The sequence below is a fragment of the Cryptomeria japonica genome, chromosome 2, assembly GCF_030272615.1.
Source record: "Cryptomeria japonica chromosome 2, Sugi_1.0, whole genome shotgun sequence".
NCBI classification, from domain to species: domain Eukaryota; kingdom Viridiplantae; phylum Streptophyta; class Pinopsida; order Cupressales; family Cupressaceae; genus Cryptomeria; species Cryptomeria japonica.
The window spans coordinates 616,486,540-616,774,897 of NC_081406.1; the positions used below are offsets into that span (position 1 = coordinate 616,486,540).

A 288,358-nucleotide genomic window follows, 5' to 3' on the forward strand; every position below is an offset into this window, starting at 1 on the left:
TTATCGGATACGTTGTGCATTTTGTGAGTTGTTATTTGAGGTTAATCCGGAACTAACCCCATGCATTAGGAGGCCAATTTCCTCAATTCAACTATTTTTCTATCGCAGTGAGCATTCTGATAGTGAGCCACTTTTGTTAGCTGGCAATGAACCACCCCTTTTGTAAACACCATATAACTAGTTATATTATCTTGAGAGATAACACTCCATGGTTTTTCCCATTTCGGTTTTCCATGTATAAAATCTAGTGTTTCATTTGTGGCTGTTATTTGTTTATTCTGCATTTTGGTATTTCATGTTGATGAGTTTAATTGATGAAATTGACATATCAATAAAAGCTTAAAAAGTGTGGAAAGTTTTAAATTATGTGGGAATCCTAATTCACCCCCCCTCTTCGTATTTTGGTCCATTCAACCAATTCAACAATTGGTATCAGAGCTTTGGTCCCTTACTTGAAAGCTTAACTGTTTGAGGGAGATCCTTGTTGGTTGAATGATGGCACCGATGAGTTTGACTAGAGAATATTAGTTAGATGAAGAATTATAGGAAGCTCTTGAAGATTTGAAAAGTGTTGAATTTGAGAATGAGGAATTGAAAGAGAATGTGAAGGTAGTGAATGGATGTGTGCAGAAGCTAAGAGAAAAAATCTGGAAGTTCAAATTGAGACATAAGGAAGTTAATAATCAGTTGAAGTAGGTGAATGAGACCGTTAAAGATCCGATGCGGAAGATTGAGGAGAAGAACAAGATAGAGGAAACCCTGAAAGAATCAATCATGTTGAAGATTGAAGAATGTGAGAAGTTAGAACAAGAAATGAAGAAGATGAAGACTGAGAGTAAAGTTCTTGATAGTAGTAAGCTCTTGGAAGATTTGATCAACATGCAAAAATCTCATCTAAACAAGACTGGACTTCGATTTCAGACTGGTGAATGTTCAAAGCGGAATGACAAAGACAAAAGCAAAGAGGTTAAGGTAGAAGCAGAAAAGAAATTAGAAGATGCAAGCAAGACTTGAAATCAGAGTACTAATGTAAGAAGACTATCAGGTTTTCAACCAAACGCACAAAGGTACCCATCATTTAATGGCTATTGTTTTCAATGCAATAAATTTGGTCATAAGGCTGTAAACTGTAGAAGCATTCAGTGTTACAATTGCAAGAGGTTTGGTCATAAAGCAAATTACTGTAGAAATCATGCTGAGTTAGAATCTTAATCTAGGTGGAGCAAATAAGGTGAATAATATTTTTTATGGATATTGTCATACATGCAATGGTTATGGTTACAAAGCTAATTAGTGTAGATCTAGATCACATTTAGTAAATTCAATGTAAAATAACATTAGTTGTTACAAGTGCAAGTAATCCAGATATTATGCTAATCAGTGCAAAAATAGAAATATGGAGAAGTCTACTGAGAAGAATGTATTAAAGGCTAATGGATCAAAGAAAAAGGAAGTTTTGGTTTGGAGAAAGAAGGAGGTAAGTAATAGAAGAGAGCATGGTGTACTAGAATCCGATGCAAGCACCTCTTCCTCTAGTAATTGAGCATGTTGCTTCGGCTCAGGGGGAGTTCTCAAAGAAAATCTTTTGGTTTCCCTTTCTGAACTGGTTCATGTCATCGGTCCTACATGACTATGTTGGAGAGGCTACCTGATAATTTAATGTGTTTTACTGATATCATCGACAAGATACCTTTTGATGGCAAACATTGAAAAGAGATTTTTGGCAAGATAAGTATCAATGCTTGAGATCATTTTTTTCTTTGTCATGGTAATAGTGCTTAAAGAGATTGTGAGCAGTTGAAGAGCAAAGAGTAGAGAAGTAGAGCGAATAGTCATGCAAGCCAAGATGATGATCGAAAAATTGAGCAGTAGAGATTTTTAGGTTATAGAGAAGGTATGTCTAGATGAACTTAACCCTGAGAAGATCTGAAAGTTGGAAAAGAGCTTGAGTGACACATATTTGTAGAAGATTAAGGAGTTCAAGCATAAAGGATTGAATCTATGGATTGAGTTTCCTTGGTTTGATGACGATGAAGTGATCAGAATAATTCATAGTCATGTGCAGAATGATTGCATCATGTTGGGTAAACCCTATCCAATCACAAAGGATATTATTTCGGCCATTACTAGTTTATGAGACAATGGATCTGTTGATGATATGTGATTTCCACAATCCATAAAATTCTTTTGTAAGCAAACTTCTGGAATTGATTGTGTGCCAGTTTTTGGGTCAACATTTCGGATCACACTCAGTGATCCATCATCATGATGAATGAGAGCACAAGAAGCAAAAGATTGAGTGTATGCAGACAAGGAGGAAACATAAAAAGAGGAGGGAGATGAGAGAGAAAGAGACCAAAAGTACAAATAGACCAACTAAAAAACAAAATACTAAAAAGAATCAATATAATAAATCAAAATAAAGAAAGAAAAGAAAGACAAAAAACAAAAATCAACCATAAATAAAAATAAAAATAAAATAAAAGCAAACAATTAAACACACACACACACACAAATATATATATATATATAAGGAAAGGAAGTAGATCTATTCTAGTTAAGAAATCTATAAAGAATGAGGAAGTTGAAACCCTAATTGGTGTAATGGGTGATTAGAGAGTGTTGATTATCGACAAAATCATCAATCCTGTTGTGAGGTATATTGCGTATGGCATTTCTTACAAGATTTATTTCATAAATAAGGAAAGTTCCATTTTGGCTGATGTATACATGACACATATGCTTGTTATGGAAGATAGAGTGTTCGACTTTTGTGAATTGTTAAGGGATTTATTGCTAGAAGATATCAAGATGTCAAAAAGAGAAAGGTTACCCCTTCCAGTTTGGATCACTGCTTGTATGTTTAGCTATGTATTGTCCAGGATCGCTTCCGACTAAAGAAAATATGATATGGGAATCTTGAGTCCTGGTTGCTAGGCAAATATTTCGATATTTGAATGGATTGGACAAGAAAGAAGATGCATGCAATGCCTATTTTCAAATATTTTCTGGATATGTGGAGTATTAGTTTGGCATCCCATGCTACCGGTTCTGCTAGAGAAGGTTCTTCCTCTGGAAAGAGGAAAAGGAGAGAGCTTGTGCCTACCAGTGCCCCAAAATCTAAGAAGTAAAAAAAAGGATCAAAAGGAGAAAGACATTGTTGTAATTGAGGATTCGAAATAACCTATGGTTAAGGGAGAGATAGTTGTTGTAGTGCAAAAAGAAAAAGCATCTGAATCTGATCATGAATATAATTTGTTGGATATTACTGGCAGTGCAAATGGGATAAGGAAGATTGGAAAGATGTGGCTTACTTCTGTTGAGACAAATAGGATTGAGAGTAACTCGATGGATCATTTGCTTCAGAACAATATCAAGATTGAAGATGTTGGTGATATGCTTCCAGAATCCCTGTTTGAGATTGTTAAAGAGAGATTGATTCTGCAACCTGTTCATGTAGAAGATTCAGAAGGAGATGATGATATGTATAGTATGTTGGAGAAGTGCAATGATGCACAAAGAGCTCTATCAGTATGCATAAATGAAATGAGAGATTGCATTGATAGTGCTAGCAAATTTTACAGGTATTGTCTTTAATGGCCAGTTGCTACAGTGAAGCATAAAGCTAAGATTGATGCTATTGAAGAAGAGTTGTGTTCCTTGAGTAAGTCATTTGAATTTTTGAGTGACAAGGATGGAGAGCAGAGGAAAAAGGTAAATTCTCTCCAGGCTGAATTATCAATGTTGCAAAGGCAAAGAGAAGATTATGTGAGTACTTTTTGGAAGGTGAAGGAGATTGTTGAAGCAAAATTGGAACATTTCTCAGCATTGCTTAATAGTGTGGTTGAGTATGAGTAGAATCCGTTTGTTCTAGATAGCTTCTCTCATGTTGTTGATTTGTTGGTGGAATGCAAAAGTTTATCAGTTAGTATTAAATTAGCTATGCATTCTTGGGAGGTTCTTCTTCCGGAACTGAAGGAAAAGTAGAAGTAGATATTTCAAAAGAAGAGCAGTTAAGGAATCTTTTTTTCTTGCTTACATTTTTTTAACATTTTCTTTTTGTTGGCACCCTTTGTCGTTGTCAAAGGGGGAGAGAAATAGCGATAGGAGATATTAGTCATATGAGTAAGGGGGAGTTTCGAGTTTCATGCATTATTCTTTTTTAAATGTTTTGTCATCAATGACGAAGGGGGAGATTGTTAGACATGTGAATATTGTTATTGTTGTCATTGATGTCAAATCTAGTCATCTGATTAGACCAGATCAGTTGGAAACAATTTTGGTATCAATGGAAGATAGATATGTATGTGATATGATGCAACAAGGCATAGTTGATCTACTGGAGTTATTTTCGAAAGATCCTTATTTCTGAAATCCTGAGTTGTGCTTATTTTGGCTTGCATCATGTTCTGGTATCAATTGTCTGTGTTTCGATATTAGTGGTAGCTGTATTTTGGAGTTAGGAGTTGCTATGCTTGGAGTTTTGCACTTATGGGTCCATATCTATGGGTTCGGTAGACTCTTGTTATGTTTTGGTAATTAAGGTATATGCATCGATAAATGTAACGTGTAAAGGAAGCATGTAGAAGTTCATATGAAGGTCGACTTTGTTATCATGTTTTCAATTAAGGATTTATTGGATAATGTGTTGATCCAAGCAACATATTATCTGTGCTTGGCTGACATATTGTCTTGGTGTATATGCTTACCAGATGTATATATATTCAACATTATGTGTGTGGTGATAAGGAAGTTGAGAGAAATGCGAGTGCAGTGAATAGCATAGTAAGGAGTGTGCGAGTAATAGAGTCGTGGACATAAGAGCAGTTGGTTAGTAGAGTGAAGACACAGTGGTGTAGTAATCCCTTATTGGATTTGATGTTGGTGATTGTCAACAGTGTAACAATAATCCTTTACCGAATCCACTGTGTGTTAAATGCAAGTTGTTATTTGAGCTTAATTTGGAATTGACCTCATGCATTAGGAGATGTAATTTTCCTTAGTTCAACTATTTTTCTATTGCAGTGAGCTTTCTGATAGTGAGCCACTTTTGTAATCTAGCAGTGAGTTGCTCCTTTTGTAAATACCGTATAACTAGTTATATCATCTTGAGAGCTAACGCTCTCCATGGTTTTTCCCATTTGGGTTTTCCACGTATAAAATCTGGTGTTTCATTTGTGGCTGCGTTATTTATTTATTTTGCATTTTGGTATTTCACGTTGATGAGTTTAATTGATGAAATTGACATATCAGTAAAAGCTTAAAAAGTGTGGAAAGTTTTAAATTTTGTGGGAATATTGATTCACCCCCCCTTCTTAGTATTTCGGTCCATTCAACCAATTCAACATATACTTGGTATCACTTGGGTTGTTCTAATCGTAGTTTTTATTTTTTTCCTTTCACTTACAATATAGGGTAGGTGTAGACTTAATTAAATTAATAGACCTAAGGTTTTTAATTCCTCTATTCAAAATAATAATAATAATAATTTCTTATGACTAAAATTGATCTAATGATATTGAATCATCAATGATATGATTAGTATAAAACTTTGATCAAATAATAAATAAAAATCTACATCATGTTTTGTATTAATCTCTCTTATATGATTTTTTATTGTAATACTCACTCAGTTGACTCAGGGCTACAACCTATTTTGTTATACATGTAAAAAGGATATTGTATAAAAGCGGGAAATAGAGGATAAGCAATGCAAAATAGATGTAGACAGGACACCTGATATTATATTGTATATGTTTTGAACTATTTTAATATAAAAAAAATCTACATCATGTTGATACTACTTCATATTTATAAGATATGAAGTAGTTTAATAGATGGTGAACTTATGCTACTAAGAATAGTATTAATAAAAAGAAAGAAAATAGTATATGTTTTCAATGAGTTGTTGCATATTATAATTCCTAATACACATCTATTTTCAAAATAAATATACAAATAAATCATTATTATATTACTTCATCTCAACCACACATACATCCTTTTCTCTATATTTTTTCCTTTACGATTCCTAATTTTGTATTTTAGTATATACTAGTAAATAATGTTTCTATTGTGTTAAAAATAAATTTATTAATTGAAAAAAAATCAAGTAGGTTTTGATCACAATAACAATTATGATACTATCAATATAAAGTTCTTTTCACCTTTTTTCATTGTGTATCGATCACACATTTATGCCTTTAGAGACACCTAATAATTTAGATCTAATTATCTAAGATCAATGTAAAAGACTTGACCACCAAAGAGCCCTAAATAATTATATTAATCTCAAAAGATATACACCAATATATTTACTTATCCATTTGAAAGTAAATGGACAACATAAGAGTACCTACAAAAGAACCTTATAATCCACTATCTCATGCCTCCAATATAGAGGAATGTTGGAAATAAGAACCATCAAGTGATATCCGAAACCATGAACCATGGCAAAAATGAAATGCCCTTATGACTGTGATCAAGCATCTCAAAATAGCATGTAGCTCCTCTTACACAATTCTTACATGTCATAGATGTTATAGATTATGTCACAATGATCAATTGAACAAGATTCCATTCTTAAGCATTCTATGAGAGCATTCAATATTTGATTCATAACCACCAAATTGGAAAAATAATCTATAAATTTTGATTTTGATTTTTTCAATTAACCTCCTTATTTAATGTCTTCTAATATAATCTCTCAAGTATCCTGAAAAATAAATAGTAAATAAATAATACCGTCGCCCATTGTTTGGTGTTCCATTTAACCGACTTCAACATATTTGAAGTTTATATGTTAGTTAATGTCTACATAATTAGCTATAACTAATCAATACTTAAGATTGCAATCACTCCTTATTTCAAGGATGGGAGAGCTTTATAAATGTGTCTCTGTGTGTTTTTTTAGCTTCATCACTAGCCATAGAGAGTGCTGTTTGGTAGTCACTTTCTATTAGTAATGATGCGATGTGATGTTTGAACATTAGAAGTCATTTTGGGTGGAGTTCAAATGTTGTCTATTGCAACAAATAATGTAGTTATAGAATCATCGTGGGCAATGATATTTTTGTGAAGTTTTCATGCTGACTAATGTTCTCATTGAAATTTCAAGATTTTTCGTTTTGAAGGTGGACGTGCTTTTAGATGAAAAATAAGTTGCGAATGCCTTCTAAAGTTTTTTAGTTCATTGTGATGATAAAATTTAATGCAAGAAATCACACGTATCCTTGAAAGGTGCACTATTTTCTCACCAATGATAAGGTTAGAAGGGTTTAAGGTTATTTCAACAATATCTACAATTTGTTGTTGAGGGTTTTGTGGGTTATTTGGAATGGTAGTATTAGTGGATGTACTATGGTTTGATAAGAGATTTTTGTAATTTTATAAATATGCATTAGATTTGTGAGAAGCTTTTTGTTTGTTTGTATTTCATAGATTTGTTTGGATCTAAATAATTCTCAATATCATTCATGGATCCTAATATCATTGTCAAATTCATTGCCAATCATAAAGGATAATTCTCTCAATTGAAAATCACCAATAAAAATCATTATTATATACAATTAAAAGATTGGTCAAGAAGTGCCCATTTCAAGGTAATATGTAAAGGAATTAGTTGTTTATGCTCAATGATTCTTAGGGGTGGACTAATAACATTGGTTGTGGTTGTGTTTGAACTAGGATACACGAAATAAAAAATCCAACACTAGTACCAACACTCACTACTAAATTATAATACCAAATAAAGAGAAATATGAAACAATTCCGACATTAATCTTATGAAGAAAGACAAACACATTATCTTATTGAAACAAATTCCAGCAACATTTTGGAACAGTAATAACACTAAATAATAACAAAAATGAAGAAAAAGTAACCACCACAAAAAAGAGAGAAAGACACCAACTCATCCTAAGTAAATATTTTCAAAAAAATTTCTAACCTCCAAATGTTGAAATCAATATATTATCAAAAACACAACAATTACAATATAATATTAGGCTTCCAACCTTCACATGAGATCAACCCTCTCAATTAAAGAGAAAACTATGCAAGATATGACATTCTTCAACAATAGTGACTAATTCTTGTTGCATTTCTCATGCAATTAATCTGAAGAACAAAAGACAACCACACATCTCATTCCACGCTTCTCAAGATCTCTCAACAAGCAGCTAAAGCCTCCAAGTGCATACATCAAAATTCACTCACAATGAGCATGCACAATATGATAATCAACCAAAAGATGATGTTTATCCTCCATCTCAAGCCTTTATTTGTAGACAAGAAAGCAACCAACAAAAAAAATTCACTAGATTTCTTCTGCAACCATTATCCAATTCCCCAAGCACCAATAATTAATGCACCAAGCATCTCCAAGGTGGTGCCCAAGTACGAGCCTAGGACCGAGCCTAGGACCAAGAGTCAAAAAAATTCTCCAAGGTACCTCAATTGCCCCCTCTAAACCTAGTTCCAAGATCAACTTGCTAAATGTGACCCAAATATTAAATATTTTTTACAATATTAAATGCATTTTATAATAAACATCATAAACTAAATGCATTTCTCCAATGAGCCCAATAAACCATGTGCCCCCTAATACATGACCCCCCAAATATTAAATGCATTTTCCCCAACATGCCACCAACATTAAATGCATTTGCCTGCTGCACACAACCCTATATAGGAGTATTGAAGTTTTCTCCAACTATGGTGCCCCATTTTGAGATGGATCACAATTTTACAAAATATCATTTTTTTTCTACACCCACACACTTACACATGCACGCACACTACACGGGGACACACATCAATTAAAGGTCTTTAATATATTAAGTTGTAAACTTAAAAAACGAATGAGAAGGCCTTTAGTGAATGTATGTGCACACACATACACATATGTACATGTGTATCCAAGTGCACATACATGTATATATAATATACATATGTATACATAATATACATATGTATACATAATATACATATGTATACATGTGTGTACATATACACGTACATTTACACAAGCGAGCGGCTGTGTGCACTCTCACACATACTTGTTGCCCTCTTCATAATTGCTGCTTGTTTTATCATAGTTACTATATTTGAAAAATCCAATTCGTTCTAGAAGTAAAAAAAAGTTGGTTAGTCCTATAAGTAAAAAAGAAAAACTGAAATCTGAACTGAATCAGATAAATCCAGTAGGTCCCAAAGATGAAAGTTTAATGATACCACGTATGCATAACTTAATATTTAGATTTTGAATATATTTAGTTTAGCTTGATCATCTGCTAATTGTTTAATTGCAAATAATTCTATTTTATTCTGATAAAATTTAAATTCTACATAGGAGTTTTGTTTTAAGAAGACTTGAAATTTGAAATGAAAACGTGCTACTGCACAATGCATTGGAAGCTAAATATACCTTAACATTTTAGATAATTATTTTCTATGAATTTTGAATAACGTCCTACTTATGTAACATAATCTTACTTTGTATGACAAGGTAATTAAAATAAAAATCCAATCCCGTGAGCAAATTGATACACATCTCATATTCAGGAAAAAGGAGATACCGCTGCTGATGTTGAATAAAAATGAGACTAAGCAATGCAACTCTTAATGTTGCCAAATAGCCAAAGTTCTAACATGCACATATGAATGCAGTAATGATGGAGTTTATGTTAATTAAATAAAATATTCCACACGAGGAATTATTCTGTATATTAAGTAGAATTCCTAAACTTTAATAAATACACTTTGCAGGCTACCTCTTTTGTTTGACAGGACTACTTGACTGTTGTGAGACTTTACAGGTACATCTGTCTAACAATAATTAATATACATATAACAGTTTAGTCCGAGGAAAATACACCATTACAGTACCTGGAGGAAAACAATACTGTATCAGCATTCGAAAGTGATCCTATTACAAGAGTCGTTTCAAAGAACAAAATGAACTGCATCATCAAGTGCCCAATTTATTGCAGGATTTATGATACGGAACCAATATGCATATGTCTGAATGGAAATCTAATTTAAATATTTCTCTCTCAAATTTTATTAACCAATACTGAATGTGAGAGAAATATGAAAAAAACGGTGGACAAAATAAGGAGAACTACACATTCACAATAAAAAACTATACAATAAAAGGATAAAGATCATTCTCCATCAAGTTGATTTGTAAATCTTTTGTTTAATAAAATCAAGATGCTACCAGGGATACAAAAGCTTGCACAATTGCACTAAATACTGCTATAAAAAGTTTCATACCTTTTGCTAAATTTCTCCACAGCATCAGATGCATAGAGAAGTGTCTCACTAGCTTTTTCAAGAGCCATATAAAGCTCATTTCCACCACTGATCCTAGAAATGATCCATGAATTATTTTTTGCTCTCATGCAAACTTCCAAATCCTGTCCATGAATTTGATTGTCTCTTTCTGCCCTCTTCTTTACCAAATCAACTTCTGCTCTCATCTTGCTTAAGGCAGCCAAGGAGCTCTAGAAGGACAAAATAAATCTTTATTAGAAACAAAACCTTCTTTGTCTGCTTGCTACAATAGCACTAAGCAATCTCACATTACTAAAAAGCAGCATTTCTTGGAGTTTCCACTTTCCAGGACTGGTGGACACAAGGACGTGGGGATGGCAACAAATTTCCCAAATTTTGGGGATGGCTATTGATACAACTTAAACAGACAAAATGCATCTGAAATTTAAAAAACATAAATATGATGTGCTGAATTTGCAAGGAAATCTTCTCTCTTCTAGTCTTTTAGGGGGTTTTAGCATTTTTTTCCTTTAAAGTTTAAAATAATAAAAAGGTACTTTTTAAATTGTTATTCACCAAATGGACTAGGCTGTCCAGCCTCGGAAAAAAGGGGAAATACCCTCCAAGATCCCAAGTCCCTGGAACCTTTAGAATATCACGTGGACCCTTGGGGATGTGTCCCCATTGAATGCGGCTAAAAAGGAAATTTGGATTGGTTAATTTGATGACAAGTGCAATATAAGAAGGATCCAAACAGTCAAATCCATCATTTGGGAGAAGCAAATAAGCAACCCATTAACTTTGCCTTGACCCATTTTGCTCCATTGCAGTTCTAAGTCTATAAATTCTATTATCTGATCAATAAAGGCCCACATTCACTAAAAGTGATGACAACACATATATCATTCAGGGTGGATATAATGTTATCAGTTGATGTTCCAATGTAAGGAAAGAAAAATTGTATATAAAGTGACACAAATGACAAAATGATGCATTGCCAAGACATGGGAAAACTAGCAAGGCAACATAAAACAAACAGTTAAGGAAGAACTGCAATACAAATACTCAAGGGAGCCGATAAAACAATTATAATTATGCCACACTGCAGTCGAGATCAAATGCAATCAATGGATAAGAACTATCTAAAAAGTCATGGCACAGGGAGCACACAAATTCCAAAAATAAATAGAGTTGTACTGCACAAATACAAGCTTGTTATAATGCTTCAAAGGGAAAATCTATGAAAAGTCCCAAAAGACTCTTGCTTGTTAGAATAAAGAAAACGCCTTAAGCAGTTTAGTGGACAGGTTAGACAAACATTATCCATAGTTCCAAGGAATTTTCTAACGGGGGGATGTAGGGACACGGAGACGGGTTTTGGGGACAGGTCGACCAAGGGCCTAAATTTGGGGATGACAGGGGGCAGCTGCGGAGCAGTGGTGGGGTGGTGGAGGGCACCTGATATACAATTTGAGGTGAATTAAAATCTTCAAGGCAATATAACATCTCTGTGGGTGCCCAATGAAATGCAAACTAGTTTTCACAAAGTTAAAGGTTGCAATCAGTATGTAATGGCATGTGCCATATAGTAAGCAATTTGGCTGCGTCCCCAGCAAATAGTAAAGTCATCAACATCCAAGTAAAGTCAACAAATGCTGAAAAAATTGGTTAAATCCTTGTTAATGAAATATTTAAAAGGAAAGAATGTAAAAAGCTAGCAGAAGGAGAGACCTAGAGGACTTGGATACTTTCATCTTCAAATAGAAAAATATAGTGTCTATTGATCCTTGTGGCTTCCTGAAAGAACTGCCCTAGCCTACAAGACTATTGTGGGGAAAATTTAGAAAAATATGAGTACCATCAAATAGTTTTCACAACTCAGTATTTCATTGAGAACCATTGTTTTGTTTTGAATTACATTTTTAGATGTATCTAAGCTAAGGCCAGCCCTTTCCCCCACTTGGGTGAACTTTTTATATTCTATACCATGCAATGTCCATCTTTCAATCTTGATGACTTCTTTTAAAATGCAAGATGTTGACAGGGGAGCACAAAAGAGATATCCACCATGGAAAAACTGAAAACCACTGCAAGACTAAATGTAAAGTCTTACAATTAGTTTCAAGTTTCCTGTAAATTCTTTAAGATTTATCATGTTTGTCATTCTTTGAAGGTGAAATATCTTCTCTTAATTTCTATTATTCTGATTAATACATCAGTGTTTATCAAGTTCATTTGCTCTATATAGCAATTTTACAGAATAGAAAACAGGAAATAAACCTAATACAAGACTATTTAAAGAATGAGAGATGGGAAGAGGCTACCTACCTTTGAAAGCGTTGTAACCTTTCCAGGAGGAGATGCCCTCGACACATTTTTATCATTATCACAAAACAAGTACCTGTATCCAGGTACATGGTAGGTATTGCCACCCCCCCACTCTCTACTTAATTTCTCCTCCAGCTTTAATATCTTTAGATATGCCTGATATCAAAATGAAGAAAATACCATATGTGAGCTCTCAACAGCAAAAAATACTATATTGAAGGTCGAAGCTCAATGGCACGATGTACAATTTATTTTCTTCATGAACCACAATAAAACAGGTAGAACAAGAAAACAAATAGCATACAAAATTGTAATATAAATTTTCAACACATACACCAAGTCAAAAATTCAATGAATGTTTTCAAGCTGAAGCTTATTTGAATTTCTACTGTATCGAACTTGCACCCTTTCCAAGCATCTTTGTTCCAAAAACAGTGGCACTTGAAACAAAAATTCTAACAATACTATATTTGCCAGCTTGTGTTTGAAAGAGATCCTTCCACTCAAGCTCTCTAAATTTCAAAGCAAAATCACTGGACCATATGGCATTGAGTCTCAAACAAAAATTTCATCATCCATTGTCATCAATCTGAAATTCGATTTCTGATGGGATTGGGCTTAAAGCTAGTCTGTCATGCTCCCACCATGAAGGAGATATCGATGCCCTAGAATATCGTTTTATCTTTGACTTAACGATTTTCTGAAAAGAGGTGATCGGACAGCATGGTAATGAGCAGAGATAATCACTTAAGGAACGATGACTAATAGAAACAACAGTGATTAGACAGCAATCAAATATTACAAACAGCAATAATTAACCAGCGATGAAAGAAGCATTAAGAGGTGCGATTAAGAATGGTTATGATTGGTTATGAAAAGATATCACTAAGGATCGGTTATGAAGAGGCACGTTCCTTTCTGAATGGGCAGCAACTTCCAAAGGGACGTCTATCTTCATGGAACCATTGAGGTATATATTGAGGAAGAGCGAATGGACAAGGAAAAGGAATCAATCTTTGAAGAAGAACAATGATACAGATTCAGACACCTGCAGCAATTAATAAGAGAACACAAGAATCCAAATCGGGCAAGGATCATTGTAACCAGCAAATACAAACCAAGATCGGACCTGTCATAGATTAGATCCAGATTTCTCATACCAACAGTTGATAACATTAATAACTATTATTGTGGTATATGTTTAGCCCATTAGTTAGCACTTGGATAGGGAAAGCAGATACAAACACCCCACTAGGTATGCCACCCCGATTGGATGTCCATTGTGCCTGCCACTGGGGCCGCGAGGGTGAGTGCTCACTCTTGAGCTTCGTGCGGGGATGGCTTCAGGCAGACCAATCATGCCTCCTTCCCAAAACCCTAATGTGATTGAATAGTGGGTAGTAATATAGAATCTAGATATTGTCTATTTATTGATTTGAGATTATTACATGTGGAATATCAAACATTCTAGTGCTATGGGTCCTAATCTAATGAAGAAGGCTGTAAAGTCTCCTATTCCTGAGATGGGACCAAATTTTTTTGACAAGGTAGAACACTTCACAGAGATGGGGCTTATCTGTTAGTTGCAGAAGTTTTGGTCAAGTCTTGGAGATCTCCATGCTTAGATCGCAAAGATTTGCAAAAGCTTTATCTCAACTGATTTAGTCATGTACCCATGTGCATGGGGTATATTAATAGCAGTTTGTGGTTCAGTACATAGAAGCATAATTACTAAAAGAATCCTGATTTTCACAATTTTTAAAAAATCATGGTCGAAATGATTTTTTCCCCAAAAAATAACAATTTAATCAGATGTGATTTCCAACAATGTGTAATGATTTTCAAGGGTTTAAATCACATAAAAATTGTGCAAAAAATTGCCCGAAAAATGCATTTACTATCCATAAACCTGTCACACAACCCTAACCATGTGAAATCACTATTTAATCAGGTTTTTTCATTGATTTTTAGCACAGAACTAAGCACTAGCTGCTGAGACCTGGTTCACCATCAAAGATTTTCTAGATTACATCAGGTTGCTGACGCAAATCACAGGTAGGTGACCTTGAATGGACGTATCTTTCTAATAGATGTTAAGGACATTAAAATAGAGACATGTTCTTTTGTATGCTTCTACGTTGATGTTAAGGACATTAACATGGAATGGTTAAGAGATGTGCTACTTTTTTTTCAATATTCCACACTACTATCATTTGCCTTAGGCTCGTATAAATCCAAAAACACAATTTAACAGGAAATAATAGACAATATTATAAATACTAAGGCTTCTATCTAATTTTTTTAACATATATGATCCGTATAACAATACTTGGCAAAAGTAAATATATACTAAATTGAAACGAAACTCTATTGGCTTGATATCAACCTAAAGAGGTTTGTTTTCAAATTCTTGTGATCTTGACTATCAAAAGAATTTTAACATTTCAATTATCAACAACAATACCAAGGTGGTTGTTAGATTATCAAGGTTAGATTGGGACAAATTTCCTTTTTAGATGCCAACAAAGTGTAATAATTTGGAGCTTCAATTTGACACTAGCCATCAAGTTTTAATGACAAGTAGCTAGGGTAGTAACAATTGTATAGTCAAGTGGAAAGCAAAAGTATATACATAACAATATATAGACATTGTGGAACTGAAGCAAAATGGTTTATATTAGAAAGATAAAAATCAGCTTGTAGTGCTGAAAAAAATTAATTGTAATTTTATATCAAAATGAAGGATTGTTTTGGTTATATTTAAATTTACTATATATTTTGCAAGCTTAATGCTTTGTTAATTGGTGAAACTCACTGTTTAAATGCATGCCCTGCACTTGTTAGGGAACTACATTCCATTTAGGCTCATCATGTACATGGAGGTTCAGAAGGCCTGCAAGGAGTACAATAGCAATACATGAATGCTTTAGACATATACAGCGTAGTATTCCATGCATGTTAAATAGGTATCAGGCAAACTAATACATGCCTTGAGAGAAGTCATGCCCTAGTCTTGTGGGCTTATCTTAATCCTTCCCGAAACAGGCCTCATTTTCTCTTTAATGATCCAGATAGATTTCAGGAGCAACTGTCCCATTGAAAGGGAATGTTCCTCGTGCTTTGACTTTTCACTGAAACTTGTACCTATAATATTTTAAACTCTCAACTCAAAGTCCATCAATGTTTTTAACTCCATCATCCACTCATACACAACATCGAGGAAAATTTACTTGAATAATAATAGCTAAAATTTGTTGGATTATTTGTCATTGATGTCAAAGGCTTAATTGAGCTTGATTATGAATTTTGGTTGAGCTACTTGTGTGCCTGGCTGCTTGAGGTGCTTGACCTGTTTCAGTCAGCTATGTGTGTGCCTACCTGTCACCTTTGTTAGCTGCTCAAGCCATGTCAGCTTTGAATATTCAAAAATTTGTTTTGAAGTTTATTTCTCGAATATATGTTTATGGCATCTATTTTTAAGGTTGGGCGTATTGATGTTGTGGCTTTCTTCCAAGTCTTGTGGCTGCGTTTTTTTTTTGAGGCTTAACAGAAGATATTTTACTTGGGAGAGTTAATTCCTGTGGGCATTTTTTTTAATTCCCGTGGGAGCAACTTAATGCCATGCACAGCTTCCGTTTTCTTTAGCCGCTATTTTTGCTTCTTGATGCATTAAAAAAGTCGTGGGGATAGAAAGTAAAGGATATACTTGGTTGATGTGTTCGATTTTATTTTCTGAGACCGAAAAAGCATCCTTTGATTTAAAAAAGGATGGAAGATATTAATAGGTTCTTTGTGCTGTGCGTGGACTTCGATTTTTTTTTGAATCACAGTGTGTGCGTTAAAAAAAGGCTTGGTTATTATTATTTCTGTGTGTTCCTTTTTCTTCTTGGTTTTGACGGAAGACTCTACTTGTGGAGTTCGTGGATATTGAAAGAAGTTTAAAAATCGTGGTGATAGCCTTTATCGAAAGAAATTAAAAAACATATTGGATTGATTATGCGTGAGGAAGAAAAGATAATCGCTGAATGTTTTTTTTGGAGGGTTGGGATGTTTTTCGGGCTGTGTCTTTTTACATTCAAAAATTATGTCTTTGGTGTGAGATATTGAGCAGCGTACGTCGCAAAAAAAAGAGAAAACTTCAAGAGCTGCCGCTTTTCAATTTTCCTTCAGATAGCCGCCGTCTTCAAGAAACATCTTTGACCTGCGCTATTTTAAAATTAATACGATTTTATGGAATATGATGTTTCGAAGGAAGCTATGTTATTAATTTCCTGTAACGTCTTCTTCAAAAATATACTTTATTTTGGCACGACTTGGTCGAGACAATGTGTGTTTATGTGGTTGTTGAAGGAAGGTGGATTTTCGCATTGGATGAGATTAAATTCTGAGGTAGCTGTTTTTGAAAACGTTGATAATCTGTATTCTTCTCAGCTGACTTGACACATTTTTTTTGGATGGAATAATGCTTCAGTGGCCTACATGTTTTGATTGTGTTCTACAGGTCGGGAGATGTGGAGGTGATAAAAATGAGCAGAAATCTTTTGAAGTGTGAGTTTTATGTTTAGGAGTCCTGACTTTGTATCTGAGATTTCTCTGAAGAATTTGAAATCAGATTGTGTAACAGACTATCAAATATCCAATAACGTGAGGTTGGTTGTATTGAGATTGGAGTCTCATTTGCAGTGAAGTTGGTGCTTCAGTTTTGTGTATTGGAAGGGTTGGTGCCCACTGTGAGTTGTAGCTCACTTCTGTATTCTTGGGTTGGTGCCCATTTGTTTTAATGGAAGATTACTGATGCCGTGGTTTTTTATCCAAAAGGGTTTTCCATGAGTAAAAATTTATGTTGTCTTCTTGCTGTTTGTTTTTGAATCTGTTTTGTCTACCTATTGATTTCAAAAGTTTTAACACTCTCAAATACTGATTCATCTCCCCCTCCCCCCCCCCCCAAGTATTTGCTGTGTGCTTCTCAAAATTGTGCCTCATATAGTTGCTCTCTTCATTTGTACTAGCAGGTCTTTATTATCTAATGGAAAAATATTTAACACTACCTTTTCTGTTTTATAAATCTGCTATAACAGTTATCAACGAGAACATTTCAATATCATTTATGGTCTTTTGAGATGTAAGATAGGGTTTTAAAAGGATTTTCTATTACTCTATCCCGAGTTATTTGATTCAAAATTTGCATTTGCTTCCTTTGTCATATGTTTTCCTTTTCACACTCATAATATAATTCTCTTTCACATCGTTCTAGAAATCGCAAGTATTGTTAAATCACAAATATGAAATAATTGATTCCCATTTTGTAGTTCATGATATTTGCTCAGCAAAGGAAAATTGTCTATTTAATGACTTTCTTGAGATCCTAGAGGCCAACTTGGATGGTCATTACATTAAGTTGAACAACTTAGGAGAGGTTCTGAAGTAGGAACTTCATCATCAAGACCTACAACCCTCTAGCATAGCTCTATTCGTAGTAGTAGGAGTCATTGGCTACGTTTGATTTTTGAAACTTTGTACTTAGTTTAGAGGTTGACATTGAACAAACTATATTATAATTAAAATTTTGTCGACTGTAAGTCTGTAACCATCTTGTTATTATTTATGCACTATGAAGTATGCTTTGTGCCATGCAATGTAATCAGCAATACAAATATAAACAGCAAAATCCCATTTTTTGTAATTGACGGGTTAAACTCTCTATTTTATTTGTTCTCTATATCTCTATGCTATGGAAATGCCCTTGATTTTTTTCTTTTAAAAAGTATTTTCGTCTTTTTTTCTACAATTTTTTACATTTTTTTAAATCTCATTTTTTCAAAAAATCTTATACTTTTGGTTTGCTGATATTTTTCCCAAATAGTTTTTGTTTCTATGGTTCTGTAGAAGATCAGGAATACCTTGAGGCTGGCCCTTGGTTTTGTGGTAGTGCTTTTCTCTTTCTGAAGCCTTGGTTTCTTGTGTTTAAGCCCTATTAAGAATTTTTTTTTGTGGTGTAAGTCTAGGTTAGGTTACCTAATTTCCTTTTATAGTATTGGCTTTCCTCCAGTTTCTTGGCTATAGGTGATGCCCTGGCTGAGCACATTTCTATTTCTCCTTAATGATTACTGGGTCACATAACACTTTTTCTCAGTTGCATGCTGAAATGAACACTTATGGGGAATTCTTGAGTAGATTGGTCATAAAGTTGGAGAATGTGTTTGGAAGCAAAGCATGCTTTGGCCTACATCATGTGGCAAATGATTGTTTGCCGCAAAAATCATTTTGTGTCAGCTTCTTGTTGGAAAGATGTCATGCTTTCCCTAGTACTTTGTGTGAGGAAAGATGTCTCAATCTTTCATCTTATTTTTTGTATTTATTAATTGTTTGTTTTTATTTATTATTTGTCTTCAAATGGGAAAGAGGTCCAACTTTGAGGTGACATTCTTGGCCATGTGGGATATTTTGTAAAATGTGTAAGAAGTTGTATGATCATCTAACGTTGACATGTAAGAGAATTTTGTGACATTATAAGATGGGAGTTACCTACGATGGATTCTATGATTGATAAGAGAATAACTACAAGGGAGGTATTTGGAATCTTGACCAACGTTATGATAGTCAATAGTTTATGATGCATGTCATAAAGCATCTTTGAATGGATAATGGAGCAAAATTGGAGCACCTAAGATGGGAGCTATCTCTTTGAAGAACTCAATTTTGCATGCATCAAGCTGAAATAGTGTCCATAATAACACCTTTAATGAGCACCATATCTCCTTGCACCATCTTACACCCTTCACTAGAGAAAACAATCTGCATGTCATCTTTGAATGGATAATGGAGCCAAATGGGAGTACTAGAGGTATATTTCAGATAGTTCAAATAGAGTGTCCAAAATGGAGTTATGGGAATGGCGTTTTGTTTTGTAGATTTTGATAGATAATATAAAGGAAATAGAATAGAGAAACATAAGACAACTCCATGTGATTCTCAGCAAAGTGGATTTGCAAAAAGAATAAACAAGGTATTGATGTAGAGAGGTAGGATTATGCTTAGTGGAGCCAACTTGAAGTAGAAATTCTGGACAAAAAAGATTGCTACAACTTGCTACTTGATTAACAAATCTCCTACATCAGCTCTTGTTGACAAGATCCCTATGAGGCATGGACAAGCAAATAGCCCCCATTGCAACATCCTCATGTTTTTGGTCTCAAGGCATATGCACATATGCATAGGGAGAAGCAGCCAAAATTGGAGAACAAGGTAGTGAAATATATTTTCATTATCTATGGTGTTAATGTGAAAGGGTATTAGCCTTGGGGCCCTATGGCCATGATACTCCTATACAACAGAAATATTATTTTCAAAGAGATTAAACCTCCTTTCACAATATTGCAGCCAAATGAATTAAATGTTTTAAGCGCGATGCCACAACTACGGAACTTTGTTGCCGCTAGGGCTCCATTTGGCACTGATCACAGGTGGGTGCAAAGGTTTTCTTTGCAGAGGACTGGGCTAGAGTCGTCGGATGTCCTTAATGCTTGGTTTTCTCCCAAGCAGGGCAAGGTTTCCTATGTTGATAAAACTCAACAACCCTCAACCTCTAATCTGCAATCGGCACCTGCGGTTAAGGTTTGCTGATTTGAAAATAAACATAGGGATAATGATGGTCGGGGGTTCACGCAGCAACCTCCATCTGGGCCAAAGATGGGAAAGAGGAGAGATTGGGGTCCCTTTGGGCCAGATGGAAGGGCTGCATGGTCAGCTTTCAGGTCGTTCCAGATTGTTGGAGCTTGGAAAGAATATTTTACATGAGGTATAAGAAAACGAAGCCTTTATTGCAAAGCATGGTCTGATTGTCCTATTCAGAGGATTCTGGTCAAGCCTGCTTGATGAGCTTCATTAATAGATTTGTAATGTTCCCAATTTTTAAGTAACAATTAATTAAATTGATTTTTATTAAGATGTCCATAAAATAAATAAAATATTCAAATGATGACTTAGTATTAATTAATTTAATTAAATAATAAATTATTATTATGATGTCACTTTACTAAATAAAGTTTTCCAATATTCAAGTCAGTCTAGTCTTCTAGATGTTTCGTGGAGCTCTTTATAAGGAGGCTAGTTGGGAGAAGTAAAGCATGCTTGATATGATGAATTTGTTTGACGCTTTGCATTAGCTAATCGTTGAGGACAGAAACCTTCAGTGATGGACAAAAACCCGACTCTTCCTAGGAGTGGATTCACAAAGGAGTTCACAGCTGTGCAGAATTTGTGAAGTCTCCATTGGAGGAAAATTTGAGATAAGTTCTATTCAATAAGAAATTTGCTGAGGTTTATTGTTGATTCAGAAGTCAGTATGAAAAATTACCTGATGACTTGGTTAACACATGATGTATTTCCAAATATTCTAATAGCAATTGGTGTTCATGGTAGACCCCGTTTGGTTGGCAAGAATTATATTATTTGTTATGATTGATTTGTATCATGCTAATGTTTAATTTTATTGTGGGTCATTCCTCATTGCCGTAGTGATATATATATTGGGCCTTTTACTAATTGGGTGCGATAAGTTTTACGTTGGTCGTGGGAAAATGATATTTTTAAAGGCTAACAATAATAACAGTTGATAATTCTAATATTTGGCAATAGATATTGTAGTCTTTTTTTTTTATCTGTAATTGATATTGTAGTCTCGCTGTGGATATAAGTGACGAAAATAATTGTTGAATAGTTCTTATGTTTTGTCAAAATATTTGTGTGGGCATAACTTTCATATTGAGCGGACGGAGGCTACTTTCATCATTGCAAATACAAAGGCTGTCAGAACCATTCCATGATTTGCAAAATCATTTCTTGACAGGAAGCACAATGATTTGACGCACAAGAAGCATGTTGATTTTGGTGTGATTCACCTTGGGGGTGCTCTAGGCATCGTGGCGTGAATAAAGTGGGACAACTTCAGACTTAAGTTCTAGCCATTATCGCAACCTTTCCATTTACCCGGAGCCAGTGCAGAATTTTACAAAATCATATTGAAGGATCAACTCCGGCATATTATCACACCATCTGTCGACAACGGAGCTATCCTTTAATAGTAGGTATTGGCCCAGAAGTCTACTGCTGTAATTGGGGGAATGATTGCCTGACTTTACCTTTGTCTCCTACAAGACAAAGCCAGAGATCGTTGTGGTCAGAGTCAGCATCAGAACAATTGGAGTTCTAGTACCAAGGAAAGAGAATAAAACAGTTTGGGCATAGACATTGGGGAAGTCTGCAAGCTTTGACTTGATTAAGGCCAGCCTTCAATATTCAAGCAAGAGTAGCAAAAGAATACCTGGATACATAACTCACAAAAGGAACAGTATGTCAATCTCTAATTTTGAATATATGATTGTGTGCTAAGGTGGATAATTTGACTTGTTGCGTACCTATTTTCTGATTAATATATTGGTGACCACGGTGTCTGAATATATTATGTGACTCATTGGACAGTTGTTACCTGAATGATTGTTCAATTCTAATCCATTCACTTGATAATACTGGTCAATTCTATTTACTTTATTAGCTGTGCATAAGCGGGTATCTTTCAAGATTTCAAATGCATGGCACCCAATCTTGGGAGGAAATGTTCAAATCTACCCTTGTGTGCGAGGATTTTCTGTGGTTGTCTTTGATGACATCTAGAATCATTGCGTTGTCCTATGTGACTACTGATGGGATTGCGAGAAACATTTGCTTATGTTAAAACCTTGGCACCCCTCCTTTGATCCAGCTATTGAATCCTTTTCAGCAATCCCAATTTGGGTAAGACTCACGAATTTTCCACTGCAATTTTGGTTTGAATCCTATTCTGAAGCTATTGTCAGCTCAGGGAAAGTTTTTCTGGGTTGATGAAGGCTCTGCAGACTATTTGCATACCACATATGCCTGCATCTTGGTAGAGATAGATGTCACCAAGGATCTCCACGCCAACATATCCCTTAGCATCAACGGGGGGAGCTGGAATCAGATGACAGATTCTAAGGGTATCCCCTTTTGTTGCCGCGAGTGTTTTCATATTGGGCATTTGGCTGCTCAATGTTTTAAATAGAAGACAGCTAGCCAAGCTACTTGGTGGAGGGATGCTTACCCCTACCACTTTTTGGTGGAGAAAGAAGAAGCTTCTGAGGATGGTGAAACCATTATTGCTGATGATAACAAGATTAGTGGGGATGATCTTCAAAAGAACCCAAACAGAAAAAATCAGGCCTCACCCGGGGCTATGGATGCTCCCCCTCTTGAGAAGAAAGATAGTGCTTAAGCTGCAATGAATAAAAATTTGGAGGTGGGAGATATATTGTAGAGCTCTGTGACTGTTTTGGATGGGGATAAGGAAAATTCTCCAAAAAGAGCCAAAGGCTAACCAGAGACTCGAGGATTTAGAGGAAACCTAGACAGTAGTTCAAAGGAAAAAAAGAAAAATGATGTTAGTTTCAACAAGCTTCTTTGCGTCCATTCTAAGTGTGAAGCGGGTTCTGAGAGTTAAAGTCTTTTGTGCTGCCATGCTTTTCCCTGTAGATCCTATTAAGGGGATTTTGGGGTTAGGTTTTTGGGGTTTTTTGTTGTGGGGATGAGGTTCACCCTTTGTGGCCTCACCTGGTACAGGCCAGGATAAATTTTCCTGCTCGTTAATACAAATGGTGCAGCCCCTTAGCTACTATTTACCGAACAAAAAAAATATTGCAGCCAAAAGATAATGGGAAGACAGATGTGGTTGTTCAACTTTCACCCAAGATTGAGAAATTTGAACTAGATGCTCATGAAGGACCTAAAGAGGAGGGCTTAGATAGTTTGGAACAAGAGGTAGAATCTCCACCTCAATTCTTGATGATGTCCACTCAACGAATATGGCAACCAAAAAGGTATATCCCTCTTGATTGGAGATGTATTTTTGCTTTGGATACTAATAACGATGAACCTAGAACTATGAAAGAGGTGGTAAACATGGATGATTTTGAGCCTTGGAGAGAAACTTTGTTTACCCTCTCGGGTGAATAACTTAGAACATACAGATAAAGCACATAATGCAGAATAATAATGCCATAGATATCAGGTCAAATATAAGAGATGTTATTCCATTCATAATTGTCGTTGTCCCCTCACAAGTTACATTCGGAAGTATATAAAGATACCGAGGGGGTGCAAGCGCCAACCGTCGCACCGCAACTGCCACCCCTCGGTTGCCAACTAACCAACTCAATTACAACTTAATTAACTAGTTTTATTTTCGTGTACAATATTGCCGCCAACATCATCCCCCCTAAAAGAAAAGAAGTCGTCTCCAGACGACTTAATACAAAATAGAGATGACATTAAACAGAATTGCTAAACGCCAGTCGAGCCCGGAACTTATACACCTGTTGCATCCTCGCTTAAAAACCCTTTTCTGCTACCATCCTATGTTGCATCCTCGCCTGAAAACCCTTTTCTACTACCATCCGATGCTCAAGTGTGGATTTCACCATTATTGCTTCCTTTGACATCACAATCCTCCTGTGCCTAAACCAAACTTGTCTGCAAAACACACTTTTCAGTCTCAGCCTCCACCAACTGCTACTCAAATGATACTGTCTTCCCTAGCCAATTTGTCCTCGATAGCCACCCGCGCTGCCCTCTCGGCATCCAACTCCTGGGTACGCTGAGCTACGTCTCACGCTAGTACTACCTCCAACTTGGTGGTCAGCTCCTCCCAAGCCCTCTCTGCATCCACCAAGGCAACCTCACGTCCAGCCGAGACATACTCCAAGTTCCTCAAAGCGTACCATTCCTGCCTGGAGGTGGCCACAACCCGTTGGCACAAAGGCTAGGAGACACCACAAATCCTCCATCACACTCCCCAAAGGCTAATAACTGAACTAAATAACTCCCTGGTGTCATACAATTGCGCGGACCTGCAATGCCTTCCCTCACCAATGCTTAGCTTCAGGCTTCCTTCTCACAGTACGAACAACCACAACACTTGTCGTGACATCTCTGATGCCCTTCGCCCAACTCCAAAAAGTGTATTGTAGCTCAAAAATAAACTGGGGCCTGGGGGCAGTGCCCCCAGCGGGGTCGAGGGGCAGCACATCATTTCAGTGATATTTTAAGATGCAAAAACCCTTCTTCTCCACTCTAAATTTGCAGTGTCCTGGCTCCAGACTCCATCGAATGATTTTAAATCTGGTCGTCATTTTTTTTTTTTCTCCTGTAATGTCCCCGATGGCACCGCGGCCATACAACCTCCCCATACGGTCAACAACAGCACTGGCACCTCCAATCGTACAGCCACCTTCCTGTGTGGTCGACACTCCTCCACCGTATGGCTATGTGTTTGTTTGTGCGGTGACTTTATGTCCGTGGCGCCTTTACTCCTTACGGCGGCGGTGGTATCCACCGCACGGTGGTGCTACCGTATGGTGGTTCCACCGCCGGTGTTGCCACTGCACGGTGGTTCCACCGTGATTTTTTTTTTTTCCGACTGTACGGTCAACTGTCGTACGGACCCGTACGACCGTACAGTTATTTATTTATTTTTATTTTTTTAAGTGTCCAAATTTGGCTCGGGTTTCGTGCCTGTGGAATCGCCCTTTCTCGGTTTGCCTCGGTCGAGAGTCTCCCGCTTTGGTCCCGTGCCTCTCGAGTCGCCTGCTCGGCCTCCCAGGTCCCCTTCCATCCTATCGGGTTCCCCTCCGAACTCTTGGGTGTCCTTCCGGCCTCTCGAAACCCCTGCGCGCTTCTTGTGGTAGGGTTTCAATTTGGACCCGTTGGTGGCAAGTCTATTTTCGATGGCCATCCGAAGCCCTGGAACCACAAATTCTACGGCAACCACGGTCTCCTTCCCGTACATAAGGAGAAGAATAATAAAGATTTTGAAGGTTGCGGCCTTCCACACAAGGTTCCAATCGTTGCCAATAATCTTGGGATTATCTACGTCATTGAGGTTTGGGACGTCTCCCTTCCAATATTCTTTGTATTCCGGCAGGTACACCTCCTCTGTTGCTTGCTCTGGTTCCTCTACTTCGAGCCTGTAGCTCTGGAACATTTCGTAATCCTCCATTTGCCAATGGAAGAGCCCGTTCAATGACCCTGTCTCATCCTCGGAGCACTCTCCTAGTTTGAGAATCCCTTTGTCATTGGGCTCCTTGCAGCCCCGTCCTTCGTCCCTCGGGTCACCTTTTCCTTCATCCTCTGATTCCGAAGATGATGCCAGTTCCTCGTCAACAACTTGGGTCCTCAGATCAATGGTGTACTTCCGCCCCCCTTTTTCCATAGAAAGGGTGTTCTTTTTCCAATCGTGGTTCACCTTTGTTGTAACCAGCCACCCTCTGCCTAAGATGGCGTCATACCCCTTCTTCTTGAGTGGGATTACCACAAAATCTAGTATGAAAGGTTGCGTGCCGATGGTTACCGGCTGGGCCATCAGGGTGCCGAGTGGCTTGATGCCGTGCTGGTTTGCACCTACCAAGTTGAACGTGGGTGGCCATAGTGTTGGCTTCCCCAGCTTCTTCCACGTATCCTCTGGCAGTACATTCACCCCCGAACCTCCGTCCACGATGGTGTCTTTGAGGATAGCCCCGAGAATTCCCATCTCTACTACAGCAGGATGCCGACCACTATTTAAGGCCAACAACATTGGGTCAGCCGAGGGGCTGACTGGAACTTCCGCCTGTGTGGCACGCAAAGGTGCCTGCGCAGTGGTTTGTATGGAACTAAAAATGGCAGTTCTTAACTGTGGCATTGTTTCTAGAAGGTCCTTTACCCTTATAGGTACTTCCATCTGCCATACTTGCCCAATGATGTTATTTTCTGCTTCCGTACGAGATGATGTACTCACCACCTCATTGTCCTGTCGTTCGGCCGTCATCTCACGTTCAATATTGGCCTTTGCCTCCCGTAATCTCTCCTTCTACGTACGGGGGTCGGGATAAGTAGCTTTTTTCCTCTTGGCGCTGGAGATCGCCGGTACTTCTTTCTCACCAGTCTTCTCAGCCTTCTCAATGTTGAGGAGATTAACCCCTGCCCGTGGGCAATTTGCGTCCTCATGGTCGCCTGGCCCACACCATCAGCAGAGGTGTTGAGGGGTGGCTTCCTTCGTGCAATCACGGGCAAAGTGCCCCCACTGATTATAGGCCTGTTGTGACCATTTCACACATCGCCCCATTTAAAATGGGGACCCCCTCTTTTGCTCGTTTTTGCTCACCTTTCGCTTTTCTTTTTAGGGTTTTGGTAGTTCGTCAGTTGTCTGGATTTAGGGTCAAGCCTTAGGGTTCCTTTTTTTTGTCTTTTCAGGCCAGAGTCCAGTTAGTCCTGAGAGCTTTTTTGAGCTTCCTTTTGTAGGATGCAAATTTTGAATGAAATGAATTCGCCAGAATGGTCTATTTTCAATTGGCATTTTGAGTACAGAGTCTTAAATTTGTCTAAGTGTTGATGATGAAATGCGAATTTTGTCCAATTGAGTAATTTTGACCAAATTTTGACCTTTTTGATATTTGATCCCGGGCATTGGAAATGATTTGTTTTTGCCTTGTGAAGTGATTAAATTTGTGAAATCTTGATATTTTGGCCTGTAGGAGCAAAATCGCTCCTGTCCCTCAATGAAGGACCGGAGCTCGTTTTCAAATATCTTACTGTCCTTACAGGGTCAAGATGAATTTCGAATGGAAGTGATAGAGAAAGGCGTGATCGTTCCGTTGAATATAAATTGAAGAATTTCACGAACACGGAAATGCCTCCAGGAGCAAAATCGCTCCTGTCCCTCAGTGAAGGACCGGAGCTCAAAATCAAATATTGCTTTGTCCTTGCAGGATTTTAACGACTTGACAATTTGAAGAGGTCCAAGGAGATGTGTTTTATCAAATGAATATAACTTGAAGTGCCGTCGTGAAGGAGAATGACCCAAATATGCAAAATCGCTCCTGTCCCTCAGCCAGGGACCAGGGCGAAAACCATTGTAGCTCCCGTCCCTCTCCAAGGGACCAGAGCGAAGTTCTTCATAGGGCATGTTCTGGACGAAGATCAAGCAAGTTTTTGGTTTGAAGGCAAGAAAAGATGTGACTTGAACTCGTTGAAGACAAATTGAAGATTATGAAACGTCAACAAGGGACCCAAATGCCCAAGTTCGCTCCTGTCCCTCAGGCAGGGACCAGAGCGATTTTTGTCTTAGATGATTTTTTTGCCAAGTTGGAGAGAATCTCAAGACATGGATGGATGAAAGGAGGTATAACAAGACAAGTGAAGATAATTTTTGAAGTTAACAAGGTGAGATGAAGCCCACAAGAGCAAGATCGCTCCTGTCCCTCTCCAAGGGACCAGGGCGATGTAATGAGTATGTTGCCTTTTCTTCAAGTTCAAAACACTCCAAGTACCGGATACATGGTGGCAAGAGCATTTCGAAGCATCCCAATAAAGAACGAAGTATCCAAAGTTGCCAATATTGAAGGAATCACACCAAGACACCTAGTTCGCTCCTGTCCCTCAGGCAGGGACCAGAGCGAAATTCTCATAAATGCCTAGATTTCAAAAGTTAAACAAGTATCAAATGATCAAGAAGGTTTGAAGGACTTCATTTTACCCAATGAAGGCAGTGGCAAGTTGAAGAAGGCAAGCATGAACCCAAGACCTTGAAGTTCGCTCCTGTCCCTCTCCAAGGGACCAGAGCGATATCTATTATATTTGCCAAATCTTTCCAAAATCACGTTAAGACAAGATCATGCGAGGTGGTAAAGGGTCTAAGGTGTTGTTAGATGATGATGTGCAAAGGTTTTAAACGTCAAAATGATCACCAATTTGAATAAGGAAGCTATATCGCTCCTGTCCTTTGGACAAGGACCAAAGCGATTTTCATTAAAACACTCATGTTCCTTCAAAATCAAGACAGGGCAGGGTCGCACAAGATCAAGGACGCCATTTGGAAGATTCTGAACAAGAAACAAAGATTGAAAGTTTGCAAATTTGAGCCAGGACACCAGGATCGCTCCTGTCCCTCTCCAAGGGACCAGGGCGATATTTGCTAAAGCACTTGTTGTCATTCGAAGATTATGTCAAAACCAAGTTGCAAAAGGATTGAAACGTCTTTTGAAAGGTGATGAACAAGGAGTTAAAGTCAAGAACGAAGAATTTCAAGCTAGAAGACAAGGATCGCTCCTGTCCCTCTCCAAGGGACCAGGGCGATAACCTTCCAAACATCAAATACGCCTTGTAGAAGTCAAGTGAGACAAGCGTGGAGTAAAGAAACAATGTTATTATTCACCTTATGATGAAAATTTGAAGATCGAAGATGTAAGATCAAGGAGAAAACATCTAGATCGCTCCTGTCCCTCTCCAAGGGACCAGGGCGATAGTAGTCATAAAAGGCATTTGTTCACACAAGCAAGACACTTTAGCTCGAAATTCCTAGCGAAAATGCCAAGTTCAACGTGGAGATGAAGACTTTGAACGTCAAAAATGCAAGAATCAAGACCAAGATGATGGATCGCTCCTGTCCCTCAGTCAGGGACCAGGGCGATGAGGTTTGTAATTTTCCACTCTCCAAATTTTGGCGCTCAAACACATTTTTGAATTTATTTAAATGCTAGGAAAATCGATATTTAATTAAAAGCATTTAAATAGCGCATGGTATTCATTAATTAATTGTTTTTTTTGCCTTGTAAAGGAAAATCGAATTTATTGATAATAAACAAAGGCATTTAATAATTAATTATTAATTATTAATAAAAAATTAAAAAAGAGCGCTTGGTTTATGAAAGTCGGCCTTCTATTTTATTTAAAAATTGTTTTAAATTGCCTTATTAATTACCAAGTCGGCCTTAAGGTGAATATGAGGTGAGCGCTATAAAGGGAGGTGAAGGACTTTTATTTTCACATTATCATTTTATCATCTCACATGCGATCTTGAGGGAGAGGTGCGAATTGTGTTTGAAGAGTGCGAATTTCATTTCAAGCAAGGTGGTGCGAATTTATATCCAAAGGTGGCGCAAATATTATCCAAGGAGGTTCGAATCTGTCTAAGGCATTGGAGATCACATCAAGGACATATCAAAGGTGGCGAAGTTCCTAATTTGAAGAAGAGATCACGTTGAAGACTATATAACTTCAATTTTGCCTAAGCGATTTTATTCATTTTGCATTCTAGAGTTAGCTCTCAAATAAGGTATGGCGATAATGGTTTTATTGTTTTAGTTTTGATCGTCATAGCCTAAATTTTGAAATTTTGAATTTTGAATTCCTAGCTCAATCGTTTTTTTTAGGAAATGATAACTCAAAGACTTATCATGATGTTTCCTAAAATCTATTCTCTAATCTACGTTATTCATTGCAAAATCTAGTTTCTCATTATGAAATGTTGTGTAGGTATGGCGACCCCGAAGTCGGGAGCATCCACCAGTCGTTCAGCTCTCATGAAGGAAGATCAAAAGACCGAAGAAGTGGAGACCAAGATTGTGTCGAAGTGGAGCAACATTGGAGATACCAACTTGGGTAACTTTAGCACGAAGAAATTTCGAGAGATCCCTTACATTGGCAAGCCATCACCTGTCGCCCGGAGAATAATCGAGAGTGGCATCATTAAGGCGGCCGGCTTTCCTCCAGCTGTTCAGTGCCATGAGTTGATGATCGAGTGTGCTCGTCATTATGACCCTCAGTCCAGAACGATCGTGTCCAATGAGGGAAACACTTTGGCGTACCTTTCAGAGGAAGCTATAAGTGAAGCTTTCCATCTTCCAGAACACAGGGACATGATATACAAGAGCATAGAGGGAGCCAGGTCAATGTACGAAGATGATCCAGATGCTTGTCTAAGCATAATTAATAAGAACTGGTTACTCAAGAGCCGTCCCCGTCTAAGCAAGATCCCGAACACACCGCACAGGATTGATTTCCTGGAGGAGTACAGAGATTTGATCACGATGCTCAACTGAGTTACAGGAGCCCCTCACGCCTTCTACTTTGAGAAGTGGATGTTCTACTTCATCCAGGTGATTGTTCAGGGAAAGGGTACGATACATTGGGCTAGGATGATTAGCCATTGCTTAGACGTACAGTTGAGGAGACTCAAGGCTACCAAGTCCTTCCACATGAGTTCATACGTCATCTATGCCTTGATCAGGAGTTTTGAGTACGCAGGACTACCTCATAGAGGAGTGATTGGAAGAGGACCCGGCGAGGTCAGAGCTTGTGATTCCTATGCCTACTTGCATCATCCGCCAGGGAGCAACTACAAGCTAGTTAATGATACCTTCACGATGAACATCACAAGGACGTTGCAAGGTGGGATTCACAACAGATTATCTCAAGATGCACAGGAATTGGTGAAGAGGTACGGTGCTTGGTTTATCCAATTTCCGAAGTTCACTTATATTAGAGTGCATGGATGTCCTTTACCTCCATACATGTTGCCGAGATATCCGACAGACAGAATTGTGTTACTTGAAGTAACAAGACAGTTGGCAGCATATGCGAAGGCATTCAGACACAGACATGGGAATGGAATTCCAGTACCTATCATTTTGGGCAATTCAGTTGAGGTATGTCCTAATGCTTTAGCTATGGATGACGCAGAGAAGGAGTTAGCCTTGTATTCTTTTTCAACCTTTGCTTTGAGAGAAAGCTTTGATCCAGCATGAGTACCAAATAGAAGATTTTATGATGAATCTCTTAGATGATCTTGAAGTGAAACGAAAAATGCATTCTAGATTGCCTTTGGATTTCATCAGGAAATGCAGGATTTACAGAGTGGCCGACCAAGCTCAGGACAGTGGCAGACATATCCAGTCATCCTATGATCGAGAAAGTAAAACAATAAGGTTGGATTGGAATGAGCCTGAGGTCGTGGATCTAGATACTTTGATGGCTCCAGTTTTGTCCTGTACTCGCAGATGGGTTGACATACAGCATCAGAAGTTGAGAGAGCAAGGCATAGCTATGACTTTCACTTTGGAAAAGAAGCCAGCCGAAGGTGGAGCTAGTGTAAGTGAAGGCAATCCTAATCCTCGAAATTCAGGTGAAGGTAACCTTCGATGTGCCAGTGAGGGCAATCTCCATCCAAGAGGTTCGAAGAGGAAAGAGAGACCTGGAAAGAGAGAATCTTCCAAGAAGAAACAAGAGGCCAACCGAGATCGTTCATCCGGCACATCTTCTCGACCAGAGAAAAGGACACTTCAAGTGGAAGAATCCATGGAGTCGATGGTACAAAACGACAGGCAGGAAGAAGGACAGGCACAACAAGGGTCACCAGATGGATCTCTCCAAGATTATGAGTTAGATGAAGATAAAGAAGACAACGAAATAACATCTCCTCCCAGACAAGAAGAAATAGTGCATAAGGAAATTCAAGTTCAAGAGACAAGATCAGCTATCCCAGATTGGTTGAAGGAAAGATTAACCAAGGTGATCGTGACAGAAGACGAAGATAATGCAATTGATTTGGAAAGCCTTGTTGGACGTTCTCACGAAGTAACAGAGAAGAGGAAGGCTACCATGATGTCCAAGATGATTCGAGATGAGACTGGATCCAGAAAACTGCAGATAGCTACACCGGCAGTAGACAAATATGAAGGTGAGATCCTAGCAGAGGAATATGATATACAGACATTTGAGCTAGGACCATCCACAGCAGAGCAGACATTGGATGATGCCACCGATTCATTTGAAGCATTGAAAGACAAGCTTAGAGAAGAAATGGAGAAGAATAGAAAGCTTGAGAGAGAGAGAGGTGCATGGAGGACATATTTTAGTCATCTCAATGTGCCTTTAGGACGTCAGGATCCAGCTAGATCACCAGTACAAGCACTTCCACTTCAATCAATCAATGAGGCGGAAAGATTCAGGAATATGGTCTAGCGTACAAGTACTTGGATGGAGGACCTCACAGTTTGCTTCAGTGGTCAACCTTACTCCATATGAAGAGTGTTCTCTTCGAGGACATCAGTGTTAAATGTGGCCAAGTTGAGGAGGTGATCAATCCTATCCAGGACAGAGTATTTGAGGTACTTCGTACCATTCTTGGCAGGAGGATCGAGGTCGAGACAGATGTGGATATGCAGGAATTAGAGGATAGAATCAAGGTCATCTTTTGTAAGGACGCTAATGTTACAGACGAGCAATATGATCAGATGTTTGCCACCATGCTCCTGATTGAAAGAACAAAGGAACTTGAATCTTCATGGGACGCAGCTCTTCTAGATGCATTTGATCAAGTCATCCACTTGGAAGAAAGTATGAAGAATCTTCCCGAGATTCCAATGGCAGAGATCGAAGGAATCGTGTTAAGATTCATTGCATATGCTAAAAAAGAGAATTCGAAAGGGAATAAGATTCTAGATGATAGGTTGTTATAGATGACATGGCATCTTAATTGTCATTGGTTTATGTCTCCTAGGTTTTTGTGCCAAATTTAATATTTGGCTATGCATTTAATATTGTTCAGTAAAAAGGAGGCCATTTGTAACAAACCCTAATTAGGGTTTAGGTGTCATGATCTTGATCGTTGATCTACTTTCAATCTGGACCTTTCATTGTAATTGAGGATGCTATTTACACCCTCATTTTCATTTCATTTGAGAGAGATAATAGTTAGATATCAGAGAGTTTGTTGTATTAGAGAGATTAGAGTTAGAAGCAATTTTACTTTTGTAGCAAGATTGAGTTTTGAGGAAAGGAATTCAAGCAATTGCTGTACATGATGACTTGGAAATCAATGAAATATTGAAAGTTATGGTGTTTTGTTGCAATTTTCTTGGTTATCTTCATGGTTGTTCAATTTACTTGAATCATGCTCAATCAAAGTAGTGTGTTAATTTGAAAGACATAGTGTGAGACTTGATCTTTGGTAGGATTCGTAATCCAAACCACTAGCTTCTTGCTGATTGTAGGAACGCCTTGCGTGGTCGACTGGAGAATACCTTGAATCACTTAACCTTCAATCATTATTGTGTCTTGGATATGTACCTTTGTGGTAGTGTCTTTGATCTTTGATGCATTGAAAATCATTTTGTTACCTTAGAAGATCGCATCAATTTCAATTGAGTTGTTATCTTATGGCAAAATTGAAGTTGGTTGAATCTTGCCAAGTCTTGTTCACACGAAGTCATTTTTAGGGTTAGACTAGATTAAACTTCTTTCAAAACCCTATCCCTTTTGTTATTTTTTGAAAGCTTCTTAGTTTAGTAAGATTTCGGAATTTCGGAGTGTAAGATCCCCTTGAGGATACAGCAAATCACATCATACCACGGCGAGCTTGTCCACACGTAGAGACCCTACTAACCAGAACATTGGAGTCATCCTAACTGATCCTTCATGCGAATCTTCAGCAGTTAGAGGCTTTATTCAAGAGAGGATAAGATGCCTTTAGGTATTTTATTCTGTGTATGATGGTGTACAAAATACACGTCAACAAGGCCCTACATTAGATAATTGGCTGGCCCTTGGCGTCATACTGGATATGGCTTCCGTTATTGTTATTGTTGCTATTCCTTCCGCCGCCGCGTCTGTTGTCCCGATAACCTCCAGATGATGTCGTTGTGTTGGTTTGCTGGGCCGTACCCGCTAGTGCGGATGTTGTGGCCTGCTCCGTGAACAACACTTGGCTCATTTGCGTACTTCGGGTTTTCATGTTGTATGGGCATTCCTTGATGGAGTGTCCCATCACTTGGCAAATCTCACGGAATGCTTTCTTCGGGCAAGTACCCTTTGTAAGCCCCTCCTCTTTGCACTCAGTGCACCATATGTCCCCTTCAGTTTGACCGGTGCTTCTCATAGTTTTGAACTCCCTCCTCATTCACTCCATGTCTTTCTGGAGCGCTTGCACCCGTTTGCCAACCTCACTGTCACTGCTGCTTTCCTGTGACAAGTCATCCTCCTCGGACGAGCTATCCTTCTTCTTTTTCTTCAATGTCTTGGTCTCGCTCTCGAGATCCATCGCTCTATTGTATGCGTCTTCGTACGATGTAGGTGGAACAATTTTCATCTTCTTTCGGAGGGAATGCTTTAGTCCCTCCACGAACCATCGCTTTTTCAACCCATCTGCTGGTTGACTTTCCATTTTTCCCAATAGTTCCTTCAGCCACCGACTATAGGCTCAGACAGTCTCGTTCTTGTTTTGCTTCGTTCCATAGATCTCGGTGACTATTTCATTGTCATCTCTCAGGAGGCGGAACTCTGTCCCAAACTCCTTCAAGTCGGGCAATGTGCCGACTTTGGCCTTATCCATGTCTAAGTACCAGTCTATGGCCACTCCCCTTAAAGTTGTTGGGAACTGTGTTACCCATTCGTTTTGGTTGGTAACACCGTTCGTTGACCATATGGTTTTGCACGTTCGACAATGGCGGACGGGATCTTCCTTTCCGTCGCCATTGAACTTCGGCAGTTTCTATTTACTCCCCATCGATGGGGGTCGTCTTCCTAGAGGTGGTTGTGGTTGTGTCTATGCCGCTCCCTTCGGTGCCAGTGGTGTGTCCTGCGTGGGTGACTGGAGGTACGGTGTTTTGCTTGTCGAGTGTGGCACCTACCGTACGGTTATCCTCCCCTTCGTTGTCACCCGCGCCCACTCTTGGCTCCCTTGGTGATCCTCACTTTGTGGTGTAAGGGATAAGTTTCTAAACCGATCTCGGGTCTCTTCAACTAGATCTCTCCTTAACCTTGTTTCCTCTAGAAACTCTTCGTCGCTCCACACCCTACGGTGTTCTAGCGACATGTAGAAATTTCCGTCAGCTTCTGCACCCTCCGTGACACCGCCTTGGTTCCCCTCGGGCCACCCTTCGGCAGGTCGTCCTTCGGCAAGTTGCCTCAGCCTTTGTCTACATTCTACACATCGTTCCAGAATCAAGGCCCTCTGCGCGGCCTCCCACTCGTTCGTTTCTGCTTTTTTATTTCTATCTTTATTCAATAAGTTGGGCATTAATCATTTCCATACATAGCAAGCACACGCCATGTACACAAAAAAAATAAAAAATAAAAACTTTTTATTATTTTTCCTTTCGGCCACAATTTATCTAAACATTGTGCCGGGATTATTACAGGGTTCAATTTCCCCTTCGCCGATTGTTTCGTGTGAGCGTCGTCGGCCTCTAGGTTCATCTCACCGACGGGTAGGCCCATCGCGTCCGTGCGCCATCCGCATCTTCCGTTCTCGAGTACGTCTAGGCAATGGCGCCAAATGTTTACCCTCTCGGATGAATAACTTAAAACATACAGATAAAGCACGTAATGCAGAATAATAATGCCATAGATATCAGGTCAAATATAAGAGATGTTATTCCATTCATAATTGTCGTTGTCCCCTCACAAGTTACATTCGGAAGTATATAAAGATACCGAGGGGGTGCGAGCGCCAACCGTCGCACCGCAACTGCCACCCCTCGGTTGCCAACTAACCAACACAATTACAACTTAATTAACTAGTTTTATTTTCATGTACAATATTGCCGCCAACAAACTTCAGATGAGGCGATTCATTGAAAAACAACAACATATTGGATTTGGTGCCATTACCCAATTGATGGAAGCCTATCGGCTGTAAATGTGTGTTCAAGAAGTTCAACTTGGATGAAGGGTCTTCAAATACTTGTGGGGTACTTCCGAGTAACTCTTTTTGTTATCATGATGATATTTCACGAGACCAACACTTAGTGGATGTTTGCGGATTCATGGATTCAAATCAAGTAGGAGATGTTGATTCTAGAAGATTCACTAGTGATATGCATTTAATTTGTTTGGTGGTGCTATTAGTTTCAAGAGAAGTGACAAGTTGTGGTTGCTCTAACGACTACAAAGGCTGAGTATATTAAAGCTACTCATGTCTATAACAAGGCCATCTAGCTTAAGATGCTTGTGTTCACATGGGAGGTTGAGTTTAAGAGCTCTTAAAGTTCTTTGTGATAGTCGGAATGTCATATTTTGCAAAGACCCTAACCTTTCATGTGAGGGTGAAGCACATAGATGTCTAGTATCATTTTGTTCAAGGCATAGTAAAGAATGGGAGGGTAATGCTACGAAAAGTTGACACTTTGTAGAATGTCATAGATGAATTGAAGTCGGCGATCACAAAGAAGTTCAAGTGGTGCATAGAGTCTATGGGCCTCATGATTCCTGATAATTAGATTTTTGTAAGTGTGTAGGCAGTTGTAAGAGCATCTATTGTCATTATAATGTGTAATAACATCTCATGACATTGTAAGATGATAATTACTATGACAGATTATACGATACATAAGAGCATAATTATTGGGAAATTATATTGGAATTTTGACCAACAATATGATAGTTTGTGATGCATGTCACATAGCATCTTTAAATGCAAAATGAAGTTAAATTGGGGCACCTATTGGGTGGTCAAATATGACAAGTTATGACAGTATGACAAGGTTTTAGACAGCATAAAAGACCAAGACCAAGGGGGCATTGGAATGTGTGCCATGAATTTGGATGCCATACTTCTTGTGGGTTTGCTCATAATTAAACAAAAGCATAAGGCGGTTCCCATTTGTGCTTCATCTATTTATTGGGTGCTTGGGTTAAAGTGTGCATAGTGTGTTTTGTAGGTACTGCTAAGCCACAAGAATTACTCTAGATCTACATGTTGGTGATACTCTTGTAAGGGCATGTCCCTAGACATTGTATTGTAACCTTTCTTGCTAATAATTCAATTGGTTCATAATTTGGAGAGTGGGTTTTTTCTCTGTAAGGGGTTTTACCCATGTAATCACTATGCTTTGGCATATTGTTTTGTTTTTTTCTTTTTTGTAATTGTAAGATCAAATTTAGTTTTGTACAAACCTCCTCTAATCAATTAGTGTAGCCTTTCACTTCTTCTGCTCCTCTTTGTTGAGTGTAGCCTTTCACTTTTTGTTTTGTTTATTCTTTTTGTAATTGTAAGATCAATTAGTTTGGATCTTCTTTTGCTCTTCTTTGTTGAGGGAGGATCATTAAACCCTAGTTCCAGCTCTCTTGATGGTTGATTGAGCATTGGTTCGCTTCGATAGAGGTTCTACTCCATCTTTATTGGACTTGGGCCATTTCTATTTGGATGGATAAACCAATTTGTAATTGGATACTAATTGTAGTCCAACTGAATTATTGGACTCCCCCTCACTTCCAAGAAGTTTCTTCTAGAAGAAATCATCTTATATGGTGTTTCAATCCCATAAGAAAGTGGGCTAGTCCTATTCACAAGGTGTAGGTTAGGGTAAGTGTTTCTAGCTTCTTGCGATTTTGTTGTCTAGTTATTTTATGTTTCATTCCTAGATTTTGGTTGTTTAGAACTTTGTTATTTTGTAGGGTATTAGATTTTCCCTATTTGAGGAGCCCCATGGAACCCTAAATTAACCTCTCCCTCTCTCTCTATCTATATAGATCTACCTATTCCATGTTAGTGTCAGTGATGTTTTCTCTAGTTATAACATTGTTTTCCACTAGCTACGCATGATTTGTGGATCCCCTTCCATTCTAGTTCATTATACTGTTACAATCTTCCATATGTATTGAAGACATTTCCACTCACTCAAACTACCCATACTTCAACTTTTGCAGTGCTCTAATGAATCTCTTTGGTTTCTTGTTTCACAAAGCATTCCCTTCCTGTGTTGAAATTCTCTACAGTGATATTCAAATCAACTTGTCAGGTGATGTTTATCATAGAGGTTCCCTCCATGGTCATCAATATTGAATCTACAAAGGTGACAAATATATATTGGACTATTAAAATTGATCAAAAACTAAAACATCTAACACAACTTAAGTACAAACTCAAGTAACTAAAAATATTTAAAATATAGAATGATTTATCTATAGAAAACAACTATGCTGTCAAAGAATAATTAATCCATGCAATGCAATCATAGTGTTCATATGATAAAGAAATGATAAGATACTTATTATATGCTACAAGAATGTATTAAATGATTTTTTATGGGAACAATATTGCATACTTTAAGTAACATTCCTATGAATATTTTGATGAATTACACTTCATGAATATTTTGTCTACCTATTCCAGTGAATAGGTTGCCCTTAATATTTTGATGAATTACACTTCATGAATTGCACTTTGGGATCAACATAGTCTTTCCTATTTGAAAAGATGATCACTATGAAACACTCATTATAAACCAAGATTATATAATACGATCTTGGGTTAGAAACTTGGAGGTATCGTTATGCAATGAAATCCTCAACAAAACTATTGAGATGATGCTCATCAACTCTGTATACTTCTTCTAAATACAATACTATGGAAAGGATTGACACGTGATTAGTTCCTTGAAGCCATTGTACTAAACCAAAGAAAAAGGTAAAATTCATTTCAGACTAGGTATAATAAGATATGAAAAAAGCACTGAACTCCTCACTCCACCTGCAACTAGAAATGTCCAACATGTTTATTTTTGGTCTGGAGGAGTTATCAAAGACCGACTTATCAAAAACTAGGACTGTAACATGACCACTATGCACAAAAATTACAACACCAATTCCAACGTAACAAAAAAAAAACACCAACCAGTAAAATAAATCTGGCAGTAGCTAATTCCTTAAGAGAATTACACTAGTTTTTCATTGTTTATTAATTGAAATAAGACACAAAGCTGAATATCAATTTTTGGGAGTGGGGGAAACATCCCCCTGCTGTCCCACTGTAATGTCCCCACTTTGACATACAATTTAATGGTAAATGATAATAGTAAAATTAAAATTAAAATATAAAAGTATATAATTAAATTTCAATTAAGTTAATGAATGGTCAAAGACATGAAATGAAAAGTTGTGACTCCCTCAAACATGAGACATAAAAGGGAGAAGAGAACCTCATTTGAGGGGGATAATTTGGGAATCAGAGGTGCAGATCTAATTTAAATAAAAGTGCAGATCTGATTGTGAAAGGTTGTGTCCCTTTCAAAAAGGCAGAAATAACTAAGAGTTGCACTCTTTCAAAGGGTGCTGATGGTGAAAGGGTGTGCCTCTTGCCAAAGGGCATACATGGTGAAGAGGTGTGACCCCTCCCTCACATTGAGGGATATAAAGGAAAGGAATCCAAGCATCCAAGGAGATCACCATCGATCAGATCAAATCAGAACTGTTATTAAGTTACGGGCAGTAACATCTTTGTTCTTGGTTGGGGATGTGCTTAATATGTATGCTTAATATATGAAGCCTGATAATGTTCTTATGCAGAATTCAGTAGTAATATTAATATAGACTGCAATATGTATGACATTCATAATACATGAATCAGTTGGAAAGAAATACACAGCACTCAGAATTACATCAACATCACAGGCGGATCAAACTTAAAGATACCTTAAGAAAGCCACACCGAAATTGACTGATTGCTTATAACAGCATCTGGGTATGATTACCAGTGAATTCCTTATGCAGATAGAAAACACATACAAATAGATTAATATGCAGATAGAAAACACATACAGATAGATTAATATGCAGATATACTCAGAAGTTTGATCTACACTCTGATCTAAATGAAAAAAGAATCAAAAGGGAGAATATTTTAGCAGAACAGAAAACAATAAAGGGACCGGCAAACTGTTTTCCCTTTAAGAAGATAAAGGAACCCTCTCTCTAACCCTCCCTTATCAATTGAGAATAGTAATCTAAGACAAGATTTAGGGAAATCCCAAAAGGGGACATTACACCCACCACCTCTGCTGATGACCAAACGGCATTTTTGGGACATCCCCTTGGGTTGGGGACGTCCCCCAAATGTCCCAAGAACCCCCACAAGTCTCCTGACCATCCCTAAGACTTCTAGGAGTCCCCCACGGTAAAAAATGGAAAAAGTTGATATCTAGAAAAAAACTCAAAAAGTGATCAATCCACACACCACAAACCCCAACCCTAATGGTCTCGAAATAGTAAAGACTTGGTGTTGCAGAAAACAATGTGATAAAATTGTGAAAATGGTGTCCACCATGAAGGTTTGTGTGGTTTTAAAGACCTTAAATTGCAGTTAGTGGTGGGCCTCCACCCTTGACCCCACCCTATACCATAATAGGAAATGTGATAGAGGCACTGCCTCTCAACCCTAATATCTACCCCCATACCTACACCCACTGCCATCCCACTACTGTCCCAGAATCTACACCCTTGGTCCTGCTTTAGTGTATTATGTCTTCTAAATGCAATGCATTAAGAAAAAAATTCCATGTGACATGGAACTAATCATGTTTTTACACAAAAAATATATTTATGCTTTGCAACCATGATTACATCCTCATCCACTAAAGATTCAGATTTTATCATATAGTGTGCCATGTTAACTCATTTCTGTTCATAAAATTTGGATGCAAAAATTTAACAGATTCTCAAGCCTACTGTAATGTCATTCAAATTTGAAATTCCATATTTTACATGTAAAAAGCTTTAAAGGCAATACTTTGAGAATATGATGCAATAATAGTACACAATAACAGAAGTGAAGGAAGAATTCATCACTTCGTATCATTATTCACATATCAGGTTTTATCAACAAAAATGTAGATAAAGCAGCATGGAAAGCTACAACTCAGTTAAAGTTCAATAAAATATCAACTTTTGAAATTTGAGTTTGTATTTCAGATAAAAACTTACATTTTCAAGAAGTTGCTGCTTCAGTATGGAGATACCCTGCATCCCATTGGCTGATGAACCAGCTGGAATGAGGAGGAGGATTGTCAGACTCTTGTATTGATACGCACACAAATGCATCCGTTCCTCTGTTTGTTGTAACCAAACAGTTGGGCTTAGAGCACTCCTTCCAGCTATCTCTGTCCCCCAAATGTCTGTCATAAGGAAGCCATCCTTTTCTCTCCACCATTTCTCATGTTGTAGAGGCCTTGGAACTTGAAATTTTCGATCTTGTCTAACTGGAGAAGTATCACGGGAGGTAGGACTGACATCCTCTGGCACAGGTGTGACATTACTAAACATAGGACTTACAGGATCACGAACTGCAAGATTTCCTTTTTTCAAATAGGAACGGGAATTGACACCAGAAGCAATTGCATTTGGAGTCAACCGTAATACTGCATAAGTGTACAGATTTGTTGTGTCCCCCTATAATACAAAATTTAAACAGCCTTCCAAATAGGTAAGATTCCACAGAGGCATGCACTCTAAAAAAAACAGCAACGATTCATTTTAGTACATGTGTAGATTTTAGTTAAATCACTCAAATATCATCACATTTCACAGTTGATAACGCATGCCCTCAAAAGTTGCATTCTGTCATAAAAGTGAAATTTAAGTTAACACTCATAGGAAAGAGGAGGCAAATTGATAAGTGTTAACATACCGAAGGAAGAGTTGTTGAAACCAGAAAGTCATTAAAAAGTATTAGTGAGTGTCGAGGAATGCTTCCAGTGAATGAGGATTCCAAAAACCTGACAAGTGACTGCAAGATAAAAAGAAAAAGGAAAAAAGTCAAATTAATAGAAACAATAAGAAATTAGGCATTCATAACAGAACTGTCACTCAAGACCCTACTAATTTGTCACATTCCTGCATACATCTACATTATAAAATTTTCTGATTCTCTCTCACGTTTGACATGTAATTCTTTAAATGTATTTCATTTTCCTACTGTTCTGTTTATGCTTGAGTATTTTCTGTTGCAATAGTTTTATGCTGCACTAAGAGAATATTTGTCACTGGAACTAGAGAACCCAGAACTTGGGGTAGAGTACACATCCTTTTGGACAGAAGTACACAACTCATAGCTGTAAAGACATGCAAGAGAATTTCAATCAGGAAAGGAGCATTCCTTGAAATCAAAGTTTGCATGGACACAGATAATCAAATATGGGTATGGCCATTTTTTAAGACTCCTAATATGGATACGGCTGAATATGACATTCATAAAAAGCACTTAAACATATATTTAACATAATTTTCTAAGTTATTAGAGGAGATTTTCATTACTTTAGAAGCCACATAGACACATAGTTGCCACAAAAATAATTATATGTTGATTTAACAATTTACAATATACAAAAAAATACAAACCAGGACCTATAATTAAATTAACAATAATGTCATTTAAATCTAATTAAGATAAAATAAGTAAAAAAATTATATTAATTAAAAAAGAAAATATCTAAATATATTGAAAATTTCAAATTTAAATATAAAGAACTAAATAAACAATAATAATCTGAACTTAAAAAATAAAATTTCACACAAATACAGAAAAATAAAATAAAAATTGCACACATGAAGTTTTTTAATTAAGTTTAGAAAGGTTAATGTCAAACTTTTTAAATATCAAATCACACAGTATCTGAGAAACTTAGTGGTTTTTGGGCACGTGTGGATACGATATCTGACATGTATCCGAGCTGTATCCATATCCGACATGGCAGTACACGCACCCAAGGAGGGGCATGGGTGTATCTGGCTACCCTGTTTGAAATCTCACGATACTTCATGAATGTTTCCTACTACAAAAACTAACACGTAACTTTAAAACAACAAATAGTAAATGCAGTATCCTAAGCCCTAAAAGTTCAAAAGACTCATCCATTCATTCACACATTAAATACAACAAAAAAGTTTGAGAGTGAAAAAAAACATCAGTGAGATTGTTTGAGAAAAAAAAGATAGAAGGATTACAACAGAATTGCAGCTCTCAACAGCATAGATTAGCAAGAAATATTATAATATGGTTGGTAGAAATTGAGAGGGGGCTTTCACTTAATTCAATATTTCTAATTGTATACTTGTAAATCTATACAAAGGTGTGTCTATCAAAAGTACCCTAGAGCCACATGTCCCCATACCCTATAATTGCAAATGGTTTCCCCATCACTGCATGCACCCTCATATCCTTACGCATTCCTACATCCCATTATGACTATAGATATTGCCAACAAGTTGGCGCATCATTGATTGTAGATAGATAGACCAAACACAACTCCACCAACCTATACATGCCTTGGCATACTACCTAAACTCAAAATTTACCTCTCTGATAAATTTACAACCGAAGAGGAGATCATGGTAGGCCTTACTTCATGTATCGAGAGGCTAGCACCAGATAAAGAGATCTGAGATAAAATTCTTGATGAGTTAGACGTTTGCAAGGGTGTAGTGCAAAGGCTATCTTCAACTCAAGCCTTTTGAAGAAGGGTAAGCCAAAAACCAAGTAAATAAATAATCCTTTAATTTTTATCTTAATACTTAAAGTTTGTTCTACATTTGTTATTTAGTTCTTATATTCTTTTAAATATTCTATTCATAGATTTGTCGTTGGAGAATCATGGTCCTAGCACACCATTGTTAGAGGTTAACAACTTGTGTTTTGTCCCAAATTCATAGTGCTTCTAGGTGTGAACACAATTACAACCATAGAAACGAGACTCGGACTCGACGAGGGTGACTCTACTCGGGACTCGGCAAAAAACTCAACACAAACTCAGCAAGTGAAAAACCTAAGAAATTCAGAGATTTTTAGGATTTAAAACTTGTTTCGTGCACCCTTTATTAAATAAACCTTAAAGATACAATAACATCAATTAGAAGCTAATTTGATCACATACACAAGTATACATCGATCACATAATCATAAATGCAAATTATAGTTGAAGGAAATAGCACAATTAGATATTTAAATATTGTAAAATACATACAAAACTCGTGGAATATGAAATCCATGACATCAAATGTTCCAAACAAATATCAAAACAATAACTAGAAGTCTATGGCTTAGAGGAGCTTGCATCCATCTTATGAAGGCATCTAAGGTAGGTCCCACTAACTAGCAAGGGTTTGGGAGTTGGAGACGCTAATGGGTTTGAGGGGTAGCAATGATAAGCTGCACAAGGTGTTAGAAGTGAGAAAAACCCAACGAATTTTTTTTTAGAGAAAACAAGAAAAGAGAGAGTGAAGAGAGCAAAATGATCTTTGTATTGGGTGAAATGATGCTTTAAGGGACATTTTAGCGTTTTTGGACGCAACTTTTTTTTTGAAAAAATCATCAAAAAGTGTTTGTTTTTGTTATTTTTTGAGATTTAAAAAACAAAATTTGCTTTTGGCTGAGTCTAGGCATCGAGACTTGCCGGGTCTGAGCTGAGTCTGCAAATCCTAGGTCTCGGCATGTCTCACTTTCGACTCGGACAAGCCCAAGTCTGGGCCCCCTAAGACTTGCCCAGGGTCACTTGGCTTGGGACTTACTGAGTCCAAGTGAATTCTGGAAAGTTTTGAAACTCTTACAACCTATTTGTGAGTGTTCACACCAAGAATATCAACAAGTTGACCTAGGAAAACCTCAATGATCTTGTCTTTATCTTGGACCTTTGAACCAAAATAGTGGAGGTTTCTACTCATGGTGCGATTGACTTGGATAACATCAATCTGTTTGTTGATTGGACTAGTGACTTATTTAAGGAAACAATCAGTTCTCTTATTGATATTGACTTGCCTAAAAAAAATGAACCTTGAAAAATTAAGTTACACTAGGGAGGGAGAGAGAGAACATAGATTGTATTGAATCATTTTGACATATGTAAACAATTAGAGTGGTCTTTTTATTTTGATCGGTAAGGGGCACTTTTTAGGGTGCCAAACACTATTGCTGTTCAAATCTGCAAGTCCACCAGCCCAACGAAAGCACAAAGTCTGCGAGCATAGCTGAGATCTTGCAAAATTGGAGAGAGTAATAACAGTAGAAGAGGTGGATGTATTGAAGGAATATAGACTTATTTAACGAAACAATCAGTTCTCTTATTGATATTGACTTGCCCTCTAAAATGAACCTTGAAAAATTAAGTTACACTAGGGAGGGAGAGAGATAACATAGATTGTATTTGATCATTTTGACATATGTAAACAATTAGAGTGCTCTTTTAATTTTGATCGGTAAGGGGCACTTTTTAGGGTGCCAAACACTATTGCTGTTCAGATCTGCAAGTCCACCAGCCCAACGAAAGCACAAAGTCTGCGAGCATAGCTGCCCAGAGGGGATTTGAACCTTGGTGGCAGTTTCACCAAGCAAGTGTTTTAACTGCTGCATTACATGGGTCACCCCAACAATTAGAGTGCTCTTATACAATTATTATTTACAATTTTAGAGTAAAACAATGCATTGTTTGACTTTGAAACTTTGAAATCTCAAATTTTTAGTGTTCAAGATCATATGACACGTAATGTTTGAATTAATAGACTTGTGTTCAATAAGTACATTAATTTCTGCTTTTTTTGTTTTATTATATTTTATATTTGACCACGTTTTTGTTACGTCCAGAGTCAAATCAAAATTTTGGGCCGTCGAGTACGTGTTTTCCAACCATGTTACAAATAAACTAGAATATCTTTGCAATAGTTTGTCATGCCATCATAGCTCTTAAAATATCACCATGCATGGTCAAGAACAAGGTGTTTGTACTGTTAGCTCTTGTATCATTAATGAACATGGGGTTTTCACATTCCACAAGATTGATTGAAAAGCTTATGGCAAAATCATGTGTCTATATTTGTATCAATGTGTCATATCACACTATGACCTATCATCATGATGTGGATTGTGGCTCAATAAACAATGCATCCGATGCCAAGGTGTGAGGTTTGCCAAGGGAATAAGTGCTAAATTGTTCTTGTACCTGATTGTCATTTCTTCTTTTGAAACCCATATATGATCAATAGCTATTCGACTATCATAAATGAGACTATGTGGCTCTTCTAATTGATGAAATCCTTAGTCAAGGATACTCATGGATCATTAAATGAGTGAAGGATCAATTAAGGCCAGTCATGAAAGATTGAATGATTGACGGCTCAATTGAGCAAACTCATTGGCTGTTGATTATGCAAGGCTCAATTGAGGCTCGTCATGAGCCAATGGTCAATTGGAGGCTTGGTCAAGGTTACTAATGGGATGTCAATTTGTTATTCCTAGCGACAGTTCCCATGGGTAATTGAAAAGAAAAACTAGAATCTTGTTATAAGTCTAGCATAAATATCTCTTGATGTCTTTTAGATAGTATATTTAAGATATCCATGCTGGTAGCATTCACTAGTGCTGCATGTAAAATGTTAATTTATCATCTATTTATATGTTGTGCTTCTATAAAAAATAGTTCCTTTGACAAATAAGGAAGCATATCATATTGATCTAATGCAACATTGGATATTCACATCAAAGAATTCCCAATCATCAATTGGTGGATGCACATTTCTAACATTTGTGAAAAGTTGACGAAATCTTTGTTGCTCCTCACTTTCAACTTCATATTTAAATACCTTATGCAAAGTGACAACTGTTTTAAATTTTCATTATGATTCTGCACATCTTTTACTATCATATGGTGGTTTATCACTAACAAGAGGCATCTCAGCCAAGTCTCCTACAAAATGAATGATCTTCCTCCAAACCTCAAGTTTTCTAATTCAGGAAGTCGTTGACAAAGTCACGAATCTATGTTTTGTAGAAATTTTGTTCAACGAAGCTATATGATCAAATATGCATTTTATAAAATGGATTTCTTCTAGGAAACTTGTGAGTCTTCTAAAAAATTCAAGAAAATCTACAAGTGAAATTCTTAATGTTGAATGCACCGATGACATACAAATATTGAACATTGCAACTCTAGTTAGTGATGATGCATCTTGAAAATCTTGACAAATGGTGTCAATTTGATATGATTTTCTTCTTCTTCTTGTTACTTGAATTAACAAGTATAATGACATGACAATTTGATTTTGATAATAATGTGTTATGATATTATCAAATTCTCATTTTTGCTTAGCCCCTAAGATTCTATATGGTATATTTGATATTGTATCATCATGTATCAGTAATCCATTCTCTTTCATGGTGTTGATGAACTTTATTGCTTTATTTGTGTATTCTTCTCAATTTTCATCACCTCTTAGAGCTTATCTATCAAAATCTCTTCTACCCAACATATCTATTTATGCTACAACCATAATTTGACTATGATAGAATCTTGAAATGTACTCACTCATGTTAAATCGCATTTTGTTCAATAGCTGGAACATCCTCATCTTCAGAATAATGATTTTCAATGTCATTTGAAATAATCCTCTACTCCAAATGCCATGGATTATAATTGGCACCCAATTTGATGTAATTTTATGATCAAGACCAATATCTCTTTGTATATTGCAAAAGGGCTTGTAAAGCAAAAGCTTGACCAACAAAAGTCTACCCATTTTTTTGATTGGCATGCAAGTGTGGTGGTAAATCTTGGGAATACTCTCATAATAGGTGTCATACCCTCTCCCCCAAATTGTTCTCTCTTCATTTGGGATTATAAGTTTATATGTGCAAGACCTAGTTGTCTCTATAAGTGACTAGGGAACATCATTCATATGCTCTCACAACTCATTGATGGTGATTGGTGTGTCACGGAAACTCTTTTTCACAAACACAACAAATGAATTTTGTGCACAATGTCTCATGGTCATGTTTATCATGTGATAGTTGAATCATGAATATTGTTTAGAATGGTGATCCTTATATTAAGACAAATGTTTAACATATTCATATAAATGGACTCGTCTTAATTCCAGTTTTAACCAGGCATATTGTCCATTTGGAAATAGCGCTTAGAAAGCCATATCAAATAATCCTTCTATAACATACTCATTCATTGGAGATGCTCCAATTCCTAGCCAATCAATTAGTGATCTAGGCTTAGCATTAGGGTTATTTAATCATGCATATGTTAGTTCCATCACTCTTAGGGAAACTGGTGATTTGGAGGCCACTAATGTTGTGTGATTGATACTTCTTGCTTCATTCATTTCTATCATTAGACCCACAAATACATATTCATTTGCATTTGAATCAAACTCCATGTAGACAAAGTTCAATTGGTCGAATATTTTCATTTGAACTGGTCCATTGGATGAAAGTTAAATAATAGCATTTTCATCTTGAACATCTCTATAAGATGTCATGTTCTATTTTGTATTTCAGTGCTTGTATACTTGCTCTCAATTGATTGTAAAATTGTAATTTGTTCCAATTGATCCCTCCTTTAAACAATAATAATCTGCAAATCTTATATTTGAGGTGGCATAATGTTATTTATTTATTTCTTTTATTTTCAATGGAAAACCTATGTTACCCGAGGACGCATCCCCGTTATTTTTTTCAGTCGACTCCTAGGGGACGTCCCCATAAATTCTGCATATAGACAATGAATTTTGACAATGAATTCTATAAGCAATTTGACTTTGACTCTCAATTTAACACAAATTTGTCATAAGAGCTCTACTAGTTCTTATATATTAAGGTTCTATAATGGATATGTGCATGTTTTATCCATGTTTTCATATGAATATTTTAAATTTCCCTATATATTTTAATTTTCCCTACTTTTATATAGCCGTCTCCTTTGCCGTCCCCTAGCTGTCCCCAAAATTGGCAAAAAAAAATCACCGTCGTGGAAACGCATACCCCCGTCCCTTGCCGTCCCCGTCCCAAAAACTTGGGGTAACATAGTGGAAAACTTATGATATGTCCTTTATATTTATATTGACCTCTTGCTGCATGTGTCACTTTAAGTATATGATTGGCAAGTGCTATCAACATTTCCTATGTTAATTTTGCAAGTTCTAGTGGTTGTAAACCAGGATCCATGTTGTTAAATGTAAAAATTTGCTGTTGGTTTCTTTTCTTGTTGACATCTATTGCAAATACTGTCTTCAAGTGCTCGAGAAACGTTCATTTTAGTTAACTTTCTTAATTACTATAACACTAGATTAGTGAAATATAGTCCATGTTGAAATATTATTTGAAAAGTTTTCCAGGTGAAGGATACCAAACTAGGGCATGTGAATGTAAAGTATTTGGAGCTGGATAAAAATATCAAAAGCAGAAACATAATTGCTAGAAGGCTGCAGGTAGTGCGTTAATTGGGGCTGCTTCTTTCCCTATTTCTGTTCAAAGCCAAGAGTTCATGATCAGTTGCACAAGGCACTATGAACCAGGAAAGTGAGAAATCAGTGCTAAGTGATCAAAAACTTTGCAAACTTGATGCTAATTCCATGAAAAATATTTTCAGATTGCCTCTTTAGGAGGAAACACCAGCAATTGATTAGAAAAATGTGAGGAAGTACGGAATGAGAACCTTCTTGAAAGAAAAAAACATGTCAACAAACATTTGTTTAAGGATTATAAAAAAACACTTCCCAAAAGCAACAAGAAGAAATGAATTCAAAGAGGAACTTTACCTTGCTTAACCAGATGATAGGGCAGGGGGAAGCAAGACCATTCAAGCCATGGATGTTCTTTATCATGATTTCTACATGCTAAGGCGAAATTCATTTTGATTGGGGCATTTTAATCAGAGAATGTATGCATAAGTAGCTATGTGAATTTGAATGGCAAAGACGGGATCTTTTTCCGAATCGTGTAGGGTAGGGGCATTCAATAACACTCAGGTTTACAGACACCTGCCATAGCTAGAGCATAGTGAATCTTAGAGATTTTATGGCACTGTTAACAATGCTTTCATAATGCATTTAGTGTTTAAAATAGATGAGAAATTTCACATATGGATTTCAAAAACAAGCCAGGCAGTGATTTCAGAGTGGGCTGATTGGAATATACAGTTTCCCACCTTAACATATATCAAGGTTTGCAGTTTTGCGGCTTTTCCCTACAGGCTTACAAAATATCCGAGTGATCAAATAGTCATGATGAGTATAGTACACAAATTTCAAAGGTTCATTTCTTGTTGAAAGGACATCACAAAACCAGGGTTCACTTCCAAATTCAATTTGGTATATAATAATTCCTTACAGCTGCTGATCCTGAGTGCTTTAGTAGAGAGACTGAAACCTCCCTTGTGCTTGAAAAATCCCTCCAAGTTGAAGTAGAATCTGTTGATGTTATAGCTAGGTCAGATCCCTTCTAGGGCCGACCTAGCACGTGTATGTAACTAATTGGCCATTGCCCTTAGTCCCGCCTTATATGCAATAAATATAATGTAACTTGTAACGTGTGGGGCTGACCCTATATTGGGCGCCAAACTTAAAGTATTAAAATGTAATTAAATTGCTCTTCTTGTAAAGCCGACCTAGGGTGAATTGGGAGGCTAAGACTCATATATATTCAAAGTCTCAATCATGCATTCTATACATTCATTCACACAGCAATCTCCTTCAGCAGTGATCAGCGAATATCATCTAAAGTCAGTGAATCATCTTCTAAGGACAGCAAACTACTTCCCAAGGACAGCGAACTTCATTCTAAGGACAGCAAACCTCATTCAAAGGGCAGAGAACTTCCTTAAGGCAGCGAATATCTTCTCTTGATCTGCAAATTGTGTCCTTGATCAGCATTCAAGTATATTGCAGATAAGTCCTTACATTGTTGTGTGTGCCCTAGCTTGGATACCTTATACTACTGTGCATATCCTGCTGATCTGAGTGCTTCAAGTGTTGAAGCAGATTTGTAAAAGACTCATACTGATTTGTCTAATAAAGATCTGAGATTAATTGCTGGGTTTTTCACCTCCAAAAGGGAGGTTTTCCCAGGGTATTTCAGTGTTCTTTGTGTTCCTTGTTTTAGTTTTCCTGCTATTGCTATCTGTCTGATCTAAAATTAACATGGTATCAGAGCCAAGGTTGACTCTGTTGTGATCAGACATTGTGATAGCAGCGCTCCTACTTCACCTTCTCCACGCCATTTCCAGCATTCAAAGATGTTGTACAGTCTGAAAGTTGAGGTCAGACTTGAAGGAGCTTCAAATTTCACTTCATGGAAATTCAGAATTCTTGTTACCCTCGAAGAAAATGATCTTTTGGAGTTCGTGCAAAGAAAAGAACAATCTGAACCTGAAGATCAAGAAGAGAAACTTCAGTTCAAGAAGAATGCAGTCAAAGCCAAGAAGATTCTTATTGATTCCGTGAAAGATCATCTTGTTCCTATCATCTCCAAGATGTCCTCAACCAGAGATATGTTCAAGACATTGGGAGGGATGTATGAGATCAACAACACAAGTAGAGCACTTGCATTGAGGCAACAACTTCATCAAGTTAAAATGGCAATGGGATAATCAGTCATATCCTTCTTCATGAAGATTGCAGAATTGAGAGATCAGCTTAGCGCCATTGGAGATGAAGTTGTGGACAAGGACCTAGTCATGCTAGCATTGAATGGCCTTCCTCACTCATGGGAGCCATTTATCCAAGTCATAAGTGGGAGATCCACATTTCCCAAGTTCGACCGCCTTTGTGCTGATTGCATCCAAGAGGAATCATCAAAAGCTCCCATGGTGAAGACTCTCATGTTCTTGCTACCCAGTCCGTCAAGAAGAAAGGAGGAAATTGGAAGAAAGACAACTTCAAGAGGCATAGAGATCAAGGGTTAGAATTTGCACCTGATGCAAAGAAGAAGAAGAAAGATCTCTCTCGCATTCAGTGTTTCAGATGTGACAAGTTTGGTCACTTCGCAAGAGATTGTTTGTCAAGGCCGAAGCAACAAGGGGCGAACATTAATGAAGTTTCAAATCAGAAGGAAGCGGAAGACAACTCCAATGAATTCCTCTTCATTTCAGCCCTGTCAAGCAATTTTCCCACGGATAGTGATACCTGGTTGATTGATAGTGGAGCTTCTAGACATATCATCGGCTATTGGAACCATCTTTCAGATTTGGTGGAGAGGGAGTCCAATCTCCAAGTGATTATTGGAGATGATGCACGCTATTCTGTGAGAGGGTTCGGTGCTACTTCTCTCAACCTTGATTTTGGAATCTCTCTTCATCTCAATGATGTCTTGTTTGTGCCAGGAATCAGGAGGAATCTTATCTCCATTTCAGCATTGGAGGATAAAGGATATCAAGTAGCATTTTCAGAAGGAAGAGTTCTTGCATGGCCGAAGAAATCCAGCATCAAATCTACTCGTGTGATTGGGAATTGGTATGAAAGCTTGTACAAGCTCTCCACTCGCCCAGTTCAAGCTCTCCTTCATGACTCCACCAGTTCAAGCAAGCTATGGCATAGAAGACTTGGACATCTTCACTTCCGAGCTCTTCCAACATAAGAGAAGATGGTTAAAGGTATGCCTAAACTCAGTCATGTTCGAGATCATACATGTAAAGGTTGTGCTATGGGTAAAAACACTAAGAGTCCATTTCATAGTAGCGAGAGTAGGTCTAAAGAAATATTAGCTCTTGTACATTCTGATTTATGTGGACCTATGTCTATTGCATCCCCAAGTGGATTTCTGTATTATGTAACCTTCTTAGATGACTACTCTAGGAAGACTTGGATTTATTTCTTAAGGTCTAAAGAGTCTAATGAAGTCCTAGGTAGATTTAAAGAGTTTAAGGCCTTAGTAGAAAACTTATCTGGGAAAAGAATTAAAGCGTTAAGGTCTGACAATGGAGGTGAATACACCTCGGGTAGCTTTCATGATTATTGCATTGAGGCAAGGATCAAGAGGAAGTTTTGTGTCCCTTACAACCCTCAGCGAAATGGGGTTTACAGAAAGAAAGAACAGATCTATTGTTGAAGCTGCAAAAGCCATGATTCATGATCAGGATCTTCAGACTTTTCTATGGGCAGAAGCTTCTAGAACAACTGTGTATATTCAGAATAGATGTCCTCATCGAATACTGCAGAATATGACTCCAAAAGAAGCCTTTTCAAAGATCAAGCCTGATATTAGTCACTTGAGGATCTTTAGATGTCCAGTATATGTACATGTGCCTAAAGACAAGAGGACCAAGTTGGAACCTCTTGGCAAGAAAGGGATATTTGTGGGCTATAGTGAAACTTCTAAACCCTACAGGATCTACATTCCAGGTTAGAGGTATATTGAGGTTAGCAAAGATGTCACATTTGAGGAAGATGTTGCATTCAGAAAATCCAAGGGTTCATGCGTAGAGATAGATCATCCTCAAGACATGGATACTGATTATGCTCTTGAGATTCAGAGGGAGTCTACCGAACCTGTTGCGGATGATGATCCAACTGAACCTTTGGATCCTACTGATGAGCCTAGAGATATTGTTGTAACTCAGAAAAGACCTCTTTGGGCAAGGAACACTATGCAAGAGGCAGAATAGTTTGCGGCTCCTAGAGGTACATTCAAAGAAAGTAAAAGACCTCATAAATTCTCTAGCTATGTTGCATTGACGTGTAATCTTATTGAGACTGAACCTACCAGTGTTGAGGAAGCCTCAAATCAGCAAGTATGGAAAGATGCTATGGATGAAGAATATCAATCTATCCTTAAGAATGACGTTTGGGATATTGTGCCAAGACCTAAGGGTAAGTCAATTGTATCTATCAAGTGGCTATTCAAGATCAAGCATGCAGGTAATGGAAGCATTGAGAAATACAAGGCTAGATTCGTGGCTCATGGTTTCTCTCAGAAAGAAGGGATAGATTATGAAAAAAAATTTGCTCCAGTTGCTCGATATACTTCCATCAGGACCATCATTGTCATTGCGGCAGCTAAGGGATGGAAGCTATATCAGATGGATGTGAAGACAACTTTTCTCAATGCTGTGATCGAGAAGAGGTCTACATTGAGCAACCTGAGGGTTTCATGATTCATGGGAAAGAGTCTCATGTATGCAAATAGAAGAAAGCTTTATATGGCCTTCAGCAGGCTCCTCGTGCATGGTATGAAAGAATTGACAGATACTTGACAAGGTTGGGCTTCTACAAGAATGATGTTGATCCAAACCTTTACTTCAAGGTATTCAATGGTGACATGTTGATCTTGGTACTATATGTTGATGACCTATTTGTTACAGGGGAAGATCATCTCATCCATAGGTGCAAGAAGGAGTTGACTTCATAATTTGAAATGAAAGACTTAGGACTCATGCACTTCTTTCTAGGTTTGGAAGTATGGCAGAGGCCTAATGAGATTATCCTAAGTCAAGGGAAATACACAATTGATATCTTGAAGAGGTTTGGAATGTTAGATTGCAAGTCTATGCCAACTCCGATGGAAACTAACTTGAAAAAATTGAGGGAAGCTGCAACTAGTTCAGATCTTGTGGATCCTACTACGTACAGACAGTTGATTGGATCCTTGATGTATCTAGTTAACACTAGACCGGATTTTTGCTATGCTGTGAGTGCACTTAGTTAGATCATGTGTGAACCGAGACAGATACATTTAGTTGCAGCCAAGCATATCTTGAGATAATTCCGTGGCATAGTTGGATATGGCTTGAAATACCCTTCCGGTGTGAACCTGAGTTCAGAGGGCTATTTTGATTTTGATTGGGCAGGAAGTATTACTGATCGGAAGAGCACCTCTGATTGTTGCTTCAGTTTGGGTTCTGCTATGATTTCTTGGTGCAGTAGGAAGCAGTCTTCAATAGCATTGAGCACCGTAGAGGCAGAATACATTGCAGCATGTGTGGCAACTCGCAAAGTAGTGTGGCTTCGGAAGCTCCTTGCAGGATTGTTCAGACAATTGTTGGAACGTACTACTATTCATTGTGATAATCAAAGTTGTGTGAAGCTTTTAGTTAATCCAGTGTTCCATGACAGATCAAAACATGTTGAGATTCAGTACCACTACATCAGAGATATGGTACAGAGGAATGTTGTTCAGCTGAGATACATTTGCACCGAGGAGCAAACGGCTGACATTCTCACCAAGCCCCTTGCCAAAGTGAAGTTTGTGCATTTTCGGGACAAACTTGGAGTTGTGGAGAATGAAGCCCTTGCTAAGAGGGAGTCTCAGCACCAAGGATTTCTTGAGATGTATTATAATGCATTCTTCTCTGCGAGATAAGTTTGAGGTGCAAGCCCTTGTTAATGTATTCTTCTCTACGAGAGAAGTTTAAGGTGAAAGCCCTTGTTCCACCCTCTGCGAGTAGGTATGGTGGATGTCATGGGAGAAATTCCATGATCCAGCACTTGTGCTTATTCACCCTCTGGGAGTAGCTATGGTGAACGTCATGTTGAGATGACGACATCACGATTGCGCAATGGGCACTTGTGTTCATTTGTTTTCCATCCATGGGTGTAGCCATGATGGACCCACCCTCTGGGAGTAGCCATGGTGGTTGTCACTATGTGACTCAGATCTTGAGAAGGTCTCCTCTCTAGCTAAGAGGGAGTGTTGATGTTATAGCTAGGTCGGATCCCTTCTAGGGCCGACCTAGCACGTGTATATAATTAATTGGCCATTGGCCTTAGTCCCACCTTGTATGCAATAAATATAATGTAACTTGTAACATGTGGGGCTGACCCTATATTGGGCACCAAACTTAAAGTATTAAAATGTAATTAAATTGGCTTTTCTTGTAAAGCCGACCTAGGGTGAATTGGGAGGCTAAGACACATATATATTCAAAGTCTCAATCATGCATTCTATACATTCATTCACACAACAATCTCCTTCAGCAGTGATCAGTGAATCATCTTCTAAGGACAGCGAACTATTTCCCAAGGACAGCAAACTTCATTCTAAGGATAGTGAACCTCATTCAAAGGGCAGCGAACTTCCTTGAGGCAGAAAATATCTTCTCATCTGCAAATGGTGTGCTTGATCAGCATTCAAGTATATTGCAGATAAACCCTTACATTGTTGTGCGTGCCCTAGCTTGGATACCTTATACTACTGTGCATATACTGCTGATCTGAGTGCTTCAAGTGTTGAAGCAGATTTGTAAAAGACTCATGCTGATTTGTCTAATAAAGATCTGAGATTAATCGCTGGTTTTTACACCTCCAAGAGGGAGGTTTTCCCAGGGTATTTTGATGTTCTTTGTGTTCCTTGTTTTAGTTTTCTGCTATTGCTATCTGTCTGATCTAAAATTAACAGAATCCTTCTCTTCTTCTTCTTGCTCCTTCTCACCCCTCTTGCACTTGCAACACCTCAATATCACTCCTTCACTCACTCTTTTCTCTCTTAACCTAGCCGTTGGAAAACTTAGCAAACGAAATGTGAGGAAATGAGAATTTGGGAGTGTTTTGTAAAGCTTAGAGGGCATGGAGGAAGCCCACTTGCTATTAGGGCTTGCCCCTAGGTAGAAGAATCAAGAGAAAAAAAGATTTTTTTTTTTAAATTGCTTTTTGGATGCCCCAAGCCAGGAAACACCAGGACATTCAAGGGATGCCTGGGTGTCCCGACATTCCTAGTGTCTCTGTGGTGTTTTCAGCGAACTAGTGGCGGCGGGGGTACAGCAGAGGGTCAACCCTGATCCGTCCTCCGTCCCAAAGACATCCCCGTCCCAGAAACAAGTGGTTTTGAGGGGGGGGACATGTCCCTATGGACCACAGTGAATTAGTGACTCCTATCACATGTTTAATGCAGCAGAGTGATAATGAGAGAAAAGAAGAAATTAAAAAAATAGAGTTTGATGAAGAAGAAAAGACAACATCAGAAGTCTTTGAGAGGGAATTCCATGATGATTCACTAATAATATTTGGGTTGCTGCAAATTCCAAAATAGCAGATAATGATGAGCACTCAAATCAAGCCAGTGAAGTATATTTTGAAATTGAAGGACAGGTACATTTAGTAAGAGCCTAATAAATTGGATTTTTAATCAAACAAATTACACTCGGACTGCCATCCAATGCTCACATTTCTAGAAATAGAATATTATTTAAGTCTAGTCTTTATAGCCACAATGTCTCTTTGCAAGCATGTGTTGTAATCACATACTTTGTTTATGTAGCTGAAATAGCAACCATAGGTTGCTTTTTACTCATCCAACTAATTGCTCCATCAAACAAAGTGAGTACATAGCTACTTAAAGACCTCCTATTATTTAAATCTCCAACCCAATTGCATGATAATAAATACAGAAATCTTAAATTCCTTGCAAATATCTATACACTTTTAATAAATGTCCAATTTTCCTCACTACGATTAGATATAAACCTGCTTAGAACTCTCAATGCTTGGACAATATTGAATCTTGTACAAACCAATATATACATAAGACTTCCAATAACTCTGGAATAAAATAACATTAACATCTCTTTAAGATAGAGCAATGTTCCAAAGAAAGCCTAGAACCTACAAGTAAGGAAATACTTGTTGGTTTACAATTCTACATTACAAAACACTGCAGAATAATGTAAACATACTTCCTCCAATTCAACCAGATTTTTTTGTTAATCTGATCCCTACAAATTTCCATACCCAAAATATGCTTAGCGACCCCTAAATCTCTCATATCAAAAGTATTAAATAGATGATTTAAAACTCCTTAATCATCCCTTTGTTATAACTTATATCCAATAAATAAAATGTCATCCACATACAAGATAATAATTCATAACTAATTATCAATTGATTTAAAATGCACACAGTAATTTGTTTCACTTCTAACAAAAATCAAGCTTTAATGCAAATACATCAAATTTTTGAGACCACATATGTAGAGATTGTTTTAATCTATGAAAGAACTGTTTAACTTAGAAATCAAATGCTTGTTTCTCTTCACCATAGAATTATCAAACTAATTCATATAAAGCTTCCTCAAGATCCCAATGTAAAAATACAATTTCGACATCTATTTGCTCTACTTGTAAGTTATAAGTAGCAACAATAAATAATAGGAATCTAATAAAGCTTAACCACATGAAAATATCTCACTAAATCCACCTTTTTAGTCTATATGTAATATTTAGCCACCAATCAAACTTTATACTGCACCAATTTATCATCTACTCCAAGTTTCTTTTCAAATACCCACTTGAAACCAATGGGCTTCCTCCTCTTAAAGAGTTAAATTAGTCTCAAGTCTCATATTTATCTAGGGTATTTTGTTTTATTTTTTATTGCTTTTAACCAAGGCTCATGCTCATCTTAAGATAGGGCTCTCTTCACATATATAAATTCTTTGTTAATACATGACAATGCAAAAACACAACAAAAACAAATGGGCTAGATCTTCAACCAATTCCATTGTCTAATGGACATTCTCAAAAGTATAACAAATGGTTTCTAACTTTCTATAATTTTTCTATCTAACTCTCATTTGAACCTTCCTCCTCTACATGTCCATCTAGTTGTTCATGTGCATTTTCTTTCTTTTCACTCTTAGTTTCAAAATGCACTATCTTAATCAATTTTTTCTTTGGCAATTCAACATTTGAATATATTATAAACTTCCTGAAAATCACATTCTTAGAATAAACTATTTTCAACATTAGTAGACCTCAAAACTTATAACCTTTGATATTCTAACCGTAACCAACAAAAACAAACTTGTTAGCCTTAAAATCAAATTTAAATCATTCTTTTTAAAGGACATGAATGTAAGCTTCACTACCAAAAACTTTACAATAAGAAATCAATGATTTTTTGTTTGCCTATACCTAATAAGATGTTTTTCCAACTAAAGCAAAAGTTGATCTTTTTACCAAATAACAAGCAATGTGTACAATCTCAGCCTCGAAACATGGTTCCAACTTAGTAATACTTAGCATACTTTTTTTATTATCAAGGTTTTGCTCATCAAATTCTCTGGAGCAACACTCACCACCATCATTTAATTTCAAAAAGTTTATGTTTCTTTCTATTTGTTTCTGAATGAGTGCTTTAAATTTAGATAACACAACAGATTTATGCTTCAAAAAATAAATCAAGGTGTCTTTGAAAAATCATCAATAAAAATTAACATAGTAGCAAGATTTACCAATGGAGGGAATATCAATAAAACATTAAAACCAAACACATCACTATGAATAATTTTCAAAACTTGCTTTATTTTAAAACTACTAGAGCTGAAAAATACTCTATGTTGTTTACCATGGTTTGTTTGGAAATACTATCGATTTTGACCTCTATGGACTTATGAAATAACTATTACATAGGTAATTGGTAAAATAATGAATGAATTAAATGAATGATCAAACGATCATTTATAGAGTTACAAGATAGTTGTTTCCATTATGAAACAATTGATAACAGAAGCAAAATTAGAAACATCTAATATTTACAATAGAATACAAAATTGACCATTATTAATTAATAACTAAGATATTATTCTAATACCCTCCCTTAATGGTCAATCTGTCTAACACACCAAGTTGCCCCTTGAACTTAACAAACTTATCTGGATTCAAAGACTTGGTGAGGATGTTTGCAATCTAATCCTCAGTAGGAACATGCAAATCCACAGATCCATCTTCAACAAGCTTGCAGATGAACTTTGAAGTGACAATGAAGCTCAACATGCTTGGTTCGCTCATGGAAGACTGGATTTTTGATGAGTTTGAGCACCCCTTGATTGTCACAGAAGAGGGGTGTAGGACTTGCTTGAGACATTTAGATGTCTGAAAGCATCCTTCGAAGCCAAACTACCTCACAAGCTGCTTTGACTGATCCTTGATATTCAACATACATCGAGGAAAGAGCTACGGCGTACTGCTTCTTACTGGTCCAAGTGACAACACCTGTGCCCAAACTGAAGACACATCCCGATGTGGACTTTTTGTCATCAATAGAGCCTGCCCAATCCGATGAGTCTGGGATCTTTGGTTCATCCATAGAGATTACCAAAGTCTGGAGTGCCCTTGACATAGTGCAGGATTCGCCTCGATGCAGCCCAATGATCTGATGTAGGAGTTGTCATGAAGCGGGATATGTAACTCACTGTATAGCACAAATTAGCTCTAGTGGCGGTGAGATATATTAAACTGCCCACTAGTTGCTTGAAATCAGATTCATTCTCAACTGGAGAACCGGACTTGGCCAACAACTTTAGGCCTTTCTCCATAGGTGTAGATGCAAGTTTGCAGTCCTACATTCAGAACTTGTCTAGTAGAGTCCTGGTATATTTAGACTGAGAGATGAAGATGCCATGAGATTGCTGCCAAACCTCGACACCTAGGCAGTAGTGCAGAAGCCCAAGGTCGGTCATGTCAAAAGACTGGCATAAATTCTACTATCACTGCCAGTAGTCTTGACATACCAATTTGAGTCAAAAGGAATCCTCTGGAAACCTTGATCTGTGAGTTACTTATCAATTTCCATGTACCAAGCCTAAGGAACCTGTTTCAGGCATAGAGTGCTTTCACCGGTTTGAGCACCTGGTGTTCTTTTCCAACAACCTTGAATCTAAGAGGTTGTGTCATGTAGACTTCTTCTTGTAACTCACCATTCAGGAAGGCACTCTTGACGTCCGTCTGATGGACCTTCCAGCCACACTGAGCTACCATAGCTAGGACTAATCTGATGGTGCTCATCTTTGTAGTCGAAGCAAAGGTCTCCTCATAATCAATTCCTTCATGCTAAGAGAAGCCTTTGGCAACGAGATGAGCCTTGTACTTATCCAAAGTACCATCAACCTTGTATTTGATCTTATCAACCCATTTGCATCCAATGGGTTTCTTCCCTAGAGGAAGGTCTGACATAACCCAAGTGTAATTTTTCAGCAAGTTGTGGTGTTCAGTTGCCATAGCTTGTTCCCACTCAGGTATCCCTTTTGCCTCTATGCATGTCTGAGGTTTATACTAAAGAAACGAAAAATTGCCAGAAAATTGCCAGACTCGGACTCGGACTCGTTTGAGTCTAGCGAGCGGCGAGTTTGGCATAAACTCACCAAACTCGGCGAGTCTAGTGCCTGAAACTCGACTACTGGTTGGGTTACGTAAAATGACAAAAAAAACATTTTAAAATGAATGATCTCGTCTTTGTTCACTACAACCTCCGCAAGAGAATGAGAAAAAATAGAGTTACAACATGTCAGCCAATAGAAAAATAACACCCAACGCCTTTATTAAATGATAAGTTTTTTTGGCCTTGCAGGGCGCTGCCCCTCAACCCTGCAAGGGGCGATGCCCCTTGACCCCACCTTGGGGGCGTTGCCCGAAAAATATGGGGGGAAACTGCGTCGATAGAAGTAGGGAAAATTTAACCTCCGAGTCTAACACTAATTGGATCGACCAGGTAGATATAGAGCCTAAGACTGTAGCCATGGCAAAGGAGGAGCGAAGAGCACGAGCACATATAGGAGATTCAGAGGCAGATAGTGACACGGATGTTCTTGATGTTGGTGAGCATGGCATGGTGTCACGAGGAGCGGCTATGGCTGTCGATGCCTTCGCAAGGGGTCGGGGCCGGAGGGTGCAGCCGTGCTGGCTCCTCTGAGCCATAGGCTTGTAGTTGTATTTACCTTTGGTATTTGTATGAAACATTTGATGATCATCATATGATGACATGGATTTTTTATTCCATGAGTTTTGTAATATTGTATACATTTGACAATATTTATATATCTATGTTTGTTATTTCCTTCAGCTACAATTTGCGTTTATGCTTATGTGATTGATGTATACTTGTGTATGTAATCAAATGAGCCGAGTTTGCTGATGTTATTGTGTCTTTAAAAATCTCTAAATTTCTTGAGTTTTTCACTTTATCGAGTCTAGCCGAGTCTGAGTCCCAGTCCCGAGTCCCAGTCCAATTCGGCCTCGCCGAGTCCGAGCTGAGTCCAAGTCTCGTTTCTTTGGTTTATACCCACTATGAATGTTGGCTGGCCATGAGAGCAAAATTGACATAATCAGCCTAGAAATTTTTTTTCTGAGAATGAATTTCCAAATAAACCCTAGCCACTGAAAAAAATACTGAGGATTCGTAAAAACCCTAGGACACGGGAATCTGCAAATCCAGAATGAAAACGCCGCCCAAAAATGCAGAAGATCACATACGGAAAATCATGACCAAAAACAGGAGTGTAAAAAACATGAAGTTGCAAAAAATGTTCCCTTCATGCGTTGTGCAGGTGGCAAGCAAAGCGGATGGTCGTAGGACAAAACACGCCACCAAAAAAAAAATGTTGGTCCGGAAACCTTCACGCAGGTAAGAAAAGCCACAAATAGAAAAACCCCAACCAGAAAAAGAGCCGACACAAAGAATTGTTGCAATTTTTCCCAGGTAAAGAAAAAATAATGTCGAGCAGGCTCGAAAGTGCCGAAAAAACGCAAAAGCCGAGCACAAAAATGACACCACAACAGCAAGACGAAATTCGCATAGACAAATCATAGATCACGTGGGCTCAGGGAGCCGAAATACAAACACAATTTTTAGCTGCAGGTGACGCAAGTGCAGGTTTGAACGGATGTGGGAAAAATCACCCGACAATGTGTGAACGACAAAAATCTTTGTAAATCGACCCACATAGATTCTACCAAGACCACAAGAAAAATGTTTGTAAAAAAATCACAAACACTTCAGAAAAAATTCACTAAAAAATTTCATTGAAAATTTTTATTTCCAAAAAATTTAATCCTGCTTTGATACCATATTACAAAGGTAATTGGTAAAATAATGAATGAATTAAATAAAATGATCAAATGATCATTTACAGAGTTACAAGATTGATGTTTCCATTATGAAACAATGGATAACATAAGCAAAATTAGAAACATCTAATATTTACAATGGAATACAAAATTGACCATTAATAATTAATAACTAAGATATTATTCTAATAATAACATAGCAGAAAAATTATGTAATAAAACAAAAAAACAAAATATATTCATTCTCTTCTTCAATTTAAATATCAATAGACTTTAACCGAATAAAAAACAAAATATATTCATCCTCTTCTTCAATTTTAATATCAATAGACTTTAACTGACTTGAGATTAAATTAAAACATTCAAGTGTTTTGCAAATGACTCTCAACATTTCCTTTTAATAAATATAATTTTATTTTACAATAAAATTTGTTAACTAAACTCTTAGTTCAATAAATTTCATCTATTATCTTTCACAACTAAAATGTGGTTATTTCAACAGAAACATTGAAGATAATAAAATTAGATAAACAAAACCTTATATCACCTTAAACTTTCTTATCTAACCTTAACAATCTTCATGCAATATACCTATAAATTTATTCTCATTTACCATAGCTTTCCATTGATCCCTTTCTTTCAAGAGATCTTCTATTTGCAGCTTCCAAAGTTCATTGTCTGTCATTAAACTTCTCAATCTCCATACAAGATGTGTTGGCCGTGACCTCTATCACTAAAATCTAAACTACACAACAAATACAAATGATCCCTCGTTGCAACAGAATATCAAACAACACTTAAAAAGAGGCATCCCCTTTCTAATCAAGCCAGCAAAACTCTAATACCAAACGTTGATAAATTGGGTAAAAATATAATCAGAACTATTGTTCCTTAATACTCACAAATACTGTAATGTCCCTTTCTTATGAGATTTAATAATAAATTAAAATATTAAAAATAAATAAACAAATATTATAATTAAAACCTTATTAATAATAAAATAAAATTAATACATATACTCAAATGAAAGATTGGTATTAACTGGTGCAAAATGAATATTGATTGGTGCATTATTTCCTTGAGTTGCCAGCCGTACACTTTCATAAGGAAACCCTCGTACTAAAGGAGACAATTTCTAACATAAGAAGCTGTCCTGTCTGACTTTATTATACCTTACTAGGCCTGGCCACCGTATATTCTCTCAAAAGAAAATATATTGACAAACCTTATTTGGATCGCAGCCCCTTAAAAGTACAACATCAGCAATATTAATATAAAGGTGCCAAGCTAATAAAGGCATTTAAATTAATTTAAATTAAATTATTAACAGCAATTAGCAAAGAAAAGGTGTAACTCTTGCAAAGGGCAGAAATGTTGAAGGGGTGTATCTCCTTCAAGATATAAAAGGGAGATGTAACTCAATTATGAGAGGCATCCATGGGATATCTACCCAACTAAGAGCAGAATAAGATCAGACAATAAATTAAGAAATCTAAGTTTATATTAAGGAAAGACATCCATGATGGATCAGCCAATGAAAAGAAGAAACATTTTGCAGATTTAAGGGAGATCTAGGGCAGACCCAGAAGAGAATAAGGGATCAGATCAGAAATTCAAATGCAGAGAATCTGCATAAACCGAATAAGATCTGACTTGGCATTAAGCCGATTAATGATGTGTTGCTGTTTATGACTGTCCCTGCTCATTACTGATTAATGATATGCTACAGTTGGTTTATTCTGAATGTTCTCAGCCATGATAGAGGGAGAAGGAATTGCAAGTAGAGGAAAATGGTGTTGGGGTCACCCTCCAGGTACGCCACCTCATGGTATACAACCGGAGAGTCCCATGAGGCCAAAGAGGTACAAGGGTACTGCCTTTGGGCTTGGAGAGGTTGAGCTTCCAGGGCACCCTATTGCAAACACCTCTAAACTCTCTATCATGGTCCATGAATGCATTAGGAATGTTCAATCATGGAAATAGGATAGAAGTGGCAAGGTTGAGGAAAACGGTGATAGGACACATCACTAGGCATTCCACCTCATATGGATGGCACAGGCCACATGAGGCCAAGGGGGATAAGGTTCACCCTTGGGCCTAGAGTAGAGGGTCTCTAGGGCACCCTACTTAGCCATCCTATCTTAGCTTCCCTATGATTTGAACCTTCTCAAAATATTTAAGCAATCTTGTGACTAGATCTCTACATTCATGTTTATACTTATTACTTTCTGATTAGGGAAATCTGTTTTTATGAATTATGGTTATGAAATGATCCCTAACTTGTTGCAGGGTCTGAATCAGAGTAAAAGGTACCTCTAAACCCTACCTTGTTTCAATTAAGAATAGTGATCTAGGGCAGAATTTGGGCATTTACTATTTGGGTATAATTTGGGGACATTACAAATACATTTTGATTTTATAATGATCGAACACGTATGGAAATGGATATAACACAACCAATAAAGCATGCAAAGCAATACCACAAGAATATCGATATACATGGAGACAACTCTTTCAATAAAAAATCCTAACACCAAAGAGAGTACAAGCTTACATTGGCTTCAATGTAAAGGACATCAACATAGATCCTATACAATCCAATTGCATTCCAACATCATGATAATATAAACTATAAAACCATACAATTCAATATTCCAAAGCTTCAATATATGAACAAATGCAATCTAAGAAATAATAATAGTTTCTAATAAATTGGATTTAAACCATGAGGCAAGTAGTCAACATGCAAAAGTGGCTTCATGATGTGTCTAAATGTTACAAGCATATTTTCATTAGCTTCAAGTCCTCTCTAATGAATTTGGTAGTCCAACTTGACTAAAGGACAAAAACAGTTCATTAAAGAGCAAAATAACAACCTACTTATTAAAAAGATAAAACCAACCTTTTAATAATTGTCATAGATGTTTCTTTCACATCTTATGTCTCATGTCCCCATCTTTGATCCAAAAAGATAACAACAATGAACAATTGTGGGATTAAAACCTTGAACACCTATAGCTTAGAATGGATAGTTAGCATTCAGGAAAATCGTGAAGTCTTATTAATAAGACGAATTTCCTTAGAAATATAAGGAATAAGAGTCATGATTAATGACAAGCACCGATGATTAATAACAGAGTTGATATAAGCCAAATCTGCGATGGGTAAACAGCATCGCTAATACTAGTCAATACACATAGATATCATGAGAGAAGCGATTGGTTAATGAATCGATTACTGTGAAGACAGGATCGATAGGGAACGATGCGGAAAGACAATCTATGAATGAGGAATTGGTAATAGGTACACCTAAGTGTCAACGGGAATGGTAGCTTCTGTGAAGAACAAAAGCCAAGCAATCGATAATCATGAATATTGATCATACTCATGATGGTCAACAATTAATAGGTACTATTATGATATGCTAAGATGTTGATAAGCATTGGCACGTATCGATAAATATAAGTTGGAGAAAATGATTAAGATGACGGCAATCAACGTATGATTGAGCAGCAATTACATTGATAATGATGTTAGATTATACAGCAATCATGACTGATATGGATACGGAGGAACAACCATTATGATACGATAATGACTAAGTCACAGGAGAAGGCGCTTAACTATGATATCTAGCAAACCAAGTGTTGTGACCTAATCACACATCACCCCATCCCAGATGGGGACCCCCTACTTTTTAGGCCCTCCTGGTCGTTTGGTTTTGTTTTTTGTGGTTTTTTGGTGGCAGTCTCGTCAAACTCTTTGCTTTGCAAATGCTCGAGGGTCAAATTGGTGAAGTCTGCTTTTCATTTGAGTGAATTTGATTAAGTCTAGGGCCTGTTTTGTCAATTTTAGGGTTTCTACCTTTACTCCTAGATTTTAGGGGTTTCTGTTAGGGTTTTGGAAAGCCTGAACATATAAATGGAATCAAGACCCTTCAAGGAACCTCCTAGTAAAATTTGAGCCAAAACATAGCAACTTTCTATTTTTAGAAAGTTCCTATTTTTTAGGGATTTTACTGAGTCTCGGAAAGTCGTCATTTTGCCAAAAATCAAACATACTATTTTTAGTAAGTCATTCCCATGTCCTATTTAGGGGTCTAACGTTGACGTTCTAAAGTTTCTATTTTTGGAAAGTTTATTTTTGACAGGACCATTCAGGCAAGATGATGAAGATCAAGCATTCACGACTACTAATTCTGGAAAGTCAGAAAGCAGACAGAGAAAGTAAAAAATGGCTAAGTGTTGGAAATCCATTCCTGAAAAGGAAAGCTCAAAAATTCACCTAAGTCCAGAAGAAGCAAGATTGAAATTCCCTCACCCGAAGGAATTCACACCCAACTACCAAATAGGGCGCTAGACTGGAGGTGTCACGGAGGATTCAAAAATCTCAAAATTCCATGACATATGAAGAAATGCGCCCAATTCTCAGATAGGGCGCCAAAATGGAAAATGGACAAAATGATGAATTCCCTCCTCAGGTGAAATTTTCGCCCTAAGACCTGGAAGGGCGCCAAAATGAAGTGGTCAAGGAAGGATAGAAAAGTTATGAATTCCTTGACTTAGGTGGATTTGCGCCCTAGCACTGTGGAGGGCGCCAAATTGGGGGCTCCTTGGAATACATGGAGAGATGGAAAATTGCAAGAATCCATGCCCAGAGTAAGATAGCGCCCAAAAGTGAAGGAGGGTGCCAAAGTGAAGGAGGCGTGGAAAACCTCAACAAACATGAATTCCTTCACTAAGCAAGAATGGTGCCCAAAGGAGTGATAGGGCGCTAAAGAGGGGAATCCATGGAGAACATGGAAAATGCAAAGTTCCATGCACAATGCAAAATAGCGCCCATACCTTAGGAGGAGTGCTAAACTCACACCACCATGGAATTCACGAAAACATCAAAATTCCATGCCCTATGAAGAATTGCGCAAGGCATCAAGGAAGGGCGCCAAAGTAAGGGTGCCTTGGAATTCATTGAGAACTTTAAAATTCCCTCCCTGAAATACAAATAACGCCCAAGGAAGAATATAGACGCCAAACAGAGGTATCCATGGAGAGCATGAAAGAAAGAATTTTATCCATCAAAGTCAAAATTCTATGCCCAGTCAGGAAAATTGAAAATTCTTCCAAGGCTTGGAAGTGATAAATTCCACCACGAAGAGTGAATTCCATGCTCAAGATTGAAAACTCAAAAAATTGTGTAGGCATGAAAAACGAAGTGTCAAGGAGGAATGAAAAGCAAAAATCCCCTCGGGAAATTTTTGAAATTTCCATTTTTAAGACACCGAATCTTATCAAAATCTGGATAATTTTTACAGATTCGGAATCGTGAGAGATTTCTTTCTCTAATGGACCCGGCTCCTAGATTTTAGGAGGATCCCTAAAAAATTAAAGATGTTGGAGAAGCATGGAAAATTCCTCCCGGAGCAAGAAAAGTCAAGCCAAGATGGTAAATCATGTGAATCTTGAAGAATATTCCAAATTCCCTCCAAAATTTGAAAAAATTGGAAATTAATAAGTTGGCGAAAGAATATTCTAAGTATGACGCATGACTTGGTGCATTAAGAGAAACTTCCAAATTCGAACTCAATTACAAGGGAAGTTTCATTTGCATGGCACAGTGATTGGAAAAGTATGACGCATAACAAATTCAATTGCCAAATTAATGCCTCCCAACTTAGCAACACAATTTCAAGAATTCTATATAAGCATGGAGAAGCATTTCATTTCTCACATGTAGGATTTAAGGAAGAAGAATCGGAGAAGTGAAGAAAGGTCATACTTAGTCAATTTTTCATCATTTTCAAGGTGCTTTTCAAGATGGCGGAATCAAACAAGGCAGCTACTATCACCAAGCAAGCACTGATCAAGGCAAAGAAGAAGGGCTTCCTTCCTATTTCCCAGATGAATTCTAGGTGGAAGGAAATCAGCGATACAAATTTGGGCACATTCAACCTAGCTGCCTTCAAAATCAGAATGTTCGGAACAATGGGATATAATCCATCACCAATGGCTGTCAAGTTTGTCAAGAGCGGAATTGTCGCGGCATCTGGTTTTCCTCTTGCTATTTAGTGTCCAAATTTGATTTTGGAATGTGCAAAGCATTATAATCCAGAGCGGAAGACAATTTCAACGTTAGATGGCAGGTTGTTGGCGACGTTGACTCCGGAGTCAATTGGTAAAGCTTTCGGAATTCCTTCACACCACTCCATGACATACAAGACTATCAGCGGAGCTCAAGCAATGTATGACGCGGGTCCTGCCAGATGTGCTGACATGATCAACAAACAATGGCTGCTGAAGCCTAGGCCACATATTTCCAAAATGCCAAAGACTCTCACTATCTTTGAGTTCAAATAGGAATATGTGGACCTGATAAAGATGCTGAGCAGGGTAATGGGATGTTCACATACTGTGAATTTTGAAACATGGATGTTCTTCTACATTGGCAAGATCATGAATGCAAACGGGCTAGTCGATTGGGTCAGATTGATTAGTCATTACTTGCACGAACAGCTAAGGAACTTGAAAGAAAGAAAGTCTCAATCCTTCTTTATGAGCTCCTACGTAATCTATATGCTTGCACAAAGGAGAGGATTTGATGGTCTGCCAGCAAGTGGAATCATGGGTTGCGGACCAGCACAGCTGAAAGTGCACAAGTGTTATCTTCAGCTGCATCTTCACAATGTTAGTTCTTACAAGCTGGCGAACGACACCTTCACTATGTACTTGACACGGCTTATGCAGAAACAATTGCACGTAAGGGTGTCGCCACAAGCAAGGGCCTTGGTAGTATGGAGTCACGTTCTTACAGTTTCCAAAATTCACCTACATCAGGACGCAGGGATTCTCATTCTAGTCATACAAATTGCCAAGGTATCCATCCGACAAATTCATACTGCTGGAACTCATGAGGCAATTTGCAGCTTATGATCAACTACAGAAGAAGAAGAAGAAGAAGAAGAAGCTGTCAATTGAATTCCCAGTTGTCCTAGGTGATTTCATGGAAATGTGCCTAGGTTTGGAAGCAGCTGAGAGTGCAGCAAAGGAGTTAGCATTCTATCGCTTGACATTTTATACATCCAGAGCTCAATATGATCCTTACCGCCAAATCAGAAAGGTTGCTGGTATGAAATTCATACACAAATTTCACTTAGAAGATTATTGGGCAAGTGTCGAGGATGACCTTGAAGTCCAGTGGAAAATGTATTCCAGACTGCCCCTTGACACCATCGGGATAAGTGAAATTTATCAAGTGTCGGATAAGGTGAAAGAGGATTCGGACCTAACGAAACCTAAATTTGAGAAAGTGAAAGATCAACCCATTCAGTTGCTAGACTGGTGGGAGCCCAAAATTGATGATTTGAATATCCGGGCTAGACCAGTGCTAAAATTCACTAAGCACTGGGTTGATCGGCAGATAAGGAAGTTGACGAAAAGAAATGTTCATTTGACATATCAGTTGATGGGAAGTCTAGATTCCCATAGTGAAACAACTGAAGGATCTTCACAAGCCCAGGTAGACGGAGAAGTTTGGATTGATAAAGGGAAAAGTGCTCCGAAGAGACCAAGGATGGCAAGGAAGAAAGATATCCAGCAGGAAGTTCATCATGAAACCCAGCATAGAATCCATTAGGAAGTTCCTCAGGAAGTTCAACAAGAAATGCAACAGGAAGAATCTTTGCAAAAGAGAGCAAGGGTAGAAAGGGTGCAGTCACTGACAAGTTCTTCCAATGTACAGGAGGTAGAGATGTTTGCACAGGAAAATCCAGCGGATCCACCTCTAGGTAATACTCCCGCACCAGATATACTCAGTATTAGTGCTTCACACAGACCCAATCAGCCAAGAGGTCAAAGAAAAGAAAGTCATCCACACTAGGAAGAGGTTCATCAGCAAAGTTTTGTGGAAGCCATCCTTGGCGAAATGGAGGAAGAATCACAAGAGCAAGAGCACATGGAAATCTATAGTCACTCCATTCCTTCTCCTGATTGGCTAATAGAGGGGCTAAGGAGGGAACCGGAAAAGGAAATTGATCCAACTCGGGAGTTAGAAGAGTTGTTGAAGAGGATGGATCAGCCAACAGAAAAGAAGGCTCCCTAGAAATTTTCCAAAGTCGTGAGGGATTAATCCGGATCCCAAACCCTGCACATAGATGAGCCTGCAGTGGATAAGAACAGGAATGAAATTAGGCAGGAAGATTATGTTATCAGACAAGTTGATCTTGGTCCCACTTCCACGGGACAAGTAATTGAAGACTTCGAAGGATCTTCCTTAGCCATGAAGGAAAAGATGTTGAAGACAAAGGCAAAATGTAAAAGGTCGAGGGAAAAAAATAGAGCTTTATGCGAGTGCATCAGAAGTTTTAAATGGCCACTCAGGGAAGCAAGTCCTTCATTCATTCCTCCTTCTTCCCTTCCTAAGGAAGTTGTTGATGATGCGGAGGTAATTAGAGCAATGGCATAGAATTCCAGGGAGTGGATAGAGGATGTCTACACTGAAGCAAGAAAATTCATCAAGGACTTGGCTCAACTTCATTCAAGGTTCGTGGCCCTTCTAAAAAGATTGGAGGTAGTGGAAGGATTGTGGGAGGATGTTCACATATATTAGGACTTAACCATTCTGCGACTCGGGGCTCTAACAAAGATTCTGAGGCAAACACTAATTGATGGGAAAGTAATTCAGGTGAACGAGGTTTATTACTATCCCCGATGGTTCTGCGTTGTTTGCTCAGGAAAGAACACCTTTGACAAATTTAGTATGGAGTCTTTAACCTTGAAAGACTCAATCAGAAGGATGCAGGAAGAAGTCATCAATGCAATTGAAGCACTGTTCGCAAAGAAGCTCAATGAGAATGGAGTAACAGTGAACTCCTTGAAATCTCAATTGCACGAGTTCTTCTTCGTAGGTTCATTCAGTAAGGAACATTTTGCAAATGTTTCTTCATTTTCTTGTACAATGAAGAGGACACAGGAAATAATGATGGAATGGGAGAGCTTCTTTTCAAAGAGAGAGGAAGAAATTACCTTGATGGAGTTTGATATTGAAAATGTGCCAAGTATCTCCATCGGAGAGCTGGAAGCCGTCACCAGCAAATCCATTGCATATGTAATAAATGAACGAGATAATGATCGTCCATTCTTGGACAAGAATCTTTTGGCTGAATAGTGGTAGCACAATGGCACATTTACTGCTGGAATATTTTTGACTTAGTGGCGGCCCGATTAATGCATGTTGAATGCATGGGGAATCTTCTTGCATGCAGCCGTCTTATTAATGACTTATGGCAGATTCTCTACGCATGTAGCCGTCGCATGGGGAATGATGGGCATTTATTTCTTGCATGGGAATATTTCTTGGCAAGTTTGATGTAATGGGGTGCATTTAATGCACAAATGGACGCCATTTTTGGGTTTTTTGAATTAATTGTATATGGGCTTAGTGGGCATTAATAGTTGATTCCCACCTTGTTGCATCTTGAGTGGGGAATCTTTTGGGGGTAAAACCCTAATTAGGGTTTGCATGAGGTCAAGGCCAGAGGCCTATATAAAGGGGTGACCCCCCTCATTTGCAAAGGAGGAGAGATTATTATCTGAGATTGTTGCTAAGAATACATTGTTCTATTGTTGGTGTGTTCTTGTGTTGTTTTGGAGCTCGCATGGTCTCACTCTCTTCATAGATTAGATTTGCTTTCATGTTGTTAGATGAACTGGATTTGATAGGATTACTTGTTGTGAATTCAATGCTCATACTATTGGTGTGCAGCTGATTGTTGCATACTGTGCAAAGTTAGCCTGAGCCTCCGTTATTTGTGTATGTTTAACTTTGATTATCAATAGAGATTGTTCGATTTGATGGTCTCTATTGGTGATTTGAGAATCTTTAACACACCCTTTGAAGATTGCACCTCCTTCGTGTAGTTGTGCATTGCTGGCAAAGCGAAGCGTGGTTGGATTTTGCATAAGTAATCCCGTCTCCTTCTTCGTAGGATTAGATTAATCTTAGCCTAGTTGTCTAAACCCTTTCCTCATTTACTTTTCTGCATATTTCAAACCCAAAATCCAAAAAAATCCAAAAAAAAAATAGCGCTTTCATTGCAAATCATTCGCATGGAAATCCTTGAACTTGCATGAATTTGTTATCCTCTTCAAGTAAATGCGTAAGGCCCCTTGGGTTAACAGCAAACCCATCAACTAACTAAGTCACGTCCAGGACTAAAGGAACCTTGGACTTAGCCGTTTGAACTTTCTTGCAATCTTAGCATACAGTATAACTTTGATCAAGAGAGAATAGAGTGACCGTTGGTAAACTTTATTCTATGTTCAGCGTAGTCCTAAAAAACACGTCAACACCAAGGAGCGGGAATATCATCATATTAACTAATGCACATTGTTTAGTTAAGAATATTACTATCAGCATCAATCAAGGAGGCTGTTATAGTTGATATCTGAAAAGGGCGCATCTAGACAGCAATTTAGTATCTTCAGTAACAACGATATACAAGAACTAAACGATTAGAGTGCAGCAGTTGATAATTATTATGAATGAATGTAATTATCATTAGACAAAATCAGTTAAGAGTACAAGCTTCATCAATAACTCAAGAGGTGCGATCAGAATTTTTAGGTGTGAAAGGACATGGGATATATCTTATCCCACGTAACCCCTCATTCAAGGACAGAGATATAAGAGACCAGTCGTCATTCAAAAAGGGAAATATATTTGGGGGTTTTATTACGGGTATCCTATTCAGCTTGGCTCCTTGGAGCATTAGTGTCTGCGGCCCTCTCAACTATATGCATAGATATTCACATCAGACAACATTAGATCATGGTTGCAAGGAATATGTCCATATCTGACACGGCAGTTATATCACTGTAAGTGGTATTATATACCAGCCATTGCATGATATAAAGGATCTCAGTCAGTAACAACAATTGATATTGCTATAAGAAATATCATCTTACTTTTTACTACATAAGACACATCGATATATCAGGAAGAACACATTGCAGGTTGGAGTACCATAAATTGGCATATTTCATAAGATCTTATCAGACACAACTCTATTTTGTCATCCAATCTTTATCCCTGTTAAAATTAGTCTGTCATAACTCTAAACAAAATCGTAATCTGATTATTAGCACCCAGAAATTCGATTTTATGTTACTTGCGATTTATTGGGATTTAATTAAGTTAGTATTAAACTAACATATTAGTTTGCTAAATGTGATGTTTGCTTTAAAGTAATTCCACCAGTGTAGAAGGATCGTGGCTCCACACAAGGGTCACGACCCTATGTGGTTCCACATAGGATCACGACCCCTGTGGAGGCACGATCCAATGAAGACAAAAGATATATATCCGCCTCCCATTATTGAATAAGATAATAAGTACGATACATGCGGTGAAAGGGAGAATACATATAATTGCTTGGTCTTCGTATCTACACAAGCAAACTGATAAGACATAAAAATCAGTTTTATATTTCTTCATATCAAACAATAACAGTATAAATTCATTGTCTCAGAATTCTGATTGTTCTGAAAGTCATCACAGTCTATTTACATTTACATGGTATCAGAGCCTAACTACTTAAAGATCCGAATAGACTAAAAGCGAAGTTTACAAAATTGAAGAGTTCTAAAATGGCGAACACAATCAGATTCAAGGACAGGCTCGAAGGAGCAGCAAATTTTTTGGCTTGGAAAGTCAAAATTATGATAGTGTTAAAAGAGAACAAAGTAATCAAATTCATAAAAGAAGACAAGCCCGAACCTGAGAAAACTATATGGAATGAAGGAAATGATAAAGCTGTAAAAATCGTGATAGATGCAGTAAGGGATCACATAATACCACTTATATTAAAATATGACAACGCATATGAAATGTTCAAAACCCTTGAAAGGACATATGAAATAAACAATCCGAGCAAAACCCTAGCTCTAAAAAGACAATTGAACCACATATGTATAAATAAAGGTGAAACAATAAACTCATACTTCATGAGGATAGGTTCACTCAGAGATCAACTGCAAAAACTTGATTATCATGTTGAGAAGCAAGAACTATCAATGATTACCCTAGACGGATTACCTGAATCCTGGGAATCATTCAAACAAGGTATAAATGCAAGGGATAAATTCACAAAATTTGATCGACTAAGGGATGACTGTCTCCTTGAAGAATCAAGACAAATGAAAGGGGGAAATCACAAAACTAAAGATGAAGACCTCCACATTCTGAATACCGACTCCCATAAGAAAGGCAAGAAGAGAAACTTCAAGAAGAGGAAATCCCATCATGGGAAAAGCTTTCATAAGAAAGACATGTCAAAAATCCAATGTCATAGATGTGATCAGTATGGACATATGTCATTTAACTGTCTTGATAAAGTAAAACAGCAGGCATCATTCGCCAAAGTAGAGAGGAACACAGAACTTGAATCTGAGAAGTTTGTATTATATTCAGCACTATCAAGTCAAGCTTCAAACAAGTCTAACACTTGGGTGATAGACAGTGGATCGTCAAGACATGTCACCGGATTCAGAGAATTACTAGACTCAATGGAAAAGGGATCAAATGAAGAGGTAACAATAGGAGATGACTCTGCACATCCTGTAAAGGGTGTCGGGACATGTACAATCAGACTGAAGTTTGGAATCCCAATCCAACTCACCGGGGTACTATTTGTACCAGGCATTAAAAGGAACTTAGTCTCTATCTCTGCACTTGAGGACGACGGATATAGAGTCTCATTCATAGAAGGAAAGGTAATGGCATGGCCAAAAACAGCCACCTTCAAAAGAGCACAAGAGATTGGTTACAGACAAGGGCACCTATATGAATTGTGTAATGAGCCAAATCAAACCATACTTCATGAAGTCATGGATCAAGCAGAAATTTGGCATAGAAGACTAGGGCACTTACATTTTCGTGCTCTACCCTCTATGGAGAAATTAGTAACAGGACTACCTAAACTAAAGCCAATTCATTCAGATATTTGTAAAGGATGTGCACTAGGGAAAAACACTAAAAGCTCTTTTCCTTGTAGTTCTAGAAAAGCTAAAGGGGTACTAGAACTAGTTCACTCTGACTTATGTGGGCCTATGTTTGAACCATCACTAGGAAACGCATTATACCATGTAATCTTTGTAGATGATTTTTCTAGGAAAACTTGGATTTATTTCCTTAAAAGTAAAGAATCTAAAGATATTCTTAGGAAATTTAAAGAGTTCAAATCTATTACAGAAAATCACACTGGTAGGAAAATCAAAACTCTTAGGACTGACAATGGTAGGGAATACACATCAGAAGTGTTTAAAGAGTTTTGTAAAGATGCTGGGATTAAGAGGGAGTTCACTGTACCTTACAATCCTCAACAAAACGGGGTTGTTGAAAGAAGAAAATAGAACAATAGTAGAAGCGGCAAGAGCTATGTTGTTAGATCAAAACCTAGAAACTGCACTTTGGGGAGAAGCCACTAATATGGCTGTATACATTCAAAACAGATGTCCTCACTCTCATATTGGTGACAAAACTCCTGAAGAAGTCTTTACTGGAATTAAACTTGATATTAGCCATCTCAAAATATTTGGATGTCATGTTTATATTCATGTACCTAAGGAGAAAAGAACTAAATTAGAACCTACTGAATAGAAAGGGATTTTTGTAGGATATAGTGAAACATCTAAAGCCTACCGAATATTCATCCCTAGTCAAAGACAAATAGAATTAAGCAGAGATGTCATATTTGAGGAAGATATAGCTATTAACAAAACAAGGAGTTCCATCACACCTGAAATCCCAACTAATTCCATTAATTTGGAAGAAGATTCTCTTTCTGAAACTCAGAGGGAGCATCCTGAGGATAACACCTTGGAACTTGAGAACACTACAACAGAGAATCCCAGGAAGAGACCACTATGGGCCACTAAAACAGTACAGGAAGCAGAATCCTTTGCAGCACCTAGAGAAACAGTTAGAGAAAGCAAAAGACCTTCAAAGTTTTCTAGCTATGTTACTCTAATGACAGACCTCATAAATGATGAACCTTCAAGTGTCGGAGAGGCTCTTAAACAACAAGTATGGAAGGATGCCATGATAGAGGAATATCAATCTATCTTAAAGAATGATGTGTGGAAAATTGTGCCTAGACCTAAAGGAAAATCAATTGTATCTTCTAAATGGCTCTTTAAAATTAAGCATGCTACTGATGGCAGTATAGAAAAACATAAGGCAAGATTTGTTGCTCGAGGCTTCTCACAGAAGGAAGGAATTGACTATGAAGAAACATTTGCACCTGTTGCACGATACACTTCTATCAGAACAATCCTGGCTATAGCAGCATCTAAAGGATGGAAAGTTCATCAAATGGATGTAAAAACTGCATTTTTGAATGGAACAATTGAAGAAGAAGTATATCTAGAGCAACCTAAGGGATTTGAGGTAAATAATGCTAAAACACATGTATGCAAGTTAGAGAAAGCACTGTATGGATTAAAACAAGCTCCCAGAGCATGGTACGAAAGAATTGACAATTACTTATTAGAGATAGGTTTCTATAAGAACATTGCTGATCCAAATCTGTATTTCAAAATAATCAAAGGTGAAATGTTGATACTCATATTATATGTAGATGACTTATTAATTACAGGCGAAGATCATCTCATTGCAAAATGCAAACAAGAACTAGCTTCAGAGTTTGAGATGAAAGATTTAGGTCTACTCCATTATTTCCTTGGATTAAAAGTATGGCAAAAACCAGATGGTATTTATCTAAATCAAGGTAAATATACCATTGACATTCTGAAGAGATTTGGAATGATGAATTGTAAGCCAATGTCATCTCCTATGGAAACAAACCTACATAAACTAAAAGAAGCTATAGCAGATTCCAAATTTGCAGATTCAACATTATACAGACAGATTATTGGATCATTAATGTACCTAGTCAATACCAGACCTAATATATGTTATGCAGTAAATGCACTCAGCCAACACATGGTTGAACCCAAAGAAATACATTTGGTTGCAGTAAAGCATATATTGAGATATCTACAAGGTACCTTGGACTATGGACTGCATTATGAACACACTGCATTGAACCTAAATGGATACTCTGATTCAGACTGGGCTGGAAGCGTGATAGACAGGAAGAGCACTTCAGGATGTTGTTTCAGCTTAGGATCAGCTATAGTATCTTGGATCTGCAGAAAACAATCATCCGTAGCTCAGAGCTCCACATAAGCTGAATATATAGCTGCATCCATGGCAACTAAGGAAGCTGTATGGTTGAGAAAATTGATAGTAGGATTGTTTGGTGAAAGTCTGAAGCCTACTATCATTCATTGTGACAATCAGAGCTGCATTAAACTTTCAGTGAATCCAGTTTTTCATGATAGATCCAAGCACATTGAGATCCCATATCACTATGTAAGAGACATGACAGAGAGAAAGGTAATAAGACTGGAATATGTCAATACAGGAGATCAGACAGCTGACATTCTAACCAAACCCCTAGCAAGAGTGAAAATTGATCACTTCAGGAGGTTTCTTGGTATGCTTAAAATGTAATTGATGTCTAAAATTATGTAAACTTCTTGGTCATATATTTGAGTATATGAAGTATGTAACCTTTCCCTGTGTTCATTCCTAAAGGATGACGATTCTTTAGTTAATGAACACTTGTATTTTAACATTGTAAGGTGACGATCTTATAAATGTTTGGAAGATGATATAAACTGAAAATCAGACAATTTGAATATCAGTAATATGATAAGTTATAGTAGACATTATGTAAGCGGATTAATGTCAGTGCACATACTTATAACAAGGATATCAAAGTGAGTATATCCTTAGTATCACAGGTTGATACTTAAAACAAGGATATCAAAGTGAGTATATCCTTAGTATCACAGGCTGATACTTAAAATTGGATATCAAAGTGAGTATATCCTTAGAATCATAGGATGATTCTTCACACCTAGGTGATGTAATTATCATGAGATTAGTGTTGAGCTAAATTAAGTTTTAGATCTATAGTCCTAAGACTAAGAGGGAGTGTTAAAATTATTCTCAGTCGTAACTCTAAACAAAATCGTAATCTGATTATTAGCACCCAGAAATTCGATTTTATGTTACTTGCGATTTATTGGGATTTAATTAAGTTAGTATTAAACTAACATATTAGTTTGCTAAATGTGATGTTTGGTTTAAAGTAATTCCGCCGGTGTAGAAGGATCGTGGCTCCACACAGGGGTCACGACCCTATGTGGAACCACGTGCACGATCCAATGAAGACAAAAGATATATATCCGCCTCCCATTATTGAATAAGACAATAAGTACGATACATGCGGTGAAAGGGAGAATACATATAATTGCTTGGTCTTCGTATCTACAGAGGCAAACTGATAAGACATAAAAATCAGTTTTATATTTCTTCATATCAAACAATAACAGTATAAATTCATTGTCTCAGAATTCTGATTGTTCTGAAAGTCATTACAGTCTATTTACATTTACAATCCCTTATCAAAATAGGTGAAAGGGAAAGTTTAAATATATAATCCACTTAGCATTCATCTATGTTGATTACAATAGGAAAAGCAAGCGATGTTAATGGATTCATACTATTGAGTATATCATTCATGCTATCATTGGATATTATGATCTTTGGAAAGTTTAAGAAATGGGAGTAAATGTCTCTTAAGGACCGATAGCCTAAGAAGGGACATTACATTATGTAATAAATTCCATTGCACTTCATGCTTAGTGTCCAATGATGTTTTACAACATTTATTTCCACATGATACTCTTTACACATATTTCAAGTCATCGAGAAAATAATAATTAAATATAAACACCTTCCAACCTCGTGTAGGCATCCAAGTTGGCTCTTTCCAGAATCTATGGAGATGTACACATAATTAACCAGCTATTAAATAAATAAATTACAGTAGTCTAAAAATATTGCAACGTGAATATCACCCCTAGTCCCAGCACAAAAAATTTCATTCCATGGTGTCTATCCAAAAGGATAGGTTTCATGGAAAGCTTATTTAATAGTTCTACCAAAAAGTAGGGTTCTATCCAAAAGGTTATGATTTCATGGAAAGTTTATTCCATGGTTTCTACCAAGAGGTAAGGTGTCTACATGAAAGAGTTGGGTATCTACTCGAAACAATAGGGTTTTATCTAAAAGGATAGGGGTGCTCTATAGAGAGAGAGAGTTTGCTAGGAATCATTGCACCTAGTTTGGTGTGGCCTGTTGGGATACTAATCCAGGTAAGTCCAAAATGTAAGTGCCGATTGACAACTTACAGATGGGGGAATAATTGTAAGTCCTTGTGCGTAATGTGTGTACTCTAGTAATGATTGGATTCAATGTTTCTTCGATCAATCATTGAGCAAGGATTGTGTGATTTGTATTGGTGTGTTTGGTTGTTAGAGTCGACCACTCTAATAACTAATGTATACCTTGTTTCTGTGATTTATCTTGTTTAGAAAGTCTTATTAAGTCTTGTGTTGTGTTTCTTTACATATTGCTTTTATTTCTGCTGTGACGATTTGTAGAGTCTTGTTTGATGCTTTATGTATTATTGTGAATTCTGGTAAAGTGTTGTGAATGTGTACCATGCTTGACTATGTTATGGATTTGTGATTGTAAATATACTTACCAAAATAAGGACATAATAATACATTGTTACATGGCCTTTGTAAATTACTTTTTCATTCACTTTAATACATAAGAACATCAAGTTAAACCAATAATCCATCATTAAAGTGCAATATTACCTGAACTTCAAGAGCCGTTTCCCTTCCAATTGAAAGCATCTGAATAGTCCCTCGTTCTACCAATGATTCACAGAAGGAGGGCATTTGAAATTTCTTCCCAACTATAAAATCTGAGTCACAAGAAATTCCCATTCAATAAGAGACAAGGAGCTAAATTTTCCACTCAAATAGTCTTCTTTCCCACCATAAGATCTGATTCACAAAATTTTCTCATTTAACAGCGAACAGGGAGCTAAGGTTCCCACTCTGAATTTTCAAGCAAGAAAATGTTCATGCAAAATGGAGTTTTGCACAAGTATTCCAAACTATTACTGCAGTTATTTTGTATTTGATAACTAAGCATGAGAGCAAGTAAACTGCATGCAAAAAAATTGGCAATAAAAGTGAAGAGAACTGCACTTAAGTCATGAATTTGGAGTAAACACCTGACAAATAATCTGTATAAAATGCATATAGGCAGCTCCTTACAGTTGCACCATTAGGCTGCTTTTCAAGCAATGCCCTTATGGAACCAAAAAACATAGTAAAAAGGCAATGTGCTTCCTTGAGAACAGATTTTAGTGCACTGGGTCGACTTACTTCCTTATATTCTTTACTCTTTTCAACCACCTGCCAAATCAACACCAAAGCTATTGAGATTTGATAATAATTTACAGTGTGCAGAAATTAATCTGTAGCTGATCTAATTACAATTGTTTCAGAATTGTATGCATGTAAAAATAAAACAGCAATTTCAAGTTTGGGATAATATAGATTGGAAAAAAATGTAACAATTATCTAATGACAACACTAACATGCAGAGATATTATAAAAAGGAAAATTTGTCTTATAAATATACCTTGTAGTCGATCATCAGTGCAGCTTATAATAAAATTTCAGGGTAACGAAAAAACCAATGCTGAATTTAAAGATAACTTGGACCATGATGAAAAATGTAGAGATGCAAAGTTTGTACATGACTGACCGTATAAATTAATTTCCATCTGAAGAATAAAAACAACTTATGAGGAAAGATACAAAACAGACAAGGTCTCCAACTTACAGCAGGAGAAAAAATAAATGACTGATAATAATATTGTTACAAGGAAAATCAATCCTGAGCAGATAGCTGATGATGTACCATACCTGGCAGAGCATGCCCAGATTTGTAAGTTCATAAGCATAAAAATTTCACAGCTGTTTCTGAAAAACTGGGCAAGGACTCGGCAACCAGAAGGTGTTATGGAGATCATTATCACAGATGGATATTTTTTTTTGTGGTGTTCTCAAGTATGGCAGATCCGAATATGACGTTTGAGGGAGGTCCATATTTTCATGACCAAGCTAGCCTTTTCATCAAGCTATGGCACGTGAGTTTTGATCTTGTGGATGAAACTCCTTCATTCATGCCTCTTTAAGTTAGGATGTTTAACTTGAAAATGAGCTTTTGGTGCCCAGATATTCTCCAATCCATAGGTGGGGTGCTTGGGAAGCCCATGGGTTCTTCTCATCACACAATAGAAAGGAAGATTACTGTGTATGCCCATATATGTATGGAAATCAACCTTAATAATCTATTGCCAGACTCATCGGAGATTCATTTGGGAAACATGCAATGGATCCAACAAACCGACTATGAAGCCCTCCTTTTAGGTGCAGGCAATGTCATGCATAAGATCATCTACAAAGAGATTGCCCTCAAAAAGACACGGATTTGATGCAATTTGGTCAAGAGAAGCAAGTTGAAAAAGGAAAAGGGAAGGAACATGCACATGCATAGTGGGTTTCATTCTTGCAAAAAATCATCAGAGGTAGAACTCTCAATCGCCATTGAGGAGGTATACAAGCAAAACTCCAAATCACAAATCAAGAGGCATATCAAAAAGGAAGTCTCAAAATAGATTTGATTTACTAGAGAAATTTGAAGATTTGGAGATGATTGAGAGGGTTCAATATTTTCATGTCAGGGAAGAAAGCCATAGTGGGGTAGAAGAGCAAGCTACTAAGATGGATAGTCAAGTAGAACCAAAACTAGATGAAGGTCAAAGTGAGGTAGAAGAGCAAGCTACTATGGTAGATAGTCAAGTAGGACCAAAACTACAAGAGGCCCATGAGCTAAATCTGCCCATCACCTCCAAGACACACATGGAAGGGAATCATCGGTAGTAAGTATGGTGGATCATTCTATGGCCGACCATTCTCCCTTCAATTTTGACCCCTTATTTGAGACTCATTGGAAATTGTCATGAAGGGAAATGGACTAACTCAAGGTTTACAAGATGATCTTAAACAAATCATATCTCCATCTCTTTTGGGTGTGGCTCAAAAAGAATGCTACAAAAAAGGCCTCAACAGTAGGGAGGAATAAGGACCAAGAAAAGGTGCGAATGATTGCAGAATCTTTGGTGAAGTCAGGTGTAATATGGACATTGGATTCCCACTTCTCCATTCCTTTCATTGAATATAAGGGGTTTGGGCAGCACCCCTTGTCAAAAAGTTGTTTAGAAGCCCATCTAAGAACACAAGCTGGATGTATTTTTCCTTTAAGAAACTAAAGTTGCAGTGGAGGAAATGTCCTCCCTGTGCTCAATAATTTGGAAATATGGTAAATGTCTAAGTATAAAAGCACTCAAGGAGCCTTAGGTGGTTTAAACTACCTCTAGGACCCCTGAATTTGACTCCTTCATGATGGATTACTTCTAGAAAGTCTCTGTCTTTTTTGGCTCCTATCCTTTTGACCAGTGTTATGCCCCTTCAAAATCTCAATGTAAGAACCACCTTTGGCAGCATGTATCACTATGGTTCTAAATGCTATTCTAAGCTTGGAGGAGAAATGAAATGGGGTTGTTTAGATCCTTCTTCCCTCATGCTAAGAGAGAATGTGTCTTTTCGTAATCTTGTTCATTTTAGGCCAAATTTTGTTCTTTTAATGTGGCCATGGTTCTATATTTGAGTGGTTGGACAACTGTTTGGTCTCTAAATGTTAATTAAATAATTCTCAAATTCCTTCTTCTAGAATTCTTCAATAGACTAGGTTGGAAAATTGGTCTATACAGTTTTCTTCAACCCTTCTCTAACTTAAAGAAACCTCCATTTAAATTTTAGTTGACGTGGTTGACAGATTGGTCTGTACAACATCATATTGCCACCAAGTAGAAGGAAGAAGCATCCTTTGGCATACCCATGTACACCTTTTCCAAAAGGATCCAATTTATTAAAATCAAACTTAAATATAGGAATATATGGCATTATGACAATATCTTCAAGAGAAGGAAAGAGATTCAAGAAAGAATGAGTGAGGTTAACTCTCAAATCAGAGATAGCAGTCTAACTCCAAATTGTCTTCTCAAGGAATCCATTCTTACAAAAACACTCTTCAAAAGGGATTTGAGGGAGGAAATTTTTTGGAAGCAAAAATCTAGAGTTGGTTAGCTTCAAGAGGGGGATAAAATACTTCCTTTTTTCACAACTTGGTCAAAGATAAGAGAGTTGGGAACTTAATCTCCTCTCGTGTCTCTTCCCAAGGAAGTCTTCTATTTTCTTTTAAGGGTGTTAGTTGCAAAGTGATGAAGAACTTTGCAGCTCTTTGAAGAAAATATAAGTTACAGGGTTTACGTGTTTTCCCTGTAGCACCCAAGCTCAATTTGCCTAAAGTCCGAACTCTCGTAGGATATGCCCCGGATGCATTGGGTTCCTTGTGGGTACACAAGAGCATACCCATAGGGAACCTGGGGCACACCCTGAGCATACCCAAGGCAAACTCACGGGTCCCAAGGCCAAAAAGCACCCAAACAATATTAAAAAAACGTTTTTTTTACTTTCTTTTTGCATTGAAACCCTAAAAGCATCAATTCACCCTAGACAAAGAACATTTTTCTCTCTTCACTCTCTCTTTTCTTATTTTGGTATTTTGAAGGGCAACTGGTTTTTTTTTTAGTTGTTCAATCAAGGAGTGCCAAAGGAGGAAAGAAAGCTTGCACAAAGGAGATTTAATCATTTAACGTAAGCATTTGACCCTATTCTCTATTCTTTTAACCTAGGTTGTAAGGAGATACATCTCCAACCCATTGGGTCGCATCTCGAGGACCAAGACATGTCTCTGTTACCAAAGAAGCGGTTGGAAACGTCCTTGCTTGCAAGAGATGTTCTACCTCTGTCTCCTTCAATCTCCTATGGTTAAAACTAAAACCCTAAAAAAATGCGAAAAAACAAGGTTGAGAAAAGAGATGCATTTGGAGCTGATGCATTTAATAGCCGCACGAGGTCAGCTTTGCTGAGCATTTGGAGCTGATGAAATTGACGACCACGTGAGGTATTGTTTTACTCATTACTCTGTTCTTTGAGATTGACGTGGCATAATTTTTTAAAGTCTCATAATAAGTTTGGAGCAATTAATAAAGTGATAACATAAGTTAGGAGCGATTAATAAACTAAGTCGATGATAAATGAATAGAGGACCCGATGGAAAATAAAATAATACTTAGTTTGGAGTTGATGGAAATAAATACATTTTTTTTATTATATTTTCAATATATCTTTGATTATGTTCTATATATTAAACATTAATTTATATATTTTTAATATTAGATTTTCTTATGTTTTATAATTTTAAATATTATTTTTTATTATGGCGTCTCCAAGTACCCCCATCTCCTATTTTTCAAAAATAGATGTACTGGTACCTGTACCAGCCTCCCATACCAGTACTAGTACCGGTCTCTTGGCAACCTTGCTTTTAACGAAAATTTTCAAGATTTTGATGAATTTTTTCAAATTTAAAAAAAAAAAAAGAATAAAAGAAACAAGTTTTGTTAGTTTTAGGATCAGATATGAAATAAGCAGAAATACACAACACAATAGACAATTAACACAGCAGTTTACCCTGGGAAAAGCCAGCCAGTAATATATCACATATATTATATTGAATAAGGCAGAAAATATGCTTTACAACTTGGCCAATCACAAGGCCGATTGATGCAAAGATGATAGCACCTCTCTAGATTCAAATCTGTAAATGATATTATTTCTCCTTGATTATAATCAATCTGAAGCAAGATGACAATCTGCTGAAGATAATTGTTCTCCTCCTTGAATGGTTAGATCTGCTGCTATCAAATGAAGATCTGCTGCTAAGGTACGAACTTGCTGCTGAAGAATTCGAATTGGATATCAAATGGAGATTGGCATGAGTATATATACATAACTTGGTGTCTCTTCATGAATAGTCGGCCTCATCAAGGAGATGACTTTACAAAAGGAAATGAGGCGACTTTCCCATGAGTCGGCCTTAATATAAATAAATATAATTATTATTATTTTAAATTAGGCGTTACTCTTGAGTCGGCCTTGATAAATTATTATATGTTTAAATAGCAACTCCTCCTTGAGTCGGCCTTATATCTTTCATTTGATATTTATTATTAATTTCGATTTAAAGGAGAAAGAAATATCCCGCAGCTATTAAATCAACAAGTTTCACTATTTTTATAAAGCTTCTTGATTTTCATTTTGAACTTTGTTAGTTTGTACATATTGTAGGCATACTTATTTTTTCTAATTTAAAATTGTATAATTTCTTATAATAGTAAAATCAGATTGCAACAATGGCCACTACTTCAAGTTCAATGAGTGTGGATGCAAACAAAAAATATAAAATTGATAAAGCATTTACTCTATGGAGACATACTACGATGCTTGAACAACTTCCAAGAGGTGGGGGATACTTTTGGAATTGTAACGAGTGTAAAATCAAACTTTAAGAGCTTTGAAAGAGTGCAACTCTTCATTATTTCTGCCCTTTGAAAGGGACACAACCTTTCACAATCAGATCTAGACTTGTTATTTAAATCAGATCTGCACTTTTATTTAAATCAGATCTGCACTTCTGATTCCCCAAATTATCCCCCCTCAAATGAGGTTCTCTTCTCCCTTTTATATCTCATGTTTGAGGGAGTCACACCTTTTCATTTTATGTCTTTTGACCATTCATTAAATATTAATTATATTGTTTTATATTTTAATTTAATTTTTAAATATTTTAATTTTATTATTATTATTTATTAATTATTATTAAATTCTATTTCAAAGTGGGGACATTACAGCAAGGCAAAAAAATCAAGTTCCAATGACAAAACCATATCTCTGCTAGCTTGGAATTTATGTTCATCCACCAACAATAGTAGTGTGCACATTATTTAAAAGTATAAATAACAAATTTTGACTTCAAAGAAATGAACCTTACATCAATATTGTTAACAGGTGGACAAAAAGAATAATTTCTAGAGATACATAGATTTAAAATATCTTTAAAAAATTGTGAAAATGAAGAATAAAATATAAATAATGTGCAAGATTTTCACTCACCAATATCATCCAAATGTCAGCTTCTGGCTGATACAGTACATGTGAATGTTTATCAGTATCGATTACTTCACAAGGAGCCTCTGGGGAGAAGATCCTGTATTCGAAGCAGTAAAATTGCTTAGCTCATCTTTTCCAATAATTGCCGACAAAATGGCATTCTAGACTTCAACTCTGAATTCAAGTATCTTCTGATAGAGTTTTCAAACCAACTTCCATGGAAAATAAGCAATATAGAGTGGATGCAAAATATGCAAAACAATGTAGTTAGGAATCTGAAATGTGGAGCCAAATATATGAAACAATGAGATACCACTCATGCCTTCAAGAACCAAGTCAAATCCATATAGCCACACCATCAAAATTGCATTTGTGTTTATACTATACATACAAGATAGGTATCTCCATATTACTCAATTACGTGTGGAACCATCAAATGGAAATCTAAAGATTCCTTGTTCGTTTATTAAGAATAAAGAAAGTTTTTATAGAAATCATATTTGTTTCACTAGCAAGGGGAAACATTATTTTGCATATTTAAAGGTTTAACTATTTTTAATTTAATATCACAAGTATGAATTTGTTTGTACTTCTAGGCTTGTAGCCAACTAATCACAATTTACTAAATTATTTGTATTTAAACCTCCTAAGAAGGTCTCAACTCATCTTATTTTTTGAAATGCTTCACTTTTCTATCTTTGTAATATTTATTCTGTTGTTCATAGCTGTTAGAATGTATTTGTCATTTTCATTTATTTGTTGAGCATGACTGGTATCAGATGAGGTTTGGGCAAAGTGAGAGAAGTTTACTTTCAGATCTAGGGCTATTTTGGCAGAAATTATGAGAAACACCAGCTGAAATTGCAGGGTCAGTCTCTTAACATAGATGTCAAACTGAAGCAATTCTTGTACCATTAGAAAGTAAACTAACAGTTTTCCAGAAAACTGTTGCAATTACAGTCATTAGATGAAATTGGTATTTCCAATCTAGGGTATTTGCTAGAATATTCACAGAAATCAGTCAAAAATTTAAAAGTCTTTTTCCTAACGCGTGCCAGATTGAAGCAATTCTTCTGCCATCAGAAAATTTAGTATTTCCTTTCTACTCTTTTCTACTGAAATTTTAGAAAAAAACAATTTAAATTGCAGAGGGTCATTCTCTTTTCATAGAAGTCAAATTGAAGTAATCCTGTTCCACTAGAAAGTGTGGCAAATAGCTGCAATCAAAATTCTAGACAGTACTGAGGAAGTAGTGACTTTTCGCAATCTGGAGTCTGGACAGCTAAATTGCTGTTTCTTGTTCCTATTTGGTTAAAAACAGTGGAAAACTGAAAAACTATATATCTTGTACTCTAGAGACTCAATTAAAGTTCAAATGTCTCCACCTTCAACACTCAAGAAAGCATTTCATCTTCAAGAATAGAGGGATAAAGTGGTTTTCTGTTGAAAGGAAAGGGCTTCCAAACAAAGTAGCGACATGTGAACTAAAGATTTCATCCACATTCAACCATATTTGTTAGTAGATTTCTATATTGACATCAAAAGTAGATTTATATATTAATATTAATTAGAAATTAGATATTCTACACAATTAATTAGTATATATTAAATATTAGAATACTAATAATAACACTACTATTATACTATTCTTAATATAATATTATATTGATAATAATAAATTATCACATAATTAAATTACAATTATAATACCTGTATTATTTACAATTATCACATTTCTATACTAATAATAGTTATAGTTATTTTAATCAAGGATGAAAAAATCGTCATAAAATCGCCTGTCTTGCGATTTCTCGCAAGTCAAAAATGGCGACGATTAAATAGCCAAAAAACTTGTCACCGATTTTAAGGAAAAAATCATGTGGATTTTTGAGAAAAACTCACACGGAAAACATGGAAAATCGTGGTAAAAAGAGGTATTTTGTTTTTAAAGTGAAACCCTAAAATTTATTACGTTTTGACCCACGAAAGAAAGTGGTTTTGCATGCAGGAGAATGGGCGAAGACTGACGAGAGGGAGAAAGGGCACACAAGCGCCAGAGAAAGGAAAAGTTTGAATCAGTAAAACTAAGGCTTTAACTATTCAAAGCTTGGGTCTTCAGCTGATTGCTATGTTCACTCCCTTGATATTTGATATTTAATTTAGGTGTTGTAATAATAATTTCATTATGCCTGATCAGTTCTCCTATATCACACAATGAATGAATGAGAGGCTATGCCTCAATTTGATTCGATCAGATATATTGATTTGATTCAATGAGACAGCAGGAGCATAAGGATTCAATCAGATATAAGTTTGTATTAGAAATGATGGAGAAAAAAGTTGAACAATCTTGTTTTGCAAATTTCATAACACATGAGTATAAAAAATAGCATTAAACTCACAAATCACATCAGTCATACTCATAATAGGTGCAATAAGCCTAGTTTATCTAGTTTCCAAGTCACATAGTGTAGCTATGTAATGACCCTTATATTATATATATATTCATTTTACGGATTACTTTAATCATTTCACTACATTATTATTATTCCCAAATTAATATTAAAGAGTTATCCACAATTTATTATTAATATTGTATTACTTACAATTAATAAAATTATTCACAATGTTTATATTTAAACCTTTGTTTAATATAAATTGCATCGATGTTAATTCACAAACACCGATCTGCATTAAGGGTTAATACATTGAATTGGAGGGACATGACCCAAGGAATAGCTGTCCAAGGAATCGTGTCCCTTTGGAAGAGACATGGCAAATCGATGGTTTAAATACCATTGAGCCCCTCCCTTCCTGCGGCATATAACACACAGGAAAATAAGATAAGAGACACACGAGAGATAAGGAAAAGAGAATAGGGAAAAGGAGAGAAAAGAAAGGTGAGACTTTCACCAGCAACCATCACACTTGGCACAGTAAGTATAAATCTGTGATAATACGTAGGGAACTGTTTTATATTTATTTACTGGTTAAAATACAGCATTTCATTTATATGATAATAGGGGCTGTTCACAGTCTAATACAAGTGTTAATAAAATAAAATACTGTTAATACAAATGATGCTATTAATAAAATTAAATACTGTTAACACACATGATGCTGTTAATAAAATAAAAAACTGTTAACACAACATGAGGCTGTTAATATAATAAAAGACTGCTAATTTAATTAGTAAAATGAATACAATTTAATAGGGTTAATACAATTTGATATTGTTAATACCATGGATACTAATAATACAGTTCAGTATTATTAATACAATTAACACTACTAATCTCACCACAAAGAAGTCATCTCGAATCTCATGATTTCCCAACTTCAAGGACATGTTGGAAATCATCCGATTGCATGATATGGTGGAGCCATCAGCTACCATGACTTTGAATCCTTCAACTTCTTCGGTCACTAGCCCTCTCTTAGCAACAATTCTTTCATCAATGAAGTTATGAATTGCCCCCGTATCAATGAGAGATGATATGACACAGTCTTCTCCCAACACTCCCCTAACTCTAAAGGACTCATTCTTGTGAAGGTTCGAGAGTTGAGCAACCACACCTCTATCATCTTGTTCACTTTCAGGCCCTTCAAGAGTCTCTTCATACTCGCTGTCCTCAATTTCAGTCTGCTGTTGAGATTTCAGAATCAGATCCATCAGCTGAATAGGTCTCCATTTGATGTAAATTGCCTTTCCCATGACACTTATGTCCTGGAGCCCAAGGTTCTCTGCAAGAATAGCACAAATTCTTCCTCCGGAGCTCTTGACGAAGCTCATCATCCATCCGGGAAGGAAACTTTTTATGCTGACTGGAAATTTCTTCTTGTCCTTCCGAAATGAAGAAGGCTTGGACTGAAATTTGGATTTAGGGGCAGCCAACTCCATGCTCCTAGATTTTTCGATAGCTTCAACCAAGGTGGGTGGATCAAAGGCTTTAACCCAACCTTTCAATGGTTCCTCCAGTCCTTCAATGAATAAGGCCACCAACCTTTTTTCAGAAATGCTACTAACCATTATTGAGAGATTCTAGAATTCAGTTATGTAGTTGTCCAAGGAGCCTTGCTGTTTGAGTTGTCCAAGCTCTCTGAATTTAACCTCCAGGTCCTTAGAATCAAACCTTTCAATCAGCTTGTTTGTGAACTCGGCATATGTAGTTATCAAATTGTGTCCAAGGGTGACCAACCCATGGTACCACCATTCGGGAGCAACACCATCCAAGTGCAAGGTAGCAAACTCAATGGCGTCTTCTTTAGGCATTGTCGTTAAGGAAAAATAATTGTCCAACTTCTGGACCCAAGCTCTAGCTATTCACTTATTGCTTCCATCAAAATGTGCTAGAGTGACCTTCCCAAGAGCTTGTTGATAGTCTCTTGGAGTGGAGTATCTGTTATCAAACCTCCCTTCCCTTCTCTTCTTTTGATTCATGAAGGGACAGAATGTCACAAATCTCCGTGGGAAGTGATGCATACCCCATGTAACATGCCTGTATCTCATCAGCTATTGGGACTTCCACCACAGGTGGCAGTGCTTCCTTTGGAAGGAAAACAGGTTGCAAGGGTCTTGACACCGAACCACCCGGTACTCCATTGTTACTACTATGGTTGCTTCCATTCCCATTACCTCCTGAATTGTTAGAGGTACTGGCATGGTGTCCATTAGTGTCTTGATTTTGACTTCGACCCCCACCAGCATTCTGATTTAATGTGGCCAGCAACTGGGACATCATGTCCATCATAGTATCAAACTTTTTCTCAACTCTCTCCGCAGCCCCATTGGCACCATTTTGATCTGATGTTTTCTCTACCATTGAATCCACTGAATTGGCTGAATCAACCTCTTTCTCTTTGTTTCTCAAGACCTCTGAAAAGGTCTCTTCCACTGGCACTAACAGTATTTGAAACTACTGCCTTCTCTGCTCTTTGTTGTAGTATCTAGTATCTTTGTCACTCATGGAGAACCCTTAACACACAGGCTGGTAGGATGAGTGGCTTTGATACCACTATAATATCCCCGACAATTTCTTTTTAATTTTTTTAACAAGATTACAATAACACCAACACCTGTTAGGGTTAGAATAAGAAAACTAAACCAACTGAAAGGAACCTTACACCTTTTGATCACCGAGAGCCCAAGCTAGGAGGGTGAGAGCATACGGTAGTAGGGGATCGTTAGATGTAAACTACTGAAAGTACTGATTACAATAATGGGCGGCAAGCCAGCCCCTTCCACTTTCCAATGGGAATAGAAAACTAGAAAGCTTGGCGGTAAACCAGCCAAGGAGAAATAAGAACATAACCAAGCATGAATCACTCTATCACATATCTCAGCAGAAGGATGAACACTTACAACAAAGCTTAACTCAACCGCTTATGCAACAAGAGGACCATTACAAACAAAATATCACTTGACCACTTATTCAACGGGAAGACAGAATTACAAAGATCAGATGTAGGCGGCAAGCCAGCCTCTTCCACTTTTCAGCGGGGATTTGCTTTACAATCCAGAAATGGTTGTTAGTACTACTATCCAGCCTTACAATTAAGAGATGCAATGCATAGAAAAGAGAGATTATACTGTCCAATACTGAAGAATACCTCCAATCTTAACACAAATTAGCTAACTCAAACCCACCCATAAAGAAATAACACGCCACTGATCACTAAACTGAAAATACAATCTGCTGTCCGCATAACACGCAGAAAACAACCACTACCAAATTCACTATTATGCTCATAACTCACCCACAACAACTCGGAATGACACAAAAACTGAAGCAAATGAAAGCTAAGACAAAGGTGATGCTCCTAGAACCTCAAACCTGCACCGTGAACACCACCAACAGCCATCACGCAACCGAAGGCAGCTAAGAAATGGTACGACCCAGCTCGGAAGTACGATTGGCTACCAAAAATCAGAAAGCACACCAACAAAAACGCCAAAGTAGAAGAATGATCGCCCTCCAACTACGCTTCCAACGAGCTAATACCCAGAATGATTGAATGCACAGGCAAGGAGATATGATCAAATCTTCACTTCAGCCACACCAAACCAGCAACATTGAAAAACACTCCACACACTGAAAGAATACTGAAACACACACTGAAAACTGGAAGCACACTCACAAATAACTCCAACAACACACTGAAATGAGCTAGGTACTGTATTTGAAGTACGAAATTGGCAAAACTAGAGAGCCACAACTCCGAAGCTCAAGTTCACTCACCATTCCGGCAACATAACGATATGATTTCTTCAAGATACCAAATGAGGAGCCCATCCCTTGTATTTATAGATTTCTCCATCTAAAATTCAAATGCAAATGACACCCAAACTCATTTGAAATTCACTTCATTTCATTTCATGTACCCCTCCAAGTATGGCGTCCACTTTCCCATCTTCTGAGTCGTACTTTTCCCAAGGAAATCGCCATGTTATAACATTAACATTACAAGGCATGAAACTCATCATTTTTGACGCCATCACTTAGGGAAATAAACATGTGACTTAGGATTAATAATATAATGTTCTCCTTCCTAAGTCATTCCTCCAAAATAATCAGTGAAATAATTAAATATTAAACTTTAGAATAAAGTAGTTATATTTAATTAATCAATTATAAATCACTCACTGATTACTGCCAAATCAACCATATGAACTGGAGTGCAGAAGATACTAATTCTGGACTGGATTGAAACTCTGCTCAAGACTACCACAAATAACTCTGCCTGAACTGATACTTATAAAAATAGTAAGTCATGAAAACATCTCTGAAAGACATGCTCGTCGAACCACGTGAGAGAGCTCTAATAACCCAGAAAAACCTCAAAATCCAATCAGCTGCCACCAACTTACTAAAAATAGTAAGTTCAGAAATCACTCCGGAACAGAATGCATGTTAGACCACCGTGAAGCTCTCGAAAAACCCAGAAGGAATCCTCAATTCATTCTGCCAAAATCCAAACAGAACATCCCTGAAAACTACGAAGAATCCTCCTAAAAAATAGGAAACCCTAATTCCTCATTCCAATCAACCTACGGGTTTCAAAAATAGGCTAATGGACCACTAATTACCTCCTATTGAGAAGAGGACATTACAATTACTTTTCCATAGCAGCCCTCACCTAGTGCTCTCAAGTGGCTTTGGGCGCTATTTTGGTAGCATGGAGGAATTTGTGTTGTGGAGGGAAATTCCTCCACAACCATGTTTTAGCACTCCCCCTTGCTCTTGGGCGCTAATTCAGTGTGGTCATGGAATTTTGGGGGTGGAGGGAAATTCCTCCACCACCCCATTCTAGCACCCACTTCTCCCTTTGAGCGCCAAATTCACCTTGTCATGGAAAATTTGCCATGGAGGAAAATCCTAATTTTGGCACCCACTTGCATTTGGATACATTTCCATGGTAAGGGATTCTTCCTTGGTTTTTTATCCAGACTTAGCCATTTTTGCACACTTCCGCCTTAGGATGCCATATTTGGAATTGAAGTGGACTTTCGTGCCATACTTAGAAGATTTTCAATGCTTTCTACTTTTGGAATGGGAGTTGCACACTTAAGCCATTTTTTATCAGTAGCCTGCTCTTTCTAACTTTCCAGATTCATGAATGCTCAATCTTCAGTGCCAGGAGCCCTACCAGTTGATGATCTTGCCAAGAATAGACTTACTATAAATAGTAAGTACTTCAAAATGTTAAGATTAGGGCAAAACAGGATGAGACGACACCTACTAAAAATAGAAACTGCAAATAGTGAGTTTGATTTTTAGCAAAATTAGACCAATCTGAGAGGTAGTGAAATCCCTAAAAATAGGAACTTTCTAAAAAATAGAAAGTTGCTCAAAATTTGCTCAAATTTCACTGGCAGGTTCCTTGAAGGGTTCTGATTCCAATGCAACATTCAATTTTTCCAAAACCCTAAAGGAAAAGCATCAAATCCAAGTCTGAAGAGAAAAAACCCTAAAATAGACCAAATGAGTCCTAGACTTGGCCAAATTTGCTCAAAAGACTCACAAACTTGATCAAATTTCATCAAAACACTTGCGAACTGGGGAGATCGGAGAGATTGTTGTGGAAAGACCCAAAGAACCAAAACCAAAAGATCAAGAGGACCTAAAGAGTAGGGGGTCCCCATTTGCAATGGGGCAATGTGTGAAAACATCACAACAGGGCCAAACAGCAAAAAGGGGATGAGCAGCCAAAGAAAGACCTAAGTAAAATAAAATGCTTTGCTTGCAAGAAGATGGGACACTGTGCTAGTCAATGTCCCAGCAAGAAGAAGGGTGTGACAGCTTGTAATGTCCCCTACTGGTACGGTGCCTTAAGCCTGCACTCGATTGCTTGATTAGGGATAGCCCTGCAATCACAAGAATAGACAGACAATATCTACAAACATATACATATTACTGATTAGCCCAAACCATCAGCACTAACATGCAGATGGTAAGAAAGTATCATAGGTTAAAGCAAAGAGCAAGGGACTGCTTGTCTACCAAATCCAAGGGCTGGTTGCTTCTAACCCCCTTGCTAGATGGGTAGTCTCCCTATGCTTTCCTTCTAAACCATAATACTTTTAGTCACACAAATGACCTCTCTGTCTTGAAATGACTGGCAGGGAGATAGCAATTGGTATCTTGACTTCATGGGTCTTTGACCACATAATAGCCCCTCGTTGCCTCTGAATACCATCTCCAGTGCTCTCTCCAAGATAGAGTTGAAAACAATACTCTAACTATTAATTGATGTGCAGCAGTAACCTAAATGAATTATCACATATATTCACCCAGTTACATGCAACAGTATTCTAATTACTAATTGATATACAGCAATAATTTTAATTGGAATTTACAGTACATATAACAGTCATGCTGTCTCGGTCATATACAGAGTATATAAATATTTAATAAATACAGACAGTATATATCAGAACTGTCATATTTAATAAATATATATATATATTTCATATTTAATATTTTAATATTGTTTCCTAAAGCAATAATTAATATCCTGATTGAAGTAAGTTATTGTGTTCTTGGCTGGGCCAAGAACGTAACTCCTTACCTGTCCTTGGTAGAGTAGAAGAAAATTCCAATGTGCTCTTGCTGCCAATGCTATCCTCTTGTTTACTTCCTCTTCCCTTCTTATTATCGATTCCCATTGAAGACCCCGTAACGGTTACTAATAAGAATGTAAGATAAAATCGCCTTTCTGATGTATACGATTTGCCTAGTTATATCTTGCTGAGTGGAAGGTTTGCAGCCTTTGGATACGGAAGAGACATATCCCTTCCAACCACTCCTCTTCATAACAAAGATCTAACTTAATCGCATTCTTTCTTTGGTTAATGAGATAGTTGGTTTACGTTGTTTTTCATAATTATCCCCTCAAGTCGTTCTGAATCTTTTTACTACTATAGATATTAATCGTGCCTTCTTTAGATAGATCGACGCTAGTTACACCTTGTCTTTAATTGAATGATTCTCTATTCCATATTTTCAAAGGGCTCATAGTGTGGTTCGTATCTCATTTTGAAAGAGTTTGGAAGGACTTTATTTTGTTGCAAGGGAGACCATTCTGACATGCGTCAGATCTGGTCTGCCACAAATATGCTGAACACTTATACATAGCAGCAGTACTCAAGCTCAAAGAATCTGGTGAGTTGATAAATTTTTATTTGTGTTTTCTGAATTTGTTTATTAATATAGTTGTTTCTAATTACTTTGTTGTGAGAATGAATGTTTACTTATATATTTATTATTGATCAATTACTGTTACACACTGTTATTGATCAAACATTTAAATATCACTATTTTATTAATATGTCATATTTATTTATAATATTTTCAAATATAATATTAATTTATTTTATATAAATATTTCAAGAATATTAATTAATATTTAATAAATAAATAAATATTTAATGATTTCAAGTAATCATTTGTTGATAATTATTATATTAATTAATAATAATTACTTCATTTAGGTTATATATAATGATCAAGGGAGGGACATGACACAGCTACAGCTGAGGTGGATGAATTTGCCTCAAAGTTTGAGAATGAGTTCTCACTAGTTATATGCCTATCTACTAGTGCCATATCATCGAGTGTGGCATATGGACAATGGAGCATCTTTCCATATGTCAGGTGTCAGACAGTATTTTTCAGATCTCACCGAGGTAGGAAATGACATCGAGGTTGTACTTGGAGATGACACCAGAGTCAGGGCAGTAGGACGTAGTACTGTATCTTTTTAGAGGGAGACTTTGTCTCCTATGGTACTTCAAGATGTGTTGGAAGTTGTAGGGCTGAAGAAGAATCTGATTTCAGTCTCTACCATTGAGAATAGGGGATTTGAGGTGATCTTCAGAGGAGGACTAGCATAGTGTCCCAAAGAGGTCCAGCGTCACTTCAGCTAAGTGATTAGGACTCGACAGGAGAACCTGTATCGGCTTTCTTTTCAGCCTATACATGCCTTGACCAGCAGTAGCAGCAGCAGTCACTTATGTGAGCTATGGCATAGGAAGATGGCTCACTTGCATCATGGAGCTTTGAGGGTACTGAGGGAGATAGTGACGGGGTTGCCACAGTTTAGAACTGAGCACCGGGAGGTATGCAAAGGGTGCACTTTGGGGAAGTACACTAAGACAGTCTTTCCCACCAGTGATAGTAGATCAGCAGGCATTCTAGACTTGGTACATTATGACTTATGTGGGCCCATGTCTATAGTTTCCTTGAGCAGTCATGAGTACTATGTGACCTTCATTGATGACTACTCCAGGAGGACCTGGATTTTCTTCTTGTCTTCTTGAAGACCAAGGATGAGGTCTCCAAACAGTTTCATGAGTTCAAATCTCTTGTGGAGAACCAGACAAGGAAGAAGATCAAAGTCCTAAGAATGGATAACGGAGGTGAGTACACCTCAAATGAGTTTGTAGACTATTGTAAACAGGAGGGCATCAGGAAGTAGCTAACAGTACCTTATAACCCCCAACAGAACGGGGTTGCAGAGAGAAAGAACAGGGCAATTGTTGGGGCAGCACGGGTTATTATACATGATCAGGAGTTACCACTTTTCTTATGGGCTAAGGCTTGTAACACAGCAGTTTACCTTCAGAACAAGAGTCCCCATAAGGCATTGAGTAGCAAGATTCCTGAGGAGGCCTTCACGGGGAGGAGGCCAGATATTGGACACATTCGCATCTTTGGGTGCGTGACATACTCACATGTCCCTTCAGAGAAGAGGACGAAGCTGGAGCCCACTGCAAAGAAGGGCATTCTTGTAGGCAATAGTGAGACCTCAAAGGCCTATTGGATCTACATTCCAACACAGTGGAAGATTGTTGTCAGGAGGGATGTCAAATTTGAGGAGCAAGCCTTTAGGAGGTCATGTGAGTTGAGAGGCAGTGATGATCAGGTTTCAAAGGTACAGTATGGTACATCATAGGGGACACAGTCATAGGTTCTAGGGACACAGAGTTCAAGGGTTACAGGTTCACCTAGTATAGGTACTCCAAGTATATAGAGTACAAGTACAGATTCACAGGGTTCAAGTATATAGGGCACAGGTCCTAGCGCAGATTCTAGAGGTACATCTCCTATGGCTAGACTCACATAGGAGACTAGGGGGCAAGAGGATGTTGCTCCACAGGAGATCACTTCAAGGAAGAGGAGGTCAAGATGGCTTCAGGAAACCTTGAAGGAGGCCATGGCGTCAGTAGGTGAGCCTCAAAGGATGGTTAGAGAGAATCGAGGACCTGAGAGGTTTTGTAGTTATCTGGCCATGGTGATAGACATCAAAGGTTCCGAGCCTTCCACTTTTGAGGAGGCAGCAGATCAGAGTGTTTGGAGGAATGCCATGGTGGAGTATGACTCCATCATCAGGAATGATGTTTGGGAGGTTGTGCCTAGACCGGAGGGGAAGTTAGTGGTGACTTCCAAGTGGTTGCATAAGATCAAGTATGCCGCAGATGGCAGCATAGAGAAGTATAAGGCTTGTTTTGTGGCTAGGTGATTCTCACAAGTGAAGGGAATTGATTATGATAAGACTTTTGCTGCAGTAGCGAGATATACTTCCATACGAAGTGTCATAGCCATTGTAGCAAAGATGGGTTGGAGCATTCATCAGATGGATGTGAAGACCGCTTTTTTGAATGGTCTCATAGAGGAGAACGTATACATTGAGCAGCCACAAGGATTTGAGTAGTTTGACAGAGAGTCTCACGTGTGCCGTTTGAAGAAGGCACTCTATGGCCTGAAGCAAGCTCCACAAGCTTGGTATGCTAAAATTGATTCTTACTTGCAGCAAATGAGCTTCGAGAAGAGTGAGGCAGATCTGAATCTCTACTACATAGTGATTGGGGATGATCGACTCCTTCTGGTACTTTATGTTGATGACTTGTTCATTACAGGAGAAGTTGGGCTCATAGCTAGTTGCAAGAAGGATCTTGCTTCAGAGTTTGAGATGAAGGACATAGGACTGATGCATTATTTCTTGGGATTGGAGGTTTGGCGGGAGGATGGGAACGTCTTTCTAAGGCAAGGGAAGTATGATGCAGACATTCTGAGGAGATTTCACATGGAGGACTGCAGACCCATGTCCACACCCATGACCACCAACTGGAAGAAGTTGAGTGCTTCTGAGTCAAAATTGGTGGATCCCACATTGTATCGTCAATTGCTTGGCTCATTGATGTATCTGGTCAAAATACTAACCAGACATTTGTTTTGCTGTGAACACTCTAAGTTAGTACATGGTGGAGCCTAGGAGAGTGCATTGGATTGCAGAAAAACACATATTGAGGTACTTGGCAAGCACTGTGGATTATGGACTGAACTATGTCAGGGGCGATGGAGTTAGATTGGTTGGTAATACGGACTCAGACTGGGCAAGATGTGCTGCAGACAGGTAAAGCACTTCAGGGTGTTGTTTTGTTCTGGGCTCAGTAGTTGTGTCTTGGTTTAGCCGAAAACAGAAGTCAGTGGCAAGTTGTGAGGCTGTTTGGCTTCATAAATTACTGGTTGGTTTGTTTGGTCAGGAGCTGTGGCCTACGAGACTTGCATTAAACTCACAGGGAATCCAATGTCTCATGATAGGTCAAAGCATATTGAAATCAGGTATCACTTCATTCGAGATTGAGTTTAGAGAGGAGCAGTTGAGCTTAAGTACATATCCACTTAGGAGCAGGTTGCGAACATCCTTACGAAGTCCTTGCCAAGAGGCAAGCATATCTATTTCAAGGACAAGTTGGGAGTGGTTAAGAACACGTTCTTGGGTAAGAGGGAGTGTTAAATGTTACCGTGGAAAGTGGTCCCTACTTTAAGTCATTATGCAAAAGCTTTTAGTAAGGGAGTTGTGGGCTCCTCTTATATTAGTATATCAAATAATACTAATGATCATTCTTTTTCTTATCATGAGGTGCAAATTTAAGATTTGAAAAAAATGATAGAATAGAGGTGGTGATGGCATGTTATCCACGGTGGGGGTGTGATGAAAGAAGTGAAGTTGCAGTGATGGCAACCATTATCTTCAGCAGGGAGCTCGACCGATTGAAGAGAAATGTGACAGAGGAATAACAACAGTTTATGCTGTCACAGCTGAAGAGTACATGAGGATTGAAACTGGTTCATATTGAACGAAGAAGAGTAAGATGTTTGATTCTTCCTAGAACAGAAAAAGGGTGAAGTGAGACGTGTGACTATCTTTCCTAGTTCTGAGCAGATTTGAAAAGAATCTAAGATTATTAGTTCTGCTGTTGTAACTATATCTCTGTAGATTTTCTTGCAATAAGCTTTCTTTTGGGTTTTATCCCTAAGTTTTAGCTCAAACATTTGTGTCATCTATCTTCTTCTATGGCATTTAAAACTTATGTGTATGTGCTGAATATGTGGTTTCAGATTTATGTTAAAGATCTGTAGGAAATGCATCTGTGTTCATGTTTGTTCATGTTTTTTAATTTCATTGTACACTCATTGCAAGTTGCATCATCTCACAGTTTTTTCTTTCTGAGCATGAAACTATAAAAAACATGTGATAACATCGATCAGTTTAGTGTGAGACTGAAAGATGCTATTAAACACAACATTCCCCAAACAAAGTTTAAACATATCTCTCTCCCCCTTTGTCATTGATGACAACTTAAAGCTTACAAAACTGAAAATGCAACCTGCTCCTACTCTCCCTGTCTCTGATTCTTCCCCTTTGACATCAATGGCAAAGGAGATAATAACTCTACAACTTCTTCACGTGGAGCTAAAGGATATGACAATTACAAGCTCCCCCTTAATCAATACTTTTCCTTACTGACCAGATGAGTGTGACATCACTCCCAACTTCTTCCTCGGGTACTCAAAAGTTTCCTTTGGAAGAGGCTTGGTGAAGATATCTGCAACCTATCCTTTGGTGGCAACATATTCTAACTTTTAAATGATTGTTAGCAAATTGCTCTCTTAAAAAATGATACTTAGTTGGAATATGTTTAGTCCTAGAGTGCATAACTGGATTCTTGGATATATTAATTGCACTCATATTGTCACAAAAAATAGAAAATACAAATGGGATGATCAAATTCTACCTTAATGTCCTTCAGCGTTTGCTTCATCCAAAGAAGTTTTGTGCAACAAGAAATTGCTGCAATGTATTTAGCTTCAGCTGTAGACAAAGAAATTGAATCTTGTTTCTTACTCAACGACGAAACAAGATAATTTCCTATAAAGAATGCACCTCCACTCATGCTCTTTCTATCATCAACATTGTTGATCCAATCTGCATCTGTGTATGTTGTGAGGGTGAAATCTTCACCTCTTGGATACTATAAACCGAAATCCATAGTACATTTTAGATATTTGAATATCCTCTTTATTGCACTTACATGAGTCTCCTTTGGTGGATCCTGAAATTGAGCGACATAACCAATAGCTTGCATAATACCTGGGCGTGTAGCTATGACATACAATAAACTCCCAATCATTGACCTATACAAAGTTTGATTAGCTTCGAGAGATTCATCCTCCTTGCTCAACTTGCATCTTGTAACCATGGGTGTAATCACAGGATTGCAATCTTCTACCTTGAACTTCTTCAACATTTCCTTAATATACTAGGTTTGAGAAAAAAATATTCCATTAGCTGATTGTAATATTTGCAAACCAAGAAAATAAGACAGCTCACCAAGCATTGACATTTGAACTCATTCTTTGCACATATTTTCACAGTTGCTTGCAAAGATAATATCATCTACATAAACAACAACAATTAACATGTCATTACCTTCATTTTTGACATAGCGGTTGCTGTCCACAAAACCTCTTTTGTAGCCTTGCTGCTGCAAGTATTTGTCTAGTCTAGAATACCAAGCTTTGGGTGCTTGTTTCTGTTAATGTTATTGTACCGGCGGGAGATTCTTTCTCCTATCAAATTCAAGATCAGCAATGTACAAGACCCGATTTGGTCATAAGTGTGGACATATTAACCAACAGCAATTGACAAACGGATATAAGCAATAGCAATTAGTTAACGGTAACCAATCAACATTAAGAGTCACAATTTCCATAACAAACCCACGTATGAAGAGGTGCATTTATGAAGAGATACAACCCTCTTATGTTGCAAGATTATATATGTTGAGGAAATTACAGTGCAAAGGGGTGACCGCATCTAGAGGATTCTCAAGAAGATGGAAGATAAGTCAGGCAAGCATCCATCAGAGGAGGACATAGAATCGTTCATAATTTTATATATATAGCGCAAACATTCATATATAGATCGAGGATCTTATTAGACCAATCCACATCCGACTACACATCTAAACTGTCATTAACAGAAACTGCCAGTTGCTATCTTCATTATACAAGCATTGAGATCGCCATAGGCGACTTCATCTCTGTATCCATTGCAGAAGCAAATCGCCACCTCTGGAACAGCATTAGGGAAGTAGAGGAATCGTTGTGAATGAAGAATGAAAGTCAGATCATTAAATCATACAACACATTAAAGACAACCTAGTGCTTGAGGGTGGAGTTCGATATCTTCAGCATATTGACATATTGCTTCAGATCAATACCTATTAAGGAGATATTATTTCAGTTGTAAATTCGAGCGTAGTGAGGTGGCTTCACTTCATCATTGTATTGGCCTTGAGATTGGTCAAGTTGTAAAGGCAAATTTTTTGTATCATTCAATAATATAAGAGATATTATTGGCTGGGTTTTTCTCCCTCAAGGAGGAGTTTTTTCCCAAGGTCTTTGTTGTGTTCAAGTGTTTATTATTTCTGTACTTCTGCTTATTTCACTTCTGATCCTAAAATTAACATGGTATCAGAGTGGCGCAGCAGAAGCGTGGTGGGCCCATAATCCACAGGTCCTAGGTTTAAAGAAAAAATCTAATCAGATTTGTTTAAGCAATTAAGTAAACTTTTCATCTAGGGCAGATCTTGAAGGCAAAGTATTGCAGATCTAAGGTTGCAAATTATTTCCGACTTAAGGGCAGATCTTTGAAGGAGAATTTGTGCAGAAAAAGAAGATGGTGAACGATGTCAAGGTAGAAGATAGGCTTGATGGAGCCTCAAACTTCAACTCTTGGAAACCCAGGGTACTCATTGCATTAGAGGAGAATGATCATCTTGATTTCGTGGAAAGTGATATGCTCAAGCCTTCCAATGAAATTGAGAAAATCCAGTGGAAGAAAAATGGCACGAAGGCTAGAAAGATCATTATAGACTCTGTGATGAATCACCTAGTACCGATCATCTCCAAGTTGAAGTCAGCTAAAGAAATGTTTGATACTCTAAAAGGATTGTATGAGATCAACAATACCAAAAAAGCCCTTGCTTTGAGACAACAACTTCACCATGTACAAATGAATAAGGAAGATTCAGTCATCTCATTCTTTGTGAACATTGCTGATTGAAGAGATCAGTTGAGCCCTATTGGGGACATAATCGCAAATAGAGATCTTGTTATGTTGGCACTAAATGGTCTTCCCCAATCTTGGGAGCCCTTTATCCAAAGCATTAGTGGGAGATCTAAGTTGCCCAAGTTTGATCGTCTTCGAGCTGATTGTATTCAAGAAGAGTCCAGGCTGGCAGCAAGAGGAATTGAGCGAAACTATCACGATGTAGAAAATCAAGTTCTTGCTACACATACTTCTAGAGAAAGAGGCAAAAGAAGAAAGAGGAATAGAGACAGAGAATCAGATCTTGCCCCAGAAGTGAAGAAGAAGAAGGATCTCTCTCACATTCAATGTTTTAGGTGTGACAAGTATGGTCACTTTGCTCGGGATTGCAAATTAAGGTCTACAGAAAATGTTTCTACTGTAGAAGTTGCCATGGGGACATCTCAAAAGGAGCCAAGCTCTAAAGTCGATTAGAAGGTTTCTTATTCTAAAATCGATCAGTTTCTTCGAAGAGGAGGAATTAACATTCAGAGGGAGTCTGACAAACCAACAGAGGCAACCTTGGACGAGGAGGTCAGGAGGTTGATGCTAGTACTTAGAGCTTCAAAGGGAGTCCTTGTAGTGTATATTTCTTTGAGATGGATAAATATGAGGTGAAAGCCCTTGTAGTGTATATTTCTCTAAGACGGAGAAATATGAGGTGAAAGCCCTTGTAGTGTATATTTCTCTCAGACGGAGAAATATAAGGTGCGAGCCCTTGTTCATCTCTGAGACTAAGATGACATGTCATGTTTAGTGACTCCATGACGATATCACGTTGAGTGACTTCGTGATGAACCTTCTTCCACAAATGGGTGTAGCCATTGTAAGTATCATATTGAGAGACTCCATGACATGGATATCTGGAAAGATATCTCCCTAGCTAAGAGGGAGTGTTGATGTTATTGTAGCGGCAAGAGATTCTTTCTCCTATCAAATTCAAGATCAGTTATGTACAAGACCCGATTTGATCATAAGCGTGGAAATATTAACAACAGCGATTGACAAACGGATATAAGCAATAGCAATTAGTTAACGGTAACCAATCAACATAAAGAGTCACGATTTGCATAACAAACCCAAGTATGAAGAGGTGAGTTTATGAAGAGATACAACCCTCTTATGTTGCAAGATTATATACATTGAGGAAATTATAGTGCAAGGGGGTGACGGCATCTAGAGGATTCTCAAGAAGACAGAAGATAAGTCAGGCAAGCATCCATAGAGGAGGACATAGAGTCGTTCATAATTATATATATATCAAGCAAACATTCATATATAGATCGAGGGTCTTATTAGACCAATCCACATCCGACTACACATCTAAACTGTCATTAACAGAAACTGCCAATTGCTATCTTCATTATACAAGCATTAAGATCGCCATAGGCGACTTCATCTCTGTATCCATTACAAGAAGCAAATTGCCACCTCTGGAACAGCGTTAGGGAAGTAGAGGAATCGTTGTGAATAAAGAATGAAAGTCAGATCATTAAATCATACAACACATTGAAGACAAACTAGTGCTTGAGGGAGGAGTTCGATATCTTCAGCATATTGACATATTGCTTCAGATCGGTACCTATTAAGGAGATATTATTTGAGTTGTAAATTCGCGCCTAGTGAGGTGCCTTCACTTCATCATTGTATTGGCCTTGAGATAGGCCAAGTTGTGAAGGAAAATTTTCTGTATTATTCAATAATATAAGAGATATCATTGGCTGGGTTTTTCTCCCTCAAGAAGGAGGTTTTTCCCAGGGTATTTGTTGTGTTCAAATGTTTATTATTTCTGTACTTCTGCTTATTTCACTTCTGATCCTAAAATTAACAGTTCCAACCCATACAATGCCTTCTTCAGCTTGCATACACAGTCTTGATATTCTGAAATAATAAATCCATCAAGTTGTTCCATGTAAACTTCTTCCTCCAAATTTCCATTCAGAAAGGCTGATTTTTACATCCATTGGAAAGACTTTGAAATTCTTGAAGCTTGCAAAAACTAGAAACATTCTTATTGCTTCCGACCAAGCAACAGGTGCAAATGTTTCTTCAAAGTCAACACCCTCAATTTGTGTGTATCCCTTGCACACAAATCTTGCCTTATTTCTTAAAATTTGGCAAACTTCATTTAATTTATTCCTGAAGACCCATTTAGTTCCAATGACATTTTTATCTTTGGGTATTGGAACAAGTTCCCAAATTCTATTCTTCTCAATTTGATTGAACTCTTCGTCCATTGCTTCTATCCAAATTTTGTATTTACTTGCTTCTTGAACACTATTTGGTTCAATTTCGGACAGCAAAGGCGTATCTTCATTTTCAGAATAATCTATCAATCTTCTTGTTGTTCTTGGCCTATCACTGTTAATTTTGTGACCCAGATTAGTAATTAGATTATCAGTATTTAATTATTTGCTAATATTAAGTAAAGTAATGACAGAATGAAAGTAAGTGCATAGGAGACAAACACAAATACCCTGGGAAAACCTCCAAGGAGGAAAAACCCAGCACTAAAGACCCACAGGTCAGATTATGTATTCAATCTGAATTGTACCAATACAATACTTAGCTGAACTCTTCAGCCTCTTATCAGATCTGCATGTTTAATGGTCAGATCTGCCCTTCTAATTATTCCAAGTCTGCAACAAATCTGCTATCTAACAGAATTCTGGAACAACCAATGCCTTTGACCTTCTTGGATGAGTTCGCCCAATTTTACTTCTCAATTTCGCATGCTTAGTTGCAGAGGCATTTCGCTTTGCAAGAGGGAAATAAGAATATGTTTGTGTTTGGTAAATGATCATTATTTATATGATCATTTAACCCACATAACCTTTAAGTCGGCCTCCCTTTAGATATTCATTTTGGCGCCAATTTAATGTGGTGTGGTGAATGGGGCTGGTCTTTGTTTTAGGGCCACGTTAACCCTTTAAGGGCCGGTCCTCCACATTATGCTTAAGGGAAGGGGTTCAGATGTTGCCTTAGGGCAATCCAAACCCTCTTTCCTAGTTACAAACAACAATCACCTCTTATTATCAGATCTTCTTGATGATTTCTTTGTATAAATTTAGGTGGTGTCTTTGTGGAAGTTTTTGATGATGTCTCTAAAGGTATCTTTGATGGTGTCTTTTGTGCAACTGTTTCAACTGCGCCTCCTTCACTTTCTTTATCTTCCTTGAACTCCTCTAAATCTAGATCATCTACTTCTTGTATTTGTTTTGAAAGACTTCTACCTTCATGAACTTTAACATTTGCACTTTCAACCATTTTGTGCAATCGTTTATTGTAGCATCTGTATGATTTACTCTTGGAAGAATGTCCAAGAAAAAATCCCTCATGTACTCTTGAGTCAAAATCACCCAAATTGTCTTCATCTTTTTTAATATCACGTGGACTACCAAACACTCTGAAGTACTTTATAGTTGCTGGGTGCCCAAATCTGATCATGAAACCTTATCAAATCTGCAATAAATCTTTCTTTTTATATCACATTAAATCTTTCTTTTTATGTCACATTAAATCTTTCTTTTTATGACAAACATTCTTTTCTTGTTTCCTTCTAAAAGTGGCAACCAGCTTTCTGTTATTTGCTTTCCTTTCTTGGCAGCTGTAAAAACTAATTTTATTCTATCTAAATCTTCTCCACCTTGGTGCCCAACATGAGACTTATCTGTGTACAATGCAGCAGCATCAAACACTAGGCTAATTCTAACACGGCAGCATATTCTTTCAAACAGCAGGTTCTTATATCTTTTACAATGCAACAAGCTTTGACATCAATGGCAATTATCTAACACATGGACTGTGGAAATATAAAGTCTATAATTGTCTTTTCTTTTTGGCCATGTAGCCAATTAATTACAAATACAGAAGTTATCTCAATTTAGACCTAAAGATAAGGTCTCAGCAAATCATTTTTGGATTTAATATCTTTTCTATCATTGTGACATTTCTGCTATTGTGTAGCAGAGTACTCTCATTATTCTATTGTTGAGCGACAAAGTACTCCCATTACTCTAATATTTGCATGCAAATCATTCTTCTATTGGATTCATGGTCGTTAATGTTGTTTCTTATTTTAATTTATTTGGAGGTAGCAATATTGAAGAAGAAAGAAATAAAATCTAAGATAAGTGACACTAGATACTACGCAAAATGGTATAGATGGTGTACAAATAACACAGAATGTCGAATAATAATAAGCAGCAGTCTCATCATTTATTAAGCAGCAACCTTAATCTCATTATTTACTAAGCAGCAACCTTAATTTCTCATTATTTACTAAGCAGCAACCTTATTATTATTTATAAAGTGGCAATCACAATTTTAATAAAGCAGCGAGCCATATACTGAGATAATAATACAAACAATAATTGATGCTGACATTAATACGGGTCGTTAACCCATGATCAGGTGCAATAGTCAGTAAATTAATTAGTTAAGGCAGAAGACATTGTATGAGCAGTCACCACCTTTGCAAGAAGGGTATCCATTGGGAAAGACATAACTTTCCATCGAAATCTAACAGATATATATACAGCACATCAGCCAGTTCAAGGAGGCATCAAGAGAGATTGATGAAGTAGAGGTCTGCATAAGTGAATAATTTTCAGCACACAGTCCCTGTGCATTATATAAGTAATTGGCATGAGATCCAAGTGTTTATACATTAGTCTTTATATGTATATCCTAAGCTACCAGGTTCGGCACTCACGGCCCAGATATGGGTCCTGGTTCAAGATGGGTCCTGGTTCACGTTTGGGTTCAGTTCGGCTGTCACTACCCCATGTTAGTTCCGATTTGACTTTCCTGTGGGTAAAAACGCACGGTCTAATTAACCACAGACATTACCCTATGGAAAGTGATGTTTTCCAATGTTGACGCTGTAGAGCATCGCGGAAAGTGTTGATTTGAATCCTCAAATGAGGTTTAACGAATGCCTCCGACCTCACGTAAAACATCACCAGCCAGGAGGATATGAGTGGAGGATAATTCATGACTGGTCAAAGGATAATTTAAAACTTGAAAGTTTTTTTATAAACTTATTCATTGGTATATTAATATTATATTGTATTGTATTGTATTGTATTGTATTGTATTGTATTGTATTGTATCGTATCGTATTGTATTGTATTATATTGTATTGTATTATATTTTATTATAAAATATTCTAAATTTCTAATATTAATATAAATATGAATTTTACATGTTTTTTGTACTAACGAACCCAAACCCCTTTTCAAAATTTTGTCAAACCAACAAACCGGTGCCCGAACCCGAACCGGCAACTTAGTGTATATCCATAGACATTATTTCTAAATAAGATTTAAACTAAGTTTTCTCAAATGAATAGATCAATGACCTCATCTTTCAAAAAAGTCTCACCTTGATGTATACTATAGAAAGATAATATCTTTCCAAGCACAATCATATTTACAGCTTCTGTGTCCAGAAAATGATTGCCTGCAGCCTGAATATCTCTTTGGAACTGTGTATTACAGTCTCTATAGAAGTGTCCGCATCAGTAGTAACATTAAAGTATGTATGTCACCCAAATCAGGACCCCACAGTAATTCTTATATTAGTTCAAATTTTAATGTCTTTTGGACACTCTTGTCCTTTGTGCTCTTGGATGGAAAGCTTCGGTTCCCTTTTCCCATCTCTTGCAAATGGTTGCTTTCACTAGCCAATGTCCAAGGAAAGCTCCGACTATTTTGTGACTTCTCTTAGCAAGCCCACAATTTTGCCCTTATTTTCTTTTATACTTTCTTTACATCGTACATTTTCCTTTTTGACCTCTTTTCCTCATTTAAACTTTTGTTTGTGAGTTCAAAGATATTAAATTAATTGAGGACTGAGAAGCGTGAATTTAGTTTTAATAGAGACTAAAACGTAAAAAATGAAGCCACATTATGTTCTATGGTGTATGGTCTATCTTCTGCAAGGGAATGTTGGATTATTTTCTGTTTAAGCATATTCCTTAAGAGTTCACACCCTTTCCTCGTGTTCAAAGGCAAAATTGGTAATAGATTATAAGTTCCTAAGTTAAAGAGTATGATAAAAACTAATTCCAACAGCTTATTAAAGCATTTTACTTAAACTTTCCCTACGATGCCAGCTATCAAACTATCTACTAGTTGAAATAGCATGATACAACAACACAGCTCTTCTAAACTTTACAAGTTACAGCATAGGATAGAAAAGCTTGGATAGGGACTGCAAAGTTAACAAGCTAGTGAATGTAATCAGTCCCTCACTGAGTCCAATGACAGAAAGTTGACTTGTAAGAGGACAATTATCAAACTATCTACTAGTTGAAATGGCATGATGCAACAACACAGCTCTTCTAAACTTTGCAAGCTACAGCATAGGATAGAAAAGCTTGGATAGGGACTGCAAAGTTACCAACCTAGTGAATGTAATCAGTCCCTCACTGAGTCCAATGACAGAAAGCTGACTTGTAAGAGAACAACTGGTAGGGAAGAAAAAAAGAATCTTATCGAGCTCATGACCCTCTTCCTGCCCTCTTCTCATATCAAAGACACAAAGCTGAAGTCCTTCACTACTGCTACTATTTGAAGTTAGTCCCATTGTATTCTCCTTTTACTCTTTCTGCATACAACAAATATAAATCATCAGTCAGAATCTACTACAAAGTACATATTCTACTTGAGGATTAATTTCCATAAAACCATTTTGTGAATGCCCTATAAAGATATATGACATACACTTAATTTAACACTATTAAGTCATTTGCACACTGAGAGACAACAAGACACAGTTGTAAACAATTGTTGATCAAGAAACATAAATTTCCATAACAGCCAGCAATGACAAAACTGGAAGTAATTAATCTCAAAAATCCAAATGAGATGAAATCAAAGGGAAAGATACCAGGAAAAATATATCCTTCAAGGACAAATGTATAAGTAGAAATTCATGCACAATCTGAAATAAAGCACAAGAATGCAAAAGCGGCAGTTCCTTCTTCTATTTTACATCAGATCAAAAGGATCTTGAGAATGAATGTCAAAACTGCATTTCTGGAGTAATAGAATAATAACAAAATAGGGATAACAAGTATTGTATGTAGAATCAAATATGAAGAGAATACTCGAGCTTTAGAAAGGATGTGGTGTCCCCTTTAGATAAATTCAGCAGGGAAAGGTTCAATCCTTAAATTAAGATAGGAAATATTATTTTGATTTTGGGACTGCGGGACATCTATTATTTTTTTAATGCAATATTTGTAAATAACAGCATAATTCAGGTGTTGGATTTTGGGAGGGCATATAGCCTCCTAGAACTTGACAGCCTAGTTATGGCAGATTCCCATGACAGAATTGATTGAGAAGTCACAAGATAGAATGGAGCTACTTTTGGAGGAATTTTCATTATTGCAATTTCAATTGTTATTTTGAGAGGTAAAATGGGGTGTTGGAACTTGTGCATCTAATTTGGGCCCTTTGCTACTAGAAAATAATGTTCTTTACATTGGGGCCCATGGCATGTTTATTCTAGTTTTCTATAATAGTTCAAACCTTGTGTTCAAATATTGAATCTAAGTACGAAAACCCTTGGATTATATAAATTAATGGATGGATGTTGTTTTCCCCATAGGGTGTCAGGTTAAGACATTGCATAAATGACAGAAGTACACAGAATATATGGAACTCACAAGTGTTCTATTGATTCATAATAAGCCAGTACATACAATGATAGCAATATGTTCGACTACAATAGCATATCCAAAGACTGGAAACAGATACAATATAAAGGAGTTGATCAGCTACCCGGTGCCAACTGTCAACAACCGACGGGTTAACTGTCGATGCTAACACAATTTACCTTAATGCTTAATTACCCGACAACATCATCCCCCCCCAAAAAAAAATGTCGTCTCCGGATGGTAGACAACCAAAATGGGAATGATGTACAAGCAAAACTGAAACCCAAAACAACAAATCACTGGGGAAGGTCGTCTCCAGATGACTTACAACAAAATGGGGAATATACTGCTTACTACATAACCCAAAATCAGAAACTAAGGGGGTGCAGAGGGCGTCCCTGATGAAGAAGGCATTGGTGGTGGTGTAGCGGTGGACGCAAATCGCCCACGCAACTCGTACACTTGCTCTGTCCTCCTCTTCAGATTCCGTTCTGCCACCATCTGCCGCTCCATTGCAGTCTTTACCATATAGGCGGCCTCCAACACCTCCTTATCCTTCTTGTCCACGCTCTCCAGTGCACTGACCAATCGAGTCTCCAACTGCGCTCTAGATGCCCTCACCTCTTCCAGCTACATAACCAAGGCAAACTTATCTGCTACCAAAATGTCCATCGATGTCCGAGTTTGTGCCATGGTAGCCTCAACCTCCCGAAACCTGGCAGTCAGCTCCTCTCGAACCATCACTGCTGCTACGCGCAAGGCCTCAGCTATGGATGCCATGTGTTGTGTCCTCCGGAGCTCAAGATAGACTTCACACAAGGCCTGCTCCACCTCTCTCAACAAGGACTACATCCAAGTCTCGCCAACCCCCTTAGTGAGGCGCCAAGCCTCCAGCATCCCCAGGTTCTCTGTCTCAGGCCACCCGGCAGACTCAACGTACGATGTACGGCTATGGCGTGCGGTGTATAGCTTGCGATTTTCTTTTCTCGTTCCGTACGGTTGGGCAGGGTCTGCAAATGTTTCTTTTCTATTTGCCTTTGGTGTGGCGGGGTATTTATAACGTGCAGGGTGCCACCGCACAGTGGATGCATGGCCCCCACCATACGAGGAGTGCCATCGTACGGTGCACCTTTTTTTTTAATTATTATTTAAATATAAAAAATAAAAATATCGGGTCGTACGGTCATCTGTCGTACGGACTCGTACAACCGTACAGTTTTTTTTTTTAATGATTATTTCATCGGGAGGGTTCAGGATCGATCGTCCGTCTCTGTTCGTGGTACTGTTTTAATTTCGACCCATTGACGACGTCTGGTATCTCTTTCCCATTGAGCGTCCACAACTTAATCGCCCCGTTGGCATTGACCTCGCATACCTTGAAGGGGCCTAGCCATCGTACTTTAAATTTTCCGAGTTTGATTTTGTTCCTCCCATTGAATTTCAACACCAATTGCCCCGGAGTAAACTTCATTTGTCGAAGATGCTTGTCGTGCTAGACCTTCCGTCTTTGTTGGGTTGCCTCTGTGGCCCATTGTGCCATCATTCTTTTTTCGTCCAGTTTGCTCAAGGCATACAACCGCTCTCAGAGACTCTCCATGTCGCCTAGTATATTGTCAATGGCGATCCGAAGACTCAGCACCATGAATTCCACTGGCACCACAGCTTCCTGCCCGAACATTAACTGGAAGGGGGTCTGTCCTGTGGTGACCTTATACGACGTTAGGTACACCCACAGTACCGACGGTAAGCGTTCCTCCCAATCTTCCTTCTTCACTCCACAAGACTTGTAAATCACAGAGACGATTAATTTGTTTGTCGCCTCGGCTTGCCTGTTCGCCCGAGGATAGCAGGGGCTTGATAAGGAGTGGAATATCTTGAACTCCATCGTGAGCAACCGGATTATATGATTGACAAAATGTCCTCCCCGATCACTCGTCAGTTGGATTGGAATCTCGTACCATGTAATGATTTGCTCGTAGATAAACCTTGTTGTACTGACGGTCGAATTGTCTGGCAAAGCCCATGCCTCGACCCACTTGGTCAAGTATTCTGTGGCCACCACAATGTATCTGCACCGTCGCGCTCGACTTGCCTTCAAAGGTCCGATGAAATCTAGCCCCCATCGTTCAAGAAGTTCCTGGGCATTGGACGGATTGAGGGGCATAAAATCCCTCTTCAACGGCCTCCCTGCTCGTTGGCACGTGTCACAACTCATCACCCACTCCCGAGCGTCATTGTGCAGTGTCGGCCACCATAGCCTTGCCAATAGAACTTTCCTGGCCGTGGTGTCGGGCCCCATGTGCCCTCCTGTCGGCCCTTCATGTGCTTCCCGTAAAACATCTTGAATTTCTTCCTCCAGGACACATCGCCGTAGGCCCTGGTCAAGTCCCATTTTATACAAAAGGCCATTAATGAGTTGAAACGTCTTACTCCTTAGTACGAGCTTCCTTCGCTCCCCTGGTGGCATCTCTCTAGGGAATTGTGATGTCGACAGATATTCCCTGATGCTTGTGTACCAGGCAGGAAGAACGGCAATGCGGAATAAGTGGGCGTCCGGGAAGTCTTCATTTACTCCTTCCGTCGATTCCCCTGACTTGATTCTAGATAGTTCGTCGGCTATCACATGGCTTTTCCCAGGTTGTACAATAATGTTGAATGTAAACTTCTGTAGCGGCATCAGCCATCGGCTGATTTGCCCTTGAATGATTGGCTTATTCAACGAGTACATTAATGCATGGTGGTCCACATAGAATGTGAACGGCGTGGCCAATAAGTAATGTCTAAACTTCTGGACGGAGTACACCATCCCCAGGGCTTCCCTCACTATCGTACTATAATTTTTTCCACCTTTGACAAGAGTCTGTTCACAAAGTATACCGGTTGATCTAGCCCGTGATCGCCAACCTGCGCCAGTGTGGCCCCTATGGCAAAATTTGATGCGTCGACGTGTACATGGAACTCTTTGTCCCAATTCGGATAGGTCAGGATTGGCGCACCTACCAACCGTGACTTCAGTTCTTGGAAGGCATCCTTCTGAGCCGTCCCCCATGTGTACGGTTCACCTCTCCTCGTCAACTTGTCCAGAGGGCAGGATACTTGAGCAAAATTTTTGATAAACCGCTTGTAATACCCTATGTGTCCTAGGAGGGATTTGACTCTCGAGACATCTGTTGGTGCCTCCATTTCCACTATCACCCAAATCTTGTCCGGGTCAGTCTTGAGTCCAACCTTACACACTATGTGTCCTAACAGCTTCCCTTGAGGCACCATGAATCTGCATTTTTTTGGGATTGAGTGCTAGGCGAGCTCGCCTGCATCTCTCCATGCATTCGCCAAGTGCGGCCAGATGTGCATCCTAGTTATTGTAGATGAACCAGTCGTCAAGGAACGCCCTGAAGTTCCCTACTGACATCTTGTCAAATATGTGAAGGATTATCCGTTGGAATGTCATTGGCGCGTTACATAACCCGAACGGCATTCGGTTATACGCGTACACGTCATCTTCCACTACGAAGGTCATTTTTAATTTGTCCTCTTCGGCAATGGATATCTGGTTATACCCAAAAAATCCATCCATAAATGAATAAATTTCATGACCAGCCACTTCCTCCAAGATGCTATCCATAAATGGTATTGGAAACGGGTCCTTTATGGTGACCGCGTTAAGGCATCTGAAATCCACGCAGATTTGGATCTGGTTTGCCTCCTTTTTAAGGGATATCACTATGGGCGACACCCACTCGCTGGTCTGCACTTTAAAAATAATCCCGGCTTCGAGCATACGTTTGATTTCATCAATCTCTCGCAGCATAGTTTTTATTCATTCTGTACGGCCTCTTCCGTACAGGTACGGCCCCAGGTACGAGTGAAATTTGGTGTAGGCACAGTTCTGGCGGCACCCTTTTGAGGTCCTCGTACGTCCAGGCAAATTCATCCTTGTATTCCATGAATGTTTTAAACGCGACGGCTTTCAGGACTGGAATCTAGTCGTCACCAACCAGGATGTTCCTTGACTCTGCTTCCGTGCCAAGGTTTGTAGGTTTTATGGACTCTTCGTACCGGATTGGTTTCGTCATGTCAAACCTATGTGCTGGTGTCTCGTTGACAGAAGCATCCCCTTCTGTGTATTCCTCGTACGCTGGCGGATATTCATTTTTGTCCGGCTCCTTGTCAACCTGCAACATGTTGCACCCATACAGCAGCTCGTAGTCTTCCATTTGCCAATGGAAGAGCCCATTAAGGGAATCGGTCTCATGTTCCGAACATCCTTGGATTCCCGAGATGCCTTCCTCATCCGGTTCCCTTCCGTACTTTCCTTCGCCAGCTCCGCCCTCGCCGTTCGATTCCGATTCTGACGCGAGTTCTGCACTCACGAGTTGTGTTTTCAAGTCGATAATAAATTTTCGCTCGGCTTTCTCCATGGACAGCATGTTACGCTTCCAGTTGTGATTCGCCCTGGCTGCCACCAACCACCCTCTGCCAAGAATGGCGTTGTATCCTTTCTTGGCGAGCGGAATCACCACGAAATCGAGGACAAATGGTTGTGTCCCGATGGTCACTTGTTGCGCCATGAGCGTTCCAAGAGGTTTGATACCATGTTGATCCACTCCCAGTAAGTTGAAGGTTGACGGCCACAGTGTCAGCTTGCCAAGCTTCTTCCAGGTTTCTTCCAAAAGCACATTTACTCCCAACCCGCCGTCGACAATGGTGTCAGTCAAAATGGTGCCAAGTATTCCCATTTCTACCACTGTCGGGTGCCGACCACTGTATAGTGTCAGGACCAATGGGTCTGTTGGTGTTCCACCAGGAACATCCGTATTCCGGGTCACCCGACTCTGTGGAGTTACTTGCACCGTACATAGGAGTGTCGTACGTAATTGCGGCATCGTTTCCAGTTGGTCCTTCATCTTCACAGGTACTTCAATTTGCAACATTTGATTCAGGATATTTTCCTCAACCTCAGAGTGGGAAGTACTTGTCGCTTCCTGAGTGTTGCCAACATTTCCTTCGCCACTTTAGCCTTCGCCTCCAGCGCCCGCTGCTTCTCCGTGCGAGGGTCCGGGTATGTGGCCTTCTTTGCCTGTGCCTGTGTGATTGCCAATACCCGTTCCTCCGTCCTGTCAATGTTGAGCAAGTTCACTCCAGACTTTGGGCAAGTTCCATCATCGTGGTCTCCAGGCCCACACCATTTGCATAGTTTTTGTGGAGTTTCTTCTGAGGTGCATTCCCTCGCAAAGTGGCCCCATTGATTGCAGGCTCGGCACTGGATCATTGGTCATCCCTTCGCATCATATTAGATCCGGCCCCTATTATTATTGTTATTATTGGTCTTCCCCCCTTGCCGGTTATTCCAGTATCCGCCAGATGATGCATTATTGTTGGTGGTTTGCGAAGTTCCGATGGTCGGCTGCTCTTGCGTGAAGAGAACTTGTTGGCTCCTGGTTTTCATATTGTAGGGACATTCCTTTGTCAAATGTCTGGCAATCTGACAAATGTTGCAAAAAGCCTTCTTGGGGCAGGACCCCTTGGTGTGTCTGTCACTCCTACAGTTCGTACACCACACGTCATTTTCTTCAGTCTTACTTGTACTCCCCTTCATGGCTTTGGATTCTTTCATCATTCGTTCCATATCCTTTTGGAGCGCATGCACCTTTTTACTTGATTCGCCACCGTTGTTGCTTTCCCCGTCAGAATCTTCATCATCATCGGATGAGTATTTATTACTTTTCTTCTTCTTTGACGTTTTGTGTTCGCTCTCAAGGTCCATCGCCCTATTATAGGCTTCGTCATATGACGTCAGTGGTACAATTTTCATCTTCTTCCGTATGGAGGATTTCAACCCTTCCACAAACTATCGTTTCTTCAACCCATCTGCTGGTTGGCTTTCCATTTTACCCAACAATTCTTTCAACCTCCGATTGTATGCCTGTACTGTCTCCTTGGGACCTTGTTTGGTACTGTATATCTCAGCTACGATTTCATTGTCATCACGGAGCAACCGAAACTCCTCCTTGAATTCCTTCTGTAGATTGGCCCATGTGGCCACTTTTTGCTTGTCAACATCGGAGTACCAATCTATGGCAACTCCGCGTAACGTGGTTGGGAACTGCTATACCCACTCATCCTGGTTTGTCACTCCGTTGGCAGACCAAATAGTTTCACATGTACGGCAGTGCCGTACAGGGTCTTCCTTGCCGTCCCCTATGAACTTTGGCGAATTTTGTTTACTTGCCATCCCACTGTTGGGTCTCGCTCCTCTGATGCCTTGTGTGCTTGTACCTGGTGATCCGCCACCTCCACCTCCTGCACCTGACCCTCCACTCGTGGGTCTTCTGGAGAAGGTTGCTGACCCCGAACCGAACAAATTGCCTCCCGTACGATACCCTTGTGTTCCCTCGACACCTTCGGTGATACCGTCACCTTCGGTCATCTCCCTCCGGTTGGTTGTCTCCCTCTAGTTGTCCTCTGAAATGGACAAGTTCTTTAGTAGGACTCTGGTAGCGTCGATCAGGTTTAGATTTCGCCTTGTTTGTTCCACCAACTCTTTCCGACTTCTTATCCTATGGTGGTATTCTGGCGAACTGTAGAGTTCTCCTTCGGCACCCTCCGTGACTTCTTCTAGGTTCATTCCCTTCGGGCAACCCTACAACAATGTAGAGAGTGTAATTCTCTCTATCTATCTCTGCCTCCGCAACCTCCATGACACCACCTGGGTTCCCTTCGAGCAACCCCTTGGTCAGTCGTCTGTCGGCAAGCTACCTTAGCCTACGCCTTCGTTCTATCTGTTGCCTGAGATTCAACGCTCTTTGTGCCATTTCCCATTCGTCACTTTGTATCTTTTTATTTTTGTCTTTATTTACTATATTGGGCATAAATCACTTCCGTACACAGCAAGCACACACCATGTACACAAACAAACAAAAAACTTTTGTTACTTCATCCTCGTACATAATGTATGTCACTAACATACTCATTACAATGGGGGTGTTCTTATTTATTCTCTCTAACCGTCAGAGTTCATGTATTGCACTCATCTTCTTGGTGCTCCCTAAATTCCGGTAGAATTTGCTGCCGTCGGTTCTCTCGGTAGATGTCTTCCCTTCCGTTCTGGAGAGCCAAATATCCTTGTGCCAAAAGGTTAGGCAGTTCGCTCATCAACAGATTCACAGCATGGCTTTACTCCGAGAAAACTCGACACAGCATCTTCTAGGACATCTTCAGCGATGGCTTCCCTCCGTATGTGTGTTTCGATTGCCGCCTGTAGGATGCAAGAGAAATCTTTCGTGTCTTTTCCCCCTCGAACAATTCGTCGGGTTCTCTATCAGGGTCACTCGTTCCTTCTGGTAATGGTTGTCCCATTATCCGTGTGCCATGTAATACGTCCTTTTCCCGTTGCTCCCAGGTTTTTATTTAGGCAACGACGCCAAATGTTTTCCCCATAGGGTGTCAGGTTAAGACATTGCATAAATGACAGAAGTACACAGAATATATGGAACTCACAAGTGTTCTATTGATTCATAATAAACCAGTACATACAATGATAGCAATATGTTCGACTACAATAGCATATCCAAAGACTGGAAACAGATACAATATAAAGGAGTCGGTCAGTTACCCGGTGCCAACTGCCGATGCTAACACAATTTACCTTAATGCTTAATTACCCGACAACAGACGTCATGCCCCTGACAAAAATACCAGATCACAGCCCATTTAAAATTATAGTCTAGGTGATTAAAGTTTATAGTAGTGCCCATGTAACAAATAAAAAAGGTGGCACTAACAGAAGAATTAAATTAAAATGAAATTGAAGTTATCAAGGGCAGCATTGAACAAGTGCAACATAGTGGCGAGTACTTGTCGTGTTAATTTGTAGTTGAAATAGTAATTTTTGTTATAGTTATTGATAATCTTTATTAATTATAACTAATATATTCTTTAATTAATTTTTGTTTTTGTTTTATTCTATTTATCTTTTTGATAATTGTGTTGTCTTACATGTATTATGTCAATTTGATTGGTGAGAGAAAGTTTTATTCATGTAGTGTTGGACTATGATAAATCACAATTTTTTGGCTAGATAACTTTGTTAGGGAGTAGGTATATATTAGTGGGTTTACTATTTGATGCATGAGTTATAATTTTTATGTATATTATAAACTCTGTCATGGTACATGCAAAGTTTGGGCCTGTTTAGAACATTGTTGTGTGACATGCGGGCTTGTCTTAGTGCAACATTAATGTGGCTATAATTATAAAATATTTGATGAATAACACATTAACAACTATATTTGAATTGTGCTAAGTGGAGGTTGTACACTAGCGTATAGATGAAGACTTCATGAACTTTGGTGTACTAATTAATATTTCAATATTGTAGTTTCATATGAGATAGTTGGGGTTAGTATTTTTTGTTGTTTTGAACAACAAATGCAACAACAAAGTGACTTATATTTGTTTATATAAATTATTATACAGTTGTGATTTAGCTGACATAGAAAGCACAATCTAACACAGATGATTCGATAAGGGTTGCTTTGAGATTGTATAGTGCTGTGAGGAAGTTTTATAGTTTTATAATAGGACTAAGCACATGGAAATTCAACACTAGTATTAAAGACAACTGATTCCACAAGGGTTTCTTGCGCTTGTATACTGTCATATAAAGGATTAAATAGTTGATGGACTCATGTACCAAGTAGTTGATATATCCATGAAGTGCCTTGCTTGTGACTAGTTTGTGAAAAACTTTGAGATTTTTCTTAAGCTCGTCCCAATATTTCCAAATTGAAATTTCCAAATACCATATACCAATATTAATGAGTAATTTGTATCAACAAAACAAAAAAACTATTAAAACATCATTTCTATATCATATATGCTTAGTGAATATAGAGCATTTTTATGCAATTGGAAATGAGAACTCAGTAGATGCCAGCCCAGCTTCGCTTCTTATATGAAGCGGTAATATATAAACAAAAAAATTACTTTCACGCTATATATAGTTGCTGCTAGTATATGAAGAGTATTACATTTTGTAATATGAAGTAAGAAAATCAACAGCTGGGAATGATTGAGGAAACCACAGCACTTCAAGTATTCATAAATTATAATGTCAATTTAGATTTGTATAATTACGAGCTGGGATTTATAAATATTGCTAACTGGAACTGTTATCACGGAAGAAGGCTATCTGAAGTACTCTATATTAATGTTACCTATATAATATCAAAAAGCTATTAACAGATATCCAGTATGGACAACAATAACTGCATACTAGACTTCCAACAGGTTGAAGGAGCAGAGAAGAAGCTGTCAAAAAGCCTTTTGGACTGCCCAACTATAGAAATGAAGTCAAAAAGCCTTTCGGACTATCAAAAAGTCTGTGCATGGTGGGCATAGGAAAGGAAGTCGGGAGCTACATAAATGTTATAATCTATAGTTGGTGGTAGCTCCCGTTAAAACGGAAGTTTCGAAGGGCGCTAGATTGTCCTCATTCTAGAGGGATTTTGGCTTGCAGGTACTTGTGATTTTTGCGATTACATTATGACTTTGACTAATTGGGAGAGTTGCCTGTGAGTTAAGACCTATCACATTATTAATGTCTAACAATGTTGGTCTGTACCAATTGCAATCCAGCTCCAAGCAGTAGCATTCTCAGTTTTCAGTTTTCAGTTTCACATTATCCTCGATGCTTGAGCCTTTAAGCATTTACAAACTCATAGCTTTAAGGCTTTAGATTTTTTGAGCTTGTGGGTTCAATGGCAAGAGTATGACTGTCATAAAAGATACTGCCTTAGCAATTGAAGAAATCAAGAGCAGGATATAGTGTAAGGGCCTCATAAGCATTAATGTTACTGTCAAAGGCAGTTAAGCAAGGATTAAAGGCATTCAAATCATTAGAAGGAAAGTCACTATCCTGGTGAGCAACAGGATATACATAATTTATCTCCTTTATTAGTACATAATCATTCACCTATGTACAATATCTGTCCCTGAGAACTATCTGATTTTTAATATAATAAAACATAGCAAACTAAAATTAGAGAACATTAAACTCTCCAAAAGAAAAGTTAAATCAGTGAAAACATGCATTTATTTATTCAGCTTATTCACAATCCTTTGCTTGACTGCCGACCACAAAATCAGGGTTGTTTTGAAAACAAAATTCTGTAACGAGGTTAAACTTGAGACAAGGTAATGAATCAATGATGTTGAAAAAATTAATCCCAAAGAATAAATTCTATAGATAAACAAAACAGCTTGCAATAGTTTATTTTGCCTATTTCAAAAGTGAAATAGCAAAGATAAGAAGCAAAAGAGCAAAAAAATTTAGAATGGAATCTTTAAATAATTTCTGGGAAGTAAACAGTTTATCATGTTACAGATTCCATATGAAGATTCAAACTATCCAAAACCTTAAGCAAATCTTTAAGCAAAAATGAATAACAAAATGATGTTTAATATATATGAAGTCATTGTGCAGTTCTGAAAACAAAATTGTGTACTTTATGATATGTATCTGCACTGATAATTTGCTTTTATAAGCAAAACTGTGTAGTTTATCATAAGTACAATATACTTATGTATTTGGTAAGAAAAGATTTTGATTCATATTATTTATGCTTACCTGCAAAAGCAACGAAACAGAAGTTAGTTAATGTTTTTTTATACAAGTTATGAAATTCCGTTTGTAATATATGAATAGCAGTATAATATACTTTGTATTCCTGACTTACGAGTCAATGACTGTTAAATGGTTCTCCTCCATTTTGATAATAACATTGTCTTGATTGAGTGTATAAGTTCCTTCTTTTTGTAATCCATGAATAGTAAATATTGTCTTGCTTCTATCTTTTGCTTAGTCTTTGTAAGTGTTTAATATGTTGCATTCCAAGTTATTCTTGTTTTCAGTTGTTAAAATGCATTTGATGGAATGTGTAAATTTGTATTCAGTGTCCTTATTACACTTGTTGCAATGACCAACATACCAAACCACTTAAATGCACACTCAGAAGAGAGAAGAGAGAAACTTTGCAAGAGTAAACACATCAGGCAAATATTGTACAGGGTCAATAGGAGTCATGACTCCCACAGAGACCTATGTTCTCATGCTTATATATTCTGGCAGAATCATGACTCCCAACTCTAGAGACTTTCTAGCAAAAACTCTTTTAGAGACCTTTTATGATGCTTTTACTTGTCATTGATTTACAAGTCATCTTATTACTTGGAAATGAGTTTATGCGACTTACTAGATTATTATTGTATGTTCTTGTGCTGAAGATTATTGTATGCCTTGTTTTAATGTTTGATTTAAATCTTTGATGTGAAGTCAATTTGATTATTAATGTCTAACAAATGTTAGATATCAAAATCAGTGTACACTGAAAATCGTCAATGAATCCTACCACTGCGAAGATCACTGAACCAGTCACCCATGTTGGTCTGTACCAATTGCAATCAAGCTCCAAGCACTACCATTCTTAGTTTTCAATTTCACATAAACCTCGATGCTTGAGCCTTAAAGTGTTTACAAACTCACAGTTTTAAGGCTTAGATTTTTTGAGTTTCTACAATGAAACCCTAGCATATTTGAAAGCTCTCAGTTTGAACTCATATTTTTAAAATCTCAATGCTCGAAGCCTAAAAAATAAACTTTCCAAGAAGCACAAATGTGGCGGACAACAAACCGTAGGGTTTAATAGCAGCTTAAAATTATACTTATAGAATTTCATGAAATTAAAATGAATTGATAGGGCAGTTCTGCATCCTGTGGAGGTTGGGAAAAAGATCCAGCTTTGGCGATGTAGTTGAGGGACTAAAGCTCAAACAAAACCAAAGTAACAAGAACTGGGCATTAGAATTGGAGAAATCCAGACCCACATTACCTTAAATGGAAGAACAGAAGACAATACTCGTCATTACATTCCACAAAAAGCTTGTTTCTGCAAAAGAAAATAGACATTTCAATAAGACATTGAGATACTGAAGGACAAGGGTAAACATAATTTAGGGCGGCGGTGAAACACTGTGTTATTTACAATAGGACTAAAATAAACATCGATTTGCATTAAAAATAAAACGAATTCATTGAGACAACACTAACACGGAAAATATGCAAAGTTGGAGAAATCGGCTTAATGAATGAAGGTGGCAAGGTAGTTCCAGATAAAGACATTAACTTTACAAATATTGTGCCATTAAAGCTAGAAACTAAAAATTTATGTGCTTATCCCAACAGACTGGCCCTTGAAAAAAGAAGATTGTATTGTTCCTTTATCTAGTTTGGAGAAACCCTAAACAACTGGGCAGTAATAAGAAAGGTTGACACTGGAAGAAACCCTAAACAATGTTCAGATTCTTGCAAGCTTCAAAGAAAGTATTAGGAGAAAGTTAAAAAAAAATGAAAATGATAATGTAATGCTTACATTTTGTATTCCCTGTAGAGGTTGACGTATGAAGCTTTCTGAATCGAATTACATTCAAATAAGAAGTTTAAATAGGAAAATAAAACTACGATTGTGAGGGGAAAAGACCATGAATGGCAGACAGCAAAGCTTGGTGAGGAGGAGTGGCATCCACAAAAAATAGAACTGCTCCGGAAAATAACAGAGGTAACCCGAAAACCCGTGTATAACAAAGAAAACTTGTGATAAAAAACAAACATAAAAATCAATAGCCGATATCCTGACCGAGTCATGTTTCCGAAAATCCAAAAAACCCAGCTATAAGAGCCAAAAGAATATTAGCCAATCATTTTCCTCCTCCATTTTTTCCAGCTTGGCAATCCTTTCTATTGCTGCCATTGAAGATCATTTCCAGATTTTTCGATTTTGCCCAAGTTTGGCGATTTTCTAAGATTGGCAATTTTGTTGAGGATGGCGATTTTAGTGTTTGAGAGCTTTGGCGATTTTATTTTCCATTGTTGCTTGTTGTTCCAAGCCTTTGTTGCAGATTCGAGGTGCATTGAAGACATTTTCAAAGTTTTTAGAAATGGCGCCATGGCTGGAAAAGTTCGATTTTTACTTGGAGCATACTTTGGTAGATTCCATGCATGTTTGATGCCACCTTTGCCTCCTATTGTGACATATTCACACATCGCCCCATTGCAAATGGGGATCCCTAGTTTTTTTTCTTTCTGGGGTTCGTTTTTAGGTCTTTTAGGGTTTTGTCTATTAGCCTTTGCATGTTGAGTGTTGCCAGAGGGATCACTAATATAGCAGGCTTGTTGGTTGAAAATTTTGTACACTTGGGGAAATATACAAAATTGTGGTTTCAACCACAGCGTGTGAGTAAAACTCTCCTAATTAAGGGAAGGCTCCCCCTATCTAACTACAAATTTGAAAATAAAATAGGATGGGACAACAATCTTTCTTCTTCCTTCAACAAAGACAATATCTTTTTCTCTTCACAGAAAAGGATAGCGATTTGATATAAACAGCAGTAACCACTTTCAAAACGAAATGAGAGAAAGGAAATGAAGTTTCCTGAAAACGCAAAGACTTTCATCACTTCCTTTGGGACAGGACAACAATATCAAGCTCAAAGACTTGATTATGTGAAGTTCTATCTACCCTTTTCTATACTAATGCTATAAAGAACAAATTATAACAGCTCAAAGACTGAAATATCTTATTCTTTTCTACTTAAAAGAATGGGAAGTAGTATAAGCTCAAAGACTCACAACTATTTCTCACAAAATCTACTCCTAAATTCTCCTAAAAAAACAAGTGAAAGCACAAAGACTTGCAGCTTTTCTCAACAAAATATTTGTTTTAATCTATATTAACCTCAACTACTTGCAGCACAAAGACTGCAAATCAGATGTGATTAAGCTCTTTAAGAAACACTTGCAAGAAAGATAATATAGAACACAAACTCAAGTATGTAGCACAAAGACTCAAAGCTTGAGCAATTTTCTTCTATTCCTTTCAATTCTTGAATTTACACATGAAAGCTCAAAGACTTCTTTGTTGTAAATTTGGCAAAGTTTTTGCTTGCTTTCCAAAAAGAAAAATTACAATAGACCCCTCAAGTATTTATAGAAGAGGAGCCTTGAGAAAAAGGTGGGAGGATCCTAACTAACTTGAGAGATTCTCTCAACCACCAAGACTTATTCAATAACTAACTAAGACTTATTCCAACTACAGTCCTAATTGAACACAACTTGTAGTTGCTTTACATGTAATTACAAAAGTGCAAGTAATGAGTTAACTTGCATTTTACAAAAAGACTTTTACATGTAACTTGTCAAAAGAAAAACTACAACTAAAGATTACAAATATGGAAAAATACAACTAAGTGCTTAAAAACACTTAAAGTTATAGCACGTGTAGACATGAATCCTTCAAACTTTTGGATGATCATTTGTAGTTCATCGGGATCCAGTTCATGGGTGTTCTTGGCAACAACCATGGTCTTCACAATAGTATTATGACATCGGAGGAGCACAGAGCTGTTTTTATCCAGGATGAACTGGATTTCATGCAAAAAGATTTGGTGTTTCATCAACATTTGAATTGAAGTGGCCGAGAATTGTTCTCTCCTCCATTCATTATGTATCCTCATCTGTAAATTAGCAAGAACTTCTTCTTCTGGAATCAGCTCTCCATCCTGACTTAGTATGTTGCAAGAGGCCTTTTCACAATGAGAGATAATATCTCGGAAAACTTCACCTCGTAATCTCATTGTATCACCAATCTCCTCAATGAGGGATTTAAGAACAAGGGCCTTATTTTCTAGAAGCTCTTCAAATTCCAAGTACATGACCCTGGAAGAGATGATGGCATGCTCATGTAGAACACTCAACTGTTGTTGGGGCATGGTTCGCCAAATTCTCAAACTATCTTCAACACTTTCCAAATTCTTTTTGAAAGTATCGAAAGTCTAATCCAATTTCTCTTCAACGATTTCCAACTTAGACATCATCTGAAAAATGCCCTTCATCACTTGTGCACATAGATCATAAAGTTGATCAATCCAAGAATCGAATGCTTGTACCTTCTAAGCAACCCTTTCCACTCCACGAATTGATTCTTGGGAACCGAAAGAACCTATGGAGTTACTCCCTTCAGCAGCAGGTTTTGTGATTTTATGAACTGCTGCCATAAGTTGTCGGTTTTCCTCTTCTAACTTATCTTTCTTTGCTAGAAGTTCATCACACCGTTGTACTAGTTTCTCTTCAACGGTTTCCAACTTAGACATCATCTGAAAAATGTCCTTCATCACTTGTGCACATAGATCATAAAGCTGATCATTCCAAGAATCCAATGCTTGTACCTTCTGAGCAGCCCTTTCCACTCCACAAATTGATTCTTGGGAACCGGAAGAACCTATGGAGTTACTCCCTTCAGCAGCAGGTTTTGTGATTTTATGAACAACTGCCATAAGTTGTCGGTTTTCCTCTTCTAATTTATCTTTCTTTGCTAGAAGTTCATCACACCGTTGTACCAGTGAAGCTACAGAAAACTGAGCATCATGTTTAATCACCTCATGCGTTTGCTTACCCAATTCTATCCTTGTAACTTTGTAATCAACAACTGACATTTCTTCAAGTGGCTTATCTGCAATGGGTTCAACAATTTTAGCTACCTTCATCTTGTTGTTGTCAATAGTTACTCTGGAGATAGTCTTGGCCTTTTTAGCAACCTTGGATCTGGACTGTTTTAGTTGCTGATAATCAAAGGCATCATGTGAGATTTCTTGCTTCTTCCTCTTTGAAGTAAAAGAACTAAGCCATGGAGGTAAAACCATCAACTCTCCTTCTGTAGCAGCTGTAGGAAAAGGAGAAGCAGTTTCTATTTGTATAACCGTGGTCATCCTGGGAGGAATATTCGTTTGGATGGCGACCACGGTTTGCTCAGTAACCAATGGGCATGAAGATTGCCTCATGAATTCTTCAAAACTAAAAGTGGAGGTATCAATTTCTAACAGTTAGACACAAGCAGAAGTATCTTCAAGAACTTCCTACACATTCTCTTGTTGATGATCAGGAGGTGGCTCGTATGCCGAAATAGGAATGGCATTCTGAGGAGATTCATCAACAAGCAAGTCAGGAGGAGAAAGGGGCGTCTCAATGGAAACTGGAGGAATAATCTCATGAGGCGAGTCGAATGCTGGAGACTTGGGAGCATCATCAAATTGCTGCCCTTCTTTTGGATTATCCAGATCGATCACCTGAACATGAAATCGTGACTTTTCCTTTCCACGAACTATCGCCTCCTCAGGAGGAAGCACTACTGCCTGACTAACTCGCAATTTGATTCTTGTGCCCGAAGATTATGTGCCTTCCTTGTTGTCAATTTGAATCTCATACTTACGTCCAAGAGGCCCCCTAGAATCATCTTCTTTCCCAATCTTGATTTTTATGAGTCTAACAACAGTATTTTTCAGCCAAGCATTGGTGTTAGCCAAGATAGGCTGAACTCTCTCAAGAATGAATATGCACTCCTTGTGTGACCATTGGATTAAAGGAAGTGGAGCTTCCTCAACCCTTCGTGAAATATATTCAGGATCAAGTGCGTGCCCATCATCAATCATCCCTTGTGGAATGTCCACCAAGTTCAAATCAAAAACCTTCTCAACAGTGAGCCTATAGTAATCCATCTTCAGAACCTCAACCTCTATGCAGAGATCTACCCAGATATCCTCAATGCGATGCACGTGCACAAAGGATTTTTTGATCTTCTCCTTCATACCCTGGTAATCAAAATTAGCTCTGGACTTAAACCTTTTGAGCTTAATTTCCTGCATTTCGGTCTCCATGGCCTTGGCTTTAACGGATGTGATAGGAGAATACCGACCAATTCTTAGTGGGTTTGTTGTAGAGATCCCCATTCCAACCTTGTGTCTGGCAGACTGATGAGTGTGGACAACCATGATTTGTCTTTCCAACTCCATAAGAATGATCTTATCAGTTGGGTATCTAGGAAGCATGTATGGCTGCCCACTATAGCATTCGATTCTCATACAGGTGAAGGTCGGGAACTGTAGAAACAAGCATCCATACTCACTCACCCTTTCCCATGCCTCATATGATACCCTTTTGTTCTTCAGAGTTTTGTCAAACTGACACATGAAGTAACTGAAGAATGCATCCTGGACTCTTCTGAAATGCAATCTACTGGGTCTCAAAGGCAACTGATCATAATATTCCCAAACGGGTATAAGCGAGCAATCACCCTTGGTAGAAAGACCTAGAAATTGTCTAAGTGATGCTGCCAAGTACACCAAGTATGAATTCATATAAAAAGTCATGGTGGAAGGAACTGTTGCAAGTTGTTCACACAAGGCATCGCTAATGACTTCTCCCCATGATATATGATGGGACTGCCTTATAAACATGATGAACTGGTACATCCAGGGCTCAAAAACATTAAAATGTTCAAGGCCCATTATCCTACTGAGGAGGGTTATGAAGTCTCCTATTTCCCATTTGAAGTCACAGCGATACAACTTAGCCCACCTTGAGAAGGCGGCTCGTGGCTCTTGGATCCACCTGTTGATATGTCGTTTACAATCTTTTTCCCTTTTTACATAATACTCAGTTGCACTCTCTTTGGAGATTTCCATGTAAACAAGTGCAGAAGGTATTCTGAAGACCTTCTCAATTGTGTTTGCATCAAGGCGGATTATTGCTTCGCCATCATCATTTTTAATGATTTTTGTCTCCTTGTCAAAGTGATGCGCGCAAGCGAGAACGAATTCAGGTTCTAGGGCAGCCACCGGGAAAGAAGATGCATGATGGATATGGCTGTCCAACAGCCGCTACATATTGCTATCTTGTGGATCCTCAACCCTTTTGACAAATTTTGACATGTCTACATGTCCTATCTCTGTATCTCTGATACGATCCAAAGGAGAGGAAACTTGGGAAGACGCAACTTCGTTTTGGTACTTGTCATATTTGTACTTCATCTTTTTTGGAATTGGAGATGACGGAAAATCTGACATTGATAGACAACCTGGAATATTGTGATGAAGACTTAAAAGCATTAAGGCAACATCATATTCAGCTGCAAATAACATTTTTCCTTTTTCAAATGGGAAAAACTTCGACTCTTGAACTTCACGACTTTATGAGAGAAAGAGGGGAAATAAATGGAAATGGGGGAATCTTGACTTTGACCAATTTCGGATCTTGCGGAAATTTTAGCAAGTATACAAGTTGGAAAGGGCATACATGCAATCGGATTTTTAAAACCCGAATGCAAGTACACTTGTAAATTTGCAAATGGAGAAATGGATGGAAAATGAGAATTAGACTTGTGGAAAATAACGAAAATGGAAAGTACGGATATAGGTGACATGAATGGATAAAAATGGGAAAATCTGGGAATGCCATTTTCATAAAAATGGGAAGAACTTTTCAACATGTAATTTGGTTCTTAAAACCCGATTTTGAAAGGAAGGGTATTTCACATTTTTTCAACTTGGAATTTTAACCAAAAATGGTTAAATTCTTTAACCGTAAGGGAAGAACAAAGATTTCCAGCCAACTTGTAATCGGAATTTAAAATCCCGATTACAAGTAAAGAGGGAAAATGGGGAAGAACAATGCAATCCAAAAATTGCATATCAAGGGGAAAAACTCTCTCACAAAACCAATTTTGGGACAAGAACAACATATTTACAAAATTACAACTAGAAAGGAAAACTAAGAAAACAAGAAAATAAGAAAATGAGACAAGGAAAGAAAAGAAAACATACCTTGTTTCAAACTGAAAATGCCTCTCCAAAAGATGCAACAATCTTGTAATGAAGAAGACAATCCAATAAATAAAGACAATCCGCAACCCAAACCCTTGCCACGTTTTTACAAAAATGCCATTTGTATAAAAACGTGGCAGCAAATCCAAAGGAAATGGCATGGAAAGTGGATAAATATCCCTCTAACCTCAACGCCTTAGCATGAGATGCAAAAACGACTTGGGAGATTGTTGATTCGTGGCATCCTTGAAGGAGAAAAACGTGGTTTTTGGTAAAAACGTGTTTACATCTTTGATACCAAGAAACCAGCAATAAATTGAACTCCCAAAACCCTAGAATGGCGTGAAAGATGTTTGAAAATGCACAAGAATAGGGAAGAATCCCAAACGCCTTCTACCTCCAAATTTTTTTCCACAAAATCTTGCTTAAAATTCTCAAAAACCGTTTTTTCTTGCTAATTAGGTTTTTGGAAAAGAATAACAAGTTCGAATTAGCATGAATTGGAGAAAATCGGGTTTTTTGGACCAAATGGCAAGTTTAAAATGCACTTTTTCATCAATAAGGCAAAAATTAGGTTTTTAAAATGCAATTACATGTTAAAAGTCCTAAAAAATGCACTTTATAGGCAAAATCGGGTTGTTGGGAGAGAATAGCAAGTTTTAAATGTCACTTTTCTCATTCCAAGGCAAAATCGGGTTTTGGAGAGAGATGTGCAAGTTTAAAATCACTTGTAAAGGGAAAATAAAATCCCTACAACAAGTTATAATTCACTTGCACACATGTAATAGGGGTTTAAAATCCCTATTACAAGCAAAAACCATTAAAGTAGGGGTTTTTGAAAAGAATTACAAGTTTACTTGTAACTTAACCAAAAAAATCCCTATTTTAACTGAAAAAGCCAAAAAGCATCAAAGGGGAAATAAAAAGCAAATTACAAGTTTTTATTTTTCAATAAAGTGCACTTGTAACTAGCTAAAAATTTCCCTACAAAGACCAAAACAATGGAAATCATTAAAACTTGCAATTCAAGGAAAATTCTCCACCTGCAATCAGGGAGAAAAAACCCGAAATTGAAGGAAAGACATAACAAACGAATCCAGAATGTGACGAAATTCGAAACGTAGTTCGAGGATGGACTAAGGATTAAGCCAATCCAAGGATTAGTCAAAATTCTGCCTCAGGAAGCGTGCCATAGAGTAAAATTTTATTTTTTCACAAAAAATTTATGTAATGGTCCTTCATTTTTGAAAGCAAAAATGAGGACAACAAGGCTCTGCTTGAGCCAAGGGAGTCAGCAGGTGCTCCAGGTTAGGGTTTCTTTGAAAGTCTCCCTTAGGCCTAGTTTTTCTCTTGTTGCTAATAGTGTCTTGTTTGAGTTTCAGGAGGTCAATGAGGCTTGGTGAGTGAATATCATCTTTGAAGATCTGAGTTAGGTCAAATTGGTGAGTGATGAAGTCTGGAATGTCATCCTGATCTTCAAATATCCTGAAATTTGGCTGTCTGGAATGTCATCCTGATCCTGAAATTTGACTAAGTCTGGAAAATTGAAGAATCCTCCAAAAACTAGATTTTGCATTATAACTCCTGGAGGTTCGAAACCGCTCTCAAACATCCTGACAATATATATGGAATATAACTTAAAGTATAAGAAAGCTTATACTTAAATGTTATATTCCATATATGAATCCTGACGGAGAGACCAAAATGTCAAATTTTTCTCTCGACCCTTCCAAAGGGTCCAAAGCGAATTCCAATTTCACTCCTGACCCTTCCAGAGGGTCCACAATGAATCCCTCTATAGGACATTCTACTTTGATCCAAACTTAGAACTAACTCATTCCCAGGCATTATTGAGGGCAAAACACTTATTTGGAGTGAAGAAATATGAAAACAAAGTCAGGATTTGAGCATAAGGAGGAATTTCGCTCCTGACCCTTCCAAAGGGTCCAGAGCGAAATTCATATGAGACCCTTTTTTCTTCACAAAACCTTGAAGTGAATGCTAACTTGGACTAGAGGATGATCAGGAGAGGCCTAATAAGTTATATCCAAGCCAAAGAAGGGAGGAAAAAGGTGAAAATGAGCCTAAAATGTAAATTTCGCTCCTAACCCTTCCAAAGGGTCCAGAGCGAAGTTCACTTTTCCTCTATTTTGTTCTTTGACTTGACCAAGTTTGGAACTTCTAAGGCATGGTTTGGAGGACTTGGATGCATATTTTCCTTGGAGAGGAGGTTTGAGGCGATTAAATGATGGAAATCAACCTGGAAGGAGAATTTCGCTCCTAACCCTTCCAAAGGGTCCAGAGTGAAAATCCCCATAACTCTCATTTTCTTCCTTGTTTTGGCCAAGTTTTTGGTTTCTAAGGCATGTTGGAAGGTGGATTGATATGTTCTTGCCTTGGGAAGTGATTGAAAGCATTAAAAGGTGAAGATTTTGCCTAGAATATGAATTTCGCTCCTGACCCTTCCAAAAGGTCCAGAGCGAAATTCTTCATAAACCTCATTTACTTCCTTGCTTAGGATACAAACCTTGTTCCTTGGGCAAAGAGTGATATATTTTTGCCTTGCAAAGAAGATTGGAGTTGAAAAGATGAAGGATTTTAGCCTAAAATAGAAATTTCGCTCCTGACCCTTCCAAAGGGTCCAGAGCGAAATTCTTGGAAACTCATATTTTCTTCTTAGATGAGGTCAAGACAGTGATTCCTATGGCGTAGGTGCACGTAGAGTGGTGTATTTTTGCCTTGCAAGGAAGATTGGAGTTGAAGATGAAGAGTTAAGCCTAGAATGTGAATTTCGCTCCTGACCCTTCCAAAGGGTCCAGATCGAAATTCCTAAAATTCACCTTTTCCTTTCATTTTTGTGTCAAGCTGAGTGTGGATCATGGTAGATTTAGCTTGGATGGACCCCTAGGCATGCCTTGGAATGTATTGTGGCCACCAATGATGAAGATTTTAGGCTAGGACAAGGATTTCTCTCTCGACCCTTCCAAAGGGTCCAGGGCAAAATCCTAAATAGGTCTTGTCCCTGGCCATGATTTTTAGCGAAATTCTCCTTTCTAGCCATTTTGAGGGTCAAGTAAGTGTTGCATGTATAGGAGAGGGATCCAAAGATGAGAGCCCAAGTATAGAGAGTGAAAAGGATAGACCTTGGTGAAGGAAAACAAGCAAGTCAAGAATTTCACTCTTGACCCTTCCAAAGGGTCCAGAGCGAAATTCTCAATTGCACTCCCGACCCTTCCAAAGGGTCCAGAGCGAAATTCTCAATTTCACCTAATTTGATCATGATGAAGGTCAAATTGTGGATTCCTAGGCTTTGGTGAAGATAAGGATAGCGTATGCTTGCATTGGAAGGCATTTTGGAGTAGAGACATGATAGAATTTGTGCTAAAATGCAAATTTCGCTCCTGACCCTTCCAAAGGGTCCAGAGCGAAATCCTTAAAAAACTCCATTTTGCTCCAATTTTGCATCAAACTTGGTGTTGGTTGAGATTGAGGGCATCCATAGACATGTATCTGAGCAAGTATGGTCACAAAGTGAGAAGAATTTGAGTCAAGAATGCAAATTTCACTCCTAACCCTTCGAAAGGGTCCAGAGCGAAATTCTAAATAGGTCATGTCCTTGGCCTAGATCCAAAGCGAAATCCTTTCTTTGGTCTTTTGGGGGGTCAAATAAATGATATCTTAAGGAGAAAGCAATTCAAATGTCAAGTGAAGTTCAAGGCAAGGAGATGATGAAATTTGAGCTAAAATGCAAATTTCGCTTTTGACCCTTCCAAAGGGTCCAGAGCGAAATTTTTATAGGGCCTGTCCCTGGAGAGGATATTGAGCGAAATTCCATTTTGATGTCTTCTCATTAATGATTTAAGGTGGAAAATGCTATGTTGAAATGAATATGTCATATGTGCCTAATCATCCTTTGGTTTATTTTGCAGATAAAAGAAGATCAAGCCTGGACAAGGACGACCTATTCCAATCCATCCTCATCAAGGACATTCCAAAAGCACAAAGATGGACTCAAGGAGTTTTGAAACGTTGGAAAACTACAAGTGTTCAATAAGTTGCCAAAACCTTCACTTGGCCACGCTAAGGAACCACATGATGACAGAGAAAGGAGTTGCCAGCATTTCAGGGCCAAATATGCTACTAGAGAAGGAAGACTTGACAATAAGGAAGTCTCATCAAGCAAAGGAAGTTCATCATTCATCACGTCAGAGGCAGAAATGGATCAACCAAGTCACAAGCATTATGAGGTGGCATCCCAGTCATCATTCCTCTGGTCGGATTGGTCCACCTCAGCATGACCAGATTCAATGTACCTAATTTATCAGAGGTGGCACAAACTTCAATGTACCTACCCCTGCTTCCTATTGGTCTTCACTCCGGGAATGTAATTTTCTAATTGGCTAAGGAAGTTTGTTGTAACAAACCCTAATTAGGGTTTCTATCCTGTAATCCTAGCCATTGATTCTAAGTCCATCAGAGTCGTCATGCCCAAAAACCATACCAATTGCTGCTAGGAATTTTATCAAACAGTTTGCATCCAACTCCTTATTTCTCCGTTTAATGTTTTAAATTCCCATATGGCTCCGGAAATGAAATGTTGGTTTGTTTTACATGGAATTGAAATCACAGAATATGGACAAGAATGAAACTACAATAATATGCAAACTGAAAATTGAACTACTGTTGATAAGATGTTATTTTCAAATTTTAATAAAATCAAATACATGGCAAATTATCAACTCACTAATTATTCCAGCATTATTGACATAATACTCCAGCAATCATTTTCAATCTTGCTGCTACAGTGACATGAATAGTAACCGCGTGAATAGTACCCACGTGAATAGTAACCGCGTGAATAGTACCCGCGTGAATAGTAACCACATGAATAGTAACCACGTGAATAGTACCCGCGTGAATAGTGTTGCAGCAATATTAATTTGTCTTCAACAGGTCCAATATCTTCATAAAATCATCTCCTCAAAATGGCATAAGCATCGGACAAGTAGGGAAGAAGATATGAACAAACATTAAATCTGCCTGTAGCTGGAAATGCACCCAATCTGCCTGATAATGAAGCTGATAGCAATGGATTCCAAAGGCCAAACCCCAGGGGAATGACGTCTAGAATGTCACAAGAGAGGATAGACGTCCTCTAATGCCAAGAACGGATCTGCAACTCACACATACCAATTCTTTTCATATTCAACATATCTAATGAAGCCACAAACGCTTTCTTTTATTCTTTTTCCAAGGGTCCACTCAACTCTCATGGGCAATGTGGGATAAAAGATGAGCAATATAAAACATATATTAAAATATTCACTTATGTCTCCCTTGGGTACAGATCCCCATAAAATAAATATTAGAGTAACACTTTAATATTTTACAATTAAATTAAATGTTACTTTAATAAAACTTCAGGCATTAAAATGTATTAGCAATCGGACTCCGAATAATGCGAGTGATAGCTCGTCGGAAAGCTCTCACCAAGGAGTATCAAATCCAAACACCAAAACTGGCCTCCACTATGTCCTGCTGACTTACTAAAAATAGTAAGTATGCCTGAAACTGAGTAAATCAACTTCGTTTTGGCCCAAACTGGAAATGATTAGGCCAAAACACTCCAGGATCCCCTTAAACCCTTTGTTAGCCCTCGGGACCATGTAGAACAAGGCTAACGCACACACACTTGGTCAACTGCAAAAGTGGGGACATTACAGTCCGCCCCCCTTGAAATTGCTTGTCCTCAAGCAATCTCAGTCCAGCCTGCTGAATAACCTGCTCACTCTCCCATGTAGAATCCTCCTCCGACAGGTCTCTCCATCTGACCAAATACTCCTCACTATCCTGTTTCTAAGCTTCCTCTCTCTGGTGTCCAGAATAGCCTCGGGTACTAACACAAGCTTCCCCTCCTCATCCAAAGGGGGTAAATCTGCAGAAGGCACTACACTCTGACCAATGGCTTTCTTAAGCCTAGACACATGAAACACATTGTGCACCCAACTGCCCTCTGGAAGCTCAAGCTCATAGGCGACTTCGCCCACTCTGTGAATCACCTTGTAGGGACCAGAAAATCTAGGCTTCAACTTTTCAGCTCCGCTCTTCTTGAGCGATGACTGTCTATATGGTTGTAGCCTCAAGTAAACCATATCCCCTACCTCGAAACTGCGCTCTATTCGGTGCTGATCAGCGTACAATTTCTGTTGATTCTGGGCCTGCTGTATATTCTCCTTGAGCACTTTCAGGATGTCCTAACTATCCTGCAATAAGTTTTTGGCTTTGGGCACTCTGCTGTCCCCCAAAACTAAATCCATGAAGCTAGGTGCGTCATAACCATAGAGTGCCATGAAAGGAGTCATCCTGATGGACATATGATAAGTGGTGTTATAACAATACTCTCCCATATGCAACCATCTGACCCAAGCCTTTTGTTGTGCAGTTACATAGTTCCTCAAATATCCCTCCACCCATTTATTCACAATCTCTGTTTGCCCATCTGTCTGCGGATGATAACTAGTGCTAGGTGTAAGATCTGTACCACACAACCTAAACAACTCCTGCCAAAAAACACTCATAAACTTACTATCCCGATCACTGACAATGAATCTGGGAAACCCATGTAACCTGAATATCTCTCTAAAGAAAAGATCTGCCACCTGTGCTGCTGTGTAAATGGACGGAATAGCAAAGAAGTGAGCGAACTTCGTCAAGCGGTCCACCACCACATAGATGCAATCCCTTCCCTGCACTCGTGGTAAACCAGTGATGAAGTCCATCGAAATACTTTCCCATTTCCTATCAGGAATGGGCAAGGGCTGTAATAAACCTGCAGGAAATGTGTGCTCTCCCTTATTCTGTTGACAAACTGCACACTCTTTGACATACCTCTGAACATCATCCTTGAGCCCTCTCCATGAGAACCGCTCTCGGATCTGCCTGTAGGTCTTGAAGATCCCCGGATGCCCAGTTGTGGGTGCATCATGAAATGCCTTCAGTATCACCTCTCTCAAATGTGATGACGGAATCAAATAAACCCTGTCCTGAACTCTGATCAATCCATCTATCACCTCATAGCGATCATCCTGTATAGTACCTGAAATCAATCCAGAAGCCCAAGCATCTCCGACATACTCTGCTATAATCCGATCTCTCCAATCTCCTGAAATCTCTGCCAGAGCACATAAGTGAGGTCTCCAAGATAAGGCATCAGCCACCACGTTTTTCTTACCTTTGACAAACTCTATGTCAAAGTCATAAGCCTGCAATTTAGTAACCCATTTCTGTTGCCGGTCATTAAGATCACGCTAGTTCATGAAGTATTTAATACTGTTGTGATCAGTTTTGATCACAAAACGCCCACCTACCAAATATGATCGGAATTTGGCCAATGCATGCATTATGGCCAACATCTCCCGGTCATAGACAGAATAACTCCTCTCAACTCCCCGGAGCTTCCTACTCTCGAATGCAATGGGATGCTTCTCCTGCATCAATACTGCTCCAATCCCATCACCCGATGCATCACAATGAAGCTCAAAAGGCTTCATGAAATCTGGTAGAGCTAGAACTGGACATGAAGACATTACCTACTTGAAATGCTCAAAACACCTTTGTGCTGCCCCTGTCCACACAAAGGCTCCCTTCTTGGTGAGACCTGTCAAAGGCGCTACCGTCTGTGAAAAACCCTTAACAAACCTTTTATAAAATCCGCAAAGACCAAAGAAACCCTTAAGCTATGTGAGGTTCTGTTGACGTGTATTTTGTACACAATCATACACAGAATAAAATACCTAAAGGCATCTTATCCTCTCTTGAGAAAATAGTCTCTAACTGCTGAAGATTCGCGTAAAGGATCAGTTAGGTAGACTCCAAGGTTCTTTTAGTGGGGTCTCCACGTGTGGACAAGCTCCAGTGGTATGATGTGATTTGCTGGAATCACAAGGGGACTTACATTGAACTTCCGATCTGCTTTGCTGGACACAGGCTCTTACTAACTTAGATTTGGAAAAAATGGAAAAAGGATAAGGGCGAAGAGAGGATCTAATCCTAATACTAAGAATGTAGGAGCAATGATTGATCTTTGACAAAACTCTAACTAGATCTTGTTTTGACATCAATGGAACATCTACACAAGACTAGTGCGATCTTCTAAGGGAGCTTTATGATGTTCAAATCATCACCGCAGGCATAGATACCATCCAAGTTGATGCATATGAATGAAGAGGCGACAAATTGAAATTGAGCTTAAGCTGAACGATTCCAGTCGACTACACAAGGCAAGTTTGCAATCAACAAACTGCTAGTAGTATGGATGTACGAATTCCACCATCAATCAATCACATTTCCTCCATTCATTTAATCATCTACCATCTAAGATTGAAGACTCAACAAGAAACCGTGCAAATTGCAAGAAAAACGACATATTTCACCATTACTTCAATGAAAATGGAGTTTGTTTACAATCAATGGCAACAATTTCTTGCCTTGTCCTCCTATTCTACTCTCTATCTACTTTCAACTATTTACAACTCTCTCTAATTCTATCTAAAATTAACCTTTACAAAATGAAATGCCTGGGCTTATATAGTGCCCACAATACAATTTGATGGCTTAGATCAATTCAAGATCAATGGCCAAGATTTTACAATGAAAACCCTAATTAGGGTTGGTTACAACCATTACATAACATTTAATGCTTGACCAATGATAAAATTGTATTGCTTGGACACATGTCCCTTCTAGAAAAATCGACCAATGGATAGCCGGGGTAGGTACATCGAAGTTTGTGCCACCTTCCATGAGTTAAGTACATTGAATCTGGACATGCTGAGGTGGACTTCACTGACTGGAGGAGTGATGACTGGGATGCCACCTCATCTGACACTTGAAGCTTGCTAGATATTCAATTTGATGTCGTTGAGAGGCTATCTTTAATTAACTCTTGTTCTAACTCCTTTTGTCCTTGATGTGCAGGATGATGTACCTCGCCTTGGAACGCTGGATTGGAAGAGGTCGCCCTTGTCTTGGCTTGATCGTCCTGGCGAAGACCGTCCTGGCGAAGACCGTCCTTGATCCGGCTTGATTTTCCTTGAAGAGACCTCCATTTGACGCCTACACAACATTTCAAAATTAGTAACATGATTTTGCAATGAATAGATAGAGAGCAAATTTTAGGAAACTTAATGATAAGTCCTTTATTAATCATTTCCTAAAAACAACTGAGCTAAGGCAAAACAAAATTTCAAAATCCAAAATTAAGGAAATGACGATCAACGTTCAAAATCAAAACAATAAATCCATATCGTCATACCTCTTTGAGAGCTTAACTCTAAAATGCAAAATAAAGGAATTCGCCTAGGCAAAATTTGAAATTCGATAGTCTTGATGTGATCTTCAAAAGAACGTTCCTCTTATCAACTTCGCCACCCTTCAAGTCTTGGACGTGATTTCCTCTTCAAGTTAGCAATTTCGCCATCTTTGATATGTCTTTGACGTCCTAGGCAACTTCGCTCAAATGGAAACTTCAAGTTCGCCTCTCCTTTGGATAGTAGTTTCGCACCACCTTTGATTGAATTCGCTCCTCTTCTTGAATGATAATTTCGCCCTTCCTTTGTATGAAATTCGCTCCTCTTTTGCCTTCTCCAAGTTGCATATGAGAGATGATAAAAATGATAATGTGAAAATAAAAAATCTTTCACCTCCCTTATATAAGCGCCTCTCATCATTCACCCTAAGGCCGACTTTTTGCAAAATATAGCAATTAAAACAATTTTTAAATAAATAATAAAGGCCGACCTTGACAAAATAAACCCAAGCGCTCCCTTTTGATTTTTATTAAATTAATAATTAATTATTAAATGCCTTTATTTTTAATTAATAAATTTCGATTTTTTACAAAGGCAAAAAATAATTAATAAATACATACCATGCGCTATTTAAATGCTTTTAATTAAATATCGATTTTTTCCTAGCATTTAAATAAATTTAAAAAATGTGTTTTAAGCGCCAAAATGAAAAAGTGAGAAGATACGTACCTCATCGCCCTGGTCCCTGACTGAGGGACAGGAGCGATCCATCAATTTGGTCATGATTCTTGCAATTTTTACGTCCAAGGTCTTCATCCTTATGTCCAAATCGCCATTTTAGCTGGGTCCTTTGAGTTAGATTGACTTGCATGTGTGAATGAGTGCCTTTGGATGTAATATCGCCCTGGTCCCTTCCTGAGGGACAGGAGCGATCCTAGTGTCCTGGCTCAAATTTGCAAACTTTTGATCTTTGTTCTTCATTCATTGTCTTCCAAAGGACGTCCTTGACCATGCCTATCTTTGCCTTGTCTTGGTTTTGACGGAACATGAGTGTTTTAGTAAAAATCGCTTTGGTCCTTGTCCAAAGGACAGGAGCGATATAGGCTCTTTGTGCAAATTGGTAGCATTTTAACGTTCAACACTTTGGTATATCACCTTCAAAAGACGCCTTAGACCTTTTACCATCTTGCAAAACCTTGGCTTGACGTAAATTTTGAGAGACTTGGCCAATATAATCAATATCGCTCTGGTCCCTTCCTGAGGGACAGGAGCGATCTTGGCTTTGTATGCTTCACTTCACTTTGCTAGCTTCCAGATTTATATTCAACGGGTTCATAATGCGTCCTTCCATTCATCCATGCCTTGGAATCGGTCGTAACTTGGCGAGAAAATCATCTATAACAAAAATCGCTCTGGTCCCTTCCTGAGGGACAGGAGCGAACTTAAGCATTTTATTGTTTTGATCAAGTCTGGATGCTCTATCATGCTCATTTCGTCCTTCACCATGCCTTTGATGTCTCGATTCGTCCGAACAAGGTCAGGAATGGCTCAACTAATCATTTTCGCTCTGGTCCCTTGGTGAGGGACACGAGCGATTCGCCTTGGTCCCTTGGAGAGGGACAGGAGCGCTTTTCGCTCTGGACCCTTGGAGAAGGACACGAGCGAAATTTGACTTTTCGCACTCTTTATCAGGATAATTTTAATGGAATATAACATTTAAGTATAAGTGACATTTCCTTCTATGTTTCTTCTTTCTTATACTTTAAGTTATATTCCATATATACTTTCAGGATGTTTGAGAGTGGTTTCAGACCTCCAGGAGTTATATTGCAAAATCTAGTTTTTGGAGGTTTTTTCAGTTTCCAGACTTAGTCAAATTTCAGGATCAGGGCATTCCAGACTTAGCCAAATTTCAGGATCAGGACCTCACTCAAGCCGGACTTGGTTATCCATGTGATTTCCCCGACAGCACTTCAAGTTATATTCATTTGATAAAATGTACCTCTTTGGACCTTTTCACATCGTCAAGACGTTAAAATCTTGCAAGGACAAAGCAAAATTGGATTTGTAGCTCCGGTCCTTCACTGAGGGACAGGAGCGATTTTTCCCCTGGAGGCATTTCTGTGCTCATGAAAATCTTCAATTTATATTCAATGGAAAGATCTCGCCTTTCTCCATCACTTCCAATTCGTAATTCATCTTGACCCTGCAGGAATAGTAAAATATTTGAAAACGAGCTCCCGTCCTTCACTGAGGGACAGGAGCGATTTTGCTCCTACAGGCCAAAATAACATGATTTTACACATTTTAACACTTCACAAGGCGAAAACAAATCATTTGAGATGCCTAGGATCAAAATTCAAAAAAGTCAAAATTTGGTCAAAAATATTCAATTGGACAAAAAATCACATTTCATCTTCAACACTTAGACAAATTTAAGCTCTGCATCAACATTCCAATTGAAAATTAGACCATTCTGGCGAATTCATTGCATTCAAAATTTGCATTCTAGAAAAGGAAAATCAAAAAGCTCCCAAAACCGACTGGATTCTGGTCCGAAAAGACGGTAATTAAAACCCTAGGGCTTGACCCTAAATCCAGACAACTAACAAACTAACAAAACCCTAAAAAAGCAAAGCGAAAACGAGCAAAACGAGCAAAAAAAACATGGGTCCCCATTTGCAATGGGGCGATGTGTGAAAACGTCACAACAGGTTCGTAGGAGTAGGCCAATCAACTATAGCTCTAATCTTTTCAGGGTCTACTCGAACTCCATCTGCACTAATAATATGCCCAAGGTATAGTAATTCTGTCATACCAAACTCACACTTAGACTCCTTGGCATACAAAGACTCTCTCTCTAGGATAGATAATACCTCCTCCAAATGCTGTGAATGTTCCTCCCAAGTCTTACTGAAGACCAAGATGTCATCAAAGAAGATCAAGACAAATCTCCTCAACTGCTCCCTGAATACCTGGTTCATACAACTCTGAAATGTAGCGGATGCATTGGTTAGTCCAAATGGCATAACCATAAACTCAAAGTGGCCATAGTGACATCGAAAGGCAGTTTTCTCAATGTCCTCTGCCCTCATCCTGATCTGATGGTATCCAGACCGTAAGTCTATTTTGGTGAAAAAGCATGCTCCATGCAATTCATCAATCAACTCATCAATCCGAGGAATGGGATATCTATTTTTTATTGTTTTCTTATTCAATGCCCTATAATCGATGCACATGCGCATTGTCCCATCCTTCTTCTTTACCAGAACTACAGCTGAAGCAAAGGGGCTTTTGCTAGGCCTGATGTGCCCCATTTCCAACAACTCCTTAATTGCCTTCTCTATCTCATCTTTATGTTTCTTAGGATGACGATAGGGATTGATCATCACTGGTTTGGCTCCCTCCTCGAGCTCAATAACATGCTCTGCACCCCTTTCAGGAGGAACCCCGTGAGGAATATCACTGAATACCTTGGCATGTCTGTCAAGAATCTCCTGTATATCTGGTGGATGACTCTTCACCCGAGGCTCCGGTGAAGATGGCATAACTAAGCACTCTGTTGCCCACTCTATGTCATTATGCCGAAAAAGTCTCTCCATTCTCCTCAAAGAGACTACCCTGCAACTCCCATCTGAAAGTCCCCTAAGAACAACACTCCTACCCTCATGCTAAAACCTCATTTCCAACTTCGCTAGGTTGAAAGTGAACTCAACCAACGATGTCATCCATGTCATACCGAGGATGACGTCGTAATCTCCCATGTCCACAACAAAGAAATCATCCTCCAACTCATAGCCATCTCCAAATCTAATGTGAAGATTTGAAACCTTCTGAGTACATAATAGCTTTTGGCCATTAGCCACTATGACTCTAAAACCATCATGCTCCTCTGTCTGTAAGCCTCTCCTGGCTACCAACTGCGTATCTATAAAGTTATGTGTAGCCCCAGTGTCAATGAGAGATATCACTTTCTGCCCCTGGATAGTACCCCTGACCTTAAATGTAATTGCCTTTTGGGCCCCTGTCAAGCGTGCCAACGATCTATCATCCTTAGGAATGTTGCTCTCCTCTATCGTGTTACCCTCATCTGAATCGGAGTGCTGATCCCCCCCCTCTGACTCTGACTCCTCTGCTGAAAAATACTCCATTTGATTTGCCTTAGCCTTGAGAGGGCATTTATGAGATAAGTCCCAAGGCTCTCTACACTGGAAGCACAATTTCTTCTTTCGAAGTTCATTCAAGGTTTCACTGTCTAGTCTTTTTGATCCTTCTTTGGGTTTGTTATACTCTTTCTGAAACGGTTTTTTGTCTTTGTCCTTGCGGTAGGAAGAATCTGTTGAATGGTATTTTCCTTTGTATACCAAAGGGGCTGAATCTCGTGCCTTTTTAGTTGCTTCTGCTAAGGTGAGTGGATCATGTCCTTTCACCCAACCACGTAATTGATCAGCAAGCCCATCACAAAATAACACCACCAATCTCCTAGGAGAGATATTAGTAACAAGTACAGACAAACGCTAAAACTCGACGATGTAAGCATCCACAGAACCTGACTGTTTTAACTGTGCTAGCTCCTTGAAATGTAACTCGAGATCCCTAGTGTCAAATCTCTCAATCAATCTTTCTGTAAATTCCTCATAGGATGTAATCTGATTATGCCCCAGAGTCACCATGCCATGATGCCACCATTCATGCGCAATGTCGTCCAAATGCATAGCTGCATACTTGATAGCCTCCTCCTCAGGCATAGGATTTAGCTGCAAATATGTATCTACCTTCTGCACCCAAGCTCGTGTGGTCATCTTCCCTGAAGCATCATAATAAGGCAAGGAAAGTTTTCCAACTTTCTTTCTCAGCTCAAAATTCTGATTCCTCCCTCCTGCTCTAGGCATATGTCTCATCCTCAAGTCCATATAATCTCTAAGGGAAATATCTACCTGAAACTCGGGTCCACTGGCCTCCCAGTCCCTCCTGAACTAAACTTGTAACTCAGTAATCTGCAGTTCGTTCACTGGTTGAACCGGATCCTTAGGTGGGAAGGTGGGTAGAAGAGATCTCGAGCTCGCTGTTCGAGCTGGGCGTGCAACGTGTCTAAAGTTATCCGCCTCATTCCCATTGTTGCCATGTCCATTATTACCATTAATGTTATTCTCAGGGCCATTGTTATTGCCTCGGCCTCCATTATTATCATTGCCCCTATTGTTATCGTTTCCCCCATTGTTATTGTTTCCATTGTTGGCATCACCTGGATTAATATTGACGCCCATCTATCTAGCCATAAGCTGCAACATCATGTCCATTCGCCTATTCTGCTCCTGCTGCATACGCTGCCCTTGCTCTAACGTACCCAGTAACTGTCTGAACATTACCTCCCCCTGATCTGGACCGGTATTCCTATCATCTCGGTCACCCATACTGCTGTCCTGATCAAAGAATATCTCCTCTATGTCTGTATGACTAGATTCTATGTCCACCTGCACGGATGAACTAGACTGCTCGCTCTGTGAGTTCAAATTTTTGTTTTGTCTTGCTTTGGTATGGCGGAAGTTATAAGGCCCCTGTTGCATGCTTAAACATACATGCTTAGCATGTTTTTTAATTCATTAATTTCTGATTTTAGTGTTTTGATATTTCGTCAAACACTTTTCCCTCTATCCGACTGTTCCAAAGTCTCTGTAAGACCTCCACAGGATGGCAGGACTTATAGCTCTGATACCACTGTAATGGACACCCCGGAATGCCCAAAAACCATACCAATTGCTGCTAGGAATTTTATCAAACAGTTTGCATCCAACTCCTTATTTCTCCGTTTAATGTTTTAAATTCCCATATGGCTCCGGAAATGAAATGTTGGTTTGTTTTACATGGAATTGAAATCACAAAATATGGACAAGAATGAAACTACAATAATATGCAAACTGAAAATTGAACTACTGCTGATAAGATGTTATTTTCAGATTTTAATAAAATCAAATACATGGCAAATTATCAACTCACTAATTATTCCAGCATTATTGACATAATACTCCAGCAATCATTTTCAATCTTGCTGCTACAGTGACATGAATAGTAATCGCGTGAATAGTAACCACGTGAATAGTGTTGCAGCAATATTAATTTGTCTTCAACAGGTCCAATATCTTCATAAAATCATCTCCTCAAAATGGCATAAGCATCGGACAAGTAGGGAAGAAGATATGAACAAACATTAAATTTGCCTGTAGCTGAAAATGCACCCAATCTGCCTGATAATGAAGCTGATAGCAATGGATTTCAAAAGCCAAACCCGTTTAGAATGTCACAAGAGAGGATAGACGTCCTCTAATGCCAAGAACGGATCTGCAACTCACACATACCAATTCTTCTCATATTCAACATATCTAATGAAGCCACAAACGCTTTCTTTTATTCTTTTTCCAATGGTCCACTCAACTCTCATGGGCAATGTGGGATAAAAGATGAGCAATATAAAACATATATTAAAATATTCACTTATGTCTCCCTTGGGTACAGATCCCCATAAAATAAATATTAGAGTAACACTTTAATATTTTACAATTAAATTAAATGTTACTTTAATAAAACTTCAGGTATTAAAATGTATTAGCAATCGGACTCTAAATAATGCGAGTGATAGCTCGTCGGAAAGCTCTCACCGAGGAGTATCAAATCCAAACACCAAAACTGGCCTCCACTATGTCCTGCTAACTTACTAAAAATAGTAAGTATACCTGAAACTGAGTAAATCAACTTCGTTTTGGCCCAAACTGGAAATGACTAGGCCAAAACACTCCAGGATCCCCTTAAACTCTTTGTTAGCCCTCGGGACCATGTAGAACAAGGCTAACGCACACACACTTGGTCAACTGCTAAAGTGGGGACATTATATCCTAGCCATTGATTCTAAGTCCATCAGAGTCGTCAATCTGTAAAGGGCTCTCTATATAGTTAATAGTTAATAATTAGAGATTAGTTAATAATTAGGAATCAACAAAAAGGGATAAAGATAGAATTTTAGAGTAGAGTAGAAAGAGAAGGCAAATATTGTTGCCAAGATGTTGTTGCAAAAGACATGTAAACTTCATTGAAGGAATGGTGAATTCTATGTGTCGATTCTACAATTTGCATGGTCTCTATACTTCTCAAGTTTAATTTCATCTTATTAGATGAATGGAAGAAATTTGTATGATCAATGGAGAAAATTTATATATCCATACTACTAGCGGTTTGTTGATTACAGACTTGCCTTGCGTAGTCAACTGGAATCATTCATCTTAAGCTTAACTTCAATTATCGCTTCTTCATTGATATGCATCAACCTAACGGTGTCCATGCTTGTAGCGGTGATCTAAACACCATAAAGTTTTCCTCAGAAGATCACACTAATCTTGTGGAGATGATCCTAGGATGTCGAAGCAAGACTTAGTTAAAATTTCATCAAAGGTCATTCATTGCTCTTACGTTCTTAGTGTTAGAAATAGATCCCATTCCAACCCTTATCCTTTTTCTTTTTCTTTTTCAAAATCAAGGGCCAGTGAAATTCCACATTCCAGTAATATCCAAAGTGAATCAGACGTTCAAGTCGTCGAAAGTAAGTCCCCTTGTGATTCCAGTAAAATCACATCATACCGCAAAGAGCTTATCCACAAGTAGAGAACCTGCATATCAGAACCTTGGAGTTACTTCGACTGATCCTTCAGCGAGATCTTCAGCAGTCGGGAAACTTTGTTCAAGAGAGGATAAGGTACCTTTAGGTATTTTATTCTGTGTTTGGTCGTGTACAAAAGACACATCAACACCTCCCTACTTGCTGTCATTTGCTTCAGATCCGAGTTTGCTTTGGATTTGGACCTCCATTGTTGGTTGTACATTCAATTTTTAGACTTAACTTTTATTGCCCAGCCAGCTGCAACTTTAGCGATTTACATTTGGAGACATTTTGGAGGCATTTTGGGATCATTTTCAGACCATTAGAAGGCTGTCTCAAGGTCTACAACTGTGTTAATGGCTGCTTGTCCTCAGAAATTTATCTTTTACCAGCCATGACTATGTTTCCAAAATTAGTTATTTTCATCATCAAGACTGATTTTTATCAAGTTTCTGCATATTTTTTAAGGATTGCAACATATTTTTTGAATTTAATTTATTAGTTGCAGGTGTCTTCAGATATGTGACCTCCATTGTTGACTGCGTAAGGTGTCCTCAAACATACCTTGTGTGAAAACACAATCTTTCACACCTTTCCTTAGTCATCTCTAATCCGATATACTCCTTTGCATTTTAGTTTGCATAATTTCTAAGCATAAGGAGGTATTAATAAATTTTATAGAGGGTTTCCATGCCCTAGCGTTGCCACACTTTGAATCTAATTACCAAAATATACCAAGAGTATGGACTATTTTCATGACTTTATGTTCTAATTAGCTAAAATCTTTAGAAAGTCAGGGATTTTATCAAGAACATTATTTATTTTCCTAAGTCTAACTTCAAGCTTCGTACAGGTACGATGTTGAAGTCCGGATTTAAGGAAAGAAAAGAACTACTAAAGATCCTAGAGACTGGATTCTATCCAAAGCTCAGAATTTCATCCAGATGGAAGGAGATCACAGATACAAACATGCATTTCCTAGACTTGAACCAGATTCGACAGTGGATGTTCAGAGTCGGAAATCAGGTTCCTTCCCCAGCATATGCGAACATTATGAAGAGTGGTATTTTTCATGCCGCTAGATTTCCATAGTCCATACAGTGCAGTGAGCTTATCCTAGAGTGTGCACGATGTTATGATCCACTCACGTGAATGATCAAAACTCCTAAGGACGTCGTTATTGCCTACCTTGCTGAGGATGCTATTGCTGAGGTGTTCGGAATTCCACGCGAAATAGATATGAAGAATGTGACCAAGGATGAATATACAGAAAGATACACGAAGAAGATGGGTGCATGCAAGAATATGATAAACAAAAAATGGATGATTGAGCCTACATCTCATCATTCCAAGGCTCCCAAGACACTCATGTGCATAGACTTCAAAGAGGAGTATAGCGACTTAATATTCCTACTCAATAGAGTGATGAGGATGCCGCAGGGAGCAATATTCGATGGATAGATGTTTTATTTCATCCAGGATTGTCTTAGAGGGACATTAGTAAATTGGTCTAAGATTATAAGTGACAATCTAGACTTTCAGCTGAGGAATGTAGAGCGGTCCAAGTCATTTGCCATGACTTCTTACCTGGTATACCTGCTTGCACAGTTTGTCTCATACAGAGGATTGATAAGCAAAGGTGAAGTCAGGAATGGGCAAGGACAATTCAGGAGTCATGAATGCTACCCCCAGTTAAGCATGCACAAAATTGAAGACTATAAGAGAGTGAATGATGCATTCACTATGTACATCACGCGGATGTTGCAAGGCAGAATCCACAGAAGATTATCCAAGGAGGCAACAGAGTTAATAAAAAAATATGGATCGTGGTATATTCAATTTCCCACTTTCACGTACCTTAGGATTCATGGGTTTCAATCTGAACTCTACAGACTTCCTAGGTATCCGACCGACAGAATGATCTTGTTGGAAGTGGTGAGACAACTTTTATAGTTTGATGCCATTCAAAGAGAGAAGCATAGGATAGGCATGGCATTCCCTATTTCAATTGGTAAGATGTCAGAGGTTTGCCAGTCTGCCTTAGCCGCCAACACTACGAGTGAGGAGCTTGCATTCTATCGATTCGCAACATATAAGAAAAGAGAAAGATTTGATCCAGATAAGAAAGTTGGAACGATCAGGGGAGAGAAGTTCATCCACAAAGTAGACATAGAAGATTACTGGGCCAACCTGATGGACGAGCAAGCAGTGAAGAAAAGAATGTGGTCCAAAATGTCAGTGGATTTCAAGAGGAAGTGTGGACTTTTCCTCATTCCTGATCAGGTGTTAGATGACAGGGATCATACGCATCCACAATATGAGAATGAAATAAAGAAGGCAATCCTATTGCCTAATTGGTCAGAGTCAGAAGAGATTGAACTGAATGTATTGATGAGAGAGGTCTTGAGTTTCTCTTGTGCATGGGTAAATATACAGATGAACAAGTTAGTTGATATGGGTGTTCCCTTCACTTATGAAAGGATGAAGCCGAAAGAGTCTACTTCCGAGGATGATCAGAGGACTATCAGTGATGTCAAGATTTATGCATACGAAGAGAGTCAAGCTCCTAAGAGAAGAAAGAACACGCCAGGAGAAGTCAAGGCCAAAGGGAAGAAGATTGAGGAGGTGAAGAAGAAACATAAGACTATCATTCCTCCACCTATCATTCCTTCACCACCTCTCAGTGTCTCGTCAATTAAGGTGATTGAAGTAACAAAGCAGAACAAGGAAACCCAGCAATGTTCCAACATAGTGATACTACTAGAAAATATTCAGTAGTTACATGCCACAACGATATATGCACCTCCGAATGAGAATGATGATCAGTCAGGATCCCCTACTGTCCTTTTGGAAGTTAGTTTAGAAATGAGATATACGATTTGACTAGGAATAATCCTGATGATGATGATGATGATGTTATCTCGGCATTGAGAGGACTTGATCGAGAAAAGTGTCTCGATGATGGTATGGAGATGGCCACTATTCCTGATTGGCTGATGAGAAGTATGGAGAAAAGTAAGAAAATGATACAAGTACAACCTATTGATGACATTGATGACTACTTACCTAGGAGTGCTAAGGAGAAAGAACCCAAGAGAGCAGAGATTTTGTCGCACATAGCTAGAGATGAGACAGGAATGCGGATTGCACAGATTGTTGTTCCTATTGCAGGCATGATAACGGACATTGCTACTCCTATGGATTTCCAGATCACTTCAGTTGCGTTTGGTCGTACATCCAGAGAGAAAGAATTTCAAGAGGTTGGTGAAAACCTCAAGGCAATCGATGCAAGGTTAGACATAAAGATTGCGGAGAAAGAAAGGTACAGAGAAGAGAATATTCGACTTAGAGAGTATATTGCAGGGATAAGGCATGAAAATCCCAACCTTATTTCCCCTATTGCAGTTGACCATGGAATGCATTCACTCTATGAGGCAATAAGAGATACACTCTCGGGGGTGGAAAAGTGGATTGAGAGTACAAAAAAGTAGGCAGATGATTTCCTTACTGAATTTGTCCATACATATGATAGGACAACAGGGCTCGTATTCAGAATCTAGTATTTGGAGGGAGTTTGGGAAGAATTTCGGCCTATTCAAGAGAGGACTATTCCACACCTCCAAGCTTTGAAGAAGATTCCTAATTCCACCTTGGTCAGCGAGAACATTGTGCACAGTGGAGACATATATGATTTCCATGGCTAGTATTGTTCATTAGCCGTGAAGAGATCAACTTATGAGAACACCCAGTCAAGTTGTACGAAGATGAAAGGGTTGATTCAAGACATGCAGATGAAGATCCTTGCCTCAATTGAGGAATTATTGGGTGTTGATGTTAGTGATGTTAGTGAATTACACTTAGCTGAATTAAGAGACAAGATGAAATTTATGTATTTTTGCCAATTGGACTCTTTGAAGAAGAGTCAGATAGACGAATTGGTCTCTTTGTTGATTCATGTTTATAGTTCGTAGAAGCTCATGCCGGGAGAACATTTTGGACGCTTGCTCGGATTCACTGGACGTGATTGATTTACAACAATATACCTTGCCTAGCATTTCCATGAAGGAGTTAGATTCAATATTGGCTAGATTCTTGGAGTATGCTAGGAGAGAGAGAGAGAGAGATGCGGGGAGGAATCTTCTAGAAGATTCTCTATTTGATGACTAGGTATCTTTTTATTAAGCCATATGTTGGTGGCTCCATTTTTTATGTAAACCCTAATTAGGGCAATTCTAGGGTTTTGTTGGCATGATCTTGGCCGTTGATCTTGTATCAATCTAGGCCATCCATTTTGTAAGAGACTATATATGCCTCCTTGTCTCTCATTTGTAAGAGTTTTTTTAGAATTGTTGGTATATGTTGCAGCTATTTAAATCATAATCATTGTTCAATTGTTGGTGATTTTGCTCTTCAAGTGTTGTGTTTGCATTCATAGTTCTCAATTCCTCTAAGTTAGATTAGAATTTTAGATTACAATTTATTTTCATGTATGTTAGATTGAGTGAAAGATTTATTGAATTTATTTGTGTGGAATCCTTAATCCATACCACTAGCCTCTTGCCGTTGGTAAGTGCGCCTTGTGTGGTCAACTGGAAATTTGAGTATGCTTAATTTCAATTATTACGCGTCCCTTGACAAGCATCAACTTGGATGGTGTCAATGTTTGATGGTGATAGCCTGAAAATCTTTAAGTATACCTTAGACGATTGCACTAAGCTTGTGTCAATACATGTTTGTGAGACCTCGCCTAGTTTGATTCCACTAGATCTGTTCATCATTCCCTACATTCCTAGGCTTAGAATAGATTTCCTGAACCCTATTCATTTTGCCCATTTCTTAGTAAGAATTAAATCCAGAGCCATATTGATAAATCTTAAGTTGTCAGTACACCTATTTAGCACCTTCATGATAATTCAAGCATTTGTGTAAGTCCCCAAGTGAAACACATCAATTCACATCGACCATTGAGTTACCCACTCGACCTGACATGTAGAGACCTTGGAATCATTTTAGTTGATCTCATTCTTAGCATCTGAGCTGATTTTGTTCAAGAGAGGGTAAATTATCTTGGTAGTTTATTCTATAATGTTATGAGCCTAAAACACACATCAACTAGACATTACATCCTTAGATCTAAAAAGCAACAAATCATGTGATGCCACATCAGGGCACAAATAAAAAATGACGTAGTGCACAAGTATCAGTCTCGCTTTTTGGGGGGGGCCTTTTTGGACACCTCGAGAAAACGCATGTTGATGTGGCATCATATTTGATGATGTGGCCTTGAAACCTTAGTTATAAGTAGGGGACTTTCCAAGTAAGCTGCTGTAAAAAATTGAGAATGATTTGAAATTTCTACATAAGATTTTGAGAAGTGTAAAATTAGGGTGCTCAAATACTGAGTCCTCTCCCCTACCCGACTATCTGAACTTTTCACTGTTTCATCTTACACTTTGGCATTGGAACTATTATCCTGATGAAAAACTCTCTCTAAACATGATATACAAAATCTCGTTAGACCATACTAGATTAAAATATAGTTATCCTACAATAGCAAACAAGTATTCTCATTTGTTGTAGTTATGGCACGGTTTTAAACACAGTTTGCAACTCCGGTCAGTGCTATGTGTTTTAAACTAGAGAAGCATGCCTCTACTCAAAGTGGCCTTGTCTATAAGAAAATTCCAGCGCCTCTCGGACAAATCAAAGCTAAAGCCTAAACCAACCCTGTAAAACACAGAAGTTCAACCTTCACTCCAGATAAACATTACAGAGGATAGCATAACTTACAATTACAACAAATGGAGACAGAGAAACCCTAGACTATGCAATCCATTTCACTTAGACCTGGCTTTTTCAAGCCTAAAAAGAAATTATTCCACCATCTCATAATCTATTATGATCTTTACTACCCACAAACTTTACAAATATAAAGGATTCTATTCAAAGGGTGTCACTGTGTCACAAAACTTTAGGAGTCAAAACGTGTTCTCTGCCCATTTATACAGACAACCATTCTAATCAAAATATTACAATCCAAAACCTCACTACACACAATGAATGTCTAGATCACAACTGGAAAATCAATATAGATAGCCTTTGGATTCGGCACAAAAAACTTGGTATCTTCTAATCGTCATAAAATATCAGAATTCACAGGCTGCAAATTGGCATGAAAATGGTGTAAAAATGAATTGACACTCCAAGTACAATTGAATACGCGGATCAAAATTAAATTCTTTATAGAGTTAACCGTGTAGGCAGACATACCTGTCTCTAAAGCTTTGCGGGGTACATAAAACCCTACTTTGATAAATTATAGAAAATATAGCTGGAACTGGATGTAATGCAGAAATTCATTAGCAATAATGCTAAGAATTTTCTCTCAGATTGATTAAATTCTGCGAGAAAAACAAAAATAAAGATAAAACTTTCTTGATGAGATTCGCTGCCCATGCGCTCTGAATCATAATTACAGAATATAATTAAAAAATTTACAAGCTGATAAAATAAAGTAAAACGAAACAAGCGAAGACAAAAAAAAACCTACTTCAAAGCAGCCCGAGTAACAGAGTCCAAGCACCTTCCCTTCGTTGTAAGGTGGGAAACGGTGAAAGAGCTCATTGAATTGTGCATGTTCGATGGTAACGTTGGAATGGTTGTTGGGTATAATATCATACTCGGACAGGTAATTCAATTACCCAAAAATAATTTAAATCGTGAATCCATGGATTTGCCATTTATTTTTCGGGGCTCAAATATTTTACTAGGTAGGAAACTGAGTGTGAGGCCAGGGAAGTATGAATATTGATGCTTTATTTTTTTTATTTTTTTTTTACAATATGGAAAAATCCGAATTCGCCAAAAAAAAAAGTTTTGGGTTGGGAAAGGCCATGGAATTGTAGGGCAATTTGGAGCATATGGGATTATTTTTGTATAGGAGTATTGAATGTGTTATTAAGGAGGAGAAGAAAATTAATTTTATTTTATATTATTAATAGAAGGTTTATTTAGAGGATAATATTTCTTAGAGATCGAAGATTCTCATTATTTTATTGAGGGTTAATTTGTATTGTTTTCGTTGTGAAATAGGTGTATAGAAAAGGTTAAAAGAGGTATGGGAAGAGAGATTATGTATCTTTTGTACAATTAAAACGAAAAAACACTTTTATTTTAGATTGTAAAGCTTACAAAGCAATTTGGTTCAAGTACATAAGTAATTTAATAGTAACTTCTTTTTATAATTTATTTAGCAAGGAGATGGTTAAGAAAATAAATGAGCTCATTATCATTTGAATGGCAAAAGATTAACACTTCACAAAGCGAAAATAGCAAGGTATATTGTCTCATAGATTATATTTTGTCCCATGGATGTTAAAACTCTTCTATTATATTCTAATACATAGTGTATATATCTTACTTTCACTTCATATTTGAATTTGTGATCTCTACTCCTAAAATACAAGTTCTTCGTTGCTAAATCTATTTAGGGGCATGTAGATGTATTATTATTTTTATTTATAAGCTCGAATTTCTACATTTATAGATGGTATTGTCTTACTCAAACAACTTGTTGGCTTAGTTGAAATAGTTGACCATTTCATTGGAAATAGACGATCACTCTATCAAGTAGCCAGTATGTCTTTGTCTTTAAGCTTGTATTTTTAAAACAATATTAACATTGATAGTACATCTTAAGATAAAATTGTCAATGAAGGTTTTTATTTTCTAACATCATTTTTTCCTACACTTTTATGTAAGTTACATTAGGTTAGGTTAATAAATTGATTATTAATGTTAGTCAATATTGTGAGGCATTGACGTCCTCCATGGTAGTTATTTCCTATTTTTGGAGTCGTGTGATGTATTCCTCCCATTAATCACATTTTCTGCCTCCTTCCTCTCACAACCTATTTCCGCTCTTTCTAGCTTGTTTTGTAATACTTAACATTCATGTAGCTTCATGTTTTTGAGCTCTCTTAATGTTATTTTTATTATTCAGTATTGATGTAGGGTCACCTTACAATACTGGTTACAATTTTAGTGTCAAACAAAAATTGTCGGTTGCCTTAAAAAACATTGCAAACACCTTCAAACGAAGGGGCCCCTTCACATGAAGGCACTTTTTTTATTCTGAATGCCTTCTTTTGAAACATCCCCTTGAATAAAGGCACTAGCCACATAGCCTTCATTCAAAGGCCTGGCGATGATTATTTGTATTAATAAAATAATGGCTTCATTCACAGACCCCCTTTGAACAAAGGCATTATTTTATGTTTGTTTTTTTTAAGTTTAAAAGTCTCAAATGATAGTTATTTTTGTCATTTGAGAACAATTATACAGTCAAACCCTTGAGCCAAAGACGTATGTATGAAAAGCCTGAAGTCATGGAGTGTCCACCCACCACATCAACATTTGAGTCACATCATCAAGCCATCACGCTAGACAAGTGCATAAATCTTACTATCTTGTTCATTTTTTATTTCATGTTCTTCTTAAAAACCCCAATTTAGTTTTTTTGCAATATTTCTTTCTTGTTGCATTTTTATCAACAATAAACATCTTTTTTGAAAAAATTCTCAAATATTCTTCTAAAATACTTCAAATGCTTCCAATTTGTTATTTAATGAAGTAAATTTCTTATACTATAGTGTAATTGGCAAACTAATTAGCCAAAAACAAGGTACATTACATTTAATTAAACAAGTATATCATAATCCATGTGTAGATCAATGGACAAATGAAAGTGGTAAATATGATGATAAAACATCTTCTTGGGGTGTAAAAATTGAGGAATTATTACACTTAGGATCATAAATGCATTTCCATTTAACACAACTGCGATACATATCTACATAGATCTACCAAACATGTATCCTTCTACGATATGCTTAGATATCCAACCTCTAGCATAAATTGAAGTATCTTACCCTAGTTGTTCATAAAAACATAAATCCTTCAACTCAAAAAAGGAGCCAAAAATTTATGTCATTGAGAACATTCAACAATAAGTGAGATATTCTATAGTAGACTAATGGGATACAAGTAGCAACATGGTGAGTATTAAGCACCACACAACTTTCACGTCAGTGACTACGTTTGACAAAACCTACAAAGAGGAAGATTAAGAGGACTTTACTGCAAACATCTTCTACTTTGGTGTTGGCCCTACACCATGACCAAATAAGATGTTTAAGAGAATTATATAATGTGGTCACAATCCATAGAATAAAGATATATTGATGAATTTGTAGCCCTAAGTAGGAACATGAGCCCTAATAAGATCTTAAAAATGATGATGAAAATAGAAAATATAAATCTAAAACCTTGTTTCCTCTCTAAACTATTACCCCACAATCTTAAAGAAGCAACTCTAAACATATACCTTGGGATGTATGTTAATATAGACTAATGATCTAAGTCTCATGTTGATAATGTGGGTAATTAATTGTCAACTAACAAGATTACACAAGTCGAAATCTACATTTTTAGTTTTGGAAGGCCAAGGAGAGCGATCATATAGATCTAAAATGGGATAATCCAATAGAAACAATTGTTAGAAACATGGTTGTCGTTGCACCAAAAGATCAATATGTTAATGCTTGATACAATCATAATACTTAATTAATCCATGGGAGATTGTTAAACCATGCTGCAAACCCAAGCACGAGGGGTTTGAACGGGTCGTGACCTAGGCTCTGATACCCCTTATTAGAAATACAGTTGTTGTTGCCACCAAAAGATCAACCTGTTAATACATGATACAACCAAGATATTTAATGAATCCATGGGAGACAATTAATCCATTTCGCAAACTCGAGAACTATGTTGCACAACACAAGGAGAACAAGGGTGCACACTTTGCATCAACAATAACATGATAATTGATCCTTAACCAAGCCATATATATCAGTTCAAATTTAAAAAATTCATTAAGTATTTTAGTATATTGGCCCTAATTTTTATCAAAGGACCAAATTAGTTCTATTTTTATCCAAAAAATACAAACAATAAGTTACAAATACAACCAAAGAATGTATGAGACATTTTTATTTCCTCAAATGAGTCCCATTATGCTTTACATGCTTCATGTGTATATCCTAGAACTAAAACAAGTATGATTTATTTTTTCTAAGAATCAACCCTCAAAGTATTTTTTATATATTCATAATATTAAACTATATAGATGTAGGTAGGACCTAAACTACACTACTTCTACAAAGATGACAATCAAGGTCATGATTTAATAAATAGAGCGATCAAAGAATAAAGAAACGTGCAAATATTAACATAAATATAAATTACAACTCAATATAGTGCAAGATACACGTGTTCATCTAGATGTAATGGATAAACCCAAGAATCTTGATACAACTAAGTCATGTTTGAGAATACACAAATAATCTTAGCTCATTTGGGATAACACTATCAAATATTAAATCTATTGAACCATTTTATGGTGTAAATTGCACCTTATGTATTAATCTCACCAATAAATAGAACCAAATTGTTGATTAGATAAGAATCTAGATCTATCCTTGTAACCTTATTGAATAGTTCTTAGAAGTTGTTAACTAGTTACCTAATCATTTGCTCTATTTATACATAGTGTTGGCATCCAATTAATTTATACTAGTAGGAAGTAAATTTGGTGAAGATAAAACATTAAAGATCATTTAGTGGTGACTCTTCTTGGGAGATGTTTTCTACCCTTTTAATCCTTTGTTAATATAGTGAAAATATAGCCCGTGCATGGGCTCAATTGGGTGAATTTGAATCCCATCAAGTATGTAATGAATGAATGGTGTCCTCCCGATGAAGGGTTGAAAATTAATTTTGATGGGGCATCAAAGGGAAATCCAAGGCCATCAAGGATTGGATTTGTAATGGCCAACCTTGTGTTAGTTTCCTGATGCTGTAATGGGTGTTGGGGTGTATCTAGGTAGGTAGGTGCAAATGGCTCTGATTTTTTTTCTTCTCAGAGCTTGAATGTTGGTGTTAATATTACTCATACTCAATAGTTGTAAATTTTCAAAAATTAATATAATATAAATCTTATTACCGACCAAAAAAAAATATAGTGGAAATCTACCATTAGAACATGAACTTAACTTTCTCTTCCCTTGAGGACCGATTGGGCTCTTAAAGGTTTTCTTCTTTTTGTGAGGTGAAAATTTATAATGATTATTTCTTGAATATTAGTTGCTTCTATATTTAAATAGATTTGCTAGATATGTAGTTTATTTTCTTCCTTTTCTTTGATTGTTTTACTCTTGGAAATGCCTAGCTTAACCCTATGATGAATCATGTTTACCTCTCAAATTACATATTTTTTTATGGCGCATACTTATAATACATAACAAATCTTGATACAGATAACAATTCTCAATAATTATAATACATAATTTAGATCTTAAAAGAGCCAATAATTCTGAACAAAGCATAATTTAAGTAATAGTTCTCTATAGATCCAAAAATTCTCAATAGAGTATTTGTAATATTTAAAAGAGCTTGAAAAATCCAACCATGATCAATATAGAACATAATATATAATAGAGCTTGATAGAGCCAAAAATTCTCAAGATAGTATAATACATAATAGAGCATGAAAGAGTCAACAATGCTCTTGATATCTAGAATAATACATAATAGATAAATTGATCTAAATTCAACAAGAAAGTTCAATAGACTATAATACATAATTGAACTCAAAAGAAGGTTCAATAATACTTAATAGGGAATAATACTTAACAAATATCAATATAAATTAAGCTAGGAAATTGACTATAGTACCATAAAAATGCTAACCATTTAAAACATGTAGACCCAAAATATTCAAGTTAACCATAAATAATTCTCAAAGAACATAGACCTCACATGTATTGAACCCAAGGTAGGACTGAGAGGGGGGATGAATCAATCTAAAACAAAAATTGAATGAAACACATAAACAATTAAACTTCAACGCACATCCAACACATGAACCCCAAGATTTTCTACGTGGAAAACCCAAATAGGGAAAAACCACGATGAACACTTGCCCACAAAATATATCCACCATGTATATCAGATTACAAAGAAAAGGGTTAAGTGATTCGGACTTGTGAACCAAGGCTAACTGCTCATGGTGCACGATACAAAAGAGGACTTGCAAAACCTGAAGCTAACTGCACTCAATGCATGATAAAAAATGATATGAAAAGAAGGATCTCTTGATCATGAAGCTGTCCTTGAACTGCATCAAGTGATCAACATCAGTTTACATAACTCAGGCCTCAACTGTCAACACTATGTCTCATATCTCTATCACAATCTCATCACAACTTGCATATCATTCGAACACAACTCTTCTTCTCCACACATCACTAAACCTCATTGATTATCTTTGAATCATGCATCTACATTTCACACCTCATTACACTTCCTCTTTTACATAGCTCAATCATACACATCGTTCTATACAAGATAGACCATCAAATCTTGAACCAAGTTGGCCTGAAATAAAATATACTTTCCATACCAAAAATTCACATGTTGATCCACTCCGTGAAAAAGAGAAGACCAAAACATGTCTCTCAAAGATTAACTCACCGATTCCCAATCATTAAAACATAACCATCAATATATCCACATGTTACGCATCCTTATATGAAATTAACGGTCAAAACACATTCTCCAATGCAAGCAACTCAAATCCGGATCTCCACATGCTATGGTGGGACCCATAACAAATCAAACAATCTCCCATAACTCATATCTGAACCTAAGGATAGGTCAAACAATAAAATATCATAACGAGCAATGAACAATGCTACAACACCCAAAGAATGCAAATATTTTTGGACCATGGAACAATCATATCCATGATAGGGAAACTATATCCAACAACGATAACCATAATAAACAATGTCAACACTACTTTTCAGAATAACCAATGAACACCTGAAACATCAACACAACAAGATATCTCTACACCATAGATATTTTGGAACAACAAGTTTGACATCAATGACAACCACAAAAACACATCAACAAATACTTCCAACAGTATCCCCCTTTGTCATTGATGGCAACACTTGACAACACTCGACCACACACAAATACTACTCAATATCTCTCCACAAACTGTATTTGCACAAATTCTCCCCATATTAGAATCTCTACTCAATCTTTGCTCAATCTTTCTCTTTTGCAAGAACTTACTCAATATATCCCCAAAGATTAAACTTGCTCAATCTCCCCCCCTTTACCATCAAGGACAAAAGTCACAACAACACTGCACACACCATTACTCCCCCTGAGAGCAGCCACAACATCAATCCAGGACATGAAATAGTCATGAAAGCTCGACCTCGACAAATGCATCCCCATAATGCACCTAGCTAGAAGAAGGAGGGGAAGTAACCCCAATATTCTCCCAAATAAACTCAAATGTATCCTTTGCTAATGCCTTCATAAAAATATCTGCAACCTACTCTTCTGTAGAAATGTATTCCAATCTAACTTCCTTCTCAGCAATTCTCCCTTAAGTAGTGATATCTTATTGAAATATGCTCTGTTCTTGAACACATAACTGGATTCTTTGAAATTTTTATTGCACTTGTATCATCACACATAATAGGAATTACTTCATCATATGTTACCTTGATATTACTAAGAGTCTGTCTCATCCACATTATCTAAGTACAACAAGATGTCACTGTGTGTGGGGGAAAAAGTGACACTAAGCTAATATGCCCTAATCTCACTTTCAATCACACACTTGTGGAATACGAAAGAGCCTAGAGGTATCACACAATTAGCTACTTCTTTTTGTGGAAGAGAGAGCCACAGGATACCTATTAGGATTTCTATTCCTTTGTTGCAAATGATAGATAGAGTGATGCAAGTTCAACTATTAACCCTAAAGTGTAAGTATGAACTAGTAACTTTGAGCACAAGATTGTAGAATTGAGATTAGACAATGGAAAGCTGTAAACACAAGGACAAGACAAGAATGCAAATGCGTACCCGGAGATAAAATCTGAGTGAAAATGTTCGAGACGGGGGCGCAGGCGCCACTGTCCTGATTCTGCTCCTGAAACTGTTGTTTTTGGCAACCTGAAAGCTGTCGAAAAGTGCTGAAAACTTACTGTCTAACAGAGGGACTAGGGCACCCAGCGCCCTTGTCCTGGCAGGACCAGGGCACCCCACTCCCCTGTCTTAGTCTTTTACTCTGAAATTTGGTGTGTTGCTTGGTTTCCGTCTGCTTCTGTCGGATCTGCAACTTGCGGCGTCGTCTGAATCCCGAAATCTGCACTTGTATCTAAAAAGGTGTGTTGGGTGGCTATATAGGGTTTTGCCTTAGTCAAACCCCTGCTTTGGTGATTTCCACCTCCACGAATAGCCAAGTTGTATTGCAAAAGTAGTGTGTGTGCAGACCTTGTGTGTGTGCAAGATCCTAAAATGCAAGTAAGCAAACTAGAGCAACCTAGAAAGTAAACCCTAATTGCTTGTAAATGATAATGTAAATGCTCCAAACCAAGATGAAAAGTGATCTAAAGCATGAATACAAATGATATAATGAGGCTTATGCAAAGACATGAAAACAACATGAAATCATACCCAACCCCAAGGGAAGGGTACAAGCCAATCTTCAGTTGGTGATCCCTTATTGCTCTTCAATGTCTTCAAAGCCCTAAATGGATGAATGAAATTGATGAAAGCTTGATTAATGGATGTTAAGTGTTATTGAAGTCTTCAAAGATCTGCTCTTTCGCTGCATATAAGGTCCCTGAAACCAAAAATTCCCCCCCTTTCAAATGAAGAAAGAGAGCTCTTATATATGAAACCCTAGGTCGTAATTTTGACTTTTGGGCGACCTAGAGATTGAATCTCCCACCAATTTTTTGGGGTTAAGCTTTATTTTATGATTGGATTGTGCTCCTAAAATTTTGGGAAAAATGTTCGGGACCATGTGCACTCCGGGCACCATGGTCCTGACAACTTTTCACCAAATTTTTAGGGTCGTCGGATATGATGATTTTAGAGAGAATCCCGAAGTTACAAGTGACTTCAAGATGTTTTGACCCCCGAAATCAAGCCCCCAAGTTCAAAATAGGACCTAATTAGGGTTTTTGATTAAATGATGTATTGGAGGAATAAAATGAAAAGGGCACACTTTAATGAAAAGGGCCCAACTTTATGATATGGGAGATGATAAAATAGAACCTTAGACCTAATTAATTTAATTAATTAAGTGCTAAAGGGGAAATGCAATGCAAAATACAAAATGCGCCAAGGTGGGTGCTAAACTAGGTGTGAAATTGTACCACCCTAGCAAGTGCGTACAATTTACGACGCTACACACTGTAATATACTCTAGTTCAGTAATAGATAGGGAAACTGAATCTTGTTTCTCACTGAACCAAGAGACCAATTTGTCACCTAAAAAGAATGCACCACCACTAGTACTCTTCCTATCATCAACACTTCTATCCCAATCTACATCAGTATATACTTTCAACATAAAATATCAACCTTTTATGTACCAAAGTCCATAATCCACAATTCCTTTTGAATATCTAAAAATTCTCTTTACAAATTTCTCATGTGTCACCTTTGGATTTGCCTAAAATATAGGTACTAGACAAATAACCTACATGATATTTGGTTTGGATGCAATCAAATACAAAAATCCACCAATCATCGACCTATACTTCTTTTGTTCAACCTTTAGAGACTCATCATATTTTCTCAACTTGCATCTAATGATTAAAGGAGTTGTAACTGATTTGCAATCATCAAAATAAAAAATCTTCAACATTTCCTTCACATAGTTGCTCTGAGAGATAAGAATTCCAATTTCTGATTGAATAACTTGCAACCCAAGAAAGAAAGATAACTCACCAATCATTGACATTTCAAATTCTTTATGCATCTCTTTAGCAAACTCTTTACATAAAATATCATCTCCTCCAAATATAATGTCATGCACATAAACTATAATAATTTACAACTTGTCTCCATCAATCTTGAAATAAAGATTATTGTTTGTTGTACCTTTCTTGAAATTTTGTTGAATCAAATACTTGGCCAATCTCGCATACCAAGCTCTTCGTGCCTATTTAAGACCATACAAATATTTCTTCAATCTACATACCATATCTAGATCCTCTATGAATCTGAAACCATTTGGTTGATCAATGTAAACTTCTTCTTCTAGATCTCCATTCAAAAAAAAATCATTTGATATCCATATAATAAACTTTAAAGTTCTTGTAAGCAAAAAATGCAAGAAACATGTGCATAGCTTCCATCCTTGCTACCAAAGAAAAAGTTTCTACAAAGTCTATGCCTTCTACTTGAGAATATCCTTTACATACCAGTATTTCTTCATTCCTTGTCACATGTCCTTTCTATTCAACTTATTCCTAAATACCCACTTAGTTCCTCTTACATTCTTGTCCACTAGTCTAGGTACCAGCTCCCAAGTCTTATTCTTTTGGATCTGATTTAATTCTTCTTCCATTGCTTTTACCCAACTTTCATCTTTACTTGCTTCTTCATAAGTCTTTGGCTCTATCATAGATAGAAAATAGTAATTGGTTTGTTCTTGATCTTCTGCAATCTTCTTTCTTATTTGAACACCTTTTGTCTTGTCTCCAATTATTTGATTTTCAAAATGATGCTTCTGAACATACTTAGCAGGAACTTTTGTTGAATTTTCCTCTTCTTCTTCTTCATCATTTTTTTTCTTCTCTTTACTTTCTTCTAGATCACTTGTCTTCTCTAGAATTGTTGGAACAATCTCAACCTTTTGTGCTAGCAAACATTTATTCTCCTTTCTATCCTTAAATTAGTATACATACATTTCCACCTATTCTAATTCCTTCTGCAACTCTTTTATCAGTCTTCTCTTTTTTATCACACATCTGATGCTAATAAACAACAATTTGAATATTCTTTTTTACACATCTGACTAACACTTAACAAACTATGTTTTAATCCTTCAACATAATAAATATCATCAGTTTTATGCTTACCATCAATAGAAACAATTCCAATACCTCGAATAGCTACACAATCTTCTTTGGAAAACTTCACTGATCCTCCATCGTACTTCTTGAGATTAATAAGCATGTATTTATCATTGGTCATATGATTTGAATATCCAGAGTCTATAATCCATGTACTCGGCTCTATCTTAGCATGAAATGTAGTCTTAGTTGTTCTCTCTTCTTCTAGTTTCTTCAAAGCAGTCTTCTTATCTTCAATTTTCAAAAATAGGGATTCTTCATTCAACTCATCATCAACTTCATCTCATGATGTATGCTACTCAATAGAAAATAAGCTCTTCTTCTCTCTTTTGTTAAAGTTGCACCTCTTAAGTTTGTTTTTCTTCTCATCATCATCTGCTCTCTTATAGTCTTCTCTGTAAGTACAATTAAAAGCATAATGTCTAATTCTGCCACAAGAAAAACATTTCAAAGGTAACTTACCTTTGTATTTTCCAGTGCCTTACTGCAATATTCTCATAAAATTAGCTTCAACTTCATCTAGATCTCCACTTTATTTTGGATCATCATGCCTTGAAACATTAAATTATTCTTCTTCTTTTTTCTATTTTCTCTTCCTCCATTTTTGAATTGTCATAGGATGCTAAAGTACCAATAAGTTGATCAATAATATACTTACTCAAACAATTTCTCTCTTGTATAACACATCTTCGTGGCTTGTAGGATTTAGGAAAAGTGAACAAGATCTTATGAACAACATCACATTCCTCTAAATGTCCACTGACAACTCTAATACCATCAACACGATCAAATCTTATGAATAGAGTACATGGATTGTTGCAAGGTGTGCGCCCTTGATCTCCTCGTGCTATGCAGTGCAACGCTTGAGTTTGTGACATGGCTTAACTACCTCCAATGGATTCTATAAGTCTAGTGGTTGTATCTGACAATCATAGGTCTATTTTTTGGTGCAAGCATACTTCTAACAAGTGGTATCAGAGCCTAGGTCACAAGTTCAAACCCCCTCGCTTGTGCTAGGGAGGGGATTGTTGTAAGGTGTGCGTCCTTGGTCTCCTTGTGTTATGTAGTGCAACACTCAATTTTGTGACATGTCTTAACCACCTCTTGTGGATTGTATAAGTCTAGTGGTTGTATCGGGTATTAACAGGTCGATCTTTTGGTGCAACTACAATTGTACTTCTAACAACATGTACATGGTATTAATATGAGCAATGATTTTCTTGGATGAAATATATCTACATGTACATGGTATTAAAACAAAACATTGTTTGATTAAATTGTCATTCATAAAATAATATTAGACCTAGATATATATCTAACTTCACAAGGGTATAAAATTTGCGACTAGCAATAATCAAACAAAAAGAAGGCAAAGAAACTAGGTGTTAGGTTAGGTCACATGGTCATGTGTCATGATAAAAGGTAGAGTAGTTTTCCTTAATTGTAGGATTAAAATTTAGAATTGAGAAGTTTTGATTTAAATTTAAAAGTAATCAAGAACATGGGAAAATGACTAGACAAAGACAATTAATGATTTATCTTTCTTTGTTAGGCAATTTTCTATTTTACTCCAACTTTTGGTTCAAATGACCAATTTATTGAATGATTTTCCCACAAATAAAATTTATTAATGAAAAATTTTTAAAATATAAAAATGCTAATGGGGATTCTACTTTAGTCTTAATCCCACATATTATAATTAAATCGACATGCTTATACAATATGATGAAAACATTATAATAAGGCTATGTCAGATGGATATGAAAATATAATGATTGATAAAAACAAATGTCTTAGGAGGTACAAAAGGACAACATTTATAGGTAATTATAGGAGAGACTAGAAATGTTAGGATTGTGTGATATTTAATTACGATCCTAAACTTATATTATATTTGACTAATGAGCCTTAATGCCCCTTATCTTGAATCAATATAAGATAATAAATTGTGTTGAATTACTAGTTAGTATTGAGATCGCATATTCAATCTAATATATGAATTTCATCCAAATCTCTTCCATCAAGAATAAGCCTAAAAAATCTTTTGAATTTGAAGAAAAGACTAATCTCAAGAGTAAGATAGAATCTTTTTAAAGTCTCTTAACAAAATTAGGTATACAAGACTTGTCTCTAATAGATTTTGATGTGTCCCTTTTTTCTTTTGTTTCATATATCCTCGAGGATCACAATGATAATGATATACATGTTTTACATTCACCTAGAGTTATTATCTATTCTTATATATATATATATATATATATATATATATATATATATTTGGTTCATGGTCTATTCACATGTTACATACTTGATAAAATTATGATAATTTCAATGGATAAAGAGATATTTTTTTTGCTCAAGTTCATATGAAGAACCCCTTTTAAATACTCATGTATGATTCCCTTATTACTCTAAATGCACGTTAAAATTTTAGATCCATTACATTACATGCATGTTTCTATTTGATGTCAAATGGTTAAATTATTTATTGCACATGCTTTCATGTTATCAAGTTGTCATCTAAATCATGTGGTAAGATTCTAGGTTAAAGCCAAAACCTCATTGCTCCTTCGAGTACCTATAATAGATGCACCAGTGCCACCGAAGGATATTTTTTTACATATTAATACCGAGATACATAGATTGAGAGTTACTCTAGCTGATTGTTACACTATAAGGGTTTATGGGGACACTTGCTTATCTATCTTAGCTATCCTAGAGCATATTAGATAGAAATTAGGTGATACATGTTCTTATTCACCTGAGGAATTAGATGTTATTCTTGCGTAGATGTGGTAAGACGTATCTAGTGTTGTTTCCCTTGCCTCAATTCAACTCAGTGTCCCCAAAGAAACTATCAAATCTTAATATTTTTCATACTACGATAATAAACCTAATGTGAGGGCATATCAGGTGACTAGATGTGTGGACCCTCTTATGGTCCCTTTGATCTACCCTCAATTTCTTGTTGTACATGATCATTATCCAAATAATCACCTAATTCCATTATATTTTATATAACAATTATATGTTGAGGTTCATTTGGGCCTCAACGTCAACCACTTAGATCTACCAGCATATTCTGGTCAAGAGCATGGTAGGATTGCTAACAGGGATCCTTTTTGTCAAGCAAATCAAGTGGCTCTAACTTATAGTGCCTTGGTTGGTAAGAGGTAGCATGCTATCTCTCCCACCATCGGCCTCATAGTAGGCCAAGTTATCATTGCTTCCCAAATGAAAGCAATTGACAGTGTTGTTGATATTGCAATTAAAAATAGTATATCTTCTAATCACGTGGATCAATATTTGAAGAGTCATCCATGGTCAGGATCATTAACAGGTGCTATTAATCCTTATTATATCATGGGAATCCCTTCACCCGCAAACATAGATGGTCTTATAGGAGATGGTCTGCTATAGGGTATGATTAATTTTTTGTTTGAGGAACTATTGGAGGCATATGATTTCATTTTAGAAAAGCTTGAAATCCCTTTACACGAGGTTAAAGATCTTGGGGGTAGAGCTTGTCATCCATTTTTAAGATCTATTTAGGCTATATGACCTTCCCAACATTCTCATCAACCTTGCAACACTACACAACATGATCCACCTAAAGACCATTTGACTGGTGTAAAGGCAAATATGTAGGCTACTGATCCTTCAATGAGTGTTAAGAATCACACATTTGAGGGATTGGATTCACTTCACCTAGAGAGGCTACAAATGATGGGATCATCAGGTTATATGAATATGCTACTACATTCAAACTCATCATTAATGCCAACTCACCTATATAGTCCCTTGCCCTCATCATTACTATGGAATGCTAGGGAGATAGATCTTGATGATTTGGTAGATATGATCATTGCAACAGATCCTACACCACCTGATATGTAAGTATGTATGTACATGTGCATGCATGTGATTTAAAAGTTTAAATTAAAATGACTATTAATTTGATCTCTTGTCTTAAATTATACACACACACATGGTTCAATTGATGCTACTAATGTTAGTGGACATCTTAATTTTAAATTTTTAAATCATACACACATTTATTTTATTTGTACATGTGTAGATATATTTGTATTCTAAAATAATATTTAATGTACACTTTTATTTATGTATTGTACTATCTTCAAGGCTCGACTTATCCATCAGAGCAAGATTGTCACCCAAAGGGTCAATCGACTAGGAACTGACATGAAGACCCTGCCACCTACTGACATTTATTGACATTTCTAGATATTTGTAGACATTTATAAACATTTGCACATGTGTTTGACGATGTGTATTTGTGGATATTTTTGTTTTATGATATGTATTTTTGGACTTGATTACATGTTTGATGATACAATAATGGACATACATTTCTAGACATGTTTGCATGTTTGATGATCTACATTTGTAGACATTTATGTTTGATATCATACATTTGTGGACTTGATTATAAGTTTTCTTATGATACATGTTTACTTATGATTGTGGACATGTTTATGTTGGGTTGTGGACATGAGTAAATTAAATATTATATGAGTTCATGTAGCATCATAAATTGTAACCCCTTACAATTTACAATACTTTTTGTGTCATTGCCTTAGCGAGTTTCTTCCTAGTTCTTATCCAACTATTTTTATGGCCTTTGTATTTTAAAACTAAAGTCATATATTTATATAGTGATCTAAATCTTTGTCTTGGGACCGAGTGCATCTAATTCACACTTTATTCACCTTGTTTTGGGTGGACAAGGGCATTTGGGTGTCCTTGTTTTGGATAAGGGTGTTTAGACATCCTTGTCCCTCCAATCAAGGTCCAATTTTGAATATGTTTGTGCCTAGTTCCTGCTAGTTGGTTCTCGATCTTGATACTTCAATGTAACCTTTGGAGGTTAGCCTAATTTATGAAATACTTTGAGAACCCTATGTAAGATCATATTTCCAATTTATTTTCATATCCATCCATGTCATATCACATCACATCCATCAAGCATCAAGGTGTCATTTCATCCCACCATATCCTTCAAGCATTCTTTAGATGTAAGCATTATGGAGTAGCAAGTTACAACAATCTTCATGTAAGCATGTTTTTATGATTGATTCATTTGTGTCTTGTCATGTCATGTCAAGTCATGTTATTGTATCAACACTTGTGATCACATTCAAATATCATTACATCATCAACTACAACAAGCTTGAGGTATAACATTTAACATTCTATTTTAGAGCTTTTCCTTTCAATTCATCAATTTCATTTGAGGGTTAATTCCAACCCGGGGTTTGACCTAGGCAAACAATTGTAAAACAACACCATTTTCCTCCTTTGTGTGTGTAGGTGGAAAATTCAAGAGACAACAAATATATATTTAAAAAGAGTAGACAAAGACACACAAAACCAGCTTTTGCAAAGGCAAAAAATCAAGGACAAGGTCACTCACACGCTATTATCTAACACTTTTCTGATGAAACTTCAAGGAAACACTCAAAACAACATCTTGATCCCAAAAATATATCTATTGTTTGCATCTAACAATCTTGGATAGTGGCACCCAAGCACCATTGTTCTGCATTTTTGAGTCCAAATTTTAGGCACAAGTTCCTTTCTACTTCTCATTTCCATATCTATACTTTATGTCTACATCTGATCTGAAATTGTCTAGGCATTTTGATTATTGTTAATTTTACATCTTTAACCCTGGATCTTACATTCAATTTACATCATTTTCATAGCTCATTTTTAGCTCAATCAAGGAGAGTGGAATCCAATCTGCATTTGAAACCCTCTTCCTCATATATTTAAGCTTGAATTCATTGATTTTATTCCCCTTTAATGTTAATGTTGATTGAAAGTGGGTTGATTCCTTATTTACATAGCTAAACTAGTGGATCCTCATTTCCAACCCCATTACATTTTTAGCGAACTTGATGCTTCTAACATTTTGCATATTTCTGATTGAGATTTTTCATATCTCATTTTTCATAATGAAAATTACATAATATGATTGGTTTTCTATTTTACATGTGATTACATTACGTATTAGCTATATTTACAAAAATCATGTGCTAGATAATAGCCGCTTTCACCTCATGTTGCTTGCATTCATTCATACAACTTTAATGTATTACATTATGAGGGTTTCAAATTTTTTTCTTGCATTCAATTTATTTCTAAAAGCTTTCATACATATTTCATGTTGCTATATGATGAATTTTGTAAAAAAAGTTAATGGAATATTTGGATTTCATAAAATATTTGGTAGATGTTTCAAACGAGGCCCTTTCTAATCCTAGATGTGATATTGAAATGAATCGTATGTGTACATCTCCTAAAGAGTAACTTTCATCCACGAGGAAAGAGTTAATGCTCTTATCAATGATCTCTTCGATGGAGATGCAACGTTTATTTAGGAGTAATGATGAATCCTATTCTCACAAAGATACTTAGTTGTAAGAGAGGCAAGGTAAGAATTTTAATCTTAGTACATCTATCACTCTAGATCCTCATTATTCTCCAAGAGCTTATCTTAATTGTCAACTTATTTTTAGGCAAGATGATATTATTCATTTTATTCATGATATATCTCCTAACATAATTGTTATCTCCTAGAAATGCACCCTCAACAAAGTTTGACAAACTAAGCTTTCTGGAGAAACATGGGATCAATTCAAGGCCATGGGTCACCTATGACTGAACTGAACCTCTGGATAAGGCTGGCTCCTAGCTAGTTATCACTTTAAAACTACTAATTTTTAGGAAAAGGGAAAGAAGATAAATTAAAATGCAAATCCTAGTTCTGCAAACTAAAAGGAAATACTAAGTGATTCACCAAAACTGCTAATTTTATGATAATCAAAAAGTTGAAACACTCTGAAAACTATATTGACAACAATAAGATAATATAACTTATTCAAGACATGCACATGCATAGATATTTTGCAAGAAGGTTTGAATGAGCTTACTCAATAACTTAGACACAACTTGAAACCTGCACATGACACTTTTGCAGAAAAGGTATGAAATATAGTGAGACAAAATCACAAGGAAGGGAAAAACTCTTCACTGATAACTTGATCAATCAGAAAATACACAACTCTGCAAGAATAAGAAGAGATCAAACTATCACAAGTCTCCAAGGTAGCTGTATCAATATCAAATTACATGAGTTACAAAAATGTGGCAAGAAGAGAGGACAAAGGACTGTTAGAAGTCACTAAGGCTCCAAATTGCATAATTAGGAACTCCTAAAAAATGAGTTACAAACATTAATATATCCTCCAATCTCTCCCTTCAAAAGATCCATGAGAATAAGGACTCCCAACAAACGGGGGTCAGATGCATTCAAAATGCCTCAAATCTAGGACCTATATTCTCTCTACATGAGCTCCAAATGGGTGAAAAAGTCCAATGTGACTTTATCAAAAAATTCTCAAAAATGCAATAATAAGATCAAACTAACTCATAAAGAGTCCCTAGATACCCTCCACATGTTCTCAAACAACTTTAACCACCCTAGATCTTTGGCACACATGTCCTATATGCTTTGCATCTCTCATTGATCGAGTCTTCCTCCTTATTTGACCTAGATACTTGGCAAAAGACTTAAAGACACCTCTATTTTCATTGAACAACAACCAAATGACTTGAAGATTTATAAATATACCTTTAAAGTCATTTGTTTTTATAATAAGTGTCTACAAATTCAAAATAGGAATGGCACATACAAGTGCTAAAGCATAACTCAAAAGCAAAAATGAGGAGTTTTAGCAAAAATTTCCTAAGGCAAAGTTTTTTACTAAATAAGCTCACGGGTCAATTAGTTTACAAGAATCATTTAATTAAAACAAAGGAAAAAATGCCATTCTCCTATTGACAAAATTAGGGTTAGACAAAAGCCTTTATCCAAAGGCAAAGCACTTCATATTCTAAATGAAGCTTCTCGAAGAATCTTACTCTACCACAGGTCTGAAACCCTAACTCACGCCTTTACCTCATATTTCTCTGCTATGGGCCGCCATGAGGTTTTGGAAGAAGGAACTCCTGGAGAGTTTCTGGAAGATCTTGTGCAGGTTCGAAGATCAAGCCGACTGAATCTGGTAAGTCTCTGTAGAATGTCATGGCACTATTTTGGCTATGGTGGAACCAACAATACTTGCGTTTGTTTGAAAATTTTATGGGTTACCACCCATTTTTGGAAATGTTGATCACATTTTACCTTTGCTCAGCTGCCATAGTGAGATTTGTTTATGTTGATGCTTTGACTGCAAGACATCCTTGATTATGTATTTATACAAGGCTTTAATTGTTATTGCTAAATTAGAGGATGTCGTATCATTCCATTCTTTGTGATTGTGTTTTAATGGCAAAAATACTCTTTTGTATGCTGTAGATAATGTTGTAGGCGGATATGTGCATTCTTCCTTCTGTCTGACTGCAACCCCCCATTTCCTCTTATGCCTTCATGTTTACTCACATGTGAGGGTTATGACTATAGATAGACAATATGAGTCAAAAAAACCCTTAATTTTACACTACCTATTGAGTGGTTGCCATTCTTTGAACACTTGGGGTCTCTTGCTTGCAGTTTTTTTGCATCTTTGTACTTTAAGCCTTCGAGGGTTTTTTTTTCTTTGTTTTTCACTATTATCCTTTTGCAAGTACTATTGAGGTCTCCATATGCAACCCTATTCCAGATATGTTAATGTTGTAGCAGAAGTTGCTTTGACAATCGACTCTGTATATGGTGAAAATGGATAACAATAATAATCAAGATTGAAAGGCTAAATGAATCCAACCACAAAACCCTAGCCTAACAATGAACAAAGATCCACCATAACATATGAAGATTACCTAAGACAATGCAAAATAAAACAAAATCACAAAGATTATACCATCACATGTCCAATAGGGTTTTGATCTCCATTCTTCCTATCTCCATTGATCTTGCTTGATATATTCGCTCTCAGATTTTTATATGCACAAGAGCTCAACAAAGAACGGAATGTGGTTGCAAGTAGGATCGTAGTGTAGTCAATTGCATAAAAGATCATTAGGGTTTCATAATGAAGGAAGCATCTCCTTAAATAGGAGACACAATATGAAATGGAGGGATAAGATTGAGAGGTGTAAAAAGAGAGGTCGGCTAAGATTAGAGGGTAGGTAAAAGAAATACCAAAATAATGAAAGGGGTAGGTAGTGTATGAATTAAGAGATGAATGACATGTGTCATGTGTAGAAAAAGCTAATTAATTAATTAAATAAATAAAGATTTATTTAATTAATAGAGGAATAGGGATCAATTAAATAAATAAAATATTTATTTAATTTAGGAAAAGAATAATTTAAATAAATAAATGTATTTATTTAAATGATAAATAAGGCTTGAAGAGGATAAAATGAATGAATTAAATAAATAAGGATTTATTTAATTAATAGAAGAATTAGGCTTAGATAATTAAATAAATAAAATATTTATTTAATTAGACTGGACAATTTTAGGTGTCTACATTTTGCCCCTCTTTGAGACAATGCGGCTTGTCGCGTTGTTTCAAAGAAGATAAGATGAACTGATATAGAGTTGCCCCAGTATGGGAAGGATATGCCCCCTCGAGAGATTGGATGAAAATGTCTGAAAAGATTACAGACAATCTCTCGATAAGAAGAAAAGGCTAGCATGGATTGACCGAATAAAGTGACAGAGCCACGGGATGAAGAAGACTGACTCGGGAAATGAAGGCGAGGGCTAGGGTAGGCTATAAGATAGACCACGGGCAAAAGACCTCCTCATTGTCATCCACACCTTCACGAGATCATAGTGCAGAGCGAGAAAAGAGCAGTAGCAGTCAGCAGCGATGGCCTTTGTACACAGATTCGACCGCGTTCGCCGATTTCAAAGACCAGCAGAGGCAGGAGAGCCGGTAAGTACTACCAAACCTTCTTGTACTTTGACGCATTTGATTTTTGTCATTAATGCATGCTAGATAGCAATAAATGCGCTTAGGAATAGGGCACAAAAAAGTGCAAAAACGTGCAACCGTGTCTGCATCGGTGCCAGGCACGTTTGCGTCTGGAACCGCGTTTATGTCGAATGCGGCCGCGTCTGTGCCGTCCAGGAGCGTTTATGTCCTGAAGGGGCGTTTGTGTGCCAAAGTCGCGTTTGTGAGTAATTTAGGCACGTTTATGTAAAAAAGGCGCATCTATGTTGCTTAGGCGCGCTTGTGCAGTCAAGAGGCGCGTTTGTGTGTTTAAAACGCGTGTATGTCTGAAAGTGCATGGTTTTGGTCTTCTAGGTCAAATCGGCAGTTCTGTGATGAACATACGCTGTCGATTGGATAAGCTGCTGAGAGGATACACTCAAACAGGTCCTCAAGGAAGACTAGGATAGATCGAGGCACTTTGTGATGAACAAGGAGTACCAGGATAGAGTACTTTGTGATGAACAGGGAGTACCCAAAGTATGAGCAGCACTTTGTGATGAACAGGGAGTGCGAAATGTGAGTAACACTTTGTGAGGAACAGGGAATGTCACACACGTAGTACTTTGTGATGAACAGGGAGCACTACTAGGATAGATAGCAACACTTTGTGATGAACAGTGATTGTCACTAGGATAGATAACCATATGCATTTAGATAGCAAGTAGCATTTTGTGATGAACAGTGAATGCCACAATGACTGACATGATTCGATTGTTTGACTGCAGGAGTATTTGCCCATGTTAGAGTCACGGGAGAGATTCCCGTCTACACAGAGATTGCGACCGCAGTTGTCATTTCAGGACAGAGCTGCCATTGAGGAGATGGGATTGAGACACGTGCTGTATGTGCCTGAGTTTCGGGCAAACATGGGTTTGCTGACTGCGTTGGCGGAGAGATGGCACTCCAAGACATGCACATTTCATTTGCCGATGGGGGAGATGACAGTGACCCTCGAGGATGTTTATAGGATATTGCACATACCGATCGATGGAGATCTGATCCCATACGATCGTGATGGAGACAGGGAGGCTTTGAGACGGGTGTTCCAGGATCCTGGGCTAGAGATGAGAGCAGGGCATGTGGCATGGGACACCATGACCGCGACAGGGTTAGCTTTGCCAGCTGTGATTGGAGGAGCCATCAGTGGGTTCTTGTGTCCAGACAGGGCGACACGGGGGTTGGCAGTGGGCTGGGGAGGAGCACTGGAGATATTGGTTACTCAGCACACCAGATATGCATGGGGTCCATGTGTCTTGGCACACCTGTATTATGAGCTTCATTAGTTCGTCTACCATGGATCAGTGGGACTGGGTTGTGGAGTGACACTTCTGCAGATTTGGGTATACGAGCATCTGCCTATCACACGGACGATACATTTCAGAGGCAGGGGTCACGGACGGATTTTTGTGCATCTTTATGATATGATTACTTCACAGCCTCGGATTGGCAGGTTAGAGCATTGGAGGCGTGTGATAGATGACATTGACGTAGTCATCTGGAGGTCGTACCTGGGGTGCAAGGAGTGGGAGGATGACGCAGTGGAGCTACCTTTCACCTTCCGGAGCAGGTATTTGATTGGGTGGACACCCTACATACTGGAGAGACAACTGGTGGATAGGGTATGCAGATAGTATGGCAGGATCCAGAGATGCCACGAGGCTCAGGTATGTATGCCTGCACAGTGAGGGATCAGGCGCAGTTCGGGCCTCTGTTGTCATATGATCAGACCATTACACAGCTGGCAGAGATGGTGCCCCTACCCTGGGATATGTGGCCGGAGATTGAGGATGCAGGTATGGATGCAGAGTACTCCGCATATTGGGCAGAGTATCCGTTCCCACGGTTGACAGATCCAGGCGAGCTACTAGAGGGAGATGCCGGAGGAGATGATGATGATGATGGTGGGGGTGATGGAGGCCGAGGCCGACGGAGGCGGAGGGGAGTAGTGGGAGAGAGGAGAGTGGTACCTCGAAGGGAGGGTGGATAAGAGGGACAGGCCCAGGTGGTGAGGGGTCGCGGTGGATTGCCCCTGCAGGTACCAGCAACACAGGGACATAGACAGGGACAAAGACAGGGACAGGTGCTAGTTCAGGCACAGGGTCAGAGACAAGGACAGGTACCTAGGCATGCACAGAGATAGGTACCCATTCAGGCACCAGCACAGGCACAGGGACATGCACAGGGGCAGGTATAGGCACCCGCAGAGGGAGAGCCACAGGGAGGGGGAGAGGGTGGGGATCCAGAGGAGGATGAGCTGATTGAGCTTAGGGAGATCTGCCAGGGCTAGGCAGATGAGATCCAGGATCTGGAGCGGGAGAGGGACCGACTCAGGACCAGGCTCAAGGATACTGAGCGGGAGAGGGATTAGGCGATTCAGTGCTATACTAAGGCTGAGACCGCGCTGAGGGCAGGGAGGCAGGCGACGGAGGACGCAGGAGCAGGCTACGCATATGTCCTGCGAGCTGGAGAGGAGATCGCCTACTGGAGGGACCTGTATTATGGTGTCGTACCAGCAGATCAGCGGGCGAGGAGCTTCCATAGACCATCGCGGACAGTGACGACTACGGGAGGGAGCCGGAGGATACAGGCATCTAGTGGTGGGGTCATGGGTCCTCCACCACCACCAGACAGGCAGGGTGATCCTGGAGCAGGTCCTTCTAGAGCTCAGACTCCGTCGAGGCCAGGCGGCTCCGAGGGAGGGAGTTCATCATAGCCATAGAGGGCTCCCTTGTATCAGTATATGTACCATTTTTGTATTGTAGACACCTACGGGTGATTTTGTAGCCATATGATTTTTGACATCATTGTATCATGACACATTTGATTATATATGAGAGATTCATTTTTGTGGCAGCTATATGCATGTGTACCTATGTGATGAGATGTTCTTATGTGATACATGTTTTATGATATGGATGCAAATATGTATATGATGCAATGTAATATATATTTTTGTTCTTTTATGTTTTAGATGTATATGCATGATGCAAATGTGAATGTATGTAATGCGGATAAATATGATAATGCAAATGTAACTTGTGCTAACAGGTGTTGTGTGCAGGATGTGATGCAATTGTGATATCTATATGTATGTATGAAATGCTTATAGGTGGTAATGCAGGTGTAAACTACATGAAATGCAAATGTTTTTGGTGTGTCATTATACTCAGTCATGTGATAGCAAGCTACGTGGACTCGAGAAGGACGATGGAAGTCAATCAAGAAAGGGGGATGGAGGACAGAAGATATGAACGTGAAAGAGCTTCTAGTGCGTTATCATCATTGAGCTTTATTATGGCAAGTAGGTTATGACAATCGAGGCATATGTTTGACCCAGAAAGTCATTGTACCCGTTTGCATGGAGATAAGACAGTCACAAACAAGGAATGCCCCGGTTCATACTAGACTCACAGTGTCCTCATATCCTTGGACAAGTCATAGCATTACTAAGAAACAATCCACAGACAGCAAATGCAAGTAGGTGACGATACCCCATCCTCGCCTTTCTAGTCAAAGACATCCTGGAGATAGAATCTCTAGTCAGAGACATCCTGGAAAAGCTAAAAGACATGTCACCAAAAAGATGAAATCAAAAGAAAACCAAGATTCGACACCAACATCCACTGTAGTCCTCAAGTTTAGTGTCTTTTGTCACTTGTATAAGTCTTATTTGATTGTGGTCACTATGTTCACTTTCACAAAAAGGATAGATTAACACTGAACCATAAGTTGTCTGAGTCTGTTGAAAGATTTGATTTTGCTGAAGCCCATTGTTGCTGCTGTGTCTCATCTGAAACTGACTGAATCCATGAAACTGATACTTTATTGCGGAGAAAATGAAACTTTATTGCGGATCTGTGATGCAAATGTTGCTTTATTGTAGATTGTGCGCGAATAGACTGAAGAAAGCTGGAAGAAACTGTACTCCTCGAAACATGTGATGTTCTTAGTGCCACACCCATCACTAGACGTAGGAATTGCCTTAGCCACAGATAGGATCTGATTTATTATGGATGGAAAGGGAGTGAAAAGGGGGGGTTTATTATGAATGGCTAACCAATCTTAGGTAGATCAATAACAAGCCATGATGGGAATAGGTAAGTTTATTATGAGTGAATAGGTTGTGAGTGCGTGCAAAGTGAAAGAATGAAAGTGAATCTTGAAGGAGAGAGGAGAAAAGTCTCTACGCATGGCGCTAGTGACCCAGTTTTCACCATGGTACTTGCCCAGGGCACCACCGAAGTGGTTTTCACTGTTGGACGAAATTATTTCTCTTTACTTTTTTGGATTTTTCAATTTTTTTTTGTATTTTTTGAATTTTTTTGATTTCTTTTTTTTTGTATTTTTGAAATTAGGATATTTTGAAGAGCTATGTGTAGAACTTGCGAAGGTGCATGCTATTGATAGGATCCTCCAAAGGTTCACCTTCTGTAGTTGAGAGCTGATATGCCCCAGATCCATAGGCTGCTGTAACGATGTAAGGACCAAGCCAGTTTGGTTCGAACTTGCCCTTCTTCTCTCTGTCTTGCTGATTCTTGGGGTTTTCTCTGAGGACTAAGTCACTTACCTCAAATGTGCAAGGCTTCACCTTGTGATTGTAGTTGCGACTCATTCGTTGTTGGTAAACCTTGAGGTGATTAAAAGCAGTGTGTCTTCGTTCGTCCAACAGTTCTAGTTCTTGTAAGCGAGAGACCCTGTAATCTTCATCGTTGATGATGTTTCGCAAAGAGACCCGTAAAGAAGGTAACTCGATCTCAATAGGCAAGATGGCTTCAGCGCCGTAGACAAGTGAATAGGGTGTAGCGCCTGTAGGTGTGTGGACACTTGTACGGTAGGCCCAAAGTGCAAGATTGAGTTGGATATGCCAGTTACGGCCAGCGTCGTCGACTGTCTTTTTGAGGATTTTAAGAATTGTTTTATTAGACGCCTCAGCTTGACCATTACCTTGGGGGTAATATGGTGTGGAAAAACGATGGGAAATATGGAAATGGTCACAGAGTTCACGAACATCTTGATTTTTGAAGGGACGCCCATTATCAGTAATAATGGAATTAGGAATACCATATCGGCAAATAATATAGTTAAGGATGAAAGTAGCAATCTGTTTTGCAGTGACTTGTGTGAGAGGCACGGCTTCAATCCACTTTGTGAAATACTCTGTGGCTGTGATAATGAATTTATGACCATTGGAAGAAGGAGGGTGAATCTTGCCTATGAGATCGAGTCCCCATTGACAAAAGGGCCAAGGAGATGCAAGTGGTTGTAGTTCTTGTGCTGGTGCATGTATGAGGTCTCCATGAATTTGACATTGCTTACATTTCTTGACAACTGATATGAGTCTTTTTCCATATTGGGCCAATAATATCCAGTCCTGATGAGTTTCTTGGCCAAGGTAGGACCACTAGTATGCGGACCACATATCCCTTCATGCACTTCACGTAACACAATCTGAGCTTTGTCGCTTTCTAAACATCTAAGAAGAGTGCCATCTAGACCTCATCGGTATAGGCTATTAGCTAGAATGACGTATCGAGAGGATTGGCGAATGAAAGTGCGGCGTTGGTTGTTTGATAGATCAGGAGGTAGGGTATTGTCACGAAGATATGTGAATATGGAACCATATAACTGGGATTCGGGACCAACAACGCATGTCATTTCAGTAGGAGTGATCTCATATGAAGGAACCAATAGGTTGTCTACCAAGAACTCGTAGCAAGTTTCATTTTGAGGTAGATCAATCAGTGAAGCAATTGTAGCCATGGCATCTGCGGCACGATTCTGCTCTCTTGGTATCTGCTCAAAATCTATCTTTGTGAAGTGTTGTTTCAAGTCATCCACCATTTGCTTATAAGGTAGTAATTTTTCATCTTTTGTTTGGTAATCATCAGTTGCTTGACGGATGACAAGTTGAGAATCCCCAAAAACACAAAGTTCCTGGATCTTCCACTGAACTGCAATTCATAATCCAGTTGTTAATGCCTCATATTCCGCTATATTGTTAGTGCAAGGAAATGATAAGCGGTATGACTTTGGTATAGAATCGCCTTGAGGAGTTATAAAGAGAATACCAGGTCCTGCCCCATGTTGAGTGTATGAGCCGTCAAAGTACAATTGCCATGGTTTTGCATGTGATATAGTTAAAATGGATTCATCTGGAAATTCTGAATTTAGAGGAACATCATCAATCATAGGGGCATCTGCTAATTGATCCACGATTTCTTGTCCTTTTATTGCTTTTCTGTCCACATACTCAATGTCAAATTCACTCAAGATCATTACCCACTTGGCCAGCCGCCCAGTAAGTGTAGCTTTATTGAGAAGATATTTTAATGGATCTATCCTTGCGACCAACTTAGTCTTATGAGTGAGCATATAATGTCGTAATTTCTATGAAGCAAAGACCATAGCGAGACATGCACACTCGATTGGTGTGTAGTTTAGCTCATATCCCACCAATGTGCGACTAATATAGTATACTGCTTTTTCCTTGCCGTCAGCAATTTGTTGTGCTAGGAGTGCCCCCAGTGCTGTTGGAGTAGCTGATATGTAGAGTAGCAAAGGCTGATCTGGAATTGGTGGCGTCAGAACTGGTGGATTCAAAAGATAATCTTTGAGCGTCTGAAAAGCTTGTTGACAGTTATCATCCCATTTGAACTTGATATTTTTATGTAGCAGGTGCTGAAAAGGATTACACTTATCGGCAAGTTGTGCTATGAATCTTTGTATAGACTGGAGTCTCCCTTGTAAGGATCGAAGTTGATTGATATTTCTGGGTGGCGGCATGTCCAAGATAGCCTTGACTTTTGCTGGATCGGCTTCGATTCCTCTTTTAGACACAATGAATCCTAGGAGTTTCCCGGAGGTTACTTCAAAGACACATTTCTTGGGATTTAATCTTACTTTGTATTTTTCCAACCGATCAAAGATGACTGAAAGTATGTCCAAATGTGTATCTCTGTCTATTGATTTACCCAAGAGATCATCAACATAATCTTCTACGGTTATGTGCATGAGATCATGAAAGATAGTGGTCATTGCTCTTTGATATGTAGCACCTGCATTTTTCAGCCCAAAGGGCATGACATTCCAACAGAAAGTTCCCCATGGACAAGTGAATGATGTTTTGTGTTGATCCTCGGGTGCAATCCTGATTTGATTATAACCAGAAAATCCATCCATTAAAGATAACATTTCGTGATTTGCTGTGAGATCCACGATCAAGTCAATGTTTGGTAATGGGAAGTCATCTTTCGGACAAGCTTTATTGATGTCTCTGAAATCTATACATATTCTGATGCTACGATCTGGTTTACTGATAGGTACTAAATTGGAGATCCATTCAGGATAATCAATTGGGCGTATGAATCCGACATCAAATAACTTCTCCAGCTCTGCTTTGACTAGTAATGCCACTTGTGGATGCATTTTCCTTAATTTTTGTTTCACTGGCTTTGCCCCCGGTTTGACTGTCAAATGATGCATTACCAAATCCGGATCTAGTCCAGGCATATCAGCATATGACCATGCAAAGTTGATTTGTCATTCTTTGAAGAAACTTATGAATTTTGCCCTTTCGGACTTTGTCAATGATTGAGCCAGGAATATGTTGTGTGGAACCTCTTCTGTACCAATGTTTGTTTTGATAGTCTCCTCTACCAACATGGATGACTTTTCCTCATATGATGTTGGGAGAATGTCGAGCCTTCCATCTTCGGGTGCCTCAGGGAGGTTTTCGCCCTCAGATACGTCCTTTCTTTTTACTTTTTTGGGATCAAATAGCGCCACAGTGTGGTTTTCGCCATAAGATCCTTGTTTTGTTCTTATTTTCACATTTTTGCGACTGGAAGGTCTGACACCCTCACCGAAATATGCCATGTTGTTGAGTTCTATAGCGTATCCTGCTTTATGGTCCCCAAGGGGAAGATCATCTCGTATGCCAAGATAGTCGATAATAGCTTCGTCATTTTGAAATGTATCAAATTGTGCTGGTCCTTCATAATCCCAATCAATGAGTTGGGGGTGAACAAGGGGAAGGCCTGTAATGTTTTCAGAGTTTACGGGGCTAAGAGTGAAGATGTGATTATATTCGGGTATATCGAGGCAATCGTCGAGGTCATCGATGGCACTCTCCTCATCAGTTTAGATCGCAAGCGAATCCAAATTATCGTCACTAGTAGCGCCCTCCAGGATAGGTGTCCTCATCCTATGTGATTTCGACCTAGAACCTTGAGACAAAGACTGTGTGCAATCCCTATGGGTTATTTCTTGACCAACTTTGAACTTTTTATAAAATTCCTCTTCTTCTGTGGGTTCATCTGGCTCTCTGAATGTCTCAGTGAGCTCATAGTCTGAGGAGGATTTATCTGAACCCCATTCCCATTTGTTGGAATCTGTGGAATAGTAATCTTCTTGTTGAATTTTGGCAACTCTGATTTGTGATGTCCTTTCTGTCCTTTTAGTGTGAATTTTGGAAGTCAGAAAACCAAGTCCCTTTGAGCGTTCCTTTTTTACAGTCAATTCAGGTTGTAAGGGCTCCATGACGCCTTCTTTGCGTAACCCAAGAGGGCTTTTTCCATCATACCCGAATTTTTGTAGAATCTTGAAGCCTGTGCCATATTTCTCATAGGGTATATTGATCTGATCTTGTGTTTCCTCTTCAATGTCTCTGTAAAGCATTTTGTATAAATCTTCCTCTTCTAGTTCACCCCATCTTTGAAAGGTAGTAGGATCCCATTTGAGTATCATGATGGATATTTGCTTGTTAGGATGTGGCCTTCCATATTCTTTTGGAGAGCTCATGACTTGTCGTAAATACATGGTCTGATTTAAAGTGTATTCTCCCATGCCTTTATCCTGAAATTTGCCTTTAAGTTCACCTTGTTTTGATGTCGAAGGTTTCAGTGACTCAGGGTCAATGTATGCCGAAGAAGGAGCCGCCTCACGATTACTGGGAATGATAGTTTTAGTATGTGATCTCAGGTTATTGCAATATATGAACGGATTAGGATCACCGTTAACTGTTACCTCGACTCCATTATGAGGAAACTTAATGCATTGATGATATGTCGATGGGACTGCCCTCATTTCATGAATCCAAGGACGTCCTAACAATATGTTGTATTTGAGATCCAGATCTAGGACTTGACAAACCACATCCTTTGTGACTGGCCCAATTCTTAGAGGTAAGGTGACTGTGCCCTTGGATGAGCGCTCTTCATCATCATATGCCTTGATGGTGATTTGATTTGTAGAATTCACAGCTTTATCAGAATATCCCAATTGTTTAATAGTGCTCAATGTACAAATGTTTAGACCAGCTCCTCCATCTATCAGGACTTGCTTTATTCGATGTTTGTGTATGAAGGCTTCAATATGTAAAGGTGCATTATGTGGTTGACTTACGGAAGCGTCATCGGCTTCTGTGAATGTAAGGGAATGTGGAATGGAAAGGTATCCCACCATGGCTTGAAACTGGTCCACGTTCAGATCAGTAGGAACGGCAATGTCTCTCAAGATTTTATCAAGAATAGCTTTATGAGGAGGGGATATACGTAAGAGCTCAAGGATAGAGATGAGTGCGGGTGTCTTCCCTAACTATTCTACAAGGTCATACTCAGGCTTGGTTGATGAAGAAGCGGTATTTTTAGTGGAGGCACCTGGCAACATAATTTTACCTCGACGAGTTGTAACATGACATTCAGAGGTATGTTCAGAAGAAGATCCAACACCTCTTAGGACAATCTTGGGTCGCTAAGGAGGATTCTCAGGATTTTTGTTCTTGATGGTAATAGTGGAGATATGATTGTCCATCGAGATGTGATTGATAGTTGAGTCGTAGTTGTAAGGTGCTCTAGTATAGTTGGCTTGATCATCTGTGACTTTGGCTTTTCCTTTGTCATGCTTTGGGAATGGTTCCTTAAACATCTCATGTTCTTGATTGGATGAGTGTCCCTCAATCTCAATGTCACCTCTATCAATGAGATCTTGCACAATGTTCTTCAGTCGATGGCAGTTACCTGTCTTGTGACCCTTGCTCTTATGAAATTCACAATACTCATCATCATTCCACCAATTTGGTTTGACCTTTGGTTCATATGGAGGAAAATCTGGAACTGTGATCACTTTGTTTGCCACAAGCTTTTTGAAGACTGATTCAAGTGGTTCTCCCAATGGGGTGTACTTCCTTCGTGGTTTAGAAGTTGTTTGAGTATTCACTTGATTGTTTGTAGAAATTGATCCTGAAAAGATGAATTTGGGTCTCACTGTATTGGCATCAACAACACCATCATTGACTGTGCTCTTGTTTTTATTCCAAAATCTTGGCTTGTCTTTTCCTTTAAAGTCATCTTTGTTTTCCTTGAATATCTTAATGACTCCTTGTTCAATTAGAACCTTTTCTGTTGCTAAGCCCTTTTCAATAACATCCTTGAAGGTAGACAAACAAGCTTTCCTTAGATCATAGCCAATATCCTTGTTAACATTTTGAGTGAACATTTCTACCATTTGTTTCTGTGGGATTTCACAAGAACATCTGCTAGCTAGATTTCTCCATCTTTGTAAAAATGACGTGAAAGATTCTCCCTCCTTTTGCTTAGTATTGCACAAGGTAGTGACTGAGACATCCATTTCTATATTTTAAGAGAAATGCTGAATAAATGCCTCTGCTAAGTCACCCCATGACTTAATACCAGGAGGTAATTGAGAAAACCATTCCATAGCTTGATCGCCTAAGCTCTGTGGGAACAACCTCATCAAGTATGTTTCTTCTGCCGCTACCTCAATGCAGGCTGTGAAAAATTGTCTTATGTGTGCCTTGGGGTCACCTTTTCCTCTATACTTGTCAAATTTTGGTGTCACAAAGTGTGCAGGAAATGGAGGCATTGGAATGCTTTTATCAAAGGGATAAGGACATATGTCTCTCATAGTGTATGTTGGTTTTAGTGTACTCATGTCCTCCATTTTCTTTTGTAGATCTCTAATTTGTTGCTCCAAATTGCTTTTGGGTGGCGATCGACTTCTTGTAGCATACCCCATATTTGAGACACCAATTTGAGGAGGAGCTTGCTGCATGTATGGATGATACTGATCATAGACATGTTCATATGGAGGAGGTCTATATTGATGCAACATATAAGGAGCACTTGGCATAGCTTCATGTTGAGGAACCCCATATCTATTTTGTGCATATATACCATATTCTATAGGCACGTCATGTTCTATTGTGTTGCCCCCAAATTTGACATGAGGTTTCCTTGTGTCCAAATTTTGAGCATGCCTTTGAATATCCAATTGTTTTGATTGATCCATAGCTTGAGCATGTGATTGAGCATATCTATCTGCATAAGGCTTCCATGATGGTCTACGAAAGTGAGTATCATATGTTTGAGCTTGTGTATGTGGGATTTCTGGTTTTTGAAGCAAAGCTGATGGTGATTCAGGTACCATATGCGGTGCTCTATTTCCTCCACTATTTGGTCTCCTTTGATCCATTTTGGAGTGAGTTTGTTGCGAGGGTTGATTTTTCATAAGTTGAGACATGTCAAAGTCATGAGGTATTTTAGCTCCACTTTGTGCCATCATGTGTAAAAAGTACTGTCTATCCCTCTTCATTATCTCTTCAACCAATCTATTGAAATGAGGATTTATTATAGATTCTTCTATATCGGCTGATTGTATTGAAAAGTTGTCCACATTGTCATTGTGTGTAGCATTGTTGTTTGTAGTGCCTGCGTTTTCCACATTTGGATTGTTCCTATAAACATCCATGTCAGGTAATGTAGTGTGCTCAGGATTGAAAAATAAATCATTGTCATACTCATAAGAACTCATGTTTGCGGACTCTTGAGCTTCTTTAGCTATTCTCCTAGATTTTTGAAGACGGGTTTCAACCATGAACTAGGTGTTTGACCAAGATGTGAGAGACTAGATGAAAAATGAAAAGAGTATGGAAGACCAAGAGTTGTATGGAGTGTAAATGAATCTGAGGTGTACTTGCAATGTCCAAAGTGTAAGACCAAGTAGGTATGTAGTAGAGTAGGTGTGACTTCCAAAGAGATGATGGTTTCTCTTGATGAGGTAAGCTGACCTTGACTCTAAGTAAGACCAAATGAGACCCAAAGGTAAGAAACCTTGATGAGGGACCACTTAGCAAAGTGTAGTTGTATGTAGTGTGTTGAAAAAGTATGATAAGGACAAACAAGTGACCTTTTGACTCAAGTTTAGACAATTGTGATTGTAATGAGAAATATGAAGCAATGATGGACTGTATGAGACCCAAAGACAGGTTGAATGCTAGATGAAACCTGAAGAGGCAACCTAGGAAGCTCAAGTATTCCAAAACTGATTTCCTTTGTTTGCTGGACTGTAAAAGTTTTCAATTCCTGACACAGACGCTTCTGTATACTTCACAGACGCGATTCCCAGACACAGACGTGTCTCTGTTTGACACAGACGCTGTTAAAGACACAGACGCTATTCTGCCCTTCACAGACGCGCTTATATTACCCAGACGCGGTTAAAACAGACACAGACGCGTTTCTGTAAATTTCGTGCAAATTTTCCAATCTGTGAAGTTGTTTTTGTTGTGACCAAATCCAACTGTTTGACTGTTTTTCGTGACAAGAGGACACAATGTTGATGAGGACTCAATGTTTGCAAGTGTTTAGACTCCAAAACGACTCCAAGAAAGTGTGTTGTTTGATGTAAAATGTTTTGCATACACTTGAAGACACAAAAGACACAATGTTTTGTTGTTTGGTCTTGAATGTTTGAATGTTTAACATAAGTCAAGCACAATTCTTATGGCTGGCCAAGACAATAGTTGTTGATCCCACATAGGGTTTTACCCCCGAGGCTACGCTATTCAGAGTGGATACTTAGATGCTTGACCTCATTGGCTCCACCCTCAGCACTCACTTCTCGGGTCAGCCAAGCATCAGTCCCCATGAAAACTCCCCATGGCGAACTTTGTATCTCTACTAAGAACCGTATGTGTGTGGGCCGCTACCAGAGGTCCGACCTCCTGCCTCAACAACTAGAAGGATTTGGGCTTCTAAAACAAAAAGGTGCTAGTAAGGGCATCTGCTCGTGTGGCCATACATGCGGCACTTTCAGCTCTGTAAATACAGAAGGCTCCCAGCCGGTAGGGGTTACGCCCTACAAATGATCAAATAAATTTGATCAAACGGGTTTATGGGGAGACATAGTGTCGGTATGAACTAATCAGCACACGTTATTCATAGTTTTCACCATGAATACATTTGATTATAGTGGCTTGGAAGAAGATGGCTTTTCTTTTGCTACCACTTGGGTCGTTCTCTTCTCACTAGTAGTCCTAATGACCACACGGGAAGACAGGCCCTCTAAAGATTAAACAAAAAGAGCCTATTGCTCAAGACACAAAAGACAATGATTCAATTTTAGTGCACCAATGGAAATGTTTGCTAATCTATGAAAACAAGGCACACAACAAAATTTCAAAACCCTAGCCAAGGACCTGCAACAAAATTTGTTAGTAGTTTGGGTTGTTTCAAATGATCACCCCTTCCTGCAAGCACACAAGTTAGGTAAATTTTAAAAACCCAAAAGACTTTGTGAAAGAGGGGCCTTCAACAAAAACGTTTTTGCTTCCAAGACAAGCTGCACAAACTTAGTTAGCTAGATCTGAAAGGGTTAGTCCAAAATAAACCAGATCTGAAACCCTAAGTGCGAAATCCAAAAACCGAATCAATGAAATTTTTTAAAATTTCGAAACAGTAAAAACACAAACGTTGTTACCGCAGACGCAGATGCGGCCAAAAATCACAGACGCCCTTATCAGACACAGATGCGGTCAGAAACAACGCAGACGCGATTATGTAACACAGACGCCCCTGTCTGAAACCTGTAAAATAAAAATTGTCGGAAACACAGATGTGATTCCAGACACCGCAGATGCTTCTGAAAATCAGAGACGCGATCCAAACGCGAAAAAAACCTAAAATGTCGTCGAAAAATGTCCGATCTGCAACATCAAAAACGCAAAATCTGCAACAAAAAGGTTAAATGCAAAGGGACAAGAGCCCCACCGGGCGTGCCAAAATGTATATGGTGAAAATGGATAACAATAATAATCAAGATTGAAAGGCTAAATGAATCCAACCACAAAACCCTAGCCTAACAATGAACAAAGATCCACCATAACATATGAAGATTACCTAAGACAATGCAAAATAAAACAAAATCACAAAGATTATACCATCACATGTCCAATAGGGTTTTGATCTCCATTCTTCCTATCTCCATTGATCTTGCTTGATATATTCGCTCTCAGATTTTTATATGCACAAGAGCTCAACAAAGAACGGAATGTGGTTGCAAGTAGGATCGTAGTGTATTGCATAAAAGATCATTAGGGTTTCATAATGAAGGAAGCATCTCCTTAAATAGGAGACACAATATGAAATGGAGGGATAAGATTGAGAGGTGTAAAAAGAGAGGTCGGCTAAGATTAGAGGGTAGGTAAAAGAAATACCAAAATAATGAAAGGGGTAGGTAGTGTATGAATTAAGAGATGAATGACATGTGTCATGTGTAGAAAAAGCTAATGAATTAATTAAATAAATAAAGATTTATTTAATTAATAGAGGAATAGGGATCAATTAAATAAATAAAATATTTATTTAATTTAGGAAAAGAATAATTTAAATAAATAAATGTATTTATTTAAATGAGAAATAAGGCTAGAAGAGGATAAAATGAATTAAATAAATAAATAAGGATTTATTTAATTAATAGAAGAATTAGGCTTAGATAATTAAATAAATAAAATATTTATTTAATTAGATTGGACAATTTTAGGTGTCTACAGACTCCATGACTATTAAATACTCTATTTATGTACTTTTTTGCACGTATCGATGGTTTTATTAAAAAAAACTCACAAGGGTTTTGTTGTCGCCTCCTTCAATGGTCTTTTCTCTGTCTTTTTTCATGGCCATTATTGATATGAGTGTATAGTTTACTAATTTTAACAGTCAAATATCATGGATCTTTCATTATTCGATAGCTATCTTTTATAAGCATAAGATTGTATTCTGGGCACTGTTTCTTTGTTCCTAAAGCCCTTATATCTGCTCCATGAAGAAGAAAATCCTAAAACTTGAAGGAAACTGCCACCAATCACTGTGAAATTGTGCCCTTTGGGCCATATGTTGGTTTATGTCGTGATTGCAATCTTTGCATTTTACATTTATGTTTTGAAGCTTTCTCCATGCTTTATGACTATATTTTGATTTGAATTAGTTCATTTCCCTTATCATGTGTGTTATAAGGCATATTTAGGCCACTCCGTGAACTATTTCCCTTCATCTGTATCAAAATTTGCTCATTGTCTTGAATCCTTGCATTCTTGGTTGACTATGTATATTGACTATCAATGTTATTTACTATGACATTGCTCCTTGAATGATTTACTCACTATCCTTCGTAGTTCTTTGATAATACTTTGAGATTCTAAAAAGCATCATTGTTGATGTTATTTTCTTATTATGGTAGAGCAAACATCTCTATCCATTATGTACCTTTCACATACGGTGTCACTACTACTAGATTCTTCTTTGTTGTTCCATTTGACAGTGCTTTCTTCTCTATTTAATAAAGAAATCCATTCTTTATGCACAACACTTGACTGCTCTATATCTATTGATGACTGCAATCCTCTTGACTCACATCTTTTACCCACTCTATCACTAATGCTCTATGCTATACTCAAACCATTCTTTTTTACTTTTAGTGGCATGAATGCTTTCTATGTGTCACCAATCTCTTCATGGATTCTCCTGCTCATTTGACATTGTCTCGACTATCCAGATGAATACTTTGGTTGCTTGAGTTTTGATGAAGTAGAGTATTATGTGGATTTTGATATTTGTGCTTTGATGAAGTTGATCAGCTCTTGTAACTCTGACTGTAACTTAGGTTGTAGAGATATTGTTCAATGTTTATGATCCTTGGCTATATTGTATTCACTGTTCATGACTTCATTAATTTTAATACCGTAGGCTCATCCCATATGGCTGTCATTTTGTTCTTAAGTTGCATATATGTGATTGCTTCTTGAGGTTGAAAAGTTGTCTACTGAGTGTTGCCTTTGATGCTGCATAAGATCCTTTTTTTCTTTTTTCTTTCTTGTATGAACTGTACCATGACTAGATTGTGATTGCATCTTGTTTATATCACTAATATAGTTCACTATAAATCAACACTTTGATCAGATATTGTTTGCATTATCTTAGATGAAAATCATTGTGTATGCTACTCCATGAAAGGCATAAAAGGCATGAATACTCTGAGACCATTTAAGTTCAGAGCTTCTGCCAAAAGAATCCTTGGATGACAAATACAAAGTTTCCTTTCAAATCTGATTATTCCTTTGGCAAGACTTTGGACTTAAATAGTCTCAGGGGAAAATATAGTTACTGTACCTTTCATTTTCATGTTGGGCTCAACACTTGTGGGAGCCACATTTTACCCCACATGTTGAAACTGAAAATGATTAGACTTGTTACTGCACATGGAATAAACTAGTTAGCAAAATATTCCTTCTTATATTGCTGATATATGTCTTTACTTTTTTGATGCACACTGAGATCAACTGATATATGTATAAGCACATGATCATGTAGTGCATAACCAGTCATTGCTTATATCCTTCAAGATCTAACATCATTGTTATGACTAATGCAGGAAACTGGGCACTTGGAAGGACTCAGGACGTATAGGGACAATCAACTTCAGACAACTATTGAGGATGCCTAACCAGTCATATAGGCAATGACTGGTTACCCTCTCTACATGCTTATGCCTTTAATTTACTTATTTCATGTATTTTTTGTTCTTCTTTTGTTTCAAAGAAGTAAAGGCCAGTCTCACAACTTGTGTGAGACTACATGTACATTTTTATATTCAATGAATAAAGATTACATTATTTTTCATAAAAGATTGCACAAATCTTTCTATTCTATGTTCATTTACATGAAAAAAATTATTTTCTTGAGCTTTGTAATCTTTAAAGTTATTGTTATTTTATAGATGAATACAATGTAAGAGGTTTTAAAATGCATCTTTTTCTTGACAACATGGTGGCTCTACCCGATTGAACCTAAAAGTGAAAATCTGGTAACAATAACATTTAGTAAAGATGAAGCTTTAGATGAGGAGAACACTTCTTCCAAACCTAACAAAGTGGACATGCATTATGATGATAAAAATAAGAATTTCCCTACAAATATCCTTTCCCCTTCATCTATTCATCTGGGTGAACCTTCAAGATGTGTTTACGCAACAAATTTCAAAGAACTCCATAATGAAAATATTCTCCCTTCCTTGTCAATTCTTTTTTACCAAATCCTAGTCTTCCTACCCAACAAGAAACAAAACCTATCCCTAATGAGTGATTGAAGCTAGAAACAATAATATTTTGGAGACTCAAACATGACAAAAACATTACTTTCTCTTTCATAACCTGTATATCAATAATTACAAAAATAAGATGGTAGTATATATTGCCTCTTTTACCAAAGTTATTCTCATTCTATTTGTGATTGTAGAGATTTTAAAGAATTCATTCAAAATTTATATGATAGGGCTCTTATTCATAGTACATTGGGTCTCATTCTTTTTCTCAATCCAAATTTAAAAGTAGCACATTAGCACTCTCTTTGCCTATTATGTTGCTCCTCACTATGTGACATAAATAACTCGCTTTTTGGGGGGCTCTTTGTCATTCATGGTGGTACAATTTCATGTGAAATCATACTTGGCTAGAAACATAATAGAATTTTTATTTGTGTCTCTATGCTTGGGGGGAAAGGATAGTGCTTCTACAATCTCTCTTTCCAAATATCCATGTTTCCTTTGTTGGACGGTATCGTTTATATAAATCTCCTTTCTTGCGTAGAATTGTTTGTCATTTATATGGATTTACCCTTGCTTGGAGGTGTGTATCCTTGGTTTAGGACCCCTTCCTTTCTTGAAAGTATTTTTATAAATTATCTCTCTTAGGTTTTGAAATTTCATCCTTGTTTTTCCTTTCTTCTCCTTGGTCAAAGATGTTATTTTTTTAAAAAGATCTCCTCTTGGAGGTGTTGAACACTACTGGATGGTGAGAGGGGGGGTGAACCAACATATACTAAAAATTGATAAGATTAAACTGCTTAAACTATAACCTCCATCCAAACCAATGTTCATGAAAGTAAATAACAGAAATAGTAAATGCATCCATAGTGGAATACCAATATTTTACATGGAAAACCCAAACTAGGAAAAAACATAGTCAGAATCAAACTCATAATATATATTAAGTGTTTACAATATTTTAGGCCATGGGACATGGAGCTCACTACTCCAGACTTGCAGGCTAAGGTGCACTACCAGAGGGCAAGATACAATAGAAGGAGTTTCTTAACTAAAGATCACTTCTTCAAGGCAAGCTAAAAAATAACTTGTTGGATACAATTGTTTAATTGTGTATTGTCTTTGATGTTACACAAATGTCATATCAGTCTACCGAGCTCGGAATGTTCGGCAAGGCAGTTAGACAGAGTCTACCGAGTTCAGACGGTAAGAGAAGCAAGTTACAGAGTCTACCTAGCACTCCAGAATGCTTTACCGAGTTCACAGTCTTTACCGAGTTCAGTCGGTCTTCGAAGAATATGTGAAGGAAAGTCAGTCTTTACCGAGTTCACAGTCTTTACCGAGTTCAGTCGGTCTTCGAAGATTATGTGAAGGAAAGTCAGTCTTTACCGAGTTCGCAGTACTTACCGAGTTCAGTCGGTTACCGAAGAATCAACAGTGTTCACCGAGCATCAGTGAAATGTTTATGCAGCCGACCAAAGCAATATTTATTAAATGAAACTTGTATATGTAGCCGACCTATGTAATATTTATTGTAACTTGTAATTGGGCCGACTTGGTAACCTGAATGGTATATATGAGAGATCAAGTTGCGATTTCGAAGTATGGTAAAAGTGTGTGAAGTATGGAAATGTGAAGGAGCAGAAATGTGCGAATTCTGATGAAGGATCAGTGATATCCGTGAGGTGCAGAAAAGATATATGTGATCAGTAAGGATCTATTGGCGTAGAACAGAGATCTGTATCAGCAAGATAAGTTGTATTTAATTCAGATCACTTCATTGTTGCTTTCTAACCATTGTAGCAGTGATACCGAAATCTCTTAACAGAGTTGGTCTAACAACCATTTTTGTAAATCCTCTGACAAGGTGACAATTCAGTTGAATTGTTCTTAAGACCTTTCACAAGGCCACTCCTAGCAGGGTGATTAAATCCTCTAACAGGGTCACACCTAACAGTGTGTTTTGTAACCTTTAACAGGGTTGGCTCCTAACAGGGCTCACTTCAGAAGAGTGAAAATCAGTAACTAGTTACATTGGTGGTTTTCCCAGAATTGGGTTTCCACGTTATATCTGGTGTTACTTGTGTTCATGTTATTTGTTTTATGCATGTTAATGTTTAATGAACAATGATAAGTTAATTTACCGAGTTTCAGCAGTTTATATTTAAGACATCTAAGGGACTTGTGGATTTATTTTTGTGGTAACTGATTCACCCCTCCCCTCTCAGTTACTCCATCCATATTTCCAACAATTGGTATCAGAGCATTCGGTGCTTGTAGGAAGGATTTCAAGGATCTAAGCTAAAGATCAAGATGTCTTACAAGAGGGAAATTCCAAGGCTAAACAGAAATAACTTTTCAGCATGGCAAGGTCTCATGAGACTCCATTTGGCTTCCATTGGAGATACAGGATTGACACATCTTGACACAGAATGTGTGACACCCACTGGTACACTAACTGTTGCTGATATTGCTGCAAAGAAGACTCATAACACCATGATGATAGACATTGCATCTGCCCTAAGCTATGAAGAGTTTGATGATGTCAAAGACTGCAAAAGTGCATTTGAAATGTGGAACAAGCTGAAAGATATCTATGGTGGTGATGACAATGTGAGAAGAGCCAAAGCAGAAAGCTTGAGAGGATAGTTTGATCAATTAAAAATGAGTGAGGATGAAAATATTGCAAAATATGTTGAAAGACTCAAAGCCAGTGTCAGTGCAATCAAAGCTTCTGGAGGTGATATCTCAGAGGAAACAGTCATAAGCAAAGTTCTCAGAACATTACTACCCATTTATGCAATCAGAGTTTCTACAATTCAGGAAAGAAGATGTGAAGCAAATCATAAGATAAATTTAGAGGCCATAGTTGGAAGATTAACTGCATTTGAGTTAGACAACTATGACAACTATGTTCCAGCTTCCAAAAACATGGAATCAGCATTTGAAGCTAAGGTTTCACTCAAGGAGAAAGGCAAAAAGAAAAAAGAATCTCGGTCAGAAAGTGAAGATGAATCAGAACCAAGTTCAGACAGTGATCTTGAAATAATTGAAGCTCTTCTAGCAAGGAAATATTCCAAAGGTAGAGGAAAATACAGAGGCAAAGTTCCTCTAATCTGTTTTTCATGTGATGAAGTCGGTCATATTGCTGCTAGATGCCCAAACAAGCAGAGAAAAGATGAGAAGAAAGATCACAAATGGAATGGCAAAAAGGACTACAAATCATTCAAAGGTAAGAAAACATGCTTTATGGCTAAGGATTCTGATAATAGTGAAGATGAAATTGTTTATATTGCTATAAGAGATGATTCTGATAATGATGAGGAAGATAAGATGGCACTTATTTCTCATATAAGCAAAAATGATATTTGGATCATAGACAGTGGTTGCTCTCATCATATGACTGGTGATAAAACCAAGTTTGAACATTTTATAGACTATGATGGAGGTAGTGTAAGGTTTGGTAATAATGAACCTCGCTACATAAAAGGAAGAGGTAGAATCCCTATAACCAAAGAACTTGTATTTGATGATGCCTACTGGGTTGAAGGTCTCAATCACAACTTGATGAGTGTGGCACAGCTACTTAATAGTGGACTCAAGGTGGAATTCATGCATGGAAAGGCCAAACTGCTAAATGATCAAGGAAAGCTGATTGGATCAGGCACTCAAACAAAAGGTAATTTGTTCCGATTTGAAGCAAGTGAAAATTCATGTTTTATTGCTCAAGTTGAAGAAAGTTGGTTATGGCACAAAAAGTTATGTCATGTAAATTTTGATAACCTAGTGAAAATAAGTAAATTCAGAAAAGTAAGAGGTATTCCAAATATAAAGAAACCTGAGGTCGGTCTATGTAAGAATTGTCAAATTGGAAAGATGGGAAAGACTAGTTTCAAAAGCAAAAACTATCAATCTGAAGATATATTAGAAATTGTGCATACTGATTTATGTGGACCCATAGGAACTGAAAGTTATACTGGAGAAAAGTTCTTCATTCTTTTTGTTGATGATTACTCAAGAATGATGACTGCCATGTATTTAAGGAACAAATCAGAAGCATTTGAAAAATTCAAATGGTATTTGGCCAGAGTAGAAAAAGAAACAGGTAAAAGACTTAAATGTCTAAGGTCAGACAGAGGTGGTGAATTCATCTCTCATGAATTCAATAACTTTTGCATTGAAAGAGGAATCAAAAGACAAGTATCAGCCCCTAGAACTCCTGAGCAAAATGGAATAGCTGAAAGAAGGAACAGATCTATCATGGATTGTGCAAGAACCTTAATGATTGAAAAGAATATTGCTATCAAATACTGGAAGGAAGCTATCAGCACTGCTGTTCATACCTTGAACCGAGTACAGCTGAAGAAGGACTCATTCAAAACCCCCTATGAATTATGGTATGGCTACAAACCTAATGTAAGTTACCTAAAAGTATTTGGAAGTAAATGTTACATTTTGAAGGAATCTAGAAAAGGAAAATTTGATGTGAAAGGTGATGAAGGTATATTCCTCGGATATTCTTGCAAGAGTAAAGCATATAGATGTTTGAACTTGTCTACTCATAAAGTTATAGAAAGTGCACATGTGAAAGTTGATGAGTTTGCAGAAAGATCTGAAGAAGAAAGCAAAAGAGAACCAGAAGATTATAGAAGATTTGTGTCTATTGAACCTGATACAATACCAGATACATCTGCTAATCAGGAATCTTCTACTCCCGAGTCATCAGTAACCGAGTTACAGAAAGAGCAAACCGAGCCAGTATCTACCGAGTCTGATGAACCAGAACCAGTGTCTACCGAGTCTGAAGAAACCGAGCCAATATTTACCGAGCCGGACCAGCCAGTTGAAGAACAAGAGGACAATGAAGAAATTCATTCTAAAGGCAAGAAACCTGTATTAGCCGAGTATGTCAGACGACATCACTCAGCAGATCAGATCATTGGAGACAAATCTGAAGGAACCATGAGAAGAGGTAAGTTGAAAAGCACTTGTTTACTTGCTGATTTTGAACCTAGAAATGTCAAAGATGCATTGGGAAATGATAGTTGGATAGAGGCTATGAAAGAAGAGATAGAACAGATAGAGAAAAACAAGACATGGACTCTTGTACCCAGACCTAAGGATAAAAATGTGATTGGAACTAAGTGGGTATTCAGAAATAAACTGAATGAAGATGGCAAAGTTTCAAGAAACAAAGCAAGACTAGTATGCAAAGGATATGCTCAACAAGAAGGAGTCAGAACCTTACTTGCATATGCCGCCTACAAAGGATTCAAAGTTTATCAGATGGATGTTAAATCTGCATTTCTTAATGGTATATTGGATGAAGAGGTTTATATTGAACAACCTGAAGGTTTTGTTGATCCACAAAAGAAGGACATGGTCTGCAAATTACATAAAGCATTGTATGGTCTGAAACAAGCCCCTAGAGCATGGTATGAAAGATTGCATAACTATCTTATTCAGATTGGATTTCAAAGAACTAATGATAACAGTAGCTTGTATATCAAGGAAGGATCAGATAACAAAATTGTCTTAGCAGAAATATTTGTAGATGATACTATTTTCATAGGAAATGATGATCTTTGCAAAGAATTTTCAGTACAAATGAATAAGGAATTTGAAATGTCTATGTTTGGTGAGATCAAATTCTTTGTTGGTCTTCAAATTCAACAGAACAAAAATGGTATCTACATTACACAATCAAAATACATCAAAGAGATACTGAAAAAGTTCGGTATGGAAGATTGTAAACCAGTTGGAACTCCTATGTGTACTGGATTGAAGCTTACCAAGGAAGATGAATCACAAGAAGTAGATCAAACATTGTATAGATCTATGATTGGAAAGCTGCAGTATGTTGTTCATACTAGGCCAGATATTGCTCTTGCAGTTGGTATTGTTGCAAGATTCTCAGCAAAACCAAGAGAAAGTCACATGACGGCAATCAAAAGAATAATGAGATATTTGAAAGGAACTGAAGAGTATGGATTATGGTACAAATTTGGAGGAAATTTTGATTTGAAAGTATTTACTGATGCTGATTGGGCAGGAAACATTGATGACAGAAAAAGTACAAGCGGAGGAGCATTCTTTCTAGGAAAGAGATTGGTTTCCTGGACAAGCAAAAAGCAGAACTGTATATCCCAATCTACAGCAGAGGCAGAATATGTTGCTGCAGCAGTAAATTGTTCAAATGTTGTTTGGTTTAAACAGCTATTGGCAGGCATGAAAATCGAAATCAAAGAACCCATTGTTATGTTCTGTGATAATACAAGTGCAATTGACATGTCCAAGAATCCAGTGATGCATCCCAAAACCAAGCACATTGCAATAAAATATCATTTTGTCCAAGAATTGGTGCAGGACAAGGAGATCAGATTGGAATATATTCACACAAAGGAACAAATTGCTGACATATTCACAAAACCATTGGCTAAGGATGCATTCTTGTATCTAAGAGGTAAGTTAGGGGTCACTCCCCTATCTGAAATTCACTAAAGAAAAGTTTTAGTGATGCATCAACTCATCCTAAGTGAAAAATCTACTAGTTGATGCAGTATAATCAGGAAAATATTGCATATGAATCAGTACAAAAGGTACATTATAACTCAGATGAAGTCTTATTGTCTTTGGCATGTGTTGTCAAAGAGGGAGAGTTTTATTGTCATATCCTACTAAAATTTGAAAGAAAGTTCATTAAGATAAAGAGGGAGAGTTGTTTGATAAAGAGGGAGAGTTTTATCGTCCAAAGATGAAGTTACTTCACAGAGGGAGATTATTGAAAGAAGGAGTGTTCTCTATCCAAAGGAAAAGATATGTTGGCATGTTGCTGTCATAAAAGAAAAGACCTGTTTTCAAATTTCATTCTGCTATGACATGTTGTGTTGCCATCAATGCCAAAGAGGGAGATTGTTGGATACAATTGTTTAATTGTGTATTGTCTTTGATGTTACACAAATGTCATATCAGTCTACCAAGCTCAGAATGTTCGGCAAGGCAGTTAGACAGAGTCTACCGAGTTCAGACGGTAAGAGAAGCAAGTTATAGAGTCTACCTAGCACTCCAGAATGCTTTACCGAGTTCACAGTCTTTACCGAGTTCAGTCGGTCTTCGAAGAATATGTGAAGGAAAGTCAGTCTTTACCGAGTTCACAGTCTTTACCGAGTTCAATCGGTCTTCGAAGATTATGTGAAGGAAAGTCAGTCTTTACCGAGTTCGCAGTACTTACCGAGTTCAGTCGGTTACCGAAGAATCAGCAGTGTTCATCGAGCATCAGTGAAATGTTTATGCAGCCGACCAAAGCAATATTTATTAAATGAAACTTGTATATGTAGCCGACCTATGTAATATTTATTGTAACTTGTAATTGGGCCGACTTGGTAACCTGAATGGTATATATGAGAGATCAAGTTGCGATTTCGAAGTATGGTAAAAGTGTGTGAAGTATGGAAATGTGAAGGAGCAGAAATGTGCGAATTCTGATGAAGGATCAGTGATATCCGTGAGGTGCAGAAAAGATATATGTGATCAGTAAGGATCTATTGGCGCAGAACAGAGATCTGTATCAGCAAGATAAGTTGTATTTAATTCAGATCACTTCATTGTTGCTTTCTAACCATTGTAGCAGTGATACCGAAATCTCTTAACAGAGTTGGTCTAACAACCATTTTTGTAAATCCTCTGACAAGGAGACAATTCAGTTGAATTGTTCTTAAGACCTTTCACAAGGCCACTCCTAGCAGGGTGATTAAATCCTCTAACAGGGTCACACCTAACAGTGTGTTTTGTAACCTTTAACAGGGTTGGCTCCTAACAGGGCTCACTTCAGAAGAGTGAAAATCAGTAACTAGTTACATTGGTGGTTTTCCCAGAATTGGGTTTCCACGTTATATCTGGTGTTACTTGTGTTCATGTTATTTGTTTTATGCATGTTAATGTTTAATGAACAATGATAAGTTAATTTACCGAGTTTCAGCAGTTTATATTTAAGACATCTAAGGGACTTGTGGATTTATTTTGTGGTAACTGATTCACCCTCCCCTCTCAGTTACTCCATCCATATTTCCAACATAACTCTCTTGATAAAATATGAAAAATAGATTAAACTACATAGGAAATAACATCTATCAATATGTGGATAACAATTCATGAATCAATACTCATCTAACTGTTCTGCAACATTTTCAGACCACTACTTTACCTGACATTCACACCATAGTTGTTACTATCTCACATATTATTCCATCATACATCTCTACTTAGTTGAACATAACTAATATATCCATTATATATCAACCAGATCAATAATAATCTCTATAATTAGGTTGGCCAAAAAGGAAATATAATGTGTACATAACATCGACTTAAAAAAATTCACGTGGAGGGTAAAGAAGACATGTGAGGGTTCACACCAAGTCGACATACCTTCCAATATCACAAAAAGGCTTTATGCACAACTAATTAGACCAAAACACATAAGCCAGTTCAAAACAATCCGATTAACCCAAAATATCTTAATTCAAACCCAAAAACATAATAAGCAGTCCACCATAGAAGAAGCACAACACCTTAGGAATTATACCAATTGGTCCACAACATCCTCAAAGCAATATCAAGATGAGGAAAGTAGCGCATTTCTCCACACACTCCTAAAAAAATGCTAGAATTGATCGTGGACAACAATGTTGCTCACTAACAACAATCCAATCAACTAGAAATTTAAAGTCAAACTACCAAAAATATTCTACAATAGTCAACATAGCCATATAAAACATATCCAGTGCAAACACATTCCAGACCATGAACCAACAACACCAACATCATAATAATACCAAACCATAATAACACCACAATACATCCATGCATCATAACACATCGCAATACATCTAGACCAAACCAATAGCTAGACAAATCAACCATATTAGCACCAACAACCAAACCACCAACGATAGGTTTGACATTAATGACAACAAAGACACATATGTGTAACAATCTCCCCCTTTGTCATTGATGGCAAAACAAATATATTTCTCCTCAAAACTTCTCCCCCTTTGGCATCAAAGACAAATGGTAACTCTTCTTGTCAAAATAGACTGATCATAACTGCAACTCCTAAACATAACAAAAAAAAAGAAACAAACTTATTATAAGTACCTTCATACAACAACCCATTAAAATTGTCACGCACTGCCAAGCAAGATATCTTTGAACTGATTCTTTAGACCCACAAGAGAAGAGTTCCATAAGTGAATAGTGGCTGAAAGAATTATACTCTAGCATTCACACTTAAGACTTAGATTGATTGCAACATAAAAAATATATGAATTCATCACACTTCATTCTACCTTTTCAGATTTTGCCAATAATATGATAAATGTAGACAATCGCAATTCCATTGCATCCTTAAGACTACAAAATAATTTCATATACTCATCTCTTTGTCTTTTCCTTTGGTGCAGCTAAGAGTGAAGATCTCAAACCTTAGATCTTGTAGCACCACTTTCAGCCTCATAGATATCAAACAAATGAGCTAACTTGGTAAGTTGAGACTTAGTAGAGTATATCTCATCTTTGAATTTCTTTGTAGTGAGAGTCCACCTCAAGCAATACTGATACAACCATATAGCATTATCAATTACTTTCCTAAACTCAAAAAATTCATGTTTAAGATTAAGATGTGCCCTTATGCACTTCTCCTCTATCATTTTCTCTTCCAAGTTTTTCACTATATAGGGTTCACTCTATTCATTTCTAACACTTGGAACCAACTAAAGCCACATGCTCAAACAATAATTCTACTAGCACCATTGGAAGAACATCAAAAACACTATTAGGAACAAGATTGTTCCAGAGCAAATATGTCACACATGCCTGTTCAATAATATCTTGATTATATATCAAAATACTAAGATACAACTCATTGACATCCTTTAGACTTTTAGGTCGACCAATAAAACAAAGCACCTTATCAACATCCAAATAGTTTTTTTCAAAATGAGCAGGAGAAACAACAATATTTTCTTCAAACACAACATCCTTTTACACACTTACCTTTCTTTGTTCTTCTTCATTACTTTCTACAATTACAACTTTTGCACATTCCTTTCTTTTTGAACTCACATGCTTAGATTTCATCACCTTAGATATAGAGGAAGAATCTGTTAGTTGAATGAGAGGGGCGGGAGGGTGAATCAAATAAACTCACAATTCAATGTTCTAATCAAATTCAACCTCGGTAGAACTTACTTGATATGCAACTATGACTGTAAATCATTCAAACTCATAAACTGATAAACTTGAAACATCAAACCACATTTAACACCAGATTTAACGTGGAAATCCAAATAGGGAAAAACCAATGTGGGATTTCAGACCCACTAAGAAAATATACTCTTCTAGAGTATGCTCGATTAAAAGCCAATCCTTTTAAAGATTACATAAACACATTGCTAGATGTGACCCAGTCAAGGGATTTCCCTCAGATCTATCAGAATCTTGCACTTTGTTAGAAGTGACCTTGTCAAAGAATTTCAAACACTCAATTAGAATGTTACCTTGCTAGAGGATTTATAAATAAGACTGTTAGGTCCACTCGGTTAAGAGATTTCCTGTCACTTACAAAAATAAATAACAGTAATAAAATATATCTGCAACTTCACATCTGAAATGTTATAGTAGATTCTATGTGCTCAAAATAATCTTATCATAAGACTTATCTTCCTCCTTGTTGGGCTTCTCACTTTTTTCTTCAACCAGATCTTTAATCTTCTGTACTATATAATCACTTCAGCAACATCACTGTTCTTCTATTTGCCCGCATACTTTGTTCATCAACTTTTCCTTATTTATAAGCAATTCCTAACCGCTTAATCTCCTTAATCACATTTCCCATGATTAGTCTTAGCCATTAGATCTTCAAACTTGACTAGTTTCATTGAATCCTTTGAACTAAAAAACATTTTATCTTGCCTTGGAACTTGTATTTCTTCCTTGGTACTTGTGCTCGGTTATGACCGTTCAATCTATGTTGTAGATCTAACTCTTGAACTTTCATTGCCGTTGATCCTTAACAAACTTCTTTCACGACATTCCAATCTTCTATAAATCTCCAGCTCATTGGCATCCTTCATTTAATAATGTATTTATTCATCCAGTGCATTCTATTACTGCTCAGTTGATACTCGGTTAATTTTGAACTTTACTCGATAGACATTCTGTATTCGTCTCAGTTACTATCTTGGTAGCTTTGCTTGTTGACGACGCTCGGTGTCTTCTTCCTTCTTTAACCGATACTGATAACCATGGAGTTTATCGACTGGCTCGTTGCTCGGTAAAATAGAATAGTATCGAACCTTTACTGATTCTATTGCCGTCCCAAACATTTTCATTCATATTTTAACACTGGGTATGCATTTACATTCTTGTCTTGTCCTTGTGTTTACAGCTTTCCATTGTTTAAGTTCAATTCTGCAATCTTGTTATTAGTTCATACTTGCACTTTGGGGTTAGGGATTGAACTTGCAGCATTTTATCTTTCAATTACAACAAAGGAATAGAAATCCTAATAGGTAGCCCGTGGCTCTCTCTTTCACCAAAAAGAAGTAGCCAATTGTGTGATACCTCTAGGCTCTTTCGTATTCCACAAATGTGTGATTGAAAGTGAGATTAGGGCTTGTTTTCTTAGTCTCACTTTTTCCCCTACACAGCAATATCATAAGAACCCAAGGAAATGATACAAAGATCCACAGAGGTATGGAGGGTGCCAATCTGCAAGTCACATCCATGAACCAAGGATTCTACTGCAACCTTAACCCCTGAAGCTAATCTTACTTGCCACCTATCTCCTTGCTCTACTACTGCTAGTCCACATCGCTTAACAAGAGAAGGTTTAAGAAAATAATCAGATGCATTAGAATTGAATAAAATGGACATAGTATTACGATGCAACAACTTGATGACTCCACCAATATACTCTGATGCTCTACTTGGCGGTTATCAATTGTTGCATGAATCTTGTGGCTCCTTCCGACATCTCCAACTATAAGCTTTGAACCAGTTGGCCTACGATTGGATCCTTGTGTACCCTTTTGAGGAAAATACTAAGCAATGTGTCCCTGTTGATCAGATGAAAAACATCCTATACTATAGCCAAAATGACCACCACTAGAGGGTGCACTCGACTGTTGATGACCACCTCGACTAGCCACTAACTAGGTGCTATGTGAAGGCTGGTCATTGCGGTCATGCTTGTTTCTCTTCCAATTTTCGTTCTTTCCTAACTAAGAATTCTCTCCCTACTAATAAAAAGAGTTCTTGCGCTTAGACTGATGTTGCTGCTAACCACAGGATGATCCCACTCCCTAAGACTAAGCTGCTCTAGAACCTTGACCCCTAATGGGTGCACTACCAATCTACACTCCAGTGTGACCCCCAAGAGCCATAGCAAGATTTTTCTCTACCAAATGAGCTTTCTCAACTGCAACCTCCATGGTCTTCGGTTCAAAAACTTGTACAACTCCACTGATTTGAGCATTGATACCTTTGATAAAGATGTGAACTAAGATGGCCTCATCATCTCTAATACCTACATATCTCTTAAGCTTGTAGAAATGATGCTCGTACTATTCTATAGACATGGCTAGCTATCTCAAATCATGGAACTCATTTTCTCTGCGCTACCTCCAGTGATCAGAGAGGAAATGAGCCTGGAAATATTCCATGAACAACTCCCAAGAAATAGTGCTAATATACAAATGAATCTTTTTCTCTTCTAACTACCACCATGTGGATGCAAAACCCTTCAAATGCATAATTGCACATCTTGTCTTAGTATTGGTACTAAAGGGATGCATTGCAAAACATCGGTCTAGCTCTATCGGCCAATTCTTTACCTCAAGACCAATTTTGGCACCATTGAATTTAGGAGGCCGCGTCCTCATCAAATAACTCATATAGGAAGCCTCCCATTTTTTTGTCATTAAGAGGTCTCACAGGAGACCTCTCACGATCCCCATTCTCCTGGTGAGGACCCAATCGATCAAGGAGTTGCTTAAGTAAAAGTTGCAACCGATGTCCTGTTGAAGCTGATTGCTCATGATTTTGATTCCCAACATCCCCTTGAGAACTCTGTGAGGAGGTGTTATCAGATGCAACCCCTCTACCACATCCCCTACCTTGGCCTCCTCCACGGCCTCTATCGTATGCTCTTGGCATCCTTCTAGACAATACAACAAAACACAAGAGGCAAGCTTAGGACAAGAACTAAGCACACACAAAAAACATACAAGAAACAAATAAACCCAAGAACACCCAAAGAACCCATTGTTTGAACATGGGCTCTAATACCAAGTGTAACGCCCCCGCTATGAGGCCCATAGGACTTAATCAAATAAACTCAAGAAAATGCGAATAATTTTTTTTTAAAAGTGAAATAAACCATACATATGCATAGAGTTATGTGAAACAACATGATAAGAGAAAAGATGTACAAATAATAACTAGCAAAAGTCCTCAATGCCCCATTACGATGTTACTCAAGTAATAACATTATCCAAACATACAAAAGCATAAGAAACCTCATGAAATATATTAACACCATCTATTACAAAGGATCATGATACATATTACATTGCCATGAAAATACACATACGATCATTAGTTACATTACAAAGTATCTGTTGGCATTGCATTGTCATTGATGTCAACTGGCATCGTCAAATAAGTTGTTGTTATTGGTATGGTGTTCTCATGGGTGTTACTGTTATGCAGGAAGGAGTATTGTCAACCGGTAAACAGGAACAAAGAGGTGATCAAAATAATCGGTTTGGACGATTGGAGAGGATTCATGTGTTACAATTCATAATATATCTTCACAATATTGGCATGTATGTGATTGAAACCACACCAAGTTTGGTGAACCGGAGAGCATGTTTATAATTGGATGATATGTACTTTGTGAAGAAGAATGAATGCAGATCCGATATGAAAGTATGTATTGTATCAACCGGTAAACAGGTTCATCGGTAAGAAAGAAAGGGACAAGCATAAAGTAGGTGTTGCATCAATCAGTAATTATGTAATAGGTAAGCAAGCAAGACTCCCACTCAATGCTGATAGAACAGAGAAGAGCATGGTTTGAAGAGTAATAGGTTAATGTATAACCAATAGGGAAAGAAGAATGGTAGTATAAGGTGTATACTAGTAGGGTGTTTTTGGTCAGTGACTTATTTTGAACCGACATACTCAACTAAACTGGATGTCGACAAAGATGACACGTAGGATCCAAGTGGCTAACATGTAGTTGTGAAGAGTGCATTGGTGAGGTGGTTTTCGACTAAGTCTGCATTAAATATCGATTGTGAAAATCACGGATGAGTTATAGAGTACTACAACTCAAAGTAGATCGAAGGATATCTCTTGGTGAGTTGATCGAAGCAGGACATCTTATCATCTTGTTGACCTAGAGAAGGAAATTGCTAGACCTTTTATTGTGATTGACATAAAGCAGGGCCAATGTTTGCTAAAAATAGTAAACGTGTATTGAAATAAAATATTTGGCAGTGCGGTTTTGTTTTGTTTGTTGCAGGTTATCAATCTTAGAGAAGAGATCCAATCATATATGATATGGATTGGGCCAGAGAAGAAAACCCTAGGACGCAAGGTTTGATTTTTTCAGTTTTGGCAGGAAAGCCCGAGTATAAATATGTAGATTGAAGATCTGAGTTGGTGATACTAGTGGCTGGAGAAGAGTGTGTTTGAGTGATCAGATAGTTGATCAGACTGAGTGTGATAGAAAAGGATTGATGTGATTGAGTATTTCAATGAGAAATGATAAGGAAGATTTAATCGGTAGAAACAGAGTAACTAGTGAGCTTTGACAGGGTTAGTAGTCAAGTGAACTGACAATGTTTGAACTGGTAAAAAGGCATCAGACACTAAACAGAATGAGGATTAGAGGAAGTCAAGAAAGGTAGAGGCTGGCTAGTAAGGGATCAAAGAGAGTGAATAGACAACCGATAGTAATAGAATCGGTGAGACAGAAACTAGTTAAAAATCGGTAGAGAGTATTGATTGGAGGTGTTACAAAATCCATTTGTAATAAGGTGCAGATTATTGTATAACCTTTATCTTACTATATTTCATTGAGTGGGTGCTCGGTGCAGGGGCTGGTGCTCAAAATACTGTAGGGGTTGGTGCTCCTTTGGGTTGGTGCCCATAAATTGCTAGGGGTTGGTGCTCCTTTGGGTTGGTGCCCATAAATTGCAAGGGGTTGGTGCTCCGTGGGTTGGTGCCCTAAACTATTGTAAAATTGTTATTCCATTATGAGGCTAGATTGGAGCAGTAGTCTCTAACAACATTTCTCACTAAGGTTTTTCCCATATTGGATTTTCCTCATATATCTAGTGTTGTGTGATGCATTCTTTATGTGTGCTTGATTACTAGTGTTTTCATTACTTTACCAGTTGTACACACATATTTGAAAATTATTTATAATCACTGATTCACCTCACTCTCAGTGATATCTTGTGTTCTACAGTATCCATATGGATAAATATTCGGAGAGTACAAATAAGAAATAGGTACATAGATTTGGATCATAATGAAAGTCTTCAATCTTCCCATGAGCCATCATGAACATGATGTAGAATGAACAAAACCCAATGGGTGTGAATAGAACTCCACCCAACTATGTGGTACCATTGGGTCCACCCCCCATGCTAGGAGATATCAGTTAGACCCACAAGATAGATGCAAGAATACTCGGTACCAACATGACTCACAAGAGAATCATAAGACTAATATCACAAGAGAGACTCACAAGGCTATAATCACATGAGACTCTAAAGAAAAACCATACCATCTCTAAAGACACATGGCAAACCACAGAAAGGAAAATAACATGAGTGACCACTAGGTATGTAGTAGGGAAGAGTGTCATCAATAAGTTGTCATGAGTTGCCCTGGTGACCTCTATCGACCTTCGACCCCCATATAATTCTAGTGGGCCACACCAAATTTTCAAAGGGACAAGATTGGTGGATGCCATTCCAGGGATTCTCTGCTTACCTCAAAACTTTACAAGCATTCGAGAGTAAGAGAGGCAACAATTAATCTTTCTAGTGTCATCTAGATACCCACCCAAGTTCTTTAGTTTATATTTTCACTGGATTATAAAATCACATTGAGTTACCTTAGCAACCAATTTAGGTCCCGACCCCCAATGAGAGCCACTCCCCCTTCACTTGCACCTAGGAGTCCAAAAATGCAACACAAGACCTAAGACACTCAAACACTCAAGATGACAAGGTCCCAACCATAGTAAGCCATAACTCACTTGATAGTAACCTGTCAACAAGGAATACCACAAGGATATATCTATATACGGCTAACTACTGAGTGTACCGATTATATTATCATTAATAAGAGAAGGGGGTGCATACTGGAAATTCAGGATAGAATAGGGATCAACACCCATATGAGACTGTTTTAATGCCAACAAAGATCAAGCATGAATACCAACTATGACTTGGGTTACCAGGGAGAACCATAAGCAGATAAAATCAAAAGATTAACAAAGGATAATTCGACTATACCTACGGTTAACTAAAAAAAACATGAACATATAGCATCAATAAGAAGTAACCACGTCCTAACACAATGGGTAGAAGCATAAAGAATTATTATATATACATCAATCAGTTTAATAATGATGCATACTGGTTTGATAGCTGCTTTCAAAATGGATGACTACGACATAACTAGGGAAGACATACCAAATTCAATACTCATAAAACAAAGGAGTACAAATTCAAACAAATAGTCTAAAAAGAAACAAGATTGCATGGCAATAATATCAATCGGCTCATAAGGTGACCAAAAGCAAAAAAAAATTAGGAAGGAGTGAGGTGTTTTATTTTTGCAAGGAAGAAAATACCTACTCACCGATTTTATTAATCAGTCAATCCAAAGACAACATACCGATTTGTATTAATTAGTAACAAATAAAACAAAACTATTGATGTAATGCTAGATGGTAATTCAAGGAAGACAAACCGATAGCCACTAGTTAATAGAGAGAACAAATTGATTACGATAATCAATTGGTAAAGGTTGATTAGGGTTGAGGACTAGGAGATCAACATTCAAGGGGAAACCATAAGGAGGTTGCTCATAAGCATGCATAAAGCAAAAAAAGAGAGTTTCAAAAATCAAACCAACCAATGCAAACACATAGGATAAAGCTTATCAATTAAAAACAATTAGTAGCTCAATACTAGGTTGAACAGAAACTAATAAAATAAAAGAATGAAAACCAACTAAGACGAAAGGGCTTATGGTGATTACAACAGATAGAAGAAAGAAGGATGAAAGTATTACAAAAAAAATAACAGAAACTCTGTTAAATAATTTTATTGAAGAATTAACATGATAATTGACAGAAATTAAACAAGGACAAAAGCATCTCCAACCTAGAGTCCAACGCCTGATGAAGACTTCCAGATGTTGCAGAGATACACCCCTTTCCCCAGAAAGATTCTAGCACCTCTTCAAAAACCCCATGTCAATTCCAGAATCCAAACTCAAAAACCCAATTTTTTCCCAAACTCATTCCAAAATCCAAACCCCAAGATTCACAAGAGAAATTTTCACAGGAGCACACAAATTTTCTTCCCCCTATTTTTTCAAAAAAGCAGGGAGATATCCTTTTCCAAAAATTAATTCCCCATTGGAAAAATACATGAAAGATTCCTCCCACTAAATAAAAAATAATAACCAATATTCAAAACTCCCCTCTCCACTAACTTATATAATTTTGAAACAATAAGTATTAATTTAATTTTTATGTAGACATTTAAAAATACCACAATGAATATTTAATTCTCTTTTTAATTATTCATTTTCAAAATAGATAACTAATTTAAAACATTTAGCTCAACATATCAATTTAATATAACGTTGCAACAACTTTTCATTTATTAATAACATTAGTAAATTAAATTCTTTAATTAATTTAATGTGTTAATATTAATACTCTCTCACTATTAATATTAAATATTAAACTATATACAAGAGTAATGAACCGCGACTAACAAAACACGAAGGACCAAAATGGCTAACAACTGACATGACCAAACAACCAAAGAACAAGGATACTTGACAAGAAACTCATTCTCGTAGGAACAATGGTCACGTCAAGGATTTGACTGATAACTCCATATTTTCCACATTACCATTGGGTCATAGAGCATACTCAGGCTTGAAGGTTCAGGTGGAGTCAATACTTGGTATCTGCAGCTGCATAAACTGTCGAGCATATATACATAAGATCCATATAACATCATACCATGAAAAAGGGAATGGAAGCGACATAGGTTGCTCATAGAGCACAGTGCAATGCTTTTCCCTTTCACCCAAGAACATCAAAGATAGAACAAAGTGTATGTTAGATCAAAATTATAATGATTACATCCTAACAACACATATATTATCCATCTCAACAATTATCTGACTATCTGAGCATAATTATATCATATAATCCCATCATAGACATCATCATGAAAATCATCATCAATCCATAAACCATAAAACATGAATACCATATATGAGTCCATGAGACATAATAAGCATCATATCTAGTACCTAAATTGACCAACACCAAAAGGGTCAAGCCACATAGAAACTCAAAACCATAGAGTCTAACAGGCCAAAAAGAGAGTGGGCACTCCAACTCATAGTAAGCTGCATAAGCCTTGCTAGGCCAATGTAGTCATGATATGTCTTCTCTTCATGTATTTCTCCTTTTATATTTATATTACATTGATAAAAACTTGCTGTTGCATAAACTGTCGAGCATATATACATAAGATCCATATAACATCATACTGTGAAAAAGGGAATGGAAGTGGCATAGCTTGCTCGTAGAGCACATTGCAATGGTTTCCCTTTCACCCAAGCACATCAAAGATAGAATACAATGTATGTCAGATCAAAATTACAATGATTAAATCTTAACAACACATATATAATCCATCTCAACAATTCTTTGACTATCTGAGCATAATTACATCATATAATTCTATCATAGACATCATCATGAAAATCATCATCGATCCATAAAGCATAAAACATGAATACCATATATAATTCCAAGAGACATAATAAGCATCATATCTAATGTCAAAATTGACCAACACCAAAAGGGTCAAGCCACATAGAAACTCAAAACCACAGAGTCTAACAAGCCAGAAAGAGAGTGGGCACTCCAACTCATAGTAAGTTGCATTAGCCTTGCTAGGCCAATATAGTCATGATCTATCTTCTCTTCATGTATTTATCCTTTTATCTTTATATTAGATTGAAAGGTTTCTAAGTCCCTAGGGGCTTGATGTGTCTTGCCTCTTTAATATCTTGATGAAATTTTTTCAATGCTATTCCACACTTTATCAAGCGTATGAGTGTAGGCTTATACTCTTGCTAAAATGGGGGCTAAATGTAGCATAGTAAATTGTATCCTTATACAATTTTCATCCTCACTTAGGCCTCACATTATCATTGTTGGCTTTCATGCTTTGACCATATTTGATTATGCTCACATTGGCTTTAATTCTCAATCTTCACCTAGCATCTGTTCTATGGACCTTTGTTCAACCTTGATTGGATGGAAAAAGGAACTCTAAGTGCCCTTGTCCCAACAAAAGGGGCCCGATTTTGGTCCCGACAATAGTCATAAAATATGGGTGGGAATTCCCTTCTAGTGTTAGCTTGTCTTAAAATTTTAAACATGTTTGGTGCAGTGGGGTATAAAAGCAAGCCTTGCCTCATCTTTTGAACATCTCTCCCTACAAGCTCATAATTAAATTTATCAATAAAAAGGTTCAATTCAAGTGAGGAGGAAATCAAGAATTTTCAAGACATTGAAGGAGAGGTCAAGTATTCAATTTTTAAGAATTCAAGATGGCATCCATGATCAAGATTTCATGAAGATATCCTAAATCTTACATGAAAACATCAACCCTTAAATGAAGACTTCAAGGCAATACTCATCAAAGTATAACATTCAAATTTTAGTAATTTCAATTCAGATCTATCCCTTGCCCTTAGATTCTTTAATAGTATCATCTCCTTCATAATTATTTTCTAATTTATCCCAAACTTCATAAGCAAATCCCAAAGATACAACCTTTGTTAATTTTATTTTAGAAAGAGCACTAAAGACAGCATACCTCTCCTTTTCATTATCTTCAAAATTCTTGATCTCATTTGGAGTGTTCACCCTTGTATGTGGTTTAACATACTTCTTAGTAACAAAGTTCCATACTTCATAGCCAAGAAAAGTCAAGTAACCTTGCATCTTCACTTTCCAAAAATCATAATTAGATCTATAAAACATAGGGATTGTCAATTTGTGTGCCATTAGGATCTCCTTAAATGGTTAAGCTCTTCTCTAAGGAACCAAAGCACTGATACCAATTGTTGAATATACCAACACAAGCCAACTGAGAGGGTGGGGGGGTGAATTAGTTGTATAAAACTTTAAACTTATTTCCCAAATCAGATCAACATCAACTTAATTTTAACACATAATCCATAGAAGGAAATGAACATGAAATATCAAACACACTATGCATAAAGAGACAAAAAATTTACATGGAAAAACATGTTAGAGAAAAAAACATGAAGAAACTATTCTCAAGATATGAACACTAGTTAGGGTGACACCAGTTAAGGTGATTTTTATAAAGAAAATCTCACTTCCAAAGGGCTCATTGCCCAATAGAAAGAAATAAGAGGTTCATTTCCAAAATGAAGAAGAATAAAAAATAAAAAATCCACCAAAAATACACTTCTATGACCATAAAATTTGTAGATACCTTCAACTCATTGCTTCCAATAGCTAACACATGAAAGCTCACACAACTCAGCTCTTTTCACCAACTCAACACCAAATGTCAAAATATTAGGAAGATAGATCCTCTTTCATACATCTTCATAACATCTCACTTTATTTCACCCATACACACATGCACACCATTTACATTATCCAAGCATCATTATATATATCATTCTTTCAAATGCAAAATATCCCAAGGTCAACTAAGCAAGTTAACCAAACACAATTCAAATTAGGTCAGCACTAAACATTTTATGGTAGAGAAGAACGTAAAGAGAACCATAACACATCTTAATCAAGACCAAAATAATCATCAAACATATTATACAAAAGTCCAAAATCATCGGAGCAACAAAGTAGAGTGTAAACACTCAAGGTCACTTAAACCTAGAGTAAATACCATCAAAATTGAAAATCATGCTTCTGAAGCCCAAGAACACATGCCAACTGAATAGAATAAAGATAAGGACATTATCATCCTAGCTCTAAAAATGCAATGCTAGAAACCATAACGTGTAGAAATGCAAAGCATGCATTTCACATGCAAACACTATCAAACATCATGATCAAATTGGTAAACACAACTTCCTCATTATAAAAATTTGGAACACCAAATCTAGAATATAACATCTCCAAACATATCTTAACAACATTTCCAAACCACAAGAATAGGTATGAAACATAGAAGATATGCAGAGCAAACTATCAACACAACTACACAGAAAACTCCATAACACTTACACCAAGTAGTCACCAATGACAACCAAAGCATGCTAACATCAATGAAAAAACACAAGTAGATCATTTTTATTAACCTTGCAATATTCTTTGAAAATTAATATCTCATATGGGGAGTGTGTAAAGGAAGATATCATGACCTCCTTAGGGGAAATAAGATCTCTTAGACTTACAAAGCTTTTTGCTGCGATACTTGGAATGTGCTTTTGTGTTGTCTACTTGGGGATGATGAAAAGCATTGAGATCTCTCTTTTTGGTCTCTTCTATGTTGAACCAAAAAGACTTTTGTTGTCCATCTTATGTGCTCTTCTTCCATTGTGCTCATAGTTCCACTACCTTTGAGGGACGAGGTCAATTCAATGCAATCATAAGTTTGATATACATGTTTTACCAATTGGCAAATACTGAACCTAGTTAGTGGATCCCTTATGTTCTCTCTTTTTGTCATGTGCTTAATTTTAATTGACTTTTTCTTACTTGGATAAATATCATTGTGGCAATGCGCTTTTCTTTTGGATGCATGTATGCTACCTTAAAGTAATTTCTATTGATAAGGCACACACAATTGCTTTAATGTTGGGGCATACACTCCATTCTTTGTTATACTTTGTTAACACATCACAAAGCTTGGTTTCTACAAGTGCTTTGATCAAACATCTCAACATGTCAATTCATTATTCAAATTATTTTGCAAACTGAGACTTTTTCTTTGTAATCTTTTGCATCATTTTTCAATTTAGTTTTTTCCCTTTCTCAACATGACTCATAGTAAGAATAAGCCTTTATAGGCCAACGTAGTCATAATATGTCTTCTCTTCATGTGTTTCTCATTTTGTGTTTATATTAGATTGATTAGATCCTAAGTCCTTGGGGGCTTGGTGTGTCTTACCTCTTTAATATCTTGATGAATTTTTTTCAATGTTATTTTGCACTTTATCAAGTGTGTGTGTGTAGGCTTATACTATTGCTAAAGTGAGGGATAAATGTAGCATCATAAATTGTATCCCTATATAATTTTCATCCTCACTTAGGCCTCACTTTGGCATTGTGGCCTTTCGTGCTATGACCATGTTTGATTATGCTCATGCTGGCTTCAATTCTAAATATTCACCTATGATCTAGTCTATGGACCTTTGTTCAACCTTGATTGGATGGAAAAAGGTGCCCTGGGTTCCCTTGTCCCATCAAAAGGGGCCCATTTTTGGTCTTGACAATAGTTGTAAAATATGGGTGAGAATTCCCTTCCTATGGCAGCCTATCTCAAAATTTCAAATACGTTTGGTGTAGTGGGGTATAAAAGAAAGCCTTGCCTCATAATTTGAACATTTCTCATACCTACAAGTTCATAATTCAATTCAATAGAAAGATTGTAGGAAATCAAGCACTTTCAAGACATTGAAGGTGAGGCCAAGAATTCAATTTTTAAGCATTCAAGATGGCATCCATGATCAAGATTTCATGAAGACATCCTACACCCTACATGAGAACATCAAACCTTGCATGAAGACTTCAAGGCAAGACTCATCAAGTTATAGCATTTCAATTTCAAGCATTTGAATTCAGATCTAACCCTCAACCTCAAAAGGCACACTTTATACTTTCATTACTATAGTATCCTAAATTTTACTCAACTACAATTTTGTCCTAACCTAGGCCTCACTTTGGCATTTTGATTTCCAAGGCCTGATTGCAATGTTGATTCGTGCTCACACCACCCATCTATTCCACATCTTCATCAACCTCCCAATTCTCCCCCCAATTTGGAGTCCTAATTTCTAGGACCAGGGCATACCACGTACCTTAGTCTCAAATCAAGACTAGGGCATACCACGAGGCCTCACTTTGGAATTATGATTTCCAAGGCATGATTACAATGTTTATTCTTTCTCACAGCACCCATCTATTCCACATCTTCATGAACCTCCCAGTTCTCCCCCCAATTTGGAGTCTTGATTTCTAAGACTAGGGCATACCACACCCTAGTCCCAAATCAAGACCAGGACGTACCATGCCATGGGTCTCTTAATTGGGCCCCAAATTGAAGCCTCATAATGGTCATCATTAATGAGTGAGAATTTGGATCTCATGTTGGTGTATTTTAGAAATTAAATTTGATTTTCAACACTCAAGTATAAAAGGATGTCTATCCCTCTCATTTGAAACCTTATTAATCAAAGAACCAAAATCAAGATCTCAATTACACTCTAGCAAATTCAAATGAGCAAGCAATCAACCATTCATCAAGCATTAGAGCATAGGTGAAGTCAAGTTGAAGTATTGGAGATGGAATTCATGATCAATATTTTATGAAGACATCCTACATGGAACCCTCTAAGCTTTGTGTGAAGACAAATAAAAATTCATCAAGTTAAACATTGCGATTTCAAGCATTACATTTAACATTCATTCTTTCCCTCAAAAGGAAAGTACTTTATTTTAGTTTTACATTTGTCAATTTAATTTCATGGTTAATTCCAAAACTGAGGTTTGACCTAAGGAAAACTCCTATTCCCAGCATATTTCCGTTTCTTTCTATGTTCAAGAAAAAAGTGCAGAGCTATACTTGAGAAATTTGGCAGAGTTGATAGTGACAAATAGGTTCAACTTTCAATGACGAAAAACTTGGAGGACTAGTGTGGATCTTAAGAAAAGGTTTTAGACATCTTCTTTTGCCCTAATCTAAGTTTGTGGCTTAGTGGGATATTTGTAGCTCACTGTTTCTGTTAGTTTGCTTCAATAATTCACATGGTTTTACCCTAATTTTCTAATTACATTATTATTAAACCTAGAAAGAGGACCATCTAGTTGAATCCAATCAAAATATCAGTCTCTTTCCCACTAGGATTGAGCCTAGACCTATTGAGTTCAACCCTCTTTCAATGTAATTTGGTTAGTTGGGCTATTAGTGGATTTACTTAGTAAAACCCTAATTCCTAAATTTTCCACCATATTACAATTACATTTAAACTTAAATTTAAATTTAAATTTCAATTATAGGGTTAATTCCAAACATGGGGCTTGACTTAGACAAACCCCTATCCACAACACCTTTTCTCTTATTCTATATGCAAGTAACATGTTTAAGAGTTATAAATACAGAATTAGATAGAGTAGATAGAAATAACTAGATACAACTTTTGCAAGCATGAAAAGCAAAGGACAGGGTCTCCTCATACACCTATGTTTGATGATTTTATGGTTAAACTTCCGGGGTAGATTCTAAGTAGCATTTTGATTCTAGAAAGATAAATTTAATCTCCATTTGACATTTTGAGACACGGTCGCTCAAAGCACCATTGTATTTGTAGCGTCCTAAAATTGCGACACTTGCAATTTCGACTGCATTTCGGTCTTCACGATGGCGACGCAACACACAACCTGAATGGAGACCCTGAAACCTGATTATGACACTGAAAACTGCATTTTTTCAAGCACCCTGGCCTGAACCTCCTTGCATCCTGCTGTCCCGGGAGGTGGGACCAGAGCGCCCAGCGCCCTGGTCCTTCAGGACCAGGGCACCCAGCGCCCTGGTCCCCCAGGACCATGGCGCCCAGCGCCCTGGTCCCTGGGCCTATTTTGGGCCCGATCTCCTATGGGGTCTCGGGTCTTTTTGTTTGCAAATTGGAAATTATTGTTTCCTGGTCGGCCTAAGGTCGGGAAAATCAGTCTTTTAACCCTAATTGGCAAGTATATAAACTACATTTTTCTCTCTCATTGGACATATACATACATGATGGAAAAAGCGTGGAAACTATACTCAAGCATTCAAGCATTCAAGCATTCAAGCATTCCTTTTAAGTCTCCATTCAAGGCTAAGTGTTGCATTCAAGACAAGGATTCAACCATTGAAGAGGAGATCACTTACTATATACTACCACAACATACAACAACATACAACATCTATACCTTCGCACATAAGGATACAAACATCCTTACAACAAGGTATTAGTACTTGTTTTACATTACATACATTTACATTTACAACAATTTCTCATTTCTTGGTTAATTCCAAAACCGGGGTTTGACCTAAAGGCAAACCCCTAATCCCTAACCCCCCAATCGTCTTCGCTTTTCTGTGTGTAGGTTGTAGGTACGCGGCTGAAATTGAAGATCTGGAATCCTTGTGTAGAGACGAACAGATCCCCCTTCGTTTCATGGATTTTTCGAAGGACCGTGGCGCCGGGCGCCATCGTCCCGACAACTTTTGCTCAAATTTGCAGGACAACGCCGTATCGACATTTTACTGCTAATTCCAGGTCCGCAGCTTCATCCTATATCCCTAACTCAGTTTATAAGCGAATCTTTATCACTTTCTATGCATTCCTAGCTTAATTCTTCTATCAACATTCTTTACAAAAGAGGGTAGCCTTGCTGTCTTAACCCTTGAAACGCATTTAGCATCCAATCTTGCATTGTGTGGGATTGGATCTTATGGGTTTCAACCCCTCTTTTGAATGTAAAGTCTCTCTCCCAAGTGAAAACCATCAACCCTAGGAATCTCCCTTCTCTCTCCTTGGAGTTGGAAGAGGGGAGAGCAACTAGGGTTCGATTGTGATTTTCTGCTTTACAGTATTGCATTTTTAGGCTTAGATTCTAGTCACAGGTTCCATTCATCTTCCTCATCTCAAATATGTGTTTACAACTTCATATAAAATCTGAAACTGCCTGCTTATGTTAATTTATATCAATTTTCCATCTTTAGCTCTAGATATAGCATTCAAGTTTCATCTTTACAATATCCAGTTCAACACAAACAAAAAGAGGAGTGGAATCCAATCAACATTCATCTCTTCTCACAATTGAGGTTGAAACTATTATTTTCATCTCCTCTTGCTAATGTAATGTTTAGTTAAATAGGTTTAGTTCCTATTTTGTATGCCTAAGCTTGCAAACACCCATTTCCTTTAATTACAATAGTAATAATTATTAAGAAACTTGTCCGCCTACATGATAGAAATATTGATCCACTTAAATGGAGAAATTACAATGAACCAATTGATGAGATAAAACTAGTTTGATAGAATAAAATTGTAAAGGAAAGATAAATAAGGAAAAAGATATATTAGGAATAAATATATCACTCTCACATGTCATATACAAAGGAATTATTATAATGGTAGTTCATTTAATTAACATCAAATCTCTTTTGATAAGCATAGAAAAAAGTGTTTTTTGTTTTTTTACCTTCCTTGTGTCATGGTTTCAATCCTCTGATTACTGTTTCTAAGAAAGGAAAGATTAACCAAGTACAAAGGTTGAGAGTCAAATCACCACCTTTGTTTACCTTAAGAAAAATGTTGAAGTCTAGGATATCTTTGAAAGGGGTGGAACTACCTCATTTTTTAAAACAATGAAAGGAAAATACGAGGAATTCTCATCATAGTTGATGAATAGATAGATAGATGCCAAGGTTCAAGTGAGAAGCATCAAAATTGAGGTCACAAAGGAGCTCATAGTACAAGTTACTCTTCTTAGCTATGAAGGAGAGAAGGTACCTTGCCTTAGCCAAAAACACACATACAATGACTATATCAAAATGTTCTTAGAGGAGGGAGAAATAATTGAGTGACACCAATTTAATGGGTTTAAAATAGATGATTTGCTTGTTCTATGGGGAGTCATGAGCTACCAACTAATAAAATAATTTACCCTCAAAGGTAGATTCACTATTGTACACGGCTATCACTTTTCACTCCTTAATAATCTTAGGCATAATAAAACAATAAAATTTCCTTACTTTTTGCTTTCTTCTATGCAAAAATGGGTTATTGAGGGATCATATATTCCACTACACCAAGGGTTAATTTATAATTTATATTTGGAAACTACCCACTTTGAACCCTACCTATACCCAGAATGTGTTAGACCCTAGCCAAAATGATAAGCTTCACTAGATTGAAGGGCCTAAAAGAAAAATTATCTTTGCTGAGGATATCCCCTCTTCATTAAAAGCCATTTTATTGAAAAAAGAACTGCTATGCACCCATAGAAAAGAAAATATAAGCCTAGGATGTGAAACCCCTTCCCTAATTATTGAATTATTCTATATAAATTAACTTCTATACCCCCACAAAAAGGTAAAAGGTGCTAAATTCTTTGGGTAATAGAAAAAAAGTAAATGTGAGTAAGGGAAATCTATTCAAATCCATCATGAAAACAACATGATAGCTTCAAACTCCCTTCTTTGACCATTAATATCTAAGATGGGGGGTGTGTAAAGGAAGATATTACGACCTCCTTAGGGGAAAGGAGATCTATTAGACTTGCAAATATTATTGCTATGATACATGGAATCCCCCTTCCCCAAGGAAGAAAATGAGGAGCATTCAAAGGATTCTAGATTTATAATGAAGAACTTAGTGAAGAAAGTAAAAAAATAATGGAGAAACTGTTAAATTTATTTTCTAAAGACTCTCTCTCCCATTTCGTACCCTCCACTACTCACTTAGGAGAATCCATGGACCAACTTAATATTCTTAAAAAATGTGGCAATAGGGATGAAGAAGAAAAAGAAGATAAAGGGTCCAAGAGTAAGGAGCAAATTTGGTAAATTTTATCTGCTAAACTTTAAGATCTAACAACTAGGGTTGAAAATATAGAAAATCCTCTGGAGTGCATGGACTATGGGAGAAACAAAGAAAAAAATTCTTCCTTTGAGAGGGCCATGGAATAGTTATTAAGAATCAACAACATTCTCATGCATGATACTGTGATTTACATGGTCACTATGGGGTCAAAACTCAAGAGAAAGGAAAACAAACATTCACAAAAGAACAAGAAGAAATAAAATAAGACTGCAACTCCACATCATGGGAGGTAAATCCAGAGAAAGTTGTTGAAGAATAGGACTCTATATACTAGAGTTTTTTATGATTATAGTGTTGTTTTAGCTTTTTGGTTACTGTTGTATTTTTTATGCTATCATTGGAGTCTAAAAAAATGGTTTAATTTAATAGCTATTTTTAGCTAACTAGTTCATGTTGTTTTAACTAGCTTGACCTCCAAGCTTCCAGTTATGTTAGCCTTTTTTGCTACTACTTTTAAAGGGTTGAGGCTCCTTCCCCCAGTTATCTTAATAAAAAAATATTATTAATGTTAAATTAATCATGGTAACATAATTTAATATGCTACATGTTTTGACATCTTGTTTGGTTTATATCGTCAATAGAATTTTGGTTGCTACAATCCCAAGGCTTCAAAGCTCTTTTCTGGGATCCTCTAATTTTTTTTGAAGTCAATTTAGCTATATATAGAGAACATTCCTATACTCAAATTGATCAATTAAAAATGATGTAGCATCCTAAATTGTACTCTCTTACAAAGATATGAAGAGGTTCCCCTTTGGACGATGAAAATTTTTAAGGACCAGAGTGACAAACATTTTGGTCTTGAAAAATTAGGAAGACCTTTTGGGAATAAATCTGAGCACTCATATATATTACTTATATATAGGTTTGTGGCTCGATCTGACAACTATAGCTCATTGTTTATGTGTTCTTACTTTGATTTCAACACATTTACCCTAATTTCAACATTTTCATAATTCAACTTAAAAGAGGACCTATCAAATCCCAACCTAGTGAATCCAATAGAAATTCTCAGCCCCATCCTTTCTAATTTGAGGCTAGATCTATTAGGTTCACCACTCTTTAATTTGGTGGTCTCTAAGAAAAATATTAGTCGTTTTACTACATCATTGGGTGAGACTCTAATATTTTCATCATTATATTTTGGTGAACTTGACATATTACACTTACATTTTTTGATTTATTTTCTTATATCTGAGTGTTTATGCATTTAAAATTCAAATTTACAATTACAACTTTAATTTTCAATTGAATATAAAAAATTAAGAGGTTAAATTAACAAAAAACCTTAATTTTTAATTCTAAAATTGAGCTTATGGTTATCTAATTTGGGTTAATTATTTCAGATTTTATTACTTATTCAATTTAAAATTCAAATTTTACCTCCTAGATATCTGTTTCAATTGAATTATATAAATTTAGTGGTTGAACTTATAAAAACCCTAATTTATAATTCTAAAATTTACTTGTGAGTTGTATAATTTTTCAAATTCATTTTCAGATTTGATTTTTATGATATGCTATGTTATGATCTAGATGCATTTATCTTTCAAATTCATAAATCAAATTGCTTAATTAATTGGTAAATCAATAATTTTTACAAAATTTTGCATTGTTTAATCACAATTTTTAATTTCAAACTAGAATTTCCCTCCTTTTTGCATGAGTTTTACTACCATTAGTCCTACCTACAATATTCCCCTGAGAAGAAGTTGTAGAATTAAGGCTTCCCAAGGTTTAATTACTAAGGATTTGGAGCCTAATTTAGATAACTTATTTCATGAGAATGTTGGTGGTTCCTCTAATCCAACAATTGATGTCATTTATCCTCATTATTGTCATAATTCTCATGATGTGGATGAATCTAGGGTTTCCTTTGATCAATTTGAGAATTTTGACAATGAATTTGAAAATATTCAACAATGAATGAGTCAATAATACCCAAAAAGTGCGGCAATCCCATTGATTGAAGGATTAAAAATAATGGCTCCCAGTGATAAAATTGGTGTTGATTTTTTGTGTGGCCTTGATCATATTGTTGACACTAATCTCATGCCTATGAAAAGTTGCACGATGAAGTCCTTGGATACACCCAAGCTCCTACTCAAATCAATTATTCTATTCCTATACCTACATCCTTGCCTAGTGTGCCTACTTTCACATCTTCTATCAAAACTACTTCCACACAAAATGTTAATCCTACACATGTTAGTCAAGGGGGCAAATTTTTTAATCAAATTCTTTCATACCTCCTGCGAGTCTTCCATTTGTGACCCAATCATCTCCTATACTTGTAACATACCATGGTGTTCCACCTCCTTACTATCAACCTCCACCTACATACAACAATGTTACTCTTCCATCACAATCCAATATGTCCAATTTCAATCCATCCACCAATTTTAATCCATCAACAACCTATCCCAAACCTTATCATCCTTACAACAACAACTAGCTCCCATTACCTAATACAAGTTTAAAGTGCCCACATTTGATATATCAATCCCATTATCTATGTTGTCCCTCGTAATCATGTGGAAATCGCTCAATTGGAGCTTTATAATAGAAAAGGTGATCCCTTGACTCATGTGAAAAAATTTCAAACTTTGTGTAGTGATTTTGCTTATGATCAGAGACTTTTGGATAAATTGGTTACTCAAACTTTTAGGGAAAAAGATTTGCAATGGTATTTTTCCTTTCCTCCTTATTCTATTACATCATTTCAAAAATTATCTAACTCTTTCATTCAAAAATTTCACAATAATGTTGGTCCTAAAATTACTTTGACTGATTTGATTCATTGCAAGCAAGGTGTTAAAGAAAAAGTGACTGATTTTATTGGTAGATATAAACATTTGTATTCTCAAATTGCTTATCCTATGCTTGATCAAGATGTTAAAAGTTTTTTATTTCTTAATTTATAAAAATACATTAGGGATAAGCTTCTTTTTTCGAGTTTACTTCCTTTACGCAGTTGTGCATAATATTTCATAATTATCAGCTTCAAGTGAGTCAATTTGAATAATCTCCTTCAATTGCTTTGGTTGATAAAAATGAAAGTGCTAAACAATATTTTGCAAAGTTTAAATTGAACAAGGGATTCATCAAGTTCAATGACAACATCAATACCCAGGTAGCAGCCGTGACATCAGGTGTGCCTCCTTTATCAAAATACTTTAGAGGAGAATTTACTCCTCTTTCTGAGTCTTTGCATAACATTATGACATAATTGTTGAATAAAAAATGTTGAAACTTCCTCCCATCAACCCAACCGATACATCCACACCTTTCCCACCTTATCATGATCCCAAAGCCTTTTTCCAATATCATCATCAACCCAGTCATGACATTGAAAAGTGGTATTCCTTGAGGAGTAGGATTCAAGACTTTATTGATAACAATACCATATCTGTAGCCGACGTGAATGAAAAAGGAAACAAATCCGTAGCTCCTCCTAATCAAAATCTTCAAATATTTACTAATCCTTTGCCTTCCCATTCTACTAATGTGGTTGAGTCTAAGCATCTTTATTTTTCTCCCAATGACCTTGGCCTTGAGTTTAACGTGAGTCTGAGCATCTTGATTTTTCCCCCAATGATCTTGGCCTTGAGTTCAACAATATGGTGAAACTTGTTGATAAACCTACACCTCTTAAGGACCTACGCACTACCTTTGATCCTAGTGATACTATTGATGCACTTGATGGCCCACTATATATCACTGTGAAGATCAAAGACTAACTCTCATGAGGGGTATTAATTGAAGTAGCATGTATGGTGAATGTGATAGCTGAAGAATATATTTATACTTTACAATTGCATCAAGTAACATATGATAAATATAATATAGTGGTTAAGGTGTATGATGGTTTCTCTTGCCCTATTATTGGTTCTATTACTCTCCCCATAGAGGTTGGTACTAAGTGCTTAGATGTCATTTTTACTATCATTCCTACATCAGATCAATTTCATGTGAAGTTGGGACATCCTTGTCTCTCTTTCATGAAAGTGATTCTTTCTACTATTCATAAATATATTAAATTCCCTCTTAATGACAGAATCATAACATTTAATCATAACATGTACCAACCCATAGTGAGGTGTGGAGATGTTAACCTTATTACTTTTGGCCTAAACAATTCAAACCTCTTAAGTCTTGAAGTGATGATCCTTTTCAATCTTTTTAAAAGTGGAAGAATGAGATGATCTTATCTTTTAGTAAACCTAGAGATCCTAGAACTAGTCATCCTCCTCATGATGGGCCCTCTCTCCTTCCTACACCTTCTATTCCTCATTTATATGTTGCAGGTCCACCTCCTGTATCTTACAAAGGGAAGAGTTTTCCATCTCCTATATTTCAAACTAGTAAACCTTCTCCCATTCCTTCTCCTTTGAAGGAAGAGAAGAAGCCTATTTCCATTGATCCTAAACCTTCACAATCCTTGGCTAAAACTAAATGAAACTTTTGTGCAAGATAACATCAATGAAGATGCCATGCTAAGGCTCATGAACTTTCTTCTCAACCTATTTACTCCTTGCAGACTCCAAATATTGACATGATCCCATTTGTCCAACCTTCACCTAACCTTAGAGAGGAAGTTCAATTTAAATCTACAAGCTTAAAGATGCTTAAGAAAAGTGACGGTTCATGTTCTATTCATGTTAAAGATCCTATTTTTATTTATCTCGATGAAGAAATGGATGAAAATTATGTTTAGGATAGAAATGTTGATGCTAATGATTCTAATGATGAATATGAGCTTGTTGATATTGAAAATGATTTATCTAAACAATTTTCTAAAAGCATTAATCCTATCTCCTAGTATTAGACAAAGTGACTTATCATTAGAGCATGGTCCTTGTTTGGAACTTGTAGTAGCTCCATCTATCATGCTCGAAGTTGCTCCTCTTGCATATTTTACACCTTCCCAAAATAATGTTCAACAATATTAGGAAGTGGATGATTTTCCTGATTAACTTCATTCATTCTATAGATTCTCTCTCTCTCTCCTCTCTTGCTTGTTCATAAAATTCCTCTATTTGTTTCTTAATTCTTCAATTTGTTGTCCCTAGTGTTGTCTACTTGAGGACAATGAAAAGCATTTCAAGATCTCTTTTGGTCTCACCCATGTTGACTCAAAAGACACATGTGCCCTTCTTCCATTGTGATTCTAATTCTTTTGGGGGATGAGGTCAATTAAAGGAAAATATATTTCATGATATACATTATTTATCATAAGAGCATACTGACTCCAGAGTTAAGTAGAAACCTTATGTGTTTTGTGTTTTGTGACCATTATCCTTTGATTTGTCCTTTCTTTGGGGCATATCATTGTGGTAAAATGCTTGTCTTTTGGATGAATATAGGCTACCTTAAAGTAGTTGCTCCTGATAAGGCATGTGCAATCACTTTAACATGGGGGCATACACTCTTCTCAATGTTTCAGTTTTTGCATACACTATCACATACCTCAATACTCAAGTTACTTTGCAAACTAAGCCTTTTGCTTTGTAATTTTGGTATTTTTCTTTTTAATGACTCATAGTAAAAAAACCTTACTAGGCTAGCAATCATGATTCTCTCTCTCTTTCTCCTATGATGTCACTTTTATCTTGATATTGAAGTAGTAAGATCCTAAATTCCACTGGGGCCTTAGTATGTCTTGTCTCTTTTATGTCTTGATGAAAGTTTTTAATGCAAACCTTTATAATTTACCAAGAGTATGCTTAGTCTCATACTCCCCCTAAATTGGGGGATAAATGTAGCATCCTAAATTATACTCCCTTATAATTTTGTCCTCTTTTGGGCCCTCACCTTGGCGTTCGTATCCCAAGGCCTGATCAGAGCTCTGCTTTTTCTCAGACCATGCACTAAACTCAAAATTTTCATCATGAACATATTTTTCTCCAACCTCCTATGTCTCTAATTGGTCACGACTAGGGAGGTAGCACTCTAGTCCTCCCAATCAAGACCCATTTTGGGGCATCAAATGGTCATTCAATTTGAGTAGGAATCCAAATTCTGTATTAGCTCATGTTGAAAAATTAAGTTGTTTTTCGACAAGCATGTATAAAAGGAGGTCTACCCCTCTCATTTTTATATTACCTATCAATTGAAAATTTTAAGCAATCAAGCATTCATTCAAATTCAAGTGAGCAAGCAATTAATCTTATTTCAAGTATTGGAGGAAAAGTAAGGTCAAGATTCAAGCATTGGAGTTGACATTCATGTTCTATGTTTATGAAGACTTCATGAAACCCTAATTACTTCTAGAGACAAACAAAGCTCCATAAAAAGGTATATCATTAGTATTTCAGACATTATTATGTATTTCCCTTAAAAGGAAAACATTTCCATTACAACAATTCAATTACATGTTTCATTTCTATTTCATGGTTAATTCTAAAACTAGGGTTTGACCTAAGGAAAACTCCTAATGCCAACCATTTTCCATTCTCTATTATGCCTAGTGTAGTAGAACAAATTCCTACACTAACCTTGAGAGGAGGGTAATGGAAAATTTTATAAATCGTTACAATAGTTACATAAACTTAATATAAATAAACATAATATTATGCATAACACTACACAACAACACAATGATTTACATGGGGAAAACCCTTTTGGGAGAAAAACCCCACACTCCAAAAGTAGCTCAATATATTATTTAACAATCAATAACAAATTATAATATACTTGCAGAGCAAGCTCTTCAAAAGAGTACCACTAATCAAAGACTCAAAGGTAACTCAATAGCCATAAGAATCTTACACACAACCTCTATCTCACGCACCTCATATATAGGAGATACAATATAAGAAATCATCAAATGGTATTACAAAACCATGGGCTAAAATCACACAATAAAGTAGAGCAGACCTTATCTCCATTATAGATGCCCTATGACATGTCAAAAAAACACATCACCACATGTTCCTCCCATTTACAACTCATTTATTTGTTTGATGCAATTTTATATTTCCTATTATAGGAGTCCAAACTTTTGGAGGCCATAATTTGTGAACCGGGTGTCTGATTGACGAACCATTTGATGTGTCAGAAAGCTCACAAAGTTCTATATTACCTTGTAGCTAGTTACATCAGTTATTCCCAATTTTAAGGGTATTTCAGAGGGTCTAAAGTCCTTAAAATTAAATTTAAATCTTTCATTGCACCCTTCAAAAATGAAAAACTTTAATATCTTCAAAACTAGTTGTGATCTTGTGATGGAAATTTAGTAGCATGCTTATCTACCCAATCCAAATTTTTGAGGAGAATTTCACACCATTTTAATGCTCAAATGAAAACTTATTATAAATAGTAACCTCATGTAATTTCAAGATTGAGACACCATTTTCCCAACATTCTCTAACTTGTCAAATACCTTGCAATGACAAAGGGAGTATCAACACAATAAATTAATTTCTATGGACCATGAGACCCATAGACTCTAAAAACCATCTGAACTTTTCTATGCTCACAACCTTAGTTAAAGAATCTACGTAAAATTCATCAAAGTCTCCACCTTAACTAGCTTCACCCTACCATTTTCAACCATATCTATGACAAAATGATATTGAACATCAATGTTTTTGGTCTGTGCATGAAATGTCAGGTTCTTAGCTAGGTAGATAACACTCTGACTGTCACAATAAACTGTCACTGCACCTTATTTTATTCCAATATCTGAACACGGTCTCTTAAGCATAATGGCTTCTTTATAAGCATGAGTAGCTACCATATACTCTACTTCTGTAGTGGAAAAAATAACCACATCCTGTCACTTATTCATACAACTAATTGTACCACCAAATAAAGTAAACACATAAGCACTAGTGGATCTTTTGCTATAAATGTCACCTACCAAGTCTGAATCCACATAATCATGAATATCAAGGGAAATCACGTCTCCAAGTAAACAACCATGATAACACAAAGAATACTTTGAGGTACCCTTCAAATATTTGAAGACTCTTTTGATTACATTCTAATGAACTCTACTGGGATTAGACATATATCTGGAAAGAACTCCCACTGCTTGGGAAATGTCTGGTGTAGTACAAACCATAGCATACATCAAACTTCCAAATGCACTCTTGTAAGGAACTCTGCTCATGTCTTCCATCTCTGATGGAGATGTAGGACAATTTGAAACAGATAGTTTTGTTCCAACTATAAAAGGAACACACAATAGTCTACAATCTTGCATGTTGAACCTCCATAAAAATAAATTTGCATACTTACTCTGGCCTAGATATAGATTTTTGTTTACTTTCTTTCTTCTAATTTCCATCCCAAGAATGTATTTCAGTGCACCAAGATCTTTCATTTCAAATTTAACAACAAACTGAGACTTTAGTTCTGAAATCATACCTTTCCCTATACCAATGAATAACATATCATCAACATATAATGTAATGTATAGGAAATTATCACCATCAAATTTATAATAAACACAATGATCTGATTTAGAATGTTCAAATCCCAAACTCAACACATATATGTATCAAATTTCTGGTACCCCATCCTAGGACTCTGTTTGAGGCCATACAAATATTTCTTCAATTTACAGACCAAATTATTTTTACCTTTCACCACATAGTGCTATGGTTGTGTCACATAAATATCCTCCTTCGAATCACCATGAAAGAAATGAGCTTTCACATCCATTTGCCCAATCTCTAAATCATAAGTAGTAGCAATAAAAAGCAAAAATCTAATGGATGTTATTTTTGCAACAAGAGAAAATATCTCACCATAATCAACACCCTCAGCCTGATAGTAGCCTTTTATAACCAACCTTGATTTATACTTATCAATGTTTCCATATGAACCAATATTTTTCTTGAACACCCATTTACAACCAACATGCTTCTGTCCTTCAGGCAATGGTACAAGATCCGATGTATCATTCTTTTTTCAAAGCTGCCATTTCTTTTTCCACAGAAATCTTCCAAGATTCTGCATCATTCATGCTTAATGCCTCTTCAATGGATCTAGTCTCATCTATATTAGTATTCAAAGAAAAAATATATTTCCTATCATCAGGTGAATACCTTTCAGGTGGTTATCTATGTCTTGTAGACCTTCAAACAAGATTAGTTGAAGGTTCTTCCTCCTCTTCTAAAGATTAAGAGCTAGATTGGCTCTCCTCAAATTCTTTCCTATCAAGTGGTCTCGATTCAACTCTTTTAGGTGTAGAAGGGAGTTGAATCACATTTTCCTGTTTAGTTTGTTCTGGCTACAATGTAATAGAAGGAGACTTAATTTCTCTAAAAATAACATTTCCTTTTGTGCAACAGGGTCTCAAAGCTTGTATCCTTTCATACCATAACTGTAACTGATGAGGATACATTTCACAGCCTTGTTCTCTAACTTTGTTTGCTTCTCCTTTGGCACATGTGTATATGCCTCGCAACCAAAAAATCTAAGATGTCTCAATGAAGGCTTATGACCTGACCACACTTCCATAGGCGTTTTATCAACAAGAGCTGATGTATGAGACCTATTAATCAGGTAGCAAACATTAGTGATAGCTTCAACCCAAAATTTTTGTTCTGGATCAACACCATTTAACATACTCCTAGCCTTCTCAATTAGTGTTATGTTCATTCTTTCTACAACTCCATTCTGTTGTGGAGAATGCAGAGTCATCTTCTATTTGTTAATGGCACAGTCTTTACAGAATCTATCAAAATCATTGGAGAAAAATTCACTGTCATTATGAGTCCTCAAACATTTATTTTTCTTTTCAATCTGCAATTCAACCATTTCTTTTAAATTCTTTAAAACAACAGAAAACTTCAGATTTACTTTTTAGAAAGTATACCCATGTCCTACTAAAATCATCAATAAATGAAACGTAATATGTGGATTTTTCAATGGAAGGAACATATAGAGAACTAAACATATCAAAATAAATAAGATCCAAAACACTACAAGATTTATGAGAACTCAAGTAAATCTGAACATGGTTTTGTTTTCCATAAATGTAATGCTCACAAAAATTAAAGTCAAGATTACAATAATTCAAACCTTCAACAAGGTTTTTATTTTTCAAGGTCCTTAGACCCTTTTCTCTAATGTGGCCAAGTCTCTAGTGTCATAACATATAGTCTTATCTATAGGTAACTTTGCTTCCAAAGAAAGATCACCCTTAGGTACCCAAAAGCCATGTCCATCCACTGAAGGTGAAACCCTCAAATATTCTGATGAAGTATCCACAGATTTAGTTTTTACAGAATTGTTATTACACTCAGTAGTGTATGCCTCTAGCTTATACAAAGTGCCAAAATTGAGACCTCTAGAAATCACCATAGCACCCTTAATCATTTTACATTTTTCTTTAGAAAAGAGTACCTACACACCCGCATCTATTAGTTTGCTCATAGATAATAAATTGTGTTTGAATCTAGGGATATGAAACACATCACCAAACCTTTTTATTCTACCATCAAGAAACCTAATCCTAACTTTACCATGACCAACAATATCTAAATGTGAATAATCACCTAAGTACACCTTACCTCCATTAAATTTCTCATATTTAGAAAACCAATCTTAATTGGAAGTCATATGAAAAGATGCACCTAAGTCAATTATCCATGCATCATTACCTTCATGAGTAGCCAAAGATGCAATGAATGCATCATCATCTTCCTTCTCAGACTCATAATCAAAATTGTACTTTTTCTTTTTCTTCTTCTTTTCTTCTCTACAATCCTTATGGATGTGTCCTGGTTTACCATAATTATAGTAGATGACTTTGAAATTTCCAAGAGATTTTGACCTCCCTCTGGACTTGGATTTATTACGCTTCTCATTCTTCTTTGCCTTTTTCCTTAGGTCTTCAACAGATAGTCAGGACTTCCTTTGAAATGATGGATACCTTCCTCTGCATCTCTTCACCAAGCAATGTACCCACCACATCTTCATAATTCAAACAACAGAAGTACTACCTATAGCTCCATAACAAGAGAATCCCATGAATCAGAAAAAGAACTAAGTAATATTTGACATTTCTCCTCCTCATCCATCTTAACACCAATAGATGCTAATTGAGCCACCAACATATTAAATGTTTCTTGGTGGTCTATAACTCATCCACCCTTTTCCATTCTCAAGGAATACAATTTTTTCCTTAAGAAAATATAATTCAATAAGGATTTCGCTTGATACATTTCACCAAGCTTAGTCCATATCTTTTGTGTAGAGTTCTCTTCATGGACATTGATCAAAACAGAGGCTGCCAAGCATAATCTGATTAGACCCTTAGCTTTTTGGTCCATAACATCATACTGAGTAGCTGGAGTAGGATTTGTAGGTTTTGAGACATTCACATCAACAACATCCCACAAATATCGATCTGTTAGCAGATCTTCCATCTTCAGCTTCCACATCTCAAAATTACTTCTATTAAATTTCTCCATCTCTATTCTCCCTGATGAACTTTCCATCTAAAAATTCATGCAACAACTTCATAAAGTGTCTTCTGCACAAGCTCCCATTCAAATCTAGATTATTTCAAAAAAATGAACAACCCACAACTGAAACCAAAGGTGATCAGGCTCTGATACCAGTTGTAAGGAAGTTAAGTAGCAAAAGAACTTCCTACACTAACCTTGAGAGGAGGGTAATGCAAATTTTTTACAGATCATTGCAACAGTTGCAAAAAATTAATAGAAATAAATATAATATCATGCATACCACAACACAACAACACAATGATTTACATGGGGAAAACCCTTTTAGGAGAAAAACCCCACAATCCAAAAGCAGCTCAATATATTATTCAATAATCAATAACATATTACAATGTACTTGTAGATCAAGCTCTTCATAGGAGTACCACTAATCAAAGATTCAGAGGTAACTCAATAGCCATAAGACTCTTACACACAACCTCTATCTCACACACCTTATATATAGGAGATACAATATAAGAAACTGTCAAACGATATTACAAAACCATGGGCTAAAACCACCCAATAAAGTAGAACTGACATCTCCATTCTAGATGCCTTATGACATGTCAAAACACATATCACAATGTGTTTCTCCCTTTTACAACTCATTTAAGTGTTCGATGTAATTTTATATTTCCTATTATAGTAGTCCAAACTTTCGGAGGCCATAACTTGTGAACTGGGTGTTCGATTGATGAACCATTTGATACGCCAAAAATCTCACAAAGTGCTCTATCACCTCATAGCCCACTATGCTAGTTACACCCACTTTTCAAGGTGTTTTGAAGGGTATAAAGTCCTCAAAATTAAATTTAAACCTTTCATTGCACCCTTCAAAAATGAAAAAAATTTACTATCTTCAAAAGTAGTTGTGATCTTGTGACGATTTTTTTGGCATGCTTATCTAGCCATTTCGAAGCTTTCAGGAGAATTTCGCACCATTTTGTGTTCAAACAAAAACTTATTATAAATAGTAACCTCATGTAAACGCAAGGTTGAGACACCATTTTCCCAACAACTAGGAATAGGTATGGAGCTACAATTCTCAAGATCGACTTTATTCACAGAGATGAACAGGTTCCCCTTTGGACAACAAAATTTTTGAAGGACCAGAGCGACGGGCATTCTAGTCCCGAAAAATTAGGATGACCTTTTGGGAATAGATTCAAGCACTCACATATTACTCAGATCTAGGTTCGTGGATCGATCCAATGATTGTAGCTCACTTTTTATGCATTTTTACTTCAATTTCAACACATTTACTCCAATTTTAGCATTTTCACAATTCAACTTAAAAGAGGGTATCAAATCCTAACCTAGTGAATCCAATAGAAATTCTCAGCCCTATCCTTGCTGATTTGAGGATAGATCTATTGGGTTAACCCCTCTTTAATGTGGTGATCTTTAAGCAAAATATTAGTGGTTTTACTACATCACTGGGTGAAACCCTAATGATTTCACCATTATAAATAAATATTAAATAAATATCTTGTATCAAGATATGTATTTATATTATTTTTATTGAAAGTTGTGACATTTAGTAATTGATTATTTTACAAATCTTATCCATTATAAGAAAGTAGAGGAATTTCACTCAAACCTCTACATAAAACAAAGACTAATAATGAAATAAATTCTAATTGACTAATATGCAAATCTTATATGAGGAAAAATATTTCACCCAAAACTCTGATTAAAAAGGGGATTATTAATAAAAAAAAGGACAAATGAGGAGATAAAAATAATTATTGCAATGAATATGGATGAGAAAATTCAAAAGAGAGCAAGATACTCCTTGTATTAGTGGTCAATTTAAAGTGATGCAAGATTAATATTTTTTTTATTTTTTATGATTTATTTTTATAATATATAAAATTCAATGAGATCATGTAATTGACATGTTATAATAATGTCAAATTATAATAAACAGTTGTAAAAAATCTTATTTGTTATTCTAAAAAATATAGATGCTATTGGGCTTTAAAATCTATGAAACATATTAATTTAATATTTTCATAAAATTATGAAGATAATAATAGAAAATACCATAGTCATATAATACATATGATATCTAACATGAGAGAAAAGAGTTAGAGAGGTTAAGAATTTTTGCAAGTCAATCATAGAGTATGATTGTAAGCTTAGTGGCATTAGGATATGCCATCCATGTCAAATTGATAATAGCAAACCCACTACTAAGTATCTCCCTTAGAAATGATGTAGTGCTCAACTCTATAGAGAAGTATGCATAAAACTTGAGACTTTTCCAATGTGTCAATGTAGTTATCATCTTGTCACCACCACTCATATAATAAATATAGTAATTCTGTAATCATTAATCACCTTTAACTTTCTACAAAGTCATGATTTTGTGAAGTCAAATCAAGGATCTAAGAAATTAAATATCTAGGATACAAGTAAATTAATTTTTAAATTTTTAAATTCATAAATTAAATTTTATTTTATAACAAGTAATATAATTTCACTCTTCTAACATCACATCTAAGAGTAACTATTTGAAATTTCACTCTTTAATGTCATAATTGAAATTTAAACTTGGATCATGATTTTAAGAATCTCATAGCTTTATCATTTGAACAAAACACCTCTGACTATGAAAATTTTCTTTCTAACAGAGAATATTTATTATATTTAATTCAAAATTGATTATTCTTTAAAATATTTGATTTAATTTTGAATTAAATATGGATAAATAAGTTTTTTTATAATTTAATTTAAAATAAAAAGAAAATTTTGATATTAAATTTTAAAATTTTCTACTATAATACAACCCTTTTTATTATTTTTTAATTATTATTAAGTTGGAATTTTTATTTTTTATTTAATAAATATTAAATTATAAGAAATTTTCTTTACCTACAATTTAAGTGTTTCAACATTATTAATTTAAAATTAAAATGCTAACATAATTTAATTATTTATCTCGTCATAATTGATTTTAAATATAAAATGCTAGCATAATTTAAGATGTCATGTATTTTGATATCTTTTTGTTTGGTTTATATCCTCCATAAAATATTGGTTACTCAAATACCAAGACTTCAAAGCTTTTTTTTGGCTCTTCTAACCTTTTTCCAAATTAATTTGACTATATATACATAGTGTTCCTATTTTCCACTTAATCAATTAAAAACAACTAATAAATAATGCCTATCAAGATATGTATTTATATTAAAGTTTTTTTGGGACTCCTCTAACCTTTTCCAAGTTAATTTGGCTATATTTTTAGAGTGTTCCTATTCTCAATTTGATCAATTAAAAATAAATAAATGCCTTGTATGAAGACATGTATTTATATTATTGTTATTGAAAGTTGTGTCATTTATTAATTGATTACTAGACAACTTTTATCCCTTATAAACAAGAAGAGGAATTTCACTCAAGCCTCAATAAAATATTGGTTACTCAAATACCAAGGTTTTAAAGCTCTTTTTTGGACTCCTCTAAACTTTTTCCAAATTAATTTGACTATATATATAGTGTTACTATTTTTCACCTAACCAATTAAAAACAAACAATAAATAATGCCTTGTATCAAGATATGTATTTATATTAAAGTTATCCTCTAACCTTTTCTAGGTTAATTTGGCTATATATTTAGAGAATGTCCCTATTTTCAATTTGATCAATTAAAAATAAATAAATGCCTTGTATGAAGATATGTATTTATATTATTGTTATTGAAAGTTGTGTCATTTATTAACTGATTACTACTGTTATATGTTAAATAAATAAATGTCTCGTATCAAGATATGTATTTATATTATTGTTATTGAAAGTTGTGACATTTATTAATTGATTATTACACAACTTTATTATCTGTTATAAGCAAGAAGAGGAATTTCACTCAAACCTAAGATATGTATTTATATTATTGTTATTGAAAGTTGTGACATTTACTAATTGATTTTTATACAACTGTTATTATCCGTTATAAGCAAGAAGAGGAATTTCACTCAAATCTCTGTATAAAAGAACAAATTATAATTGACTACTAAGCAACTCTTATGAGGAAAAGAATTTCCCTGAAGCTCTGTGAAAGAGAGGATTACTAATCGAGAAAGGAAAAATGAGCGATAATTGTGAAGGAGATAGAAACAATTGTGGTGATGACTATGGAGGAGCAAGTTCAACAGGGAGAAAGCATTTGGGCAAACGACATACTCGTTATAACAGTAGTCAAGTTGAAATAATGGAAGAGTAAGATTTTGCACTTTTTATGTTATACTAGTGATCAAATTGAAGTGATGAAAGAATAAGACTAATGTCAGTAGATTTCCACAATCCATAAATATGTCTATATGAGCTTCTAGATTTGATTGTGTGAGTTTTTTGCATCAACATTTCAGATCACACTCTGTGATCCATTATAGGAAAGCACAATCCATAAAAGTAAGATTTTTAACATTTTATGTTTTGTTTTTATAATATATTAAATTGAATGAGATCATCATATGATATATGAATTTTGATGACATTAATTAATTAGTAAATAACTTTTATTTTCTAATCCTTTTATCGCCGTCAAATACCACCTCATCTATACATGAACATAAGCTTAAATTTTTTATATATTTCTAAATGGTTCTGGTTTGAAAAAATAATCCTTGCAGATCTAAATGAAACTGACACTACATTAAAAAATATTTTATTGGCGCAGATTTTTTAAGGTGTGCCAGCATCCAGATGAAAAGGAAAGACTAGAACTAAGCAATAGACTGGGTCTGACGCCACAGCAAATTAAATTCTGGTTTCAGAACCGCCGCACCCAAGTGAAGGTAGTATATATTTTCTATAAGTTAGGGTTAACAATTACAATTCTTTTTCTTTCAAATTTTTTTAACTGTGTTTTTTTTTTGATATATAAGAATAACCTTCTCTTGAAAAATCTATTATTATGGTGCAGGTTCAGCAGGATCGTACTGTCAACGCTTTCTTGCATACAGAAAACGAGAGGCTCCGAATGGATATCCTGGCGCTACAACGTACACTTCAGGATATCAAGTGTCTAACCTGCGGAGGACCTGATTTAATGAAAGAGATGGTTTTGAATCAGCAAAAGTTGGCTATACAAAATCAGTATTTAAAAGTGGAGGTTCGCCAAAACAATCGCATGGGTATTTTCATTTATGTTCTGTATTGTTTTTCATAAGTTATTTTGGTCCACTTACGATCCTCTTCTGGTCCTCTAGGTTGCAAAACTGTCAGCAGTTGCCTCGAATCGTATTGGAAGAACAATACCCTTGTTGGAAACCAGAGCAGAACAATCACAGTTGATGTATTCTTCACACCATGGAGCGGGTAGCTCAGGACAGAACCAGATTACATTGCCCACAGCAACTTGTGTTTCAATGGATGAATCCTCGGCAATGCAAGCTGCGGAAAAGGCCACTGAAGAATTTATCTGGATGTTCCAGGCAAACGAGCCTATTTGGGTGAAGAAACATTCAGTGGATGGTACCATAGAAATTTTGAATCCGGATGAGTTGTGCAGATCATTTCCACAGGGCATGGGCCTCAGCAGTAACATGAAGAGAGAAGGCAGCAGGGACACCTCAATTGTTTCTATGACAGGAGCCACATTGGTCGATATCTTCATGGATGTGGTATGATATTTTTAGGGTTTTAATTCAGAATTTTTTAGGATCCTTGCAAGTTTTACATGTTCTATAACAAAGTCTGACATATTCTGTACTAGATCCTTTTTTCCTTAATAATTCCTTATAACTTGCTATGTTATGATTCCAAAGAGTCTCAAGATTTTATAGATCTATGTATGTGATATTGTTTACCTTCATGCTTGTTTTTAGATATCGTGAGATTTAGGCATAAAATTCAGATTTAGAGATTTTGATGTAATCTGAGAATTAGTTTCTAATTGTTTTTTTTTCAAATTTTATAAACATCTGTTTCTAACATTTGCCAGATCTTAACCAAACCTTATATTTTTAATTTGATGGATTTTAACAATAAGTATTCTAGGGCACGCTGCACAGTGCGGCATCGTTTAGGGTTTGTGTTTTTTGTGATGTGCTTTTGTTTGCAGTTTAGCTTTTGTGGGTGTTTTGCTTTTGGTCAGTTGTCTGTTTACTGTTATTTTAATGTATTTAGATTATAAGAGTCGGTCAAGTTTTGCTATGGACAAGATTTATGATCCCTTAAATATTAATTTTATATTTTGTGATTTATAAGACTTTGGAAATATGGCAAGGTTGGTTGCTGATTTTGCACAACACCAATAACTGGATCACCTATTTGGAAGATGAGCATTTAAGGATTCGGTGGAATATTTTTTAAACTAAATTGTTTGAAACAGCTGAGGAAAGCTCTACCATTTTAGCTACTTAGAAAAAATTCATATGTAAATACATTAAATCGGATTATCTTTATGTTGTTGCAGAATAAATGGAAGGAAATGTTTTCATTAATTGTAACAAGAGCAGAGACCGTGCAAGTTCTTTCTCAAGGGGTTGGTGGTCATAGAAATGGTTTACTTCAAGAGGTATGAATGTCTGTCTCAACAAAGCAAGAAATTAATTGTTTCTAAGCGAATATTTACATAGAGATGGAATATTAATATGGTATGCCCTCATGCAGATGTATGCTCAGCTACAGATTTTGTCTCCTCTTGTCCCCACGAGACATATATCTTTTTTCCGGTTTTCCCAGCAGCTGGGCAATGGACTGTGGGCAGTGGTAGACTTTTCGGCCTCCGTTGGATGGTATCATAAGCATCCGTCTGGATGTGTTATACAAGATATGCCTAATGGGTGTTCAAAGGTTTGCATTCTATTAGTTATGTCAATTGGCAAAATTTATAATGGTAGCAAATAAATTATAATGAATCTCAGTATAAACTGATTCTTCCTGACATCTTTTAGATGGATATAGTGGGAATTTATATCTAACAGTTATGGATATAACATTATGCAGGTGACATGGATAGAACAGGCTGAAAGATACGAGCAAGTAATCAACAGTGAAATGGCCTTTGGCGCCCAGCATTGGCTGACATGCTTGCAGAGGCAATGCGACAGGTTTAAAGCTCTAGTGGATTTCACCAGCCAAGGAGGTATTCATTTTGTTTTTGGAAAAGACTTGTTTTATATTAAAGTAAAATGATTTTTGACAGGGCCCAAATCCTTTTATAATAGAACAGTATAATTGTAGTCAGGCTATCAAGCAAGGTTTTTGAATTTGTATGTAAATATGTAATGTATATAATGTTTGCAGTTGGTACAGTTCTGGAGAGAAATATGATAAGACTGGCGCAGAGCATGGGAAGTCAATTTGTTGCAAATATAAGTGCACTCTCACAATCCAGCAATGACCCTATTAAAATCATAACAAGAAGAGCTTCTGAAGTGGGACAATCCAGTGGTGCTGTTGTCTGTTTTGGAGCTTCAATCAAGCTTTCTATCTCCCCAAAAGCACTGTTTGATTTTCTTTGTGATGAGAAAATCAGATCACAGGTATAATAAACGTGTTCCGATTCTTATTTGGAGTCTCTGGATTGTATTTTGTTTATCATTTTCTAATCTATTTTCTGTCCTTTATTCTGGTAAGAACAATATACTATCATGTGGAGTTTGGGAGAAACTCAGAAACTTTGGAAGTGGGTCAGAAAACTCCATTTCATTGTTTGATGTTCACACTGTAAGTATAAACATTCGAACCTTTTTTTCGCAATGTTTTCCTGCATTTCATTTGCCTTTAGTTAAATGATTTTAAAATTTGCAGGGAGGCAAGACAGAGAAGATGCTGAAACAGAGTTACAGAGATGCACCGGGGTCTTTTTGTGTGTATGCAGCCATAGATGTTGATGCCCTCAACAGTAGAGATGCTTCTTCATTACACATTGCCTCTCATCATGGATTTGCAGTACTACCATATCATACTACACCTGCCGGTAATTCACTTATACCAACCAGTATATTTCATAAGGCAGCCTCAGCCACCAGCCCCTACAGTGGAAGCTCAGTACTGACAGTAAATATTCAAGAATTTGAGACACAGATGTCCAACTGCAGTCCGAGCGCTGAATATGTTCAGCGTCTCCATGGTATTATAAATAATACCATCCAAAGAATAAAAGATTACTTTGGTTGTGTAGATGATTGAGTCCTCAAATCGCAACACGGTCTAAGGAATATATCATTGTCCTTTAAGAGAAGCGGATTTGATTCAAACCCACAAAGACTAAAATATGTTTATTTTGACGACACAATTCAAATTTCCATGGTTGCTAAAATGGGCGTGCCTATGAGTTGATTTAAAGAAATTGTAAGGCTTGACCACTGAGTTAGATATGAGTTTTGGGTGAATTTGGGCTCCTGATATATATGTCTCCTCTGGACAGAAATCTGTGCTTCTATGTACTATGTAGTAACTGAAATAGCTTATATGTCTCCTCTGCACAGAGCTCTGTGCAACTAGGTTGCCTTCCTTTGTTTCTATCATACTTCACATATATAACACTGATTGCTGACGTATGGCCCTGTGATCAGTCCCTGACCAAATAATGTTCACTTTTCTTTCTGCAATCAATTTATTGCAACTGTTTCCCATGTTAAGATTTAATCTAATTTAGACTGATAACAATACAGTATTTTTTTTCATTTTATTATAAATTTGATTACTTTGCTGATTACCATCAGACAATTATTTTGCAGGGTATGTAATTTAAATAATAAATTAATTTGATGGATCCCCGACCATAAAACAATTGGTTAGACAATTTTTTAGGATCTTGTAATTTAAAAAAAAATGATTAGAATGTATTGTAATATTTTATTACCAGTTATATCATTATATTTCATTACTATATGATAATAGTAATAATGTTAATAATTTCAAATTTTAATTTACATATATTTAATTCATTTGAGTAAGAGATTTTTACACTTAGAACTAAAATTATGTTAGAATACAAGTTATTGGAAGTTAGAATTAGAATTAGAATTATAATTATATAGATTATGTTAATTTTATAATTATGCAATTTTATGTTTACAACATACATAAGATATATTCTACTTTATTAGTACTTGCTAAAACACTTTTTCAATATTGTGCAATGGGTTGTTTAAATTTAAATGGATACTATTATTAATTAAAAATTATTGTCCACAATTGTACCTATCCTTTTTTTACATCATGTCATGCATATTTGATCATTGAAGGGTAAAGTTTAATTGTAACAAAAACACATCTTTTTCAATATTGTACAACGTCTTGTTTAAATTTAAATGGATACTATTATTAATTAAAAAATATTGTCCACCATTGTACCTATCCTTTTTTTACATCATGTCATGCATATTTGATCATTGAAGGGTAACGTTTAATTGCAACAAAAACACATCTCTATTTACTCAATTATCATGCCTTAATTTTAGGGTAAACATTAAACACTAATTGGTCTTAAAATAGTGTTGAGTAAAGAGTACAAGATACACAATTTTCCTAGCCAATTCAATACCAAGTATTAGTTATTTGTTAGGATTTTCTCTTTAATAGTAAGTAATGCATTCTCAAGCAAAGTTTTGGTAGTTTTGCTGGTTGCTTTTTGTTGTTAATATTGAGACCAATTAATATTTTTTAAGTGGAAGGTGAGCATTTTAAAAATAGTTTTACTTTCTAAGGGAGAAGAGTGTTGAGTTGTAGACACCCCTTCATTCCTCCTTTTCTTCTCCTTTTTCTCCTTCTTCTCTTTTTAGTGCTCTAGCTCCAAAACTTGAATGGTGAGGGCAATGTTCTTTATAGAGTCCCTATAGTAATCTATAATCTCTTTTATGTTGTTCATTAGGACCTCCTAGTTTTGTTTTAGCTTCACCACATCCACTTCCAACTTGGGGTTCTTGGCCTCTTTCTAAATTTTTTAAATTTCTTAAGGTTTCAACAATTTCTTTGGTTTGTTCCCAAGTCCTATTATTAATTTCTTAATTTAACCATTCCTAGGCTTTCCCAAAAACCAGCTTCTCCAATAGCTTAATTTTGCATTTGGCTTGGTGCATTTGTGCCATTTACCACTTAGATAGCTTCATATGGGTGTTGAAAGACCTGTAGACCTTTTTAATTTTTGGCTGAAACTAAATGGAGAGAATACATTGCATTTGAGTTGGTTTTAAAAGTGACACCTCTCTAGCCTACTAGAGTCCTCTCTAAGGGGGGAAAGAGGGGTGAGTTGTTAAGGGAGTCAAAATGCTTAGAGGAACTAGAATAATAACTAGAAGACTCCTCACAATACTCTATATTTGACATAGGAATCATATGAGGGCTTAACATTACAACTTAGGGTTTTAGAATAACTAAACATTTCTTCTTTCTATTTTTCTTTTGTAGCCTTGATGTTGAGGTAGACCATAATGGTCAGGGCAGAGGTGGAATACCTATAAAAGGGATTTGATTTCAATGTAGGGACTAAATGAGAAGAAGAGGAAGCAATTCCTAGGGTGGGGAGATTAGGGCTCATATATTGTGTAAGAATGAAGGGGTTTACAATTTTAGGTTTAGGATTAATGGCTAGGGTGAGAGCAAGCTTGTATTAGAATAAACACATTATAAAACCTTGATGGAGAGGGTTTTTTCCAAACTCAACAATTTTAGACGTTGACTCTCCTAAAGAAATATACAACTAGAAAGGAAAATTTAATATTATTTGATCCTGAAAGTGATTAAGCATTTAAAATAGAAAGACATGAAAGATTTTGTACCTACCCTCTAGTATGACATAGTGCATAATAATCTCTAAAAATCTTGGCCAAGCCTTTGAGAGATAGTTACGATTCAAAATCACTATACAAACAATTCACTTCTCATCTTTTTTAAGAAATGTCCATATAGCCTCCATATAATCACCTTTTATTTTCTTGGGGAAGTGCATACCATTATTTGTATGCTAGTCACTAGTGGGATAGTCTCAGTTCATACCTAGAAATAAATTTTATGCACCGTGACCACTCTCTTCTTCCATGAGCCAAAAGACTCCATAGATAGTAGGAAGACTTACATAGACATGATATAGGGAGTAAAATTCCCAACCTAAAAAAGTCCCTAAATTATGACATAAAGAATAAGAATCTCTAAAAATATTGGCCAAGCCTTTAATAAATCCTTACGATTCAAAATCAATATTCAAACACTTCACTTCTCATATTTTTTAAGAAATATCCATATAGACTTCGTATAATCACCTTTCATTTTCTTGGGCAGGCACACACCATCATTTGTATTCTAGTCACTAGTGTGATAGTCTCAGTCAAGACCTAGAAATAAATTCCATACACCATGACCACTCTCTTCTTCCATGATCCAAAAAAGTCCATAGATAGTAGGGCCGAAGACTTGCATAGACATGATATAGGGAGTAAAATTTACAACCTAAAAAATGTCCTTGAATTCTTGATCTTTTTTCACATTATTATGCTCATTTGGTTCAATTTGGACCAACTCACCTCCCATGTTAGCTTGGTTGCAGATGTAGAGAAGAATAACCAACACTAGAGCTAAAGGACAGAGACAAAGGAAGGTTTTGAAAACATGGTGATTGAAATAAAATAATCTAGACTTCATCATAACTCCAAATTGTGTGATCTACACCAAAGGATGAAACTTAATTGAAAAGCTACTTCTATCCAAGTGTAACCTTTGGATGACATTAGCTAGTAGTGAGGACATGTCCTCCCGAATTGCATAATCATTAATTTGAGTTGGTAGGTTGGTGAAAAGGTACATAATCTTATTGCCTTCTCTAAAAATATTAAGGACCTTATGATTATGGAAATCTAATATATTCATGTAGAAGTCATTAATCAAATCTTGCACTTGCTAGTTATATTTAGCTTTATAGTTTAATTGATTAAAAACGTTCATCAAGTCACTCTTGGTAATATGTTTTAAATCTCTTTATTTTTATCTATTTGAATACCTCTCCAAACAAGTGCCAGCTTAGGAAAGTGTGATGTTTGCACCCCCCAAATTGAAGGCATAGGAAAAGATGACTATCCCATCATGGTCACATAGGACTCCACCCCTTCCTACCTAATCGGGGTTAACATGAGAGGAATTAGGTGGTTGTTGTTTGTTGTAAATATTGAAACTAATTAATAATTTTAAATTGGAAGACCTATGGCAGGGATTTGACTTAAACGTAGGGGCTAGATTAGTAGAAGAGGAAGCAATGCCTAGGGTGGGGATTTAGGGCTTGTATATTATGCAAGGATGAAAGGGTTTATAATTTGAGGTTTAGGGTTAATGGCTAGGGTTAGAGAAATATTGTATTAAAATAGAAACATTATTAAACCCTGATGAAGAGGTCCAAACTCAATAATTTTAGACATTGACTCTCCTAAAGAAGTATACAAATAGAAGGAAAATTTAATATCGTTTGATTGTGAAAGTGATTAAGCATTGAAAATAGAAAGACATGAAACCTTTTGTACCTATCTTCTAGTATGACATAGTGCATAAGAATCTCTATAAATCTTGACCAAGTCTTTGCGAGATTTGTTACAAGCTAGGGTTGTCGTTGCACCAAAAGGTCAACCTGTTAATGCCCAATACAACCACTAGACTTATACAATCCACAGAAGGCTATTAAACCATGTCGTGAATCTCGACAAGGGATGCTGGACCACTGCCAACAAGATCCTCACAATTGAAATCACTTTGCAAATGGTTCAGTTTCACAAATTTTTCAATAAATGTCCATATAGCCTCCTTATAATAACCTTTCATTTTCTTGGGCAATTGCATACCGCCATTTGATATGCTAGTCGTCAGTGTGATAGTCTTAGTCAAGACCTAGAAATAAATTTCTTGCACCATGATCACACTCTTCTTCCATGGGCCAACAAAATCCATACATAGTAGGGTTAGAGGCTTGCAAAGACATGGTATAGGGAGTAAAATTTCCCACCTCAAAAATGTCCCAAACTTCTTGATCTTTTTTCACATTCTCATGCACATTTGGTTCAATTTGGACCAAGTCACCTCCAATGTAATTGCACAAAGGAAATTGTGAATGTAAAATTAAAGAGACTAAAAAGATAAAACTAAACAGTAAGGAAAATACATATTTCAACCACACTCAAAAATATGACCCTGAGAAGGAAGAAAACTAGATAAACAAAATAAAAATAAATAAAGTGTAAACTATATATTCATCCTTTGATTTGATAGTCCCTTGATTTGATGTGTGCTTGCAATATGATAGATACTCAATTATGCTCCATGATTGTGAATGTAATATGGATTAAGCTAAAATATGATGCAAGATGGATGTGCAAAATGGCGAGTAAACAATTCTACATTATGAGGGTATCAAAATAAAATTTGATGGATTGTGAAGGAAAATGAGGGGATTAAATAGGCTAGAATGAGAGATGAAGAGTCATGAGAATGAGACATGTGTTCCTGAGAAGGGAAAGTGTCATGGATGGAAATGACTTGTGTCCTTGAAAAGGATAAGTGTCATTGGAAGGAATGACATGTGTCTTTGAGGACACATGCCTATTTGGGAATGAGACACCCAAATAGGAAGGTTCTATTCCAAATGTGGGGATATTTCCATGTTTTAGGATATTTGGAATATTTTCCCAAATTTTAGGAAAATTCCCCCAAATTCAAAGACATTTCACAAATTTAAGAAAATTTGGGATATTTTGGAAATGTGCAAACATATGATGAGGGCTAAGGGATAAGGTTGACCAAAACCCTTCGTTAAATATGTAGGTTAGGTTAGAGAAAGGGTTAGATGTGGGTTAAAGTTAGGAGGTATGTGACTCAATTAGACTAGCTTACATATATTTGGTTTTAATCATATATATATATAATACGCTGAGAGATATCCTTCTAGAGGCGCCTATTAGAGTTTGGGGTACATGATAAAAATAGGCGCCTCGAGAAGGATATCTCTCGGTGTATTATATATACGCAACATGGGAAACAATAAAAGAATTAAAATAGAACTGTATAATTTTATATTATTAATGTTTGTTGCAATAATATGTAATATTATTATTGCAACTATTATTATTATTTTCCTTTTTTGTGGAATAATATTATAATATACTATTATTATTAATTTATATTGTTTTGATTATTATGATATTATTTTTATAATTTATTGAAAATAATATTCATAATATAAATTTGAAATATTTTCAATGTATTATATTATTATTTTAAATTATTGTTAGTTACAATATTATTTTTATAGTTTTATTAGTAAAGTATAATACTTCTATATTCTTATTTTGAAACTGTAATAGGGCCGGGGTTTAAATCTTGGTTAGAGGTAGGGTTAGGATTAAGATTATAGATAAGATTATGCTCATGATAGAATAACAATTATGATAAGATATAGGTGAAAATTACGGTTAGGGTTAGGGCTAATGTCATAGTTAGGTTTATCCTTAGGATTAGGGTTAGGATTGGGGTTAATCTTAATGATAGTAATTAGGGTTAAGGTTAAAGATAATAATCATTAATTATAAATAAAATTAGGGTTAGGGTTAGAATTATAATTATGATAAGGGTTAAGATGTCAATTATTATTAGGGTTAATGATATAATTGCATCAAGCGTTAGGGTTACAGTTAGTGTTAGGCTTAGGATTAGGGTTAATCTTAGTGATTATAATTATTAATTGTAAATAAAATTAGGGTTAGGATTAGGGTTAGAATTATCATTAGGATTAGGGTTAAGATTGCAATCAAATATAGTACGTGATGATAGCTATAAGAGTTAGGGTTTGGGTTAGGATTATGTTTGGGGATAGAAAAGGGTTAGGGTCAAGGTTATAATTATAATTAGGGTTAGGGTTAGGTTTTGTGTTAGATATATAGTTAGGTTTAGGGTTAAAGATTATAATTATTAATTATGAATAATATTAAGGTTTTGATTATGATAATAATTAATATTAAGGTTTTGATTATGGAAATTTCTATAATATGAGTGGATAAAAATCAAACATTATATTTATTTTATTTATATTAGCATTATTACAATAAATTTCTATTGTGACAATTATTATTATTATATACATGAGCCTTATCAATACAACAATTTTTTAATCATTTGAAAAATAAATTTATTGGTGGAGAAAATGCATAAAATAAACCGTCGAACACTTAATAGTCATAGTAAAGTATGTAATAGTAATTGAAGAAAATTTGAAAATAATTTATTAAAAAATTTCATAGGAATTAAAGTGAATTCGAACACAATTCATTAAGAACCAGAGTTTACAATCCAGAATTTTAATTTTTATTACTCAATCCAAAATTGACTACAATTATAATAGTTACAAAATTTAGTAGGCTCAATAATTGTCCATTTATTTTTACACATTCCCTAATAGCACATAGTGCCCAGTTGGGCCATTATCTAACAACTATGTAAAACTTCAATATTTAAGAAGTATTAAAGATCGACCAAGAAGTAACTAAATGAATAACACTTCATTATAATTATGTAAATACATAACAAATTCTTCAACGATGAGGATGGTATTCTGACCCTTATTCTCATAATGATCGCGATATACTTCTTTTAAAGAATCTAGAAATTTTGATGCTATTGCAGAAACTTCCTTAACTTTTTTTGCAACATCTTCCATTTGCAATATTTCTAATTCTTCAACATGTCATCTATCATTAAGGCCGTGTTTTCATATTCTTTGACAATTTTATTGTAGTAATCCAAAATTGTTCTTGCACATTTGTCCATATGGCTCTCAATGAATATAACATAAAATGGAAGTTGGTATTATGAGAATGAAAATATCCATAAATAGTTACAACATAATATTAAAAAATATTAACATTTAGTAATAAAAAATATGCATAAAATAAACCACCAAACACTTAATAGTCATAGTAAAGTATGTAATAGTAACTGAGGAAAATTTGAATATAATTTATTAAAACATTTCATAGGAATTAAAGAAAATTTGAACATAATTCATTAAAAAATAGAGTTTACAATCCAAAATTTTAATTTTTATTACTCAATCCAAAATTGACTATAATCATAATAGTTACAAAATTTTGTAGACTCTTAATTAGGAGTCGCTATCACTTTGTTTGATGGATTCCTCTCAATAATGGAGAGAATTTAAATGGCATTTGATAGGATCAATAGTGGTTTGACCCTTCTCAGGTGGTTTCTCAAGGTCAACTTTATTGTTGTTTCCAAGTTTCTTCCAAATGGATGCCTTTAATGCTGCTTTGCTCGCAGTTGTCCAAACACGTCTTTCTCTTCGAAGCCGATCAATCACCTTAGCCATTGTCTCTGTATCTAAGGGAAATGAACAATAACTATAGTCATGGCCGAGCCAAAGTTTCCAAAAGTGAACCCATAAGGGGTTTCAAACTTTCTTCCGAGGTGTTCGTCGCAACCACACCCTGTGAAGCAGGATAGTTTACGTTAAGTTTATACTTAATTTAATTAATGGAAAGACTAAGGTTCAGTGTTGAACTTGGTAGCTCTAATAGCATATGTAACATCTGAAAACACTTAATGGAAATTAAAAGAACAATTGATATGTATTTTTAAGAAAATATTTTTTAACTAATATTCATTTTTTTGTTGAAATAAATAACAATCAAGCAATGCAGTAGTTTTCTAAAATATTTAATAGGCATTGAATAAAAGTTGAACATGATGTATTACATAAACAAATAATACATGAAATCAATTTTCTTTAAAGAAAAATCAAACAAAACATTTTGCATCAACCTTTAATGATTTATTCGATAATCATTAAAGCAAATTTTAATAAAAACATATTACATCAAATTTTCTTCTAAAAATTCCTATTTGTTTTCTTCATCCATTGGCTTCCTATTTTCTTAAGGACTCTTTACATAAAGATTTTTTGAAGGTCCCATTGTAGTTGTGTCCATTGTGTCCATTGTACAAATGTTGACTTGTGATGCAACTAACAATGACTCATAATAGAAACATAGTAAAGATCAAAATTTTACAAATACAATAGTAAATCATTAACATTGTAATAAATAACTTGTACCATTTTTAACTACTTTTTCCTCTAGATTTCAGACAACATTTTTTTAAAAACAAAATAAGAAAGAACATTTTCCACAAAACACATTTAGGAAAAAACTTATTTATCTCTAATTGAATTTTATTTGAAGAAAAATATATTACATCAAATTATCTTCTAAAAATTTGAGTCTGTTTTTTTTAGGTTTCAGCTTGGAAAGTTGTTTGCCATTTTTTATTTTTTCATAACGGTCATATGTGAATGGTGGCATTATTCTAAGACCTTATAGAGACTTCACACGAGATACTACAACAAATGTCAATCCTATTCTTTCTCTTGGTCCTATATCAATTGTAGCTTTTGAAAGAGTTAATCCTTGAGATTTGTGTATTGTCAATGCCCATGCCAATCTTAATGGTAATTGAAGTGTACTATCCCTTTGTATTGCTTTTATTGGAATTGTAGTTGGATGATGATCATCAAATGCCATTTTAGAATAATTATCAAATTTAACCATCACATATGTTGGTGGTTCAAGTGGAGCACTTCCTGGTTTGTAGACAATCTTTCTAATATACCCTAGAGCTCCATTTACAAGACTGACCTTTGTCCATAGATTTGAAGTCAACACCACCCTTGAATTATTGCTAATCAATAAATCTAGATTAATTTCATCATCTAAACAATCTTCTATTGCATTAACACTTCCTACCTTTGTTGCAACATTGCGTGCAATAGGATGCCTCAAGGAATACAACATTCTCTTGTTATGATTACGGACATTGTCATTAGTAGAGAACAAATGTACGACATTGTCAAACTCCTCATTGGTTGCAACATTTAAATTAATAGGGATTCTCATCATAAGCAACTCCCAATCATCAATTATTGGGTTTGCATCTCTTAGATTTGTCAAAAGTTGACGAAATCTTTGTTGTTAGATATTTTCTCCATCTTGTCTGAATATTTTATCTAGAGTTACCACCATTTTGAATTCCTCTCATAATAACTTTGCCCATCTATTGCTATCATATGCCAGTCTATCACGGACTGGAGGCAACTGGCCCAAATCTCCAACTAAAATCATAGATATACCTAATAACACATGTAAAAAAAGATTTCAAATTATGTACTAAAATTAAGTTTTCAAATTATGTACTAATATTATATCAATTTTGTATGAATGAGTTATATTAAATATTATGTAAAATAGTTGCTATCAATAGTAATACTGGCATACCTGCAAAACTTATGTTTACATTTTGTGGGAATGCCTGCCTGAGCCGAGAGTCTATATTTTCCAACATGTTTTTACCAATGAAGCTCATTTCATCAATCAAAATGTATTTTATATATATCATTTCTTCTTGGAAACTTGTGAGTCTTGTTCCTTCTAATGGACAAAATTCTCTCACTGGGATTCTCAATTTTGAGTGAATTGTTGAAGCTCCTATATTGAAGGCAGCAACTCCTGTTGGTGCAAGTAATAGAAGAGGAGAACAACATGGCATTGCTTCATTTTGAAGAGCTTGACTAATTGCACCAATCAAATATGACTTTCTTGTTCCTGTATTTCCTTGAATTATCATGAACAAAGGCACCCCATTCTAATTACTATGATAGTGTGTCATAATTATGTTCATTGCCTTTTGCTGTTTATCACCAAGTATTGTGTAGTTGATGCATTGTGGTATATCATCAAATATGATACATCCATGATCCTTCAAGTTTTTTTATGAATTTGATTGCTTGACTTGTGTACTCTTCACCCTGATATTCACTAGACCAATCTGTATTTCTATCAATGTCTCTTCTGCCCAACATATCTATTTTAGAAACTTGCATAATTTGACCATTATGCAATATAGATATAATTTCCCACTCATTCTCTATGGTATTTCCTTGAACAACTTTATTTTCTTCAATTTCAGAGTCACTGGCATTTTCAACATTTTATGCAATTGTTGTTCGCTGCACATGCCAAGCATTATAGTTCAATGACTCCCAATTTTCTACTATGGAGTTATTATCCTGACCAATATCCCTTTCCATGTCATGGAATGGATTGTACAATAATACCTCTAAAAAACAAAAATCAATCCATTTATTTGACTCACGTGAAGGAATTGATGCAAACCTAGGAAAAACTCTGACAATGACTGCTCTTTCTCTTGCCTCCCATTTGTTGTCTCTCCTTCTTTTTGGATTATATATCCATGATCTAGCTGCATCAATTAATGTGACACCTTCCATAAAAATAGTTCTTCTTTTATATCCATCAATAAAAGATTTTGTTTGTTCATCATTGTTTTCTTCATTATTCACTGTTACAGGTTTGAAAACTTTAGGAGAGACATTTAAATTAACAAACCTTCTACTGCTCTCCATCAATGGAAGCTCTAAAAGCATGTGACATGTCTCTTGTGCTCCAATATCTTTTTCTATAACAATTTCTGTGAGGAGCCTTCTATATGCCCGTGCAGCTAAATCATCAGGGTTTTCCATTTCTGAAAGACACATCAACATCTGGTGGTATGTTTCTGAGCTTTTCTCGACCTTTGCTACATACTTTTCAATGTACTTTATTAGTGCATGTTTGGAAAGAACTGGCTGCCAATCTATATTTGCTCTCCGTAGTTGCAGTATGTGACGATTGTGTGAATTCACTCTGTCATCATTTCTTGCTGGTTCAAATTTTTTCTCACCGGTTTCTATGTCTTCATACAATTTTGATCCCCTCAAATTTAATGACCAAGGAGCATTATACCTAGAATTAATATCAACCAATCAAACATATTATTTTCTTGCCTAATTGTAGCGTCCTAAAATTGCGACACTTGCAATTTCGACTGCATTTCGGTCTTCATGATGGCGACGCAACATGCAACCTGAATGGAGACCCCGAAACTTGCTCACGACACCAAAAACTACATTTTTCAAGCACCCTGGCCTGAACCTCCTTGCACCCTGCTGTCTCGGGAGGTGGGACCAGAGCGCCCAGCGCCCTGGTCCCCAGGACCATGGCGCCAGCGCCCTGGTCCCTGGGTCCTATTTTGGGCCCGGTCTCCTAAGGAGGTTGCGGGTCTTTTTGTTTGCAATTTAGAAATTACATTTCCTGGTCGGCCTAAGGTCGGGAAAATCAGTCTTTTAACCCTAATTGGCAAGTATATAAACTACATTTTCCTCTCTCATTTGACATAAGATAAGATAAGATGATATGACGTGGGAACTATACTCAAGCATTCAAGCATTCAAGCATTCAAGCAATTGATCATTTCAAGTCTCCATTCAAGGCTAAGTGTTGCATTCAAGTCAAGGATTCAACCATTGAAGAGGAGATCACTTACTACATGCTACTACAACATACAACAAACAACAACATCTAAACCTTCGCACATAAGGATACAAACATCCTTAGAACAAGGTATTAGTACTTGTTTTACATTACAGTCATTTACATTTACAGCACTTGCTCATTTCTTGGTTAATTCCAAAACCGGGGTTTGACCTAAAGGCAAACCCCTAATCCCTAACCCCCCAATCGTCTTCGCTTTTCTGTGTGTAGGTTGCAGGTACACAGCTGAAATTGAAGATCTGGAATCCTTGTGCATAGACGAACAGATCCCCCTTCGTTTCGCGGATTTTTCTGAGGACCGTGGTGCCGGGCGCCATCATCCCGACAACTTTTGCTCAAATTTATAGGACAACGCCGTATCGACATTTTACTGCTAATTCTAGGTCCGCAGCTTCATCCTATATCCCTAACTCAGTTTATAAGTGAATCTTTGTCACTTTCTATGCATTCCTAGCTTAATTCCTCTATCAACATTCTTTACAAAAGAGGGTAGCCTTGCTGTCTTGACCCTTGAAACTCATTTAGCATCCAATCTTGCATTGTGTGGGATTGGATCTTATGAGTTTCAACCCCTCTTTTGAATGTAAAGTCTCTCTCCCCTAAGTGAAAACCATCGAATCCTAGCGAACCTCCCTTCTCTCTCCTCAGAGTTGGAAGAGGGGAGAGCAACTAGGGTTCGATTGCGATTTTCCGCTTTACACTAATATATAATTGTGACATATAAATATTACTTGATTAAATAATTACTTGCAAACCATCCTTTCTTGTTTCTTTTGTAGGCACGCACCCTCCTTACAAACTGTGTGTCATTCTACACAGTTTAATATATCTTCATAATCATGGTCAATATACATGTTTGCAAGTTCTATTGTATTTTTGAGACATGGATGTTGCAAATAATTTTGGAATGCCTACAATTGGAAATAAAAGAACTTACATATCCGTTTTATCATTAATTATATAAATAGTCAGTTTAATGTAATATTATAGATATGCATGTCTAAATATTTATTGAACATTCCTGTATATTTCTTTGATGTGGATCTTCTCTGGGACTCCATGCATGAATGATAGAATGAAAATATCTCTCAGCACTTTTTCATTCTTCCTCATTTGACCAATCAATGCTGTCCATATTGGGAGCTCCATTGATCCATAAAAATCAGTGCACATGTGATGAACCTCTATGTTGCCACTCATATCTACACCAATAATCTTTGACATTCATTCCTTTTTCTAAAATCTCTTTTCCAAATATTGTATGTCTTAAATGCATGTAATGTGTGACTATATGAGGATAGTCAATAACATTATTCTTTCTCCAATTGTGAGCTTCCTGTGAAGTAGTCGGGGATGTTCCTGGCATTAATGCATGCAAATTAGGCCAGTACATATCTGCTGCACTTAGAGTGAAGAATATTGTAGGAGTGTCAATTTGGTGAAGCGTGTCTGTCAATTCTGCATGACATTTAGCCCAGTACGATCTGGTACCCCTTAAATTAGTTCCAAACTGCATCAACCTATCAGATAAATTAGATTGTGACATGCTCTCCATATGCTGGCATAGCTCGTTGATGGTGATAGGGATGTCTTGTAAATTTCTTTTTGCAAACAGTGTAGATGAATTCTGTGCACGGTGTCTCATTATCATGTTCATCATAAAATATCCAAATCTTGGATGTTTACCAAAATGATGATCCCTATACCGTAATAGATGCTTGACAAATTCATGCAAGTGCACTTGCCTCATTCTTGGTTCTAACCTGTCATATCTACCATCAGGAAATAATGTTGGAAATGCCATATCAAGTAACCCTAATGTGACATATTCATTGATTGGAGATGCACAAATTTTTGGCCAATCAATCAATGTTGTTGGATTTGCATTAGGATTATTAACCCATGCACAAATTAATTCCATTTTTCTTTGGGCATTAGGTGGTCTCGAAGCCATTGACGTTGTGTGCTCAACTATATTACCTTCATCAATCTCCATGATGGGACCCACAAATGTGATTTCATTTACATCTAAGTCAAATTCCATCTGCACACTTTTCAATTTGTTGAATATATTTTCATCAAAATTTCTTGGCAGCTCATTGAGAGCATTTTGATCTATTCTGACATCTGAGTAAATTTTTTCATGCTCTACTTTGTATTTGAGTGCTGTATACACACCATCCCTATTGACTATAAAGTGGTAATTTGTGCCACGCCGATCTCTTCTTCTAACAATAATAATTGGCAAATTCTCTATCGAATGTGGCAAAACATTTGAAACCTGCTCCACATTTTGGGGAAAACTAATAGTGTGTCCCTTGTATTTATATTGACCACCTATTACATGTGTAACTTTCAATATTGGGTTGACACATGCAATTAACATCTCCTCCACTTGAGTCAATTTTGCAAGGTCCTCCGGTTGTGGGCCAGGATCCATATTATTTGAAGATGAAAACCTATGATTCCCTCTCTCTTGGCGACATCTATTGCATATGGTACCTTCAAAGCTTCAAGATACTTTGATTCCAAGATAAGTTTCTTGACAAACATAACACGTGTTTGGGGTTCTAAATCTATCCAATTGATGCCTAAAATGCATTTGCAATCTTCTAAAATCACATCGAAGCGAATCATTTGGGTTTGACATGTTTTGTAAACTACCTTGAACACCTACATTCATCTCTAATTGATGCCCACATTGTGGTGTTTCTGGTACATGTTCTATTGTTGTTGAATTTTCATTTTGAACATTGAACTCAATATTTCCATCAAATGGATGATTTTTTCTCTCACTTGGTTGGGGATTGACTTGTTGTCTTTCTTCTATTTCAGAATGAGAGATTTGATCAGATTTTCTTTGACGTCTATTTCTCTGCAAATTTGCATCATCTCCATTTTCAATTTCTAGTTGTTCCAATGTTATCATTGCCCTTCTTCTAGCATATCTTTGTCTTTCGACCTCATTGCGTCTTCTTCTTTATTCTTCTATTTGAGCATCTGTCATCTATTCTAGTTTCCATCTACGATACTCTCTCTGATATTGTCTTCAATATTCTCTTCTTTCCTCCTTTGATTCAAAATTTAATCTCGGTCGCACCATAGCTGGTACCGACGATTCTGAATTTTGTCTTGGTCCCTCCATAGAGAGCATCGAAGGAATTTGAAGTTAACAAACTAAATAGACTTTATTTTATTATTACCTAATACATTCTAATCATCAAGATCCCTCAAAGGGTAAGATAAGAGAGAATAATGGTAGATTTTAGGTGAATTTTTTTTTTTTTAACCTTTCATGTATTTATTTTAAAAATTGTAATCATATCTATCTTTTGTTTTTGTCACACCATAGCTGGTATCAAATAATTTTAACGTCAAGAAACTAAATAGACTTGCTTCCTTATTACATAACACTTTTTGATCATCAAGATCCCTCGAATGACAAGATGAGAGCATATAGTTCTAGATGAAAGGTTAGTGATTGTAATATTGAGTGAAATCCACATAACTACGAAATTTATTTATTTATTTTACTTTCATATATTTATATACAAATTTGAAATTACATCCATCTGGCGGCATTGCCTTCCAGATAATAAATAATCATTTACATCCATCTAGCGGCATTACCTTCCAAAAAACAAATATTTCGATTTTCATCCATCTGGTGGCATTGCCTTCCAGATAAGAAATAAGAAAACATTGTACTATTACATATTTATTTGGAGAAGTGCATGTATATCCATCTAGTGGCAGTGCCTTCCAAATAAGAAATATAAATTTCACTTTTATATATTCATTGCCTTGTAAATTTAGAATAAACATTCATATTATAATTGACAAAGCTTACAAATTGATTAACCTTAAAGCACAAAATGAATAACGAAAATACATGTGCAGTAAATAGTTCTACAAATTCAAATCTAAATAAATATTATTTAATGAATTACTGAAATAGATGTATTAATGTTAGTCAAACACTAATATTAATACCATTAAATTCCCATTAGTAAATAATCTAATATTTACTTGAATAGAAACAAATACCCTTAAAAGTAATATTCTAATACTTAATACATACATGGTTGATGTAGGCTATTGATATAGATTGTGGCTCAATTTGCATAGATTTCCTGTCAAAAATTAATGAATCTGGTAAGCAAAACAAACTAAAAAATTTAAGGCATAAATTACTCCAAAATAAATTGTTCATAGAAATAACTTCTATAAATCTAATTCACTACAAATTGTTACCATAATTTTTTCTCAAACTTACTAAGTTTTGCAACTTTTTTTAAAATGTACTAAGTTGTATATCTTTCCTATTTTTACTAGAGGTTAGGGTTAGGTTTGATATCATGGTTAGCATGAGTGTTTACATCATGGTTAAATGTATTGTTACGGTTACAAATATGGTTAGGGTTAGTATTATGGTTCTGGTTAGAATACAGGTTTGGGATCCTTTAAGAAGTTGTGCATCAAAGAGTGTAATCTTGAAAGAAACCATGACAAACACCAAAGAAAAAAATAATCCACCAAAAAATGAAATTTATCAATGGTGTAATGGCATGTACACTCTTATTGAGAGAAATGCATTCTTTTATGAATCATGAGATCATTCAAGTGAGTGCGATAGGCCTGTGCTATAAGACGGGGACACTTATGAGGGTGTTCTACTTCATCTTCAATATCAGCATCATAACCTTCTTCAAGTTGCACACGTACTTTATGTGCTTGACAAAAAACATGAAAGATGAAATATACTAGAAGACCTTATCGGATAAGTTCATCAAATTGTAGATTTCCAGCATGGTGAAGAGCATCTAACAAGGCAAAATAAAAACCAGTACTCTTTGGTAGTACATTTTGAGTACCATGATTTCTACCAACACTACTGACATCATTGGGAAAATTCGACATTCAAAAGAAAAATAGCTTGAAACCTTGATGACCTTTTTGCAATGTAAGTTCTCTACACAACACAAAAAATTGTCTTAGAAGGCAGTTTGAAAAGTAATCGATGCAAGTCAGCAATTAAGACATATCATTAGCCATAGCAAGAGGAAACGATGATACTCAGAACAATGATTAGTTACAATAAATTCAAGGCATACACTGCTCCAAAATAAATTATTCATAGTAATAACTTCTATAAATCTAGATCACTACAACTTATTACCATAAGTTTTTTCTCAAACTTATTAAGTGTTGTAACTTTTTCTTAAAATGTATTAAGTTCTATATCTTTCATTTTTTTTTAAATTGTTATATATTTCCTATTTAAGCTACATATCAATTTCTTAATTCAAAAGACAATTAAAAAAATCATATGAGTACAAATGAAGCAATTTTCCATCAAATCGAATAGTCCATGCATTCTAAAAGGTAAAGCGCAAGTGTGTGTGTGTGTATATATATATATATATATATATATATATATATATATATATATATATATATATATATATATATATATATATATATATATATATAAGGTAAAGCACAAGTGTAGAAGAATTAATATAGAAATTAAATGAAAGATTAATATAGGTCTTTTAACTGTCAAAAAGATCTATCTTCAAAAACTAATGGTCTTATTTTATTTTATAGCAATATATGAGAAAAAAAATATTGACAAAAAAATGTAAAGTATTACAATAAACAATTTTCTAAAATGAATACATATTATAAATCTTTTCGATTAAATAATTCAAAAAAAAATTGAACTGTAATGTAAAATTGAAAACAATAAATTTTTATTTTACACTATCATTAATTTTTTTATCATTTATTTCTTAAAATTTATAAATTTAGATGAACTCATGTGTGCAAACGAGACCATTATTTTGAATTGAAGAAAAATAATATTCATTAAAAATAATATTATGTTAGAAACTATAATAATCTTAGAACAAGGACAAATGAAACACCAAAATCAAAATTACACCAAAGAGAATAGACAAGTGTCATTAAAACTATCCTCTGATGATAGGTACACAAAGATATTTATGAAAGCTTTAGGTTCAAAGATTTATATTGTAACTAATGACAGAATAATTAACACATATTTTTCACATAAAAATTCAACTCAAAGAAAGGAATTTAACTTCTTTATTTATCAAAGATATGCTGATTTTAATCATATTTACCAAAAATAAGGGATACCACAAATGCCAAATCCATAATTTCAGAGTACTTTTAACTTCCAAAACTATTATTTTAAAGAAGTAAAGTATAGTCAAAATGGATTATTTGTCCTTATCAATCTTAAAGAGACTAGAGAAAACAACTTGCAAGATTGATAGAATAAGGATAACCATTGTCCACAAGAATTCCATATCAATCCTTGCATTCTTTATTTACTTATTTTAAATTCGATTGGTTAAAGAGTAGTGGGGCTGAAATCTCTAAGCGTTAATTTCACATCACTTCAAATATTTAGGTTTTTATAATACCATTTTCTTGTAACATTATTGTTCTCTTAAGAATACTTGATTATTTGATTACCATTGACATGATTACATGTGCATGGCACTATTCACAGCTTAAACAATACAATCAATACATTATTCAACTATTTTATAGGTATCCTCTCTGTAGTTGCCTCTCTGTGGTTGTCATGACAATAGATCCTCTTCTTTGCTGTATGCCTTGATCCACCTCTTCTACGTCTATGAGATTCAGGTGCTATGAATGGTCTTCTAGTTTCTACTTTATGATAACTCCTGTTAGAATCTTGATTAACATATATATCGTTTGGATATTCACATTCATCACCATAATGTTGATAGTTCTGATACTTAATATAAGTATAGATCCAATAGCCAACAAGATGAGAGGGGGGGGGGGTGAATCATACAAACTTAATCATCCATAAAAACATCAGATTCAACCTCGGTAACATATATATCAGTCATATAACCAAAAAATGTCAAACATGCAGACTCAAAAGCATATGAAAAATATAAACCTCATAACACCAAATTTAACGTGGAAACCCAAATAGGGAAAAACCACTGTGGGATTTGGGACCCACTAAGAAATATACTCTTCTAGAGTATGCTCGGTTAAAAGCAAATCCTGTTAAAGATTACAAACACATTGTTAGATGTGACCCGGTTAAGGGATTTCCCTCAGATCTGTTAGGATCTTCACTTTGTTAGAGGTGACCTTGTCAAAGGATTTCAAACACTCAATCAGAATGTCACCTTGCTAGAGGATTTACATATAAGACTGTTAAGTCCACTCGGTTAAGAGATTTCCTGTCCCTTTCACAAAATAATAGTAATAAAGATATGTCTACAACTTCACATCTACAAATGCTAAAGTAGATTCCTATTTGTTCAATACAATTTAGACATATAACTAATCTTGTCTATCTATTGGGCATCTACACACTATTATTCTAACAGGTCTTCAAGCTTCTGTGCTCGGTAATCACTATGTAGCATCCTTGTGCATACACTTGCTCACATACATTGTTTATCAACAGTTTCCTATTTATAAACAATCTTCTAACCGCTCAATCTCATTGATCACATTTCCCATGATCAATCATAGCCATAAGATCTTCAATCTTGTCCAGGTTCAATGTATCTTTCGATCTAAAAACATTTTACCCCACCTTGGAACTTGCATTGTCACCTTGGAACTTGTGTTAGGGTATTGCGGTTCAATCTGAGTTGTGGATCTTCATGTCGACTTTCCATTGCCTTAGATTCATTAACAAAATTCTTCCACAACTTACCAATCATTGATCTGCTCCAGCTCATCATCTTCTTTCATTAAATATCACATGTAAACATTTAATGCATTCTGTTATAGCTCGGTTGTAACTCGGTGATTACTAAACTTCACTCGCTAGACATTCTGCCTTCATTAACCAATAGCGATAACCTTAGGGTTTACCGACTAGGTTCCTTAGGGTTTACCGACTAGGTTCTTTGCTTGATAACATAGTATAGTATTAACCTTTACATTTTACAACATATGTATGATGTTAAAACAATCTAAAACATCATGATCTCATCATTGTCTGACTCGGTAGTAGTTGCCCATTGAATAACTTATCCCCTTATTCATCATATTCTTTCCTGTGTCTTTTACTGACTTCTTTATAATCTTCATATCATACTTCTCAAGATATGGCAACATCATACTGAATTAGAAAATCAATTTCTTGACATCAATGACAAAATAATAATATCAAGATAATAAAACATCTTTAATCAGTTATGTCCATAATCATCAACAACCTTCTCAATATCCTTATTGAAATGTCAACAATCTTTCATTGTCTATTATAATGTAATATTGCCAACAAATGTATTGGCAACACAAACTCTTCCTTGTACGTATGGTCTCTGTGGTTGCAGTCAGAGGAGATCCTCTTCTTTTCGGTTAGCCATGATATTGGCAGTGTGTGCAGGCACTAAATACTACAGATTTTTTAACCAAATTGGGACTGTCCTCCATGGAAATATGTTTTAGTTGCCCATAATTTCCTTAGAAATAAAAATAAACAAATTCTGCTACTCATCAAAGTATGCTATGGTAACACAAGCAAAGCATGTGAATAGTTTTGACATCACTTGGAAACATCGATTGCAATATTTATAGAAATTGATATGTCTTAGACAAATGAAATTTGCAGGTGCAAAGTCGTATTCTTAGCATGTGTCCTCCATCTATAATGAAATGTGAGCCTATAATGAAAGCATAATGAAGGTGTATTAATAGTTAAACACTATCCTTGGAAAATATATGTTTGCCAATGATAAAGAATATTCCAGATGAAGGTTACAAGTTATGCATCTGATAGATGAGCAAGGAAACAATATCATTTAACTGTATGAATATTGGTATGCCAAATGTGGTTTAAGAAAATGGAGAAGTATAATAATATTAATCGAATGACACATCTAAATATTGAGCTTCCCATAACAAAATACGGTTGGATTCGCTTACCTGAAAGATTGTTGTTCTGGTGCTAGTCGAAGAAGTTGTGTTGTTTTCTTCTCTGCAATACAAAAATGTGGAAAGAGATAGAGATTAGATGCCATGACATGGTGAAAGAAACAATAAATCATCAAAGAAAATCCATTACAAAATGCAATGATTGCAGGATAATTTGCATACTTAATATATTTTTGTTCAAATGTGAATTGTTTCTTCCTCTTGTTTGGGATCAAAAACATTTTTTCTCTCTTCTCAGGAGGATTATTATATAGCATGAACTTGTTTGCTGAAACCCTTCCACTCTCCTTCATAATGAATGCAACACTGAGGGTAACATGCAGTAGTCTAAAATTGCATTACAACTAATGGCATTACAGTAACGTTACATTGTGTTACATTGAAGCAGAACGAATGGCAATCACAACCCTACCTGAACCTTTATAGTAACGTTTGTGCATTGGAGAGGAATGACAATCGTAGTCATTTTTATTCCATGTAGCTTCAAGTGGTGTTTGGTCTTCCATCATGTCCATTTTCTTTAATGTTTACACAAAATATTCTAAATTTATTCTATCATTCACTCCCCTTGCTGAGACTGTATAGGAATGCCTCTCGGCATAATTATTTGAATTAATTAAATTCAAATAAATGGAGGAAAAAGTTGATATGAACTAAATAAAATAAATATATTATTTTATTTAATATAAGAAGGGTTTAAGGGAGAAAATCATTTAATAAATTGATTTATAACTACCAATTAATTAATTAGAGAGGGACTATAGTGAAATTAATGAATTTAATTAGTTAGAAGGAGAGAATAGTAATTAATTAAATAATGCATAATTATTTAATTAAAGGTTCTCAAGATAACTAAATTCAATTAATTAAATTTAGGTTTTTATATTTTGCCACTCTTCATGATGACACTAGAATAGAGTCGACACGAAGATTGAAAGATACTAGTGACTCAAGGAATAGAGAGCAAGAAAATGCCTCAAGTGGAGGAAGGAATAAGTAATGAAGCCTAAAATAAAAAATATATAGGGAAGAGGAGTGAATGCAAATGCAATGAATGATATGGGTAAGTACACAAAGATGGTGTCCAAAAAGGGGGTATAAGTGGACACTTGTTTTTGAAATCAGGTAATCCTAAACTTGGAGGAGAAAGTTGAGAGTCATCCACTCAAGATATGAAGATATTCAAAGAACAAAGATTGTAGTACTCTGAATCTAGTTTCCAAACTACTATTTTTTTTCAAAATTGGATAAGATTAAGGGGTCAAATCCTTCGTGCACGAAAAACAAACCCTGATTTTTTCTGAAAAATATAACATAGTGTTTGACGTGTGCATAAAAAAAAGTCATAGTTAGATTTAGTATTTTGACAGATCCTTTAGTAGAATGATAGTTAAGAGTGAGCACTAGAAGTTGTGTATTTTTTTGTAATTTTTTGTTAAGTATTTTTTTTAATGATTTTTCCAATCGAGCACATCCTGAAAATCAAGTACCTGTTCATGCGCGAAATACAACTTGCACCAAAACAATAAAAAATGTAAAGAATCAAGCGCACTAAAATAATATATAAAGTTTTTTAAATTTAGATAAGTAGATCAAAAGTTATTAAAAAAATGGTACACATATGTCTCAGAGAAATATGGAGACACTGGTAAAAGAAATTCAATAATAATATGTTATTATTGTTCAAAATTTTAAAACATTATATGGTTAGAAAGCTTAGAAGATGAATGAAACTATGGTGGCAATTTTAGAAATACCCACTTGATGAAGTGTAAACCTGATGATGACAAAGTTGAGAAACCAAGTTGATAAAAAAAAACACGTCAAAAAGGAGAGAAATGGAGGGAAATAAAACTTCCAACCCGCAACTTTGTCATCCAAGCCTATTCACAATCCTAAATAGTCAAAATCAAGCACAAACTTTCTTTTGTATAAAGACTGCGTATGGGGTTTTATATACAGGGTATTTTTTTCAACAAGAAGTGCGTATGTTTTTTTTCCTGTGATACTCCATCATAAAAATATCAACGTGTGTGTTTAAAATGTGTGTGTGTGTGCATACATATATGTATATGTCTAATATGTAAAATATGTAGATATTGTATGTATATATAATATGTGTATATACAGACACACACATGTGTGTGTATGTAATATGTATGTATATGTATATAATATGTGTATGATGTATTTATACATATATGTATGTTTATAATATATACATGTACAATATATATAATATGTATGTGTGTATTGTTTGTTGATAAATTATGTGCATTATTTGATATGTATATGTACATGTACATGTATATTGATATATATTATCTTTTGATATCATATTGTACATTGTATTCCTCTCTCTCTCTCTCTCTCTCTCTAAGGACCCCACATAACACCTAATGACACCATGTAAGGTCCCTTAGCACACATATGACCTCTTAAGACCATATGATATCCCAAGGAGTCATTTGATGTTCTAACACATGTGCGGACCCATTATGACCCTACAAATGATTCCATATGACCTCTTCGGACCATGTATGATATCTCAAGGTGTCAAATGGTGTCTTAAGGGGTCATATGGTGTATTAACACATGTGTGGCTCAATTAGGACCCCACATGACCCCTAACGATATCATGTGACATCTATTTCTCTCTCCCCATCCCCCCTCCTCCCTTTTTTATCCCTCTCTCCCTCCCTCCCTCCCTCCCTCCCTCCCCTTCCTCTATCTGTCTGTCTCCCTTAGGACCCCACATAACACCATATGAACCTTTAGGAAAATATCATGTCCTAAAGAGTCATACGGTGTCTTGAGGTGGCAAGATAAATCATTATTAAAATATAAAAAACAATGCCAATACTGCTTACAAAATTAGACACCTAAAGGGTCATATGGTGTCCTAAGTGATCATATAACACCATATGACCCCTTAGAACACCATATGACCCATAACAAGAACATATGGTGTCGTAAGGGGTCATATGGTGTCTTAACGGGCTATAGGACACAATATAACTCCTAAGGAGGGGTTATATGGTGTCTTAACGAGTCGTAGGACACAATATAACCCCTAAGGACACATTACATGACCCATAATGACACCTAAGGGGTCATATGGTGTACTAAGTGGTCATAAGACACTCTATGACCCCTTAGGACATGATAAAACCTCTAACGACATCTAAGGGATCATATGGTATCCTAAGGGGTCATACCATTGGCAATTGACACTCATTCGAGTTAATGGTGTTGTCATTGATGGCAACACATATTAGTTTTTGGTTAGTTACTTATCCGGTACTCTTCGGAATTCATGATTCAATAACCAACATTCATGCAACTAACATTTAGGGTAACCGGCAAACTAGGAACCGGTACACATAGGCCGACATAGGAGATTGATCTGGCAAGCGTAACGTGGAGGCGATAATGGTCACATTAATTAATGTTTATATTTTGAATAGGCTGACATGCAATCACTTTTGTAAATATGATTGTAAGCCCACATAAGGCATTTATGCTTATGTTTGTAAAGGGTATATAAGTCAGTCCAATTAGGGAATTTTTGATATATAGGATATATGATAATATGCGAGTGATCTTGATCGACAAAATATGAATGTAATTATTTGTAGCTGGCCTTGGTTGGTGGTTAAAAGGATTGAGAAGAAAATAAGGTTACCAATAAAGAAGGGAACAATGCTAATTGGTGCTAGAAATGCTTAAACCAGAACTCATCCAGTATAGCAGATGCATACTCTGAGTTCATAATTTTTTTTGTAACTCCATATTTGGTATCTATGTCAATGAGGCTCCTTTTGTGTTATGCAGTGTGCCTTCCTGCATGTGCAAGCCCCTTATGTAATATTTTTTCATTTGGCCAGTGGATAGATATTGCGGGTCTCCAATCCCACCGTGGTTTTTCCTCTTTGAGGTTTTCCACGTATAAATATTTGTGTTATGGTGTTTGATCCTGTGGTTGCATCATTATTACTTGTTGTCATTTACTTTTATGTGCACTGGTTACTAAGTTGTTTTATTAATAAGGTAAAAATTAATCTCACTGATAGAACACTGATTCACCCCCCCTCTCAATGTTCTTGGATTACAACAATTGGTATTAGAGCCTGGTGCCTTGGAGTAAGTCGAACAAATTGAGGAACATCTTGAATCTGGAATCCATGGAGATGAGCATAGAGAAAGAACTTGAAGGAGCACTTGAAGACTATGATGCTGAAAGGATGAATAATTTGAAGTTTCAAGATGAGTTAAACTCAAAGGAATTCATTGTTACCCTGCAAGAAAGGTTGTCATCTACCCAAGCCAAAAGGAAGGAACTTTTACATAATCCGGATGATGAAGAGAAGAATTCCCTTAAGGAATTATGTCAAAAACTGAGTTAGGAGAATAGTGTCATGAAGAATGAAATGCAAGCCCTAACTATGAGGATGTTCAAAGAGATTGAAGACTAGAAGAAGAATGAAGAAAATCTTGCCAAATCTTTGAAAGATAGATCTGAAGAATGCATTAGGTTGGCACATGAGAATGATATGTTGAAAATTGAATGGTTATAATTTCAAAATAGTGAGAAAGAGTTGGAAAGAATGATGATAGTCCTAAGTGGAGATCTAGATACTAAAAATGAGTATAAAGATAAGTTTAAGGCTAGTTATGCAAAGCTTGATGAATTATTGAAGGATCAAAGGTACAAGGGAAACACTAGAGGTCTTAGATTTGAGCATGGAGAAAGCTCTGGTATAGCAAATAAAGATGAAGAAACTGGTTAGAAGAACAATAAGTAGAATCCACCTGTCAACCAGAATTAGAAGTCATTGGTAAAGCAACCCAATGCACATAAATTCAATGGTAGATATATTTTTTGAAATAAATTTGGTCATAGGGCAGGTCAATATAGGAATAGAGCAAATCATAATAATAATTTAGTTCCTAGTCAGTGTTCCAATTACAAAAAGTATGTTCATAGGACAACAGATTGTAGAATGAATGTGAACTATCATGCATGTGGAAATTTTGGACATATGGCTAATCAATGTAGGTCAAGAAAGGATAAAACAAGGAAATTCAGAAGAACAATGTCACTTGCTACACATGCAACCAAATAGGTCACATTGCTAAATATTGTAGAAGCAAGAACAATCCAGTAGGAAATGATGAGAAGGGAAAGGAAAAGGTTGATAATATATGGAAGGAGCATGAGAGGAAATGGATTAGAAAATATGAAGATCAATCGACAGAGGAAAATACATCAGTTTCTCAACCGACAGAGAAGAACGTACCTTTATCGGTAGGAAACTCATTTGGTAACTAAGGCATTAGCCTTCGGGGGAGGAAATTATTGACAAATCTTGCAATAACCCCGGTAGTGGTCCGATAGCTTTTTTCAGACTTTGGTGAAGTGAATTTAAAGGTTCACTGACACTGAGATAATGGATTTTTCAATCCGGTATGATATGCTGACATGTATTAATGTCAATAAGAAATTAGGGTTCTACAAAATAAAAAGGGAAAATTGTCTCATTTTTTATCAAACAACATTCAGAGAAAACTAGAGCGAGTCTAAGGTGATCAAAGGCGATTAATATTTTTTTTGAGTGATTTTTCAATGATTTCAAAATGGATTTTTCTATGGTTTTCATCGCCGAAGGTTGCAAGGTATTTTCTCTATTTTCAAGCTATTGTTTTGCAATAAAAATGGCATCTCGATCTTCTCTCACCCCGGTAGATGTAGATACCCCTATTGTGGTGAACATTAGGGATCGTCCACATCCGAAATTCAAGAAATGCCCTCAAATTGCAAAGGTTGATGACTCAATCGATGCATTTTCTAGGGTTCCAGATGGAGTTATTTATGTGGAGGATGTGAAAGCATATATTCATTCCACATTGGAGGATCTGGGATCTTTAGAGATTAAGACAATGTACACAACTACCTTGTTGAACAAGGATGGGTTGATGAAACCAAAATTTCAAATTCTAGAAAATCAGGCTTTCATTGATATTATGGAGATTCCCAAGTTTGAGGATGAGATGATCTAGTATGCGCTGAGCCATGTCCATGGTGAATTCATATGGCTAGACCGGCCCTACAAAATCACCAAGGAGGATATTCGTGAAATCATTGGTTTGCCCCAGGCTGGTCAGACATCAAGAAAGAAGAAGATTTCAAACAATGAAGTGAACAAGTTAACCTGTGCTACCTTTAACAATTGGCCGATGTGAATCAACACCATCAGTGACAAAGATGTTCAATTTGCCAGTATGATCATCGATTACAAGGTAACCTAATCCAACTATTTGAACTATGTCTCTATTAGTGGATGTGCAATGAGTTAATTCTGAATTTGGAAAAGATTAAGGGAGAGAAGAAAGGTACATTCCGGTATGGGAATCTCATTGTAGGTTTAATGCTTTTCTTTTTGAATGGGTTACCAGGATTCGATAAGAGACAATGGGTCTTTGATATACTGGTAGGCAAGCAAATTAAGGATGCTTTGAGGAATTTGGGACTGGACAAAAACTCCATTATGTGGGCTTATTTTAAATCATTTCAAAAGGCAATGAAGAAGAGAGTAATAATTCCTAAGCATGTAGTTGACAAATAATCTTCTAACATATGTTTTATGGTGAAAAAGGATGAAAATTTGATGGAGGCAGTGTAACCTAGAGCCATTTGGTTAATTGAAATGGGATATGAGATTGATGAATAGATCTTGGAATTGTATGACAATATGCTTATTAATGCCCTAGTTGATGTGAAGGAGAAAACCTTTGGAATGTCCAAAAAAAAGGAATCTGAAGTAGAAATAGGTTTTAGCAAGAAGAAAAGGGAAGGGCAAATCAAGAAGGTTGGACAAGCTATCCAAAAGATATCATTTGAAATTAAAAAAATCATTGGTTTAGCATAATCATCTTCTGCGGAAGCAATTCATCCCTCATTAGAAGTAGCAACCGACAAGGGTGTAATGAAGAGGAAGAAACTAGAGACTTATATTGCCCTTGTTGCATTCGGTTTTGAGATTGAAGATGAGCCCCCTAAGATTCCTAAGAATTACATATGGATTTAGAGGAAGAAGTTTGAGGAAGGCAAATAGTAGAAAGAAAAGGTCACCCCTCCTGTAGCCCCAATAAAAATTTTGAAGGAGAGGAAGCCTATAGAGAAGAGGAAAATGATTAAGGAGTCTTCTTCTACTCTCGGTAAGAAGAAGAAATCTGACTTGGATGTAGCATTAGAATCCAGTAAGAGTGCTATAGTGATACTTCCTTTGTCTATAGATGAATTAGTAGATCATATTACAAAGGATGGAGTTTTGGATAATATACAACACTATTATATACATATGGATGATAAGGAACAAATACAAATTGAAGAAACAATTTTGTTATATCTAGACATATATAAGAAATCCTTGTTAGAGATAGAAAAGAAAATACTCACATAGTTATACAATAAATTAGATGCGAGGAGATTGTCTATTGTTGAAGAGGATAAACATATAAGGATGCAAGAATTGTTAATTGTTTGTGGAGCTATCACTAATCAGGAGATGCAACAGTGTCTCAAATTTGCAAATAAAACATTTTTCTAGAGTAGACACCAACATGTGAGTCTCATGGTGGGTAGAGTGAAGGAAATAATCAAGGAAACCCACAAGGCATGGGTAAAATTATTTATAGATAAACCTGATTTATTTACTCCACCAAAATTCCCTCCTAAGTCTAGTATTCAAGACATCTCAGTTGATGATAAGGGTAAGGAAATATTAGGTAGGAATCCATTGGTTTTGGAATAGAAAATAATTGAGGATATTCCTCCAGTTGAACCACTTGTACAGGGTGTTGAGGATGGTTTACCAAAAATTGTTGTTGTACAGGTTAAGGAAGTCACACTAGAACAAGTCACTCCGGATAAAGAGCTCGTTGATGTTGAGGAAGTCACTTTCATTAGATTCTTTCTCGACATTCATCAGAATTCAGATGGAAAATAAAAAAGTGAAAAAGTAAAAAAAAAACCTTAGGGTTAGTCAACTAAATAATATAAAAAATCACGCAGACATTATTTTTTGTACTTGCGACATCATTTTTCTTGGTTTGTGAAGGTTATAGACCAAATTTTCCATAGCCCAATTTTTTTGCTTGTGAAGAAAAATCATGTTAGATAATATCAGCAGAGAACAAAATAAGCAGAAAATTGCTAGATTGTGGTCTAGCTTGAAAAGAAAAGGTGATGGGAAATGTTATTTTCCTTGCAAAAATTGTAATGGCTTAAATACTAGAATACCTTTAATCATAACAAATGATAAATTGTAGTGTCATAAAATTGCGACCCTAGTAATTTTCAATTGCATTAGGGTCATCATACATGCAAAATTGAATCCTCTAGCCTGATTGGAGACTAGAGACTGCTCAACCATTGGAATTAGCTTCTTCATTGGCCTTTGCACCACCCTGTCAGCAGTTTGTCCTGGAGAAAGGGGTAGGACAGGGGCAGGGCACACCTATCCCCCTAGGAGAGGGATGTGTTACCATTTTCCTCCCAGGACAGGGGTGTGGTGCCCCTATCCCTACCCTATATTGGTGTAGGACCCTTCCTAGGGTTGCATAGAAGGTTGTGCAGTGAGCAATAAAACTCCCCCGATGTCGGCCTATGATGAAAATAAAATTCATTGACATTTATTTAAGGGGAAATTGTCCTCTCATTTGCATAAGTTCAATAAGTTGGAAAATGTTGCATGAGTTGGTCAAGTTGCATAAGCGATCAAGCGTTTAAGAGCATTCAAGTATTCAAGCATTCCTTTTAAGCATTCAGCATCTCAAGTCTCCCTTCAAGGCTAGGTATTGTATTTAAGTCAAGGATTCAACCATTGAAGAGGAGATTGATTCCAACATTCAATTCCACACAACTATTTTTATCAACATTGCTATCACAACCTCCCTTGAGGTGATTTACAATTCAGTCCTTCATTTACATCTACTTGCAAGTACTTTCTTTCATTACTTGGTTAATTCCAAAACTGGGGTTTGACCTAAAGGAAAACCCCCAATCCCAACCCATTTTTCTCTCTTTTCTATGTGTAGGTTTCAGGTGTGCAGTTGTACTTTTGAATTCAGGCTCCATTTGCAGAGGCGGAAAAACCCTTTTCATTTCGCGGATTTTGCAGAGGACCATGTACATTCTCGCCACAATCAAGGTTACATTTCCTCAAATTTTCAAGGAGACTTTGTCTTGACATATTACTGCCAGATTGAGGTGCACAACTTCATCCCATATTCCGATCTTAAGTTATAATCGACTATTTGTCACTTTTGCACTACATAATTCATTCAATTCCTTTCCATTTCAAATAGGAAGAGGGGATTAACTTATCATTACCATTTCACTCAAAATTCTATCTTCATCTTTGGAGGTTGAATCTAGTGAATTCTCCTCTCCTCTTCCAATGTAACTAGGTGAAAAGTGTTTGAAGGGAAATCTACAGTGAAACTCTCATCTCTCCTTGGAGGGAAAGGGTAGTTTTCCTCTTGATCTCTCATTCATATTTCACCACATTACATTTTGGTGAACCCGACGTCTTGCATGCTTTCCTTTTAACAAAGTTGTATATTTTTCATTTTCTAGTTTCAAATTTCTGCAAACTTGGTGGTTAAATAAAAACCCTAGTTTTTAAAATTAAAATTGAACTTGTGATTTGTAAAAATTGCTTGTGGTTATCTTAGATCTCAAAAATTGTTTTGTTTATCAAAATCAATTTCCTCATTGTCTTGTTCAATTTGCAAATAAAATTTATAAAATTAAGAGGTTACTTGTTAAAACCCTAATTTTAAAACATCATCTTGAACTTGTACAAAAATTGGATTTCCATTTAATTTTCAGATTTTTGATTATTCTCAGACTTGTCTTCATTCCTACAATTAAAATTTTCAATTTCCCTCCTTTTTCCCAAGATTCAAATTTTAAAATTAAGTGGTTAGGTCTTTAAACCCTAATTTTTAAACTTAATTGGATTTTGTGCAAATTTCAAATCAATTTCATTCACATTCAAATTTATAAACATTTTCCAAGGTGTCCCTATCCATTGGGTTTGACCTTTTTCAAAATTGCAATTCAATTCCTCTTTTTCTTCAAAACCCTAATAGGGTCCTATTTTTACATTTGCACCTTCATTTCACTCATCCAGAAATCATAAAATTAGCCAATGTTTTGGGGTTAGTTTTGAAATCATCATAATATTCATCATTGAAAATTTTAAAAAAAGTTAGTAAGACCATGTGTCTTCCCACCACGGTCCTCAAATTTTTTCTAGAAATTTTGGGAGACAGTTATGAATGTATTTAATAGCCTAAATCTAGAAGATTGGCTAATTTTGTCGATTTTTGATCCCTCTAGAATTAGAAATACCTCCAAAATTAAACATTTCAAATTTCAAGAAAATTTTAAAATTAAGAGGCTAATTATAGTCTGCCCTGAATTTAAAAATTTTGATTTTGAAATTAAGTGGTATTCCCTTGGCCCTAATTTTAAAATTCCAAATTCCTTTCAATTTTGGAAAATGTGTCATCCTCTTCCCCCAACAAAGTTCAAATTGTGTAATTATTATTTTCTTAAATCTTGCACTAATCTATTTTGTAAGCTTTTCTCCGAAATTCAAAATTCAAATTTTCCCTCTAGTGCATGAGTTTTACCACTATTAGTCCTACCTATCCTATCCCCGTTAGACGAAGCATTAAAATTTAGAATTTCCAAGGTTTCATTACAAAGGAGATGGAGCCTAATTTGGGTGACTTCTTTAATGAGGATCATGCTAGTTCCTCCCATCCTAACCATGTCCCTATTCACCCCATTGATGAATCCCATGATGAAGAAGATGCTTTAACTAGGGTTTCTATAGATCAACTTTTCACATTGGACAATCAATTTGATAATTTTCAATAATGCATGTCCCAAGAATATCCTAATAGTGAATCTCTTTCATTAATTAGAGACCTTAAGCACATGATTCAAAGTGATAAGAATGAAATTGATATATTGTGGGGCATTGCACATATTGTTGATTCTAATGTCATGCATATCAAGAGTTGTGCTGAAATCCTAGGTTATTCACAACCTTCAACACAAGTCAATCCTTCTATTTCTTTGACTACTCTTATGACTAGTATTCCTACTTTTACCTCTAATATCATGGCTATTTCAACTCAAAGTGTCATTCCTACACACATTGGTCATGGGGGAAATCTATCTTCTTCATTTAATCCTCCATCTTTACCTATGTCTTCCATAAGTTTTCCTACTATTCCTTAACCAATCAATGTGACACAAGGGAACAATCCCTTGAATAACTTTATTCCTCCTTTAAGTGTCCCTTTTCCTACCCAATCATCACCTATGCCTACTTATCATAATATCCCACCACCTTATTCCTAGTCCATGCCTTCCTTTAATAATATCACACCACCTTCTCAATCAACTATTTCTAACATCAATTCTTCTACCGAAATGACTATTAACAATATTTCTGAAACCGTGTCTTCCTTACAACAACATATTGTTTCTATGAGTCAATCTAAGTTTAGTGTGCCCACCTTTGATGTTGCAAGCCCACTTTCTCTTGATATTGTTAAAGTTGTGCGACCTAAAAATGTTGAGATCCCTCAATTGGAACTCTATAATGCAAAAGATGATCCTCTTACGCATGTCAAAATATTTCAAACCTTGTGTATCGATTTTTCTTATGATCAAAGATTGCTTGCAAAATTGTTTACAAGAACACTAAGAGATATGGCTTTACAATGGTATTGTTCTTTGCCTTATTATTTTATCACTTCCTTTCAACAAATGGAAAATTATTTCATCCAACAATTTCAAAATAACATTGGTCCTAGAATCACTTTGACTGATTTAATGCATTGTAAACAAGGTGTTAAAGAAAAACTGATTGATTTCATTGGTAGATATAAGCATTTGTGTGCCCAAATTTCTTTTCATGTACCTGATAATGATATTCAAAAAATTTCATTTCTAATTTACAAAAATATATTAGGGAAAAGCTTCTTTTGTCTAAGTTTACTTGCTTTTTGCAGTTGTGCGCAACACTCCACAATTATCAACTAGTCATGAGTCAAATGGAGCAATCTACTCCTATGGCTCTGAATGATAAGGGGGAGAGTGTTCAATAACCATTTGCAGCATGGAAACCAACAAAAATCTTCAACAAGTTAAATGATATAATCAAAAACCACAATGTGAATACTACAATAGGTGTGCCTTCTATTTCTAAATTTTGCCAAAGAGAAAGACAATTTACTTCATTGAATGAATCTTTACATAGTATTATGTCTCATTTGTTGCACATAAATGTTATCAAACTTCCTCCTATAAAACAAATTGATCCTTCTAAACTTGCATCCCCTTATTTTGATAACAATTCCTTTTGTCAATTTCATTGTTAGCCTAGTAATGATACTGAGAAATGTTTTGCATTGAAAAATAAGATTCAAGATTTGATTGACAATAATACTATATCAGTGGCAGGTGTGAATGATAAAGGAAATAAATAAGTAGCTCCTCCTAATAAAAATCTTAATATTTTCACTGGTTTCTTTGTTTCTCATACCTCTAACGTTATTGAGATTGTGCCTAATTCTTTCTCTTCTGAAGAATTCACCTCTATGGCTCAAAACTTGGTTAATATGATAAAAACACAAGATATGCCCAAGGATCCTTGTATTAGATTTGACCCTAGAAAGACCTTTAGAGAACCCAATGGCCCTTTATACATAGTTGTGAAGGATAAGGATATCCCTTGCCGTGGTGTTCTTATTGATCCCTCTTGCATGGTTTATGTTATAATTGAAGAGTATCTATTCCCTTTACGATTGGATAAACCAATATATGATGCTTATAATGTGGTTGTGAAGTTATTTTATGGCTTCTCTTGTCCTACCATTGGTTCTATCACCCTTCCTATTGAAATTCATATTAAATCCATGGATGTTGACTTTGTTATCATACCTATTTTTGAGCAATTATGTGTGAAGTTGGGCTATCATTGGCTATCTTCCATGAAGGCTATTGCTTCTCCAATACATAAGTGTCTAAAATTTCCTCACAATGGATAAATCATAACCATGAACCATAGCTTATTTTGTCAATCTGAAAGAAGCCCCGATGTTCCTATTTATTTCTTTTGGCCTAAACAATTTCAATTTCTTCCATCAAGGAGTGATGCTCTTTTTCAATCTTATCAAAAATGGAAGAAAGATATGTTCTTATCCTTAATTCAATCTAGATTCCCAACACTTTACATACCTATTATCATTCAATATGGGATTCTTCCCCTCATGGATAGAACTAATCTCCCTCCTAAGGAAGATCATCAACCTATTCCTATGAATGCGACTCTACCTTCTCTTAAGGAGAACAACAATTTTCTTCCTAAGGTCAGACGCATAGCTCCTCATCATGGACCCGGTCTCCTTCCTACACCTAATATTCCTCCTTTCTATGGCGTAGTTATACCTCCTTCTTATCAAGACTAAAGGCCCACTTAGATCCTCTTGTTCAACCAAAAATACCTCAACCTAAAACTTCAACTATCAAGGAGAGAATCGTTTGTACTTTTTCAAGTGTTCCTCCTCCTTCTCAGCCTTCCACTAAGACTCAATGGAATTGTTGTGTGATAGAACATTGATGAAGACATCATATTTGAGCTCATGAAGTTATCCCTTAAAATACTCAATCTCCTCAGACTTTGATAGTTGACATAATTCTCTTTTCTCCCAAGAAAGATGTTCAACCTACATCTCTAAATCATAAGTTGCACAAGACGTGATGGTTTTACTGCTATTCATTTTCTTGCTCCTCTTTTTCTAAACTTTGATGAATAAATGGGTAAAAATGTTGTATGGTGGAAAAGTGGGCGAATAAAAATTAAAATGTGAAAATTTAGTTAATACCAGTCCACACACACACACAGGACTTTTTGATGCAAGCTATGGAGTAACGATGTGTTACTCAGCTTCCCAAGGAGGGTCCCATGGTTCTCTATCTCACAATGTCCCTCAAACCAATGTTTTTTCTCTCAGATCACTGAGCAAAATGGTTTAGGGATGGCAAATATGAGAACGAGAGATGCTTTTGCTAAATTTAGTATGAAATAGATGTGAAGCTATGTATGATGCTAAAAATGCAATAAACTAAATGATAAGATGACAAGATTTAGTATGAATACTATCCTAGCACACTATATTTAGTCTATGATTGAGCTAAAATGATAAAGGAAGTAATCTAAGCATGCATATTAGTCTAATTTCTGATCTAAAAGAGGCTAAATGATGAGCATATATGAAATGAGAAAGCTTGAAAGAATTTGAGCATAAGTGTAATGCTTCAAATTTTAAAGATGATTGTTAAAAATGGAGGAATGAGAGCTCTATTTATACTACAAACAGGGCAATGGATGGTCAAGATTGAATGGTTTAATCAAGGGCCAAGTTTGAAAGTTGGGGATCCATGTGCACAATTGGCACCAATAAAATGGTGACAAGTGTCAACATAGATTGGGTTGAGAGAAGAAGTTGGAGGCATTAAAGGCCTGAGAAGACCTCATGGTTATCTAAAGGCTAAGGGTCAAGTCTAAATTAGGTTTACCCACTGGATTAAGAGTTAATCCAAGGATAAACCTTTGTGCAAATGTTTAAGAGATAATCATGGTCAAAGCATTAATGGCTTGATGAGACCTTTGGGTTGGGTAGAGGTTGAGTCAAAACAAATGTTTTAACCATGTGGGAGAGTTTGAATTAACCATTAGTGGTTATTGGAGACTTTGGGGATTAAGTGGTTGAAGGTTGGAAGCCTTCAATGGTTTTCAAAGACTTTAAGGGTTTTGGTGGTTGAAGGTTGAAAACCTTTAATGGTTATCCAAGACTTTGGGCTATTTGAGAAGTGACCTCCCTTTGCTTAGGGATGTGACAAAGTTTAGAGGAGGGTTAGGTTAATTAGAAGTGTTTAGAAGATTCTAGAAGGGATTAGGAAGGGGTTTGGGATTTTGCAAGTGGATGGGGGATAATAGGATTTAATTGAATTAATTGATTTTCATTCAATTTGGTTGTAATTAAATAAATTTGATTTATTCAATTTAGGATAACTATTTAATTAAATTTGAATTTAATTAAAAGTGGCTAGGGGGATTTAATTGAATAAAATGATTTATTCATTAAATGGTATGGTGAATTTTATTTAAATAAATTGAATAATTTATTTAATAAAATAGAAGAATGTGGATAATTTAATTAAATTGGATTTAATTAAATAGGGAAATGAACATAAAATATTCATTTAGGAATATGGTCATTTTTATACGTCTACATTTTGCCCCTCTTTGAAGTGACGTGTGTGCACATGTTATTTCAAAGAAAATGATGTCCTATCATGATTTATGATCAAATGCAATTTTTTTTTGTGTCGCTCTTTTGATTTGTCAGTCGTGCCCCAGATTCGTTATTTGATGTGTGATGCCCCCTCGGGAGATGAATCAATTTTTTTGACATTTTTTTTGATTTAAATTGATGAAGTTTGTATGATGTTTATGATTTCATGCATGTAAAAAGTGCGCAGATTGATTCATCTCCTGATAAGTTACAACTATTTTGGTATAGGGGAGACCGCGACCATATTACAGGTCCAGTTGGCTAACCCTAATTTCATTTTCCTCTTATAAAAGGGGAAAAGGAGTCAAATTAGGTTCATTTGTGCTTTGTTGACTTTGAAGAAGGAGAATTTGCTCTGGAGAGAAAATGCCTATTCCTTATCACAGACACCGTTTCAAGCGCGTCCGGAGATATCAGAGACCTGCAGCGTGTGGACCACCAGTAAGTCAACGTTTTTGATCCCTTTTGGATTTTTCATTTTGTCGTTTTTAGGTTTTTTTGAATTTTAAAGTTCGGGCTTTTCGGTTTAGCGCGTCTAAGGCTTAATTTAGCGCATACGAAGTTTAGAGTAGCGTATCGAGTTTAATTTAGAGGTCGCATCTGAAAAATGTTTGTTAGCGCATAGGATTTTTAGGTTAGCGCGTGCACGTAGAACAACGCATGTATTGCATTTGGTAGCACTTCGCATCAACAGGGTAGCGCGTAGGTATGACCTAGCGCATAGGAGCCACCGATGTTCACATAGGTAAGGGGGTTTAGCGCGTAGGACTAACCTAGCGCATAGGGATAAAAGGGTAGCATGTAGGAAGGGTAGATTAGCACGTAGGCATAGTCTAGCGCATGGGATGGGTCAGGTAGTGCATAGGAAGAAAAGTTTAGCGCATAGACTGTATCTAGCGCATAGGTTAGATAGAATAGCGCGTAGGAGAGGCAGCCTAGCGCGTGGGGGTGTTTTAGCGCGTTGAAGGTCTGTTTTAGCGCATCCGAAAATTTTTGTAGTTTTGGCCGAGTTGAAAATTTGTTTTTGTTTGCTTGTCGTGTCTTGATGAATTTATCCAAGATGAGTATTTGTATAACTTGTTTTGATGTGCAATTTTCCAAGTTATGTATAGATATCAAGCTGTTGTATTAATCAGAATATGATGTATTTGCATTGTCTGTTTCAAGTTCAATGTGTATGAAAGCCTGAGTTGTTTTACAAGCCGATATGGGTTGGAAACTTGAGTTGTTTTTCAAGCTGATATAGGTGGGAAACTTGAGTTGTTTTACAAGTTTATGTGATTTTGGTACTTGAGTTGTTTTACAAGTTTTGATATGGTTTTTGAAAACTTGAGTTGTTTTACAAGTTGATATGAAATGATAGGATTTTGAACTTTGATTGTAGATGAGCAAATTGTTTCATGTTATTGATGTAAATTTGATTTTGATATCTTTGTGTTGATGTGGAAACTGATATTGGATATGTTTTGTTTGTGGACAGGAGCGATTGGGTATTGTGCAGTCGAGGGAGAGATTCCCGAGACCATGGACACTGATACCACATCTGTCATAGGCAGATTTGGACATCATAGAGAGATGTGGATTGACCTCTCTTTTGGATATGCCTCGGTTCACTGTGAACCGGGGACTTTTGACAGCATTGGCAGAGAGGTGGCATAGCAACACGAACACCTTTCATTTTTCCACTGGAGAGATGACCGTGACACTGGAGGATTGCTACCGGATTTTGCGCATTCTTGTGGTAGGGGCCTTGTTACCCTACGAGCAGTCAGAGGAGGGTGGCACAGAGGCACTGCACTGTATATTTCATGATGAGACTATCTGTGGATATGAGATCCACTGGCAGGAGTTTTTGGATTTGGATTATGCACCACTGCCATCTGTATTGGCAGGATTCATTGGGGGATTCCTTTTTCCTGATCGCAGGTCAAAGGGATTTTCAGTGGGATGGGGGTTGGTTCTGGAGCAGATGGTCACACAGGGCCAAAGATTTTCATGGGGGTTAGCGATGCTGGCCCATCTTTACAGGAGCCTTCATGAGGTAGTATACCTCGGTTATGGTAGCTTATCAGTGGGTGTGACCTTATTACAGGTATGGTACTGGGAGCACATTCCAGTAGCGAGGCCACTGGCAGATAGAGACAGGCCCATAGGTGCTGCATATGCCTACGGATATAGAGGCCTAGTTGTCCAGCGTAAGCTGGGCAAACTAGAGCACTAGAGGAGGGTCTTTGATGATATAGATACGGTCACCTGGAGACCGTATACAGGTTGCAAGGTATGGGTGGAAGATGGGATAGAGATGAATTTTGTTTTCATGATGAGGTATCTGATTGGGAGGATCCCGTTTGTCATTGAGCGGTTTTTGGTGATCCGAGTTTTGCGGCAGTTCGGGTGGCAGTAGGGGATTCCTCAGGGAGCATGTTTATATGCACGGCGACAGTAGGATGTGGTCGATTGGGGGCCGACTATTGATAGTGTCATAGCCATAGAGGAGTTTACAGGGTTGGCGGGACAGATCTGGGACTATGCCCCGGAGATACAGGATGCAGGGATGACAGACGAGTTCGCCCCTTTTTTTGCTGCATGGGCAGTGGCGAGGATCTCGGATCCCAAGGAGATGAGGCCAGCATTTGATTCGGATGGTGAGGAGGGGGGAGATGATGGAGATGATGGAGGAGGTAGAGGAGCCAGAGGGAGGCAGGGTGGTAGAGGTGTGGAGAGAGATGTACGGCAGGGGAGGATTGAGAGGGGGAGAGGAGGATTGGCCATCGGAGCCGGCAGAGAGGGGAGAGTGACGGAGGTACTAGCTGCAGTGGGGGGGAGGAGGAGGTGTTTAGACCAACACAGAGGAGGAGGGTAGATATACTCCCACCTCCCGTACCTAGGACAGGCCGAGTTGGAGGGGTGGCTCCAGCACAGGTACCACTGCGGGTTCGAGTGCCGGGTCATGTAGAGGATGCACAGATCTGGACCCTGCAGATTACAGTTCAGCAGCTACAGGCACAGATTTTAACATATTAGCGATAGATCTCGCAGTTGACCGCTGAGAGAGATACGAAGATAGAGTGGCGGGGTCAAGCAGAGGAGGCTTTGGCGACTATGCAGAGAGCAGCGACGGGTGGTCCTTTGAGAGACACCCTTAGAGAGCTGACACGGAGAGTACAGGAGGCTGAGTATTATAGGCGGCATTATGAGGCTATAGTACCCAGAGATCAGTGGGTAGAGAGCTTTGCACAGTCGAGATCGAGTCGATCTCGAACTGCTGGTACACGATCTGAGAGCCGAGGAGTGACGGGGCTGGTGAGACAGGACCCTCCTGGAGATCCAGGGGCGAGCGTATCTGGAGCGAGACAGGACCCTCCTAGAGATCCAGGGGCGGGTGCATCTGGAGCTAGACCATCTCCATCAGGAGATAGTCATACTTGAGAGACATGGTCTCTGTTGTATTTTTGAGCATTGTACTCCTTGTACTGGACACAGTTTTGACATATTTTGTACATTTTGGATCATTTTTGAGATATTTATATATGGATGGCACCATTTTTGATCATGTGATGTGTAGATGGATGTATGTTTATGTGTGCTACTTCCTTTTCATATGATGATGTAATGTTTACATAGATGATGTAATGTATGATGCAGGATGTATGCTTTTATATGCTTGTGTGATGTATCTTGAAAATGAGATGTATGATTTAATATGCAACTAATTGTAATATGATATGATGTAAAATGATGTGCAACTAATTGTAAAATGACATGCCACTAATTGTAAAATGAAATGTAACTAATTGTAAAATGATATGCAACTAATTGTAAAATGATATGCAACTTAATTGTTTTTGGAGCATCTCTCATTCTGTATTTGCCATCCGATATAACCATTTATTTGCTTTTTTTTTGTAAATATCATCATGGAGCATTTATTGATTTTTGGATATGTTGAAAATTTATACAAGCATAATGGTATAATTGAACCATAATGACCTGAGTAAAATTTACATGATTTTTGATTTTGCAAGATAGCACAAGCGTCAAGGTATAATTGAACTAGGACGACCTGAGTGCGTATTGCGTAAACAGACAAGAGTAGATCATTTATATGCGTGAAATGGAATCAGGCCTTCAGTGATATGTAATGTATCACATCTCGAGGCAAATATTCACATAGTACAAGTGATCACCTCCCAGACAGAAGACTAAGAAATATTGGAAGTTCCTCATGATCTCTAGCTTTGAAGCTTTTTATGAGATAAGGAGAAGATTCCAACAATTTAAAAAGTTCAAAATGCAAAATAATCAAGACTTTTATGCGATAATGCAACATTTAGTACTTCAGAAAATCATCCATCCTTGAGATTCTTGTGTATTGTTTTTGTCTTAGTTGTTGTGATGAAGCGTAGTTGTGTTTGATGGATGTCATGTGTCTGAGTTTTGCAATAGTTGGAATGTCTTGAATGTTTGCAAGTGTTTGAACAATTTAATGCCCCTAGATGAGTGTACCTCTGGATATGATTATGTACAGTGATTTCCAAGCCATGGTGGAATGCGATAAGAGAATAGATACAGATGGATAACCCAGGATAGTGACTACGCTAAGTATGTCCTGAATGGATATATGCCGATAGTGTTTTGATGGATAAAATGGCATGGATATAGATAAAGGATCTGTTCTTTCACAAAGGCACCTGTTTACCAGGTTTTCACCATTTGTTTTTATTGTACTTTGTATTTTTGCTTTTTCTGGATTTTTTGATTTTTTTGTTTGTTTTTGGTTTTTTCCGTGCACTAGGCTACCTTAAGTATAGTACTTCTTCAGATGAATGCTGTTAGTTGGATCATCAAACACATCTCCTTCAGAATTTGTTAGCTGATAGGTACATGATCCATAGACTGATATGATGACATAGGGACCCAACCAGTTAGGTTCAAATTTCCCTTTCTTTTCTCTATCTTGCTGATTTCTTGGATTTTCTTTGAGGACTAGATCACCAACCTTGAAGTTGCGAGGAATGACCTTGTGATTGTAGCTCCTGCACATGCGTTGTTGATATGCTTTGAGATGAGTATAAGCATGTTGGCATCTTTCATCTAATAGTTCTAGTTCTTGCAGTCGGTTAACTCGATACTCTTCATCGGGGATTAAACCTTTCAAAGAGACTCTAAGAGATGGAATTTCTACCTCCAAGGGTAAAATAGCCTCTGATCCATATACCAATGAATATGGTGTTGCTCCTGTAGGTGTGCGGATGCTGGTCCTATATGCCCAAAGTGCTGGATTGAGTTGTACGTGCCAATCTTTGCCTGCATCATTCACTTTTTTCTTGAAGATTTTTAGGATCGTCTTGTTAGATGCTTCTGCTTGACCATTTCCCTGTGGGTAGTATGGTGTAGAAAACCGATGTTGGATTTTGAATTTTTCACATAGTTCCTATACATCTTGGTTTTTGAAAGGTTGTCCATTATCTGTGACGATTGAACTTGGAATACCATATCTGCAGATCATATAATTTAGGATAAAAGAGGCAATTTGTTTCCCGATCACTGTGGTCATGGGAACTGCTTCTATCCATTTGATAAAGTATTCTGTGGCAGTTATAATGAACTTGTGTCCATGTGAAGATGAAGGATGAATTTTGCCAACCAGGTCTAGTCCCCATTGACAAAAGGGCCAGGATGTTGTAAATGGCTGCAATTCCTATGCTGGTGCATGTATCAGATTGCCATGGATCTAGCATTTAGGACATTTCTTGGTGAAATGATATGAGTCTTTCTCCATTGTAGGCCAGTAGTATCCCATTCGTAGAAGTTTTTTAGCAAGAGTAGTGCCACTGGAATGTGTAACACAAATACCCTCATGAAGCTCGTGTAAAGCTGAATCGGAATCATTACGATCAAGACAACGAAGAAGAGTACCATCTAGACCTCGACGATATAAGGTATCAACGGTAAGGGTGTAACAGGTAGCTTGTCAGATAAAGTTACATTTTTGGTTACAGGATTGGTCAATGGGTAAGATATTATGCTTGAGGTAGTCGTATATTGGGCCATATAACGGAGAATCTGAACCAGTCAAGGCATATATAACCTGGGATTCAGAGTGGTCATAGGTGGGGGAGAACAGTTGCTCTACCAGGAACTCATAATGACTCTGTTGTTCTAGAATTTGTAGTAATGAAGCGATTGTAGCCATTGCATCGGCTGCTTTGTTGTTCAACCTTGGTATTTGTTCAAAGGTGATGTGCACAAAATACTGTTTGAAGTCATCCACCATCCGTTTGTAGGGTAGTAGCTTGTCGTCCTTTGTCTGATAGTTGTTGTTGATTTGATCGATGACCAGTTGTGAGTCTCAAAAGACTTTTAACTCTGTGATTTTCCATTCGATAGCCATTTTGATGCCTATGACCAATGCTTCATATTCAGCCACATTATTTGTACATGGAAACATAAGCCTGTATGATCTTGGCATAGTGTGTCCTTTAGGAGTGATGAATAGAATGCCAGCCCCTGAACCATGTTGTGTATAGGATCCATCAAAATATAAGGTCCATTGTTTGGAGGAAAGAGCAAAAATGTCCCTGTCTGGAAATTCGATCTCCATGGTTTGTTTTCCTGGTAGTGGTGCTTCAGCCAGTTGATCTACAATTGCTTGTCCTTTGATGGCTCGTCTTTCTGTGTAATGGATGTCAAATTCACTGAGAATCATGACCCATTTAGCCAATCGGCCTGTGAGAGCTGCCTTGCTGAGTAGATACTTGAGAGGATCAATTTTTGCCACTAGCTTTATAGTGTGTGCTAGCATATAATGTCAGAACTTCTGAGATGCAAAAACCACTGTTAGGCAAGCCTTTTCAATGAATGTATAATTGAGCTCATAGCCATTCAATGTTCTACTGATGTAATATATGGCGCGTTCCTTTCCTTGTTGATCTTCTTGTGCCAATAGTGCCCTCAGTGAAATATCTGTTGTTGAGATATATAATATAAGAGGCTTTCCTGCAATTGGTGGTACTAGAACTGGTGGATTCATCAGGTACTGTTTAATTTGGTAAAAAGATTCTGCACACTTAGTCTCCCATCTGAACGGTACATTTTTGTGTAGCAAGTGGTTAAATGGCAGACTTTTATCTGCTAGTTGAGCGATGAATCGCCTGATTGATTGAAGTCATCCTTGTAGAGATCTAAGTTGACTGATATTCTTTGGTGGTGGCATGTCCATGATGGCTTATACCTTTGCTGGATCAACTTCAATACCCTTACCTGAAACTATGTAGCCTAGTAACTTGCCTGATGTAACCCCGAAGACACACTTCTTAGGGTTGAGTCGGACTTGGAATTTCTGCAACCGATCAAAGATCTTTGTTAGGATGCCAAGATGTTCAGCTCTGGTGAAGGATTTTGCTAGTAAATCATCCACATAGTCTTCCATAAATGTGTGCATCATATCATGGAATATGGTTGTCATTGCTCTTTGATAAGTTGCTCCCACATTCTTTAAGCCAAAAGGCATAACATTCCAACAATATATTCCCCAAGGACAGGTGAATGCTGTTTTATCTTGATCTTCAAGAGCTATTTTGATTTGATTATAGCCTGAGAAACCGTCCATTAATGAGAGCATTGCATGGCCTGCTGTGAGATCTACAATTATATCAATACTTGGCAGAGGAAAGTCATCCTTTGGGAAAACTTTATTGACATCCCTGAAGTCAGTGCATATTCTGATACTACCATCTGGTTTTGACACTGGAACAATGTTAGAAATCCATTCTACATAGTCAATAGGTCGGATGAATCCGACGTCTAAGAGTTTCTTTAATTCAGTTTTGACCATAAGTGCTACCTGTGGATTCATCTTTCATAGCTTTTTCTTGACTGGCTTGACTCCTGTAGAGATGGACAAGTGATGCATGATTAAGTGTGGATCAACTCCGGGCATATCAGCATATGACTAGGCAAAGTTAATTTGCTGTCCTTTAAAGAAGATGATAAATGCCGATCTTTCTTCCTCCGTCAGAGATTCTGCAAGGTGAATGTTTCTGGCTGCTTCTGTGGTACCAATGTTGATTGATTGAGTGGGCTCAATCAATATGGGTGATCACTCATGAAAATGTTCAAGAAGAGTGTCAAGCCTCCCATCGTTAGTTGCCTTAAAAAGGTTTTCACCCTCAGATGCGTCCTTTATTTTTACTTTTTTGGGATCTAGAGCTGCCATTGACTGTTTTTCAGCATTAGATTCTTTTTGTGATTCATTTTTGCGACTGAGAGACTTGGCACTCCCTGATGGACGGATATTGTCATTTTGTTCACTGGTAGAGCCTATTTCGGGATTTACTGTACATAGGTAATGGATAATAGATTCATCATCTAGGAAAATTGGTATATCATGGGTCTCAGGTTCATTCCAGTCGATGAGATCAGGGAAGACAAGTGGTAAGGAATCGTTGGGCGGGTCAAGTTCGGCTACTGTAAGTGTTAGGATAGAGTTGCCATCGTGATGGGTCTTGGTTTTAAAGAAGTCTAGGGTTTCATCGAGGTCTTCGATGGTATCATCTTCTACATAGACTTGTTCGTAATATTTCTGTTCGCTTTCCTCAACGTCATAGATATGTTGTGGTCCAAATTCAAGAGGTCTATCTTCTGCGTTATGTTCTTCTTGAGAAATAGATACGAACTCAGTATCATCTGGGATATTTGTAGTAGTATCAGAGCAGGTACCCCATTCATATTCATTTGAATCTGTCTCATAGGCATCATCCCAAATTCTATCTATGCTGCAAACAGGTATGTTGTATGGTGAAAACAAATCTTTGATGATGGATACTTTTTTGATATTCTGTGTTGATTCTGTATCTGATCCATCTTCCATGGTCTGGATTTGTTCATAGATTGTGCTGCCTTGGGGAGGAATGACAGTTTCTTGTGATGACATGATTTGTGCTTGAGCCATTGGTGTGTTAATATGAGCCACTGCTGCAGATATGGCCTTCTTATGATTTAAAAGCTTTTCCTGATGCAACTTCTGATCTTGACGTTCTCGGGCCTTGCGGATTGTTTCTGCTGATTCAAAGAGTGCTTCCTGCTAGGATTATTCCTTGTACTTCTTCTTTTCCTTCCATTGAGGTTTTGCATTTGTGTGTGGCGGCCGTTTCAATAGGAAGGTGAATTTAGAACCCAATCCTGCTTTATTTCTACTAGGTTGTGAAGGAAGATCTATAGGTTCAGTGACTCCTTCCTTGCGTTTCCCAATAGGTCCTTTACCACCATATCCCATTTATTTCATGATCAAGTAGCCTTTTCCATACAGGTGCGTGGGTAGAACAATGTCCAGAGCGGCTGCTCTATTAGCTTCTTCTTCATCTTTGTATAGCCAGCTAAGAATGTCCTTATCTTCTGATTCATGTGCTAGAGTCCCCAATTGGATGATGGTACCATCAAATTTAGTTATGGGCTGAGTTGCCAGATGTGTTGATATAGTAGGTAAACCATGCGATCTAGGTGATGTTGGCAATCTGGTCAAACATAAAGGCTCCATAGAATATTCGCCCATGCCTTGGTCTTTGATTTGCATTTTTTGTTTGAAGTCTCCCCATAAGGAGTTGGATTTTGCTGTTGGTGGATCGGATGTCGAAGACCGCTGCTTTTCTCTGTTATAAGGAACCAAACTGTCTTGGGCTGCCCCCATTGCATTGCAATATTGAAATGGATTGTGATCAGTTGATATGGAGATTTCCTGTCCATCATAAGGAAACTTGACACACTGGTGATATGTAGAAGGTACTGCTTGCATTTCATGTATCCAGGGTCGTCCTAATAAGATATTGTAGGTAAGATCAATATCTAAGACCTGACATATAGTATCTTTTTGCACTAGTCCTACTTGAATAGGTAATATTACTGTTCCTTTAGAGGACCTTTCCTCATCATCATATGCTTTTATGGTAATCTTTTTACAAGGATCAATAGATTCTTCTGAGAAGCCTAGTGCATGGATAAGCTTTAAAGTACATATATTAAGTTCGACTCCTCCATCTATTAGGACTCTTTTTATGCGGTGTTTGCAAACAATGACTTCAATATGTAGAGGAGTATTATGTGGATGACTTAATGAATTATTATCATGCTCTGAGAAGGTGAGGTTATGAGATTCTGTCATATGGGTGACCATGGCTTGAAATTTGTCTGTATCCAGATTTTGAGGTACATTTGTTTCCAATAGCACTTGCTCCAATATGTCTTTGTGTTTTGGGGATAGTTTCAACAATTCCAGGATAGATATCTGAGCTAGAGTCTTGCGTAGTTGGTTAACCAAGTCGTATTGGATTTTTGGTGTGGCAGCGGGAGGTGCAGTATGTCCCTTCAAGACATATTTCTGAGTCCGGGTTGTTACATTGACAGATTCATGATCATGCCGATCTCGAATGGTTATGACATTGACTTGATTGTCTTCAACTGATATGTGGTTGATTGTGTTGTTGTAGATGTGATTAATACGAGCTCCGCGTGTATCATTTGAAGTTGATGCTCCATCTTTGTTATAATTTGGGAGAGGATTTTTGAAGGCTTCGTGATCATTATTTGTTTTGAGACCATCCACCGTTAAGTCACCTCGATCAATCATGTCCTGGATTATGTGTTTCAATCTCAAGCACTCGTTTGTTCTATGACCCTTGTTGCGATGGAAATCACAATAGTGTGAATCATTCCACCAAGGTGGTTTGATTGGGGGTTCATAATTGTTGATTGGAGGCAAAGAAAGAATCTTGTTTGCCAACAGTTCTCTGAAGGCGGATTCTAATGATTGGCCCAGTGGTGTGAAGATACGCTTTTGGAAATTGTTGGTGTTGTTGCGTGAATTGTTGTTAGGTCCTGGATTCAGGTTTTTGTTTTGATTATCATTGGTGTTGTTGGTGTTGAGTTGTCCTTGAGCATTGTTTGGTGCATATGTGTTAGCACTGGGAGTAGCATTTTTAGGATTTTTCGTATTTTGAGTATTTCCTGATAATGCAAGCACTGGTTGTTTCGATTTGGGATCATATGGTTCATTGTTGCCTTCATTTTTGTTGCGCGTCCAAAATCGAGATTTGTCAAGATTGGTATTATTTTGGTTATTGTAGTTTGATGAGTTCGTTCCTTCCTTGTAGAACTTGAGTTTTCCTTTTTTGACACAAGCTTCCTCCACTTGAATGCCATTTTCAATCAATTTGGCGAAAGACGGTATGCATTGAAGTTTGAGTCTATAACTCATTTCACCATTTAAGTTATCAATGAAGATTTCCATTTTCTCTTTTTCAGGAATATCTCGAGGATATCTTGATACCATGCGTCGCCAACGCTGAAGGAATAACATGAATGTTTCATTGTTCTTTTGTTTGGTGTTGCAAACATCTAGCATGGTTATGGCATGTTGGATGTTATAAGAATAGTGGGTGATGAATTTGTTAACCAATTCGTCAAATGATCTGACAGGTGGTGTAATCTTGGATAACCATTCCATTGTTTGTCCTCCCAGGCTTCTTGGGAACAACCTCATCAGATAAGTGTCATCATGAGAAAATTCAAGACTCATGGTGCAAAATTCTCGAACATGATCCCGAGGATCACTTTTCCCATCATATTTATCAAATTTGGGAACGTCTGAGTTTGGAGGAAAAGGTACCATGTTTAATCTTCTGTCAAATGGATAAGGACAGATTTCGTTTATAGAATACCGCACTATTGTCCCTTGTTGCATATCTTGTATTTGTCTTTGCAACATTTGCATTTGTTGAGTAAGAGCAACCAAGGGCACATTATCTTGCCGAGGGAAGAGTTCTTCCCTTGTATTTGTTCTTAACTAAAAAGGTGTAGTAAACGGTATGTGTTGTTCTGGGGTTTCGAATTCAGGTATTCGCATTTCTGGTATATGTTGCTCTGGAATATGTTGCTCAGGTATGTGAGTTTCTTCTTCTCTTTGTCATTCTTGATATGTATATTGTTGAGACCCGGTTTGAAAGACGTTTGCGTCAAAATCTTCAAAAAGTTTAACGCCTTTACTCGTAAGCATGAGCAGATATTTTTCTTTATCATTTTCCATGAGTTTTTGAATGAGTTTTTGGAATGAAGGATTTTCTTGACATTCCTGCAGAATTGCGTCAGTAATTTCAGGCTCTTCTGAGGATGGAACTTCAAAAGGATTTGATAATCTGCGATTCATACTTGATTTTGCGGGTGTCTCATTTTGTTTGTTTCTTTGAGAGCGAGTGATAGGCATTTTAATAGAAACTTTCAGTGATG

The 288,358-nt window shown here is 36.8% G+C and overlaps 4 protein-coding genes across 7 annotated transcripts; 1 reads left to right on the forward strand and 3 right to left on the reverse strand.

Moving 5' to 3' along the window:
- Positions 1–9,534: 9,534 nt before the first annotated feature.
- On the reverse strand, positions 9,535–153,989 carry LOC131078691 (vacuolar fusion protein CCZ1 homolog B). 4 transcript variants are annotated; one of them, XM_058016464.2, is made up of 12 exons: positions 153,754–153,988; positions 153,474–153,604; positions 123,428–123,484; positions 110,277–110,479; positions 86,933–87,026; positions 81,016–81,199; positions 80,591–80,700; positions 41,891–41,989; positions 41,188–41,652; positions 12,607–12,762; positions 10,279–10,508; positions 9,535–9,888 (listed from the first exon to the last, which is right to left on the reverse strand). In XM_058016464.2, the coding sequence occupies exons 4-12, from the start codon at positions 110,456–110,458 to the stop codon at positions 9,858–9,860; spliced, it is 1,551 nt and encodes a 516-aa protein (XP_057872447.2). In that variant the 5' UTR covers positions 110,459–110,479; positions 123,428–123,484; positions 153,474–153,604; positions 153,754–153,988; the 3' UTR covers positions 9,535–9,857. The 4 variants fall into 4 exon arrangements, with proteins under 4 accessions (XP_057872447.2, XP_057872446.2, XP_059072766.1 ...); XM_058016463.2 differs by lacking the exon at positions 123,428–123,484 and having other exon boundaries at positions 153,754–153,989; XM_059216783.1 differs by lacking the exons at positions 153,474–153,604; positions 153,754–153,988 and adding an exon at positions 123,968–124,180.
- An 81,370-nt stretch (positions 153,990–235,359) lies between these two features.
- On the forward strand, positions 235,360–239,852 carry LOC131078717 (homeobox-leucine zipper protein ROC7). The gene is made up of 10 exons (XM_058016489.2): positions 235,360–235,490; positions 235,951–236,068; positions 236,197–236,385; positions 236,483–236,896; positions 237,691–237,792; positions 237,888–238,070; positions 238,224–238,362; positions 238,524–238,762; positions 238,857–238,946; positions 239,031–239,852. The coding sequence occupies exons 1-10, from the start codon at positions 235,360–235,362 to the stop codon at positions 239,409–239,411; spliced, it is 1,986 nt and encodes a 661-aa protein (XP_057872472.2). The 3' UTR covers positions 239,412–239,852.
- Positions 239,853–248,584: 8,732 nt separating this feature from the next.
- LOC131868261 (uncharacterized) lies at positions 248,585–249,163 on the reverse strand. The gene has a single exon (XM_059215610.1). The coding sequence runs from the start codon at positions 249,161–249,163 to the stop codon at positions 248,585–248,587; it is 579 nt and encodes a 192-aa protein (XP_059071593.1).
- A 3,655-nt stretch (positions 249,164–252,818) lies between these two features.
- Positions 252,819–254,096, reverse strand: LOC131868268 (uncharacterized). Its single transcript, XM_059215616.1, has one exon. The coding sequence runs from the start codon at positions 254,094–254,096 to the stop codon at positions 252,819–252,821; it is 1,278 nt and encodes a 425-aa protein (XP_059071599.1).
- Between the last annotated feature and the right edge of the window lie 34,262 nt (positions 254,097–288,358).

Bases quoted from the DNA above. Each gene is read 5' to 3' on its own strand.
- LOC131078717 (XM_058016489.2), top strand. From the start codon at position 235,360: ATGAGCGATAATTGTGAAGGAGATAGAAACAATTGTGGTGATGACTAT. The intron at 236,897-237,690 runs GTATGATATTTT...ATGTTGTTGCAG, and splicing joins TCGATATCTTCATGGATGTG to AATAAATGGAAGGAAATGTT. The intron at 238,763-238,856 runs GTATAATAAACG...TATTCTGGTAAG, and splicing joins ATGAGAAAATCAGATCACAG to AACAATATACTATCATGTGG.
- LOC131078691 (XM_058016463.2), bottom strand. From the start codon at position 110,458: ATGGGACTAACTTCAAATAGTAGCAGTAGTGAAGGACTTCAGCTTTGT. The intron at 87,027-110,276 runs GTTGGTAACTTT...CTTCGAATACAG, and splicing joins GGACTGATTACATTCACTAG to GATCTTCTCCCCAGAGGCTC. The intron at 9,889-10,278 runs GTATGAAACTTT...GTTTTCCTCCAG, and splicing joins GTGGAGAAATTTAGCAAAAG to GTACTGTAATGGTGTATTTT.
- LOC131868261 (XM_059215610.1), bottom strand. From the start codon at position 249,163: ATGAGAATCCCTATTAATTTAAATGTTGCAACCAATGAGGAGTTTGAC.
- LOC131868268 (XM_059215616.1), bottom strand. From the start codon at position 254,096: ATGGATCCTGGCCCACAACCGGAGGACCTTGCAAAATTGACTCAAGTG.